A 288,358-nucleotide genomic window follows, 5' to 3' on the forward strand; every position below is an offset into this window, starting at 1 on the left:
CCACCACTCATTAATCATAAGGCCCAGTTAGGGTATAACCATGTGGTCCCAATAGAAGAAAATCATATCAGGCCAAAGCCACTAATGGAATATCTATCTTGCGAAGGATATGGTGTAACTCTTATTATAATTAATGCTCGTGATTATGATAGTTATGGATGATATTAGTGATGTCAGTAATTGTGGTTAATAGAAGCATCTGATTTAATACTTGATTAATGTTGTTCCACTCCCTAGCATATTAAATTCATCTACTTAACCATGTTGATATTGATCATACTCATGTACTATGGAATGATGGTATGTGCAAGTGTACTTCAATACATTTGTTCATGTGTAAGACATGTCCTCTTCAGTTTAGTCATATGATCATAGATTGATATAGTTGATAGTGGCATATGATGATTATATGTCATTTTTGCCTTAAAGGTTAAGAAGACCCTAAACTCATGACATTATATGAGTACCACATGCTCTTGAACGTATGCCTTATCATGGTTGCTTGAATTCATGTATAATCATGACATACATGATGATTGAAATACCACAGTCGTGCCATATAACATGAGTTGGATCTTGACGATGAAATGTACATCTATGATGACGACTTGGGTTATCCCTGAAAATGAACGGGACACCGGAAGTGTGGAAATAGTTGGGAATGGTGTGCCCCTTGGGTTGAAAGTCCCTAAATCCCTATGCTAGCTAGGGTTGCCTCACCTTCGGGTCGAGTGAATACATGAGTCATGGATTTGACTCCCACTGACGAGGTCGGGTTGAGAAGAGGTGGGTCCAACCTGCTTAAGGGCTGAGGTACAAACAGGGACTGGTCTGACTCACCGGCGAGGAGAAGTGCCAATGAAGTCTCCTACTGGCATGTCGAGTGGGAGTCCACCACAGGGCGGGTATGCGAGGTTGATTACTGGTGTTTGGTGCATGGGTGTCAACCACGGTATTTTTCCATGATATACAGTTGGTGGAAGTCCACCACAGGGCAGGTATGCGAGATCGATTGCTAGTGTCCGGTGCATGGGTGTCGACCTGGTGCTTCCTGAGATATACAGTTTTGATATGGCATGATAATATGATGATGATGATATGATTACGGATGTGTGTAATACGGTTATGGATGTGGTATAGGAGAAATGAAAATATGACTTGGTGATGCTGGTAGCATTGACTCGTAGTATTACTATGATGCATATGCATTGCATTGGCATTGGCATCATACCTTACTTGCTACATGCCTTTCAGCATAGATGATTTCCTTGTCACATATTTGTCTTGCTTGCATGTAGGACACACTGCACACACGTGTGTACTCACTAAGGTTTTTGCCTAAACTTCCTATTTCCCAATTTTTTCAGGGCAGGAGTAGCTTGGAAGACTTAGCTTTCTCGATGCATTGTATCTATTTTTCAATTTGGCAATGTTGACGTCATGTACCTTTTAGAAAGCATTGTATTTGTAACCATCAGGATTTATAATGGAGAGTGTTGCTTAGTATTTTGATCATGGATCTTCATGCTCAGATATTATTATAAAAAAAAAATTCAATAAAAAATCTTCCTTATGGTGCAACGAACTCGGGACTTGGTGTATAGAAGTTGAGTGCCAGATTCAAGGCATCACAGAAGCTATCCGTCCTCGGATTTGGGGTGTGATAGAAGATGGTATCAGAGCATAAGATTTGGGATCACTTACGACCAAAGTCAGTAACTGGAAAACATAGAAAAACTTAAACTAGTTCTCCCACCATCATTGATCGAGAACCTATATGCTATTAGTGCCCCTGATTTGTATGGATTTAGAGACTTGAATCTAGGATTCCCGATTTGAGAACCTAGTCAAAACCAGATCCTCAAGTTGAGAACCTAGATACTATACTTAGCACCCAGGCACGAGGGAGATAGCCACGAGTAATACCCTCCCTTGTGAGATGGATGATTGTATTGTATATGTATGATGATACGTATGTTTGGCTTTCCATGTTATGTGTTTGATAGTGTGCTTGGAACTTGAAATTTCAAGAACAAAATTTTTATTAGGAGAGTTGATTGTAAGACCCCGTTTATTCTGTACCACTTTTTATGCTTATTTACCTGATGATCGACGCCCTTAACGAGACCTGGATTGGCCGTTCATAGTACACACCCAACTGACCAGAACCCCAAGACCTCGAAACCTATCTCATATCGACCGCCCCGTCGCGATTGCAGAGGTACCACCCGTGCATTTGTGCGATGCTCCGTTAGTGAGATATGCCGTGAAGAATCATTAGTGTATCATGTGCGCAAGGCGCCATGTACTCCATTCCACACATGTCATGCACACTTGCACATGCCACACATGGGTGAGAGAATCTCTACCCATGTGTGTGATGTCACACACCCATACCTCTCCCTCTCTCATGTACACCTCAAGTCAACTCTTTTCCATGCCACACCTTAAGCATGACATCATTACACCATGCCATCCCATGCTTCTTTAACCCACCATTAATTACGAATCATGAATTAATTGTCATAATCCTAATCTAAGCTAACCAAGATCACATTAATTGAATCTAACCACATTTTAACAATTTCTCTACATATATCCCTTCATTCCTTAACAGTTCACCATTTTTCCACACAAAGAGAGAGAGAGAGAGAGAGAGAGAGAGAGAGAGAGATATCCCATCCCTTCCATCCATCTCAACCATCTATCTAATCCGTTAAGGTGAGTACACCCACTCCACTCTTGGTTTGTTTTCTTTTTGATTATTTGTAAGATTATTAGTGGTGACGATTTGATGTGATCAATGGTGTGGATAAATAGGAGAGTACATATAAAAAGATGATCAATAATGGTGATGATATGATGATAATGATGTGTTTAATGGTGTGGATTCATGGGAGAATACATATAAAATATATATATATATATAATAAAAATAATTTTTTTATAGACTTTATGAAGGACCCATTGATTGTGAGCCCCACCAAAATTTTGTAGGCCATCCAAACTGTCCAAAGTGTGGCCGATTGGGTTAGCCACATACTCACACATACACACATGTGACACACACCACATTTAAAATAAAGAAATTAATAATAATTTTTAAAAAAGAAAAAGAAAAAGAATGGGAGAATGGACGCTGGACGCTACAGCAAGCAGCGTCCAGCTGCTTTTGACTAAAGGGGCAGGGGCTGTGGGCCCACAATAGGCCCCACCCATGATGTATATCTTTAGTCCATGCCATCCATCTGATTCCCCAGCTCATTTTAGGCATTGAACCGAAAAATGAAGTCAATTCAAATCTCTGGTAGGCCACACCATCAAAAATATTATTTTAATAGTGATAAACTGTTAGGGCCCACTGCGATGTTTCTGTGCATCAAAATATATTGAATATTGGACTTGATAGGTTTGTCCCGGGCTATAAAATGCAACAGATGGACTAGATCATCTTAATGTGGGCCGTACGTATGAAAAACCACAAGAAAATAAAAAAATAAAAAAAAATACAGCATCTGACGTTGTTGCTGTTAGCGTCGTCCAGATGACGCTAGCAAGCAGTGTCTTGCTGCTTGTGTTGGCAGGGACCGTGGGTCCCAGTCATGGGCCACACCATGACATATGTCGAAAATCAGCACCGTGCATTTGATGGGTCCCCTTTAAATGATGGGACCCCCTAAAAATCAGCCATATATGGAACTCAGGTGGCCCACACCATCAAATATCATGTGAAGACATGCTAAAATATATAAAAGTACTTTCTGGGGCTCACATGAAACTTTGATGCATCTGAAACTTTGACTGACCCCTCCACCAAGTGGGACACACACAATAGATGGACTGGATATCTCAAGTGACCCACCTTGATGTGAAATATAAAAATAATAAAATAAAATAAAATAAAATAAAGAAGAAAGGGCATGGAGGAGGTGACGTCCTCCCTGGACATCCAAACAGAGGGCAGGCCCACCTTTACAGTAAAGTTTTGTCAGGCTTATCATGGCCACACCATGATGTATATGCTAAATTCACACCATTAATCCATCTTACTAGCCCTATTCATTGTATGGTCCTAAAAATCAGGCCGATTAGAAGCTCATGCAGAGCATGCCACTTGGACAGTGGAAATTGTACTCAAAATACTTAGATTTTTCTAGGGCCCACCTTGGTGATGAAAAGTATATCTGGGCCATTCATCCACTCCTTCAGACCATTTTAAGTCATGAGAAAAAGAATGTGGCAGATCCACACCTTAGATGGACCACACTAGAAGAAACAGTGGGAATAAAAATCCCTACTATTAAATCCTTTGAGTTCTACCGTGATGTGTAACTGCCACTAAAGTTGGGTCAGCCATTAGACCATGGAGCCAGCTCGTTACATGTATTTTATATCCAAGTCATCCATCATTTAGACCATCCATGTGTTATGAGCCCCACCCGACGTTTGTACCTTATATCCATGTCATTCGTCTAATGGGTGGTATCAGCTATGATGTTGTTTGTTGTACAAATTCTTCATGGGGTGAACCCCACCATGTCAATGGGACCCACAATTATACAAAATATAATAACAATAATAATAATAATAAGGAAAGGGAATTGCATGCTTACCAATGAAAACTTTCCTGGACATAATATGATGCATGTGAAGACCACCTAGGTGCATGTGTTGTATACCCACGCTGCCTATATTCTCCAGTCACTTAGAAAGTGGGCCCACCTCCTGTCCGTGGACACAAGATGAAGTAGAACTCAATTTTAGGTGGGCCACGCTACAAGTAGAAATAGTAGTAATAGCCATTGAAAATTCTTAGGTTCTAGTGTACCCCGATATGCTAGGATGCTTCCTTGACCATGGACTCCACCTTGTAGTATGATGTAGATCCATGCCATTCATCGGCTTATCCTTATCATTTTAGGGTATGGTCCCATGGACTTGTCAGATCCAAATCTCATGCCACAGGAGCAATATTGATCACTTGTCCACCATTAAATATTTCCTAAAGCTGTAGTAATGTTTGTGAGAATCTATCCATCTATTCTTTTTAACCGATCAAGGACCACCTAATATACATGTTTTACCAGCCATTCATCTATTTTGATTAGATCATTTTAGAGTGTTTGGCTGCCTATATATTTATTGCAATCTAAGTCATTTTCATAGCACCCATTGTAATAGTTATTCCTCATTTAGACCATCAGTTTGTAGGAATCATGTGGATCACTACATTATAGGAATTTGGGATCTTAGGTGGCCCAACTAGTCATGTGAATTGGTAGAAGTTGTGTGGGCCACCACACCATGTGAGTACGTGATTTTTTTATAGCCCACCTAACTGTATGAAATTGGAGCTATCGTGTGACTACTTGTCTAAGTAGATTTATGATTATTGTGGCCCTTAACCATATGCTCACTGACAGGATGAATAACAGCTAGATTTGGCAAAATGGTGTTGAATATGTAGCTCATAAATCTTGTGATCATCGGTGACATGGATAGCCGTAAATCATGTGGGTATGTGGGGAATGTGTGGCCTAACAATAAGATCAAGTGGTGTTTAGGTGACTGTTAAACTTTGCAAAATTATGGCACTGCCCGCCTGACTACGTGAAAGTTTAGTAAAGCAATTGCCCCATTATGCGAAATACGGTATAATAATAATAATAAGTAACCATGTGACCTTAAATCATTTATTATGACAAGTAGAGTGACATTTGTGTGGCCACTCAACCATACGGACTTCTGATAATGGAGTGGCCATAAGACCATGTGGGCATATGAGAATTGTGTGATTACTTAGACTCGTGAACTATGCTGATGGTGTAACCTCTTCTGTATGTGAACTTAGGGCATGTGTCAGATTGATTATGGACCCTACCTTGATGTGAGTATTGCATATTTCACCATTTATCTATTTGGCTAGCTAATTCTAGAACATGATTTCAAAATTACCTAGATCAAATTTCTAAATAAGTCAGACGATATGAAATAGTGTTAATTGAACGTATATATAACTTCCGAACACTTCTGAACCCACTCAATGTACGTATTTTATCTACACTGTTCAATTGTTTTACCAACCAAATTGTTCGGTCATGGAGCCCGCTGTCGTGTGTCTTGTACATCTGAACCGTTCTTCCTTGTACTACCTTATTATATGTGAGTTACCTATATTATCTACTTGATGGGACCCACCGTAATGTTTGCAGGACCACTTGGAAGTAGGACCTGCTACATTGTATGAGACAAACCCGCATTATGTAACCGTGACTAACTCTTATGTGTATATTATATACCAAGTCGTTCAACTTAAAGCTCACTATATCTTATAAAGTTTACTTGTTCCTTCCAAACCATTGTAGAACTATTAGGATAATTATTTGCAAATCCAACCTACTAACAACCCATGTGAAGGTGAAGCCCACTACATTATATGAGTTTCACTAGCACCATCCATCCTGTGGCTCATTTACTATATCATATATCTATGCCTATCATCTCATAACCATTTGGTGCGTGTACTTTGCATCACCACCACTCATTAATCATAAGGCCTAGTTAGGGTATAACCATGTGGTCCCAATAGAAGAAAATCATATCGGGTTAAAGCCACTAATGGAATATCTATCTTGCGAAGGATATGGTGTAACTCTTATTACAATTAATGCTCGTGATTATGATAATTATGGATGATATTACTGATGTCAGTAATTGTGGTTAATAGAAGCATCTGATTTAATACTTGATTAATGTTGTTCCACTCTCTAGCATACTAAATTCATCTACTTAATCGTGTTGATATTGATCGGACTCATGTATTATGGAATGATGGTATGTGCAAGTGTACTTCAATACATTTGTTCATGTGTAAGACATGTCCTCTTCAATTTAGTCACATGATCATGGATTGATATATTTGATAGTGGTATATGATGATTATACGTCATTTTTGCCTTAAAGGTTAAGCAGACCCTATACTCATGACATTATATGCATACCACATGCACTTGAATGTATGTCTTATCATGGTTGCTTGAATTCATGTATAATCATGACATTGATGATGATCGAAATACCACAGTCATGCCATATAACATGAGTTGGATCTTGACGATGAAATGTACATCTATGATGATGACTTGGGTTATCCCTGAAAATGAACGGGACACCAGAAGTGTGGAAATAGCAGGGGATGATGTGCCCCATTGGGTTGAAAGTCCCTAAACCCCTATGCTAACTAAGGTTGTCTCACCGTCGGGCCGAGTGAATACATGAGTCATGGATTTGACTCCCAATGACGAGGTCGGGTTGAGAAGAGGTGGGTCCAACATGCTTAAGGGCTGAGGTACAAACAGGGACTGGTATGACTCACCGGTGAGGAGAAGAGCGAATGAAGTCCGTTAATGGCATGCCAGGTGGAAGTACACCGCAGGTCAGGTATGCGAGGCCAATTACTGGTGTCTGGTGCATGGGTGTCGACCACAGTATTTTCTCATGATATACAATTGGTGGAAGTCCACCACAGGGCGGGTATGCAAGGTCGATTGCTAGTGTCTAGTACATGGGTGTCAGCCATGGTGCTTCCCGAGATATACAGTTATGATATGGCATGACAATATGATGATGATGATATGATTACGGATGTGTGTGATACAGTTATGGTTGTGGCATAGGAGAAATGAAAATATGACTTGGTGATGCTAGTAGTATTGACTCGGAGTCTTACTATGATGCATATGCATTGCATTGGCATTGGCATCAAACCTTACTTGCTACACGCCTTTCACCATACATGATTTCCTTGTGGCATATTTGTATTGCTTGCATGTAGGACACTGCACACACGTGTGTACTCACTAGGCTTTTTGCCTAAGCTTCCTATTTTCCATTTTTTTCTAGGCAGGAGTAGCTTGGAAGACTTAGCTTTCTCGATGCATTGTATCTATTTTTTCAATTTGGCAATGTTGACGTCATGTACCTTTTAGAAAGCATTGTACTTGTAACCATCAGGATTTATAATGGAGTGTTGCTTGGTATTTTGATCATGGATCTTCATGCTTAGGTATTATTATAATAAAAAAATTCAATAAAAAATCTTCCTTGTGGCGCGCCGAACTCGGGACTTGGTGTATGGAAGTCAAGTGCCGGATTCGGGGCATCATGGAAGTTATCTGTCCCCAGACTTGGTGTATGGAAGTCGAGTGCCAGATTTAGCGTATCGATTTCTGCAGCATCTTGGATCGCATCATGATCTTCAATAAGAAACTATGATTGTGTCGGACTAATATTCTCTTCGATCCAACCGATTCCATGTTTCTGATATCACTCAAGCTATGTTGTTTGTTCATTTAATGGCTCCTAAATGTAGAATTGTTGCATGCCCGCAATGTTGTGCCCCCATGGGAGTTGTGCACCCATGGGTTTGTGCTCCGCACAACGACTTCCTCCAGTACCTGAGTCTTTCTGAAGTCTAGATCTCTCTCAGCTATCCTGATATTTCTCCAATGAATCATAAATGGGGGATAGTAGGGTATATATAGCATTTCGCATGTGCCAACTTCCCACTGGAGTTATTGTGTGCTGACCCCTTGTGTAGTCACACCTGTTGTGTGGTCCCCTTCTTTGTGCGCCGCACAACTCTTCTCTTGTAGGAACCATTATTATGTGTCGCACAACCTTTTTTTCCTTACATCCTTCATTGTGCACTGCACAACTCTTCTCTCCTTACATCCTCATTGTGCGCCGCACAACTCTTTCAAGGAAGAGTTCTTCTTTTTCTCTTTAGGATTGTTCTATTTTCTTCTGATCTTTTTATGCCTCAACAGATGCCCCCTTAGTCCTGTATTTTTGTCTTTCTTATATCCAAAACAAGAAAATGTGGGATCAATTTCTGATAATTTGCATTTTTCCTTTCAATGTGCTCAATCACATGTCTGTGCACAACATATCCCGCACACAACGTATGTTTGCGCACAACTCAGCTTAAGAACCCTATGTAAGCCAACCTAGCTCTTCATTCCACTCATTCAGACCTCGCATTCATCTCCCTCTATGTGATATCCTCTTCCACTCAATAGCCTTTAGCGCACAACGATCACCTACACACAACAAAAACTTGCGCACAACTGAATCTCGCGTACAACCGGATCTTACACACAACTGGTCTTGCGCACAACTGGACTTTGCAGTTTAAAATTCTCCAAGTGTTTGATCTTTTACCGAATTCTCCTTACTTCTCTAATGGCCCATTCCAAAAGGCCTCGTACCTCCCCTGACCAACATGCCGCTGAATCTTCAAATCCTTAACCAACCGAAACTCATTCTCAGAAGAAGGCCAAGTCTTCTAAAGATTATTCCTCCCTTTTCTAAGTGCTAGCCCCGCCAATAATCAATTTTGCTGATCGAATCCAATGCTTGCCTAATCCTATCCATCATGCTGTGCTAATGAGATAATTGGAGGGACCACCCACGGAAGGCCATGAGTCTGACTGGGAGAACTAGCTGAAATCTGCCGCCAACTTTCGAATAGATGATTCTTGCCCTACTCCTATCGAATCTTCCCCTCCTAACTCTATTTCGAAGAACAAGAAGAAAAAGAGTAAAGAAGAAATCTTCCTGGAGAAGATACGAGAACATAGCAAGAGACGTTATCAAAATGTCTAGGACATGATCAAATCTCATGCAGACATGATCAAGTTCAAAAACCCTTATAAAGATGAGACCGTCATCATTCCTTTGAACCTTTAGCGTCACCTCTCTATGATTCAAAGTGAGCCATTTGATCATAAGACGCAGAATCGCCTTTTATATGTAGCAAACTAGGTTATAAAAGAGCCGAAAATTCTGGAAGGCTATCTTATGGAAAAATGTCTAGTGCAGAAGACCAGGTAGATATCATATATGCTCTTCCTCACACCATGCTACAATCCCCGCACTCTGTATCCTACCCATTTTTTCGAGACAGTCCAACAACGCTTTCGCAACTGCGACTCTTTATGGGGGAATGACAAGTTCAGGACACGCGACCTCTTAGCCCAACGTCAATTCTATAGTTCATGGGTCAGGGCAATTCTTTAAAAATACAAAGGGGTCTTGTAACACCATGTACTTTTCAGCAATCGGGTGTTACTATGAGAACCAAACTCAGGATAAATAAAACCTGATGTATCTAAACACTCGCCTCATTCTAGCTTGATTTGATGGTTGAGAGTTCTAGCTTGATTTGATGGTTGAGAGTTATCTTTGTCCATTAACCAACCTATCCATCCATTAATTTCCAAGACGGGCCATCATGTCATCCCAAAATCGAATCATACATCATCGATCTTGAGTCATAAATTGCAAGATCTACAGTCCACTACTTCAGTGATGAACTAATGATCAATCCACACCTAAAACATGAAATCCAACTAATAAATACTTAGGTGACCATCTAATCCCACCTAAGATTCCCTTAGGAACCCTAAGTGTCACTAATGACCAAGTTAAAAATTGATCCAACTGTAAATTGATCGTTACCAACCATAAACTAGTGCATCCATCCGTTGATTTTCGATATGGACCACACCACCAAGTGGACCTACTTTTGGGATTTTGATCTCATTGATAAAGAAATCAAGCCATTCATTATCAATGTTTAACTCTGTGTCATAAGATCCATCGTTCTTAACGGCCTGTAGATCAAACTACACGATCCAGCCTAAATCTAACCATTTAAAGAATGCAAACCCATAGATCGAGCCATACATCACCAGTTTCAGGACCCAAATCAATATATCCACTGATAATCGAGTCTACATAATTCCATCAGGCATGTCAGCCATTAGATTACACCGTTGGAACACCTGCTTGTAAATCTAACCGATGGATTTCAGTTAAACAGTCCCTAGAACCATTTGGATAAGCAGTTATCTAATTTATAAGAAATTAATCGATCCTATAAGTACACGATCAGTGGTCATATTTCCACTTATACAGTCTTAGGGCATTCAGGACTAGTGAGAAGTGAACATGAAATAACTATGTTGTTGGATCTCGGGATCCAACCGTTGAAATTAAGGATCAATGGTTGGATCTATGTCCGATCGTTGGATTAAGGCCCCTCATCATTTGCTAATGGGTTTGATCACCCAAACTAACCATTAGATTTCACTTAGAGGCTTCACTTAACTCTCAGGACCATTGATAATAAATTTGGAATGAAGCTGACCATCAGATTGATAACACTCAAGTATAAATTTCAAATTACGCTAAGTATGGCCCACCTGAGTTTAGGATCTGCCTCATTCCTTGGGCTGGGCTCTAATATGGGTTTACAAAATATATGGATGGAGTGGATTTTCTAATACCATCTTAGTGGGCCCCACATCCATTGCGTGTGCATAGCATGTGCGTATGCTCGCGGCGCACCAGACCTCTAGCACGGTCAAGCGAGCGCTGACCTGCGCTCGCCCGAAAAAGGAAATTTCTCCTACCTTTCCGCCCGAGCCAATGTAAACGGACAACATCTGTTTGGTAACATTGTGGCCCACCATGATCGTCCATCTGGATGATCTGATTCGTCCATCTTATAGGGGACTTAAAATGCCACACCGCGAACTCGAAAACCGGGCTCACAAAATTCCCAATTGCCAAATCCGGCGCCGACAACCTCCATAGTGCCCCATTCTCGGATTCCGGCACTCATATGCCAGATTTCGATCATGGGATCCTACAAGGAGGATTTTCCAACATACATTTGTCTCATAAGAAGCATAACCATAAGTATACCCAAATCATAAAGGCAACATCATCACCACATATCCACTAAAATAAATATTTAAATACAATGCTGAAAGGGAAATACATATATCGAAATCAAAGCTCCAGAGAACAGCTGCACGCTCCAAGCTCAATGCTGCTGCAACCTAACACCACCTGCATGCATCTATCGTGCATAAGCTTACAAAATCTTAGAGGGTGGTGAAAGTGTGTGCATAAAATAAGTGTCAAGTATACCATAAAGCCCATAAATCATACATTATCGGAATAAACGGAAATACTGACAAGATCATGAATCATACGATATCAGAGTAAGCAGAAATATACTGGTAAGTCCATGAGTGCTATCAACCATACAAAGGCTATGCGATGCAAAACATAATATGACAATAACAAATGCTGAGGATGCAATGCAATATGCAAATCCTGATGAGCCACGAATACCATCAACCTCATCTAGGCCATATAAGTACAAAAAACATAGTAACCCAAAATGCTAAGTACTGCAGATGCAATGTAATATGCGGTGCGAATAAAATGATCATACTGGAATGTAGAGTCGGGATGATAGTACGTAGTATTGCAGGCTACGATGTCCACCACAAGGGACTTCTATCTAAACCAGTCTCATACCTAAATTTGGATAGTCCAACTCAGTGTGGTAAACTCTTGATCTTAGGTTAGTCACGTGCCCAACCAAAATCCTAGCCATGCGAAGGTACACGTAACAATTAGTTACGCACCACCAGCCCGAGTGGATGGTGAATGAATGAATAAATGGATATGCAATTCCTGCACAATAAGTCCACATATCAGATGATTGCTCTCTAAGGAAATCACCGGGGTCTATTACACTCGAACCGACTGCCTCCTCCCAAGCTGCACAGTCCAGTGAGCGGAATACACATCACTATCTGCCTGACCAGTAGTCTGCCAATACCTACCCGGCTCGTCGATAGCGGACCCATTTACGAGCTGGTCATACTCAACCTAGCTTATAGCCCCCTCACTCGGGCTGATAAGGCCACACCACCTCCCAACCGACCACAACACATTGGGAGACGCGGCCTACTGGTATTCAGCACTCGGGCGCTCATGTTCCACTTAGTCTAGACATTGGGGCACCTACTGGCATCAAAGATTCTGGGATTTTCACCCAAGGACATCCTAAGTGCCCACAGTACTAGAACTAAGTATTTCTGGTGTCCCATTTAGCCCTCCACGATGTACCTGTGGAGGCCACAGCTCTGATGTCGCTAGGGCATACAATGATTAAGTCACACAATGCGATATGCACGAGTCACACCGTCAGTCATGCAACAATCTCGCATGTACCACGTGCTTATGTGGGTAACTCCTATCAATGAGTCTCATAAGTAATCTGCCCAATGGCATATGCTATGATCAGTAACTACTCATATCAAGCATACATATGAGGCATATGCAATGAGACATGGAGTTATACAAAGCATGCTATAAAGTGATGAACTGTCCTCACAATGAAGATGGGCCTAGACATCTTCCACATAACAAGTATGGGCCTATCAGCGGGCCCTAAGGAGATTATAATACAGACATTTAACCAACATTATTCTTACAATGTGGACGTTAAACCAACATTGCTCCGAAGGCATGACCCGCCATAACTATCATTACATAACCCATGGTGGAATCACACAATGCAATAGACCTTGAGGACGTTCCGTTGGGCCTCGACCCATGGGCCTTAGATACATCAAATGGGCCTCATATCATGGGCCTTATATTGATCAAGTGGGCCACACCAATGGACCTTATGTACATTACAATGGGCCATAACCCATGGGCCTTGAATACATCACAATGGGTCTTAACCCATGGGCTCCAAATACATCATAATGGGCTTCCTAAATGGGTCATAAATCGCAACAGGTGGGCCCTGCACATGGGCCTTTATATGCATCAAATAGGCCATGCCTCTGGGCCTCGAATACATTAAATGGGCCCCATCATATGGTCCTCATATATGTCAAGGTGGACCTCAACAACGGGCCTCATACACATCACGGTGGGCCTCAATAACGGACCTCATACACATCAAGGTGGGCCTCAGATAATGGACCTTGAATACATCACAATGGGCCTCAACCCATGTGCCCTAAATATGGCAAGGTGGGCCACACCACACGGGCCATAAGTTTATCAAATGGGCCACACCTACATATAGGTGGTCCACTTGATCCTAGATCTACATCATTCTTCTGCTCATGCCATAAAATGAGCTCTTAAAATGGTTAGAGGGTTTGGATGCAACACATACATCATGGTGGGTCCCACTATCATTGGACAGTATGAATAAAACACCTACATCATTATAGGTTCCACAATCCACCTGGACGGTGGGAATAAAACACAAACATCACTGTGGGCTCCACCATCTGCCTGGACGGTGGGAATAAAATACATATACATTGTGGGTCCCACGTGGGGCCCACCATAATGCTTATTTGTCGTCCAACCTGTTGATAAGGTCATACGGACCTAGAATGAGGAGGAAAAACAAATTTTATATGACTCAAAACTTCTGTGAACCCAAAAAAATGGGTTACAATGGCAGTCATTCAATCACCATTGTTTCTTATGATGTGGGCCACCTGAGCTTTAGATGGGGCTGATATTTGGAAGGCGGCCCACTGCCATAAGGGCCTACAAAATGGACGGTGTGGATATACAAAACACATGTCATGGTGGCGCCCATGGCTGGGCGGTGCGTCTGCTGCATATTTAGTTTTTTTTTTTAAATCGCGTAATCTCGCGGTTTTTTAGGCATGGGGCCCGCATCGAAAGAATCCACCTCACCCAATGGATTCTATAGTCCATAACCAATCCATCAAGCCCAATATTAGGCATGTTTCGGTGTGTAGAAAATTTCAAGTGGATTTAAGCGGTGAAAATCACTATTTGCTAAGGTGTGGCCCACCAGTTAGGCAGATCAGCTTCATTTTTCGACTCAACGCCTAAAATGAGTTGGGGAAGAGGATGGACGGCTTGGATTGAATCCATACATCATTGTGGGGCCTATACAAGTGGCTCACCCAAATAGCCTTGAACCAAGGCTAATATTTATGTTTTCCATTCAACGTCTAGCGTCCAGGGATGCTGGATGGTTATGCATTTCTAGTGGGCTGCCCAAGTGGGCCACCAAATGAGAGATGGGGTGGATACATCACTTATAAAGTGGGCCCTAACTATGGATGACTTGGATAAAATACATGCCTTATGGAGGGGTCCATCCGGGTGGGCCACACGGCCACATCATCACATACCACAAGAAAGAAAAAAAATGAAAGAGAGAGGGAGACATACGTGTGATGGAGGGACCCCGACACTATGGGCCCTCCTTTGCAATCAATCATAATCAAGTGGGTCCCATTACACGTGGGCCCATCAAACCGAAAATTAACGGTGGAGATCCTTTCTCCACCAAATGTAAGGTCTAGATGACCCATCCATTCAAGGAAAATAAACATCATGATGGGGTCCATGGAGAATGGCCCCATCATGGAATGATCATGAGGATCAAGGTGGGCCATTGGCCACACCTAGGGTCCAAAGTGAGATCCATACCATAAATCGGTAGGCCTCACCTGACCCATCATCAAAACATGCAAATCTAGCCTATAAAGCACCCACCGTTCGATCTCCTTGGTCCGTTGGAACGCTAAGCTCCTTATGCTTCACTTTGATGGAGGATGCTGAGAGATGAATGGCTAGGATGAAGGATTTTGGGATGGGAAGTGTGTTGAGGATCAAATATTGCATATTAGACCCCAGTTACTACTTGGATTTCCGAACATGACACTGCTTAACGGTTCATTTTAATTGTGTTTGTGATTAAAGGTGAATTTAGGAGCGTGGACTGGAAAGGATGCTAAAAGTATGAATTTAACACTCAGGCATTACCAAGGCATTGGACGAGATGCCATGGGACCAAGATTGAGGATTCACACACCAGAGATCAGAGATATTCCAGCTACTCACTTCAAACAGGCTTGAAAAACATCCAGAATGCAAAATCACAGGGTTCTTGCCATCCAATTGACTCGAAAATTCATACATGGGATGGGAACAATAAATAAACCATACATATTAAATTTCAACCATTGAATATCTCGAGAAGTGGGCCAATGGATAGATCAGCCCATTAATCTCCAATTTCATGCCCACCTAATATCTGAATATTCTTCAAGTTTGGTCTCAACCACTTAATCTACAAGAGGAAAGGAATAAGCGGAGTGGATTGATCACATGCATTATAGTGGACCCCACGTGCGACGTGCGTGTACACAGCACGTCCACACGCAAGCCACACCGGACCAGGAATCCCACTTAAAGTCAGCTTACCCGACTCTTTCCGCACCAGCAACAGCGGATGCACCAGCGTCCGCCGATCTCTCTCAGTGGGGCCCACTACTCATTCAAATCCATGATCTGGACCGTTCATTTGTCCCGTGGGGCAACCACAACCCACGCCTAGGTGTCCCTTCTCTACCATGCAAGCAAATGTGTGGAGTGCTCATCTAAAATGCAGAATGAACGGTGTAACGTGAAGTTTTGTAGGTCACACCGAAATCAAACTGGACTTGGTCTTCCCGAACGGTTTTCTGTGGGGAACCTATGGATGGCATGGATTTCTTCGTAACCATCAATGTGGGGCCCACCGACCATCACAGCGAGAAAACGGAAAGCTCTGTTCGCAACAGGGCTTGCGGACGAGTCTGGTGGGCCACCATCCGGATATCCGATGGTTGATCCGGGCCATCTATCTTTCTCAGGGCATCGTTCAAGCAAAGAAAGACACACTTTGGAGAAGTCCATGCAAGATGTGGCACGTGTAATAACGGGTGCAAGGGAGACCGTTTCTTGAGGAAACCATCGATATAAGTCATTCAGTGATTACCATCGCATTCATTGGCACAATCAGGACTATCCCAACTACCTCTTAAGCGATTCCGAATCTAACCAAGAAGTCGAGATGGAGGATCGTACCATTAACTGCGTCGATTCTAATCTTGACGCAAGAAACTTTCGAAAATCACCGCGTAAAACAGAGAGCTGTCTTTACTGCGTAAAAGCCTTCGCAGGCAGTTTCTAAATAGGACACAACTGACTCAAACCGAGCCCTGTGCCTATAAAGAAAGACGTGAGAGAGAGAGGGGGCATCCAATCTTGGGACGAGCAGCCGTGGAGGCCGTGCACACGTGAAGAAGAGTTTTTCCTGTTTTTGTTTATTTTCTTTTCTTAGTTAATCAGATCCATGGTTAGCTAAGCCTCTCAGCTAGGGCTGAGAGGTGAAGCTGGTAGCATGATTAGGATGGTTGCTTGTTTTGATTCATGTCTTGTTGAACCTTATGGATTCTAATTTGATTATTAAAGTATGCTTTTAGTTTTTAATGGTTTATTGTGACTCAAACTACAATGGATCTGTGATAGCTTTAAGTATGTTCTTTCCATTATTAAGATTGTGAACTGGGGAACCCTATTGTTCACCATTGTCTCATGGGCATGGTTGGGTGATGGAACCTTTCCTAACTTTCACAATTCTCTTATGATTGGCTGTGAGATTGGTAAATTGTTGTTGTTTGCCATAGTCACCTAGGCATGGTTATGTGACGGAATCACTTCCAAATCTTCACCAATTTTATCTGTTGATGATTAGATTCATGAGATGTTTAGAGATCTGACAAATCTCTTCTTACCAATTGGATAGGATAGGACTCTGATTCCAGTTGTGTCTCTGAATCAATGCAAGGTAACTTCTCAATTGTTACAAGTGGATCCTTGGCACCCTAGTTTCCTACCTTTGAGTTCTTTAAGTTTTAGATTAATATTTCACCATTATTCCTTAAATTCTATTTGATTTAGATTTCATCTTATTCTAGTTCTAGTTCTACTTAGTTTCAGATTACGTATAGGTATTAGTCCCTTAAGATTCGACCTCGGTCTTACCGAGTTTATTACTACATCACAACCTTATACTTAGGGAGTGAACAAGTTTTTGGCGCCGTTGCTGGGGATTGACGGTTACGTTTTCTGAGATTAATTAGTTTTAGAATTAGATTAAGATTAAGATTTTACTAACTTTAGGTTAAAGTTTTTTTTATTTTATTTTTTAGAAACTAACCTGTTTTCCTATTTTGTAGGATCATGACATAAGCTTCTAAATTGGCAATCCCTTTCTAAATTTTCTATTTTTCCTATTTTTAGAATTAGGGTTTTATTTTTAAAAATTTTTCTAATTCTAGGCTTTCTTTTTTTAGAAATTTTCTATTTTCTAGTTTTAGAAAATTTTCTCTTTTTAGAAACTAACTTAACTTTTTATTTATAGGATTAGAAGACTTTCTTTTTTTTAGAAACTAACTTTCTATTTTTATTTTTAGAAACTTTCTAATTCTAGGATTTCTTCTGTTTTTAGAAACTAATTTCTTTTATTTCCTTTTGCAGGATTTTAACTTAGGAACTCCATTCTAGTAACTTCCTTCTAACTTCTCCTCTACTTACTTTCTTTATTGCTGTAGGATTTTTCCTTTAGAATTAAATTCAGAGTTAAGGTTTCACTATGTATATGAATGAGTGGGCACGTCCGTATGTTGAGATAGCTTATGGAAAACAACCTATGCCTCAAAATTTTTCTGAAAATATCTTCGAGAACCAATCGGAATATGATGCTCCATCGATTAAGAAGTCTTTCGGTGATTATCTGCGGGAGAATAATTGCATTCCACGAGTTAAGAAAACAGTACGTGATTATTGGAGTGATGACGCGTATCAACTCTCTACATATGACCCGTATGATTATGATCAGTGGAAATAGAAATATTTCAAAGTTGAGTCAGTAAAACATCATGGTAAGAACCCTCGTGGATCAGCCACTTTTGAATATCCATCAGAAACGATCCAAGAGGAGTTATCTCTGAGTTACACAGACTATGTTACTAACATGAGGAAATTATTGGAAGCACTTGAATCACGCCTTGATAGGCTAATGGAGGCTAGTTCGTCTCAACCACAACCCAATGTAGAAATACAATGCGAGGAAAGTGATCCTCACTCTCTTTTAAAAAACTCTGGAATTTGGAATGAAGAGTTGAATTACATTAATGAGCATGTGGTTCAATTTTTTGAAGAGTCAATCTCGATGACTGTTCAAAAGAATGGGGAAGAGACATGGGTGTCTTTCAAATATAATGATGATGACACACTTCACTCACAGGACACACTAGATTCTAATGATGAAGAATAGGTTAGTTTATGCGAACCTCAACCCATTCTAGGTATCGAATGTGAGGAAAGTGATCCCATCCCAAATGTGCACTGTACTAAACTAGAATATGATGAGTATTGGGATGATGATCCTGAATGTGCAGCCACAGTTCCCCTGGAATTAATCTCAAGTTTGGTCCAGGTCAATGATCGAGAAGTACACGAAGAGAACGGTCATAATGAGCTACTCCACTCACCTGACATGTCTGATCTAAAAGTGGATGAGCTCCTTACAACCGAACCTTCTATCTCTTGTGAGATATGTTCGGACCACTCCCCTGAATTGAATGATGATATGATTTGGGAGATGGACGAGTTACTTAATACGACTCTAGAATTTAAAACCACCTAGTTGAGGCCACCATCTGAACTATTGAATTTTGACGATTCACTACCTCTTCTGAGTAGTATTAATGAACAGAGTCTGCACATCAATAATTCGTCTACTGACCCTCTATCTGTCTGTGCAGGGCTGGAACAAGAGAGCGTACCTCCATTTACTTTCAGAGACAATGGAATCATTGGGCAGATCATTACAAACTTTGATGTGGAAAACAAGCCATTCTCAGATGAATTATCTAACTCTTTGGACAATTTCTTGGCACATTTTTCAGATTCAAACGATCCTATAATTAAAGAAATAGTAGATGCCTCGCAAGAGAATATCTCGATAGTTGTTACTAATCGAGAGAACCCTTATTCTAAAACCTCTTCTCCCCTGATCCTAAATGCTTACCATTAAAGGAGGAGGAGCTGACAATAGAACCGAAGTCTGATACTTTGGAATGTATTGAAACTACATCACTTCTTGTGAAGTTTTTTGAACTTTATTTACTTGTAGTCTCTAATTCACTATGGGATAATAGCACTGAAACTTCTTCTGTCACAGGTGAATCGTATATCCTCTGGAAACCTCAGGCCAATCGACAACAAATTTTTGATGAGGTACATAAGTTTCTCTGGAACGTCATGCTCCCATGCATCCAAGCCTATTGCAAAAATGACTTTTGGATGATCTTGTTGAGAAACCTACTGAGAAACTTATCACGATATTGGACGGAGAAGAACCTTGCGACATGATCGAGTAGTTTTTCCCTATTTTCAAAGGACTAGGGTAATTTGCTTTATGCTATTTTAGGATAGACAGTTTTATGCCATTAGGTTAGTTTGCTTCTTGCATTGTTTTAGGATAATTTGAGTTAGTTGTTTTCACTCTTGTGTTAACCCGCTCTCATTCTGAGATCTCTATGGAAAAGTCTCTCTCAATTCATTATCTAGGTACTATCTTCCCATTACTTCTCATTTACTTTTGTCTCATATGCATTGCATGATCATATCTTTTACATTGAGGACAATGTAGATTTTAGGTTGGGGGTGTGAGATTAGGTTACCTAATTAGTGTTTTCTTAGTCTTGAGCAGAAATTTGTGAAAATTTTTTAAAATTTTTCTAGAATTTCTTGTAAATTCGATGTGTTTTTTATGGCCATCTTTGATTCAAAATTATAAGATACATAATGTTGGATTTATGACTCTTGGATTTAGTTATCTATTAGATTTCACAGTTTAAGTATTGTTAATCCAAAATTAGAAGTTGCAAACATTGATTGAGTCATGATTTCACGTGTCACATCTCGCCTACACATTAAGATTTCAATTTGATATTGAAGGATTAACTTGGTAATCACTAAACATGAAAGGAACCAACCTGAGAAAATTGAATGGATTGGGCGAACGGTCTTCACCATAGGTTTGCTCCCTATAAGTGAGGATTCGATTCCCCATGGATGATATGTGAAAAAGGGTTGGGTGTATAGTCTTTACCATAGGTTTGCTCCCTATAGGATTTGATTCCCCTTCTTGGCGTTACTTTTAATGGAAAAAATCAAAAACTAAAAGAATGAAAAGATGATGTGTAAGGCAAGTTTTGGTTATCATGAATTCTCTTATTGGTTACCAATGATATCCTGAAATAGAGAAGTGAATTTTAATGTTGATAAGTCGAGATTAGACTATACATCTATGGAATTCAATGTTTAGAGTTGTTCTAATTGATGGATTAATACTTTGAACTTAATTATGAAGTTTACCGTGTGCTTGAGTCTATGAGAGAATTATGCCTAGCATTCATGAATCTTAGATTTTTAGTATTTGAATCGTTTTTCAAAATATCACTCGGTTTCACAAGAATTGTCTCATAATTCTCAACTTATTTTTCACATACTTTGTTCGGGACTAGCAAAATGCTAGTTGGGGGTTGTGTTGAGGGTCAAATATTGTATATTAGACCCCAGTTACTACCTGGATTTATGAACATGACACTGCTTAATGGTTCATTTTAATTGTGTTTATGATGTAAGGTGAATTTAGGAGCATGGACTGGAAAGGATGCTAAAAGTATGAATTTAACGCTCAGGCATTACCAAGGCATTGGACGAGATGCCATGGGACCAAGATTGAGGATTCACACACCAGAGATCAGAGAGATTCCAGCCACTCACTTCAAACAGGCTTGAAAAACATCCAGAATGCAAGATCACAGGGTTCTTGCCATCTGATTGACTCGAAAATTTATACATGGGATGGGAACAATAAATAAACTGTACATATTAAATTTCAACCATTGAATATCTCAAGAAGTGGGCCAATGGATAGATCAGCCCATTAATCTCCAATTTCAGGCCCACCTAATATCTGGATATTCTTCAAGTTTGGTCTGAACCACTTAATCTACAAGAGGAAAGGAATAAGCGGAGTGGATTGATCACATGCATTACAGTGGACCCCACGTGCGACGTGCGTGTACACAGTACGTCCGCACGCGAGCCGCACCGGACCAGGAATCCCACTCAAAGTCGGCTTACCCGACCTTTCCGCACTAGCAACAGCGGACGCACTAGCGTCCGCCGATCTCTCTTAGTGGGGCCCACTACTCATTCAAATCCATAATCTGGACCGTTCATTTATCCCGTGGGGCAACGACAACCCACGCCTAGGTGTCCCTTCTTTACCATGCAAGCAAATGTGTGGAGTGCTCATCCAAAACGCAAGATGAACGGTGTAACACGAAGTTTTGTAGGTCACACCGAAATCAAACTGGACTAGGTCTTCCCGAACGATTTTTCGTGGGGAACCTATTGGATGGCATGGATTTCTTCGTAACCATCAATGTGGGGCCCACCTACCATCACAGCGAGAAAATGGAAAGCTCTGTTCGCAACAGGGCTTGCGGACGAGTCAGGTGGGCCACCATCTGGATATCCGGTGGTTGATCCGGGCCGTCTATCTTTCTCAAGGCATCATTCAAGCAAAGAAAGACACGCTTTGGAGAAGTCCATGCAAGATGTGGCACGTGTAATAACGGGCGCAAGGGAGACCGTTTCTCAAGGAAACCATCGATATAAGTCGTTCAGTGATTACCATCACATTCATTGGCACAATCAGGACTGTCCCAACTACCTCTTAAGCGAATCCAAATCTAACCAAGAAGTCGAGATGGAGGATCGTACCATTAACTACGTCGATTCCAATCTTGACGCAAGAAACTTTCGAAAATCATCACGCAAAACAGAGAGCTGTCTTTACTGCGTAAAAGCCTTCGCAGGAAGTTTCTAAACAGGACACAACTGACTCAAACCGAGCCCTCTGCCTATAAAAAAAGACGTGAGAGAGAGAGGGGGCATCCAATCTTGGGACGAGCAGCCGTGGAGGCCGTGCGCACGTGAAGAAGAGTTTTTCCTATTTTTGTTTATTTTCTTTTCTTAGTTAATCAGATCCATGGTTAGCTAAGCCTCTCAGCTAGGGCTGAGAGGTGAAGCTGGTAGCGTGATTAGGATGGGTGCTTGTTTTGATTCATGTCTGTTGAACCTTATGGATTCTAATTTGATTATTAAGGTATGCTTTAGTTTTTAATGGTTTATTGTGACTCAAATTATAATGGATCTGCGATAGCTTTAAGTATGTTCTTTCCATTATTGAGATTGTGAACTGAGGAATCCTGTTGTTCACCATTGTCTCAGGGGCATGGTTGGGTGATAGAACCTTTCCTAACTTTCACAATTCTCTCATGATTGGCTGTGAGATTGGTAAATTATTGTTGTTTGCCATAGTCTCCTGGGCATGGTTAGGTGACGAAATCACTTTTAAATCTTCACCAATTTTATCTGTTGATATTAGATTCATGAGAAGTTCAGAGATCTGACAAATCTCTTCTTACCAATTGGATAGGAGGGGACTCTGATTTCAGTTGTGTCCCTGAATCAATGCAAGGTAACTTCTCAATTGTTACAAGTGGATCCTTGGCACCCTAGTTTCCTACCTTTGAGTTCTTTAAGTTTTAGATTAATATTTCACCATTATTCCTTAAATTCTATTTGATTTAGGATTCATCTTATTTTAGTTCTAGTTCTACTTAGTTTCAGATTACGTACAGGTATCAGTCCCTTGGGATTCGACCTCAGTCTTACCGAGTTTATTACTACATCACAACCCTATACTTGGGGAGGGAACAAAGTGGGCCACACATTCACACTTTCTCTCCTTGAAAATGTTGGACATCCACTTCTCTCTTTGCTTGGAATTATGTTGAGAAATGAGAGAGAGAGAGAGAAGGTTGTAAGGAGTGATGAATGTGAGGTGAGTGATGGGTGAGGTGATAGTGTACTTGACATGTATGGGTGTGTAAGAGAGAGGGTGAGAAAGAGTTGACTTGGTGGTTGCTTGACTTGGGGAGAAAGAAAGCATTGATTGATTGACTGATTGATTTGAGTGATAGATTGATGGGACGTGTTGTAGAGATTCTCTTGGGATTGCAAACGTGGGGTGTTTTCTTCGAAATAAACGCCGGTCTACATCTGCTGGCCAGGGTATCGGATCGGTACCCGAGTCACGGCATTGGAACCGCGGCGACGGTGTGGTTGTAGTGGTACAAGTCTTAGATTAAGCTGACTTAAATCTATAGGATATGACTTAGGGTCGCGTGCAAACGTCGATTATAGGTCACAGGTTGCCGAAATTCATCAAAAAGGATCACGAAATTTGACAGAACAGTACGGACTAGGATACGGGTCTTATATCTCTCCCCACCTAATAAAAATTTTATCCTCAAAATTTATACTACCATCGCACTAAGCATAACTCATAAGAGAATAGGAAACATAACATCATATATAATCAAAACACAACATATCATCATAATCAAACACCTAAGAGATGGGGATAACGCCCATGAATCTCAAGCTCTAACTCCCAAGATGCATCATTCATGAGCAATCTAGCAAGACGGTGTAAGGGCTAAGTCACACGAATCATCGACGACTCCTCCTGATGTCTGAGGATCCTGTTGCTACTGAGGATGGGGACACTCGCTCCTACGATGCCCTATCCCACCGCATCCAAAGCAAGCACCTGAGAATGGTCGAGGTGGTAGGGGCTGCTGAGGGTGGGGGCACTCCCAGATGCGGTGCCCCGTCACACCACATATGAAGCATACACTTGAGGACTGATGTATAGGTGGTGCAAATGCTCGGAAGGACGGACAGTTTCTTTACCTCTAGGGCCGTCGACATTGCTGATGCTGGGAGCCACCGGAGGGGGCCTTCCTATTTCGGCCTCCTCTCTGAAGAATGGCGGTCATTGCTTGCAACAACTGTTGTAGCTGGTCTGCACTTACGGACACGGTTGGTGTTGCGCTAAACTCGGATGGGGGTGCAGAAGTCTCTGGTGGGGCAACAGGAATCTCAGGCGGGAAAGCAGAAGTTGTTCGGGTCACCCGCTTGGGTGTCATATCCTACAGGAAGGAATAAAGGCCTATCATCCTTGGGCACTCTCGAATGCACACGCCACAAGGAGCTATATCATGAAGTTTCTAAGTTATTCAAACTCAGGAATCTAATCGTTCTAAGTTCGCAACAATCACACAGTGCAGGGTAGCTATCAGTAGATATGTGACGTTATCTTCAGGTATTCTCAAGTTATACTCTGATACTAACTTCTGTCACGCCCTAAACTCGAAAACCGGGATCACAAAATTTTTGATCACCGAATCCGGCGCCGACAGCCTCCGTAGTGCCCCATTCTCGGATTTCGGCACTCATATGCCAGATTCTGATCCTGGGATCCTACAAGGAAGATTTTTCAACATACATTTGTCTCATAAGAAGTATAACCATAAGTATACCCAAATCATAAAGGCAATATCATCACCACATATCCACTAATATAAATATTTAAATACAATGCCGAAAGAGAAATACATATATCGAAATCAAAGCTCCAGAGAATAGCTGCACGCTCCAAGCTCAATGCTGCTGCAACCTAACGCCACTTGCACGCATCCATCATGCATAAGCTTACAAAAGCTTAGAGGGTGGTGAAAGTGTGTGCATAAGATAAGTGTCAAGTATACCATAAAGCCCATAAATCATACATTATTGGAATAAGTAAAAATACTGACAAGATCATGAATCATACGATATCAGAGTAAGCGAAAATATACTGATAAGTCCATGAGTGCTATCAACCATACAAAGGTTATGCGATGCAAAACATAATAAGACAATAACAAATGCTGAGGATGCAATGCAATATGCAAATCCTGACGAGCCACGAATACCATCAACCTCATCTAAGCCATATAAGTGCAAAAAACATAGTAACCCAAAATGTTAAGTACTGCAGATGCAATGTAATATGCGGTGAGAATGAAATGACCATGCTGGAATGTGGAGTCGGGATAATAGTACGTAGTATCGCAAGCTACGGTGTCCACCATAAGGGACTTCTATCCAAACCAGTCTCATACCTAAATTTGGATAGTCCGACTCAGTGTGGTAAACTCCTGATCTTAGGTTAGTCCCGCGCCCAACCGAAATCCTAGTTATGCGAAGGTACACGCAACAAATAGTTACGCACCACCAGCCCAAGTGGATGGTGAATGAATGAATAAATGGATAAGCAATTCCTGTTTAATAAGTCCACATATCAGTATGGTTGCTCTCTAGAGAAATCACCGGGGTCTATTACACTCTACTCCGACTGCCTCCTCCCTAGCTGCACAGTCTAGCGAGCGGAATAGACCTCACTATCCGCCTGATCAGTAGTCTGCCAATACCTACCCGGCTTGTCAATAGCAGACCCATTTACGAGCTAGTCATACTCAGCCTAGCTTATAGCCCTGTCACTCGAGTAGATAAGGCCACACCCCCTCCGAACCGACCATGACACAGTGGGAGACGCGACCTACTAGTATTCGGCACTCGGGCACTCATGTTCCACTCGGTTTGGACGTTGGGGCACCTCCTGGCCTCAGAGATTCTGAGATTTTCACCCAAGGACATCCTAAGTGCCCACAGTACTAGAACCAAGTATTTTCGGTGTCCCATTTAGCCCTCCACGATGTACCTGTGGAGGCCATAGCCCTGATATCGCTAGGGCATACAATGATCAAGTCACACAATGAGAAATGCATGAGTCACACCGTCAGTCATGCAGCAATCTCGCACGTACCATGCTCTTATGTGGGTAACTCCTATCAATGAGTCCCATAAGTAATCTGCCCAATGGCATATACTATGATCAATCACTACTATATCAAGCATACATATGATGCGTATGGCATGAGGCATGGAGTTATACTAAGCATGCTATAAAATGATGAACTATCCTCAAAATGAAAATGGGCCTAGACGGCCTACACGTAACAAGTATGGGCCTATTAGCAGGCCCTAGGGAGATTATAATGCCGACATTTAACCAACATTATTCTTACAATTGGACGTCAAACTAACATTGCTTCCAAGGCATGACCCGCCATAACTATCATTACATAACCCATGGTGGAATCACACAATGCAATAGACCTTGAGGACGTCCCGTTGGGCCTCGACCTATGGGCCTTAGATACATCAAATGGGCCTCATATCATGGGCCTTATATTGATCAAGTGGGCCACACCAATGGGCGTTATGTATATTTCAATGGGCCATAACCCATGGGCCTTGAATACATCACAATGGGTCTTAACCCATGGGCTCCAAATACATCACAATGGGCCTCCTAAATGGGCCATAAATACGCAACAGGTGGGCCCTGTACATGGGCCTTTATATGCATCAAACGGGCCACACATCTGGGCCTCGAATACATTAAATGGGCCTCATCATATGGTCCTCATATATGTCAAGGTGGGCCTCAACAACAGGCCTCATACACATCAGGTGGGCCTCAATAACGGGCCTCACACACATCAAGGTGGGCCTCAGATAATGGACCTTGAATACATCACAATGGGCCTCAACCCATGGGCCCTAAATATGGCAAGGTGGGCCACACCACACGGGCCATAAGTTTATCAAATGGGCCACACCCACATATAGGTGGTCCACTTGATCTTAGATCTGCCTCATTTTTCTGCTTATGCCATAAAATGAGCTCTTAAAATGGCTAGAGGGTTTGGATGCAACACATGCATCATGGTGGGTCCCACTATCATTGGACAGTATGAATAAAACACTTACATCATTATGGGTTCCACCATCCACCTAGATGGTGGGAATAAAACACAAACATCACTTTGGGCTCCACCGTCCGCCTGGACGATGGGTATAAAACACATATGTCATTGTGGGTCCCACGTGGGGCCCACCATAATGCTTATTTGTCGTCTAACCTGTTGATAAGGTCATACGGACCTAGAATGAAGAGGAAAAATAAATTTCATATGACCTAAAACTTCTGTGAACCTAATAAAATGGGTTATAATGGCAGTTATTCAATCACCATTATTTCCTATGATGTGGGCCACCTGAGCTTTAGATGGGGCTGATATTTGGAAGGCGGCCCACTGCCATAAGGGCATACAAAATGGACGGTGTGGATATGCCAAACACACATCATGGTGGGGCCCATGGCTGGGCCATGGGTCTGTTGTCCATCTGCCTATATGCGCAGGCGCTGCCTGCGCCTCTAGCAGCAGTAACGTCTGCTGTATATTTAGTTTTTTTTTAAATCGCGTAATCTCGCCATTTTTCAGGCGTAGGGCCCGCATCAAAAGAATCCACCTCACCCAATGGATTCTATAGTCTATAACCAATCCATCAAGCCCAATATTGGGCATGTTTCGATGTGTAGAAAAATTCAAGTGGATTTAAATGGTGAAAATCACTGTTTGTTAAGGTTTGGCCCACCAGTTAGTCAGATCAGCTTCATTTTTCGGCTCAACGCCTAAAATGAGTTAGGGAAGAGGATGGAGGGCTTGGATTAAATCCATACATCATTGTGGGGCCTATACAAGTGGCTCACCCAAATAGCCTTGAACCAAGGCTAATATTTGTGTTTTCCATTCAATGTCCAGCGTCTAGGGACGCTGGACGGTTGTGCATTTCCAGTGGGCTGCCCACGTGGGCTACCAAATGAGGGATGGGGTGGATACATCACTTATAAAGTGGGCCCTAACTATGGATGACTTGGATAAAATACATGCCTTATGGTGGGGTCCATTCGGGTGGGCCACACGGCCACATCGTCACATACCACAAGAAAGAAAAAAAATGAAAGAGAGAGGGAGACATACGTGTGATGGAGGGACCCTGACACTATGGGCCCTCCTTTGCAATTAATCATAAATCAAGTGGGTCCCATTACACGTCGGCCCATCAAACTGAAAATCAACGGTGGAGATCCTTTCTCCACCAAATGTAAGGTCTAGGTGACCCTATCCATACAAGGAAAATAAACATCATGATGGGGTCCATGGAGAATGGCCCCATCATGAAATGATCATGAGGATCAAGGTGGGCCATCGGCCACACCTAGGGTCTAAAGTGAGATCCATGCCATCAATCGGTACGCCTCACTTCGCCCATCATCAAAACATGCAAATCTAGCTTATAAAGCACCCACCATTCAATCTCCTTGGTCCGTTGGAACACCAAGCTCCTTGTGCTTCACTTTGATGGAGGATGATGAGAGATGAATGGCTAGGATGAAGGATTTTGGGATGGGAAGTGGGCCACACAACTCACACTTTCTCTTCTTAAAAATGTTGGAAGTCCACTCCTCTCATTGCTTGGAATTGTGTTGAGAAATGAGAGAGAGAGAGAGAGGGTTGTAAGGAGTGATGGATGTGAGATGAGTGATGGGTGAGGTGATAGTGTACTTGACATGTATGGGTGTGTAAGAGAGAGGGTGAGAAAGAGTTGACTTGGTGGTTACTTGACTTGGGGAGAAAGAAAGCATTGATTGATTGATTGATTGATGGGACATGTTGTAGAGATTCTCTTGGGATTGCAAATGCGCGGTGTTTTCTTCAAAATAAACGCCGGCCCACATCTTCTGGCCAGGGTATCGGATCGATGCGTGAGTCACAGTGTTGGAACTGTGGCGACGGTGCGGTTGCAGTGGTATAAGTCTCGGATTAAGCCGACTCAAATCTACAGGATACGACTTAGGGTCGCGCACAAACGTCGATTATAGGTCGCAGGTTGCCAAAATTCTTTAGAAAGGATCGCGAAATTTGATAGAACAGTACAGACTAGGATACGGGTCTTACATAAAACCTACCAGAACCACGGTCAATCCACTCGTTGGGTCACACACGCGCTTACACAAACGTAGGTGTAAGATGGTTGTGTGCAACCATCTTTTCAGAAATGGAAATTGTTTGCTACCACCAGGCTGGCGATCCGTGTGACTTCATTTCTTTCCATTATAACCATTCACCACAAAGCAATCCTAGTCCTCCACTTAAAGCAATGTGGTTTAGGGTTTCCTCTATACCAGGTAGAAAACCGCAGGTGGTTTCGTTATGCTAGCTGCGTACACCCATCTCCCAACAACAAAATAAGTCGAGAGCATTTATTTTCAATCTAAGGGCTCTGGATGGGTCAGGGAAACCCTATAAGGATAGTGGGAATCGAGTGCAATTCGAGACCTTCTCCTCATTCTTATAACAACCCTAGAAAATCGCCAAAACTTTCCAAACTTGAACCCACCATCTAAAGCAGTTCAAAACTTCGAAACCAGTGGTCAGGAAGCATGTTGGGATCAATTAAAATAGATCCTATGAAGAAGAACAAAGGAAGATCCATCATGTTTCAATCCACCATTAACACCCGCATCTTCTTCCCCGTCATTGTACCACACCAACCATCGCAGTTTGAGTCTGTTCCAACCCCGATTATGTTTAGACTCGCAACTAGAGGTCCCTGGAGAAGGAAGAAGGAGAAGAAAAGGAAACGGAAAGAAAGGAAGAGGGAGAATAGAGAGAGAGAGAACGACGGCGCTGTGTTGCACCAGCTCGAATTGACCTGAGTCTAGCTCAAGCCAGGGGCTCTGTTGGGTCTCCAGAGAAGCAGAAAAGAAGGTAGAGAGAAATGGGAGAAGAAAGATGAAGAGAAGAAGAAGAAAAGAAGAATGAGGTTGAGAGAGGGTGCACCTGTACTGCACCTTGACTCACTGCCGAGTCAGCCGAGTCTATCCCAAGTGAGGATGAGTTGGATGTCCATTGCTGGACATTCCAGCATATAAAGAGAAGAAGGGAGAGAGATAGGAGGAGAAGGTAGAGAGAGGAAGAGAAAGCGAGAGGGAGCAGGTGTGGGGCGTTGCTGCACTCCCACAAGTGCATTGCTGCTACCGCACTGAGTTAGACCAACTCAACAGCTGAGTTTTGGTCCGATCGAGTTGCTAGACCAAGTCTAATCATCTGACCCAGTGGGAAAGTGAAAGAAAGAAGGAAAATGGAAAAGAGAAACGAGAGAGGGACAAGGTGAGTCGAGAGGAAGTTGAGCCAAGTCGCTGTCAAGTTTACTCGACTGAAACTGAGTCCAGCCAAGTTGGGTTTGGTCCTGGTCCAGGCCTAGCTGGACATTCCAGCATGGAATAAGAGAAAGGAAAGATTGGGTGGTCATTGCACCTACTGAGTCAACTTGGGTGAGTTGTCGAGCTGAGTTCGGGTTACGTCAAATAGACCACACCTCAAGGTAAGTTAAAACCTTGTATATTATCCTTTTAGAAGAATGTTAGTTATTAAATTCTTATGTTGTAATAATTATCTATTTCCTCCTTGTCCTCATCTAGTTTCTCGACCATGCTAGATTTATACTGATGAAGACGATCTGAGTTAAACCCATTTCAATTAAAATTTGAGGTGAGGACTCACCCTTTGAGCTTCCCACTTAATTTCATCAATCTGGACATATATAATGATATGATTTCTCTCATTAAGTTATTTGCCTCATTATGTGAATATGTTAATTCGTTGCGCACCTGATTCCTATTTTAGATAATGAACACATCTCGTTAATTATAGCAAGCATAAATGATTGATGATAACATGCTATCTTTAGTTATACATTGTTAATTAACTATATGTTTGTCGTCTACAATTAAGTGATGTAATGAATGAAACCTGTCATGAACTCACTATCTTGTAGTCCATATTTTCCTTACACGGCTGGGATCGTATATTTGCCTTACATGGCTTGGACCGCATATTTGCCGTCTTGGATTTGATGGATTATTAGTGTCCTTTTGTAGCTTGTTGGTTATATTTGCATATCTTGTTGTTTTCTAGCCATCTTGCGGTGTTCAATCGTATTGTGATTTTTGAGTGGAGCAGGAATTCATTTATCAATTTTCTAGCCATCTTGCGGTGTTCACGTACGATATGATTTTTGGGTGGTCTAGAGTTTACATGTTGGTTTTCTAGCCATCTTGCGATGTTCAGTCGTATTGTGATTTTCAGGTGGAGTGGGTGTTCGCTTAGCGATTTCCTAGCCATCTTACGGTGTTCACGTACGATATGATTTTTGGGTGGTCTAAAGTTTATATGTTGCTTGTCTCTTCATCTTGCGGTGTTCAGTCGTATTGTGATTTTCAGGTGGAGCGGGTGTTCACTTAGCGATTTCCTAGCCATCTTGCGGTGTTCATGTATGATATAATTTCGGGGTGAAGTAGACGTTTGTATGTTGTTCTCTCTTCATCTTGCAGTGTTTAGTCATATTGTGATTTTTGGGTGGAGCAGGTGTTCGCTTAGTGATTTCCTAGCCATCTTGCGGTGTTCACGTACGATATGATTTTTAGGTGAAGTAGAGGTTTAAAGCTTGATTTTCTAGTCATTTTATGGAGTTTGTAAGATTGATTATTTGACTATCTGGACACGTCCCCTTTCATTGCGATTTCATTTACATTTCCTTAATGTTGAGATTATGTTGACTAGCTTATTTTTGAATATATGATTATGATTTTAAATTGCGTTATTTAATATGTTTCTTCTCATACATTATGATTTATGTTGGATTATGAATGATGAGTGCATAATCTTAGAGGGTGTTCGTCACTGCAATAGCCATTAGCGCTATCAAACTGTAATAGTTGATGCAGGTGTAGAGCGAGCCGATGTCGTTCACTGGGTCACTAGAGTAGATCGGGTAGCTGAGGAGCTAGACGGGGTCCCTACTGCCCATGTTGAGTTCTATCATTAGGCGATATATTTCTATTTTTTATTTAACAAACTTTGTTATTTGGGATTGTATAAGTCCTTTATGGGCGCTACATTTGGATTTTTATTATGGTTGGAATGTTTTTATACAATGCATGGTTTACTCTAGCTATGTTTGCTGCTAACTCTGATTATTGATAAGTGGTTCAAATTTACACTGAATTTTATAGGCTAACACTCGGGTTTTTGGAGAACAAGTCATATACTCGTGTTCCAAAAACTGGGGCGTTACAAGTCCTTATTGCAATGAATATATATGTAGCTATAGAAGCCACCTCTAATTTCTTCCACAAAGATACTTTGATTTACAAAGGCTTCTTGAAGTACTGGTCTTCTACCACAAATTTCTTTCATCTTCCAATCGGTGAAGTGAGCATCACTCTAGATCTTCACCGGATGGCTGGCCTTCCCATCACTGGCTCTTTTCTAGGTGAGTATATTCCCACAAACGAGGAATTTTCTTATGTCGCTCCCAACAGAACACCTCAGATTTTCACTTCCACTATTGAACTCTTCCGTGAAATGTCAAACTTCCCTAACGTTCATAAAATATCCCCGCTCCAGTGGCTCGCACATTTCTTGAGATACCTGCGATATGTACTTTCAACATTTCTTCTCTTCTCTTTTTATATACATTTTCATGTTTTTCTCATATTTCTCTTCTCCTTAGGTTTTGTGGTAGCCACTCCCCGAAGCTGGAATCTTCTTGCGAAAAAATAAGAGGCTTGACGACTTTCACCCTTGAAACCGAATTAGTTGCTTTCCTGGCATATTGGTTAAGTCCGGTTGTCTTACCCAGCTTGAAATGGTTAGACTCCATTCGCCCAACTTTATTTGTAGTAGCAGGGGCCATGGCAAAAGGTAAAAAGAAATATTCTTTAGCTCCTCATGTCCTATGCTCTCTGTATAGAGCTTTCGGGAACGTTGCGGCTCATTACTCAAGTCCAGCAGTTAGGACTACATCTTCTTTCACTCCATGGCACTATTTCTCGGGTTGGCTTGGAGTGTACTTTCCGTGGACCTATAATGACCCTGAGAAGGCTTATGTCCACCTCGAGCGTCCTCCCTTGTGCTATTGTCTTAAGTGGAAAATGGTAAGGAAGGCATATGAATGAATCGTCGATAAGATTGAGAATATGGAATCCATCGAGTTTTTCTCCTTTTACCTAACCCATCAAGCCGAAGACAGAGAGGTTGAAGACAACAATGATTTGGAGCCAATTGAAAGAATTTCTTGATCTGCATTCGATCCTGTAGCCAGCCACTGCGAGAAGGAGTGGAATTCTGGAGGAAGCCCTACTACCTTTGTAGGTTTGCGAGGCAATTTGGCTATGACCAGACAGTACCACAAGCGGGAGAGGAAGTTACCTAAATAATATGAAGTTATGGGGTCGGTCCGTATAACTGGGCCTTAATATGGAAACAACTCTTGGCCAGGAACTTCAGTTCTCGGTTCATTCTTCCAGGATTCAACTATCGGGTGCAAGCTTTGTATGCCTGGATGCACTGGTGGTCACACCGTTATAATCTGGTGCGTAATTGTTTTCCTGTCAATCGTCCCATTTGGATTCCCCCTCCCAGGCTAAGAAATTACAGACCGGAACAAGGGATTGGGTATTTTGTTGAAAAAGATCATGCAGCTACTCCAGGGCAGCTTTATAGGAGAATTTCCATAAAAGAACCTATTAGAGAGATAAAGCCACCAAACACTTTGGAGGGATGGATTGCCTTTAGATCTCCTCTTTATCTTATAAAGCGAATAGGAAGACAAGCCACTCCTGTGGATGAATTCGAAACTCCTGGTGCTATTCTCTCTTCTCCTACTCGTGAGACAGAAGGCCAAACCATTGTTGTAGTTTCTTCTATTGTAGATCACACGATGACTATAGTTTCTCATGCTGCAGGTCAAGTTGCTACTACCACTTCTCCTATGACTCGTTCGCGAGCCAAATCTCTATCCCCAGAAGCTCTGGCACAGTAACTTCCTTCTCTCGCTCAAGGTGCTCTTCCTGTAAAAACCATTTATAAAGGAAAACAAGCAATCTTTAAAGAGGACAACTCATCAGATTATTCAGAGAATACTCCAGTCAGCAAAACATCTTCTTTCACAAGTTTAACTGATGAAGGGGATGTCTTATTGGATGAGAACCAAGAAGTTGATGCCGAGGTGGACATTGGCGAAGAAGGTGAAGTCAGGGTTGAATTTCCACCTCTCAAAATTCAATTGGATCATCCAGATGTTTCTTCTCCTGTTAGAGCAACTTGAATATAGAGGGTCCAGCTATTCCTCCAGTGCAAACATTTTTATCTCCTTCAATGCTTCATATTCTCCTTGCATTGTAAAGGCTACTGATGCAATTGTGCATACCACCCTTCCAATGATAGCGAAGGTTTCAACATCAAGGGAAGTGGAAATTCCACCATCGAACGTTCAAGGTAGAAGTGGAAAATATATTTTCTCCTCAAAGCGTAGAGGTAAACCAGGAGATTGCACAAGCTCCACTAGTTGTTACTACGATTCCTGATGTCCCCATCCATGCAAAGAAATCCCCTGTCACCCGTCCTTCTCCTATCTAACCGGTGGCTTGAAGCTTGGAATTATTCTCTGATCCTATTGACATTCCAACTCCAACAACTCTGGACTCGAGTACTGGAGTTCGCGAGCTTTCTCTCAATGTTGTTGTTGCGGCTATAGACATACCTACTTCTTCTACAGTAGGAACATCTTCTGTGCGGGAAATTGTCCCCAGAGAAGGTATGCTTTCTCTTCTTTCACTTATATTTTCAAATGCTTATATATTCAACTTTGACATTTCTAATTATTTCTTCCTTTTCCCTTCCAGATACAGTTGCACCAACTCCAAGTGACTCTGCGGGTTTGAACTCCGTAGCTATGATCTCTGACAGAATTTCTTTGGAGAAAGTATCGCCCCTTATTCTCATTTTCTTCAAAAATGCTATCTCTGTTATCATGAATGCTTTCAAGGATCCCACTCAATGGCCCTTCTTGGACAATGCTCTAGCTGTCCTTGAACATTCAGTCAGGCTTGCTCATATCAATGTTCTTCCTTTGCATGATTCCTTTTTACAATTCTATAATTTTATAAACAACTTAGATCAGCACGAAGCACTGTTATTTCTACAGAAATCTTGGATCGCCAACGAGAACTTATGTCCCTTAAGGAGAAAATTTCTCGAACCGATGTCTTAATATCCAACTACAATGCCGAGGATCAGTCTCTTCATGATAGACTAAAAGCTTCTGACAAGAATAGGGTGGTTATTGAGAACCACATTACTTTCCTGCAAAAGGAGATAACTCTTCTCAAAGCGAAGAAGCAAGAAGAAGAATTGAACATTTGCAAGATTAAGGAAGAAATTGAAGTAAATACTCGTATTGCTGAAATTGAGAGGACTGAGCTGATGAAAGATAAAGAAATGGCTGCCTCCCTAGAGCAAGAACTAGCTGGTGTCCCTGATCAGGCTAAGATCATCCTCAAAGCTAAACAGACCCAAGCTGCGGCACAAGTTCAGTTAAGAGAAGATCTACAAAGATATGTAACAGCAATAGGCATGTTAGAGGAATTATGTAACACCCCGTCCATTCCGTATCATTTTCTATGCGTATGTACATGATGATCGACACCCTTAGCTAGACCTGGATTGGCCGTTCATAGTACACACCCAACTGACCGGGACCTCAAGACCTCGAAACCTATCTCATATCGACCGCCCCATCGCCGTGATCGTGAAGGTATAACCCGTGCGTCTATATGATACTCCATTTGTGAGATATGCCGTGAAGAATAATTAGTGTATCATGTGTGCAAGGCGCCATGTACTCCACTCCACACATGTGCACAACACATGTCATACACACATGCACATGCCACACATGGGTGAGAGAATCTCTACCCATGTGTGTGATGTCACACACCCATACCTCCCATCTCTCATGTACACCTCAAGTCAACTCTCCTCCATGCCACACCTCATGTATGACATCATCACAGCATGCCATCTCATGTCTCTTTAACCCACCATTAATTACAAATCATAAATTACTTATCATAATCCTAGCCCAAGCTAACATTAATCACATTAGCCTAACTTAACCAAAAGTTTATCCATTTCTCTATAAATACACCTTCATCCCTTAGCATTTCACCATTTTTTTCTACACATGAGAGAGAGGGGGGAGTGATCTTGGTGGGCTATCAACTCCATCAATCCCATCCATTCCATCCATCTCAACCATCAATTCCATCCCTTCCATCCATCTCAACCATCCATCTAATTCATCAAGGTGAGTACACCCACTCCACTCTTGGTTTGTTTTCCTTTTTATTATTTCTATGATTATTAGTGGTGACAATTTGAAGATAATGATGTTATCAATGGTGTGGATACATAGGAGAGTACATATAAAAAGATGAAAAAAATGGTGATGATATGATGATAATGATGTGTTTAATGGTGTGGATTCATGAAAAAAATACATATAAAAAGATTATTAATAAAAATAATTTATTATAAACTTTATGTGGGACCCATTGATAGTGGGCCCTACCAAAATGTTTGTATGCCATACAAACTGTTCATGTATGGGGCCAAACTCTCACACACATCTCTCATATACCACAAAAAAATAATAAATAAATAGATAAATAAATAAATAAATGAAATATGTGTGTGTGTGTGTGTGTGTGTGTGTGGAGAGTGGACGCTGACAGCGTCCTGGAGGAGCTGTAGCAAGCAGCGGGTAAGCTGCTTTTACAAAGGAAGGGGGTTGTGGGCCCACAACACCCCCCAATATGACTAATGTATTTGATCCACACCGTCCAACCTATTTTCCAGATCATATTAGGCGTTAATCCAAAAAATGAAGTCAATCCAAGTCTCTGGTAGGCCACACCATCAAAAATATTATTTTAATAGTGATAAATTGTTAGAACCCGCTGTGATGCTTCTGTACTCCAAAGAATGCTAAATATTAGACTCGTTGGGTATGTCATGTGCCATAGAATCCAAAAGATGGACTGGATCATCTTGATATGGGCCCTACATATGAAAATTCATAAGAAAACAAAAACAAAACGAAAAAAAAAATTGCAAAGGGTGCTGGACGCTGTTGCTGCCAACGTCCTCTAGACGCTCCAGTAAGTAGCATCTTGCTGCTTGAAACGCTGGAGGGAAGTGGGTCCCATCTATAGGCCCCACCATGATGAATGTCGAACATCAGCACCGTGCATTTGATGGGTCCCATTTAAAAATGGGTCACCCCCAAAAATCAACCATACACGAAACTCAGGTGGCCCACACCATTAAAAAAAATAAAAAAATAAAAAAAAATAGGAATCTAAACAAGAGGTATGTGTTGTATCCAAACCGACCATTCATTAAGATCCTCATCGTTTATCTATTAAGAAATGATATATAAACCGACCATGCTTAAGATCCAAACCGACCATCCAAACAAGACATTAGTAACCATGGTTATGAAATGATATATAATTAAGATCCTCATCGTTTATCTATTTTATCAGCCCTTTTGACGATATGTTACCAAGACTCAGGCCCATCCAATGATTAGATAGTCGTAGGTTCTGAAATAATGCAAATTGAACTTTCATCACTGAAAATTTGTTATCGGCCATACTGACGATGTATGAGATATTCAACGCATCCAGCCCATATATTAGGTTCTCTTTAGACCATTGTCCCAAACAGTCAATTTGACCTGAAATGGACCATACAATACAAGGCTGTGAGAATTAATGCCTAACCATAAAATCCAACCTAAGGCCACCATGGGGTATCTATTTAATCCATGCAGACCATCCACTTCCTCATAGGATTTTAGGATTTGGACTAAAATCAAAGCAGACCTAAGTCTTAAGTGGGTCACGCACAACTCAACCTCATGGGAAATCCCCATGGACTCCACTGCATAGGACCCATTGTGAATTCCATCGATGTGTGGGCCCAAGAATGTTAAGGCCCATTTTAAGTGAATGTCATCTGGGCCCATCAGTGATAGCCTTGTTGAGGCCAACCATTGGGCCTCCTCGACAAGAGTATGTAATCTCCATGTGTTGAATATATGACGAACTGGTATTGTAATTTTTAAAGTAATGATGATTAATCCCTTAAATGGGCTGATTGTGGACAACCCTTGATCACTTGGCACTTTGGTTAGAGTGCAGCCCCAAGTAATAGGATCATGTGATTTGTGTTTAAACCCTTAAACATGTTTAATTATAACAAATATGTAGATTCTAGTGGTCTGAGGGTGCGATATGCTTATTTGGCCCATTAATCATGTGGCCATTTGATGTATGAATAGCCACCTAATCATAGGAAATGGTGGACTACATGTAGTATATGTAGTCATCTAATTGTATGAATGTGAAATACGTACAAGGCCACCTAACCATATGAAATCAAGTGGCATTGATGGCCATTCAACAATGTAGGTTTGTACTTATCAATATAGATACTACCACTTGAATCACATATGACCAAATTGTATACTAAACCGAATGTGATGTGGGGTTATGTTACCCAAGCTAATGCTATCAAGGTCCTGGATGCTATGCGATGTGATCTCAAAACCATAAATGGTATGATGAAATGTGGCCCTTGGCCCTTAACCATGCGACACTGAATATGAGTCATTAACTATTTGACGTGTGAAGTGGTTGTAATATAAGACTTATCATAATTGGTGTAGCCTTGTATTCGTGTGTAGGATTATGATTGCTCGATTATGTTTGGATATTTTGAAATGTGGACACTAGATCATGATAGTAATTGTATACATACTAAACTATGTGAAATTATGGTACTTACTGCCTGACCATGTGAAAGTTTAGTAAAGCAATTGCCCCATTATGTGAGCTATGATATAATGAAAGTACATAACCATCTTAACTTAAGTCCCTTATTATAAATAGTAAAGTGACATTAGTGTGGCCACTCAACCATATGAGAATTGTGTGAATATTCCGACTCGTGGACTATGCTGATGGTGTAACCTCTTCTATATGTGAACTTAAGGCATGTGTCATATCGATTATGGACCCTACCTTAATGTATGTGAGTTACCTATACTATCTACTTAATAGTACCCACCATAATGTTTGTGTGTGGACCATTTGCTTGCAGTACCACTAGGATGTAGGACCCACTACGTTGTATGAGACAAACTCGCATTACCCAATTGTGACTAACTCCTATGTGTATATTATGTACCAAGTCGTTTAACTTAGGGCTCACTATATCTTATGAAGTTTACCTATGCCTTCCAAACCATTGTAGAACTAATATGATAATTATTTACAAATCTAACCTACTAACAACCCACTTGAAGGTGAAGCCCACTACAGTATATGAGTTTTGCCAGCACCATCAATCCTTTGGCTCACTTACTATATGTTATATTTATGCCTTTCATCTCATAACCACTTGGTGCATGTACTTTGCGTCATCACCACTCATTAATCATAAGGCCCAGTTAGGGTATAACCATGTGGTCCTAATAGAAGAAAATAATGTTGGGCCAAAGCCGCTAATGGAATATCTATCTTGTGAAGGATATGGTATAATTCTGAATACAATTAATGCACGTGACTATGATAGCTATGGATGATATTAGTGATGTTAGTGATTATGGTTAATAGAAGCATGTGATTTAATATCTTGATTAATGTTGTTCCACTTCCTAACATACTAAATTCATCTACTTAATCATGTTAATATTGATCATACCCATGCACTATGAAATGATGGTATGTGCAAGTGTACTTCAATACATTTGTTTATGTGTAAGATATGTCCTCTTCAGTTTAGTCACATGATTATGGATTGATATAGTTGATAGTGGCACATGATGATTATATGTTATTTTGGCTTAAAGGTTAAGCAGACCCTAAACCCATGGCATTATATGCATACCATATGCACTTGAACGTATGCCTTATCATGGTTGCTTGAATTCATGTATAATCATGACATACATGATGATCGAAATACCACAGTCGTACCGTATAACATGAGTTGGATCTTGACGATGAAATGTACATCTGTGATGATGACTCGGGTTATCCTTAAAAATGAACGAGACACCGGAAGTGTGGAAATAGTTGGGGTTGAATTTCCTCTTGGGTTGAAAGTCCTTAAACCCCTATGCTAGCTAGGGTTACCTCACCGTCAGGCCGAGTGGATACATGGGTCATGGATTTGACTCCCACTGACGAGGTCGGGTTGAGAAGAGGTTGGTCCAACCTGCTTAAGGGCTGAGGTGCAAACAGGGACCGGTCTGACTCGCCGGCAAGGAGAAGTGCGAATAAAGTCCACTACTGGCATGCCAGGTGGAAGTCCACCACAGGACAGGTATGCGAGGTTGATTACTAATGTCTGGTGCATGGGTGTCGACCACGGTGTTTTCCATAATATACAGTTGGTGGAAGTCCACCACTGGGCAGGTATATGAGGTTGATTACTAGTGTCTGGTGTATGGTATCGACCACAGTGCTTCCCGGGATATACAATTATGATATGGTATGACAATATGCTGATGATGTGTTTACAGATGCGTGTACTACAGTTATGGCTGTGGTATAGGAGAAATGAAAATATGACTTGGTGATGCTGGTAGTATCGACTCGTAGTATTACTATGATGCATATGCATTGCATTGGCATTGGCATCATACCTTATGTGCTACACGCCTTTCACCATACATGATTTTCTTGTGGCATATTTGTCTTGCTTGCATGTAGGACACATTGCACACACGTGTGTACTCACTAGGCTTTTTGCCTAAGTTTCCTATTTCCCATTTTTTCACGACAAGAGTAGCTTAGAAGACTTAGCTTTCTCAATGCATTATATCTATTTTTCGATTTGGCAATGTTGACGTCGTGTACCTTTTGGAAAGCATTGTACTTGTAACCATCAGGATTTATAATGGAGAGTGTTGCTTGGTATTTTGATCATTGATCTTCATGCTCAGGTATTATTATATGTATATATAATAAAAAAAACAATTAAAAATCTTCCTTGTGGTGCGCCGAACTCAGGACTTGGTGTATGGAAGTCGAGTGCTGGATTCAGGGCATCACGGAAGTTGTCCGTTTTCGAATTTAGGGCGTGGCAGAAGATGGTATCAGAGCATAAGATTTGGGATCACTTACGAGCAAAGTCAGTAAATGGAAAACTTAGAAGAACTTAGACTAAGTTTCCCATCTCCATTGATCGAGAACCTAAGTGTTATTAGTACCCCTGATTTGTATGAATTTATAGACATGAATCTAGAATTTTCGGTTTGAGAACCTAGTCAAAATTGGATCCTCTAGTAGAGAACCTAGAGAATATACTTAGCACCCAGGCATGAGGAAAATATCCGCGAGTAATACCCTCACTTATGGGATGGATGATTGTATTATATATGAATGATGATACGTATGTTTGGCCTTCATGTTATGAATTTGTTAGTGTGATTGGAACTAGAAATTTTGATGAAGAAATTTTTATTAGGAGGGTAGATTGTAACACCCCGTCCATTCCGTACCATTTTCTATGCATATGTATACGATGATCGACACCCTTAGCTAGACCTGGATTAGCCGTTTATAGTATACACCCAACTGACCGGGACCTCAAGACCTCGAAACTTATCTCATATCAACCGCCCTATCACCGCGATCGTGGAGGTATAACCCGTACGTCTATATGATACTCCGTTTGTGAGATACGCCTAGAAGAATAATTAGTGTATCATGTACGCAAGGCGCCATGTATTCTACTCCACACAAGTGCACAACACATGTCATACACACATGCACATGCCACACATGGGTGAGAGAATCTCTACCCATGTGTGTGATGTCACACACCCACACCTCCCATCTTTCATGTACACCTCAAGTCAACTCTCCTCCATGCCACACCTCATGTATGACATCATCACACCATGCCATCTCATGTCTCTTTAACCCACCATTAATTACAAATCATAAATTACTTATCATAATCCTAGCCTAAGCTAACATTAATCACATTAGCCTAACTTCACCAAAAGTTTATCCCTTTCTCTATAAACACACCTCCATCCCTTAGCATTTCACCATTTTTTTCTACACATGAGAGAGAGAGAGAGGAGTGATCTTGGTGGGCCATCAACTCCATCAATCCCATCCATTCCATCCATCTCAACCATCAATTTCATCCCTTCCATCCATCTAATTCATCAAGGTGAGTACACCCACTTCACTCTTGGTTTTTTTTCCTTTTTATTATTTCTATGATTATTAGTGGTGACAATTTGAAGATAATGATGCGATCAATGGTGTGGATACATAGGAGAGTACATATAAAAAGATGAAAAAAATGGTGATGATATGATGATAATGATGTGTTTAATGGTATGGATTCATGAAAAAAATACATATAAAAAGATTATTAATCAAAATAATTTATTATAGACTTTATGTGGGACCCATTGATAGTGGGCCCCACAAAATGTTTGTATGCCATCCAAACTGTCCATGTATGGGGCCAAACTCTCACACACATCTCTCACATACCATAAAAAAATACATAAATAGATAAATAAATAAATAAATGAAATATATATGTGTGTGTGTGTGTGTGTAGAGATTGGACGCTAACAGCGTCCTGGAGGAGCTGCAGTAAGCAGTGGGTAGGCTGCTTTTACAAAGGAAGGGGGTTATGGGCCCATAACACTCCCCAATATGACTGATGTATTTGATCCACACTGTCCATCCTATTTTCTAGATCATATTAGGTGTTGAATCGAAAAATGAAGTCAATCCAAGTCTCTAGTAGGCCACACCATCAAAAATATTATTGTAATAGTGATAAATTGTTAGGACCCACTGTGATGTTTCTATACTCCAAAGAAGGCTGAATATTGGACTCGTTGGGTATGTCACGTGCCATAGAATCCAAAAGATGGACTGGATCATCTTGATATGGGCCCTACATATGAAAATTCATAAGAAAACAAAAACAAAAAAAAAAAATTGCAAAGGGTGTTAGACGCTGTTGCTGCCAACGTCCTCTAGATGCTGTTGCTGCTAGCGTCCTTTAGACACTGCAGCAAGCAACGTCCTACTACTTGAAATGCTGGAGGGAAGTGGGTCCCATCCATAGGCCCCACCATGATGTATGTCGAACATCAGCACCGTGCATTTGATGGGTCCCATTTAAAAATGGGTCACCCCCAAAAATCAGCCGTACACAGAACTCAAGTGGTCCACACCATTAAAAAAATAATAATAAAAATAAAATAAAATAAAATACAAAAAAATAGGAATCTAATCAAGAGGTATGTGTTGTATCCAAACCGACCATTCATTTAGCGAGTTTGTCTTACGGCTTGAGAAAAAAAAAAAAAAAAGATAGATCTAACATCAAGTGGGCCACACTACAAAAGCAGTAGGATTAAATGTCTACCATTGGAACCCTTTTTGGGTCATAGAAGTTTTGGACCAATATGAAATTAGCTTTTCCCCTTAATTCAGGTCTTTGTGACCTTATGTACATATTAGATGGAAAGTAAACATTAAGGTGGGCCCTGTAAACTGTTTAACGGTGAAATCATTATCTCCACTACTGTTTGTGGTGAGGTCCAGATAATCTTTGGATATGATTCATTTTTGGATAATAGTATAAAATGATCTCTAAAATAAATAAATAAAAATAAGAATAAGAATAGATGAATTCTATATATGTAATAAATACATCACTTTGGGACCCATGTAACTTTGATCTCCTTAAACTGTTCATACAACTCGGAGCTCAAGTATATAAAAGCACTTGTGGGGTCCACCTGAAATTTTGATGCATCTGAAACTTGGTTTGACCCCTTAACCAAGTGGGACACACATAATAGATGAGCTGGATTCATAGACCACATCTCCATGGGCGCAATAAATAATTATGAATATTTAATGGAGGGTAGCCCTCTCAACTTGTGTGTGGTATGTCCCACTTTGATGTAAGTGTTAAGCCACTTAATCCACCATGGTTATGACATGATATATATTTAAGATCCTCATCATTTATCTATTTTATCAGCCCTTTTGATAATATGTTCCCAAGACTCAGGCCCATCCAATGATTAGATAGTCGTACGTTCTGAAATAACGTAAATTGAACTTTCATCATTAAAAATTTATTATGGGTCATCCTGACGATGTATGAGATATTCAACCCATCTAGCCCATATATTAGGTTCCCTTTAAACCATTGTCCCAAATAGTCAACTTGACCTGAAATGGACCATACAATACAAGGTTGTGAGAATTAATGCCTAACCATAAAATCCAACCTAAGGCCACCATGGGGTATCTATTTAATCCATGCGGACCATCCACTTCCTCATATGATTTTAGGATTTGGACTAAAATCAAAGCAGACCTAAGTCTTAAGTGGGTCACACATAACTCAACCTCATGGAAAATCCCCATGGACTCCACTGCATAGGACCTATTGTGAATTCCATCGATGTGTGGGCCTAAGAATGTTAAGGCCCATTTTAAGTGAATGCCATGTGGGCCCATCAGTGATAGCCTTGTTTAGGCTAACCATTGGGCCTCCTCGACAAGAGTATGTAATCTCCATGTGTTGAATATATAACGAACTAGTATTGTAATTTTTAAAGTAATGATAATTAATCCCTTAAATGGGCTGATTGTGGACAACCCTTGATCACTTGGCACTTTGGTTAGAGTGTGGCCCCAAGTAATAGGATCATGTGATTTGTGTTTAAACCCTTAAACATGTTTAATTATAACAAATATATAGACTCTAGTGGTGTGACGGTATTGTATACTTATTTGGCCCATTAATCATGTGGCCATTTGATGTATGAATAGCCACCTAATCATAGGCAATGGTGGAGTATATGTAGTATATGTAGTCATCTAATTGTATGAAAGTGAAATACGTACAAGGCCACCTAACCGTATGAAATCAAGTGACAATGATGGCCATTCAACAACCTCGGTTTGTACTTATCAATATAGATACTACCACTTGAATCACATATGACTAAGTTGTACACTAAACCGAATGTGATGTAGGGTTATGTTACCCAAACTAATGCTATCAAGGTCCTGGATGCTATGCGATGTGATCTCTAAACCGTAAATGGTATGTTGAAATGTGGCCCTTGGCCCTTAACCATGCGACACTGAATATGAGTCATTAACTATGTGACGTGTGAAGTGGTTGTAATATAAGACTTATCATAATTGGTGTAGCCTTGTATTCGTGTGTAGGATTATGATTGCTCGATTATGTTTGGATATTTTGAAATGTGGACACTAGATCATGATAGTAATTGTATACATACTAAACTATCTGAAATTGTGGTACTTACCGCCTGACCATGTGAAAGTTTAGTAAAGCGGTTACCCTATTATGTGAGCTATGATGTAATGAAAGTACATAACCATCTAACCTTAAGTCCCTTATTATAACTAGTAAAGTGGCATTAGTGTGGCCACTCAACCATATGGACTTCTGATAATGGAGTGGTCATAAGACCATGTGGGCATATGAGAATTGTGTGATTATTTCGACTCGTGGACTATGCTGATGGTGTAACCTCTTCTTTATGTGAACTTAGGGCATGTGTCATATTGATTATGGACCCTACCTTAATGTATTTGAGTTACCTATACTATCTACTTGATGGGACCCACCGTAATGTTTGTGTGTGGACCCATCTACTTACAGTACCACTTGGAAGTAGGACCCACTACGTTGCATGAGACAAACCCGCATTACCCAATCGTGACTAACTCCTATGTGTATATTATATACCAGGTCATTCAACTTAGGGCTCACTATATCTTATGAAGTTTACTTATGCCTTCCAAACTATTGTAGAACTAATATGATAATTATTTGCAAATCTAACCTACTAACAACCCACTTGCAGGCGAAGTCCCCTACAGTATATGAGTTTCGCCAGCACCATCAATCTTGTGGCTCATTTACTATATGTTATATTTATGCCTTTCATCTCATAACCACTTGGTGCATCTTCTTTATGTCATCACCACTCATTAATCATAAGGCCCAGTTAGGGTATAACCATGTGGTCCTAATAGAAGAAAATATTGTTGGGCCAAAACTGCTAATAGAATATCTATCTTGCGAAGGATATTGTATAATTCTGAATACAATTAATGCTCGTGACTATGATAGCTATGGATGATATTAGTGATGTTAGTGATTATAGTTAATAGAAGCATGTGATTTAATATATTGATTAATGTTGTTCCACTTCCTAACATACTAAATTCATCTACTTAATCATGTTAATATTGATCATACCCATGCACTATGAAATGATGGTATGTGTAAGTGCACTTCAATACATTTGTTTATGTGTAAGATATGTCCTCTTCAGTTTAGTCACATGACTATGGATTGATATATTTGATAGTGGCACATGATGATTGTATGTCATTTTGGCTTAAAGGTTAAGCAAACCGTAAACTCATGGCATTATATGCATACCATATGCACTTGAACGTATGCCTTATCATGGTTGCTTGAATTCATGTATAATCATGACATACATGATGATCGAAATACCACAGTCGTACCGTATAACATGAGTTGGATCTTGACGATGAAATGTACATCTATGATGATGACTCGGGTTATCCTTAAAAATGAATGGGACACCGGAAGTGTGGAAATAGTTGGGGATGAATTTCCTCTTGGGTTGAAAGTCCCTAAACCCCTATGCTAGCTAGGGTTACCTCACTGTCGGGCCGAGTGGATACATGGGTCATGAATTTGATACTCACTGACAAGGTCGGGTTGAGAAGAGGTGGGTCCAACCTGCTTAAGGGCTGAGGTGCAAACAGGGACCGGTCTGACTCGCCGGCGAGGAGTAGTGCGAATAAAGTCCACTACTGGCATGCCAGGTGGAAGTCCACGACAGGGTAGGTATGCGAGGTCAATTACTAATGTCTGGTGCATGGGTGTCGACCACAGTGTTTTCCATAATATACAGTTGGTGGAAGTCCACCACTGGGAGGGTATACGAGGTCCATTACTAGTGTCTAGTGTATGGTATTAACCACAGTGCTTCCCGGGATATACAGTTATGATATGGTATGACAATATGATGATGATGTGTTTACGGATGCGTGTACTACGGTTATGGCTATGATTAGGAGAAATGAAAATATGACTTGGTGATGCTGGTAGTATTGAGTTGTAGTATTACTATGATGCATATGCATTGCATTGGCATTGGCATCATACCTTATGTGCAACACGCCTTTCACCATACATGATTTCCTTATGGCATATTTGTCCTGCTTGCATGTAGGACACACTGCACACACGTGTGTACTCACTAGGCTTTTTACCTAAGCTTTGTATTTTCCATTTTTTAGGGCAAGTGTAGCTTGGAAGACTTAGCTTTCTCGATGCATTGTATCTATTTTTCGATTTGACAATGTTGACGCCGTATACCTTTTAGAAAACATTGTACTTGTAATCATCAGGGTTTATAATGAAGAGTGCTGCTTGATATTTTGATTATGGATCTTCATGCTCAGGTATTATTATATGTATATGCAGTAAAAAAATTAATCAAAAATCTTCCTTGTGGTGCGCCGAACTCGGGACTTGGTGTATGGAAATCGAGTACCGGATTCGAGGCATCACGGAAGCTGTCCGTTCCCAGATTTGGGGCGTTACAAATTATAAAGATGTCACTTTCATGCGTAAATTCTTTGTTTCCTTTTCCTTATAATATTCAAATGAATTTTGGAAATGCTATTATTGATTTTGAGCACATATTGATACTGTATTTCCTCTACTAATTCACATATAATATATTGACAATCTATCATGATTGTTAGTGCGACGTATCTCCTATGTGGTATTTATTCTGATGGGAGGGGTTAGTTCTAGTTTTGAGGTTAGTCTTGAACACAGTTTAAGCTCTTGAGTAGTGGAGCAACCACAGTTTTATAGACTCATGGACTCATGAGTAGTTGGAGTCGGGTCTCACATGAATGGCCTTTGTAACTCTTTAAAGTTCACTAGACTTATCACAGCCGGGGAGTTTACAAACCGCGATCCATCAGAGGGGCCCAGTGAAGCTACCAAGGCCGTGAACTCAGTAGGATTTATGCACAAGGTTGGCCGCAGTAACTCTCTAGAGTTCACGGGGTTCACAAGCCTACCTTAGGGTACCAAATCCAAGGTCGTCAGTCCATCAATGAGTAGGCTAAAAACCCTTCCCCATGAGTTTCTATTGGAATCAAACTAGGAATCTGGGGGGTCTTACGCATGATTGGCCTATCTATGGACAAAGCCAAAGAGCGCACACTACAGCCCACTTTTTCTTTCCCTGCAAGGTTAGACCCATTCACGGGAGGGCATTTTCTCTCACCTTCCCCCGTGATGCTGTGGAAGCTATACAGACGACATTGGTCTCACGCATGATTAGCTCCTTCTACCCTTGGCCATTTATGACTTTTGGTAGTGATTGGCTTCATTTGTTGCCTGCATGGCTCTAAGCATGTGATGGCCTATATGGGCTTTTTAGGGCCACTGGCTTCTCACTGCTACCCTCATAATTTCAATTATTTTATCGAGAGTAGTAGATGTTAAAATTGCGATAATGACCACTTTAGTTGAAGTAGGAATATGCCAATATGTCCTAGAGGGGGGTGAATAAGACTTTTTAGCATTTTATGACAATTTAAAATCCTATCACTCTAATCCTAAAAGTAAGCATGCATCAGGATTATTACAGAATAATTCTACTGGCTTCCAAGCCTGGTAGAGGATCCAATCATAAAACTATTTAAGAGATAAACAATATGCAAATCAGTTTATGATGGATGTGACTGTGTGTGTGAGGTGTGATCTCAGATAATCAAGTATGAAAGTATTTAAGAAAATCACATAAGTAATGGAAGGCAATAACAATCACAAATATAGTCATTTTTATAGTGGTTCGACTACTTGTCTACTCCACTTCCTGCGGACGCACTCAACCCTTGAGTGTACCGGATCTCACTAAAGGAGGTTTCACAACAGGTTCACTTCAAACTAAAGGTTTTAAATCAGGTTCACCTCTAACCAATACAACCTACACTTAGGCTGACACGACGTGCCTACACGACACAATTTATGCTCCCATGAGCAAGGGTCAACATACAGCACCCGACTTTTAGGCCCCACTGGCCAAGGATCCACACGAGGAACCTAACGGAGGTTTCACAACAGGTTCACCTCTAACCGGAGGTTTTAAATAGGTTCACCTCTAACCAATTTATGCTCTCTATAGAGCAAAGGTCAACACAAAGCACCCCCATGTACACTCCCGCCGGAGGCCTCCTATGAGGACTTGCAAGGGGTGAGAACACCTTATACCCAATCCTAAGAAGGAATGATCACAAGGGTCCTCTGGACTCTAATGACTTACAGATAAGTAGATGAGCCCCATTCAAAACATTGTCGAAGATCTCCTCCTTTGTTGATGAAGAATCTTCTGCTTCCTTGAACCGCAACTTAGAAGATGTACCAATACATGGTGACGGGTTAGGTTAAGGTTATGATGGAATCCTAATCTATTAAATATTTTCCTATAAGTTAGATAGAGTGACTCCAATCATCTATGCATTCAAGGCATCCCAGCTTAATGATTTGTCATTAAGGTGGTAGTTGCAGGATCCTTGAAAGCGGAAGTTCATTCCCCAATCCACTCTATTGATGTCAATGATGAGGGTGGATTGGAGGATGAACTTCCATGAGAGAAAAGACTTACGGTATATGATGTAAGGTTAAACACTCAAAAGCACTCTCTATTTTTTCTATATAACAACCAAGGGCAAGCTCTCATTAAATAGGCAAAAAGGTTTCAACAGATATAAAACAGTCACATTTTTTACAGAGTTCGATATCATCTTACAGGGTCAATATCATCGAGCATATACTCTCAATAGCATCGACTGGCCGCTCGATGACATGAACTCAAATGTCAAATGCTTTTGAAACCTTTTGTCAGCTGGTCGAGGAAATCGAACGTGCGTCACTGTCATCGGATTTTGAACTCCAATTTCATCGACACGAGGTTCGATTCCTCGACATTTGAAAATGTGAGAGACTTGCCTTTGAAGATTTTCAAGTAAAAGATATGAACGAGCATCACTCGATACCATCAGAATTTGAATGATATTGAGGGAAGTGTCGATTCATCGATAATTTCAAGAAATTTTCCTATAAGCTTGCTGGATAGATTATGTCCACATTCAATGACATCAACCATGCCTCGATATGATCGATATTTGAATATCGATTTTATCGAGTGATCCTGGATCCAAGAAAAAATAACGTTAAAAAAACTGCAGGATAGAAATGTGTCCTAATCCGATATCATCGAAGGGCTTCCGATATCATCGATATTTGAATTCCAAGGATATCGAGGAGGTCTTCGATATATCGAGGATTACATGATTTGCCTTAGCAGAAATTTGGACACAACAAACCTGATGTCGATTTTATCGAGTCTATTCGATGGACTCGAGATTCAAATTTCGATGATATCGAACCCTCTATCGATACATCAATAATTCTGTCCAGAGATTTTTGTTGTTGCTGGACATCTTATGTCCTCATTCCGATAATATGGAGTGAGATTCGAGGACATCGATAACAAGGTTCGATTTTATCGAACCATGTATCGATAAATCGACAAAGGTAGAAAACTTAAATATTTTCCTAAAGTTTTGAAAAAGTTTTCTAACCAAAAACCTAAGATGTTCTTTCCAATTTTTAAGGGTTTTAATTTCCTAGTATTTTGGGACATGGGATGTGAGGCTAAGATTTACCTGTGGCGATTTCGGGCACACATCCTGTTGAGAGAGTCGCTTGATCAATCTTCCTATGGGGCTCCTTTGTCTAGTTGACTCAACGCTCATGCTAATTGACAAACCAGGGCACTTTCAGATGTATGGTTGGTATTTTTAGGATTATTCCATTGCTGTTGTAAATGATATTAGAGCGATAATCATAATCGATGCTTGACAACTTGTTAATGATCGGCGATAAGACTGATATGCTTGAATATGCTTGAGAATTTGCCTTTTATTCATTCGTGTACAAAAGAATACATGGCATTGCCTTTTGAGGCTGTTTCATCATTTTACTTATTCTTGCCCCCCTTTTGATATAAAAGGATTGTATTGATAATCTTCTAGATCAAAACTGTATCCATATTCAGGGACGATAAATTTTGATGAAGTGAGCATTGATTAATATGCTAACACCTCTTCCATCTCGATTCACAACCCTGTACGCCCCATTGGAGTATACTTCGGTTATTATGTATGGCCCGTCCCATTTAGGGTCAAACTTGCCCCTTGTTCTGTGGGTGACTACTATCGGCCTTTTTAACATTAGCACCATGTCGCCTTTCTTGAAGGTGTGATATTTGACTTTCTTGTCGAAGGCGGCAGAGATTCTTGCTTGATACAATTGCAATCGTTGCTGAGCTGTCAGTCATTTTTCATCGAGTAAATCCAATTCTATTATCCTTATTCTCACATTTTTATCATCTGTAATCGACTGATGCACTGCTACTTTGAGTGATGCGACTTGTGTTTCAATCGGGATGACAGCTTCCACACCATACACTAACGAATACGGCGTGGCTTTCGTTGCCATTCAGTGAGTAGTCTTGTAAGCCCATAGTGCTTCTTGTAACTTTTTGTCACAATCATGCTTATTTCCCGTCACCATTTTCTTCAGTATTTTCACAATCATTTTATTAAATGCCTCTGCTAATCCATTGGTCGGTGGATAGTAAGGTGTTGAGAATGAGTGGTGAATACCGAATTTCTGGCAAAATTTTTCCATACCCCTATTCTTGAAAGGAGTACCGTTGTCGGTGACGATTCTTTTCGGGATACGAAAAGGGCAAGCTCCACATCCTAGAGGGGGGGTGAATAGGACTATGTCAAATAAAATTAAAATGCAGAAAGATAACACAGATAGTAGAAATTTAAAGCAACCTCAAATGCACAAGTATTGAGAGGTTAATATAAACGCTATTCTAAGGACAACCTTACACCAAAAACCAATGGCTTATGGTAGAACAACTTGATTTCTAGAACATTTGTGAGTATAAAAAACTCAAACTGATACAGAGGTAAAAGAAATAAACCTACATATTACAACATTCACCATAAAAGCATAAAATAGATTACAACATTCACACACAATCAAATACAATCATCCACCACAACTCCAAAAATTATAGTGGTTCATGTATGTACACCAACTGTTCACAAATAGCCACACAACTAATCCACTCCTAATATCCACACCCACGGGATATTGGCTTTCACTAAGAAAGAAGGTTTTCCAAGGTTCACCTTAAAACCTTTACAATTGTGTTTTCAATGGACTATCACAATTAAAAACCCCACACATTAAGATTTTCTGGCCATCTCAGTCAAAACCAAAATGAAAGATTTTCTGGCAATATTACAAACCACAATGTAATAAATGAAATATACTTATCTGAAGAAAGATCTTTGATGTAGACGGTAAAACTGCTTCTTTGTAGATGATAATGTTCAATGTTCAATCTCACAGAAGAAGGGGTTCTAGGTCTAGATGAATTTTAAATTAAATCCAACCTTAGGCTACTTGGATTCAATTTCTTGGATCTCATAAATGGTTAAATCAAAATCTCCTTTTTAAATCGAATAGAATGGAATCAAGAGATCAAGAAATTAAATAACCAAAAAGTTATTAAAATAAATTTTAAATACTCACAATAGCTTCACAATAGTAGGGACTTATCTCTTAGAGTGGTGGCTTGAATTTGCTTAGAATGAATGAAAAAATCTAAGAAATGTCCACTATTTATAGGCTGCAAATTGGTTCACTCGACTGGTCCTAAGTTCGGTTCAACTGGTCCTAACCGAACAAAATTTTAAATTTTCTGGCGCAATTGGATAGAACAAACCCTCGATTGGTCGAGTGAATAAAAATCGCGTTGTTGGAGTTCGAGTCGAGCCACACTCGACTGGTCAAACCAGTCTTCACGACTGGTCGAGCAGGGTACTTAACTGGTCAAAGACCTACCAGAAAATTCCAAAATTTTAAATTTAAATCTGGACTGGTTGAGAAAAACCCTAGACTGATCAAGCCAGTACCTGGACTAGTCGAACCAAGACTAGGACTAGTCGAAGCAAAGCCTAAATTAAATATGTAATGTTAATGACCTAATCCTAAGGTCTTTCTAGGGTCGTGTATACCTTCAATGTGAGTATTGAAATTGAACCATCGGTCGCTTCGGTAGATAGGACACTATAAAGCACATAAACCTTGACCTTGAATTCTTGAACTTGTCTCGAACTTGTGTCTTGAGACTTGAGTAAATGTACTTGAGCTTGTTCTTAAGCTTGAATTTGAGACTTGATCATGAGCTTGAACTTGAACTTAAGCTTTAAGCTTGAACTTGAATATTTAGACTTGGTGAACTTCAACTTGTTGTTGTAGTTGAACATGCGTACTTGTAGCACATATAACGTTGATGTAGATAACACCACACTCATCTTCGAATGAAGGTGAACTTTCCATCAATTTGAACTTAAAGGTGAACTTTCTATCTATCAAAACAAGTCAACCACACTGAAGTGTTTTAGCGCAACAAAATTTGACAACTCAGGGTGCTAGATTTACAACTTAGCACTTACAGGATGTCATGGCAATATACTATCGCATGCCGGATGAAGTTGACAACATCCTTTTCTTTTACATTTCACAATGCGATTGCTTCTGTCCATTTAGAGAAGTAATCTGTTGCTACCAATACATATTGCTTTCCCTTGGACGAGGGTGGGTTTATAGGGCTAATAACATCAAGTCCCTAAGCAGCAAAAGGCTAAGAAGCGACTATCTGATGAAGGTCTTTAGGGGCTACATGTATGATGTCTCCATGAATCTGACATTCATGACATCACTTCACATATTCTATAGCATCTTTGAACATTGTGGGCCAATAATATCCCATTCGGTGCACTCAATAGAATAGATTTCGACCGGCTTGATGTGCCCCACATTCTCCGAAATGAGCTTCTTACAACACTTGACCTGCTTCTTATCTATCCAAACATTGCAACAACATTTCATTGTAAGACCTTCTGTATAATATTTCACTATTCATAATGATTCTTTTTTATCTCTGCTTGATTTACTGTCTTTGTAGTAAATCTTCTGGCAAAATATCGTACTTAAGGTAATCTACGAAAGGTTGGCGCCAATCGTCTGTTGTCACCTCCTGACACGATATAGGGAGTACTTCTGCAACTTCATCGATATAGAGCGTCTGCCCTTGTGTTCTCGTATCTTGGTATGTGTTTGATTTTGACATGATAGAACTGCTCTAGCAACTGTTGCATGCTTCGACAGTATGGTAGGAGCTCTTGTTTTCTTATTTCGAACTCAGTTGTCAATTGATTTATGATTAACTTGGAGTCCCCAAAGATCTGCAGCATTTTTATCTTTATTTCTTGAGCTATCTCTATCCCGATGTGAGAGCCTTATATTCTGCTTCATTATTCGTGCATGAAGTACCCAATGTGAAAGAATAAGGCAACAAGTCACCCTGAGGAGTAATAAATATCACTCTGGCACCCACTCCTGATGCTTGGTAAGCGCCATCGAAATAAATTTGCCATGGGTTTTGTGATTCAATCATCATAACTTATTCATCGGGGAAATCATCACTGATGGTTTCACTGTCCGCTACGAGATGAGCCGCCAAGAAATCTGCCACTACCTGCCCCTTAACTGCTTTTGCCAGCTCCTAAGTGATTGTATATTCTGAAAGAAATAACATCCATTTGGCCAATCTTCCTGATAACATCAGCCTTGTCATTAAGAATTTTATGGGATCCACTCGCAAGATCAAAATTATATCATGGGAGAGGAAGTAATGTCTTAGTTTCTGCACCATAAATATTAGCGCCAAGCATATTTTCTCAATTGGAGAATAATTACACTCTGCACCTATTAGAGTTCTGCTCAGATAATAAAGCGCAATTTCTTTCCTGTGTTCATTCACCTGTGCCAATAGAGCTCCCAACGAGTTTTCAGCTGCAGATATATATAAAATGAGTGGTTTACCCTTCATAGGAGCTACCAATACGAGAGGTTATTTCAGCAATTCTTTTATTGAATCGAACACATTTTAGCAGGACTTGTCCCACACAAATTCCGTTTCTTTCTTCATTAGATGAGAAAATGGTTGACATCTTCCTGCCAAGTTCAAGATAAAACGGCGAATGTGCACCAATTTCCCTTGCAGGCTTTTCAGTTCTTTCAACATTTTCGGTGGTGGCATTTCTTAGATGGCCTTGATTTTTCCTGGGTCAATTTCGATTCCTCTATTTCTAATGACAAAGCTGAGAAATCTTCCTGATGACACTCGCATCATGTCCTAAAAGATGTTCTGCATCGCTCTCTGATACGTTGCGCGAGCATTCTTGAGACCGAACGGCATGACTTTATAGTAATAAATTCCTAATGAAGTTCTGAATGTCGTGGCTTCTTCATCTTCAGGAGCCATTCTTATCTGATTATAGCCGGTGTAGCCATCCATAAAGGACATGACAACATACTTCATCATACTGTCGATCAACAATTCAGTTATCGGTAATGGGAAATCGTCTTTTGGGCAAGCTTCATTTAAATCCTTGAAATCAACACATACCCTAATTTGCCCACTCTTCTTCTTTATTGGGACAACATTTGATATCCATTTAGGATATTTAACCTCTCTAATGAACCCAACTTTTATCAGCTTTTATTTCTTCTTCTATTAGAGGAATTAGGTCTGGATGGAATCGCCTTTGCACTTGCTTGATCGGCCTCTTGTCTTTGGAGATATTTAGTTGTTGCATTGCTACCGATGGTTCTAGGCCTGGCATTTCTGCATATGTTCAAGCGAATACATCCTTGTTCTCTTTCAAGAGTTGGATATATTGATCGGCTTCCTGATCGAGGAGACTGGCGCTTATGAATGTATTCCGCAGCTCTTCGTTAGTTCCTGGATTTATTTCTCACAAACTGTCAATTTTGGAATCTGTTTCTCTGTCGACTTGACTGTAATCATATTCACCAAAGATTCTGCCCCCAATCCTCGAAATTTCTCTCACTTTCTCTGGTTGACCCCTATGGGAATCTGAATTCCTTTCCCATAATTTACGTCGGTCGGTTCTTCGCTATCACAACCCATACTTTTCATGATTTTCCTGCTGGCTGGACTATACCTCTTGAGATCATTGGATGTCAACCTTCCATAGCTTGTGTCGTTATCGGCCTTTTCTTCTGCTTTCACTCCTAAAGGGGCATAAAATTCGATCGGTTTTGGGTATTTTGTGCTAGGTTTGACATGAAATCTTTTCGGAATGACCAGAAATGGCTTGCTCCTTTCAACATACGGTAACGGCACCGTGTAGTTTGACTGTAAGATTTCCAGCTGTTTAGGTGATAATAATGTCAACGGAGGCTGTCCTAGTTGTCTCAGGTGCTTAGGTACAAAGTAAAATTTCTTTCTCGTATCCGCCATCCCAAATGATTCTGCCTTTGCAGTTTCTTTTCTTATCACCTTGATATGAGGATTTCTTGGGGCTATGTTTTCATCATTCTCCTTTTCTTCTTCACTGGCAAATCCATCATAGTAACTAGCGTTAACGAAGAAGGCTTCAGCTTCTATATACAGTCTTGCATCAGCCATTACTTTATATTGTATCCCATCTTTACAATATTTAAGACACTGATGTAGGGTGGATGGTATAATGATGTATTGATGCATCCACGGTCTTCCTAAAAGGAGGTTATATGTCATCACTGTATTAATGACATGGCAGACAACATTTATGGTTAACTCTCCTATTTCTAGTGTTATTGTGATCTTTCCAAGCGCACGTTGTCTGTCTTGGTTGAAGCCCTGTATCACCATTCCACTAGGGCATAATTAGAGAGACGGTATCCCAAATTATTCAAATGGTAACAGATTCATTGCAGACCCATTATCTAGCATTATTCGCTTGACTTGTTTACCGCAAATATGACCTACGATCATTAGTGGTCTATTGTGCCCTTTCTCATAGGTCAAATCATCATCGAAAAAGAAAATTACTGGCATGCAATCCCCTGCTCTTTGGGCTCCCCACTTTCCATTTCCATGAGTAGTGCTTCTCTAACATCACTGTCAGACAGGGCTTGGATAAACCTTTGTCGGGAGTCCTCTAATAACATCAACACATTGTAGATGCTTAATCGAGCTAGTATGCCTTTAAGATGACTTACTACTTCATAAGTCACTTTCCCTGTTTCGTTCTTCTCTTCCTTTTTATTATTGCCAAAGTAATTCTGAGTAACCTCTGCTTTTGCCGTTTCAGCCTTCTGTCTGGAGGGACTCGTCACCCTCTTTCCCGATCGTAGGGTGATTACTGTGGCTTTGCCTGTCATCTTATGGTGCTCTCTGTAAGGTCCGTACCCTAGTACCATATCATTCCTTAGACTCTCGTAATCCTCCCCATCAAATACCGTGACTCGCAACCTGTAGACAGCGATTGCAAGCGACCTTAAGTCGCATCCTGTAGTTCTGAGTCGACTCGATCCGAAACCTATACCATTGCAACCGCACCATTACTGCGGTTCCAATGCCGCGTCTCACACGCCAATGTGATGCCTAGGCTAGGAGATATGACCCACGTATAATTCCGGCCATACACCGCACGTTGTGGGACCATACGATTCCAGGTAGAAAAAGATCTCTACAACCATGATTACATGACATCACCCTACCTATGCTAGCCTACCCTACCCTAGGATGACATCATCCCTAGCCCACTCATGCCTTACAAGTAATAATGGCTAGCATGCCTCTCCTCCCCATGCCTTCTTACAAGCCATCATGACAACTCATCATTACCTCTCTTTACTACCTCTCTCTCCCATTTTTTTCTCCATTGCAATCCATAGAGAGAGTGGAACGTCTAAGCTAAGGAAGGAGAGAACCCAACGTCCTAGCCCATCTTCCACCCTTGACATCCCAATCCAACCATTAAAACCTCATCTTCCTCTATTAAAAGTGAAGCTTAGGAGCTTGGGATGCTAGGAAGCTTGAAGGAGAAGAGGTGGGGTGCTCTTTAGGGTAGATTTCTTCATTTTCATGCATGGGACAAGTGGGACCTACCAATTAATGGTAGGGATCCTATCTTGGACACTAGGTGTAGCCAATGGTCCACCATGACTTACATGCATGTATCCATGATGGGGCCATCCTCCATGGACCCCATCATGATGTTTATTGATGTGTTATTTGTTTAAGGCCATCTAGGCCCTGGTTTTGGGGTGGGAATAGGATTTCCCACCTGATTTCTTGATGTATGGTCCACCATGATGAACATCATATCCACACCCTTCACATGTAATTCTATTTTTTATTTGGATAGCAAGTTCTAAAAATCATATAAAATTAATAGTGATAAGATCAGAGTTGAAACTTAGGAATATTATGAATCACGATATGATCTAACTCTGGGCCAAATTTCGTAGCCATCCAACAGTCCAATCATCCGTAGCATCAAGTTTACTTAGTTGCTGTCTAGCAGCACATGCAGGATTCTGGTTTGCCAACAATAAACCCATTTTTAATTCATTTAATGAATGTATTAAAAATATATGTTCCATTGGATTCGTAGAAAATTGAAGTAGCTTTCCAACGGTATATAATAAGCCTCAATCGGAGTTCAGATAACTGAGATCTTGGCCTTATACGAAAGATGTATTTAGGGGCTTGTTATGACCATTCTTATGTGAGGCATATCCGTGATTGCAACGGTCAGATGTATTTGATATTTGTTCTTAACTTACTTGAGATATAAACAATCATATGTATGGTCCCTATGGTCAGATTCTTTCATGATAAAATTTAAAAAATTCTGGACCGATAGATACTTCCGTAAGGATAAACCTTAAATTGTTTTGTATGGTCCAGATGGATCCCATGCTTTATATGGTTGGAAACCTATACACAGTCTGAATAACGTACTCCCAAACCATCCATTGGCTCGAATTTTCCAACATAGTGGCTGATCATAGATATTTGATCAAGACAGTTCATGTGCTGCTTATAGGTTGTATGTATGTTGACCACAACATTCATCCTCTTATTATGGACCCACTTGGTAGTGAGACTACTTTTGATTCATGTACTTTATTAGTTCATTTAATCTGGATAGCTATGTGTATTGATGTGTGTCTCTTATATATACTTTACTAGCATGTGGGTCCCACTTGCCATTGGATCTATTTCATTTCCTTTAAAATTTTTGTTTGCTGAAATTTTCCAAGTACTTAATTGTATTGCATGTAGGGCTCTTTGACACCTTGTAGTGGCCCCCACACTCTGTAGTTAAGGGTCTCACTTTGGGATATGTTTAATCCTTATATAAGTGAGCTGGGATGTCCCACCTTTTTGTTAAGAATGATCCCTAAGTGTTTGAAAATTGGGCACTAAGTTGTGACAGACCCCATTTCTGAAAATTGTCTGATTATTTGTGTTTTGTACCAACTTTGGGCCTCTGTAGTGGACCATACGCTGGAGATATGATTAGGCCACCACTTGGAACCTTTAACCTATACCAATGAATAGATAAATAATATTTTACTCGGGTTAAATTAGACCACACATGATCAGGAAGTGGATCCCAAAATGGGGCAAGGCTTGGTTGTGCAGAAAATTAAAGTACCTATGTTTGGCCCTATACCAAATATTATGTGTGCACAACCAGTTGGTCTCAGCTTATCATTTTTGAAGTATATATAGTACTACTAAGGGCACCTGACGGAACACTGAAAGGTGGTCCCTTGTAATCTTGTGACATACTCAAAGTCGGGACAAAACTAATTCTATACTGTGTTTCCTGCACATTTCCTCCAAGTACCCATGTTTGGGACATCACCGTAAATTGTATACACCAAACCGATAAGGCTCACCTTATAATTTTTAAAGCTCATGCATAGATCTAACATATGGATCCTTCCTTTCACCAGATGTGGGTCCCACATGATCATAAAACTGAATTGAAGATGGCCAAAAACCAACATTTACGCAAAAATCTATTTGATGTAAAATTTATGTGGGGTCCGCCACCTTCCCAAAGCATTTAATGCAGCATCTAAACTTTGAAAAATAACTCTCAGATATTGTTGGGTTTAAAAACCTTAAGTGGGTCATCTAGTATGGGCTATCTTGTATGGGCCTTACCTTTCATGTAATGAGGTCCACCTGACATGTTTTGTAAATGGGTGTTGTATAACTTGTAAAATATTTAGTGAGATCTGTCCAAATGTTCTCTTAAGACATAAGTGGCCTTGGGCCCATCTAAATAATGTAACCCTAAGGCCCAAGTGGGCCTAACACTAAGAGAAATTGTTGGGGAATGAGAAACTCACAATGGTGACCTTCCTTGAGCCTGTTGGGAAGGCCCATTGCCTACTGGGCAGCATACCTTTCATACTACCTCTAGTCAAGTGGACCACGCTTAGAGAGACCTATTTTTCTGGGTTTGTTGTGTATGTGGTTAGTTGGCTCAATATAATATATGACATGAAAGATGTTAGCATATTATCCTTTATGTTTGAGATTGTGCATTGTTTCTAGTTGGTGGAATGTGTAGGACCCTCTTAGTTGTAGAATTAGATCCACACCATTGAAAACGTTGTGGTTGGACATTTATGCCCTTGGGTTGGCCTATTAGTTCACCAAGTGGGACTCACACTTGACCTATACGACCTCATGCCTTACATGTAGTTCAAGTCAGTGTGGAAGTCACACTAAGTAGAACACACCTAGTGATGGGTGAGATGATAATACATGTATGATAACATGATAATGATGATTGTGAGTTGTTGGTTGAAATGATTGATATGATTTAATGGATGGTGAATTATAGCATATGCATTGATGATGGATGAGTAATTATTTATAGTACGTATGACATTGTTTATGTTAATCATGAAGTGAAAATAATCCTTATGGTAATGATGATGATATTGTGTGTGTGTGTGTGTGTGTGTGTGTGTGTGTGTATGCATATGCATGATGACAAAACATGCCAGTTGACTATCATGCTTGATATCCAAGTGATAATAATGCACGTATTGATTGTCGTAATAATAATGTGGATAAGATAACCATATTTAACTTGATGCATGGATAATGATAAACAAATGATGCTGGTGGATGTAAGGATAACCTTATGCATAATAGGCAACTAATGCCTAGGGCATGTATAATGATAGTATTGGACAATGGCCATGATATTGATGATGCATGTGAATCCCTATATGTTATGTACTCTATGCACATGATTACATGATACATGTTATGAGAATAAATTTGATGTTGAATGATGTCTATGATAATGATGATACATGTTAGAACTTATGTACCATTATAACCTATGCACCTTATGTATGTGCGTGTTATAAGAGCCCTAGTAGCCATTTGTTAAGTATTCATAAGAGGTATAAGGCCTCACTGTGCTATTGAAGACACTTAAATATATGGACCCTCGCGTCACATTGGCTATTCTTGTGTTTAAGCTGATTATTAATTTTATCTGATTATCATACTAGTGTACTTAGTCTTACAGGACACATTGAGAACATGCTTAGTATAACATCATGATACATGTCCACACGCATCATTTGTATGCATGTTGTGAGGAATGATTGATCATAACACATGCCATTGGGCTGAGATGTTTATGGGACTCCTTGTGAGATGGAGTTACCCTCACATGATCGCACGATACGCGCAGGTTTGATACATGACTGGATGGTATAGCTCATGCATCTCGCATTTTGTATGACATGATCGACACACTGAGAACATGCTTAGTATAACATGATGATACATCCTCATACGCATCATTGGTATGTTTGTTATGAGGGATGATTGACTATAGCATATGCCATTAGGCTGAGATGTTTATGGGACTCCTTGTGAGATGGAGTTGCCCCACATGATCATGCGATACACACAGGTTTGATGCATGACTAGATAGTATGACTCATGCATCTCACATTTTGTATGACATGATCGACACACTGAGAACATGCTAGTATAACATGATGATACATGGTCATACACATCATTGGTATGCCTGTTATGAGGAATGATTAACTATAGCATATGTCATTGGGCTGAGATGTTTATGTGACTCCTTGTGAGATGGAGTTGCCCCACATGATCGTGCGATACGCGCAGGTTTGATGCATGACTGGATGGTATGACTCATGTTTTGCGTGACATGATCACTTTGCACCCTAGCGATATCAGGGCTGTGGCCTCCACAGGCATATCATGAATGGATAGATGGGAGACCAAAAATGTTTGGTTCTAGCACTTGGACATGTTGGATGTCTTTGGGTGAAATTCCTTAAACACTCGTAACTAGGGGATGCTCCAATGTTGAGAGTGAGCGAATACATGAGCACCCGAGTGTCGAATACTAGTAAGCCGCATCTCCCACTGTGTCGGGGTCAGTTAAAAGAGGATGTGGCCTTATCCACCTAAGGGTAGGGGGCAATGTTAGGATGAGTTTGACCAGCTCAGAAATGGGTCCGCTATCAACGAGCCAGGTAGATATTGGCAGACTACTGGCCAGGCGGGTAGTAAAGTCTTTTCCACTCGCTGGGCTGCACGGCCGGGGAGGGTGGCAGCTAGTGTGGAGTGTATTGGACCTCGGTGATGATTCCAGAGATGTATAGTACTGATATGTGGACTTATTGAGCAGGAGTTGTGTACTCAACATTTGACTCATTCATTCATTCGTTCACTATCCACTCAAGCTGGTGGTGCGTAACTAAATCATTATGTGTACCATCATAATGGCCAGGATTTCGGTTAGGCACGCAACCAACCTGAGATCAAGAGTTTACCACATTGAGTCTAGCTATCCAAATTTAGGTATGGGACTAGTTTGGATAGAAGTCCCTTGTGATGAACCCCATAGCTTGCGATACCATGTACTATCATCCCGACTACACACTCCAGCTTTGTCATTTCTTTTGCATTGCATACTGCATTGCATCCTCTGCATATGACATATTGTAATGCCCCGTCACTGTGGTCACATGTGGGCTGGCACACGTGGGCGAATGCTGATGTAGGCGGGGCCTAGCGGGCCTAGGCGAACTACCAGTGGTTGGTAGGCTAGTGTGCACACGATGAAGGTATAATTTGGTCCCACATATTAGTGGACTTGTCCGGATTTGCATATTGCATTGCATCCTCAGTATATAACATTTGGCTTACTATATCTCCGCATTGCATAGTCGATCTACATTGCTTCCTCAGTATATGACATTGGCTTATTATGTCTTTACATCGCAAAGCTTGGATAAGGCTGATGGTATTTATGGACTTGCCATTATTTCTGTTTACTCTGATATTTATATACTTGGCACATGCATTGAACACACATACACCACCCTCTAAGCTTCTTGTAAGCTTATGCATGACCATTGTGTGCAGGTGACATTAGGTCGCAGCAACATTGAGACAGGAGCGTGTACTAGAGTTTTAGAGTTTTTATTTCATATATGTATTTCCCTTTCAGCATTGTACTCGAATAATTTTATTAGTGGATATGTGGTGACGAGATTTCTGTGACTTGGTTATGCTTGTGGTTATGCTCCTTTATAAAACAATCATACTAAAAATCCTCCTTGTAGGATCTCATGATCAGAATCTGGCATATGGGTGTTGGGAGCTGAGGATGGGATACTATGGAGGTTGTCAGCGTTGGATTCTGCAATCGAAAATTTTGTGAGCTCGGTTTTTGAGTTTGGGGCGTGACACTCTCTCCCTGCTCTTTCGTGAATATCTTCTCGGACAATTAATACATCACTATCACTTTTGCATCTCTTTCTTTTTCTTTTCCGATTATTATCTCGCTACTGTTTATCATTCTTTATATTATGCATTTCAATGTGTAACAATTTTCTGCCGCGTGCCCTATCAAACGGTGATAGCGACAAAAATCTCTTTCCCTTATTTTTACTGCTTCTTCAGGGCGTTTGGATGAAGGTAATTCTATCGTACCAGCCTTCAACAATTGATTCATCATAGGGACTACATCTTCTTTTTTGAATGCAAACCCCTCGTGAGAGTTAAGCGACCCAGGCCTTTTATCGTCGAATCTGCCTCTGGGACAATTTGATTCTTCTTTCCTTTCAGTCTTTTTTCCTCTTATTTCCCTCATGTCATGAATTTTCTTTTCATGATCGACTACATTTGTAATCAACCCATTAGGTCCCCTTCTGGCAGTTTTATAGTGAAATGCTGGCATTTTTTTGGTCATCAATTCCAAAGCATGAGCTTTTGTAGCTAAATCATAGAAAGTTCTTATGTCAGCATTGGTGAGGCTGAATGCAATTCCTGTCTCCATAGAGTTCAAGCACATCTTCACCTGTTCTTTCTCCTCTGGAAATTGTCTGCAAGAAGCTCCTAACGTCTTCCATCTGTCTATGAATTTCTCTACGGGTTCCCCTTCTCTCTGTCGTACCGAGGCTAATTTTGTGATATTGACGTCACACTCTAACAAGAAGAAGTTTGACATGAAAGCATCTTACATCTGCTCCCAAGTTCGCATCGATCCTGGTGCTAAACTAGAGTACCATCAAAATGCCTTACCTGTCAAAGAGGACCCGAATAGCCAGAGGCAATATTGCTGCACTGTAAAGAAACTTCCCATGCTGGTGATGAAATGCAATAGGTGTTCCTCCGGCGATCCATCTCCATTAAAATTTTGAAAATCGGGATGCTTGAAATTGGTCGAAAAAGGAATATCTTCCGCCTCTCTTGGATATGGTGTTCGGTATCTGAATCTGCTGATATTCTTACGTTTTCTTTTTGTTCTGATGGCTTCTTTGACAACCTGTCACACTTTTTCTTAAGTTATCGCCCTTGCTGCAGGAGTAGACTCGAGTGAGCCTGCTCTCGGCGGTTGGGTGCCTTCGGGTTGTTCTCGTCCGTTCTTAGTACCCATCATTGGAGGAGCCGTCATTTGGGCTACGTTGTGTGCGAGAGTTGTTAAGGCTTCCCGGAGATTTCTGCATTCCTCCATCAACGTTCTTTGTGCTTGCACCATTTCAGTCATACGATCTTCAGTAGTTAGCAGTGGGCCCTGACTTGTTCCAGCCATTCACGTTGCGGCCTCTCCATTCCCTGACGAAGCTATGGTCGAGGTGGAGTGGAAATACATCAATGTGATGGGGCTTACGAAAGGGAGAGTTTCGTCTAATTTTCCTGTATACCCATAGCAGTTGGTTGATTGGGGTGATGTGGGAGTTGGCGACCTTGTCAGTGGTGACTTACCCTTCTGCCCCCTTGTCCATCTGATTCTTGCAGCAGACAAAGCCGGTAAGTCGTGCGATGTTAGCGTGGGAATGGTTTTCCTGGGATATATCGTCGGAGGAGCAAATTTAGGGTTCTTCCTGGCTGCGATTCGTGTTACTGGCCCCCTAATTCTTTGCGATGATGGACTTGTCCTGGCAGCCAGGGCATTTCGAGTTCCTGATTTCCGATGGGAGAAGACAATCCAATCATTTCCGTCGTCTTGTGCTATCGGTGAGGCAATTATGACTGCGGCAGCTGCTCGCAATTCCTTACTTTTGACTGACATTGACTCATCCTTGCGTTGCAAAGTCTCTTTGCCAGCATATTCTATGACAAATCCTATTAACAAAAAATAGAAAATTGTTCCGTTCAGAGTAATTGCTATTGATTGGTTGTAGTTGTTTTTCTGAGTCGTCACAAGTTGCAAGGAAACAATATGAATCAGTACTTAAATGAGATCATGCTCTACTTTAGAGATGAAAGGGAGGATGTTCCCACTGAGAGTCACCATTTTGGTGTCTTGACGACGTCAAACAGTGGTGAAAATTCTCAGTATTGCTCCTAAGTCAATATCGAGTGAATTAAAATTCCCCAGCAGAGTCGCCATTTTATTTTGACAAGAAACAAATGCATTGGATTTGGGAGAATTCATTTTTCTCAATAATTAACAATGGAAGAATGAAGAGAACAATCACAATATTCATTTATTCTAAATTTGTTTACATCTTTTATCTCCTTTGATTCCAAAGTAAAGTATTTACACAATTCAAGATACAAATATTAAATGTTCGTTAACGATTTCTGTAGCATCTCGGATCGCATCAAGATCTTTAATATGGAACTATGATTGTGCCGGACCAATATTCTCTCTGATCCAATCGATTTCATGTTTCTAATATCACTCAAGCTATGTTGTTTGTTCATTTAATGGCTCCTAATTGCAGAATTGTTGCACGCCCACAATGTTGTGTGCCCATGGGAGTTGTGCGCCCATGGGAGTTGTGCACCCATAGGGTTGTGGGCCCATGGGGTTTTATGCAGCACAACTACTTCCTCCAGTACCTGAGTCTTTCTGAAGTCTAGATCTCTCTCAGCTATCCTGATATTGCTCCAATGAATCATACATGGGGGATAGTGGGGTATATATAGCCTTCTGCACCTGCCAACATCCCACTGGAGCTATTGTGCACTGACCCCTTGTGCAGTCACACCTGTTGTGCGCCAACACCTATTATGTGGTCCCCTTCTTTGTGCACCGCACAACTCTTCTCTCGTAGCAACCCTTATTATGCACCACACAACCTTTTCTTCCCTTGCATCCTTCATTGTGTGCCGCACAACTCTTCTCTCCTTGCATCCTCATTGCGCGCCCACAACTCTTTCAAGGAAGAGTTCTTCTTTTTCTCTTTAGGATTCTTCTATTTTCTTCTGATCTTTTTATGTCTCAACAATGAGGGTAAGTTGTTTGAGAAATGTGACAGTGATTCTACTGATGATAGATTGAAGAAGGCCAACCTACCATTGGTCTGGACTAATTTCTGCACATGCATATTGTTCATTGTGGGACCCACCTGATGGGAGCCTGAGATGTTGCAGATGCATGACCACATTGGCAAAAGTTTGGTGAATCACCTCTTCAATCTCTCCTCCTGCAAGCTGCCTAGCACTTCTCTGGTTGTTTTTATGGTCAGTTTTTGTTGTGATTGTTATAGAATCTAGATTGATTGGGTTTATAACTTAGACTTGATTTTTTGTGTTCTTTTTCATTTTTTGTTCTCTTGTTCATCATCGTCATCATCATCTAAGCCTTGTCCCAATTAATTAGGTCAGCCACTGAATTTTTTGTCCGTATTATTGAGGGTAAAATAGTTGTTTCTACTAGTGGGCCTTTTTCCCTCATGATTATTGTAAAAATATGTTAATCTTCAGATTTGTTTTTGGTTTTATCATAACTACTAGTCTGGTGTTTTTCAGGGCTTATTATGATTTATCCTCGTAAATAAGTTTGGTTTCCATTTTCACAGCTATTGTAAAGTCAGTTGTTTTACTGGGATTCATGGTCTAAACTCTTTCAGATTGGAAATTGGTCAGCTCTTAAAAGGATAGGGATTGCTTTCGTGTTCTATCAGCGCGCTAGTGCTCTCAGTATTGAAGCTTCAAAATGACTATAAATTGTTATTTGATGTTTTAGTTCCATGTAAAGATAGTTGTTAGTATCATTAGGATGGAAAAACACATACTGTATTGGACGTTGCGAGTTTTGATTTATGTATAGTTTTTACTGCTGTTAGAAAACCTCTGTAGGTTTTAGGGAGTATATTGATCTTCTTTCCCAATTTTGAGTGTCTAAGCTTCACATCTTTAAATGAATTTTTATAAATTTCTCATATCCTTATGTTCTCCTTCCTTCTTCCTTTCCAGTAATTCAGGCACGTTAGAGTAATGAGTTGCTTGGAACTTTTTGTAATGGGATTTAGATTTATACTACATTTTTATTTCAATTTTTGTTTTGGTTTATAGAAAATCCACCCTAAAACTGTTCTTTGTACACTGGTTTATTTCGATCCCTTTTTCTTTAAATCTTAGAAATTTCTTTTGTGATTAGGTTCCCAGCTGTAAGCTAACCAATCAATGGGTATTTTTATTTCAATTAACAGATTCTATGTTCTCTATTGGATGTGCAGGAATATATCAAGATCCAGTCGTGGCAACAGTTCATATCTGGCTCGGCTTCAGGATTCACTGTTGAGGAAGGTATTGAAGGGGGAGAACTATTTAAAGCACTATAGCTATCATTACTTGGTTAATGGGTTTGCTATTTTTGTAACTCCTCAGCAGGTATACCATTACCATCTCTTTGTTTTCCATTATTTTCTACCATTACCATTGTAGAAATAGGGAATGAGGAGAAGAGAGAATGTCTACTTCCTCTTCCTTACAAAGAAATAATGACTAAAAAAAAAACCAATAATTAAAAGATAATTAAAGGATAATAACTAAGAGATCTACATCAACATGGTGTTCGTCAAGAACACATGAGGCTGTGCAACATCAGTATGGTGTTGTTAGGCTTTGTTTATTCAGTCAGGTGGCAGTTTGTAGCTTTCTACACTTGGTTGTGGTGGTAATAATGAGGTTTTTTTCCCTGAGCTCTTAGGTTGTTTTCTTTTATTGCTTTAGCATCTTGACTTAGATTCTGATGGTGATTGTAATGTCTTTATAGCTATCTTTAAGGAACCATTTGGATTTGAAGTTTTTTTTTTTTTGAAATGCCATTTTCCAAAAATCTTGAACTTATGAACCTTGCAGACAATTCAGTGGAGAGTTGTCATTTTGTGGGTCTCTCCAGTCTCCACACAATGTGACACAATGTGAAATGTGGAATTTTTGCCTGGCAACATTTTAGTGGAATTCCGAAATTCCCGTTTATAGGGTTCTTGCCATAGGATGGTAACCCCTTTGTTGATAGTTGTGAGTGCCTTGTAAATTTGAGATTCTTGTGAAATAACATTTCAAAGAATTTTGAGGGCAAAAACCTACAATCTTACTTGATTTTGTTTGTGGGTTTCTTTATGTAGATTTTGACTAGTTTGGGCCCTTGGGCTTGATATAATTGATGAAAGGTGGAATTTTTGTACTAGATTTCATGCTAATTTAATCTATTAAGATGTCTCTAGTTATAATTTTATTTTTGCAAGATTTTCACCATTGAAATATGTTGTAGGTGATTTTCTAGTATTCTTCTATAGTTCTCAGTCACTGGATTGAATGCCATCATGTTTCTCAATACCTGGAATTGATTTATACGAATAGTTGTTTTGGGGAGTAATCTATACTAGTTAGCTTTCTTAGTTTTATTTTTAATTTAAATCTAGTTATTCGGTGAATTTTGAAGGCTGAGAAGCTTGCAAGGAGGGGAGACACATGCCGATCAGTTGATCCTAACCATCCAACCGTTGACCATTAAATGGACGGTTAAGACACAAATTGAAAACTTTGGATGGTTAGTGAATAAAAGGTGGGCAGAACTGATGAATGATGGTGTTTGTTTCTAAATTGTAGGCCATCCACCTTCCACTGCACTACATCTTAGATGGGATGGGATGGTCCACCTTCCTTTCTACCACGTGTATGGTGGGAGATAGGTTGTACAGGAATCACCCGCTTACATTCCATAGTGGACCATGATCTAATGTGAATTCCTGGCAACATTGAGGCCATGCTCAATCCAACATGAACCCTTAGATGGGCCCAACATGTAAAATTCGAAGAGAAAATATTATATAAAAATTACTTTATATTTCTCTCCTGGTAGTTTTAATTTACCTACTTCTTAAATTATGGTTTTTTCTGTGTTCGTTTCTTTTTCTTTTTATTTTTTTTCATTTGTTTTCTTTTTTTTTTGCAGGCTTTGGGGGAATTGCCAGCTGCATCTCCCGACAGTCTTATGATGTCATCCCCTGGAGTTGGCAAAGGGAAGCATGTGCATCCTATCCCTTATGCAGATGTCAATCAGTCATGTATATTTCTTTCTCGTGTTCTAGATGTTGCTTGAGTGGATCTTTCATGTTTTTCATTTTGGTTTTCTGTGTGGGGTTATTTTGTTTGAATGTTGATTTGGGTTTCTTGGAAATGTGCACTTCTGCTGCTAATATTAGGGTGGTGGATCCGACAAGAGAATTTGGTTCGCAGGGATTTGGTATGTTGCTTGGGAAGAGAGAGTTGATGGGAGGAAGGTGAAGTAGGAGAAGAATACATCGCCGATGAGCACCGGTGGTCATGGCACTTTTGAGGGCAGGGATGCTGGAGATATTGATGCTAGCACTGACGTGAATATGGACGATGCATTACTGTGAGTTTTCCAACTTGATAGAATGGTTTTATATCATGATTTATATTCTTTCATGTGAATAGAGAAGTGTAAACTGTTGAATAGTAGATTGATGTTTATGGTGTGGAAAAGTTTCTTTCTTGTTGTGTTCTTGCAATTCATTTCCGCATATTTTGTTTAGTTGTGCCATTAATTTTGCTAGTGGTTCTACCCACTGAAGTTCTGTTCTTTGAGTGTTTTCCATAAAACATGAGATATTGGGGGTGTTTATGGTTGATGAAGCTTCTTTCCCCCTTCTTGGACCTAATGTGGTTATATATTCTAAAATTTTCTTATTTTCGTCCATATTATAAATGTATCTTATAGCCCTTCAAGGTTTATTATGTTATTATCTTCCTATATGTTGTGCTTTCCCAAAGGTTTCTGATTTTCTCTTCATTATTTTTGAAATCCCTTCAACACTCTCATAGATCCAACTTTGATCTAGAATTTTATTTTCGAGGAATTGACAGGCCCTGGGTGTTCATTTTGAATTGCTCCACATTTTCCTATTAAGGCCTTCAGCAAGTCTAACACAAGGACATGCTAACAAGGTACTATGAAACAATGGGTACTCTTGGTTCCAAATGAATACTGAAAACAACCTCCCGGACCCTTGCAAACTGGGATAGGCATTAACCATGCAGTCCACATTGTCTTTATTTTAGACATATATTGAAGATGTGATGCATTTTGAAGCCCTTCAGCTCTCTTCGCATGAGATTTCCTCTGTAAGATTTCATGAACAAACTTTGAATGTCATACTGGTCCAGTTTCCATCATATTGGTCTTCATATCATATTGGTCCAGTTTCCATCTACTATGAACATACTTGCAGCAATTATAGGACTACTTTCTAGTAAACACTCTTTGGAAACCAAACCATGAATGTTTCAAAAATAAAAGCAAAATCTTCCCATGTTCCTTCTTTGTGCCTTTTCAAAGTTAAGGGGAGTTTCATTGGGCAGAAGAGAGGACCCTTCTCAAACAGGTTGGTTTGTTTAGGGCTTTGGAGAAATGGGTATATCTAGTTTTGGATGTGTGTGTTGATTAGCCAATTATTTTCATTATTATTTTTTAAATTAATAAGAATCGCCGATGGCTAAAACCGTCACAAACGCCAACGGTTTTGGCCATCGAACTTAGCCGTAAAAAACGCCAACGGTTTTGGCCGTCGCCCTCAGCCGTCGGGAATGACGATGGTTTTAGCCGTCGAAAACATGGCTAAAACCATTGCCCTTAGCCGTCAGGAACAACAATGGTTTTAGTTGTTGGTGAGGCAGACGGTTTTAATCCGTTGGCGAACAACGCCGACACACCCTTTCCTGATAAACCTTGTAATGGCTTGTAGACATCGGGGAAGGCCATTGCCGACGATTTTTAGCCGTCGTCATTGCCCTCTTTTTTTGTAGTGATTTTGTCCTTAATTTCTTTGAATGCCTTAAAGGTGGCATTAGTACATTTAAACTCTCCCTTTCTAATGTAGTCCATGATAAGAGCCATAATGGAACTAAAGCCTTGAATGAACCGCTTATAGAAAATAGCTAACCCACTGAAGTTATTCACTTCCTGAATTTTCCATGATTCAAGCCAACATACTATGGCCTTAACTTTCCCGATATCTACAGACATGCCTTTAAATGAAAGTGTGAAACAATGAACCCTAAGAAGATAACTTTGTCAGACATGAAAGAACACTTATTCAGGTTAGCATATAACTTTCTATCCTAAGGACCCCGCAAACTTGCATCAAATGGTGGAGGTGTTATTTCTTGAATGTATTATAAATGAAGATGTCGTCAAAATATACCACTAGGAACTTACCCTTAAATGGCCTCAACACCTATGTCATCACTTTTATGAACATACTCGGAGCATTGGTAAAGCTAAAAGGCATAACTAACCACTTGTATAGCCCGTCATTCATCTTAAAGGCTTTCTATTCATCTCTTAGGCGAATACATATCTGTTTATACCCACTTTTGAGGTTAATCTTAGAAAAGATCTTGGCAACAATCATCATATCCAACATGTCGTCAAGACGTGGTGTAGGAAATCGATACTTGACCATGATCTTATTGATGGCCTGACTGTCCATGCCCATGCATCAAATGACATCTTTCTTAGGTGTGAGGAGAATTGACACAACACATGGACTCAAACTCTCCTAAATGAACCATTTTTTAAGAAGCTCATTCACTTGCTTCTTCAATTCCACATTGGAAAGTCGTGCTATAAATGTCCTAGAGGGGGGGGGGGGTGAATAGGACAATACCAAATATTTCAATATAATGCGGAATAAATATATAATTAATCTCAATTACGTAAAGTATTGAAATCTTGACTCAAAATAGTTCATAGGATAACCTTCACTTAAAAGATTTAGGTAGGACAACCTTACTTCATGACGTCTTTGAGAGCAATCACAATAAAAGAGATAAGCAATCATAACCAATGCATAAGGAGTTATAGTGGTTCGATGCATTATTGAGGTGTGGAGCCAGCACACCAAAGGGTCACTCGACCGATCGAGGGCCTGGCTCGACCGGTCAAGGAGGCTGCTCGACCAGTCAAACGGTGCTCGACTCAAAATCCAGCGAACTATATGTTTTAGAATTCGGTGGTGCTCGACCAGTCGAGTAGGGTGCTCGACCAGTTGAGTAGGTCGCTCGACTAGTCGAGGTTACACAAATTCTAGTCCAGATTTGGTGCAGACTACGTAAATTTGAGGTGGTTTTTGCCAAGGTGTGTAAGTGAGTTGCCTAAACTATAAATAGGGGTCCTAGGGTTATTTTAGGGTATTAAAAAGGGTTTTCTAAGCTAAGGGTTATCTCTGTGCATGGGAGCATCGAGAAGGTTAGTATATTGATTGTAATCTCATTTTTCTTCACAGTGTTTGCACCCATGGGTTTTTACCCTTGTTAAGGTTTTTCCACGTAGATTCTGTCTTGTGGTTTATTGGTATGCTTTGATTCTACTTCTAAATTATATTTCTTCTTATTTATCGTTTGTGGGTGAAATTGGAGATTGGATCTCAGTTCACTAGCGTTGTTGGTGTGCTGCGCAATAACTGGTATCAAAGCTATTGGTTTAGTTCAAGTGGGAGCGATGACGGAAAAGGCAATACTAGAATTGAAAAGTTTGATGGTTCAAACTTTGCCTTCTGAAAGATGAAGATGGAAGATTATCTATATTAGAAGGACCTCTATATTCCTCTAGAAGGAAAAGGGAAGAAATCAGAGAAGATGATAAGTGATGAATGATTTTTATTGGATCGGAAAGCTTTAGGAACAATCCGACTCTCTTTGTCTAAGAGCGTCGCCTTCAATATATCGAAGGTGAAAACCACAAAAGAATTAATACATGCCCTAGCTAGATGTATGAGAAATCCTCAGCGTCCAACAAGGTTCATCTCATGAAAGGCTATTCAACATGAAGATGTCAGATGGTGGAAGCATGGCTGAACATCTAAACGAGTTTAATACAGTCACGAGCCAGTTGGAATCCGTTGGCATTATTTTTTAGGACGAGGTCAAGGCATTATTGATCTTATCCAGTTTGCCAGACAGTTGGGATGGTTTGGTGATTTCCATGAGCAATTCTTTAGGGTCGATAAAACTAAAATTCGATGATGTGGCCGGTCTAATTCTCAGCAAAGAATCTAGAAGAAAGACATCGGGAGTTTCAGGGAATTCAGGGAATGTTCTAAATGTTGAAAGATGAGGAAGATTGCTGAACAAAGAAGGCAATAAACACGGACGTTCTAAGTCGAGGAAGAAGTCCAGGGGATCAAAAGACAAAGACGGGTGTTAGCATTGCAGGAAGAAGGGGCACATGAAACATGATTGCAGGGCGCTTAAAAAATAAGAAGAAAGCTCTCAAGGCGGGAAGGATTCAGTGAATCTATCTGATGAGAGTGACACACACTACAAGAAAAGGGGGCTTTAGCCTCAGTTTAAAACAGTGGCTAAAAAGGTTAAAAACTGAGGCTAAAGCCTTTAGCCTCGGTTTTGCCTCAGTTATCCAAACCGAGGTTGAAACCCCCGTGGCTAAAGGCTTTAGCCTCAGTTTTAGCAACCGAGGCTAAAATGACTTTTATAGCCTTGGTTCTTCAAGTGAGGCTAAAAGAACCTTTTTAGCTTCGGTTTTTACAAAATGAGGCTAAATCAAAATTTTAGCCTCCATTGTTTCCAACTGAGACTAAATCTAAATGTTTGCCTCAATTGCTTCCAACCGAAGCTAAATCTATTTTTAACCTCGGTTCACAACAACCGAGGCTAAATCCTTTAGCCATAGGAATTTCAACCTTAGTTCTCAACAACCGAGGCTAAATCCAAGCCTCGGTTACAAATTGAGGCTAAAAATGTTTAATTTTTTAAAATATTTATTTAAACTACTAATCCATTCATTCAATCCACTCATGAAACAATCGATCATGAAAGCCACAAACCAACAAAATAGTTAACAACAGTCTACCTAAAGTTTTTAAAACAAACTCAATCAAACTGTTACACAACATTAGGTTCCACAAATATTTATATTCTTATCTCTTCTATAATCTCTCTTCTTTTTTTTTCTTTGACTTTTCCTGTATCTGTTTTGAATCATCCGGTCTTTTATTGACATTTCTTTCATCTAGAAGCTCTTGTAAAAGGGTTTCTATAGCAGCATCAGATTTCTCTTAGGCATCTTTACCTGCTAGATCCTCCAAACATTCCTGCCAAAGGAAGATAACCACTAACAACATTTAAACTCAACCTTAATGAAGCCATTAAACTAAATCAATACAGACCCGCAAGAACTTCTTCACTAAGAATAACATAATTCCCTGGTAATCAATGGCAAAGATGGCCTCAAAGCTCACGTTCCAACTGCCGCATGGCAGCAAGCTTCTACATAATCATTGCATCATAGTTACCCATCTGCAGGACAGCAACCTACTAATGAGACATCACTAAAATGCCATTTTTATATTAAATATTCAACTAGAAAAAACTAACCTTATATGAAGGCTGCTTTTGATTTTCGCTTATGTCTAGTGCAACATTAGGTTGCGAATTAGGCAGCCCAAGAGTTTATCACTTTCTTCTCTGCATTTGTTATCTGCACTGCTTAAATACCAAGAGAAAAGTTGTGATCTGAATATTTCAAAGATAATGATGTGAAACAAATAAAAGGGCATTCATTTCCCCATAAATCAATAATATTATTGACAAGTAGATATCTTTCAGATTACTTTTGCTCAAGATGCATCAACAATTATATGAGATGGCGACGAAGTGCAGGTAGAACATATGCTGGATTCTTTTCAGACCATCTGCTAGCAACTGATATAGCAAACTCTCGAACATCAAAATCCTATAACATGGAAAAAAGAAAAAAAAAGAAAAAAAGATAGTGAACATGCCCCTATGTTCATAAACATTTTTCAAATAAAGATAACAGTTCAAATGCTCATAGAAGAGCCATTGGTAGGTTGTGCCAAAAATTATACCTCATCATTAAGAGCAACAAAGATAGCACTCAAACTATCAACCTGTGCCAAAAATTCATCGAAACCTCCATTTCCATGCAGAGATAGAAAGACTGACTGACGAACACTAACATCAGCATCTGCAGCAGCTGCAATTAGAAGTTTCTCCACAATCTGCAGAAAGCTCAGAGTTAATGATCAAGATGTACAAGCAAGACCATTTTGCAAGTACATATTTGATTCATAGAAGAACCTAAATAGAAGCATAAAAATTTACTTCACATAATCTTGCAAAGTTTTCATGACTTCGAAAAAAAAATGAGATAAAAATATCACTCTGAAAAGCTCCGAAAGCTGAGACATAATAGTGAAATTACAACCACATATTGCCTGAAGAAAATTTGAAACCTTCAAGTAGTAACAATTGGACAATGTTTCAGGTAAACCAAACCTCAAGCTTTGGTGCCTCCATAGGTTCTTGGAGGCATGGGTTGATGGGTAGCAGCTGGCATTGTGCATACTGCACCATCAGTTGATCCAAAATAACCAAAGCAACCATGGCTTCCACCATCGGCACAGAACACCAGCAAGCAATTGTTAACATGAATCTTCTTCCATGATGTTTAATTAGGTTAAATGTAGACCAAGAAAGCAAATGACAGATTGAATGACAGGGGGGAGTTTCCCTATGAAGGAAGTTTCTGAACAGACCTCGAGGGACCACACAAGGATCATAGCGTCCTCGTGCAATGAGTTCAGTCTTATGTCGGTCTCTGGTCACTGTATGTTGTTTCCTCTGCAAGTGTCGCATAACAAGTCTGATAAGAAAAAAAAAATTAGCTGTTAGACTGACATAGTGTTCCCTTTTCAATCCATGCTGAATGTACAAGTGTTCTATCAGGGAGTCCAACTTACTGCAATTGTAGAAGTAGGCTTGAAAGCTATCCTCATGGTTTTCATTTCACCATTTGATATTCCACCCTACAAGAATTAGAAAAAAAATAAAAAAAATCATGGAAACCCAGGAAACACTTTACAGTTTGAATCTTAATGGACTGTTAAGAAAGGAAAGTAAAAAAGAAAGGAAAAGGGAACATGGAGACCCAGGAAACACTTTTCTTCTCTTGTGATGTTTATCTACCCATTAATGTTTCTTCTCTTGTAAGTTACTCTAGTCTTCTTAAAGATGAAAGAGCCCAGAGGACCTGTTTGGCAAACACCTAAAATTGAGTTCACTTCATTTTTGTTAATTATAATCATGTACTAGAGACGATATTCTTGATAAGCAATAATTAAGATCTCTATTAAGAACTGTAATTAACCAAAATGAGATGAACTCATTTTTAGACGTCTACCAAACAGGCTTGGAAGCAACTGTAACCAAATGGAAGTAGAACATATAGAAATTGTTAAAAAAATGAATTTAAGCAAACAGATTCACAATTTTCTTGCGAAGTTAGATACAGAGAGGGCAAAGTCCTGTTTCGAGTGGAAGGCACACCTATTGCTGGGTGTGGGTCTACCGCCATTCACCACCAGACAGTTATATAAAAGAAATCTAATTGATCAGGACATGGGAAATATTGACACAAAGATTGCATGAAAAGAGGACACATTGGTGGAATCAAGTGTGAGACTTCAAATCTGAATACATCGGATGGTAAGTTAAAAAATGTAGCCCTTTAATTAATAAGAGAAAATTAAGTAAGAAAGAAATGCCCTACTTGATTAATGGCACAAACAACGAGAACACTCATATGGAACAACACTGAGTAGATTGTCTCTTTCAGTTGTCGCTGGTAAGGAAATAACATGGATGCTCCAAAGAACAGTCAGTAACCATATCACAGTTGTTGCCATCCAATCTCCTATTGTATTGGCATCGACGGGACATGAGATTGTTTTCTACTTTCTCAGCCTTTATCTCCTGTGCATAAGAATAAGATCTCTGGAATGATTGAGGCTTCTTCCCATGGTGGCCTCTAAATGAATAAGTCATACTTCCTTCACCTGAAATCTGCCATTGGTGCTTTTTCTTATTGAACATCCTGCCATCTGCATGGGTGATCTCTCCCGTCATGAACATTCAATTATCAGAATTTGACATAGAATGATAATGGTATCCATGATTGAGAAGGACACCATTTGGTTTGGTTTTGTCCCACTGAAAACCCAAAGAACTAATATCAGAATAGCCACATTCCTCATCATAATACAATGCAGATTCCTTATCATTCATGCTCAAGGCCACTGGCATGGAAGAGTCATGCTGTTGGTTGGGGATGTCAAGGAAAAGCCTCTTGTTTGTTCCAAGGAAATCGTCCAATTCATGATCATTATACACACAATTGTTATACCATTTACTTTGCTCAGATAAGGATCTGCTTTTCAGCCCCCAACCCGCGGACTTCCTCTTCTTGCTAGAATGCCCCGTAGTGCTGCTTTTATCATGCAATCCGCTTAACTTGGCATGCTTCTTTGATTGATCATTATCTACTACATCTGATAGAATTTCTCTATCAGCTCTTAAGGATTTCTGGCTGCAATTACCATAACTGTTTGCATCTTTTCCTTCTCCATATGACACGAAACTTTCAAGTTCAATTCTTCATTGAAATGGCTTTCTTGCAGATGCACCTTTACTCTTGTGTGTCTCTCTTGAGACATTTTCCATCCTTGCATTCATTGCCTTATTGCCTCTTGCAATGAAAATCATCCAAATCATCAAGATAAACTATAATGCTCTCAAGCAACTATATTGAACTAACTGGGTGTTGTAGTGATACAGCCGCTTCGCCGGCTAGTTCCAATCCAAAACCAATCCGATCATACAGCCAGGAGTTGGGTCTGGGTTTTAGAACTGGTTCTAAGATCACCAAAAGAAGGTAAATGAAACAACAGATAACATAGCATAGGCTATTTGGTTATATCTCAAACCAAACCAATCAAACTATCACCTATGAGAGTTTCATATAATCAGTCAATGAAAATCATTACTTTTAGTAGAGAGCAACTAAAACATGGATGTGGAAAATGATGCAGCAAAGAAAATGATTCAAGACTGAAACATCATTGGATTCATTTGCAAGGACAGGTTATGCAGATGTCTTTCTTTCTTTCTTTCTTTCTTTTTTTTAAAAAAAAAATTATCTGTTAGATTTAGTGCATGTTAGACAACAAAAATCAAAATACAACTTCTGATATTGGAAGGTTGAATCTATTCAATCTCATGTGGGAGGACAAATTCTCTTGTGACCGAAACATCAATGCCAAAGGACTTTTGGAATTATAACATTGAGAAAGAAAAGGGAGAGACATATATGAACAACAACAAAAAAAAAAAATTTATGGCCAAGTGGTAAAAAAAAATGCAAGCAACTAAATTTTTAATAACAGACCAATATTACAATATTCCCATTACATGGTGACCGTTAGAAAATCTTTACTTGCCTAATTCAAATGCTTTCTTCATTGCAAGTTGAGCGAGTTTAGGAAATTATATATCTAAGTAAGAGCATAGGCCTTAAGATTGGGCTTCTTTGCTTTTAAGGAGACTTCATGAACTTTTATAAGGCTATAAAGCCATTCTCTCTATGTCACACCAATCAGGCTTTTATCTCTACATCACACCAGTCAGGCTTGAAGACCAAGCTTCAGGGATCTCTCTACATCACATTAATCAGGTGTTAGGCCCAGGCTTCTTTTACTTTAAGAAAGTCTGAAAACTCTGCTGTTGAGAGCAGTAACAGCAGCCTTGTCTTGTACATCCATTGGTGTCACAACAATTGAATAGGAAAAGGCACGCACATTTTATAGATTTTCCATAATAACATCATTGGATGAAATACCATAACTCAAAATAGTGAATCTACTAAGTCAAATCCTAGTTAGGCTAAAGTCTACTGTTGCACATATATTCTAATTGTCTTCAAGCCCCATATGATCCAAGAAACAGTAACAGCAAATACAAAATCTGGAATCTTGAGCTACTTCAACTGACCACACAATCTGCTTTCTTCTTCTCTATTGTTTCTACAATAGGATTTCCCTTCTCTGATTTTAGTTTGAATCTCTGTGTGTGTGTGTGTGTGTGTGTGTGTCTTTGTGTGTGTTATACACACTCCTGACACTAAGAAAGAGAAAGAAGAAGAAGCACAAACCTGCTGCCATTCACTCGACCGTTCCATCCAAGCAACAGAAGCTGATGGCAAGAAATCCCTCCCAAAGTCATTCCTCTGCTTGTAAAGAACTGTCATCCTATCTGCTTCAGCAGCATTCCTTTCCATAATCCTCTCCTTGAAACAAGCCTCAGGGACCGGATCTAACCCCTGAGAAACCCTAATTCTCCGAATCCTTGAAAAATCCATGCAATACTTCCCTAAATCGCCGCCTTCTTCCACATTCTTGCCAAACGTGGCCCTGCTCTTCGATCTGTGCCCACAGATCTCTGCTTCCTTCACATCCTCCTCATCATCCGCCTTCCTCGACATGAACCGGATCATCTCATCCCGCTCCTCAACGTTCTGCCGCAGCTTCTTGACACAGATCCGCAATTCGGCCTCCGATTTCTCCATATCCTCGATTCGGAACATCGGATCACTAATTTTAAAGATACTTACCTCGATCGAGAGAGATGTTCCGAACGGAAGGTAAAGATATTAGGAAGAGAGACGATTCGGTGGGGATGAATTGAGGTCGAGTGAGAAAAGCTAGCAGAGATGGAGTTTCACGAAGTGAGAGAGAGCTGTAGAATTCGATCGAAGCTGAGAAATGAAATTGGGGATTTCGGATATATAGGGTGGGGTAGCCGCGGATTAGCTACTGACAGGTCGACTACCGACGTCACCAACTTCTGCGGGCCCCACCGTGATGCACGTATTATATCCACACCGTCCATCCATTTGAAGAGATCATTTTAGAGCATGATCCAAAGAATGAGTCAGATCCAAACCTCTAATGGACCTCACCACAGAAAACAGTTTTTCAAAAAGGAAAAAAGTCAAGCTTCTTAATTTTCTTTTTTAATTCTAAATTTTTTCAAGATTATAAATTTGTTGAAATTTATCAAAAAAAAATTAAAATTCTCAGTTTTTTAAAAATTATCAAAAATAAATAAATATATCAATTCTTAATAGTTTTAGAAATTCTTAATTTTTTTCAGAATTTTTAATTATTTGAAATTTCTCAATTTTTTAAAATTTTCCAATTTTTTTCAAGATTCTCAAATTCAAAATTCTTTTTTTTTTTTCAAAAATTTCAAAAATTCTTAATTTTTTAAAAATTCTCAATTTTAAAAAAAAAATCATACTTTTTCATAATTATCATTTTTTTATTCTTAATTTTTCAAAAAAAATAATTCTTAATTTTTTTAAAAGTTCTCAAAACTTTTAAAAATTCTTAGTTCTTAGAAATTTCAAAATTCAAATCTCTTCAAAACTCTCAATTTTTTTTTTCAAAACTCTCAATTTTTTAACAATTGTCTCAATTTCTTTTCAAAATTCTCAATTTTTTCATAATTGTCAAAATTTTTAAAATTTATTAATTCTTTCAAGATTCTCAATTTTTTTTTTTCAATATTCTTAAATGTATACTTTTAGCCTTAGTTCATATGCAAGTGAGGCTAAAAAGTAGACTTTTGGCCTTGGTTCCTATGCAACTGAGACTAAAAAGTGGACTTTTTACCTCGGTTCCTATGCAATTGAGGCTAAAAAGTAGACTTTTGGCATGACTCAAATTGAGAAATCCACTAGCTTGGATTTCACAGTCATTGAGCATTCGTGATTTCATGAAGCTACACGTGAAAGTGCAAGCCATTTTATAAACATATGAGAACTCTCACACATATCATGTTAGCATGTGTGGTGCATTTGTATTCATGGACACTTGATTGTTGAAGTAGGACCGTTGGATATTTTTCATTTTAACCATCCAATAAATGTCCACCGATCCAGTCAAATAATCAAATATCACCATACACTAATTAATTTGAATTACAGGTATGCCATTTATATAATTTCTAAGTGCTTGCGTATCATCCATCACATTCTGCCAGAGTATCGAAGGTAGACTTTTCGCCTCGGTTCCTATGCAACTGAGGCTAAAAGGTAGACTTTTCGCCTCGGTTCCTATGCAACTAAGGCTAAAAGGTAGACTTTTCGCCTCAGTTCCTATGTAACTGAGGCTAAAAGTATACTTTCCGCCTCGGTTCCTATGCAACTGAGGCTAAAAAATAAACTTTTCGCCTTAGTTCCTATGCAACTGAGGCTAAAAGGTAGACTTTTCACCTCGGTTCCTATGTAACTAAGGCTAAAAAATAGACTTTTTGCCTCAGTTCCTATGCAACTGAGGCTAAAAGGTAGACTTTGCGCCTCGGTTCCGATGCAACTGAGGCTGAAAAATAGACTTTTTGCCTCGGTTCTTATGCAACTGAGGCTAAAAGGTAGACTTTTCACCTCGGTTCCTATGCAACTAAGGTTAAAAAAATAAACTTTTTGCTTCGGTTCCTATGTAACTAAGGCTAAAAGGTAGACTTTTTGCCTCGGTTCCTATACAACTGAGGCTAAAAGGAAGACTTTTCGCCTCCGTTCCTATGCAACTGAGGCTAAAAGGAAGACTTTTCGCCTCCGTTCCTATGCAACTGAGGCTAAAAGGAAGACTTTTCACCTCGATTCCTATGCCACTGAGGCTAAAAAGTAGACTTTTCGCCTCAGTTCATAAGCAACTGAGGCTAAAAGGTAGACTTTTTGCCTCGGTTCCTATGCAACCGAGGCTAAAAGGTAGACTTTTCGCCTCGATTCCTATGCAACTGAGGCTAAAAGGTAGACTTTTAGCCTCGGTTCCTATACAATTGAGGTGAAAGATGAACTTTTAGCCTCAGGTCCTTAGCAACCGAGGCTAAAAGACACATTTAGCCTCCATTTTTTCAACCGAGGCTAAAAAATTGTGGCTAAAGGCCTATTTTCTTGTAGTGACAGAGGCGTTGATCTTGTCTCTTGATGCGATGAATGAGTTTTAGGTCATAGACTAGGGTGCTTCATTTCATGCCACTTCGTATAAGGAAGTTCTGCGTGATTATGTGTCAGGTGACTTCAGGAGAGTCTACCTGGGTGATGAAGAGCCGTGCAGTATTGTTGAAAAGGGAGACGTTCATATAAGTCAGAAAGATGGAACGCCTTTGAAATTGAAGGATGTTAGACATGTACTGAGTTTGAGATGGAATTTAATCTCAGTGGGGCAGTTGGCCGATACCAGATATGTGACGACATTCACTAGTGATTCTTGAAAGATCACAAAAGGTGCCTTGGTGATACCTCAAGGCAAGAAGGAAGGTACTTTATATGTGACTTCATGATCGTATAGTTCACTCACAGTGGCATCAACTGGAGTGAATGGGCAGTTATGGCATAGAGGTTGGGACATATGAGTGAGAAAGGGATGAAAGTACTATTGTCAAAAAGGAAACTACCAGGGCTAAAGTCTATTGACTTGGAATTCTGCGAGGACTGCATATATGGCAAGTAGAAGAGGGTAAGTTTTAAGAAGATAGGACGCGCTCCAAAGATGCATCTGTTAAAGCTTATACACACTGATGTGTGGGGACCGGCACAGGTATCATCTCTTGGTGGCTCACGTTATTTCGTTTCTTTTATTGATAATACTAGTAGAAAACTGTGGGTCTATATCTTAAAGCATAAATCTGATGTATTTGATGTATTTAAGAAGTGAAAAGTAATGGTAGAAAATAAGACAGGTAAAATAGTAAAATGTCTCAGATCAGATAATGGGGAAGAATATTGTGATAAGAGGTTTGAAGAGTATTGTGCAGCAAATGGAATCAAACATCAGAAAATGATTTCAGGGACACCGAGTAGAACGGTGTGATTGAGCGCATTAACAGGACTATCCTTGAGCGCCTTACCAAGCCAAGATGTTTTGGGCAGATGCTATGAATATTTCCATATATCTCATCAATATAAGTCCCTCAGCCCCGTTAGATGGTGGCTACCAAAAGAAACGTGGATTGGGAAAGAAGTGAACCTTGCACATCTCAAATTGTTTGGTTGCACTTCATATGTTCACATTGATGTAGAGCACAGAAACAAGTTGGATGCGAAGCACGGGAAGTGCACATTTTATAGGCTACGGACAGCATGATTTTGGCTACCATTTTTGGAATACAAAAAAACTGAAAAATCATCAGAAGCAAAGACATATTCTTCAATGAAAAATTAATGCATAAGGATAGTGTGCAGCAAAATAAGGCCGAGAAGAAAGAATTCGTAGAGTTGGAAGAGTTACCGGACACGGGTGTTATAGTGTCACAAGATGAGCATGCACAGGAGCAGGAGCATAATGAGGCAAAGCCACAAACACCGGTTGTGAGAAGGTCTACTCGGGGGAGGAGACCCAAGGTCCGATACTCACCCTCCTTACATTATTTACTGCTGATAGCTAATGGTGAACCAGAGTATTTTGAAGAGGCATTACAGTTAGATACATGGGTTAAGTGGGAGCAGACCATGGATGATAAGATGGATTCTCTTGAATCCAATTGTACATGGGAGCTAGTCACTCTACTTAAGGGTAAGAAAGCTCTTTATAACAAGTGAGTTTACAGACTGAAGGAGGAGCATGATGGTTCGAAACGGTACAAGGCTAGATTGGTTGTGAAAGGGTTCCAACAAAAGGCAGGTATCGACTTCACTGAAATATTTTCACCAGTGGTGAAAATGTCTACAATTCGTATGGTTTTGAATATAGTGGCTACAGAGGACTTACATCTAGAGCAATTAGATGTTAAGATAGTCTTTCTTCATGGGGACCTTGAAGAAGAGATATATATGTATCAGACGATAGGATACATGACACCAAGAAAGGAGAACAAGGTGTGTAGACTGAAGAAGAGTCTATATGGCCTAAAGCAGGCCCCGAGGCAGTTGTACAAGAAGTTCGACAGTTTCATGTCGGGAAACAGTTTTAAGAGATGTCATGTAGACCACTGTTGCTTATTGAAGAAGTTTGATACATTATAGACCATTCTTCTTCTGTACGTAAATGATATGCTTGTGACCAGATCAAGCATGAAGGACATCTCAGATCTCAAAAGACAACTGTCTAGAGAATTTTTCATGAAGGATTTAGGAGCTGTAAAACAAATTCTAGGCATGAGGATAAAGCGTAACAGGGAAAACAAGAAACTAGTTTTGTCACAGGCAGATTACATAATCAAGGTACTTGATCGATTCAGTATGGGAGGTGCTAAGCCAGTTAGCACTCCATTAGCCAACCATTTCAAGCTTTCTAAGAAGCAAGGTGCGAACACGCGGGAGGAACGAGACTACATGGCTAAAGTTTCATACACGTCAGCTATTGGGAGTCTCATGTATGCTATGGTGAGCACAAGGCCAGTATTGTTCAAGCAGAGAGAGTTGTTAGCAGGTTCATGAATAACCCTGGGAAGGAACATTGGGAAGCTGTGAAGTGGATCCTTAAATACCTGGTAAGTACTATGGATGTGGGGCTGTGTTATGGATGATCGAAAATCAAGCTACAAGGCTACATAGATTCGGATTTGGCAGGAGATCTCGACAGCAGAAAAAGTACTACAGGGTATTTCTTTACTTTAGGTAGTGTTGCAGTCAGTTGGGTCTCTCAGTTACAGAAGATAGTATCTATTAGTACAACGAAAGCAAAATATGTTGCAGCTACAGAAGCGTGCAAGGAGATAGTGTGGATGCAAGGTTTCATGGAAGAGTTGGGAAAGAAGCAAGCAGATTGCAAACTGTATAGTGACAGTCAGAGTGTAATACACTTGGCTAAGAATTCAGCCTTTCATTCAAGGACCAAGCATATTGACATCAGATATCACTTCATACGTTCGTTACTCGAAGATGGATCGATTGCTTTAAAGAAGATCCATACAAGTGAGAATCCTGCGAATATGCTGACCAAGGCAGTCACACGGGAGAAGCTGAAGCTTTGTTCACCTTTGATTGGTCTTCAGGCTTGAAGACGGGGAGGTGGTGCACTCCGAATGTAGAGGACGAAAGATTATGGTGATGTGTCTCCAAGTGGGAGATTGTTGAGGTGTGGAGCCAGCACACCAAAGGGTCGCTCGACCGGTCGAAGGCATGGCTCAACCAGTCGAGCGGTGCTCAACTCAAAGTCCAGCAAGCTATATGTTTTAGAATTCTGTGGTGCTCGACTGGTCGAGTGGGCCGCTCGACCAGTCGAGGTTACATAGATTCTAGTCCAGATTTGGTGCGAACTGCGTAAGTTTGAAGCGGTTTTCACCAAGTTATGAAAGAGAGTTGCCTAAACTATAAATAGGGGTCCTAGGGTTATTCTAGGGTATTAGAAAGGGTTTTCTAAGCTAAGTTAAGGATTATCTCTATGCGTCGAAGCATCAAGAAGGTTAGTATATTGATTGTAATCTCGTTTTTCTTCATAGTGGAAGTTTGCACCCGTGATTTTTTACCCTTGTTGGGGTTTTTCCACGTATATTCTATCTTATGGTTTGTTGGTATACGTTGATTCTACTTCTAGATTATATTTCTTCTTGTTTATTGTTTGTGGGTGAGACCGGAGATTGGATCTCGGTTCACTAGCATTGTTGGCGTGCTGCGCAACATACTTAACCCCATACCTACTCCACTCCCAAAATTACTACCCTCGTAATTTTGTTTTCACTATTTAAAGGTTTTCACAGGATCACCTTAACAACATGATACAGTTCTTATGATTTTCACGAGTTATCACAATAATGGGCTCACCACAAAACAACCCGCTGATATTTCCAAGCTATCTCAGAAAAACCTAAATGAAATAAAATAAATACACAATACTTATCTTCATATGCCAAATCAAAGATGTAACTGAAGCTTGATTGCGGCATCTTCTTTCTTAGGAAGTTGATGAAGCAGTATATGTTCAACCTGAAATAATATAGGGAACTAATATATTTTCAATATAATAAACAAAACCCCAATTGCTGCAAATTCTATTATCTGAATCTCAACTAGAGTTTAGATAACGCTCTTAAATGCGATTGAAACTAGCTTGAGAAAGAGAACAAATTAAGCTAAATAAGAATTAGAATTACCATACAAATAGCTTAAGGGGGGCCAAACTTTCTCTCTAACTTTGAGGAGATTTTTCACCAATTTTCATTGTTGAAATGAATGAGAGAATACCTCTATTTATAGCCAAAGGATTTGGAAATTCAATCGCCTTGATTTTTTGTTCGGCTGGCCAAATTTCAAAAATTGTGATCCAACGGTTTCGGATTCCGTGGAATAAGAAAAATCAAATTTTTGGCTGGCACAAGCCAATTCGGCTAGTCAAACCCAAAGTCGGGCTGATCGAACTTGCCACGGAAAAATCAATCATTGCTGTAAACTTTCCCGAATTATGTTAGGTTGGCCGAATTTGGTTAGGCTTGCCGAACCCGAAGTCGAGCTGGCCAAACTTCACAGTATTTTACATTGTATACATTATTATTACGGTCATAATTTAAGAACACCTAACCTAGGGTCATTATAAGGTTTATACCACCTGATGGTTGACATATACAAAGTGCTTCAGTCTTTGAACCATGCAAAGTCTTTAACACTTGAGATGTTAAGCCGATCTTGAGATGTTGAGTCAATCTTCCATTGATCTTCATGAGTTGTCAAAGAATGTTTAAGCATGCTTGTGATCCATCCAGAACTACAAAATTTGACAATACTAAGTGTGTTTTAAGTATAAGCACTTATAATTTCCCTTTTTGTCAATTTTGTGATAAAACACAATCATACACAACTCATCATATAATCAAACAACATCTCATGGACTCATCATACAATCATGAAGCTTTGGTTCAAGAGAATATCTGTACACTCCATATAGTATATTCACTTGAATGTTCTGTAACATCCTGGATTTTTTCCAACTTGGCAATGGACGTCCTTGGACGTAGAACTGCTCTAGGACCTTATTTTGTTGTAATTAGGGCGTAATTTAGTTAAGTATTAATAGCTTGGATCACTTTCTATACAACCTACAAAGGCCCAAGTACTACCTCAAGCAAAAATCACCCAGGACCAAAACCTTTAGGAATTAGGTCGATATTAGCAAGTGCTAAACTAGAGTATTTATGAAATTAGTACTAATCATTTTAAATATGATCTGCAAGACCCAAACCATGTAGTATCATTGACACTACATTACCCTGAAATCTAGAATCTATCCCTAAACCCGGTTGCTCTTGGGAGCACACCGAAACTTCGTATTAGATTGGACCGCACGTCGAAAGTTCGATGACCGCAAAACTATACAGTTATGACCGCATTACTGGACTTGACAACCCCCTCAGAAATCAAGTCTTAATTGTGTCTAGAAATGCACAACTTGAGCCTGGAGCAAAGTGTGTGAGGAACGTGGATATCTTTAGAAATAAAATTCGAATTTAAGTAATCTGAGTCGTGTCGCTTGCAGGCCAAATATAAGGATTCAGACCGTCAGAATCTGACCCGAATACACCCTCGGATCAGGAAAAATGTCTCATACATAGCAATGCACTTGTGGCCCTGATCGAGTGTCCGTGACCGTTGAACTGGAACTGGTCCGCCACGGTTGATCTGTAAACCCAATCGGAGCAAAAACTCAGCTTGACCTAGATTCATGGTTAGGGAGCTTAAGTCCGACCGCAAGTGGAAAAAGGGCCACCAGAAGTGCTCCGTTGGGCTGAAACAAACGCCCTTTGGATATAACCTAAGTATACCATGGCCTTGGGGCCATTGACATCGATTCTGGGCTTATAAATAGCCCTTAAACCCACCTCTCTCTCTCCTATACGAATTTCTCCAAACCCTAGGAGAGAGAAGAGAGAAATGGAGAGAAAAGAGTGGAGATCGAAGGGAGATCCTTGGAGTTTGCTGTCGTCCTTCTGTTCTGCTACTCCACGCCTTGATTCACCCTCCCACATCGCTACACCGTTGATTTTAACTCCATTTTTGGGTAAGAAATCCTAACCTTAAACTGATATAGATATCCAAATAGAGCAATAGGCGAAATAGCTAACCTATTTCATGAATCAGGTAGCCGTTGTGCCATAGACAAAGACTTAGCTTTTAAACTGTGTTCGATACGAGTCTACCGGCGAAAGGTGCGGACTATAAACATTTAGGTTATGGTTTTCAAGGCTTTCAATGTCAGTAATGGTTTATGACTGACTTGATTACTGTCACATGTGATTAGATGCGATGTTTCCTGTATATTACACATATAGGTAAACTATGTTGATTTTAATGCCTTTCATGTGTTTGTTGAAATGCTTAAATGAATATGAAATTATGATTTCTGCTTGCCATGATTATTGTTCAGAATACATGCTTGTTGTATGGGTGGCAACTCCTTGGTGGAAGGATTTGCTATAATATAGGTTATAACTAATTTATTTGATATATGATGGAACGTGTAGACTAAGTGTTTGATGAAATGTTTGAATGAGAAATGGTCCAATGAATTGTATTTATTTAGGGCGTTGAGATAGGATTTCCCAACTACCTTACCTAGGTATATAATTTCCTCCATGTAGTCTTAATTTCAACTACGTGGTTTATGTATAAAATGCACATGTATAATAACATGTTTTATGTGATTGATAAAATATCTGAATGAGGTATTGTTTGTTGAACTATATTTAAAAAGGGTGTTGAGATAGAATTCTCAGCTACCTTATCTTTATGTATAGTTTCCTTCATATAACCTAAATTTCGATTATGTAAATTTATGGATGAAATGCAATATATGGCAATATATGTAATGTGTTTGATGAAATGCTCGAATGAGATTCATGTTGGAAATGTTCGCTAAATGCTTATATGATTATCACATGTCTCCATATGCTTTATTTGAATATGATTGGGACTAAAATTTAGTCCAGGCAATCGGTAACAATTCCTATTTAAGTGGCCGCATTAGTCTCGCCACAATTGATGCGTTCGGTGAATCCGAGTCGTACGATGATCGTCGACAACAGTACCTTGTCGATTAATTCAGCGTACACTCGTACCAGTCGAGCTCGTCAAGTAACCCGATTGACCCAATGTATGTTCACCATGTATGGACGCTACTGCTTGAACCTAAGGTACCAAACTTACCAGTGAAAACCCCTTTAACCTTGGTACCTCGATCCGCTAAGACTCATGAGCCGGGCATGGTGGTATGGGACACTGTGGTCGAGCTGTCGGCCTACGCTGGGGTGACGAGCCTCCCCATAGTGACCAGTAAGCAACCCAAACTTGTGAGCCGAAATGGTGGTATGAGATACTGTATTCGAGCTGTCAGCCTACCCTTGCATAGCCTGGCTATGGTCCCCAATCAGGTTGGTGACGAGCCTTCGAAAATAGACTGCCAATTGGTAGGGTATGAGTGGTAGTGACCTCGAGTGTACTTTGAGACTGCGTTGAGGCAACGAGTCTTTTCGTAACAATAAGAGTACACTAGGCCTGCACTGATAAGGTGACAAGCCCTTTGCAGTGACCTAGAACCATATCATCGTATGAGATTTACTAGGATTGACGACCCTAGAATGGATCACCGTTTGAGATTTGTATAAGGGAGGTACCTTAGCTTCCCAATCCTACTGTATGAAAAGTACTAATGAGAACTTGGTAATCACATTCATGCACCGCACTGCATGTGCCATTTGGCGTTGGGTAGAGCACTGAAGAAGTGACTGACATGCGCGACCGTTAGATGAAGATCGTAGAGGGAGTGCAGGCGAGGGCTTGCATCATTTATACATACCATTCCTGCATTAATCAGAGTACTTAAGGATGTTTGATTGTATTGCTTTATCATTACTGCTTGACTGAATTGATGATATGTTAACCTTTGTTTTATTGTTCCACTGAGTTGATCACTCACTCCCACGTTACGGGACGGTGTTGTACACACCAACCAGACTCTATCATAGATGCAGATGGAGACCCGACTGATGAGGCGGAGGTGGACTTCGTAGATGATGAGGATGCTTTCTCATTTATGCAGTATTCAAGAGGATTTACATAGACCGTTATGATCGGCGGGGCTTCAGGGTTATACTTGTAGTGGACTATTACATTTTGACATTTTGTAATTTGAAACAATACATGTAATTATTGACCTAGCAATGCATACATACTTTGGGGACCTATACTGAGTTATAACGTTATACATATTTGAGTAAATCTTCCGCTTGCATATTACAACTGTCCCTGGATTATGTATTGCTGATTTGGCTTAATCTTATTCATATTTTATACACTAATATCAACAACATTTAATCATCATTAAATATATTGCATAAGTGATGCATTGGAACTCGGGAGTTGGACTTCTACTCGACCCCCGATTTTCAGGGCGTTACATGTTCTCTTGAAGTTTTTACTTGAAGCTCCTCCCCGAGCACTTAGACAAACACATGCACACAAAAAATATCCAATTCCAATTCCTATTATATCATGCATGAAGTGCTCAGATATTCCAAAATTATACAAAGTTATTACGGACCAAATGAAAATAAGATATCATTCAGATTTAGAAGAGGACGGAGCATGCATCTTAAGATCATTAATTTACAAACTCCAACTAAATTGATGAAAGTACTTTTTAATGTACTTTATATGTTGTTTTTTAGTTTGAAATAATGCATCATGAGATAATGCATCATGGGATACTTGCAAGGCATCCACCTTCTTTTCTAGGATATCTAACCTATCAAAGAATTGAGAGGGCTGGAAATCAGAATCATTAGTATTACCAGACTCTTTCGGATCTGCAAAAATGTCATCCATATTGATATCGCCTTCTTAAGCTTCTTCATAATGCCCTTGTTGCTCAGGAGGTGGAGTTAATTGCATAATGTTCAGATTTATATTATTAAATGGAAGTTAGGATTCCGGTGCTTCAATTGTAGGAATTCGAACGTGATAATATAAAGCAAGGGAAGTCGTTAGATATGCAAATGAAATAGAACCATGATGAGGATGCAGATGATATAGAATTATTATGAAGCATCTTAAAGAAGGAAGACAAATTCGAACACAAGAGGCGACAACATGCATAACTCTCATCTTGAAGGGAGTAAGATTAGTCTTATTCCCTACCCTGGAATAAACATTCGAGGTAAAAATGTGTGAAGGACGCGGTATTTGGGAAATAAATTATAGATGGGGAGAGCATTACTGGACCACCATTTCACATTGAATCCATATAACACACGGGTAAGAGAAGTTCTTTCTGAATTGTTCATATCATTAGAAAGTGTAGAGATTAGTATCCAATCATCCGCCGTTTCAATGTTCATTACAGACGATATGATGAAGGGTGTTATTATGATGATTTCTTCTAAAAATTGAATATTGAAAGTTAAATTATCTGTAGAAACCTCATTAATGGATACAAACATGCCTTCAGAGATTGATCGGTAAGCTGCCCCACCACATTTCAGAATTTTCTCCCATCCTACCTCATAGAGGAGCTAAAAAAGACCATATTGAGCGATATGATCAAGATTAACCAATCGCTCAATGATAATACTCCGAGATTGGAAATCCCAAACATTTTCCGGATCATCCTTCAATGCGCGTATGGTCCGCACAACCTGAGAAGCGTAACGGGATAAGGAACCAGCATGAGATTTACGAACGAAACATTTATAGCTTGGTTCCATGGAAGAAAATAAGCAAGAAATTACTAAAAGGGATATGGGTTGGAGAAGAACAGATTTTTGAAGCAAACCCATCAAAAAGAAGATTCTAGATTCATGGAAAATGAAAAATGTACAAATAATAAATAATTATAAACTTAAATCTAGAATGAAATTGCATAAAAGGAACTTACAATGAAGTTAAAGAAATGGGTTGGCCGAAGAAAGCACTGGCGGAATGAAGAAAAAGAAGGAAAAATGAGCAATTTGGGGTTTTTCTTTCTTTTTAATTGAATCCACAGATAATTCAGCTAGCTCGATGATGTGTTCAGTTGGCCGAATTTTTCGATCAGCTATGGGCTGTCTCAAAAACCCAAAATCCCTTTTTTTTTTTTATAATAATTTGATTTTTCCACTTTTCTTTTCATGCATATATTATACATAAATGAAGAAAATGCAAAAAAGAAAAGAAAGGAAAAAAAATAAAGATAAAATAGTTATTTAACAGTATATAAACCAATATCATGCTTTAAATTAGAGAATCTGACACTGTCCAGTGGTTTAGTCAGGATATTTGCAAGCTACTTCTCTGATTGAATGTATTCCAAGCACAATAGCCTTATCTTCAACCAATTCCGTATATAATGATATCATATGTCAATATGTTTTGTACGAGAATGTTGAATATGATTTTTTAGATATATTTATAGCACTGGTATTATCACAATATAAGTTCATAGTATTTTGATTAATACCATAGTCAGCTAATATGTGATTTATCTACATAAGTTGCGTGCATGCATTCCCTGCAGCAATGTATTAAGCTTCTACAATGGATAAGGATACTGAATTTTGCTTCTTGCTCATACAAGATACATGACAATTTCTAATATAAAAATATCCACCACTTGTGAATTTTCTATCATCAACATTACTTGTGCAATCAACATCAATGTATCCAGCTATTTGTAAAGACGTATCATATAGATACTATAGACCTAAGTTAGCAGTACTTACAACATATCCGATTATTCTTTTAACAACAAATAAATGAGATTCTTTAGGATCAGATTGATATCTAGCACAAATGAAGGAAATATTAGGTCTGTTGGCAGTTAAGTATAGTAGCTACCAATCATGCTATGGTAACTGTGAGAGTCAACATTTTTACCTAATTTATCTTTAGATAGTCTAAGTGTTGTACTCATAGGTGTATTAACATTTCTACCATTCTCAAAACCAAATATCTTCACTAAGTTCATAGCATATTTGGTTTGAGAGATAAATATCCCATTTTTGAGCAGTTTGACTTGGAGTCCAAGAAAATAATTTAGCTCACCAACCATACTCATTTCGAACTCTAATTTCATCAAATCTGCAAACTTAGAGGAGAGGTCAGTATAAGTTAATCTATAGATAATATCATTTACATATATATGAACAAGTAAAATATCTTCGTTACATGTTTTTGATAAATAAGGTTTTATGAACACTCCGCATTTAAAAATTTTGACTAAGCAGAAATTTAGTCAATTTTTCATACCATGTTCTTGAGGCTTGTTTTAAACCATATAGAGCATTTTTAAGACGGTATACATTATTAGGAAGTTTGGGATATTCAAAACCTTTAGATTGTTCAACGTAAACTTCCTTGTTTAAATCACCGTTTAAGAGAGTACTTTTGACATCCATTTACTATATTTTGAAAATTTTATACTATGCAATAGAAATAAATAATCTGATACATTCAAGATGCACAACTGGTGCAAAGGTTTCATCGTAGTCAATCCCTTCAATTTGAGTGTAACCTTACACAACCAATCGTGCCTTGTTTCTTATAATATTACCCACTTCATCAAATTTTTTAAAGTTTAAATTAAAATTTAATTAAGTTTAGATTGAGTTAAAGTGAATATGGGATGAACTTAATATGAATTTAAGGTTTAAGTTCATTGGAGATTGCTATTTGTTTGATTACGTGTGATGGATGGGTTATTCCATCGATAGGTGGGGGTGTCTATCTACCTGTAAGCATATATCTTTAGCTTATAATGCAGGCTTCAATTAGACCCATTCACACTTGTCTTAGCTCAATTTTAGCCTAGTTAGACTCTTAATGAGGGCCAGCGCTTGGGCATCTTTAGCCCGGGGCGGGCTGTGATAAGGCCCAGGACTCTAGGGCCGGGGATGGCTAACCTAAATCTTTAGCCTTAGCAGGGCCCATTGTCACTCACGTGGCACCCACTGGGAACCACGTGAGTGAAACTATCGTCAGATGTTCACAAGGAATGCGGCTTTATTTTAACCGTTGAACACAAAAATCATGATCATCCTAAACTTATGCAGACCGCGCTACAAAGAAATAGCTGGGATGAAATCTCCACCATTAGTTTTGTGTGGGCCGACGGTGGTGTTTATATACCATCCAGTCCACTCATCTTGTGTCCCTCAACCGGATGAAAGAATTAACGAAAAAAATAAATAAATTCAGTGTTCTGGAACTAAGGTGGGCCATTCCACCTGAGTTTAGAGGTTTTAATTTCTGGGGTGGCGCATCCGAGTGTTGAATCATCGTGATTTTTTGAGTAAGGACCCAGATTGGGGTGCTGTACGTGATGGACGGCGTAGATTTTATGTACGTAAGTTCTTTATCAACGTCAGGGGAGGTAACCCCGATGCGTACCTACGCGGTGTACGCAAGTGCCTTCCATATTCCATAACCCAGAGAGAGAGAGAGAGAGAGAGAGAGAGAGAGAGAGCCGATGGCAGCCTCGGCCATGGTTCTCGATCCCAAGCCATCAACTCTCCCGCCACCTCCTTCAATCCCAGCCATCCGATCTGATCCTGGCCAGCCCACCTCCTCACAATGCCCCGACGACGATGATCTCTACTCCCGCCTCAAGTCCCTCCAGCGCCAGTCGAATTCATCGACATCCAAGAGGAGTACGTCAAGGACGAGCAGAAGAACCTCAAGCGCGAGCTGCTGCGGGCCCAGGAAGAGGTGAAGCGGATCCAATCGGTGCCGCTTGTGATTGGCCAGTTCATGGAGATGGTTGATCAGAACAACGGGATTGTTGGGTCGACAACCGGATCGAACTACTACGTCCGGATCCTTAGCACGATCAACCGGGAGCTCTTGAAGCCCTCAGCGTCGGTGGCGCTGCACCGGCACTCCAATGCGCTCGTTGATGTGCTGCCTCCAGACGCGGATTCCAGTATTTCGCTGCTGAGTCAATCGGAGAAGCCCGACGTTACTTACAATGTCAGAGTTTCTCTATCACTCTCGATATCTTATGTATGTATTTATGTATTTGATGCAAACCCGAAAGGAAAGCAGATAAATCAAGAAGAAAAGAAAGAGATTGTGGTAAAGACCCAACAATCCCCTAGCCAAATGCTAGAGTCACTAATACAAGACTGTGAGCAAGCTCAACAGTCCTTTAGTCTTGATCCATAGGTCATAGGTCCTATTTATAATCAACCTTACAAATATGTAATAAAAGACATGAAATCTAAAAATCTATGAAATAGGAAAGCACCTAAGTAACAAAGCATTTTATAATTAAGAAAATGCCTAAAATAAGAAGATACTTAGATAAGAAAATATTTAAAATTATTTCCTGCCTAAAAATAAAGTATGGAAGAAAGAGCAGATTTCCTAATCTAGAAATTTGATAGATATAAGAAGTGGTGATGAGCTAAAAAGGGAAGATGGTCCTTTTTTTGTACACACGTGCAAAGCGTGCTCGCGTGAGATGCGGGCATTTTCGTCAAATCTTGATCAATCAGCATGTGTGGCCATTTGGTTGCATCAATTCCACCTGGCTTCAAAAACAACTCGTCCTCGAGTTTAAATTGGTAGTCATAATCTCCTGCAAAGATCCTCGTTTGTAGCGCATCTTCTTCGGCTTCACTGGTAGTTGATGGTGGAGACCTACATGCCTAATGGGTAGGGTGTATAATATGGTGTTGAAACATGAACCAACTTTTCTTTTGTTTCTTGTTGGTCCTCCACGTTCTAGACGTCGATTGTGATCCATTCGTCATAGTCCACTTTCGATTTGCATACCTTGATTGATGTTGAGATGGTACTATCGTGTTGACCTCTATGGATTTTGCCACTATGATTGTAGAATTATCTATCTCTTTGACCATCAGATCATCCATATATGCCAAACCTTCAGTCTCCTTAATTAGATCATCCATCAGCTGATCTTTTGGTTTTACTTAAATTTTCTCCAATATGACCATTGATCCATTAACCAATCTAAAGGAAGATTCGTTTTGAGTTGCCACACTATCCATAACCATGTCATTCCTTGGAATGCTGGATAAAACATATTGATGCTTTTCCTATTCAATCAAGGGCTCAAAGCAAGCTCTCACAAACTCCTTGAGTTCCTTGAATTCATTTGCAATATCTTCCTTGGATGCTTTAAGCTCCTTCTTGACCTCGTATAAGTTCTCCTTCTACATCTTTTCAATATTCGTAGGTGTCACTGACATTTCTGTGCGATAGGATGCTTTTGGATAACCAGCATGTGGGGAGGGGTGTTGAAAGGAATCACCATAAGACACATATGAAAATGGGTATGACTCAAGATGATATGAATGGCGATCTTAATCATCGAAGTAACTCGGATAAGAATAATGCGATGATATGGAAAGACATTGGAGTCCGAATAGGGATAATTGCACGACACATGAGAACATCTTCCTATCCATGACATATATATATATCCATTTTCCCAAGAGTAGAACTTGCTCTGATACCAATTTGATGCAAACCTGAAAGGGAAAGCAAATAAATCAAGAAGAAAAGAAAGAGATTGTGGTAAAGACCCAACAATCCTCTCGTCGAATGCTAGAGATCACAAATGTAAGATTGTGACCAAGCTCAACAGTCCTCTAGTCTTGAACTAGAGATCACCTCCCCCCCCCCCAAACACTACGGTAGAGAATAAGAAATTTCATAAAGAGAATATTAATAAGCTTGTCTTATTCCAAAGGCCATAGGTCCTATTTATAATCAACCTTACAATCTATAATAAAAGATATGAAATCTAAAAATCTATGAAATAGGAAAGCACCTAAGTAACAAAGCATTTTATAATTAAGAAAATGCCTAAAATAAGAAGATACTTAGATAAGAAAATATTTAAAATTATTTCCTGCCAAAAAATAAAGATATGAAAGAAAGAGCAGATTTCCTAATCTAGAAATTTGAAAGAAACGAGAAGTGGTGATGGGCTAAAAAAGGAAGGTGGTCTTTTTCTTGTATACGTGCGAAGCGTGCTTGCGTGAGATGCGGGCCTTTTCTTCAAATCTTGATCAATCGACACGTGTGGCCATTTGGTTGCATCGGTATTTTTGAATTTTGCTCCACATGCTATCTTTGATTAATGTTTGGATAATGGAGCACGTGCTTCCATAATCCAAACTGTTGTTTAGTTGGGTTCCACTGTAATATGCATCATGCCCCAAGTTGAACCTATACATGTAATATGTAATATGCTCTACTTGTTGTCTTTGATTAATGTTTGATTAATGTTTGGATAATGTTGCATGTGGACTCATTGATATATTCCTCTTCTCAACAATTAATTTGTAGGCCACAAGTTGAACCTATACATTCTAATAGAGAATTAAGGGACCTTTACTAAAAAAAGGATAAAAAACCCCTTTTAGGGCCTTTTTGATAGACACCTAAAAATGAGTTCATCTCATTTTAGTTAATCGCAATTATGTATTAGACGTGTTTTTTTTTTTTTTTGGGTAATGATTAAAAATAACCTTGGTAACTGTTGGGGGAAAAATAATCTGACCTGTAAAAAGGAGCCAACTCTACAACTGGCACAGACCTAATGGATTAAAACTACTTACGAGACATCTACTAGTCAAGAAGGGCTGACCTAAAGTAGGTCGGCACAGACATAGGCCCACTCAACAAATAGCCAACCTATTTAATAGGTTAGCTATAAGTCGACCCGACCATAGGTCAGCTATAGGTCGGTTATAGGTCAATTGTAGGTCAACCTGACCATAGGTCGGCTATAGCTCGGTCGTAGGTCAGCATTGTCTCCAACAAGGTTAATGGCCATCGAAGTTCAATTAAGGTGAATGCTGATCTGTCGAATGACTTCAGGCAAATGCTGATCTATCGAACAACCCGGTATTACCTACCTCTAGGGTATCGCACACCTCCACCACCCGACCTCTCAAATCTTGCCCCAAACGAACAGCCCGAGGATCTCTCGAACAGCCCGAAGATCTCTCCCAAGATCTTCGGGAGATAAGATAGGGTCCCAAGGATCTTGAACGTCCGTTATCTTGGGGAGATCCCTGGCGGATCCGGATACCCGTGCGGGAAGATCTCCGAAGTATCAGGAATCCTAAACAGGGAAGACTTCCTACTGTGTGATCTTCCCTCTCATATAAATAGAGGAATCTCTGGCCATTGTAAGGTACACATATTAATCTCATATACGACTGGTGACCTTTTTCTAAAGAGATCATCTCCTTCAAAGACCTAAGATCCTGACTTAGGCATCGGAGGGTCCCCTGTACTAGCTAGGGTCTCATTTGTCTCTTTCTTTCTTATGTAGGTTCCTGAGAGTCAAATGAGGAGGGTCTACTAGAAAACTGCATCAACAGTTTGGTGCTGTCTGTGGGAACGAAATCAAAGCTGTTCTCTGCTTTACTAGAGAGACTACAATGGCCAGAGGGAAGAAGAAGACCCGAATCTCCCTAGCTGCACTTGACTTAACACCCCCCTCGGAGCAGCTTGATAGTCATTGGGGTTCCTCTTCCCAACATTAGGCTGATTCTGGCCCTGCGAGGCAAGGTCAATGGTCTCGCGTCAAGGGAGGTCAATTGAATTCCCTTGAATAGCAGGTTGAAATGTTGAACAACAACATGAAACTCCATGAGGCAGTTGTTGGAACAACTACAACCTCAGCATGTATAGAAGACCAACAGGGAGGATGAACAAACATGCTACAATCCTCCTCAGCCTTCCAGCACACATGCCGCCTCTCAGAGGAGCCGACGACAAGGCTTGACCAAACCAGCCTCATCTCATGTTCCTATGATTGTAGCTTTGCCCGCTTCCGTTCTATGACACGAGTTAGACTGGAAGAAGCACGGCAAAGCCCCGGTAGAAGCTACTGCCGAAAGCAGCGAGCCTTAGGAGGTCGAGCTCAAGGATTTACGTGGTCATATCGGGGACATGCGAGAAGCCTACTGCACTAATGCACTGACCCCGATGGAAGCAATAATGGAGGAATCTGAATCTCCATTTATAGTCGACATCATATAGGCACGACTGCCGGACAGGTTTCGTTTACCTCAAATCACTCCGTTCTCAGGAAATACCGACCCATCAGAGCACATAGAATCCTTTAGGGTCTATATGGAACTCCACAACGCATCTGATATAGTAATGTGCCGAGCTTTCTCCCTAAACCTAATTGGAGCTGCCTGACTGTGGTTCAAGCAGTTGAAGCCGAACTCCATTAGTTCATTCTCCCAGCTCAGCCAAGTCTTTGTCACAAACTTTATTGGGGGAAAGAAGAGGCTCAAACCGGCCACCCACCTCCATGTCGTTCAGAAGGATGACGAGTTGTTGAAAGATTACATCAAATGCTTCAATTTGGAAGTTTTACAAGTTCCAAAGCATTCTGAAGAGCTCGCCCTAACCGCGATCATGGGAGGATTGAGAGACCACCAGTTCCTCTTCTCACTGGACAAAAATCCACCAACCACAATGGCTGATCTATTGAATAGGTTGCAGAAATATATTAATGCCGAAGAAGCCCGTGTCTTGCGGGAGGCCATCCAGAACAAAGCTCCCCCGACCAAAGAATAGTAGACGAGGGCAGAACCAAGTTCAGCCGCTACGAACAAGAAGAGGAAGGACGACCAATCACGCGACAACCATCGACTGAATAAATGGCCCGACAACAAGTTCAAGACCTACACTCCTCTCAATAAAACGTCCGAACAAGTCTTGATGGAGATTCAGGACAAGCACATCCTTGCTGAGCAAGTTGAAATCTGATCCTAATAAAAGGAGCAAAAGCAAATATTATATCTTCCATCAGGATCAAGGTCATTTGACGCGCGACTGCTTCGACCTCAAGCAGGAAATCGAGGCACTTATTCGTAGCAGTCACCTTGGAGAATACGTTAGTCATCGAAAAGAACGGGCCGTGATAAAAGATGCACCCCCTGTCAACAACGAACTAGCGGGAGAAATCATCACTATCTTCGGGGGACCTGGGGGTGGAGGAGATTCAAATCAAGCTCAGAAAGCCCACGCACGGAGCATCATTCATTCTGACTCAGAACGCGAGATCTTCACAACCAACCGACCTTCGAAAGAGCAAAAGGTGGAGACTTGCAGCCTGACCTTTACCGAAGAAGATGCCCGAGGAATTCACCATTCGCATGATGACACGCTTGTGGTCACCCTGACCATAGCCAATCGTAAAGTATTCCGAATCCTTGTGGACACTGGATTGTCAGCAGATGTCCTCTTCGCACAATCATTTGATAAAATGGGAGTTGGTTGGTCTAGACTTTGACCTGTCAAGACTCCACTGCTCGGTTTCTCTGGTGGCAGGGTCATACTAGAAGGATCAATACAGCTTCCACTAATGGCCGGAGATGGGCAGAACCAGGTAACTACGATGGTCGACTTCTTGGTAGTAAACTGTCTGTCCGTCTACAATGCGATCCTCAGCCTACCATCTCTTAACACCTTACGAGCTGTGGTCTTGACCTACCACCTAGCCATGAAATTCTCGACCGAACAGGGTGTCGGATCAGTTAAAGGAGACCAACATGAAGCTCGACAGTGCTAGATGATGGCGCCAAGGGCTTCACACCAGACGATGACCGTCGCATCTCTGGACCCTCGCAAGGATTCTGAAGAAAGAGGGTCTCCCATGGAGGACCTCGCTCTTATTCCGATCGATGATTCCGACCCGTTTAGAACAGTCCAGATTGGGTCGTCCTTGACACCTCCACTACGGGATAAGATGACAGCCCTCCTTCGACGTTATGTAGACGTCTTCGCATGGTCTCATGAGGACATGCCCGACATTGACCCAAAAATCATCATGCATCGCCTGAATGTCGACCCGACCACTGACCAATTCGACAGAAGCGGCGTGCGCTCAGTCTTGAACGATATGCAGTGATCGAAGAAGAAGTCGACAAACTTCTTAAAGCCGAATTCACTGAAGAGGTTTACTATCCAGATTAGATAACCAATAGTCTTGGTCAAAAAATCCAATGGGAAATGGCAGGTCTGTGTTGATTACACAGACCTAAACAAGGCATGTCCTAAAGATAGTTTTCCCCTTCCTCAAATTGATCAGCTTGTTGACAGCACTGTAGGGCATGAACTACTTAGTTTTATGGATGCTTATTCTGGTTATAATCAAACTGTAATGCATCCGTATGATAAGACAAAAACAACCTTTGTCACTGACAAAGGTCTTTATTGTTACCGAGTTATGCCGTTTACATTGAAAAACACCGGAGCCACCTATCAACGACTAGTCAACAGGATGTTCGCCCACCAAATAGGGCGAATAATGGAAGTATACTTCGCCGATATGCTCGTCAAGAGCATTAAGGCCATGGATCATACTTTTGATCTCGAGGAAATGTTCCTAGTTCTTCGTGAATACAAGATGAAGTTAAATCCGAGCAAATGTGCCTTCGGGGTTAGCTCGGGAAAGTTCCTCGGTTTCTTGGTCAGCTAATGAGGGATCGAAGCAAACCCTGAAAAGATCAAAGCTCTGCTTGACATGGATTCACCAAAGACGACCAAAGACGTCCAATGACTTACAGGAAGAATCGCCACACTCAATTGCTTTGTGTCCTGAGCTACAAACAAATGTATCCCCTTCTTCAAATAGCTTAAGGGGAAACAGGTCGTGGATTGGACAGAAGAATGTAAGACAGCCTTCCAAAAGCTCAAACAATATCTAGGGTCACCACCATTACTCTCCAAACCTGAGCAAGGAGAATATCTACTACTATACTTGGCTATTTCGGATGCAGCAGTTAGCTTGGCTTTAATTAGGGAACACGTAGGAAAGCAATTCCTGGTATACTACCTTAGTAAAGCCCTAGTTTCAGCTGAAACCAAATATCCAAGTCTAGAGAAATTAGCGTTGGCATTGGTCATCTCTTCTTGACGTTTACGGCCGTACTTCCTAGCTCACACCATCATCGTCAAGTACTCCAAAAGCCAGAAGCCTCGGGAAGGCTGATCGAATGGACGATCGAGTTAAGTGAGTTCGACATCAAATATCGACCCCGAACAACTATGAAAGGTCAGGTAGTGGCTGACTTCATTATCGAACTAACTCCTTCATCCGGACAAGAAACCGACCTACCCAGGTTATAACCCATCCCACACATTCTACTCGATCACGCATTCGACTCCCAAGTTGATCTCGACTTACCCAAGTGGACGCTTTATGTTGATGGCTCATCCAACTCTAAGGCAAGTGGGGTCGGAATAGTCCTAGAGACCCCAGATCATATATGTATGCAATATAAGATTCGGATTTCAAGCCTCCAACAATGCAGCAGAATACGAAGTTTTGCTCGTCGGACTTAGGCTGGAGGCCAATATGGGAGCTTAGCACCTCGAAGTCTTCAGTGACTCTTAGTTGGTCGTCAATTAAATAGCTGAAGCATACTAAGCCAAGAAGGAACACATGAAAGCTTATCTACGAAAAACAAGAGAATTAATAAGAAGATCCAAAGATGCAACATAGCTCTGATTCCTCGGGTGGAAAATTTCAAAGCTGACATGTCAGCAAAGCTAGCCACCACGGATGAAGACAATATTCCAAGGTCCGTTTTAATCAAATTCCTTACTAAACCGAGCATTGACGAGGCCGACCTCACCTTAACTCTTCCAGTAAACTCGGAACCTACTTGGATGGATCCGATCGTCGAGTACCTCAGGGAAGATAACATACCCGAAGACTGGATGGAAGCACACAAACTACGAACCAAATCAGCTTGCTACACCATGGTCAACGACATCCTCTACAAGAAAGGGTTTTATCTCCCTTATCTCAGATGTCTCCGACCAGACAAAGCAGAGTACGTCCTAAGGAAAACCCAGGAGGGCATCTGTGGAAACCACTCCGGAGGACGAGCCTTAGCCCATAAGGTCATTTAACAAGGATGCTATTGGCCGACCATCCATGCTGATGCTCAGCAGTGCGCTCGAAAATGTGACAAATGCAAGCCTTTCACGAATGTACCTCAATAAGCCCTCGAAGAACTCACTTCTATGACCGGGCCATGGCCATTTGCCCAGTGGGGAATCGACATCATCGGTCCTCTCCCAACCGGCAAAGGTTAGACTAAGTTTGTTGTAGTTGCGGTCGATTACTTCACGAAATGGGTTGAAGCCGAACCTCTGATGAAGATAACCGAGCAAAAGATTACGGACTTTGTCTGGAAAAACATCATATACAGGTTCGGGATTCCTCGCACGATCGTCTCTGATAACGGAAAGCATTTTGATAACAAGCAATTCCAAGAAATGTGCGAAAACCTCGGAATCCATAATGTTTACTCCTCACCGCGGCACTTGTAGGCCAATGGACAAGTCGAAGCGATCAACAAGATCATCAAGCATCACCTCTGAACCAAGCTCGAAAGAAGAGCCAACAGAGCATGGGCTGAGGAACTCTCCAATGTCTTTTGGGCATACCGAACTACCAGTCGGACGACCACTGGGGAAACTCCATTTTCTTTAGCTTATGGAGTAGAAGCAGTCACTCCAGTAGAAATTGGGTTACTAACGGCTCGGACAGAAGCATTCGACAAACAAGTGAACTCTGAGCTAATGGCGTTAAGTCTCGACCTTCTCGAGGAAAGGGGAGAGCTATCTCAGATCCAAACTGCTGTTCGTCAACAGCAATTGGCATGTTTCTACAATGCCAAGGTGAGCGTTAGGAGGTTCCGAGCTGGTGACTTAGTCCTTCGAAGATCCTTCCAAAACACTAAGGAGCCAGGATCGAGAACTTTGGGCCCAAATTGGGAAGGGCCCTACGTGGTAACAAGTACAAGCTGACCTGGATTGTACCATCTAGAAGATCTGGACGGTCAGCTCCTGCCTCATCCCTGGAATGCCGAACATCTCAAGATCTATCATCCTTAACAAACTGATTCGAAGTTTACTGTACAACAATTGTATTCTAGATAGTGCAAATAAAAATTTTGTAGTATGATTTCTGTTATGGTCAACTTATTTACAAGATCTGACCTATGGCCGATCTATCTTTAGGATCCGACCTATGGCCGAGCTATCTACTAGATCTGACTTATCGAATTCGACCCTGGTCCGATCTACTTAACTTAGAAAAATCTGTGAATGAGCACACCATTTTTTTTAAAAAAAAAAGCGAATTCTATTGATAAAGCTCCCAAGAGCAGGATTGCATCGCGCTACCAAAAACAAAAAATGAAAAGAAAAAAAAGGGGGTTTACAAAAGGAAATTGATCTTTAAGCCTCGAGGGGCTGCTCGGAAGACACATTGTAACGCCCTGAAATTTGAGGGTCGAGCATAACTCAGCTCCCGAGTTCCAAAACATCACTTATGCAACATATTTAATGATGGATGTATGTTAACTGTATTAGTGCATAAAACATGGAATAGATTAAGCCAAAGTGCAGATATAATTCAGGGATAAGTGAAGAAAGCAAGCGGAAGACTTAAAGAACTATATGTGTGTACATGTGCGAATCCCCGAAATACATACACATATCAGGTCGTAATGTAAGTGTTGCTATCAAAATTACAAGTATCAAATTACATCATTTAATTTCCAAAAGAAATCCCATCATCCCGCGCATCAGAACAAGGCTCACTAGAACCCGTCTGAAAACTGCATAAAAGAGAAAGCATCCTCATCATCCTCGATCTCTCGCTCTGCCTCAGAAGTCGCATCAACATCTGCAACATCAGCAACTAAGACAGAGTCTGGTGGGTGTTTAACACCGCCCCAGAACGTGGGAGTGAGTGATCAACTCAGTGGACCAATAAAGCACAGGTTAACATGTTATCAGTTCAATCAAGTAGTAATGATAAAGCAGAACAATTAAACATGTCCTAAGTACTCTTGTTAATGCTAGGATGTATGCAGAATGATGCGTGCCCTCACGCGTACACCCTCAGCGTCTGCATCTTACGTTACGCATGACATCGTCTCAAAGTGCGCCACGTCTACAAAGCACATGCAAATACGGTGCATGAACATGATTACCAAGTGGTTATTAGTCCTTTTCATACAGCAGGATTGGGAAGCTAAGGTACTTTCCTCATATCACCATCCAAACAGTGATCCATTCTAGGGTCGTCAGTCCTAAACATCTCATACGATCATATGGTTTTAGGTCGTTGCAAAGGGCTCATCACCAATCAATGCACACCCATCATACCTTCGTTACTACACTAAGGCTCGTCACCTCAATGTGGTGTCCAGGTATGCTCGAGGTCACTACAAAGGGCTCTTCACCAATCAATGTAGGCCGACAGCATGAATATAGTGTCCCATACCACCATAATCGGCTCACGAGTTTGGTTGCTCACTGGTCACTACAGAGAGGCTCGTCACCCCAGCGTAGGCCGACAGCTCGACCACTATGTCCCATACCACCATGTCCGGCTCATGAGTCTTAGCGGATCAAGGTACCATGGTTAATAGGATTTTATTGGTAAGTTGGGTACCCTAGATTCACATAGTAACGTCCATACATAGTGAACATACATTGGACAATCGGGTTACTTGACGAACTTGACTAGCACGAGCGCACATTGGGTTGAATGACATAAAGTGCGTAAACACTCCACGTGGCCAAACCACTGCCGACAACTCTAATACGTCTCAGGTTCGTCTAATCACGTCCTACGTGGCGAAAGCAACCTCAGTCACGATCTTAAGGCCAATTACCGATTTCCTGGACTAATGCATAGTCCCACACACATTACACTACCACAGATATTCGTATTGAATGTAGAACAGTAAAGGAACAACAACTCAAATCATGTGGTACACAAGCATTTGAAGAATATCAACTTAACATGAATGTAAGCATAAGTAATACTTGAATTTAAACAACAAGGAATGTAACTTACATGAAGGAAATCATACACACTAGTGGGAGAGTTGGGAATCGCTTCTCAACACCCATACTAGGTTGGTACATCACACTTTAGATCATTCAGACATTTCTACAAACACTTAGAATACATAATACAACATACATGACGTATGTTGAAATACACACATTTGAACATTTCCTTTTACCAAGGAGTTATCACACATACAATTAGCATAAGTACACAACAAATAATCATGGCAAACACAGGTTCATATTTTATACGCATACGGTACTTTATACATACACATAGAATACACAAATCTCAATATAACACATGCATATCAGGAACGCAAAATAAACATAACATTTGGCATGTGAAATCTCATCCATAGCAAGAATAAACCATTAACTGGCACTGAAAGCCTTGAAAACCATAACCTATACACTTAAAGTCCGTACCTTAAGCCAGAAAAGAACACCGAACTGATTTCAGACGATATGTCTTCGTCAATGGCGACAAAATAACCTAAAGCAAGAATAGAAATGAGCTACAACACACAAAGACTATTCTAAGCTCTAACACAGATTAGGGTTAGGTTAACTTACCCAAAGATGAACTCAGAATCGCCGGAATAACGATTCAAAAGTGAAGGTTTAAGGATGAAGAAGAACAGGAAAGAATCTAAGATGATTCACCAACTTCTCTCTCACTTTCTCTCTCTTTTCCTTTCTCTTTCTTAGTTAGGGTTAGGAAATTCGTATGGAAAAGAGAGCTAGGGTTTTAAGGTCTATAAATAGGCCTAATATTGATGAAAATAACCCCAGGGCCAAGGTATACTTAGGGTATAACCAAAATCGGCCTCTCACGATCCAACGAAGCACTTTCGGTGGGCCTATTACCACGAAAGGTCGGACTTTAGCTCACTGACCATGGATCTAGGTCAAGCTGAGTTTTCGTACCGACTGGATCTTCAGATCAGCCGTGGCGGACCACACTCAATTCAACGGTCACTGAATCTCGATCAGGTCCACAAGCACAAAGACATGCCTGGGCCATCTTCCCTGATCAGAGGGTGAAATTGGGTCAGAATCCAACGGTCAGATTGCTTAAAATCGTCGCACAAGCGACATAACTCAGATTTCATAAAATCTTACTTAAGTTTCTAACCGTTCTCACACTCTTCACTCCAAACTCAAACAAATCGACCCAGAACATCACATGGACTTGATTTTTGAGGTGATGGTCAAGCCCAACATGGTGACCGCAACAGCCTAAGATCATCGCTATCGGACTATCGACGCGCGATCCAGGTCAAATCCAGAACTTCCAAAAAATCCCAAGAGTAACTGGCTTTAGCGATGAATCCTAGATTTCAGAGTAACATAGCGCTAACTAATCTACAGGTTTTGAGTCATGCAGATACAATTTAAGGTGATTGATGCAAATTTCACAAGCAATCGAGTATAGTGCTAATTACCTCAAAAAGCTACTAAGGAAAGATTAGCACAAAATTTTCAGGGTCATTACAATCTACCCCCCTTAAAGAAAATTTCATCCTCGAAATTCATACCTTCTCATATTCCTCAAGGATCTAAGGGTAGCTCTTCCTGACCTCAGCTTCAGATTCCCAAGTAGCCTCTTCTTCACTATGATGCGTCCATAGCACCTTCACAAGAGGGATAACCTTGCTACGCAATACCTGCTCCTTCCTGTAACGCCCTGAAATTCGGGGGTCGAGCATAACTCAGCTCCCGAGTTCCAAAACATCACTTATGCAACATATTTAATGATGGATGTATGTTGACTGTATTAGTGCATAAAACATGGAATAGATTAAGCTAAAACACAAATATAATTCAGAGATAAGTGAATAAAGCAAGCGGAAGACTTATAGAAAAATATGTGTACAAGTGTAAATCCCTGAAGTACATATACAAACCAAGTCATATGAAAGTGTTACTTAACAAAATTATAAGTATCAAGTTACATCATTTAAATCCCCAAAAATAATCCCAGCATCCCGCGCATCAGACCAAGGCTCGCTAGAACCCGTCTGAAAACTGCATATAAGAGAAGGCAGCCTCATCATCATCCATCTCCCACTCTGCCTCAGAAGTCGCATCAACATCTGCAACATCAGAACCTAAGACAGAGTCTGGTGGGTGTTTAACACCGCCCCAGAAACGTGGGAGTGAGTGATCAACTCAGTAGAACAATAAGGCACTGGTTAACATGTTATCAGTTCAATCAAACAGTAATGATAAAGCAGAACAATTAAATAAATCCTAAGTACTCTTATTAATGTAGGGATGTATGCAAAATGACGCGTGCCCTCACGCGTACACCCTCAGCGTCTTCATCTTACGTTACGCATGACATCGCCTCAAAGTGCTCCACATCTACAAAGCACATGCAAATGCGGTGCATAGATATGATTACCAAGTTGTTATTAGTCCATTTCACACAGCAGGATTGGAAAGCTAAGATACCTTCCTCATGTCACCATCCAAACAGTGATCCATTCTAGGGTCGTCAGTCCTAGACATCTCATACGATCATATATTTGAGGTCGTAGCAAAGGGCTCGTCACCAATCAATGCACGCCTTTCACACCTTTACCACCACAGTTCGGCTCGTCACCTCATTACGGTATCCAGGTATGCTCGAGGTCACTACAAAGGGCTCGTCACCAATCAATGTAGGCCAACAGCACGAATATAGTGTCCCATACCACCATAATCGGCTCACGAGTTTAATTACTCACTGATCACTACGGGGAGGCTCGTCACCCCAGCGTAGGCCGACAGCTCGACCACGGTGTCCCATACCACCATGTCCAGCTCATGAGTCTTAGCGGATCGAGATACCATGGTTATCAGGATTTCACTGGTAAGTTCGGTACCCTAGATTCAAGCAGTAGCGTCCATACATGGTGAACATACATCGGACAATCGGGTTACTTGACGAACTCGACTAGCACGAGCGGACGTTGAATTGAGCGACATAGAGTGCGCAAACACTCCGCGTGGCCAAACCACTGCCGACAACTCTAATACGGCTCGGGTTCATCTAATACGTCCTACATGGCGAAAGCAATCTCAACCACGAACATAGAGTCGATTACCGATTTCCTGGACTAATGCATAGTCTCAAACACCTTACACTACAACAGATATTCATGTTGAATGTAAAACAGTAATGGAACAACAACTTAAATCATGGTACATACGCATCTGAGGAATATCAACTTAACATAAATGTAAGCATAAGTAATGCTTGAATTTAAATAACATGGAACGTAACTTACATAAAGGAAATCATGCACATCAATAGGAGTGTTGAGAATCACTTCTCAACGCCCGCAATTAGTGTAATAAGTTACACTTTAGATCATTCATGCATTTCTACAAACACTTAGCACACATGGAACAACATACATGACGTATGTTGAAATACATGCATTTAGACAATTCCTTTTACCAAGGAGTTGTCATACATACATCTAGCATACATACATGACAAATTATCATGGCAAACACAAGTGCATATTTTATACGTATACGGTACTTTATACATACACATAGAATACACAAATCTCAATATAACGCATGCATATCAGGAAAGCAACGTAAACACAACATTTGGCATGTGAAATCCCATCCATAACAAGAATAAATCATTAACTGGCATTGAAAGCCTTGAAAACCATAACCTATACACTTAAAGTCCACACCTTAAGCAAGGAAAGAACACCGAATTGATTTAGACGAGTTGTCTTCGTCAACGGCGATAGAATACCCTAAAGCAAGAATAGAAATGAGATACAACAACACCAAGACTAATCTAAACTCTAACACAGATTAGGGTTAGGTTAACTTACCCCAAAATGAACTTAGAACCGTCAGAATAACGATTCAAAGTGAAGGTTCAAAGATGGAGAAGAATAAGGAAGAATCCAAGATGATTCACCAACTTATCTCTCTCACTTTGTCTCTCTTTTCCACTCTCTTTCCAAGCTAGGGTTAGAGAAAATTCGTATGGAAAAGAGGGCTAGGGTTTAAGGACTATAAATAGGCCTCAAATTGATGAAAATAACCCTAGGGTCAAGGTATACTTCAAGTATAACCAAAACTTGCCTCTTACGATCCAACGAAGTACTTCTGGTGGGCCTATAACCACGAAAGGTCGGACTTAAGCTCATTGACCATGGATCTTGGTCAGGCTGAGTTTTCGTACCGACTGACTCTTCAGATTAGCCGTGGCGGACCACACTCAATTCAACGGTCACGGAATCTCGATCAGGTCCACAAGCACAAGGATATGCCTGGGCCACCTTCCCTGATCAGAGGGTGAAATTGAGTTAGAATCCAATGGTCAGATAGCTTAAAATCGTCACGCAAGCGACACGACTCAGATTTCATAAAAACTTAATAAATTTCCAACCGTTCTCACACTCTTCACTCCGAGCTCAATCAAATCGACCCAGAACATTACATGGACTTGATTTTCGAGGTAATGGTCAAGCCCAACTCGGTGACCGCAACAGCCTAAGATCATCGCTATCGGACTTTCGACCCGCGGTCCAGGTCCGATCCAGATCTTCCAAAAATTCTCCAGAACAACTGGATTTAGCGATGGATCTCAGATTTTAGAGTAACATAGCGCTAACTAATCTACAAGTTTAGAGCCATGCAGATACAATTTAAAGTGATTGATGCGAATTTCACAAGCAATCGAGTATAGCGCTAATTACCCCAAAAACAACTACTTAAGGAAAGATTAGCATAAAAATTCCAAGGTCGTTACACTTCCTGTCGAGAATACGCGTCGGTCGCAGTATATAAGTGACATCCTCACTCAACTACACCTGCTCCCAACTGATAATTTGCGAAGGATCAGGAACGTACTTCTTCAGCATAGAAACATGAAATACGTTATGCATGCCCACAAGAGGTGTGGGCAAGGCAAGGCGGTATGCTATCGCTCCCACTTGATCCAGAACTTGAAATAGACCAATAAATCTCGCGTCAGCTTCCCCTTCTTACCGAACCGCAGAACTCCCTTCATAAGAGAGACCTTCAGAAATACATGATCTCCAACCTCAAACTCAAGCGGTCGACGCCTCGTATCAGCATAACTCTTCTACCTACTCTGGGCTGTTAGGAGTCGACGTCAAATGATGTCAACTTTCTCTGAAGTCACCTGCACCAATTTCGGGCCAAGCAAACTAAGCTTGCCAACTTCTGCCCAGCAATGCGGTGCTCTGCACGGACGACCATACAACGCCTCATAGGGAGCCATGCCGATACTCGCCTAGAAACTGTTATTATACGCAAACTCTACATACTGAAGACAATCATCCCAACTATCCTTGAAATCCAAAACACAAGCTAGCAACATGTCTTTCAGGACCTAATTCACGCGTTTCGTCTGCCCATCTGTTTGCGGATGAAACGCAGTGCTGAATTTCAGTTTCACACCCATCGCTTCCTGAATACGAGTCCAGAAGATAGATGTGAAACGCGTGTCTCTATCAGACACAATCTCCAGGGGAACTCTATGCAGACGTATTATCTCCTTGATATACAGCCTAGCCAACTCATCTGCAGAGTTTGTGACTCTGATAGGTAAGAAATGAGCCGACTTCGCCAATCGGTCGACGATCACCCAAATAGAGTCATATCCCTTCCTCGTTCTCGGCAACCCAGAAATAAAATCCATAGGGTTGAAATCCCACTTCCATTCTGCTATGGGCATGGGCTGCAGCAACCCAGGAGGTTGGCGATGCTCCGCCTTGACCTGCTGACACGTGAGACAACGAGAAACAAACTCAGCAATATGGACCTTCATATTGTCCCACCAATAAGATCTCCTCATATCCTGATACATCTTCGTGCTACCTGGATGCATCGCAAGTTTAGAACTATGGGCTAACTCGAGAACCTCCCATCTCAAGTCAGGGATGTCAGGAACACATAACCGGCTACGAAATCGTAAGCCCCCATCAGAACTAACACTCCAATCGGAGTTCTCATTAGTACCAACCCACTTTCTCATCTTCACTAAAAGCTCATCATCTGCCTGAGCTGCAACGATCTTCTCGTCGATAAGGGGCTGTACACGAACGTGTGCGATAACCTCATACGGCTCAACCACTGTAAGCTTCTACTCAAAATCTCGCACAAACTCCAACATATCCCACTCTGCTATCATCAGCGGAGCCGCAAACTCAATAGCCTTCTTGCGACTCAATGCATCTGCCACAAGGTTCGCCTTGCCCGGATGGTAAGAAACATCGAACTTAAAGTCCTTCAATGTTTCCATCCATCGGCGTTGCCGCATATTTAAATCACGCTGCGTGAAAATATACTTAAGGCTCTTGTAGTCGCAAAAGAGCTCGAACTCCTCACCATAGAGGTAATGTCTCCAGAGCTTTAATGCAAAAATGATAGCTGCTAACTCCAGGTCGTGCGTAGGGTAATTCTCTTCGTGTTTCCTCAACTGAGGCGAAGCATAAGCAATCACCCTATCCTTCTGCATAAGGACACAACCCAGGCCAACACGAGAGGCGTCAGTATATATAATATACTTAACCCCTTGCTCTGGCAATACTAGCACAGGGGCGGACATCAACTTGTCCTTCAGCTCCTGAAAAGCTAACTCCGCCTTCTCATTCCAAGCAAACTTCAAATCCTTTCGTGTCAGCTGCGACAACGGTCTGGAAATCTTTGAGAAGTCTTGAATGAAGCGTCGATAACAGCCTGCAAGACCCAGAAAACTCCTTACCTCAGTAACTGAACTAGGCTGCTTCTAGTCCTGCACTGTAGCTACCTTGGCAAGATCGATAGTTATCCCTTCCTTGGACACCACATGTCCCAGGAACTTGACTTCTTCTTTCCATAAATCACACTTCTTGAACTGTACAAAAAGCTAATTCTTCCTAAGAGTATCCAAAACCGCTCTTAAGTGCTCCTCGTGTTCTTCCTGGCTCACAGAATAAATCAAGATGTCATCGATAAAAATAATGACGAATCGGAACAAGAATAGCCGAAACACCCTGTTCATCAGATCCATGAACACGGCCGGTGCATTCGTAAGACCGAACGACATCACAAGGAACTCATAGTGACCGAAGCTAGTCCTGAAAGCGGTCTTCTGCACGTCCCCATCCTTGACGCGCAACTGATGATACCCAGACTGCAGATCAACCTTCGAAAAGTACCGTGCCCCCTTCAATTGATCAAACAGATCATCAATCCTGGGCAAAGGGTTCTTATTCTTCACAGTTACCAAATTCAGCCTGTGATAATCAATACATAATCGCAAGGAACCATCCTTCTTCTTCACAAACAAAACAGGTGCTCCCTAAGGAGACACACTAGGCCGAATAAAACCCAAATTTAGTAAACCATCTATCTGCTTCCTCAACTCCTCCATTTCACTTGGAGGCATACGATAGGTGGGTAAAGAAATGGGCGCCGCACCAGGCATGAGATCCATAGCAAAATCAATCTCACGCTGAGGAGGTAATCTAGGAATCGACTCAAACACATCTTCAAACTCCCGAACTACCGGCATGCTAACTAACGCCGATTCAGTCATACTCTCCAACAGAGAAGTATAATAATCAAGACGAACATCCTCGTGAGCCAATCCGTACCCATAATAACATTGTAATGATAAAGAGGTGCGACAAAGAAATCAACACGGATCGATCCACTTCTTAGATCGACCAAACAATCCATACAACGCTTGCTCATAGCAGAGGAAATCCTCATAGCGGTAGTAAGCATCACTCCTTGCATAGAAACAGTGCTCAAACCCAAATGCGTAACTGCCGCATAAGATATAAGAGAAGTAGTGGACCCTGTATCCACCAACATAAAAATGGGAATACCTTCAATGTGCGCTGTCACCTCGAAGGATCTCGGCACCAAGTCAGACATAGGCACTTCAGCTGAGAGCGCATGAACTCGAGCCTTCTGCTGACAATTCGGCGGAGGAACCATGGGCCGCTGAGGTGGCCTAAAGCTAGGTACTGCAGGTCTGAAAGATGGATGAGCTGGCGCTGAATGAAGAGGTGGAGGAGAAATAACCTGAGGCATGGGACGGCTAATCCTCTGCGGTGGAGTAAAACCACTGGCCCGCATACGCGAAAAGCAAAAACAGTCCAAATGCGCCATCTTCCCACAATATGAACAGCGAAAATCAGCTCGCATCTCCTGAGCGGGCGGCGCTGAACGCCTAGGAGGAGAATCTGCTCGCGGCCTCTTACCGAGAAAAGGTGCATCCTGAAAATTCGGTCGCGGCCTAGAAACCATCGGTACTCGCGTACGGGACGACCTGTCCCTGTCCTGCTCTGCTTGCAAGGACATGCTCACCAACTCCGCATAGGAAGAAATGCTGGCACAGCAAATCTTCGATCGAATCTAAGGCCTCAATCCCTCAGAAAAGCATCACATCCTCATCAGCTGATCGCCCAAAATCAAAGGCACATACTGACTTAGCTCAGTGAACCGGTTCTCATACTCCGTCACCGACAGCCCTCCCTGGCGGAGGTGAAGGAACTCACTCTCCTTCTCATGTCGGTACGTAACCGGGAAATACTTCTCATAGAAGCGTGCCTCAAACGCTTGCCACGACCACTCAAATCTTTCCTCAACAGTGCGAAGAACACTGTCCCACCATAGACTGGCCTCCTTCTCAAACATGAAGGAGGCAAGCTCAACCTGCTTAACCTCAGAACAATGCAGCGGTCTCAGCATCTTATAGATGCGATTGATCCAATACTCGGCCTCCTCAGGTCTATGAGAACCCGCAAATGTAGGAGGTCGTAAGCGCTGGAATCGTTCAAAAGTGCCGCTCGCACTAGCGCTCCCAAATGGAGGCATAGGTGAAGCAGGTGGAGTCGCCCCACTGACTGAGTAAAGATGTCAGCTATGGAAGATAGGAACTCCTGCTGCTGCTGTTGCTGGTGCTGGTGCTGGTGATGCTGCTGCTGAATCTGCTGCTGCTACATCAACAGCATCATCTGCTCAAACCTATCAGTAGGCGGAGCAGACAAAGATGCACGGCTCGGCTCAGGAACCGAGGGCGTGACTGGAGGAGCTATAGGTGTCGGCCCAACACCGGCATGAGATGGGCCCGTCTGTGGATCCGTCTGGCTATCACTCAAGGGAGGAACCCCAGCAAGCGACTCAACCAAGGAGAGATGGGCCGAAGTCTTCTAACCCTTAGGAGGCATCCCTACATTCAACAGAGGATGCAACCTGTCAGATTCTATGTCCACATAATCCATCCACGCAGCATTCACAGCACAACTTCAAAGATAAACAACATGCATTCCATTAAATAAAATTGTCGCAATACAAGTAGTGCAGCATTACATGAATCACGACTAGGAAAGCATGTGAACTATAACATCTAACACTTCAAACAACCACAAACAACTACAAACAACTCCAAACAACTCCAACTACAAAGCCAACAGCGGCTACACACAGAAAGAAACAACAAACAAAGCAAAGGATGACTACAACGACAACTACTCGTCAAAATCAGGAGATGGAGGCGGGGCACCCTTATCTTGCAAGCAGCACAGGATAGACTTCAGAGTTCGAGTCACCTTCTTAAACTTATGCTTCACAAGGCCTCGAAGATCCATAATATCCTAGCGTAGAACAGCCTGCCCTTCTTCAAGCCGAGCAATACGGGCATCCCTTACAGTCTGATCTGCGCTCTGCTCTGGTGCCACAGGAGAGGAACTCTCACTCGTATCCTGTGCCTCTATCTCTTCCTCATCCTGCTCTGTTTCTTCCTCAATCTCAGCATCACCTTCAGCATAACTCTCTTCATCATCGCTCTCTGACTCATCCTCACTCTCTGAGGCTTGTCGACCAGAACCAATCTCCATCTGCTTAAGGGTCGTCAGGTTAATATGACGAACAGGAACCGGCTTCTCTGCTCCAAGCCTATAGCCAAACTCATGTGCAAGCTTACAAATGAGGTGGCCAAAAGGAAGCGATTCGGTCCTCCTAGTCGAACGAGCGATGAGAATAATTTGGCGCAGGATGTACGTCGGCACACACAACTTCGCTTCTTGCCCCACCTGATACAGGAAATCTACCATCAGGCACATACACTCGCTACGGTTGCTCCACCTTAGATATACATTGAACGTACACATGTGGTGAAGCAAACGGAAGTCGTCCGTCATGTTGTTAGCCAGAAGACTCCTATTAGGCTGCCATTCGACCAGACGACCACACAAGAACTGGGTGCGACGGTCCCTCTCGCGCATACTGTTCAAATTCTTCTTACTGGCATGCACCTCACCAAGTGGTACATTCAGGAGTCGGGATATCAAAGTGACGTTGACCGTAGCTTCCCGACCACTACCACAAGGAATCTTGAACTGCAGAGGCTCCACGAAGGATCACGAATATTGGCATAAAAAGCTTGAACAGTACTTTCGTTCGCACGATACTCGCCCTCAAATAAGGGACACCAACCAGCCCCTTCCAGGCACTCCAACATCAGAAACTCGCCATACAGCCGCGGATTAACATGAGCTCAAAAAGGACACTACGGCCTTCATCGACTCCATGCGATAGCTCCGTCAACAAGGTTCTACCAATGGGAGCTCGAGGATCGAGGTCCCACTTGGTCTGGAATTCACAAGTAGCGGACGTACTCGCGGCGGCACCTCTCGGCCTCCGTGTACGGGTTGGGCGGCTAGGCCCGGCTTCATCCACAGGCACTCTCTTCTTCCCCATCAAAGAAAGAAGGGTAGAAACGGAAAAGATGGTCATGATAAACTCAAAGAGGGCCATGAGAAATGAGAGAAAGAGAGAAATAAGAAGGATGGTGAAACTTCCACACACTTGAGATCCTAAAGATGGATTTAGGAGCCCAAATGAGAAGAAAAGGAGAGGTAAACAGCAAAGGGAGGTGAGGTTTTGAGATGGGTGGGTAGGGTTTGCACGAAAATGGAGGAAGAAGAAGATTTGGAAGAGATTTGGAGAAGTTTTGAGAAGGATTTCAAGAAAATGAGAGCTTGGGAGGAAGGATTGTGAAGGAAGTAGGGTTTAGAAGGTGTTTTAACCAACGAACCATGGAAGGGTGGGCCACACTAGGCCATACAAACGTCGGCCCGAGCTGGCCCACCCGGCCTGGCCCGCTGATCGGCGAGGCCTCGCCGAGCCGGCAATGGCATCGCTGGTCTCTGGACCATCCGGTGATGCCTCGCCGTTTGGGCGAGGTCCTCCTGGTCCCCCATGCTCAAAAAGATGTGGGTCCCCCCTAGGCCCCACTGGAAATGCCCCCATCGGCCCCTTTGCATGATTCGACGCCTATCGGGCCATTCAGGCATAAATTTGATACAAACAAAGATTTCTTAAAGATTAAAGGGTTGAAATGGGATGATAGACCATCTAGACTCATTAATAGATGGTCTAGGAGAGATTTCGGGTCGCTGTGTGTGATCAGGAGAGAGCACAGACTCAATCTCGGTGATCGTTTTCAGTAAACTTTCGCCGATAGAAGCAACGGAAAACAAACACACAATTTACGATAGACTCGCACCCAAATACACTAAAGTGGCGACAGCGTGCGGTGTGTGACCATGACCCAGGTCCGGTTTAATCCAAAACATGCTCTGATACCAACTTGTAACGCCCTGAAATTCAGAGGTCGAGCATAACTCAGCTCCCTAGTTCCAAAACATCACTTATGTAACATATTTAATGATGGATGTATGTTGACTGTATTAGTGCATAAAACATGGAATAGATTAAGCCAAAGTGCAGATATAATTCAGGGATAAGTGAAGAAAGCAAGCGGAAGACTTAAAGAACTATATGTATGTACATGTGCAAATCCCCAAAATACATACACATACCAGGTCGTAATGTAAGTTTTGCTATCAAAATTACAAGTATCAAATTACAACATTTAATTCCCAAAAGAAATCCCAGCATCCCGTGCATCAGAACAAGGCTCACTAGAACCCGTCTGAAAACTGTATAAAAGAGAAAGCAGCCTCATCATCCTCGATCTCTCGCTCTGCCTCAGAAGTCGCATCAACATCTGCAACATCAGCAACTAAGACAGAGTCTGGTGGGTGTTTAACACCGCCCCAGAACGTGGGAGTGAGTGATCAACTCAGTGGAACAATAAAGCACAGGTTAACATGTTATTAGTTCAATCAAGCAGTAATGATAAAGCAGAACAATTAAACATGTCCTAAGTACTCTTGTTAATGCTAGGATGTATGCAGAATGATGCATGCCCTCACGGGTACACCCTCAGCGTCTTCATCTTACGTTACGCATGACATCGCCTCAAAGTGCGTCACGTCTATAAAGGACATGCAAATGCGGTGCATGAATATGATTATCAAGTGGTTATTAGTCATTTTCATACAGCAGGATTGGGAAGCTAAGGTACCTTCCTCATATCACCATCCAAACAGTGATCCATTCTAGGGTCGTCAGTCCTAGACATCTCATACGATCATATGGTTTTAGGTCGTTGCAAAGGGCTCTTCACTAATCAATGCACGCCCATCATACCTTCGTTACTACACTAAGGCTCGTCACATCAATGCGATATCCAGGTATGCTCGAGGTCACTACAAAGGGCTCGTCACTAATCAATGTAGGCCGACAGCACGAATATAGTGTCCCATACCACCATAATCGGTTCATGAGTTTGGTTGCTCACTGGTCACTACGGGGAGGCTCATCACCCCAGCGTAGGTCGACAGCTCGACTACAGTGTCCCATACCACCATGTCCGGCTCATGAGTCTTAGCGGATCAAGGTACCATGGTTAATAGGATTTCATTGGTAAGTTGGGTACCCTAGATTCAAATAGTAGCGTCCATACATGGTGAACATACATCGGACAATCGGGTTACTTGACGAACTCGACTATCATGAGCGCACGTTGAGTTGAACGACATAAAATGTGCAAACACTCCACGTGGCCAAACCACAGCCGACAACTCTAATACGTCTCGAGTTCGTCTAATCACGTCCTACGTGGCGAAAGCAACCTCAGCCACGATCTTAAGGCCAATTACCGATTTCCTGGACTAATGCATAGTCTCACACACATTACACTACCACAGATATTCGTATTGAATGTAAAACAGTAAAGGAACAACAACTCAAATCATGTGGTACATAAGCATTTGAAGAATATCAACTTAACATGAATGTAAGCATAAGTAATACTTGAATTTAATCAACAAGGAATGTAACTTACATGAAGGAAATCATACACACTAGTGGGAGAGTTGGGAATCGCTTCTCAACGCCCATACTAGGTTGGTACATCACACTTTAGATCATTCAGACATTTCTACAAACACTTAGAATACATAATACAACATACATGACGTATGTTGAAATACACACATTTGGACAATTCCTTTTACCAAGGAGTTGTCACACATACAATTAGCATAAGTACACGACAAATAATCATGGTAAACACAGGTTCATCTTTTATACGCATATGGTACTTTACACATACACATAAAATACACAAATCTCAATATAACACATTCATATCAGGAACGCAAAATAAACATAACATTTGGCATGTGAAATCTCATCCATAGCAAGAATAAACCATTAACTGGCACTGAAAGCCTTGAAAACCATAACCTATACACTTAAAGTCCACACCTTAAGCTAGAAAAGAACATCGAACTGATTTCAGACGATATGTCTTCGTCAACGGCGACAAGATAACCTAAAGCAAGAATAGAAATGAGCTACAACACACAAAGACTATTCTAAGTTCTAACACAGATTAGGGTTAGATTAACTTACCCAAAGATGAACTCAGAATCGCCGGAATAACGATTCAAAAGTGAAGGTTTAAGGATGAAGAAGAACAGGAAAGAATCTAAGATGATTCACCAACTTCTCTCTCACTTTCTCTCTCTTTTCCTTTCTCTTTCTTAGCTAGGGTTAGGAAATTCGTATGGAAAAGAGAGCTAGGGTTTTAAGGTCTATAAATAGGCCTAATATTGATGAAAATAACCCCAGGGCCAAGGTATACTTAGGGTATAACCAAAACCGGCCTCTCACGATCCAACGAAGAACTTCCCATGGGCCTATTACCACGAAAGGTCAGACTTAAGCTCACTGACCATGGATCTATGTCAAGCTGAGTTTTCGTACCGACCGGATCTTCAGATCAACCGTGGTAGACCACACTCAATTTAACGGTCACCGAATCTCAATCAGGTCCACAAGCACAAGGACATGCCTAGGCCATCTTCCCTGATCAGAGGGTGAAATTGAGTCAAAATCCAACGGTCAGATTGCTTAAAATCGTCGCGCAAGCAACACGAATCAGATTTCATAAAATCTTATTTAAGTTTCTAACCGTTCTCACACTCTTCACTCTGAACTCAAACAAATCAACCCAGAACGTCACATGGACTTGATTTTTGAGGTGATGGTCAAGCCCAACATGGTGACCGCAACAGCCTAAGATCATTGCTATCAGACTTTCGACGCGCGGTCCAGGTCCGATCCAGAACTTCCAAAAAATCCCAAGAGCAACTGGCTTTAGCGATGAATCCCAGATTTCAGAGTAACATAGCGCTAACTAATCTACAGGTTTTGAGTCATGCAGATACAATTTAAGGTGATTGATGCAAATTTCACAAGCAATCGAGTATAGTGCTAATTACCCCAAAAAGCTATTAAGGAAAAATTAGCACGAAATTTTCAGGGTCATTACACACTTCATCACCAGATGCTTCGGAATTAGAGTCAGCATCATCAAAACCAGAGAGGTCTAGCTCTAGAAAGGCCTCCTTGATCTCCTCGACTCACTTCGAGAAGTCCAGTTGGTACAAATAATTTGTCTTCCGATTATGCCTTGGAAGACTTGTATTCCTTGACAGCATCCTCCCGAGCTAGGGAGATAGCTGCTCGGGTTTCTGCCTCAACCATCTAGAGCTTTACCTTGGCCTCCCCGAGCTTTGCCCTAGCATCCTCAAGCTTCGCCTTTAGCTAGCCTCCCGCCGAGCCGACTTGTCAGAAGCCTTAGCACGAGCCTCTGTAGCAACAGTCGCAGCTTGGGACTGTTCAGCCTCAGATCCCTTCTACAAGAGCTTCTAATCGATCTCCCACATTTGCCTTTGCAGCTGAGTGATGTCGCGATGCACCTTTAGCATGCAGGGGGGCAAACTGCCGAGGAAAAGAAAGAAAGAATGAGCGGAGTCGAATAGACAAGGAGAAAAATGAACTATTTATGGAAACTCACTTACCCCAAGAAAGCTCTTCATTATAGATGTGAGGATCTCACTTACGGGAGAGTCCAACGTATGGAAGAATTCCCTCTTAGGCACGTTCCGATCAGCCCAAGGCAGGAGCTCCTCTATGGCTCCGCGAACGCTCCGACGCTCCTCTCGAACCCCTGAAGGACCAGCAGAAGGTCGGCTAGTCTCTTTAGTCTCCATAGGCCGAGCCTCCATAGAAGGCTTGGCAGCTCCCTGGACCTCCGCAGGAGGGGCTGCCTCACGAACAGTCGTCCCGACCGTCGTCTCAACAGCCGCAGGGGCAGGCTCTGTTGCCCGCTCTTCATCCCCAATCTCCACAACAATGGGAGATGAAGGCCCGACCTTACCCTTGCTCTTGGAGGAGGACTTCGCCTTCTTCTTCGGTGCCGCAATTTCATAGAGGGGCGGTGCCTGGCGTTTGGAGATGGGCTTCAATAGAGGATGAGCTTCAGGCATTTTTGCATCACAACAAGAGGAAACTCATTTACAAAGTTCCATGAAAATTTTCTAAGTCCTAAAGGTCAACTAAAGTTCTTACTAATGCTCTTATCGGTGAGGGCAGCGTCTAAACCCAACTTGAGCAAAAGCTCGGGTTGAAGGAGTACTCTCCAAGATCTCTCCTCCTTCCCTAGTGATCTTGCCCCCCTGATCCGAGCAAGTGATCTAGCATCCAGCAGGGAGGGGTACTTGGGAACAGCTGCGACAGAAGACACGTGCAAACAAGTCAAGAACACTCAAAGACTGACCAACTGAGGAAGAGCTAAGGAAGAGTTAAGTTCGAGGAATGCCGATCTGGTTCAGTGAATGCTGAGGGACTAAGGCCCCATTTGTTAAATCTGAAGTCTAAAGACCGAATCTGAAATCTGAAGCTCCGTTTGTTAAATCTAAAGTCTAAAGACCGAATCTGAAATCTGAAGCTGAATCTAAAATCTAAAGCATGAATCTGAAATCTGAAGTAAAAAAACTTGTTTGATAATTATGGTTGAAGTCTAAAAATTAAGTACTGAATCTGAAACAAACAGTTTGTTAACAAACATCTTAAATGTCTGAAATATGTTAATTTGACACATTTGCCCCTATCTCTCGTTTGGAAATGTTTTACATTATAAAGAAATTATTTTTTATTAAATGAAAATAAAATCATTAGCAAAAAAAACTTCAAATAAGGTCCATCTTATATTTATATGCTATCCAAACCATTTATAAGGTCATTACAAATCAGATGAAGTGGAAACATATTGATCCAAAACTTTCGTGGCCTATTTAAGTTTGGATTTCAATCCACATACTTTTTCGAGCTTTAATACGAGCTTCTGTGACCCCAAAAATCATATTGATCCAAAGCTTCTGTGACCCCAAAAATCATATGCATATTATTTTTCGTCTCAAGCTTTAATACGAGCTTGCCAAATGGATGGATGGTTTGGATATAACACATACCTCATGATGGGACCCACAAAACCAGCAGCTATATAGCTGGTGTGAAGTACACCAACCAATCCGCATCCTACTTGGACACGGATTAGCTACCGACAGGTTGAATAGCTAGATTTGCTACTGAAGTGACGTCATCAAGTTCCATGGGCCCACTATGATGTATGTGGGCCCACTATAATGCATGTGCTTTATATGCACCGTCCATCTATTTAGAGATTTAATTTTACAGCATGAGTTAAAGAATGAGGTAGATCCAAATATGTAATTGACCCCACCACAAAAAAAACAGTGGTGAGATTGATGCCTACCGTTGAAACCTTCTTAAGGCTCATCGTGATTTTTATTTGAAATCCAACCTGTTTCACGAGTTAACACAGACATGAAAGAAGGGAAAAAATAAATATCAGCTTGATCAAAAACTTTTGTGGCCTATTTAAGTTTTTAATGGTGGGCGTCACTCTCCCCACGGTTTTCTGTGGTGAGGTACACTAGAGCTTTGGATTTGACTCATTCCTTGGATCTTTACCTAAAATTATATTTCCAAATGGATGGACAACATGGATACAAAACATACATCATAATGGGGCCCACATAACTTGGTGACGTAACTTCAGTAGCAAGTCACAGAGGACGCGAATTTCCTGCGAGAGCCTTTCGCAGGAAGATCCTGCGCTGTGAACTTAGGTGGGACCCGCTGTGATGTTTGTTAGGAATCCACTCCGTCCATCCGTTTTGTGAGCTAATATTAGGAGATTAGACCAAAATCGATGTGGATCCAAGACTCAAGTGGGCCGTACTAAAGGAAAAGGTATTTAGGGAAATTCCTACCGTTGAAACTTCCCTGGGTTCAATAGTGATGTTTACATGCCATCCATACCATTAATAACATCATTCCTATTGGGATGAACTGAAAACACAAATATTAGCATGATTCAAAACTTCTGTGGCCCCGTGAATATTTCAACTGTGGACGTTCAATTATCACGTTTTCGGCCCACTTGAGAATTGTATACGGTTCGTTTTTGGCCTTATGTTCTAAAATGAACTCACAAAACGTATGGACGGTAAGGATTTATCAAAAACATCCCAGTGGCCCCACCTGCGTTCCCAGCGCGGGAACTTCCTGCGAAAGGCTTTTACAGGAAATCCGCGTCCGGAAACAGATTGGCTACTTCCCTGCCACCCGCCAATGGCTGATGGTTAGTGCTATGTGGGCTCCACCATGATGTATGTGTTTCATCCATGCTGTCCATCTATGTTTCTAGATCATTTTATGGTATGAGACAAAAAATGAGGTATATCACTATCTCAAGTGGACCACATTACAGGAAAACAATGTTGAATTAACGTCGACCATTAAAAACTTTTTGGGGGCCATAAAAGTTTTGATCAAGTTGATCTTTGTTTTTTCCATTCATCTAGGTCTATATGACCTAATCAACAGATTGGATGTTAAATAAATAGTACATTGAGCCTTAGGAAAATTTTAATGATGGATATCCAATCACTATTGTTTTCCTATCGTATGGTCCACCGGAGATTTATATTCCTCTCTTTTTGGTATCGAGCCCTAAAATGATCTTTAAAAATGGATGAACGGAATGGATGAAACACATACATCATGGTGGGGGCAAAAAGAAGTTTCATGGGTTAAAAGTTAATTTTGTATTGTGCAAACAATTTAAAGAGAAAAATTGCCGTGCTAACTTGAAAAGGGGTAATTTTGGAAGCAAAAATTTTTATTTAACGAAAAATTCACTGACCGCATTCCGCATTCACCGTTAAGCCAAACTCCTATCACGGAAAGAATTCATTGAAAAACCACTTAGTGCTTTCCTTCTTCTGCGTTAACGACGCATTAACAAACACCACTAAACACCGAACATATTCCCAATTCTGCGTTAAGTGTAAAAATTCAGCATTAACAAACAGGCCCTAAGTGTTGATGGAAGGTCAGGTCTGCCACTTCCCAACATCCAGAGGCCCAAAACTACTTGTCCTTCCAATTCTTATTGGATGATGGGGAGTCGGTGATAAGGCTTCCTCCAGTTCCCCGCCAGGTAGAGAGATAATACTAGCCAGGGTGGAATTTGTTGGGTTTCAACTGGTATAAGTGGAGAAACTCCTTGACAGTGAGTTCGGGCTGCTTTAGTTCAGACCATAGGATGACACAACTGATCAATGCCCTTCACCCATTGGGGATCATCTGCCCCGGAGCCAAGTTCAGATGAGTGAGCACCTGCCTTATTATACTTTGTAGAGGGAGCCTAAGGCCGCATTGAAGGGCGACTTGGAAGATGACAACAGCTCCCTCTGGAGGATGATCAGGAAGCTCGTCTGACAAAGGAACCCGGAGAGTCACTGACTCAGGGATGTGGTACCCTTACATAATTCGAGTCAAGTCGGCCTCTGTAAGGGTCAAGGCTACAACCCTTTGTCCCGTCCTCACCCGAGGAATCCTCCGGGTCATCTTCACCAAACAGATTGCGTTCTAACCTAACCGACCTCTCTGCCGGGGATTTCTCCCCCCTCGATGATTGCAACACTCGAAAATCGGCGTCGCCCATTATCATCAATGGCGACAGTGGGTTCGACATTGTATGAAAGCTACTCGCCCCACTGCCGCCACTGGACACCCCCTCCCATGAGCTCAAAGAGTCAGACATGGTGGTTGTTTTTATAGATGTTGAGAATCGTTGAAAAAAGAAAAACAAAGAAAGGGAGGGGGCGAAGGAAGAAATGGAACTCACCGGGGGAGAGATGACGTCCGACCACTGGTAAACACGGTCGTCGAAAATCACATTTGCGAGCTAAGGAAGATGACTGGAAGGGGTAAAAAGCAAATGGACCTTCCAAAATGCGTTAGGGCTTTTATATAGGAGAGTCATGTAGCTGCACTTAAGTGTGCCCATCAATGCGGGTTCCGTATGACGTCCCCTCGACTACCCCGTATCAACACGTGGTGCGACCCTACTTGTCAGACAGCCTTAATATCAAGAATTGGCCACACGTCAATCTCTAGTTGGTTTGACATCGAAATAGTAGCCTGACAGACCATGTGACCTCGAGCCACGGAACACCATCTTAACTACGCTGTACATGATTACTGACATGCCTCGACTTCTATGTTGGCCATCATACTCGGCATTTATGACAGTATAACCCGACCTAAGCTACATCTAACTTACTTTCCGAGCCTATAAAGATCGACTCGAAAGTAAGGGGGGCTTACTGTTGGGGGAAAAATAATCTGACCTATAAAAAGGACTTGACTCTACAACCAGCATGGACCTAATGGGCTAAAACTACTTACGAGACATCTACTGGTCAAGAAGGGACATAGGCCCACTCAATGAATAGCCGACCTATTTAATAGGTCAACACAACTACATGGCGGTTATAGGTCAGCTATAGGTTGACCCGACCATAGGTCGGCTATAGGTCGGCTATAGGTCGGTTATAGGTCGGTTATAGGTCTACCCGACCATAGGTCAGCTATAGCTCGGCCATAGGTCAGCATTGTCTCTGACAAGGTTAATGGCCATCGGAGTTCAATTAAGGTGAATGGTAATCTGTCGAATGACTTTAGGTGAATGTTGATCTATCGAACAACCTGGTATTACCTACCTCCAGGGTATCGCATGCCTCCACCACCCGACCTCTCAGATCTTGCCCCGAACGAACAGCCCAAGGATCTCTCGAACGGCCTGAAGATCTCTCCCAAGATCTTTGGGAGATAAGACTGGGTCCCAAGGATCTTAGATGTCCGCTATCTTGGGGAGATCCCTAGCGGATATGGATACCTGTGCGGGGAGATCTCTGAAGTATCAAGAGTCCTAAATGGGGAAGACTTCCTACTGCGTGATCTTTCCTCTCATATAAATAGAAGAGCCTCTTGCCATTGTAAGGTACACATACTAATCTCATATATGACTGGTGACTCTTTTCCAAAGGGATCATCTCCTTCAAAGACCCAAGATCCTGACTTAGGCATCGGAGGGTCCCCTATACTTGCCAAGGTTTCCTTTGTCACTTTCTTTCCTGTGCAGGTTCTTGAGAGTCAAATGAGGAGGGTCTAGTGGAAAACTGCATCAATAGTAACCAACAACTATGGTCTCTAAACTTATTTTAATTAACTAAAAGGAGATGAACTCATTTTTGGGTGTCTATGCAACAAGCCCTTAAGGTTTGGTAAGTTTAGATGAGTTGGAGCTAATGTTATGCTTTGGTTTTGTCATTAGGCTATGTTAGACTAAGTTATTTATTTATAAAAATTTTAGGTTTGTTAAGGCATCAATAGCTTAGTTTAAGTGGAATTGGGGTTTTATTTTATTTTGGTGAGGTGATTATGATTTGGGGAATAGTTTTTCATTCTATACTTTGTTTTGCTTTTATCTTTTGTTTGGTTTTGGATTTGATGCTTGCTATCCAGCAGTAAACAATCTTGTTGACTTTCTTTGATTAATCGAGAGTGACATGGTTCACAAGGGGATAAAAACATGGTTTTCTTATCATTAGCTATTGTGTGGAAGAAAGCCATCCTTTATCATTGGTTCTCTAGCAGCTTTCTTCAAGTAATCACTTCTATAGACTCCTTATCATTGGTTCTCAGTGGAGGATCAGTCTTAGATTAATGAAGCTAGTGTTGAGTTCTATAGGAAGTTGCACTCCAAAGAGGGATTCAGAAGACCCACTTGAAGGCTTCTTTGTTAAAGGACCCTCTTCCAATTTGTTGAGTGGTGTGAAAGTGGCTTCGAGGGAGGAAGTTCTAAAGACATTCTTTGGAATGGATAGGGATAACGTCCACGGATTCACAATTGCTTTCGTCCAAGACTATTAGGATATCTTGAAGGATGTTATTCTGCAGTTTATGCTTGAATTTAACAAAGATCTCGCCTAGGAGAAGAACTAAATGAAACCTTCATTTCTAAAGTTGAATGAGCTACTGAATCAAGAATTTCAGACCAATAAGTCTTGTGGGGAGCGTGTACAAAATTTTGATGAAAACACACTTGGATAGATTGAGGGAGGTAATGGGTTATGTGGTTTCATATAACCAGGGTGCCTTCATTAAGGAGCGGCATATTGTGGATGGCATTTGAGTTCCCTGCCACTGCATTGACTCAAGGAAGTAATAGGGAGGAGTAAGTTATCGTTTGCAAAAGTAACGTGGAGAAGGCCTTCAACCACTAGGATTGGGATTTTCTGACTTAAAAAAGGTGAGCATAATGGGATTTGGGAATGGATGGATGGGGTGATCTAGGAATGCCTCTTGTTAGTCTCATTTTGTATCTAAGCAAATGACATTCTGTTTTTTCAGCTCTAGAGGGTTCAAGAGAGGTGATTCGCTGTCACCATTCGTATCCTTGTTAGTTGCCGAAGGCTGCATCTTGTTGATCAACTGCACATCCAATATTGGGCTAATGAAAGGTTTTGGCATTGTTTCCTTAGAGCTAAAGATAACATGTCTTGAGTTTACTAGCTACCCCCTCATCATGTGTGGGGCCCCCTTGAATAAGATTACGAATCTGATGGGGACATCACGCGCACACACAGCACCCCCTACGAACGTATGCATGAAGGAGGGCCCCACCGTCGATTTGGATCGATGACGACGTCCAGGGAGGGCCTCCTAGCTAGAAGACAATTTTGGTTCTTTGGAATGGGCCCAATAATCAAGTAAAGCCCATCATGGGATCTCAAGATTGGGGCCCACTAGTCGGATTAAATTCATATTTTAGGTTTTGATTATTTATGTTATTTATAATATCATGAACGCTTTAGATTTTTTTAGTTAGTTTTTATTTTAATTTACTTCATCGCCAAGTAATAAGTTGTGCACATGGCGCGAGTTTTGGGTATAAGGTTTTCCCTATAAATAGACACCCCTTATAATTCTTTTGATTCATTCAAGTTTAATAAAAATTCCTACAAGTTTTTTTCTACTCTCTGAGCTTTTGAGCTATGGAAAAATTCAAGTGGGTGCGAAGCCCTCTTTTTCGAAGGGCTAAATTCAAGTGGTGCGAAGCCCTCCCTTTTTGAAGGGCTAACTACCGTGGTGCGAAGCCACGTTTATCTCAATCCACCCCTCCATCTTATTTCATCCATCTTTCAATCATCTTCACCTCAAATCCACTTGTTTTGCAGCCATTTGTCTTTCTACAACTAGTTTTCGAAATTTGGCCCTGCAGGAGGGCTGAAACTTCAACGGAGCACTGTGCCTCAACCGTATGTCAGATCGTCATCAAATTTGGAGGGTTTGGAGGCTCCCTGGCCGACCAAGGCCAAGAAGTCCCTTTGGGATTCGGGCTTCCTCCACACATGCGGCCCCCTACTGTGCACGTGCGCCGGTACCCTGTCCCGCTGCCCACACGCGGGATTTGTTCCAGGTTTAGGATTTCCTTCTCTTTTCCTTTTTCTTACCTAGTTTCATAACCCTAGTCCTAGTTTGCATTATCCATAATTTGTTTCCTCCTTTTTTTTTTCTCATCTTAGGGTTCCTCAAATTGAAATTGAGGAATCCCTTGGATTAGGGGCTAATTACTAGGCATGTGTGGCTGAATTTAATTTCCCTTTGAGTATCGTTTGGCTTATAATTTTTTATTGTTCTAGCCCTAGTCTGTGTATGGACCCACAGAGATTTCCTCTTAATTGAATGTTTGAACTTTCATGTGGGATATGGAATTTGTGTAGTTGTTTCTGAACTAATGTGATCTTAAGCCTGAATTCTTGCACATCATATTTGAATTTCATATACTGCATCAAATTTAGTATCAGAGCTTAGGGTTCTTATAAGGGAATGCATCACATGTTTATGGTTTAGTTGTTTATGTCCTTTACGCATCAATTCTCATCATATATGGCTGTTTAGAGGTCCATAAACCCTAACATAAGCTGCTGAATTTTCTGTTATCCCCTTATTTGAATTATTTTAGAAATTAACTTAGCTTTCTATTTCTAGGTTTAGAAACTTTCCTTTTCTATTTTTAGAAACTTTCTTAATCTGTTTTTAGAAACTAATTTCCTTTCCTTTTTCTTTTTTAGAAACTAGTTTACTTTCCTTTTCTTTTTTTAGAAACTAACTTTTTATTTTTAGAAACTTTCTTTTTTCTTTTTTTCTTCTTTTTAGAAACTAGGTTGTTTTTTTTTTAGAAACTTTCCTAATTTGTTTATAGAAACTTTCCTTTTTCGTTTTTAGAGACTAGGTTGTTTTTTTTTTAGAAACTTTCCTTTTTTTTTTTTAGAAACTTTCCTAATTTGTTTTTTTTTTTTTTAAGAAACTTTCCTTTTTTGTTTTTAGAAACTAGGTTGTTTCTTAAAAAAAAAAAAAAAAACTCTCTTATATTTTGACAACTATATTGCTGAATTTTGGCTTGCACCCTACACTAAACATGGAGCGACTGATAGAATCATTAAACAAACTGTTTCAGCAGATCGAGTCTTTTGGTAAGCGCTAAGAACAACATATAGACCAATGCTTTGATCAATTTGATGTGCGCATTACCCAACTAAAGGCCTCCGTCGGGACAAACCCCACCATTGGGGTGTATGTCCAATCTCAAGCAGGTGGCCAGGAGGATAGACCAATGAACGGAGTTGGCCAAGGAATCAGTTATGGACGTGTACTCGTGCACCCACTCCACGAGGGACATCAAGACCATTATTTTGAGGGGTACAACATGTGCGGCCTTGTGGCTGAAGAGAGTGCACCAGAGGCTAGTGTAGAGTTACCTATTGAGACCATTCCGGTAGTGGATGAGTTTTGTGACATCTGTCCTGATGATCTACCGGATGAGTCTTCCCCTAGGAGGGATATAGAGCACACAAGAACATGGGATACCGTAATACCTACAACCGAGTTTGCGTTTAATAGTTCTGTTGATAGGTCCACAGGTCTCAGTTCTTATGAAGTCGTTACTGGTTATAAACCTAAGAAACCTATTGATCTTGTCCCTATGTCACTATCCCATATGTCGTCAGAGCCTGCAGAGTCTTTTATGCATCACATTCATTCATGGAATCAAGAAATCAGGCAGAAGATCACTACTAGTAATGAACATTACAAATTTTCTGCAAACCAGCATAAATGTTTCAAGGAATTCAATGTAGGGGACTTTATGATGGTCTGCATCAGGCCCGAGCGGTATCCTCCGGGGGCCGTTCGTAAGTTACACGCACGTAGCGCTAGACCCTTCAAAACTATAAAACGAAACAGTCTCAATACGTATGTGGCAAATCTTTCACCCTCCTTGGGAATTAGTTCCACATTCAATGTGGAGGATCTAGTTGCATTTCAAGGGGCCATTGATGCATCGTCCAGCCTTTCGCCTAACCATCCTGATTCCCAGACTTTTCCCTTGATCCATGGCCCCCTCTTAACCCATCTTCCTAGCCTCTACCTCCCATACCTACCCTTCCCGACCCATTTTCTCAACCTTTACGTCCCATACCTACCCGTCCTGGCCCATTTTCCCAGCCTCTACCTCCCATACCTACTCTTCCCGACCTTTCTTCCCAGCTTTTATCTCCCATACCTAGCCTTCACACACCCAAAGAGGAAATAGAGGATATCCTAGACCATCAGATAGTTTCAACGTCAGACGGTAGGTTTCAGAAGTACCTGGTTAAATAGAAGTCACGCCCAACTTCAGACAGCACGTGGCTCACTAAGGAAGAGCTTCAGAGACTTGATCCTGACATCTTGGAGCGGTTCAGGAGTTTTATTTCGCTAGTGGCGAAATCTTTGCAGCCGGTGAGAGTTGATGGGGACATCACGCGCACATGCGCATGCACGCCGCCCCTACACGTACGCATGAATGAGGGCCCCACCGTCGATCTGGATCGATGACGACGTCCAAGGAGGGCCCCCTAACTAGAAGACGGAGTTTTAGTTTTTTGGAACGAGCCCGATAATCAAGTAAAGCCCATCATGGGATCTCATGATCGGGGCCCGCTAGTTGGATTATGTTCATATTTTAGGTTTTGATTATTTATGCTATTTAGAATATCATGAACGCTTTAGATTTCTTTGGTTAGTTTTCGTTTTAGTTTACTTCATCGCCAAGTAATAGGTTGCGCACATGGTGCGAGGTTTGAGGTATAGGATTTTCCCTATAAATAGGCACCCCTTGTAGTTCTTTTGATTCATTCAAGTTTAATAAAAATTTCTACAAGTTTTTTTTCTACTCTCTGAGTTTCTAAGTTGTAAAAAAATTCAAGTGGGTGCGAAGCCCTCCCTTTTCGAAGGATAAATTCAAGTGGGAAGCCCTCCATTTTTTAAGGGCTAACTACCATAGTGTGAAGCCACGTTTATCCCAATCTGCCCCTCCATCTTATTTCATCCATCCTTGGATCATCTTCGCCTTAAATCCACTTGTTTTGCAGCCGTTTGTCTTTCTACAACCAGTTTCCAGAATCTGGCCCTGCAGGAGGGCTGAAACTTCGACGGATCACCGTGCCTCAACCGTACGTCGGATCGTCATAAAATTTGGAGGGTTTGGAGACCCCCCTAGCCGACTAAGGCTAAGAGGTCATTTTTGGGATTCGGGCCTCCTCCACATGTGCGGCCCCGTACTGCGCACGTGCGCTGGTATCCTGTCCCGTTGCCTGCACGCGGGATCTGTTCCAGGTTCAGGATTTCCTTTTCTTTTCATTTTTCTTACCTTGTTTCATAACCCTAGTCCTAGTTTGCATTATCCATAATTTGTTTTCCCTTTTTTTTTCCTCATCCTAGGGTTCCTCGAATTGAAATTGGGAAATCCCAGCGGGATCTATTCTAGGTTCAGCATTTTATTTTATTTTATTTTATTTTTTATTTTCTTTTTTCTTACCTAGTTTCATAACCTTAGTCTTAGTTTGCATTATCTATAATTTGTTTTCCCTTTTTTTTTCTCATCCTAGGGTTCCTCGAATTGAAATTGGGGAATCCCTTGGATTAGGAGCTGATTACTAGGCATGTGTGGCTGAATTCTATTTCCCTTTGAGTATCATTTGGCTTATAATTTTTATTGCTCCAGAGATTCCCCTTAATTGAATGTTTGGACTTTCATGTGGGATATGGAATTTGTGTAGTTGTTTCTGAACTAATGTGATCTTAAGCCTGAATTCTTGCACATCATATTTGAATTTCATGTCCTACATTAGAATCTTAGAGGAGTGTTGCTACTTTTAAGTGGTTTTTGGGCTTAGTGTTAATATCAGCAAACATGCCTTGGCTGGTGTGACTATTAGGGAAGAGGAAGTGCATCATCTTGGTAAGGGGATGGGCTGTAAAGTATATGTATCCAGTTCAATTTCCGGGCTCCCTTATGGAGGTAACCGTAAAGATCCCTCCTCTTATGACACAATTATAGAGCCAATGGAAAAGAACTTGGCCTCAATCATATTCCTTGAGACCATATAATTGTAATCAAGGTAATGTGTTGAACCTTCTGATCTTTCTCTTCTTAGATGCCTATGGTTGTGGTTAAAGAAGATGCCTATTGGATGGCCAAAAAAAGGATGCCATGGCTTTGTTTTGAAAAATTTAGAGTGATCACAGAGGAATTTCTTTCAAGATGGGAGGGGCAAGGGCCTTAAATTCCACCTACGTAATTGGCATTAGGTCCCAAAATTGAGAAAAGGTGGCTTATCCGCTAGGAGATTATTGGAAAAGAATTCAGCATTGATTGGTAAATAGTGGTGGAGGTCTAGGGAAACCTGAAGGAGCTGCTCACAGATGGCAGGTTGTTATTTCAACAAAATATGGTGTGTCACTCACAAGATGGGGGTAGTTTCTTGGGTTGGTGTATAGAAGATCAGGTTTGGATGTTTGGAACACATTTAACAAGTTTGGAAGATATCAGGAGGTTCCAAATTCTTGTCTAGCTAACAAGTTGAGCTTTGGATCCATAAAAAGCACCTAGTTCTTAGTTGGATAGGGCGAGATTTGCTTTTAGATAGACAAATGGATAGGTGATGCCATTATCTTCGAGTCCTTTTGTTCTCTCTTCTTTCATGAAGCAAAGATGCTAAAGTAATTGATTGCTATGAGATTTTGGGAGGTTCTATGCTTGGAAAATTTTATATATCTAAAGGAAGACAAAATGGTGGAGTTTGAAAGCCTCATGTATGTCCTCAATGAGGTCTTCATCAATGCATATGATGAAGATGAGAAGATTTTCCTGGTACCCTGATGGTAGATTCTCCTCTAAATCGCTCTTCCAAGCCATTTGCCAGTGACATGGTGGTTTTCATATGGGCCAAAGCTAGGAAAGTCCATATTCCTCCAATAGTCCAAGTGTTCATGGTTAGCCATGCCAACAAAATCTTAACACTTGACAATCTTGACCGGAATGGGACAAAGGTCCTTTTACCTTAAAGGGGGGAAATGTGCCCCCATGCAATATAATGGGGAATTGGAAAGAGAGAAATACAAAGGATATTTGAAGAGAAATTTATCTCCTCGATCCCTCTTCAAAAGAAGATTCAGTCCATAGTGTTGGAGTAGGCTTCATTTACCTCTACCTTCAAGGGAATGAATAGTTATGGGGGTTGTTATTAATGGGATCATATTATCATTGGGGAAATTTGCTAATTTGAAATGCACTCTCTTCTTTTTAAATGTTGTTGTAGTTGAGATGATTTCTCATCGTATCTCTGGTGGTTTTTATTTTTCTTCTTGTGTTTTAGTTTATCGCAACAAAATTTTCTATTACCATTAGAAAAAAATCTCAAGACGTGTTAGTTCCTAGCATTTGCTTCCTTGGTTGGATTGATTTGGAATCAGTTGACCATGTGTTTCTTCATTGCTTCTTAGCATGATTTATCTGGAACCACATTTTTGGCCTCTTTAGTGAAGGGAGGATTGTCTCGTAGGGATCGTGTGGAATATAATGCCTTTCCCATGTTGCGTGCATATGATAGATGTGAAACTATAGGATCTTTTATAACAAGGGATCATCTCTCAACCCATTTAAACTAGAATGATATATTCATTCTTCGAATGGGCTTTGACCACTATGGAATTCTAGGGTTCGTCACGGGTGGACCACATGAAGGATTGGAAAGAGGGATTAAAAGGTGCTAGCTTGATGAGGCTGACGATCCCATGGGTGCTGCCTCCTCCAAATAGTTTCAAGCTAAAATTTTCTGGATGTTATAAGGGCTCGCATGTGCCCAAGGGTGGCCTTCTCCAATTTGGGTGATAGTGCGAATCCATTTGAGGCATCGCTCCTTGCCCATAAAGAAGGATTATTGTCATGCCCCAAATTCAGTTTCTAGCACCCATTTGCCATAACCCGAATTCGAAGGTGATAACTTCTGTAGTACCTCGATTTCGGTTCTTGACTTAGATATGCTGTCCCGAAAGCGAGATCCCACAAGGAGGATTTAGAGGAAACTATGAAACCAAGCATAACCTAAAAAACTCACAAACAACATACATCTCTATTAAGCAATTGTTTAATGTTCAATGTTGATAAGGTAAATGCATGATATAACAAAAATCCAAAGACTGGGCGCCCGCTCCAGCCACAATACTACCGCTATGCTTCAACTTAACCTGTAGCATAAACAAACATGCGTAAGCTTCCTACGAAGCTCAGTAGCGTGCGCGCACGCGCAATACATACGATAGATATACCGCATCAATATTAATATCAATATCAGATTAAGCAGCAAAGATTGAGGGCTAAACATGCCAATGTCCATACGTGCAATCAACCATACCTATGCATATATGCTACGAGATAATGCAAGTATAGGTATATCTAGTCAACCAACCAAGTATGTTATCACGAAGGCATGTTGTGATTCAAGGGTAAAAGAGTGCATGATGAATGATCGAGTCGCAGTGCGTAATATCGTGCACTGGTAGGGGCCTCGCACTGAGGGTTACAACACATGCCAGTCCCTTACCTAATATGTGAAGTAATTCCAAGATGATAGATTCTTGAGCCCGAATAGTCTCATACCTTTTTGGGACTGTGGCCCATGATTGTAAGGCACTTAAATCGTATTTACACATCCACAATCCCGAGTGTTACATGAATACATGAATGCCACATGGGATGCAACATGCCAATCCTATTGTCTAATCCGCATCTCAATATGGTTCTTATCTGGAATCACCGAGGTTTAGTACACTCCATCATTGGTTCGTCACCCATTGCGAATGACCAAGCAAGTAGAAGAGATCTCACCATCTGCCTCGTCAATGTTATGCCAATGCTCACCTGGCTCGCCAATAGCGAACCTATTTCACGAGCTGGTTAGACTTAACGTATAGTCATCTTCACCCGAGCGGGTAAGGTCACACCCCTTCTAATTGGCCCCGACACAGTGGGAGACGCGGCCTACTAGTATTTGGCCTTTGTGCGCTCATGAGTCCACTCGGTCTAAACATTGGAGCATCTTGCTGCTACATGGTTTAGAGACTTTCACCTAGGGACGCCTGTGATGCCCTATAACCTCAATAGATTTTTGGTGTCCATAATCTCATCCACTAGCCACAGCAAGTCACGGTGGCTACAACCTCGATGTCGCTAGGGTGTACATGCAAGTGTCTCATGCAAATGCCTGAATGAATGAATCCATTATTCGAGTCATGTAATCATGTCATGCAAGCCGTGCATACATGCAGGGCGATCCCATCTCATACGGGTCCCGTGAAAAAGCCCTAAACCGTAGGGTCAACAAAGTAGTCGTGCCGCACATAGGCAAGCTAACAACCATGACAAGAGTACCAACCGTGGTCCACTGGCTAGCAAGGGCGCCACTAGCTAGATGTCCCAAGATCCGGTTGTACTCAGTCATGAACAAGTCATCATCCAAGTTAGGCATGCATGATGTAGATGAGATATGATAATGTAAAATCATATAATCACTATGCATGAGGTGTGTAGTATCGCATCAAGCATAAAAGCAGTGCTATACCAAATGTAAGAGCAATGTTAAATCAAGCATAAGATTGTTGATGCAGAAATCTGGTTAGCCCCTTCTGGACCTGTTTACCTGTGTAAGGAACAGACAAGGAAGACCGTGGCTAGAGCAGGGGACCCTCTGATGCCTAAGTCAGGAAAGGGACCTAGATCTAGTTGACGATTGAGAGTATAGGACTAAAGCTAGTGCGTACCTCTCACCATTACTGGTACCTCTACTTATAGTTTAGGAGAGGCGGTGGTGTAGAGATGATCTACCTACTTAGTAAGTGCGTATTGTAGAGGGATTCAGATCCCGGACTAGTAGGAGGATGTTCCAAGATCCTCGGCGAGGATTTCGGGGTCCCGATCGTGTCGCAAATATCCTTCAAGATCTTTGGTGAAGACCTTAAACGGATCTTCCTTGGATGAGCTTGACTCCCAGGAACCATCGAACCATCGGAGACATGCAGTGGGAGGTCGAGGTGGTTTTGGTCGACTTGGGCATGCCGAGCTGGGCAGGCCGACCTGGGCATGTCGACTCAGGCATGCTGATCCAGATAACGCCAACCTGGGTCGTACCGACCTACCTTCCTAGTTAAGTAGGAAGACAACGGCTCTTGACGAACTTTGAAGATCTTGGAGTCGACAGAGGTGGTGCTCTTGCGGGCATGTTGCTTTGTCATGGACTGAGAGTTGGGAGCTGGCCCTCGTAGGATCTGAGCTTCATGTTGGTCTTTCACGAGGTTGAACTCACAAGATTTCGACCTGACCTTTCATTATAGGCCGGTCCATTTTTCCATAACAGTAAGCCCCCTACTTCCAAGTTAGTAGAACAGGCTTGAGAAGTAGATTGGACCCGGTCAAGTCGGATCATTATTGCTCAGGATGTCAGGTCATCCCGCCATTAATGCTGAATAAGGCGGAAGGTGTAGGTATCGAGGCATTTTAATAATCAAAGTATGACACTCTTAAGGTGGCGTGCCACAGCTCGAGGTCACGTGGGCTGTCAGGGCGCCTTTTCGGCGTTAGGCGAATGAGGTAGCGACGCGTGACCTGACCTCGGTCGCAGAGTCGTGCAGCGAGTGGGAGTGCGCCACGTGTCGAAACGAGAGAGCCAAGGAGCCGCTTTTCGGCCGTGCATTGATTAGGAGCAGTAAATGCTCGTACACGTGGCTCCCCTATAAAAGGGGATGCCCTAATCGCTGGGCATGGTCATTTGGCTCTCCCTGGTATCGCGATCTTCTTTCTTCCCTGGAGTCAGATAATTTCTGGCGACTCTCTCAGGCGGTGCTTTCCTTTGGTGAGCTCCATACTCGCCTTCCCCTCCCTTCACCTTTATTTTTTTTCCTTGTTTCCGGCATTCTTAGGCCCACAACCATGCTGGAAACCTTAGGCTCACGGGAGGGGACCTCAGGTAGTGCTAGCGGGGTAGAGAATCTGTGCCCCATGTCGAACCCACCATTATCCTTGATGATGATGAGCGACGTTGATTTTCGAATGTCGCAGGCTTCGCGGGTGCTCGAACGGTCCCCGACAGAGCAGCCCGCTGAGGCGGGAGAGGACTTCCCAGCGGCAGAGGAGGATTGAGAATCCCCATCGGAGGAGGAGAAGGGGCCTGTAGAGTCCGTTTTGAAGGAGGCCGACCTAGTGAGGATTAGGTCGGGGTATCACATCCCAGAGTCCGTGGTACTCCGAGCTCCCTCACCAGGCGAGCTTCCTAAAAACCCCTTAAAAGAGAGGTGGCCATTTTTTAGGTCGCCCTTCAGTGCGGCCTCAAGCTCCCTCTCCAGAGAATTGTGAGGCAAGTACTTGCATATCTAGGGTTAACTCCAGGACAAATAATCCCCAATGCTTGGAGAGCGCAGGTGGGGTCATTTATTCTCTGGTCCGAGCTTGACCAACCCGATCTGACCGTGGACGAGTTTCTCCACTTGTACCAGGTGAAATCCAACCCTCTGCATGACGGTTGGTATTACTTCTCCTCCTGGCGAGGAGCTGGCAAGGCCTTGATCACGGACGTCCCGACCTCCAACAAAAATTTGGAAGAAGAAATGGTTCTGGGTGTCGGGAGATTGGGAGGCGCTGGGAATGTTCGGGCTAAGCTCGTGGGTCCCGACTTCATTATCTGTGCCAGGTCGGTATGTCCGGACTTAGCTTTTTCCACTTTGCTTGGTCGTCGCTTTCGTCTTGACCTGTGTTCTTTTCTTGTAGTTCTTCCCAAGTACTCTACCGTGTTGGGTTCGGAAGCTCTTACTAGAGTTGCCGGAGCGAGGTCAGTGGAGGCCAAGCTAAGATCTTGGAGGGAGCTTCTCGCGCCTGAGCTCTTACTTAAATAAGGTCTTAACTCCACCCCGACAAGTATAACTTTTGCTTGTTTAGGACTTAGTGAATTTGCTCTAACCCTTTTAGTTGTGCAGATATGCCTGAGGTGAGGCCTTTGAAACGCAAGGCATCTCTTCTTGACGAGTTGGCTCAGAAGAAGAAGAAGAAGCCGTCCTCCAATAGTAAGGGGAAGGTTGGGCCTTCATCCTCTGCGGCTCAGGAGGTCGAGGAGGACACGCCGACTTCGACTCCTGTTGTTCTTGTGGCTGAGGAGAATGTTGGGTCGTCTCCTCCCGTCGAGGCTCAGGCTACTAGGCGGGCGGTCGTAGAGACGACGGTCAGATTTTCCTTGCCTTACGTAGGGGGCCCGTCCAACGGTCGTGGTGGAGAAGGTTAGAGGCCTCTTAAGTTGGTCCGGACCGCACCGGAGAGCCTTCTGCCCTGGGCGGATCGACATATTTCTGATGCTGATTTCACCAGCACGATGGATGCGACGCTTGAGGGAACCCTGCTCCAGCTGTCGTGGCTCTTCCTCGGGGTAAATTCCCTTCGCTTGAGTCGGCTTTAGTTTTTCTGGGCTTGGTCTAACATTGTTGTCTTCTCTCTCTTTTATAGTATGCCCCTGCCTTAGTGTGCACCGCGAGATGTTGCACCTCTAGGAGGAGGTTAAAGTGGTGGAGGCATCGTTGCTGCAGAAGGGAGTTAGGCTGAGCAACTCCATGCCGAGGCAGCGTAGTCCTGCGCTGAAGCTGGGCAACTTCGCTAGGAGGTCGGCCAACTTTAGTCCGCTTCAGCTTAGGCGGAGAGTTCAACAGCCGAGCCGGAGGCATCCAAGAAGCTACTCACCGAGGCCTTGGAGAGAGGGGCTCAGTGGAAGTTGAACCTAGTTGTACCAAGGCGCACATTCAACGTGAAGGTCAAGGAGGCCTGGGCAGGGGCCGTAGAGGAGTTCAAGTCCTCTAAGGAGTACATGGAGGACAAAGATGCTCTGTAAGGCGTCGGGTATGAGAGATGCCTCTAGGATGTGAAGGGAGCACATCTCGAGCTTGATCTCTCGGCCTTCGAGGATGCTGATTCTGACTCTGAAGTGTGTCCAGAGGAATTGCCTTTCGAGTAGCCCCCTACAGCCTAGTGGCTTTTTCTTCCCTCCTTGTAAAAGTTTCCCTTTTTATTTTTTATTTTTGATGTAATGTGCTCCTTGGAGCTTTATCAATATAACAAAAATTTTGCCATTTTGTTCACGTGAATTTTCTAAGTAGGAAGGTCGGTTTAACCTCTTTATGTCACGACGTCCAAGTAGTTATAACGGCTGATGATCCGACCTCTTTTCCAAGGGTCGATCTATTAATGCCCTTTAGGAGGGGGGCTCGGTAGTTTTCTGTAGATTGGACACGCGAATCGCGTGGCTTAAGTAGTAACGATTGCATATGATCTGACCTCTCCTTGAAGGGTAAGTCTATCAATGAGGGCTGTTCTTCCTGTGTATTGCAGGAAGCCCTTAGTCGATTCTTAGTAGATGGTCCATTAGTAGTCATTGAAGTAAAACGTAAAATTGTCCCGTCCTTGGGATTTTATTGTAATAATACCAACATGGGCTAAACATAGTAGGAGAGTAGATTTCGTGCTCGGGACAGGTCGGTCCTCATGCGTAATAGCTTTTGAGATGCTCGGCATTCCACGAATGCGGTAGGAGTCGACCTTCTAGGTCTTTGAATCGATACCATCCTAGTCAAATCATGCTTTTTACCACGTAGGGTCCTTCCCAGTTCAGTCCTAAGGTTCCTGAGCCGGGTTCTTTGGTGTTCTAGAAGGTTCTCCAGAGGACTAGGTCCCTAGCTCGGAACCTTCTTGTTTTCCCCCTGGAATTGTAGAAACGGGCGACCTGCTATTGTCGGATAGCGACCTTGACTCACGCTTGCTTTCTTCTTTCCTCGAGGAGGTCGAGATCCAGTGACATTAGTTCGGTGTTCTGTTGTTCATTGTAGGAGTGAGTTTGAGCAATCGAGAGTCCAATCTCAACCGGGATAAGAGCTTCTGCACCGTAGGCCAAGGAAAAAGGAGTCTCACCTGTGACCGTCCGGCCGGTAGTTTAGTATGCCCAGAGGACATGGGGGAGCTCTTCTGCCTAGGACCCTTTGGCCTTTTCAAGTTTTATTCGGAGATGACTCTTGATAATCTTATTGACTACTTCGACCTGTCCGTTGGCCTACAGGTGCCGCGATGACGAGTAGACATTCTAGATCCCGAGATTTTCGCACATGCCTCTGAACTGCTTGTTGTCGAATTGTTTCCCATTGTCCGAAATGATCATGCGAGGGATTTTGTACCAGCATATGAAGTTCTTTTAGATGAAGTCCGTAATTTTCTAGTCGGTGATCTTTGCTAAGGGTTCGACTTTAGCCCATTTAGTGAAATAGTCGACCGTGATGACCGCGAACTTGGTCTGCCCTTTGCCAGTTGGCATGGGGCCAATGATGTCCATCCTCCACTAGGCGAACGACCATGGTCCGACCATAGGAGTCAGCTGTTCGGGTGACTGCTGAGGTATCGCTGCAAAACGTTGACATTTGTCACATTTCCGAACATACTGCTGGGTGTCTGCCTGAATGGTTGGTCAAAAGTACCCTTGTCGGATGACCTTGTGAGAGAGGGCTCGGCCGCCGGAGTGATTCCCACAAATGCTTTCGTGGATCTCCTTCAGGACGTACTCTACTTCCTCGGGTCGGAGGCGTCTGAGATAGGGGAGAAATAATCCCTTTTTATACAAGATGTCTCCGACCATGGTGTAGCGAGCTGCTCTAGCTCGGAGCCTGCGCGCCTCTGGGCAGTTTTCGGGCAACTTCCCCTCCTTGAGGTAGTCGGTTATTGGATCTATCCAGGTTAGCTTTGAATTTATTGGGAGAACTGTAGCTGGATCGGGTTCATTGACACTTGTTTCGGTGAGGAACTCGATCGGGATTGATCTTGGGATATCGTCCTCAGCTGTAGTGGCCAATTTTACCAACGTGTCTGCTTTAAAGTTTTCCGCTCTAGGGATTAGGCTGATGTTGCACTTTAGGAAACTACTGATTAGCTCTCGGGCTCTTTGCAAATAGGCTTTCATTCGTTCCTTTTTGGCCTGGTACTCTGATGCAGGACGTGAATTTAAATATGATATGCAAGATTTCAGGCTTAAATCACACCAATTCAGAAATAAGCACACAAATTCCACATCCCACATGAAAATCCAAACATTCAATTAAAGGGGAATCTATGCGAGTCCAAGCCGACACAGGCTAGGACTGGACCAATAAAAATTATAAACCAAACAATGTCAAAGGGAAATAAAATTAACTACTCATGCATAAAAATCAGTCCCTAATCCAAGGGATTCCCTAATTTCAATTCAAGGAACCCTAAGGTGATAAAAAAGGGCAAATCAATTAGGGATCATGTAATCTAGGGTTAGAATTCATGAAAAGCGGCTATGAGAGGATAAAAGAGGATAAAAATCTGAGCCAAAAGATGATCCCGCATGTGCACAGCAACAATGGCCCAGACGGACGTGCGTGTGATCTCGGTCACACGTGTGTGGGGCCCACTATTCAGAAAAAGGCCACCTTGGCCTTAGTCGGCCAGGGATGGACTCCATAACTTCCAAATCTCAGCTCGATCCGATGTACGGTTTGTGCGTGGTGCTCCGCCGAAGTTTCAGCTCGCCTACGGGCCGAAATCTGGAAACCTGCTGTAATGAAGAAATCTGATGCAACAAAAGGATAAATTTAAAGTACAGATGGTGAGGGAAGATAGAAAAAAAAGATGATGGAAGATGGGGGTGAATTGGAATCGATGTGGCTTCGCACCACGGTAGTTAGCCCTTCGAAAAGGAAGGGTTTCGCACCCACTTTTGAATTCTTCCACAACTCACGAATAGAGTAGAAAAATAAAGCAGGAATTTTTTATTAACTTCAATTAATGAAAAGAACTACAAGGGGTGCCTATTTATAAGGAGAACCCTATACCCAAAAACTCGCACCATGTGCGACACCTATTACTTGGCGATGAAGTAAACTAAAGTAAAAACCAAACAAGGAAATCTAAAGTGTTCATGATGTTCTAAATAATAACAATAAGCAAAACCTAAAATATAAAATCAATCCGACGAGTGGGCCACGATCATAACCTTCACATACCCAAAAAAAAATAGAGGATATCCTGGACCATCAGATAGTTTTAACGTCGGACGGCAGGTTTCAGAAGTACGTAGTTAAATGGAAGTCACGCCTAGCTTCAGACAGCACGTGACTCACTGAGGAGGAGCTTTAGAGACTTGATCCTAACATCCTGGAGCGGTTCAGGAGTTTTATTTCACCAGTGGTGAAATCTTTACAGCCGGAGAGAATTGATGGGGACATCACGCGCACACGCGCACTCACGCCACCCCCCTACGCACGTACGTACGTAGGAGGACCCCACCATCGATCTGGCTCGATGACGACGTTCAGGGAGGGCCTTCTAGGTAGAAGTCAAGTTTTAGTTCAGAAAAGTGGCCCGTTAGTCAAGAAAAGCCCATCATGGGATCTGGGAGATAGAGGCTGAGAAAATGAGTTGGAAAGGATAGGTATGGGAGTAGAGGCTGGAAAGATGGGTCGGGACGGGTAGGTATGGGAGGTGGAGGCTGGGAAGATGGGACGGGACGGGTAGGTATGGGACGTAGAGGCTGGAAAAATGGGTTGGGAAGGGTAGATATGGGAGGTAGAGGCTGAGAAAATGGGTCGGGATGGGTAGGTATGGGACGTAGAGGCTGGAAAAATGGGTCAGGAAGGGTAGGTATGGGAAGTAAAGGCTGGGAAGAAAGGTTAGGAAAAGTAGATATGGGAGGTAGAGGCTGGAAAAATGGGTTGAGAAGAGGCCATGGTTTAAGGGATAAATATGGGGAATCAGGATGGTGGGCGAAGGGCCGGACAAAGTATCAGTGGTCCCCTGAAAAATAACTAAATCTTCCACATCGGATGTGAAACTAATTTCCATGAAAGGTGGAAGATCTACCTCATACGCATTGAGACCGTTTCATTTTATAATTTTGACGGGTCTAGCGCTACACGTGTGTAACTTACGAACGGCCCTCGAAGGATACCGCTCAGGCCTGATGCAGACCATCACAGTCCCCAATATTGAATCCTTTGAAACATTTATATTGGTCTGTAGAAAATGTGCAATGTTCATTATTAGTCATGATCTTCTGCCTGATTTCTTGATGCCATGAATGAATGTGATGCGCAAAAGACTCTGCAGACTCTGACGGCCTATGGGACAGTGACATAGGGACAAGATCAATAAGTTTTCTAGGTTTATAATCAGTAACAACTTCACAAGGACTTAGAATTGTGGACCTATCGACAAAATTATTCAACATAAACTCGATTGTAGGTATTACGGTGTCCCATGTTCTAGTGTGCTCTATACCCTCCTAGGGGACTCATCCGGTAGATCATCAGGACAAACATCACGAAACTCATCCACTATCGGAATGACCTCAGTGGGTAACTCTACACTAACATCTGGTGCACTCTCTCCAGTCACAAGGCTGCACATGTTGTACCCCTCAAAATAGTGGTCTTGATGTCCTTCATGGGGTGGGTACACAGGTGCACGCCCATAGCTGATTCCTTAGCCAACTCCATTCATTGGTCTATCATTCAGGTCACCTGCCTGAGATTGGACATCTACCCCAATGGTGGGGTTTGTCGTGGCGATGGTTTTTAGTCGGGCAATGCGTTCATCAAGCTGCTTAAAGCATTGGTCCATTTCCAAGCGCTTAATCATAAACTCCAACTTCTGGGACAACTTGTTTAGTGACTCTTGCAATTGTTCCATGTTTAGTGTAGGGTGCCAACCAAAATTCAGCAATATAGTTGTCAAAATATAAGAGATTTTTTTATTTTTTTATTTTTAAAAGAATCGACCTAGATTCTAAAAAAAAAAAGAAAAAAGGAAAGTTGCTAAAAATAGAAAGGTAGTTAGTTTCTAAAAAAGAAAAAGGAAAGTAAATTAGTTTCTAAAAAAGAAAAAGGAAAGGAAATTAGTTTCTAAAAACAGATTAAGAAAGTTTCTAAAAAATTAGTTTATAAAAAAAAAGAAAAAAAAAAGAAAGAAAATTTCTAAACCTAGAAATAGAAAACTAAGTTAATTTCTAAAATAATTCAAATAAGGGGATAACAAAAAATTTCAGCAGCTTATTTCAGGGTTTATGAACCTCTAAATAGCCATATATGATGAGAATTGATGCGTAATGGACATAAACAACCAAACCCTAAACATGTAATGAATTCCCCTACAAGAACCCTAGGCTCTGATACCAAATTTGATGCTGGACGTGAATTTAAATATGATATGCAAGATTTCAGGCTTAAATCACACCAATTCAGAAACAATCACACAAATTCCACTTTCCACATGAAAATCCAAACATTCAATTAAAGGAGAATCTATGCGAGTCCAAGCCGACATAGGCTAGGACTGGACCAATAAAAATTATAAACCAAACAATGTCAAAGGGAAATAAAATCAACTACTCATGCATAAAAATCAGTCCCTAATCCAAGGGATTCCCTAATTTCAATTCAAGGAACTCTAAGGTGATAAAAAAGGGCAAATCAATTAGGGATCATGTAATCTAGGGTTAGAATTTATGAAAAGCGGCTATGAGAGGATAAAAGAGGATAAAAACCTGACCTAAAAGATGATCCTACGTGTGCACAGCAACAATGGCCTAGACGGACGTGCGTCTGATCCCTGCCGCACGTGTATGGGGCCCACTATTTAGAAAAAGGCCACCTTGGCCCTGGTCGGCCAGGGATGGACTCTAAAATCCTCAAATCTCAGCTCGATCCGATGTATGGTTTGTGCGTGGTGCTCCGCCGAAGTTTCAACTTGCCTACGGGCCGAAATCTAGAAACCTGCTGTAATGAAGAAATCTGATGCAACAAAAGGACAAATTTGAAGTACGGATGGTGAGGGAAGATGGAAAAAAAAAGATGATGGAAGATGGGGGTGAATTAGGATCGATGTGGCTTCGCACCATGGTAGTTAGCCCTTCGAAAAGGGAGGGTTTCGCACCCACTTTTGAATTCTTCCACAACTCACGAATAGAGTAGAAAAATAAAGCAGGAATTTTTTATTAACTTCAATCAATGAAAAGAACTACAAGGGGTACCTATTTATAGGGAGAACCCTATACCCAAAAACTTGAACCATGTGCGACACCTATTACTTGGCGATGAAGTAAACTAAAATAAAAACCAAACAAGGAAATCCAAAGCGTTCACGATGTTCTAAATAATAATAATAAGAAAAATCCAAAATATAAAACCAATCCGACGAGTGGGCCACGATCATGAGATCCCATGGTGGGCTTTTCTTGACTAACAGGCCGCTTTTCTGAACCAAAACTTGACTTCTAGCTAGGAGGCCCTTCCTGGACATTGTCATCGAGCTAGATCGATGGTGGGGTCCTCCTTCTACATACGTAAGTGCATAGGGGGGCTGCGTGAGTGCGCGTGTGTGCGTGATGTCCCCATCATACTCGTTGGTTATCTGGTTAATGAGGAGTTGTGAGTCGCTGTGAACTTCCAGGTGTTGGGCTCCCATGGCAGCCGCTAGCCTGACCTCGACCAGTAGCGCTTCATATTCTGCTGCATTGTTTGCTACTTGGAATTCAAATCTTAAGGCATATTGTACGCATGTCTGGTCTAGGGCCTCCAGACCTACTCCAACCTCGCAGCTTTTGGAATTAGATGAGCCATCGACATACAGGGTCCACGTCAGTTGATCTGGTGTGATTCGGGTTGGTTCGGACTGAGTGTCTGGACCGAATTTTAGCTCAGGATGATCCAGCTCGACACAACCAAGATCGGTATGACTCGGGTTGGCATTGGGACAGTGTTTTAGCTTGACATGACTCAGTTCGATAGGACCTTGGTTGTGCTCGGGTACGAGCTCGATAATGAAGTCGGCCACTGCTTGGCCTTTAATTGCTGTTTGGGGTTGATACTTAATATCGAACTGACCGAGCTCGATTGCCCATTTCGTTAGTCTCCCTGACACTTCAGTAGCACTTGGCGGAGAGGTTGATTGGTTGGAACGATGATGGTATGGGCTTGGAATTACGATTGTAAGTATCGGGATGAAATGAATAGGGCCAGCGCCAACTTTTCTATGTCTGGGTACCTGGTCTTGGCAGAGACCAGGGCCTTATTGGCGTAGTATATTGGGAGTTGTTTCCCTTGTTCTCTAATCAGGGCCAAACTAATTGCTGCCGTTGAAACTGCCAGGTATAGCGGTAATGGTTCTCCTTATTCTGGCTTTGAGAGCAATGGTGGTGACCCCAGGTACTGTTTGAGTTGCTGAAAGGCGAGCTCACATTCTTTCGTCCACTCTATCCTCTTCTTCCCTTTCAATTGCTTGAAGAAGGGAAGACATTTGTCTATAGCTTGGGATATGAAGTGGTTTAGCACAACTATTCTTCCTGTAAGGCATTGGACTTCTTTTGTCGTCCTTGGCGAGCTCATGTCGAGTAGAGCTCGAATTTTATTAGGGTTCACTTTGATTCCTCTCAACTGACCAGGAATCCGAGGAACTTATCAGATCCAACACTGAAGGCACATTTGCTTGGATTCAATTTCATCTGGTATTCCCGAAGGATCATAAACATCTCTTCGAGGTTAGAGATATGGTCTACAGTGTTAATGCTCTTGACGAGCATGTCATTAACGTAAATTTCGATGGAGCGCCCGATTTGGCGGGCAAACATTTTGTTGACGAGCCTCTGATACGTGGCTCTGACGTTCTTTAGTTCGAAAGGCATGACCTTGTATCAGTAGTCCTTTGTCGGTGACGAAGATTGTCTTTTACTTGTCATACGGGTGCATTGCAATTTGATTGTAGCCTGAATAGGCATCCACGGAGCTTAGTAGTTCATGCCCGGCCATGCTATCAATGAGCTAGTCGATCCTGGGGAGAGGGAAGCTATCTTTAGGGCAGGCTTTGTTCAGGTTGGTGTAATTAACACAGACCTGCCAATTCCCATTGGACTTTTTAACCAAAACTACATCGGCTATCCAATTCGGATAGTAGATCTCCTCGATGAAGTCGGCCTTGAGGAATTTTTTGACTTCTTTAATTATGGCGTATTGCTCGTGTTTGAACACCCTTCACTTCTGTCGGATTGGTTGATGGTCGAGGTCGACATTCAACATGTGGACCATGACTTTTGGGTTGATGCCGGACATATCCTGATGAGACCATGCAAATACATTGGCATAATGTTGGAGGAGGCTCATGATTTCGTCTTGTAGCGGTGGCATTAAGGATGACCCAATCTGCTCCGTTCGAGTTGGATCTGAACCGTTCAGCGGGACGAGTACAAGGTCCTCCACAGGACACCCTCTTTCACTTGAATCTTCTCGGGGATCGAGGGAGGTGATCGCCATTACTTGTTGCTGGGTTCTTAATGCCATGGTATAGCATTGCCAAGTTCCCTGTTGATTTCCCCTGACCAGTTATGCACCGTACTCGGTAGGGAACTTCATCGCGAGATGGTACGTCGACACAACGGCCCGCGGAGTGTTGAGCGAAGGTCATCCAAGAATGGCATTGTAGACGGACGGGCAGTCTACCACTAGGAAGTTGATCATGGTCGTTATTTGGTTATACCTGTCCCTAGCTGTGACTGGGAGCTGGATCGATCCTTCTGATGTGACCTTGTCTCCCGAAAACCTGAGTATGAGAGTTTTGACGGTTCAGAGTCGAGGTCTACCAACTCCCATCTTGTCGAATGCTTCGGTGAAAAGGATGTCTGCCCAGCTTCCAATGTCCACTAGGATACGGAACACTCTGCGGTTGGCTATTGTCACAGTTACCACGAGTGCATCGTCATGGGGGTGGTGAACACCTCGGGCAACGAGCATCCTCTTCGATGAAGGTCAGATCACAAGGTGTTACCTTCTGCTCTTTCAGCGGCTGATGCTTCTGGCGTGGGCTTTCCGAGCTCTATTTGAGTCGCCTCCCCCAACAAGCCCACCGAAGATCGTATGAATTTCCCCGAATGGTTTGTTGTTGATTGGTTGCTCGTTCTTCCTTTTTACTAACATATTCGTCTAGGTGCCTGTTATGGATGAGAGCTTCGATTTCCTCTTTCAAGTTTAAATAGTCGCTAGTTGAGTGGCCGTGGTCTCAGTGAAAATGAAAGTACTTTCGCTTGTCTTGTAAATCCACGTCTGATTTCATCTTGTTCGGCCATTTGAGGATACGTTTGTCTCTGACTTCCTGAAGGACCTGCTCGACCATTGCATCGAGGTGGGTGTATGAACTGAACCTACAATCAGGTCATCTGCTTGAGCATTGGCCTCGCTATTGGTCGAGGTCGGTTCCTCCTTGGGCCGTTTTTCCTTGGCTGAGCTTTCCTTGCACCGAGCCTCTCTCCGCAGGCCAACGACTTCCTCCTCGTTGGCGTATTTCTGGGCTCTGTTGAGGAGGTCGGTCATCGTTGTGGGAGGGCTCTTGTCGAGCGAAAAGAGAAATCTTCCTTCTTTCAGTCCTCCCATCATGGCAGTCAGGGCAATATCCTCCGAATGCGCTTGCACTTGCATCGTTTCTAGGTTGAATTGGTTGATGTAGTCATTGAGTAGCTCACCTTCTTTCTGAACGATGTGGAGGAGATGGGAAGCCGATTCGAGGCTTCCTTTCCTTCCGATGAAGTTGGTGATGAAGGCTTTACTGAGCTACGTGAAAGAACTAATTGATTACGGTTTCAGTTGTCGAAACCATTTTCGAGCTGCTCTTGCCAGAGTTAGTGGAAACGCGCGGCACATGACTGCGGTTGATGCACTGTACAATTCCATCCAAGCCCTGAAGGATTCTAAGTGCTCGGCAGGATCAGTGGTCCTGGAGTACGGGGTGATCTGACGCATACGGAACCTTGGTGGGAGTTGCGCATGCATGATGTTGACAATGAACAGAGGCTCGGTTTCTTCTAGTATTGCCTCCACCGAGGTCGGGACATTTGATCGGTAAGTTGGCCGTATGTCGCCAATCTGACCTCGTAGGTCATTGAGCTCGGCTTCCCAGGGGTCGCCGCTTTCAGCTATGGCCTCCACGGCTGCCTTAGGTGCCTTGTCGTTAGGTGCCTTGTCACACTTTTTTTCGTCTAACTCGTGATGCTTGAGAAGGTACCGGCCTTGATGTTTCGTGCTGTCGGCTCTCGTGGGAATCAGCAGGTACGTCGAACGGCTCGAGGAGCTCTTGAATCGTCAGTCCCACCACTGGCTTGTCCCCTTGTGTGGGGTGGGGTTGTAGCCGTTTCAATAGCTACTTTATAGAATTCATGTTATTATTCAACATCTCAACTTGTTGCTCGAGAGAGATGAGTCGTCCTCGATTCTGAGATCGTTGCGCCGGCCCTATGGGCGCGGAATCAGCCTGTAGCTGGGAGGAATCCCGGTGGCTGGCAGATTGGTCCGGCAGCGCGAGATCGGGCGCAACAGAGGAGGTGGGAGCCTTCTTCTTTCCCTTCACCATTGTCGAGATATGGTGGGATGAGAACGACTTTCAATGTCATTCCCACATACAGTGCCAAATTGTTGATGCAGAAATTTGGTTAACCCCTTCTGGACCTATTTACTTGTGCAAGGAACGGACAAGGAAGACCTTGGCTAGTGCAGGGGACCCTCCGATGCCTAAGTCAGGAAAGGGATCTGGATCTAGTTGACGATTGAGAGTTTAAGGCTAAAGATAGTGCATACCTCTCACCATTACTGGTACCTCTACTTATAGTTTCGGAGAGGCGGTGGTGTAGAGGCGATCTACCTACTTAGTAGGTGTGTATTGTAGAGGGGTTCAAATCCTGGACTAGTAGGAGGATGTTCTGAGATCCTTGGCGAGGATTTCAGGATTCTGAGCGTGTCACAAATATCCTCCGAGATCTTTGGTGAATACCTCGGGCGGATCTTCCTTGGATGAGGCTTGACTCCTCGGAACCATCGAACCATCAAAGACATGCAGTGGGAGGCTGATGTGGTTTTGGCCGACTTGGGCATGCTGACCTCGGCATGTCGACCCGGGCTTGCTGATCCGGATAACGCCGACCTGGGTCATGCCGACCTGCCTTCCTAGTCAATTAGGAAGACGGGCTCCTGACGAACTCTGGAGATCTTGGAGTCGACGGAGGTGGTGCTCTTGCGGGCATGTCACTTTGTAGAGTTGTACACGAGCAGACTTAGCTTGGTAACTCACTCGACTCGGCTCGAAAAAGCTCGACTCAGCTCAGATCGAAACGCTGTTCGAACAGAGTCGAGCCTTTTTTTGGGAGCTCGGAACAGTTCGAGTCGAGTCCGAGCTGGACCTAGCTCGACACAGCTCGACTCGGTATTGAGCTCGACTCGACTCGACTCGGATCAAATTTAAGTGGGTATATAAGGTTTTTTTTTATAAAAAAAAAACCCTCATTTCGCCCTACCCTACCCAGCAAGCAGCAACTCAGCCCTAACCCATTTCTTCGCCCAAATCGTCCAAATTGCCCTACCCAAACCCAAATCGGTCGTCCGTTCTCCATAACCCGACGAAATCCCTTCTTCCAACATCTGTCTAGACGATCTCCTCTCTTTGGGTGAGTCATCTCCTCCACTCTCCATTTTTTCCGGCGAAAACTTGGCTCGAACTCGGCTCGCATGGGACCGAGCTGCTGGCCGAGCCGAGCACGAGTCTCTGTTCCAAGCTCGAAGGCCAAGCCAAGCCGCGCACGAGCTGAGACTCGAGTTGTCCGAGTCGAGCACGAGTTGGGCAAATCTCAGCTCGACTCAACTCGTGTACACCTCTATCGCTTTGTCACAGATTGAGAGTTGGGAGCGGGCCCTCATAGGATCCGAGCTTCATGTTAGTCTTTCGCAAGGCTGAACTCACAAGGTTCCGACTTGACCTTTCATTATAGGTCAGTCCATTTTTTCCCATAACATATATAAAGTTATAAAACAAATCAAATAATTAATAATGTCTAATTGAAACCACAGTCACAACTCACTAGTAACTTAAATAAAAGAAAAGAAGTCACATCTCACGAGTATGAAAAGAAATAAAAATTCCACAGGTTAAGAGTATTAAGTACGATATAGATGTCATCTATACAAAGAGGGGTTTTCTGAAAACCCTCTTCCAAAACCCTTTTTATTTTTAGTTTTAAAGGTTTTTTAGTGTGTGAGCTTCACATCAACTTTAACAAAGGATTACCACCATTTTAAGTGAAAGTAAACATAAAAAGGTTTGGTTTTAACTTTAATTTTTTAGGGTTTTTTTTTAAAAATATTTTTATGTTGTGAATTTTACACAATTTTTAGAAAACAAAACTTAAAAAAAGAAAAGAAAAAAAAACAATGTAACATATGTTACAAATGCTACACACTACATAGCTGTAGCATACACTACGACCCCTGTAGCGCATGCTATAGAGGATTTACGATATTTAGCTACGCTACATAGCGTACACTACTGCTATGCTACGAACACAATTTGAAACAATGAAATCAGCTAATCTGAATACTAATGATCAGAGTGATCAAGGATCATAATGATCCAACTGCCCGATCGAAGGATCCACACTATCCAATAGTCTGATCATCATGTCATCGTGATTCAATGGTCAAAACTCCTTAAATAAGTAGCTCGCATGCATCTTCCTGGTGTAGGGTCTTCAAAGATGCACAATCATGCATGTAGAGTCTTTAAGTCCTTAGTGCGGCCCACCCAGGCCCATGTACAAGTCATCAAGCCAAAGTGAAGGTTGGGCCAATCTCCTCCTCCTCTGGTATGCTCAAAATGGCCAAATGTTCTCATCACCTACGCCACGTGTGCATTGTTGGGCCCGCCTCGGATTACGCCAATGATAGCAACTTCCAAACCATGTATCTCAATGGGGCGTGCCGCGCGAAGTTGGAATCGTAGTGCCTACGCGGTTGCCAAGGTATAGGTCTAGAGTCGTTGCGGTACTAAAACAAGGCTCTCGATTGGTGCTTGCCGATCTGATCCGTCTGGAGCGTGCTTGTAAGACCCGTGTCCTAATCCTTACTGTTCCGTTGGCTTCCGCGGTCCTTCCGGTCAAATTCTGTCAACCTTCGTACCACACCTGGTGTTTGCACACGATCCTAGGCCAGGTTCCGCGCACCGATGACGGCTTGATCCGAAAGTTGTATCATAGCGACCGCTCCGTCGCTGCGATTCCAACGCCGCGTCTTGTGCGTCAAACCGACGCTTAGATCATAAGTTGGGGACTATGCATTATTATGACCATGGACCGCGTATTGCGGGGCCCACCTATTCCATGTGGCACTAATTTCTAGGAAATTATGAGAATGATGTCATCACCCTACCCTAGCTATAGTCACCCTACCCTAGCTATAGCCACCCTACCCTAGCTATAGCCACCCTACCTACCCCTATCCCTCTTACAAGCATTTAATGCTAGCCACCCTCTCTTACAACTCATCATTACCTACCTAAGCTACTCTCCCTCTCTCTTATCTCTCCCTCTCTCCTTTATTCCTTCATATTTCTTTCAAGCAAAAAAAAAATCCATACGTGAAACCCTCTCCCATTTCTCCCAAGCTACTTGTGTGGCCCACCTTTCCCACCCCTTCATCTCTCATCTCAACCATCCATTTCCCATCTTCCTCCATCAAAGAGTAGCACAAGGAGCTAAGGAAGCCAAGGGAGCAAGAAGATCAAGTGGTGGGTGTTGGATAGGATAGTTTTTGATGTTTTTAAGATGGGCCAAGTGAGGCCAACCGATCAATGGTTTGGATCTCGCTTTGGACCCTAAGATGTGGCCGATGGCCCACTTGGATCATCATGATCATTCCATGACGGGGCCATCCTCCATGGACCCCATCATGATGTTTATCTTCTTGTATAATTAGGGTCATCTAGACCGTTTAATTTGGTGGAGAAGGGATCTCCACCGTTGGATTTAATTTTCATGGGCCACATAAAAGGGGACCCACTTGATGTATGATTTAGTGCAAGGGAGGGCCCATAGTGCCGGGGTCCCTCCATCACACGGTCTCACTCTCTATCTCTCTCCCTTTTTATTTTATTTTTATTTCATTTTATTTTATTTTGTTGTAAGATGATGAGGTTGTGTGGCCCACTTGAATGGACCCCACCATAGGGTATGTATTCCATCCAAATCACCTACAAGTGGGGCCCACTTTGTGTGTAATATCCACACCATTTTCCATGAGGTGGCCCACCTAAGCAGGGCCCACCCCTAATTTATTTTCAAGACGCTGGACGTTTTGGAAAAGAAAAAAAAAAACATAAATATTAGCTTGCCACGGGGGTTGTCCCCTCATGTAGGCCCCACCTTGATGTATGTATTAAATCCACACCATCCATTCCCTTCCCAAGCCCTTTTTAGCCGTTGACCTGAAAGAAGGGACCCATCAGACCTTTAGGCGGGCCATACCATACCAAAAGGTGGTTTTCACCATTGAAACCTCCCCTGATGGGTTGTACACTGGAATATGTCCAATATTGGACTTGTTTTGCTCGTGGTGAGCCATGGAAGAACGCTGGACTGAGTATCAACACAGTAGCCGTTGCTGCTGTGTGTCAGAAGGCAGCAGCGCTGCCTGCGCCAGCAGCGTCCGGGCGGACGGACGTACCAGCAGCCCTCACGGCTGTAACCGTGGGCCCCACCGTGATGTTTATATACCATCTAAACCGTGCATAGGGTGGGCCACTACCTGACGTGGGTCCACCCCAAAAATCAGCTCGATCCAAGACTCAGATGGCCCACACCATAAGAAACAGTGAGACTGGACTTCCACCTTTGAGATCCTTCTGGGGCCCACAGAAGTTTTGGATCAGAGTGAAACTTGTTTTCACCGTTTATCTTGGCCCATGTGACCTTATCAACGGGTTGGATGACATAAAAGCATTACGGTGGGCCCCACATGGAGCCCACATTGATGTATGTGTTTCACTCCCACCGTCCGCCCGGACGGTGGACGTGGAGCCACTGTGATGTGTGTGGGCCCACTGTGATGAGTGTGTGGGCCCACTGTGATGTGTGCGTGTGTGTGTGTATATATATATATATATATATATATATATATATATAATATTATATATATACATGTATTATGTATATATATTATATACTATATACATATTATATACTACATTATATGTATATATTTTTTTTACTAATGTTGAGGCCCGTGATTTAGGCCCACTTCAGTACTTGTGACCCATGGTTGAGGCCCACTTTGATGTATATAAAAGGCCCATGGGTCGAGGCCCATTTGATGTAATGGGGCCAATGAGTTGAGGCCCATTTGATGTGCACATGGGGCCCAATTGGTGAGGCCCATTTGATACATATAAGGCCCAGGTGAGTAGACCCATTTGATGTACATATGGAGCCCAACTGTCGAGGCCCATTTGACACGTGTAAGGCCCATAAGCTTAGGCCTATTTGATATTTTATGAATCCCCAGGGTTATAGCCCATTGCAATGTACATAAGGCCCATTGGTGTGGCTCACTTAATGAATATAAGGCCCATGTGACTTGGCTAATTTGATGTATTTAAGGGCCCAATGGATGTACCTAAGGTCCATTGCAATGTGTGATCCCAAAATAGCTTATGATATGATATTTGTGGCAGTCGTGCCTTGGGAGCAATGTCGGTTTGACGTCCACATTGTAAGTATAGTGTGGTTAAATGTCCGCATTATGACTTTCCCTTGGGTCCACTGTTAGGCCCATATGTGTAGTGTGTAGGCCGTCTAGGCCCATCTTCATTATGAACATCATCCACCCCATATAACATATTTAATTCCATGATTCATGATCATATGCATCATACGTATGCTTGATATGAGAAATGACTGATCATAGCATAGCCTTCGGGCAGATTGTTTAGGGGCCCCGTACAAGGGTGTTGCCCTACATGAGCGCACGATATGCGCGAGATTGCTGCATGACTGGATAGTGTGATTCATGCATTCGCATTGTGTGATATGGTTACTGTACGCCCTAGCGACATCAGGGCCGTAGCCTCCACAGACGCATCGTGGTTGGCAGGATTGGATACCGGAAATACTGTTCTACATGGGGTGCGATAGATATCCCTGGGTGAAAGTCCCTAAACCCTTATGGTACCAGGAGGTTGCTCCAACGTCTAGACCGAGTGGATGCATGAGCGCTGATTGCCGATTACCAGACGGTTGCGCTTTCCACTGTGTCGTGGTCGGTTGAAAGGGGGTGCGGCCTTACCCGCCCGAGAGTAGGGGGCAATGCTAGGCTGAGTCTGACCAGCTCGAGGAATGGGTCCGCTATTGACGAGCCGAGCCCGATATTGGCAGGCGGATAGTGAGGTCTTTTCCACTCACCTTATTGCGCGCGATGGGGCGGCAATCTGGCTTGGAGTGTACTAGACCCCGGTGATATTCCAGATTTGAGCCGTATTGACATGTGGACTTAGATGAGAATTTGTATGCTTGACTTGCATTTTACATTGCATGGCCTTGGTATGGCCGACATCATTCTTGCACCGCATGGCCTTGGTACGGCTAATGGGATTCTTGGCATTCATCAGCATGTTCCGCATTACTCTGATACTGCATAGCTGTATTACCACCTTGAGCATACACTTTCACCACCCTCTAAGCTTTCTATAAGCTTATGACCACTGATGCGTGTAGGTGACGGTAGGATGCTGAGGCTTGGACGCGTGGCTGATCTTCTCTTGGAGTTTTGGTCTATCTTCATTGTATTTCCCTTATGCTCATTGTACCTGTAAAGTTTTTGATTATAGTGGAAATGTGATGAATGTTTTTGGTTGTGTTTGTGGGTTATGCCTTTGGTTATGCTTATTACGAATCAAACTGATGTGGAAAATCCTCCTTGTAGCATTCCAGGATCGGAACCTGGCGAATGGGCGTCGGGAGTCGAGAATGGGGTTCTACGGAGGCTGTCGGCGCCAGATTCGGCGATCGGAAATTTTGTGAGCCGGTTTCCGAGTTTGGGGCGTGACAGAAGTTGGTATCAGAGCATAACTCGGGAATAACCAAAAACAACATTACATATCTGCTATGAATGATTCAAGTCCTAAGTTCGGGTAGCCTAGCGATCCTTTATTACCGATCCTTAACGAGTGTGCCTTCGAGAGTTTCAAAGTTGATAGGCACCTTCGCTCTTTTCTGTAGGATATGGCGCGCAGGAGAGTGACCCGATCGACTCCCGCTCCACCACCTGCGGCTCCCGCACTACCACCTACGATCCCTGCTCCTCCACCCGAGATCCCTACTTCCCAACCTGAGGATGCCGCCCATCTACCAGGGATTCATGCTGCCCAGCCTATGGGTGCAGCTCCTCCACCAGAGACCGGTACGGAGCCGACCGTATCTGTGAGTGCTTCTCAGTTACAGCAGATGCTGCAGGCTGTGACGGCCGCACTTCAGGGGCAGGGCAGACCCCCAGTTGTTTCACCAGCACAGGCTGAGCAGGAGCGCTCGAGTGCCCTCCTTCGAGAGTTTCGACGCCTTGATCCTCCGCATTTCCAGGGTGAGCCAGACCCGACCGTAGCTGAGAGGTGGCGCGCCGATGTAGAGAAGATATTTGAGACGATGGGATGTGCGACTGAGCGGCGAGTCCGATTAGCCGCATTTCTTCTCCATGGTGAGGCTGAGCACTGGTGGATGTCAAGGATGGCTCAGCCCGATTTTGTTTGGACTTGGGAGGATTTTGTGGATCGGTTTGACCGAACAGTATTTTCCCGATCACATCCGACGGCCGAGCGTTGGAGTTTGAGGCCTTGGTGCGGGGCGATATGACAGTGGCTCGATAGCGCTGTCTAGATTTGCACCTTATTTAGTGGATGATGAGGAGCGGAGAGCCCGCCGATTCGAGGCGGCTTGCGTTACGGTCTTCGAGGCCGTGTTATTGGGCACGAGCTCCCTACCTTCGAGGAAGTGGTGCGGAAGGCCCAGATTTTTGAGGTGAGTGGGACGGCTCTCGGTCGATCGCGGTCGGAGGAGGGGCCGGAAGAGGCGAGCTCCTTCCCGGTGATACGCAGCAGAGTCGACCTCAGCAGAGGCGCACAGGTCGCCCGGCCTTCCGAGCGCAGAGCACTAGCAGCACCTCCGGCACCACCTCAGAGGTTCTCCGGCACTTGTTTTAGGTGCGGTGCGGCAGACACCGTATGTGGGAGTGTCCTCGTCCCCAGCAGGAGAGAGGTCCACAGCAGCCTCCACCACCGCGGCAGCAACAGAGACCCCCACAGCAGCAACGACAACAGCAGCAGCGACAGCAGCCTCCACCACCGAGACCACCTCAGCAGCAGCATCAGCACCAGCCTCCGAGGCCGCAGCAGCAGAGGCAGCAGTTTCGACCGCCTCAGCGACAGCAGCAGCAGCAGCATGCTCAGAGAGGACAGGCACCTCCTCAGCCGACTCAGGCTCGCTTCTATGCGGCCCAGCAGGATCCTCAGTCATCTGGAGGAGTCGTTGAGGGTATACTTCTTGTATCTACATGCATTGCACGTGTGTTGTTTGATTCTGGTGCATCGCATTCTTTCGTGGCCGAGAGTTTTTGCCGATTGACTGGTTTACCGTTGGAGTCTGCTCGTGAGGGGTTGACAGTATCGACTCCCTTGGGGAAGACTGCAGTGTTGGGCCGATTTTGCTTGTCTTGCCCCGTTCTGGTTGGGGATATGTTTTTGCCTGCCGACCTGTTTGCTTTGCCTATGTCCGAGTTTGATGTCATCCTGGGCATGGATTGGCTTGCCGAGTATCACGCCATATTGGATTGTTCCGCGAGGACAGTCACGTTTTGTATACCTGGCTTGCCGCAGTTCCAGTTCATTGCTGAGCCCAGAGGAGAGTCGTTGTCTTGTTTGATGTCTTGTGCCATAGAGGAGCCTTTAGCGGTAAGCGTCGACCAGTTGCCTGTGGTTTGCGATTTTCCCGATGTGTTTCAGGAGATTCCGGGATTACCGCCTCGTCGACTCACCGAGTTTCAGATTGATCTCGTGCCCGGTACTGCGCCTATTTCAAAGGCCCCATATCGTATGGCACCGTTGGAGTTGCGGGAACTGCAGAAGCAGTTGGACGAGTTGCGCGAGTTAGGCTTTATCCGTCCGAGCAGTTCGCCGTGGGGAGCGCCGGTACTCTTCGTGAAAAAGAAGGATGGCTCGTTGAGGCTCTGCGTAGATTACCGCGAGCTCAACAAGGTCACGATCAAGAACAAGTACCCGCTCCCGAGGATTGATGATTTGTTTGATCAGCTGCAGGGTGCACAGTTCTTTTCGAAGATTGACTTGCGTTCCGGTTATCATCAGATTCGGGTCCGAGAGGAGGACATTCCGAAGACAGCATTCAGGACGCGTTATGGTCATTTCGAGTTTCAGGTCATGTCCTTCGGACTGACCAATGCGCCAGCAGTGTTCATGCAGTTGATGAACGAGGTCTTCCGTCCGTATCTCGATCAGTTTGTTGTAGTCTTCATCGACGACATTCTGATTTATTCGAGGACTCGTGAGGAGCATGAGCAGCATTTGGAGGTTACATTGCAGACCCTCCGCGCACACCAGTTGTATGCGAAGCTGGAGAAGTGCGAGTTTTGGCAGGAGGAGGTGAAGTTCCTCGGTCACGTGGTGACGAGGGAGGGTGTCGCAGTGGACCCCTCGAAGGTGGAGGCAGTGCGTCAGTGGGGCCAGCCCACGACTGCGTCCGAGATCCGTAGTTTCCTTGGTTTAGCGGGCTACTACCGGCGTTTTATTGATGGCTTCTCTCGTATTGCAGCCCCGTTGACCAGGTTGACCCGGAAGGGCGCAGAGTTTATTTGGAGTGACGCCTGCGAGCGAGCATTTATGGAGTTAAAGGACCATCTGACGTCCGCTCCTGTCCTCACTCTTCCCTCTGGGAGTGACGGATTTATTGTGTTCACCGATGCCTCGCATATTGGTTTGGGTGCTGTCCTGATGCAGCACGGTAGACCTGTAGCCTTCGCGTCTCGCCAGCTCAAGATCCATGAGCTGAACTACCCCACGCATGATTTAGAGTTGGCTGCAGTTGTTTTCGCACTAAAGGTGTGGAGACATTATCTCTATGGGGTTAGGTTCGAGCTCTTTTCTGATCATAAGAGCTTGAAGTACCTCTTCTCACAGTCTGAGTTGAATATGAGGCAGAGGTGCATGGAGCTCTGAAGGACTATGATTTCGATCTCCGGTACCACCGGGCAAGGCGAACGTGGTGGCGGATGCCCTCGGCCGTCAGCCACGAGGCCCAGTGGCGCACATGATGATTCGGGAGTGGCGGATGCTCGAGGATATAGCGAGTACGACTTTGAGTTTGGCTTGCAGTCTTCTATTGTGCGGTTATCGAGACTGTCGATTCAACCCTCTCTTATCGCAAGGGTGATCGAGGCTCGGCAGTGAGTCGTTACGGGATTACCGAGCAGAGCGGCATCGAGAGTCGACAGTTGCGATTGGTACAGATGGTGGACTTCGCCTTGAGAGGCCGATTATGTGTCCCGGTTTTCTGAGCTACGTAGAGATCTTATGGACCGAGGCACATCGATCGCGGTTTTCTATCCATCTGGCTCGACGAAGATGTACCATGACATGAGGCGCGTATTTTTGGGCGGGGATGAAGCGCCGGATCGCCGGCTTTGTGGCGAGTGTGACACGTGCCAGCGTGTCAAGGCCGATCATCAGAGACCCCCTGGTTTATTGCAGCAGTTGAGTGTCCCGATGTGGAAGTGGGAGCACGTGTCGACAGATTTCATTATGGGCTTGCCGAGGACTCAGCGCGGTCATGACGCCATCTGGGTTGTCGTTGATCGACTGACGAAGTCGGCACATTTTATTGCGATACGTGCGACTTGGCCTTTGGACCGGCTTGCGAGATTATTCATCGAGGATATCGTGAGACTGCATGGCGTTCCAGTCTCGATCGTTTCTGACCGAGACCCGAGGTTCACGTCTCAGTTTTGGAGGAGCTTCCAGAGAGCGATGGGTTCTGATTTGCAGCTCAGCACCGCGTACCATCCGCAGACCGATGGCCAGACCGAGAGGGTCAACCAGATCCTTGAGGATATGCTTCGGGCCTGCGCGATTGATTTCGGGGGTAGCTGGGATGAGCATCTGCGATTGGCTGAGTTTTCATACAATAACAGCTATCAGGCGACCATCGGCATGGCTCCTTTTGAGGCACTATATGGCAGACCATGCAGATCACCGAGTTGTTGGACCGAGGTTGGAGAGCGTCGTCTCTTAGGTCCCGAGCTTGTGCAGGAGACGTCAGAGGCTATTGATATCATCAGGCAGAGGATGCGCACAGCTCAGAGCCGGCAGAAGAGTTTTGCTGATCGTCGGCGTCGTCCCTTGGAGTTTGATGTAGGGGACCATGTGTATCTCAAGGTCTCGCCCATGAAGGGCGTAGTTCGATTTGGAGCGAAGGGCAAGCTTGCCCCGAGATTTATAGGACCTTTTGAGATCACTGGGCGCATTGGCGCCGTGGCCTACCGGCTTGCCTTGCCATCTCAGTTGTCTGGCGTCCACAACGTTTTTCATGTCTCCATGTTGAGGAAGTGTGGGTCAGACATCGTTCCTGTTATCGATTGGCAGCCGTTAGAGGTTCGTGAGGACGCTTCCTATATTGAGCAACCAGTCCGTATCCTTGATCGGAAGGAGCAGGTCCTCCGGACCAAGGTCATTCCGTTGGTGAAGGTTCAGTGGGGTCACCATTCTGTTGAGGAGGCTTCTTGGGAGCGTGAGGCTGAGATTCGAGAGCGCTATCCTCATCTCTTTGATGATTGATTGCATGTTGTATGTTGTCTCTGATATTTATATGGCGATGCCTTGCTTCCTCTTCTATTATGATTTATGTTTCCTTGTGTTGATTGTTTAAATTTCGAGGACGAAATTTTTATTAGGAGGGGAGAGCTGTAAGACCCGTGTCCTAATCCTTACTGTTCCGTTGGCTTCCGCGGTCCTTCCGGTCAAATTCCGTCAACCTTCGTACCACATCTGGTGTTTGCACACGATCCTAGGCCAGGTTCCGCGCACCGATGACGGCTTGATCCGAAAGTTGTATCATAGCGACCGCTCCGTCGCTGCGATTCCAACGCCGCGTCTTGTGCGTCAAACCGACGCTTAGATCATAAGTTGGGGACTATGCATTATTATGACCATGGACCGCGTATTGCGGGGCCCACCTATTCCATGTGGCACTAATCTCTAGGAAATTATGAGAATGATGTCATCACCCTACCCTAGCTATAGTCACCCTACCCTAGCTATAGCCACCCTACCCTAGCTATAGCCACCCTACCTACCCCTATCCCTCTTACAAGCATTTAATGCTAGCCACCCTCTCTTACAACTCATCATTACCTACCTAAGCTACTCTCCCTCTCTCTTATCTCTCCCTCTCTCCTTTATTCCTTCATATTTCTTTCAAGCAAAAAAAATCCATACGTGAGACCCTCTCCCATTTCTCCCAAGCTACTTGTGTGGCCCACCTTTCCCACCCCTTCATCTCTCATCTCAACCATCCATTTCCCATCTTCCTCCATCAAAGAGTAGCACAAGGAGCTAAGGAAGCCAAGGGAGCAAGAAGATCAAGTGGTGGGTGTTGGATAGGATAGTTTTTGATGTTTTTAAGATGGGCCAAGTGAGGCCAACCGATCAATGGTTTGGATCTCGCTTTGGACCCTAAGATGTGGCCGATGGCCCACTTGGATCATCATGATCATTCCATGAAGGGGCCATCCTCCATGGACCCCATCATGATGTTTATCTTCTTGTATAATTAGGGTCATCTAGACCGTTTAATTTGGTGGAGAAGGGATCTCCACCGTTGGATTTAATTTTCATGGGCCACATAAAAGGGGACCCACTTGATGTATGATTTAGTGCAAGGGAGGGCCCATAGTGCCGGGGTCCCTCCATCACACGGTCTCACTCTCTATCTCTCTCCCTTTTTATTTTATTTTTATTTCATTTTATTTTATTTTGTTGTAAGATGATGAGGTTGTGTGGCCCACTTGAATGGACCCCACCATAGGGTATGTATTCCATCCAAATCACCTACAAGTGGGGCCCACTTTGTGTGTAATATCCACACCATTTTCCATGAGGTGGCCCACCTAAGCAGGGCCCACCCCTAATTTATTTTCAAGACGCTGGACGTTTTGGAAAAGAAAAAAAAAAACATAAATATTAGCTTGCCACGGGGGTTGTCCCCTCATGTAGGCCCCACCTTGATGTATGTATTAAATCCACACCATCCATTCCCTTCCCAAGCCCTTTTTAGCCGTTGACCTGAAAGAAGGGACCCATCAGACCTTTAGGCGGGCCATACCATACCAAAAGGTGGTTTTCACCATTGAAACCTCCCCTGATGGGTTGTACACTGGAATATGTCCAATATTGGACTTGTTTTGCTCGTAGTGAGTCATAGAAGAACACTGGACGGTGTGGATTCACTGGATGTGGACCCCACCTGTAAAATCTGCGTTTTTTTCAAAAAAAAAAAAAGAGTAAAATCAACACAGCAGCCGTTGCTGCTGTGTGTCAGAAGGCAGCAGCGCTGCCTGCGCCAGCAGCGTCCGGGCGGACGGACGTACCAGCAGCCCGTGCATAGGGTGGGCCACTACCTGACGTGGGTCCACCCCAAAAATCAGCTCGATCCAAGACTCAGATGGCCCACACCATAAGAAACAGTGAGACTGGACTTCCACCTTTGAGATCCTTCTGGGGCCCACAGAAGTTTTGGATCAGAGTGAAACTTGTTTTCACCATTTATCTTGGCCCATGTGACCTTATCAACGGGTTGGATGACATAAAAGCATTACGGTGGGCCCCACATGGAGCCCACATTGATGTATGTGTTTCACTCCCACCGTCCGCCCGGACGGTGGACGTGGAGCCACTGTGATGTGTGTGGGCCCACTGTGATGAGTGTGTGGGCCCACTGTGATGTGTGCGTGTGTGTGTATATATATATATATATATATATATAATATTATATATATACATGTATTATGTATATATATTATATACTATATACATATTATATACTACATTATATGTATATATTTTTTTTACTAATGTTGAGGCCCGTGATTTAGGCCCACTTCAGTACTTGTGACCCATGGTTGAGGCCCACTCTGATGTATAAAAGGCCCATGGGTCGAGGCCCATTTGATGTAATGGGGCCAATGAGTTGAGGCCCATTTGATGTGCACATGGGGCCCAATTGGTGAGGCCCATTTGATACATATAAGGCCCAGGTGAGTAGACCCATTTGATGTACATATGGAGCCCAACTGTCGAGGCCCATTTGACACGTGTAAGGCCCATAAGCTTAGGCCTATTTGATATGTTCTGAGGCCCCCGGGTTATAGCCCATTGCAATGTACATAAGGCCCATTGGTGTGGCTCACTTAATGAATATAAGGCCCATGTGACTTGGCTAATTTGATGTATTTAAGGGCCCAATGGATGTACCTAAGGTCCATTGCAATGTGTGATCCCAAAATAGCTTATGATATGATATTTGTGGCAGTCGTGCCTTGGGAGCAATGTCGGTTTGACGTCCACATTGTAAGTATAGTGTGGTTAAATGTCCGCATTATGACTTTCCCTTGGGTCCACTGTTAGGCCCATATGTGTAGTGTGTAGGCCGTCTAGGCCCATCTTCATTATGAACATCATCCACCCCATATAACATATTTAATTCCATGATTCATGATCATATGCATCATACGTATGCTTGATATGAGAAATGACTGATCATAGCATAGCCTTCGGGCAGATTGTTTAGGGGCTCCCGTACAGGGGGTGTTGCCCTACATGAGCGCACGATATGCGCAGGATTTGCTGCATGACTGAATAGTGTGATTCATGCATTTGCATTGTGTGGTATAGTTACTGTACGCCCTAGCGACATCAGGGCCGTAGCCTCCACAGACGCATCGTGGTTGGCAGGATTGGATACCGGAAATACTGTTCTACATGGGGTGCGATAGATATCCCTGGGTGAAAGTCCCTAAACCCTTATGGTACCAGGAGGTTGCTCCAACGTCTAGACCGAGTGGATGCATGAGCGCTGATTGCCGATTACCAGACGGTTGCGCTTTCCACTGTGTCGTGGTCGGTTGGAAGGGGGTGCGGCCTTACCCGCCCGAGAGTAGGGGGCAATGCTAGGCTGAGTTTGACCAGCTCGAGGAATGGGTCCGCTATTGACGAGCCGAGCCCGATATTGGCAGGCGGATAGTGAGGTCTTTTCCATCCACCTTATTGCGCGCGATGGGGCGGCAATCTGGTTTGGAGTGTACTAGACCCCGGTGATATTCCAGATTTGAGCCGTATTGACATGTGGACTTAGATGAGAATTTGTATGCTTGACTTGCATTTTACATTGCATGGCCTTGGTATGGCCGACATCATTCTTGCACCGCATGGCCTTGGTACGGCTAATGGGATTCTTGGCATGTTCCGCATTACTCTGATACTGCATAGCTGTATTACCACCTTGAGCATACACTTTCACCACCCTCTAAGCTTTCTATAAGCTTATGCACGACCGTTGCGTGCAGGTGACGTTGGATCGCAGCAGCGCTGAGGCTTGGACGCGTGGCTGATCTTCTCTTGGAGTTTTGGTCTATCTTCATTGTATTTCCCTTATGCTCATTGTACCTGTAAAGTTTTTTATTATAGTGGAAATGTGATGAATGTTTTTGGTTGTGTTTGTGGGTTATGCCTTTGGTTATGCTTATTACGAATCAAACTGATGTGGAAAATCCTCCTTGTAGCATCCCAGGATCGGAACCTGGCGAATGGGCGTCGGGAGTCGAGAATGGGGTTTTACGGAGGCTGTCGGCGCCAGATTCGGCGATCGGAAATTTTGTGAGCCGGTTTCCGAGTTTGGGGCGTGACAGTGCTAGCATCAGAAACCAAGTGTACGAACAATCTTACAGCGACACAGATCTCACAATTATGCATTTTCACCTTTTTGCTTTAGAAAAATCTCATATTAGAAGGGGACATCGATGAGATCTTAAAATAGGCACTAAAGTGGGGTCTTGGATATTTATCTCTCTTATTCTTGAGATTAAACAATCTATTGTACATTTTGGAGCTAGTCTTTGTTTAGTGTTATGGATGAGTTAACAAGACATTTACAAGAAAAGATCCCATCGTGTATATTGTTTGCAGATGACATAGTTTTGATCAGTGTTCGAAATATCGGTATCATGCAATGTATCGCAACCTTGGGATATAGATACGTATCGGTTATTGCACGGGATATATCGTTTGTGTCCTGTAATTTATCGCACTTTTTGGGAAACATAGGGAAACATTGGGAAAATGGTTGATTTTTTCAATGAAACTTCAGGGATTATTAAAAAAGACCTTAATACACACTTTTAAATCATAAAATCTCAAAAAAGAAGTGCACATAATAGGTTTCCTTTGTATAGGGTCCTAAGTTATGCGCTGTCTGATTGAAAAAAAAGAAGCAGTTAAAGCTTTGGATCAAGCTGATATTTGTGGGGTCTCTTCATCCAGGTTTTTGTGACCTTACCAACAAGTTGGATGGCGAATAAAAATTCTAGTGGACCCCATGAAGTTTTAATGGTGGGGATTCAATTACTACTGTTAACTGTGTTATGGTCCACCTAACACCTGGACTTGCTTCATTTTTGGATCATGCCTGAAAATGAGCTTTCAAAATGGATGGATAGTGTGGATGTAAGGCACATAGATTACGGTGGGCCCCACAATTAGGGATCCACCGAGTGAATCCGAGGATCCACCAAAACAACGCCTAGAGTGGACGCACATTTACTTCGAAATCCTTTCCTTGGAAGTTCCCGTGCTGAGAACTTAGATGGGACCCACCATGATGTTTTCGATGAATCCACCCCGTCCATATGTTTGGCTTGATCATTTTAGGACATGCAACCAAAATTGAGCCTGATCTAAGAGCCAAGTGGGCCACATGAGAGGAAACAACAGAGAATGAGCAACTACCATTAAGCCATTCGTATGGCCACAAAAGTTTTGTATTAGGCTAAGATTTTAGTGTTTTCAGTTCATCCCAGTGGGAATGACCTTATAAATGGTTTGGATGTCATATAAACATCAAGCTGAAGCCCAGAAAGGTTTCAATGGTAGCCAGTTTTCCCTCTCGTATGGCCCACTTGACTCATACATATGTCTCAATGTTGGCCACATGTCCTAATATGATCACACAAAACGGATGGACTGGGTGGATTCATCACAAAAAATCACAGTGGGTTCCAAAATCAGTGTCCACCCTAAGTTGGGGCAGTCCCCCAGTTCGTGGGGGAGTGAATTACGTGTTACACGGGGAATAGCTTAGTAGGTGTTACCCCTATCGTGTGGCCCACATGGGTGATATTTCTGTATATCCATGTCGTCCATCCATTTCTCCAACCCATTTGAGGATGGGGTTCCAAAAATTGTGCAGATCCAAATCTCAGGTGGACCATACTAATGGAAACAGTGGTGATTGAGTGCCCCACCATTAAAAATTCCAAAGAGACCATTGTAAGGTTTTGGTAATTTTTATTTGCAATCATTGATAATGTCAAGAAGATTGGATGAAGGGAAAATAAAAAGATCAGCTTGATCCAAAACTTTTGTGGCCTGCAAAGTTTTTAATGGTCATTCATCACCGCTTCTAGTGGTATGGTCCATCCGAGATTTGGATCTTCTTAGGGTTTGGTATCACATCCTAAAATGAGATGGAAAAACAGATGGCTGGCATGGAGATATAAAAAATACATCAAGATGGGCCCCACACGGTTAGGCTAACACCCACTAAGTTGTTCCCAGGGCAACAACTAATCCGCTCTTAGTCCGCTGCACACGGACGAGCGATGTGAGTGGGGGACCTTGACCGTGGGCTACACCCTGATGCATGTGTTGTATCCACACCATCCATCCATTTGGATAGATCATTTTAGGGCATCAACCAAAGAACGAGGCCGATCGAAAGCTTAAGTGGATCCCACCACATAAAACAACGGGGACAATCCAGCCACCGTTGAAACTTAGAACCTTCTTAGGGCCAATCATAATATTTATTTGTGATCTAACCTATTCATGAGTATAGGAAGATATGGACTAAGTACAAACACAAATATCGACATGATCGAAAACTTCCGTGGCCCTCGAGAAGTTTTTAATGATAAGCGTTCAATCCCCACTATTTTTTGTGATGGGGTCCACTTGAGTTTTGGATCTGCCCCATTATTTGTCCCATGACCTAAATTGATACCTAAAAACATATGGAGGGAATGGATATAAAATATATACATCAAGGTGGGCCCCATTGTAAGGGTTGTACCGTTTTAAATGCACCTGAGTCACATCAAATCCACTACTTAGTTGAGGAGAGCGAGCTGACGAAACGCTCGGCCTCGTCTTCTTCTCCGCAGGCTTCGGAAGGTCTCGCGATTTCGAATCCGTTCAAAAGCCCAAAAATCTCGCCCGAATTCCATCCCTTTTTCAAATCCCTCCCCAAATCCCCATAACCTCAGCATGAATCTGATTTTTTCCAAAGAATTTCTCTCTGGAAGAAAAAAAAAAAGGGTTTTAAGGTTTTTTTACCTGATCCAGCTCGACATTTGGCCCACCAAATTTGGTCGAAGGCGATTACCTAATACAGATCTTTCAGGTAAGAGAGATTTTTTGATATTTTTTATATATATATTTTTTTCGAATTTGCGGGAGAGTAGCAAGGATTTTGCCTCATATCATTGAAAATGTTGCTTGCTTTAGCGTCGGTATCGCACAATATTTCACGATATCTTGCGATATATAGGTGATATTGCATGATATTTTGAGATATCTTGTGATATATCGCACGATACACAGTATTCCCTATATATATATATATACACCTGCGCACCAATTCGCACGGAACTGGTGCGAACTTTTTTGAGAACCCATCATACGTGATGTGGATCCAAAATCTGAACCGTCCATGTGAAGCAGCACCTCATGAAACCCTCCAGGCCCAAGTTTTACTTTGATCCTAAACTTTGGTGGGCCATGAAAATTGAAAACAGTTTCCTCCCTTGATTTGCATTTCTCTTTGTTATGGCCCACCAGAATTTTAGATCAAGGTGAAAATTTGCCCCTTGGGGTTTCATGGGATTCCTCATCACATGGACCGTTCAGATTAGACACCCATGACACGTGTGCAAAGGTGTGTAGGTGCACAGGTGAGCATGACTCTCTCTCTCTCTCTCTCTCTCTCTCTCTCTCTCTCTCTATATATATATATATATATATATATATATATATATATCTATTTCATTTCCGAGCGAGTTTTACTGAGTTTCGTATTGCTAACTAGCGATAACGATAATTATATCGGCCGATAGTATCAATGTTACAAACACTAGTTTTGATTGATAAGACAAGGGAGGGCATGAACACAAACTAGATCTATGAATGGGTGCTTTAAAATTCAAGTATTAAAATCAGTCAGACTAAACCATAACATATGGAACACAATTTTAGTAACAAGAGGAGTGGGAATGAGGAATTATTTAAGATTGTTGACCAAGAAGTTTCCCGAAGTGATCACTTCTGATATTACGAGTCGATAATTCATGAATCATGAGAGTGGAAAGATTGAGAAAGGAGTTGCCATAGAATCCAAGCGGGTGGAAAAAAAAGGGGAGATGTGACTCTATGGTTTTATGTGATCATCGTGTACCACTCAAACTAATAGGGAAATTTAATAGGATAATTATAAGACCAACCATGCTTTATAGAACAAAATGTTGGGTAGTTAAGGACAAAATATTTGTAGGATGAATATACAGCTGAAATGAGGATGTTGAGATAGATGAATGGCAAGACAAGGAAGGATAGAATTAGAAACGAATGCAATTGAGGGAACTTAGGAGTAGCAACAAGAGGTAATAAGATGAGGGAAAGTGGATTTGGATGGTTTGTTCATGTGCTACAAAGACCAAGAACTGCGCTAGTTAGGAGTGAGATGGTACAAGTTGAAGGCTCTAAAAGGGTAAGGGGGAAGCCCAAAAAGACATGGGTGGAGGTAGTATGAAACAACTTGATGACCCGTGGTCCAACTAAAGTTCTGATCTTTGATATAGAGTGGAATGCAGAAAAAGGATTTGTGTAGCCAAACCCAATTAGTTCGGATAAGGCTTAGAAGAGGACGATGATGAAGATGATAATTTAATTAGGCTGATGGCTAGGATTAGGTAGCTTTTGGGTTAGTTTATAAGGTTATAGAAGGGCTTTTTGTCAGCCACATGGGCAGATTATGAGTTACAACCATGATCTGCCGTAAAAGCCGTTACGGGCCTGTGAAGCCGTTAAGTAAAGGTAACGGTGGCAACTGTTACACGTTATGGACCCATGAAGGATGTAATGGCTGTTATGGAAAAAAGGACCCATAAAGGCCGTTACGCCCCTGGTAATGGCCTAATGCAGGACAATTAACCACTTGCTCTAAAAGCTCGAACTGTTAGAGTATGACGAATTAATTCCTTTATCTCATAGCCTAGGCCCCACATCTCATGGGTTAGGACCTTGGCCGAACCCCCCTCGTGGGCCCCAAATCAAACGGTCCGCCCACCCCGAGTGTGTCCCCGCATCCCACAGGTTACCCCACTTGAGCCCGGTGTGAAATGCGCATTAATCACACTGGGTGAGGAGTCCTGAACACGAGACTTTCCCCATGGGCCCCGCCCACCCCGAGTGTGCCCCTGCATCCCACAGGCGACCCCACTCGAGCCCGGTGTGAAAATGCCCCTGCATTAATCACCCCCTGTGAGGAGTCTCGAACACGAGACCTCCCTCTCTGATACCAATTTGATGCAGAACAATTAACCACTTGCTCTAAAAGCTCGAATTGTTAGAGCATGGCGAATTAATCCCTTTATCTCGTAGCCCGGGCCCCACATCTCATGGGTTAGGACATCGGCCGAACCCCCCTCGTGGGCCCCAAATCAAACGGGCCGCCCACCCCGAGTGTGTCCCCACATCACATAGGCTACCCCACTCGAGCCTGGTGTGAAATGCGCATTAATCACCCCCGGTGAGGAGTCTCGAACACGAGACCTCCGTCGTGGGCCTCGCCCACTCCGAGTGTGCCATTGCATCCCACAGATGACCTTACTTGAGCCCGGTGTGAAAATGCCCTTGCATTATGGCCACAATGGCCCGTTATGCCCCCCATAAAGGCTGTAATGGCCCCGTACCAGTCCATTACGAGACCAATACAGGTTTTCTTTTTCAAAAAAAAAAACCTTACAGTGGCTGTAACAGCCATTATAGCCCGTATCGTAAAGGTAACGATAGTGACCATTACGGCCACCATTACCTTTATGGTATACCTTGGTTACGATCCTTTTAGTTAAGTTGAAACATCTAGCCTTGTTTAAGATGAATGATTAAGTGTTTGTGATTACTGGAATTTATCCGTAGTTGCTGGAAATTGTTTAGATGCCGGAAATAGATATTAAAAAAAATCCTGGCAATCAATACTAGTTACTGAATTTTGGAGTTTATTTGCTGATTTTTTAGAGGAAGTCCTGCAATGTATTTTATGTTGTGCAATAGACGATAGTAGTGGGCTATCCTATACTTACCATATTGAAGGCTGCAATTGGTCGGGACCATTCAATCCCTGATCGATTTCTTAGTTGTGCTCTAAATAACTCCCAAGTGAGGATATTATCATGCCTGGCATATTTTTGTTTTCATTATTATTGGTTATATGTTGTGTGTTTTTTGTCCTTTCTTTCTTTCCTTTTTAAAATTTTAAATTTTAGGGTAAAGTGGGTAATGCGAGGTCATTTTTACACTGGGCTCGAGTGGGGTAGCCTATGGGATGTTGGGACACACTCGGGGTGGGCGGCCTGTGTGAGGCGGGCCCCACCTGTGTGAGGCGGGTGGCTCGTGTGAGGCGGTACCATTTGATGTGGGGCCCACGAGGGGGGTTCGGCCGAGGTCCTAACCCTGCAATGTGGGGGCTGGGCTATACGATAAAGGGATTAATTCACCATGGTCTATCAGTTCAAGCTTTTAGAGCAAGTGTTTAATTGTCCTGCTTCAGTGGGTCAAGTAAAGACGCCCACGTTGTGACTTGTACCTACCTAACACGGGTCAGCTGCTAACCCTTGATACTAGGTCCATTCATTTTGTAGGATTTCTTTCAGGTTTGTAGGTTTTAAATTCTTAATTACTTCGTGCCTTCTGAAAGAGAGATAGGGTTTGGAATATTCCTATTTGACGTTATGAAATAGTGTGATAGATTGAATCATAAGCTTGACAAATAGAAAATTTCGGAGAAAATTTTTAGTTCTTTCATGATTTGGGATTTTATGCTAGAATTGTGGATCATATTGTAATTTGTCTTTTCATTTTTCATATATAGGTACATCAGCCTCCATACCTCTAGGAATTAATTATTAAATTCGATTTTCAAGTAGGCTCTAGCTAATCCCATTAGTTCTTAGGGTTTAACAATCGGGATTATACTTATTCATGTCATTTGTTCTGCCATTTTTAGGCGTGGAAGTTGCCCTTTGTTTCAAATTTTGGTCTGTTCTCTTTGATTCGAACCTTCTTGTCATCCTAATGCTTGCTTTTGGTCATTCAGGATATTGGAGGGTGTGACATTCAAAAACAGGAAATTCGCGAAGCAGTTGAGTTACCTTTGACACATCACGAACTATACAAACAGATTGGTATAGATCCTCCTCGGGGTGTCCTGCTTTATGGCCCCCCTGGTACAGGTAAAACCATGCTTGCCAAGGCTGTGGCTAATCACACAACTGCAGCTTTTATACGAGTGGTTGGGTCAGAATTTGTTCAGAAGTATTTGGGTGAGGTGTGTTGGAGGATTTCTCTTTTGTTTATCCTCTGTTTTCTAATGTTTTTTCCCCATACTCTTTCTCCATCACATTTTTCATGTGTGGCATGATGAACTTCTTTAACAGTATAGGATGTGTTGTTGTCTTCTATTCTAAAGCTCAGAAATGTATGCATGATTTTATTTTATTTTTTTTCCAGGTCTCCTATTTTCCTTTAGCCGGTGCACTGGATGTTAGTAGCAATCATGATTAACCTTATTCTTCTATCCAGGGTCCAAGAATGGTGCGTGATGTTTTCCGTCTTGGCAAAGAGAATGCTCCGGCAATTATATTTATTGATGAGGTAGACGCTATTGCTACTGCTCGTTTCGATGCGTAAACTGGAGCTGACAGAGAAGTTCAACGAATCCTCACAGAACTACTGAATCAGGTAAGAATGACTAGTTGGAGAACAGAAGCTGAAGGAGTAATTTCCTTGCTAGTTCAGATAAACTATGTTCCTCGAGTTGCATGATCGGGATTCATTACTGGGTCAATTTAGAGTCAATTCTGCAGTTACAGCCAATCATCATCGATGCTCAGCTGCATATGTTGACAATGCTTATGGACAGACCTATATAGCAAGGACACTCCAGTTTTCTGAAGATCAGCTTGTCAGATACACATGCTGGATCCATGTCGACTAGGAAAAAGTTGGAACTTATTATTAGAATAATAATAAAATTTAATGTTTATTTTTTCAATTTTTATTTATTGATAAATTAATTTTACTGCTACTGTTAACTTGTTGCTTTAGCGTTATTCAAATGCTAATTATATGGTTTTGACACATTTCTATTTCTATAGTGGTTGGACCTGATAGTGGATATGGTCCACCCATGTAGTGCAACATTGAGGCCATGTATTCACTACCCACAATGTATATCACGATACTCTCTTTTCTATTTAACATTCTTTTATAAACAAATATTTCATACAATAAAGATTTTTCAACATTTTCATATAGGCACTTGTAGCAAATAATAATCTGTCTATGATCCCTTTTAGCTGATCAAGTTAGCTAGGAGAAGGCTGTTATGATTGATGATTTGATTTTTTATTTTTATTTTTTTCTTTGCAGCTTCTCACTTTTTATAAATTTACAGAATTCCAATAAAGAAATAGCTTTTGTATGAAAGAGATACATAAAGAGAGAGAACTTGGAATTTTGCAAAGTGAAACTACCCTGATATAATTTTAATTTTTAATATATACTTGCGATCTTCAAAAAAATAATTCTTATGTATGCTAAAGCCACCGTACACATGGCAAACATGTTCTAAACCATCCAACTAGTGGGTACCACTTCCTGAAAGTCAGGAATTGTGATTTCTCTATTGAACCTAGACCATTGACTTTTATCATTACAACCATCTATTTTGATGACCATGAAGGAGATCATTGGGGAATTGGGATCATCCTGTTGGTTGTAATCTTTTTTTTTTCCTGGGTAGTTGACAGCTTCATTCATCTAAAAGAAACAGTAGACAGGGCCAAAAGAAAAACATCTATCCTCTTGAGTCTCACCACTCAAAGAATTGGGTCCAACGTAAGTCCAACACCACTTCCAAACAGAAAACCAAAAGCCAAAACAACAAGATCCCCTAGTTCCCTAAATGATCCAACTTAAAACAGCTGTGAATTTGCTCATTTGCAAGTTCACAATTGATAATCATGTTGATGAGGACATCGTGCGCACACACGCCCGCACACCACCACCCCTACGCACCCCACCATCGATCTGGCTCGATGACGACGTCCAGAGAGGGCATCCTAGCTAGAAGACAAGTTTTGGTTCAGAAAAGTGGCCCGATAGTCAAGAAAAGTCCACCATGGGATCTTATGATCGTGGCCCACTCGTCGGATTGGTTTTATATTTTAAGTTTTGCTTATTGTTATTATTTAGAACATCGTGAACGCTTTAGATTTCCTTGTTTGATTTTTCTTTTAGTTTACTTCATCGCCAAGTAATAGGTGTCGCACATGGTGCGAGTTTTTGGGTATAGGGTTCTCCCTATAAATAGGCACCCTTTGTAGTTCTTTTCATTCATTGAAGTTAATAAAAAATTCCTGCTTTATTTTTCTGCTCTCTTCGTGAGTTGTGGAAGAATTCAAAAGTGGGTGCGAAGCCCTCCCTTTTCGAAGGGCTAACTACCGTGGTGCGAAGCCACATCGATCCCAATTCACCCCCATCTTCCATCATCTTTTTTTTTCCATCTTCCCCCACCATCCGTACTTTGAATTTGTCCTTTTGTTGCATCAGATTTCTTCATTGAAGCAGGTTTCCAGATTTCGGCCCGCAGGCGAGCTGAAACTTCGGCGGAGCACCACGCACAAACCGTACATCGGATCGAGCTGAAATTTGGAGGTTTTGGAGTCCATCCCTGGCTGACCAGGGCCAAGGTGGCCTTTTTCTGAATAGTGGGCCCACACACGTGCGGCTGGGATCACACGCACGTCCGTTTGGGCCATTGTTGTTGTCCACACGCGGGATCATCTTTTGGCTCAGGTTTTTATCCTCTTTTATCCTCTCATAGTCATTTTTTCATGAATCCTAACCCTATATTACATGATCCCTAATTGATTTGCCCCTTTTTATCACCTTAGGGTTCCTTGAATTGAAATTAGGGAATCCCTTGGATTAGGGACTGATTTTTATGCATGAGTAGTTGATTTTATTTCCCTTTGACATTGTCTGGTTTATAATTTTATTGGTCCAGTCCTAGCCTGTGTCGGCTTGGACCCGCATAGATTCCCCTTTAATTGAATGTTTGGATTTTCATGTGGGATGTGGAATTTGTGTGATTGTTTCTGAATTGGTGTGATCTAAGCCTGCAATCTTGCATATCATATTTAATTTTCCATGTCCTGCATCACATGTGGAGGATCTTCCTACGAATACCTCAGCGGATGTGGTCTTATCCTTGAAAATTCTAGTATTCCTCTCATTCCACTGATTACATAAGATCCCAAAGAAGCACATCTTTGTTGGTTGTAATCTTTACACTGCAGCATCCAAAGATGGGGCCACGATCTGGATGGTTTGAATTTAGGTGAATGTATGCCATGCATAGAGTGGCTGGGTGCTTACTGATCGATATTCTTGCTCAGTTTTGAATTTTTCAGCCACAAAGGTAAACTAGGACTGATTACAGATGCCCCATCGTAAATGACAAGCACTTACGCACCACATGCCAACATGGCATGTGTCGGTTTAGGATGTTCGTAGAGTGATCTTCAACTCCTCATGGTGCATGTGTACGGTACCTAGAGATCAGGCTGCCACTCATCAAATGAGCACGTTGAAAGCAAATTATTCGTAATTGTTTTTCTAGCTTCCCATTTCTTTGTAAATATGTGGCCCACCTGATAAATGGACCAGTTGACCAGCTGGATTTTTGGGCTAAATGAATATTCACAGGGACCATCCTATGAAAGTCACAGCTCACACACTCATGGGCTACATTGACATGTGTGGAATATTTCTATTTGGCACTTGAAACTAGGGCATCTGAAATTAGCACTCCTCATGCCCGTTGCCAGGACAAGGGTTAGGCTATGGTGATAGTTGGCACCATTTTGAAGTAGCTTTATCTCTTCCACCATATGGTAAGTCCAAACTGTCCAAATTGTGTGCCTCATTGTGGATGTTGCATACCTCACCAACAGAACAATCTTAACCATCCGATTTTGCTCAATGAATTTGGACTGCTGACCTTCCATTTGAGAGCCATCAATTAGATGGATAAGATTGCTTAATTTAGTGTAATTATTAGGCCATGTTGCCTCAACAGTTGAAGGGCTGAATTGACATGCATGTTGCCCTATGTGAAGTGGCCTAGACACCACAGTTTGCAAGTGGTGGTTAACTATCAGCGCAGTCTTGTCCAATAAAACAAAGGGAGACTGATTAGGAAGATAATGACTTTCCATATGGATGCATAGAAATAATGCACGTGCCATACATTGACCACAATCCAAATCATCTAAATCATGGGCCAATTATTATTATTATTATTATTATTTTGACGGGTTAATTATGGATAGGATATAATAAAAAAATGTAATGAATTAATGATTCTAACCGTACCATTGGTGGATCCGATTAGAAAACACTACCACTGGTGGAAATTAAACGTTCAATGGTCCTAATTCAACAGAAAGGTGTTAACTGACTGAAGGTTAGAATTGCCCTTGTGTTTTCTTTGTTGCGTTTCTTTCCTTTTCCTGATCGGCAAAGAGCTAGGTTCATCCATTCAGTCTGATTTTACAGACATACTGCATAAAGCAGGGTCCATGATTTGGATGGTTTGGTTTGCCTACATGTTTTCCATGTGGACATTGAATGCATGGATATCTATGGATCATTTTACCCCTGAATATCAAGTTTCTCTTTTTCAGTTTCAGTGCAAGTGCTATTCTGAATGGAAATGTTGTAAATATAAAAGAAGTAATAGGCTTGATATGAATGAAGAAATTACGGGTTATCATTATATAATGGATCTTTCCGTCCAAACATTGGTTGATGAATTGTAATCACCCTCTACTGCTTGTAAGGAACAAGTTCTCTTCGTGCAACTCTATGGAACTGTCAGGTTGTTTGGTTTTTGCAGCCATTCGCCCATTGTGGCTGATATTGATGCATGTGCTTGTATCTAAAAATCACCATTTTGTGCCATCATGCATTCCACAGTGCTACTTTTGTATGCTCAACTTCTGGTGACTTGCTTTGAATGCCTTTGCAGATGGATGGATTTCACCAGACTGTTAATGTAAAGGTAATTATGGCGACCAATAGGGCAGACACTCTGGACCCTGCGCTTCTTCGTCCAGGCAGACTTGACCGGAAGATTGAATTCCCTTTGCCAGATAGGCGACAGAAGAGGCTTGTTTTTCAGGTGAGTCATGTGGGCATTTCCATGTACAATCTCTAATCTGCTTCATCTTTGGGAGGAGTATCCAACTTTCCTCTTCATTACCACGAGATCTTGTACAATGGGCTCTTGTCTACCATCAATAGGAGTATGTGTTGTTTATTTACAATGAGATCTGTAAAATGGCCTTTGATGGTATTGCTGGGAGCATTTGGTGGGGTGATCTCCTAGTTCCAATTAGTTGGGTCTTGCAATTTAACAAATTCATTTTTTTTTTTTGGTTGCGCAGTCATTTTATGTTAAAGTGTATACTTGAGATGCCACACTTGCTCATTGAAGGTTGTAGCCGAAGACACTGTTTAAAATAGCGAATATGTGTAGCATAGTGTTTACTCCTCTAAAGCATGAGGCCTGAGCTACATAGTGTGTAGCATAAGCTGCATGCTACTTCTAGATTTTTAGTCAAGGTTGCGCTTGATTGTACCAATTTCATGATATTCTGCACCAACTTAGACTAATTAATAATTAATAATGAAATTTAACAAAATTTCATGATATGCGATGGAACGAAACACAACCTAAAGTAATAGGAAAGGCCAATGATTAAGTATAAAGGTAAAGAAAGAGCAATGGAGCTGATGCAATATTGTTACTTAAATTATTTTACTAAAAGCATTGAAAAGATTATAATTTTTATTGAAAATAGAAAAATATAATAAATCATTAAAAACATTAATTGATTTTAATGTTGTAGTGAAAAAAAAAAACTTGTAATGTGTGCTATGTAGCATATAGTGTAGTCTATGTGTATGGAAATTATCATTTAGCATAAGCTATATGCAATTTAAGCTGTTTCAAGCAAATTTTTTTGAGCTACATGGTTGTAAGGCTAAGCTCCTCTACATAGTATAAACTACATGCCACAGTGTAGCTATTTAAAACATTGGCCGGAGATTATAACTGAATGACTGATGATATCTTCTGTGCATAGAAGTGGTTGTAGATCATTGAAGTGTGTAGGAACATTCTCTTTGCTGGATATAGGTCTGATGACCATTCATAATTTATCTCGAAGCCCCTAGGCCATGGGGACTTGTTCTTTCATTGAATCTTCAAAATCTCCATATAGGATAGAAAATCTTGGTGAGAGAACAATTTAGACTCCTATGAAATAGCAGATGTTCTTGGTAATATTTTCATTATGCCTTGCAACTATAGCTTCATGATGTAGTGACTGGAAACTGGTTCCCCATAACACTAACTAGCTTGCCAATTACTAGAGCTTCCCACAGGAAATGTTGCGAATAACCAATTTAGTATTTGTACTTGTACTGTTATGATGTTATAACAAGATTCACAGCCTTATGTGTCTGTCATCTTTCTCACTTGCTATTGTCACAGGGTCATTCTTATGACTGTGGCTGGCAAAGCTGAATTCACGCAATTGAAGAGGATCAATCCATCCTGTCATTTACATATCAATGCATGCACTTTTTTAATACTAGATTTATATCTAATAAAAAAAAAATAGGACCTGATAATCTGAAGTTCGGGAAAGCAAGAAATTTCATAAGTATAGGAAATAATTTAGAACCTCTACGACTGATAGCATGCCAATACAGTATTTATTAGTGAATCGTGTTATCTTTCTCCTTCAAGTATTGGTTGACCCAATGTGAACATCTGAAGGGATTTAGTAGAAGTTTGCTAATCCCACATCCATCTTAATCCTAGTCCCTCAATGTGCTGCCATTTCTTCTTTGCAAAGCATCTGAGCAGTCCAGCAGCTGGGTCCCAAGGTTTTGAATATCTGTATTTGGGGTGTATTGGCCGGATTGGAACAATAATGGATGATATACTAGTATTAGTCATTCTTTTTGGCCCATGTTTCGACAAGAAACGAAAAGTATTTGATTTGGGGGATTATCTCACTTAATAATAATGAAGAAAAGAAATGAAGAGAACAATCATCAATTTTTATTAATTCTGGATTCGTTTGCATCCTTCTTTTCCTTTGATTCCAAGATAGTATTTATAACTACAAATACAAGTATTGAATGAATTCCAATATTGATTTTGGTAGTATTTCGACTCATATCATTCAAGTCTCCATAAGAGAAGAGTAGTGTGGGTCTTCTTTCACACACGTCTTCATGAATAATATGAAGGAGTATTGAAATATCCTGAAGAAATCTCCCAAAAATAACAGATAAATGTCGCCCTTAAGTCATCCGCGCAACTCCTTGTTGAGATGCATGGGAAGAGTTGCACAGTTCTGCCTTACTTTCACCCTTTCTTCTCTCTTCAATACCTATCGGAGGTGTCAGTCTTCGGAGAATCCAATCCCTCAAATGAAGGGGGAAGGGGGTATTTATAGGCTTCCGCATGTGTGAACCCTCAACTCTTGTGCCATGGGCCCCACTTTGCATCATCTGCATGTTTCAATACAATCATCTCCAATGACGAGTTGCGCGGACTCACACAACTATGATGAGTTGCACGGTCCCGCACAACATCTTGTTTCCGCGCAACTCATAATTTCCGTGCAACTCAAATCTGCCCGCGCCACTTGATTTCTTTAATTTATTCTTCAATCTCCCTCCATTTTTAATATTCTCTCTTCTAACTGATTTTTTATGCTCTAACGGTCCATAATTTTTCTAAATTTTTAGGAGAACAAGAAAAATGTAAACTACTGCAATCTATCATTTTTTAAATGTTTTTAACAAGTATTCATGTATAAGATCATTCTTTATAAAAATGCTGTTTTTTGACTTGACCTTCTGAAAGTCAACCAAATATGTCCTAATCGAACACAAATCAAGCATGACCTGATAGGTTAAGGTCTATTATATTGAAACACAAGTATGCAACAAAAATAATAGGAAAAAAAAAAAAAGAGAAAAGAACAAAAGTGATAGTTTTCGCCTTCCAAGTTTTCCTGAAATGGTTCATCCCATTTAGATTCATTGAATCTCGCTTAGATCCTGTGTTTTGATTCCAAAAGTAAGCCTAGATCTGGTGTAAAATGAATTTTTAAGCTTCCTCCATGGTGGAAATGAAGCAAAAAGTGAAAATCGGGAGAAAAGTTGAAAAAACAGAAGTGAAATGGTGCCTTAATGGCTGTATCGTCCCTGTACCGGCACTGATATTGCCTGTATCAACATGTATTGGCTGATACAACCTGATATGGCTTTTGTGTGTGTGTGTGTGTGTGGAAACAGACCACTTTACACCTGTGTTGCATAACGGTGGTGGCCAATACGGTTATGATATGGTCGTATCATAACCAATTTTCAAAACCATGGTGGTTCCTGTACATAGATTTATATGCCCTGAGAGTAAATGCACTAGGTGGGTCACCAGGTTGTATTGCATGATGGGGGTGGCCGATACTGTTATGATGCGGTCATATTGTAACTGATTTTCAAAACCATGGTCGGGCGCGTGGCCCATAGTTTAGGAAGCAAATGGAAGGCTAGAAAATTTGGACAATTTATTTGGCTAGTTTTTACCAATCCATTTGTTTCATACATTGTGGCCACCTACTGAGTGAACCAAACTATATGATATCTAGGGCACATACATGTTGGAACCCACGTGATCATGGTATTAAAAATGGTCATGTAATAGTTGTAATATCTGTTATGTAACCATTATAGTGGGAAGTGGGAACCAATACGTGATACAAGGTTGTAATTCTGGTTCTGGAAAGAATGTCCCTTTTAAAGGCCTATAACGGCTTACGAGCTGATATAGGTCTATAACAGGCTAATATGGGCCCGTAATTGTTTGATAGGGGCCAATACATTTTCTTCCTTAATTTTATTTATTTTTTCCTGTTACAGGGTCATAATGACCGTTACAACTTGTATCTTATTAGCCATAGGGCAGGCCATTATGACCACTGTTACGATTATTGAATACCTTGCTCCTGATTGGGGTTGTCAATGGGCCAGTAAAGCTTGCCGGGTACCTGAGCCTAGCTGATATGGGCCAGCCCAGCTGGATATTGGTGCAATTAAATTGGTGTTTTCTTTATGAGCCCTATTCATAAATGAGCTTGGTGTATGACGCAGGACCAATACATGAACCAAATAACATACGAAATCAAGTAGCAGAATTAAGACAATTCACAAAAAAACACAAGCATCGCCATAATCATAAAAAATCCCATGAAAACCAAAAGAATATCATGCTTGATCATAGCCTAAGTTACTAACATCATCACACAAGATCATTAAATAAAATGAAACTAGGATCTAATTGATGTAGGGACATCTAATTAACATAAGGTATAATCTATTTCAAAGCAGTAAACCTAATACAACCTAGGGTAAAAATTAGGGCTTGAGTAATTTGGGAAAGTAGGAAAATTAAGGACTTCAGGTTTAAGGTTAAGGTTTTGGGAATAAAAGGGGTTTTGATATAAGGATGATTGAAAGCCAAAAGGGGCAAGGTGTGGCTGTACGACTAACCCGAAGGACTCACACGTATGGTCGTACAGTCACACGTGTGGCGTGGGATGAACGAGTTAGGTCGGTTAGGGTTTGACATTGTGGATAGGTAAAGGAAAGATGAGCTTATGAAAGAATGAAGGCTTAGGATGAGAGAATCGAAGAATTCAAAGAAAATACCTTGATAGAGGAGAAAAAAATGACGATGTGGGGATAAATGGAGACCTCGCGCCTCCGTTGATAAAGATTAGCCTCGCACCAATCTCCCTTCCAAATAGCATGGAAGTATCTTCAAATGCATGAAGATGGAAGAAGAAAGCAAGAGATTTTTTCTTTATTTTTTTCATATCACAAAATCCAATGAGGGAGAAGGTCACATGCCCACCCCCTTTTATAAATCCAAGAAAGTTCGAAAATTACAATAAACACCTTATTTTGTAAATTTTGACGAAAATAGACCTAGTCTAAACTAAAATCAACTAAAAACACTCATAATGGTGTCCAAACACAACATAAACAAAACTAAATTCTATAAGCTGATAAAATCTAAGAAAAACTAGTGTGGACGATCCACGATCAATGGCCCGATCATGTGATTCAACGGCCTGATCATCTTATCTCTCCAATCTAATGGTTCAGATCACTCTATGAAGCAGCCCATGTGCATCTTCTCAGTGTGGGTCTTTCAGATGCTCGCACATGCACATTGGGTCTTCAGCACGATCACGGGTACTTGCTTAGCCACAGGGAAATCGGTGTGGCCCACCTCCTCTGACGTGTACATAAAAGGTGTATGTGAAGTGATGTCCTCATCCACTCTTTGCGGCTGAGAAGAGTTCCCCTCTAGCGGATTAAAACTCCTGTAGCGCTCCAAAATGTCTGGATCTAAATGTTGTAGCTCATCCTCCATAATCCATGTGCTGTCTGAAATCGGCCTGTGCTTCCACTTGATAAGGAATTTCTAAAATCATCCATGTTGAGTGGAAACTGCTTGTGCATCTTGTATGTCTTGTATATGTTCGCTTCGAGCAGGCCAGGAAGGTAAATGTGGTAATGGCTCGGATGATTGGTCAAGTAGGGGCCATGGATTTAGGACTAGGTCATGGTCTATTGGAGGGTCTGTGGATAGATCAAAAGGTGAAGTAGCAGGACCCTTGTATTGTACTAGATCTTTCACATTAAAAGTAGAGCTAATTCCCATAGTAGGTGGTCTACTACATATGCATTAGGACCCAGTTTCTGAATTATTTTGTATGGTCCTGCACTATGTGTTTGTAACTTTTTAATGGCCCCATGGGGGAACCGTTCAAGCCTCAAACGAACCATGACATAATCTCCTACTTGGAATTCATGAAACCTGAGATGAGAATCAGCAACCACTTTGTAGTTTTCATTACATACATTAATTCGCTTTTTGACCTCACTATGCAACTCATGTATGTGACGTGCAAACTTATGTGCGGGACTCAGATGACCTATGGGACGTATGAGATCTACAGGTTTCCTAGGTTTGTAGCCATGCACAACCTCAAACGGACCCATGCCTATGAACCTATTGATGGAACTATTGTATGCTAACTCGGCTATAGGCAAAAAATGGTATCCCAAGTTTGGACGTGATCACCCACAAGTAATGTTTTAAATATCAATGATATCGGCCGATATATCCCACGATATATCTTGTATCCCACCTGTGCGATACGAAATGCACAGTAGTGCCGATATATCCCACATGTTTGATCTGATGAGCATTTTCAATTTTCGATCCTTTTTTTGTTGAAATTATGTTAAATCAGTGTCAAATGGTTACAAATCCATTAGTTCTTCATGTTTTTGCATGAAAACACATGGAGTTGGAGCTTTGATTTCAATATCTATTAGTTCTTCATGTTCTCCATTTTTTTTTCATGAAAATTTCCTTCAACCATCTGTTAATTGAGCCTAATTTCAAAGTATTTAGGAGTAGTTGATGAAATGATCATCACATACACTCTAATTTCAAAATTCGAGTGTAGGTGGTCCGATTTGGGAAATTTTGGGGAAAATTCGAAAATTTCCCAATTTTATTCCAAATTGCTTGCAATGTTGCACTCCAAACATGAAATCAAGAATATATAAGGGCTGATCTACTAATTTGTTAAGTCCTTGTCAACTTTTGGAAAATAAAAATAATTTTTTTAAAATTAAAATTTAATAAAAAATTATTATTATTTTTCAAGAATTTCCTTATACGAACTATCAATTGAGACTAATTTCGAAGTATTTAGGAGTGTTTGACGAAATGATTATCACATATACTCAAATGTTATGCATTCAATTTGAATATAGTTGCATTAGTTCAATCAAACAGTGCATAACTTAGGACCCTACACAAAGGAAACCTATTATGTGCACTTCTTTTTTGAGATGTTATGATTTTGAAAGTGTGTATTAAGGTATTTTTTAACAACCCTTGAAGTTTCATTGAAAAATTCAAGCATTTTTCCAATCTTTTCCCATGTTTCCCAAAAAGTGAGATATATTACCAGAGACAAACAATATATCCTGTGCGATAATCAATACGTAACGCGATACTGATATTTCGAACACTGCCCACAAGACATCTAAGCAGATTTCCAAGACTCCTATTGACAACTTTAGTTTGACTGTTTATTTGAGGATGATAGGCAGATGAAAATTGAAGTCTTCTCCCCATCATGTGCCATAGTGTCTTCCAAAAATAGCTCATAAAGCGTACATCATGATCAGACACTATGGGCTTAGGTAGACCATGTAAACGCACTACCTTCCTAAAGAGAAGCTTAGCCACTTAGAGGCATCTGACGTTTTCGAGCACGGAATGAAATGGGCCATTTTAGAAAAACGGTCCACAACCACAAATACAGAATTGTGTTTCTTGATAGTTTTCGGTAAGTCCAACACGAAATCCATACTAATGTCCTACCACGGAGCATGGGGTAATGGTAAAGGCGTATACAATCCTGTATTTTGCATCCTCTGCTTTGCCAGTTGACAAGTCCTGCACTGCCCAACAATCTTGGTTACATCTCGCTTGAGACTTGGCCAATAAAATCTATCCTCTAAAAGGGCAATGGTCTTGTCCCTCCCCAAATGACCGGCTACCCCTCCTACATGAAGTTCCTAAACTAGGAAATCATGGAGGGAGGTACGGGGAACGCAAAGTCTGTCACCTTTAAATAGGAACTCATCGAAGATGACAAACCCACGACTGTCGATTGACTGACCATCTCGTAGTGACACATACAAATCTCCAAAGTCTAGGCACGTGGGATACCCCTCTATCGACCGATCAAACCCAATCACTTCTGCTCTCATACTTTGGAGAAGCGCCACCCGACGACTAAGGGCATCAACAGGTTTATTCTCGACCCCATCCTCATGTTTAAGAACAAAAGAGTATTCCTGAAGAAATTGGACCCATTTAACATGCCTAGGGTTTAGTTTCTTCTGGGAACTGAGGTAACATAAGGCCTTATGGTCAGAGAACAAGACAAATTCTTGTGGTAATAAATAATGCCACCAATGGCACAAGGATTGAACTACCGTTTTTCTTTGTCATAGGTGGAATACTGTTGCTTTGCCTCATTCAACTTCTCACTAAAATAAGCAATGGGGTGCCCTTCCTGACTAAGCACGCCACCTATACCTACCCCAGATGCATCACACGCGACCTCGAAGACTTTGGAAAAGTTTGGAAGGCGCATGATGAGGGCTTCGCTCATCTTGCCCTTGATCTCCTTAAAAGCTTTAGAGGCAGCTTTAGTCCATACAAACTCTCATTTCTTGATGCAATCCGTGATGGGAGCCATAATGGAGATAAATCCTCTAATGAACCGTCTATAAAAAGTTGTTAAGCCATGAAAGCTTCGTACCTCATGAATATTGCGCGGTTTAAGTCGTTCAACTATGGCCCGAACTTTCTCGAGTTCCACTTTCATGCCCTCAGATGATACGATGAACCCTAAGAAGATAATGCTCTTTGACATAAATGTGCACTTCTGAAGGTTGACATATAGCTTTTTAGTTTTGAGGACCCTGCAAACTTGCCTCAGATGGTGGAGGTGTTGTTCCTTTGATGTGCTATAGATAAGAATGTCAGCAAAATGCACCACAAGGAACTTATCCATAAAGGGTTTCAACACCTGGGTCATCATTCTTGTAAATGTGCTTGGGGCGTTAGTCAAGCCAAAGCCCAAAGGGCATGACTAGCCACTTGTATAGCCCATCCTTCGTCTTGAAGTCTCTCTTCCATTCATCTCCTGGGTGTATACGTATTTGGTGATAGCACGCTGGCATGCCCAGGGCAGCACAGCAGCAGCACGGGAGCACGCTGGCACGCCCAGAGTAGCATGGCAGCACGCTGGAGCGCCCAGGGCAGCACGGCAGCAACACGGTAGCACGCTGGCACGCCCAGAGCAGCACGACAGCACGCTGGAGCGCCTAGAGCAGCACGGCAGCACGCTGGCACGCCCAGAGCAGCACGGCAACATGCTGGCATGCCCAGGGCAGCACGGCAGCAGCACAGTAGCACGCTGGCACGCCCAGAGCAGCACGCTCTTGAGGTCAATCTTTGAAAAGATTGTGGCACTTGCCATCATGTTTAACATATCATCAAGACGTGGTATGGGAAACCGGTACTTGACCATGATTTTGTTGATGGTTCAACTGTTTACACACATGCGCCATGTGTCATCTTTCTTGGGTGTGAGAAGCACTAGTATTGGCAACCCCAAGTATAGGGCTGCGCTATAGTAATAACTCGGTGAGACTAAGGTCGAATGCACAGGGACTAAACTTGTACGTATTCTGAAATATAATTAAAACTAGAACTAGAATCAGAACTAAACTAAAATTTGGAATAGTTGAGAATAATTGTGAATAAACTATCAATCAGAAGAGGAACTGCAACACCAAGGATCCACTTGCAGCTGTTAAGATGCTACCTCACTTGATTCAATAAATGCAACTGGAATTGAAGTCCTATTTTATCCAGCTGGAAGATAGAATAATTAAAACAATCTTGAACTTTTCATTGAATTAGTTCTCACATGAAGAGCCATTGTGATGATCGGAAGGGAATTCAACCATCCACCATGCCCATGAGACAATGGTAAATCACGAATTTGACAGATCCCACAACTTAAAACAAGCAAGAAAATATTCAAAGCTCTCACAGCATCTATTGTAATTAAAGTTACAATAAACCATAGAAAACTGAAAGTATTCCTTTAATCAAATTAAAAATCAATGAAGTTCAACATAAACTTGAATCAAAGTAAGATAAGCATCAAACAAACTACAAGCTTCACCTCTTAGCTTTAGCTAAGAGGTTTAGTTAACCTTAGCTCTTAGCTTGCAACAGAATTTGAATAACAACCTTAGCTCAAGAACAGTCTCAACCATTGCTACATCAAGTGCAGTTTTATTTTCTTTTTGGACATCTTAATTGTTTATGCATTTCTAAGAAAGTTAAAAGAGTTTCTCACCTGTCTAGATACTTTTAAATTTAATTATTAAAATATCGAGTTGGGTCAATTAATAGCACGCGGTAGTGTCGACCTGACCTGGCTAGACATTAAGTGGGGTTGGGTTTTCAAGTTTTTCAACTATGGGCTGAGGAGCCTAGTATAGTAGTGCTGTGTTATGATCTATTGTAGTTTAAGGGCTTTTAGCTTTATGCGTTATTTCATCAGTCATGAACCTTTTTGGCAAATTAATTTGGTTTTTTATAGCCCCCTCATGGATCTTGCCCAATAAATCTCCTCCATCTGGCAGATGATGCGTTTCAATTCAAGCCCAGCATCCCATGAACGGAGGTGATAGCGTGCCAGACTGCCTGTGTTGACCCTAGTTTGGGCTGTATTCTGGATATGGCTAATGGTCTGAGGGCTATTTTTTGGGCATGAGTTTTGGAGTCCCTACTATAAGCAACAGGAGCAGGCCTGGCGTGCCTTGATACTTTGCCGGCATTTGGATCTTAAGTTACTTAAGACAAGCTACTTATGCCTTAAGTAACTTATCTTAATTTCTACTTATTAAACTGAAGTGATTAAGTTACTTTAAATACAAACGCTACTTATAATTGATCATAAACCAAGCAACTTTTTTTTTTTTTTTTTAAATTTATTTATTTAAAAAACCAAACTTACTCATCTTCTGCTGTAAGTAGAAAAATGTAACTCATTTTGTGGTATCCAAACGAGCCCTTTGCCGGAATCGGATTGTCCAACGGACCATATACATCATTGAAGCCTAAGGTTGGCCTACCCTTCCGGGGCAAGCCCTTGTGCAATTAAATTCGATAGATCTGAGCCTGCATGTGACCAAATGTAATAGGCTTTAGCCCAACCTCGAGCCTCACTAAATCTAATGGGCTGATATGACCAGTCCATGTGGACACCACCAAGTTAAGGGCAAAGGTAGACAATGGGCCCATTGGACAACTAAGTACAACAGAAGCCAACCTGCATAATGTAATTGTGTGCGAATTGCCATCTTTGACTCTCTATGACTATGTCAACATCCTCTTTAACAGGTGTTTCGACAAGAAACAAATGGATTTTGTTTGGGGCATTATCTTATTCAATAATTAACAAAAAAAAAAAGAAAAGAGAGAGAGAGAGAGAGAGAGAGAGAGAGAGAGAGAGAGAGAGAGAACAGTCGTCACAAAGTATTATATTCATTCTGAATTCATTTACATCCTTATATCTCCATTGATTCCAAAATAAGGTAAATAACTATAGAGTACAAGAATCAAATATGTTGAAATATCGATTTCGGCAGCATTTCGGATTGCGATATGATCTTCTGTTCAGAGAAGTTAGTGAGGAAACAATATTCTCTTGTAGATCTTTCAATCCTTCAAAAGCTCATTTCCTTTCAGATCGATCAAACTTTTGAAGGAAAATGGGATTATGAGAGTAAATCTGAAGAACAAAGAAACCTTGTGTGCACAATAGGTTTGTTGCAAGTCTTGAAGGATCTTCGGTCTTTTGTTGGCTCCCAGAGTCTTTGAATAATGCAAATGAAGAGAGTGGAGGGGTATTTATAGGCTTTCATACGTGCAAACACCTTCATCCGCGCAACACATCTTTGTTCCGCGGGAGATGGGTCCCATTGCAAACATCTATTGCGCGATCAACATTTTTCCCATCGCGCGTCGCGCAATGGATATTTTCCTTCACTTTGCGCGCAACAAAATCATATTGGTTTTCACTTCTGATTCTTCTTCTAAATTTTATGCTCCAACAGATGCCCCTTGATCCTTCATTTGATCTTCTCTCTTAGATGAAATGGAGAATCAACCTGTGTTTCAAGATTTCTTTCATATGACCCATTGCGCATAACAGCATATGCGTTGTGCTATTGGGTCCATGCAACATCCAAGCAGGTCTCCTCCTCTATATAAACCCCAACATCCTTCCTTCCTTACTTCACTTCTCCTCTTCCTGTCGAAATCCTTGTGCAACTTTTTGCCCTTTGCACAATAACTTCTTTCGCGCAACACCTTCTGCGCACAACCAGTCTGCTCTGGCAGAAAATTCTCCTAAGCAATGAAGTTCTGTCCAATTTTCTTCATCTCTCAAAATGACTAGAAGTAAGAGAGGAAATAACTATGATAATCCTCGACCTGCAGATAGAGCCATGAAACGATTGGGAACTTCAGTTGACAAAGCTACGTCTTCAAGAAAAAGGAGTCATGCATCCTGTATAGAGACTAGACAGACTTTTCAAAATATTTGGGATTGTATAGAAATCTAGGAAGAAACTTTGGAATTCCATAATCCTTTCAAGAATGAGACGGTCACCATTCCTATAAATTGATGCTGCCATTTGTCAATTCTTCGCAGCAAACTAACTGATCGAATGATCCGAAATAGTATTGTTTCTGCAGATCATTGGATTATGACAGAACCGCGAATCTTAGAAGGACATGTGGAAGAGAATGAATCTCGCCAATAAGCTGGAAGAGTTCATAAAATGCGATTCTTATGCCCATGCTATGATCCTCAACAACCTTTTCCTACTCATTTCTTCGAAACTGCTCGTCTGCATTTCTTCACCAAAGGATAGTCATGGAACACAGAAGAGTTCATGATGAGGGGTCTTTCATCGCCGCGAGATCATTATAGCACATGGGCTCAGGCCATTGTTTAGAAACATACTAATGTCCTGAGAAAAATTGATCTTTTTGATGGGATCACAACTACACTAGAATATTTTTTTGGGGATGTGACTATCTTTAAAGGCTTTCTCAAACACTGGTGTCCAATTACTAACTCATTTCATCTTCCTTTTAGTGAGACTAGTATTACTTTATGGGATCTTTACTACATAGCATGCCCTCCTGTTATAGGCGATATCTTTGATGAGTATATACCTTCAAATGAAGAGTTTGCTTGCATCTCTCTGGAGAATAATCGGTTCGAAATCTCAAAGACTAGCATTGAGCTCTTCAAAGAGATGGCTCGCTTCTGTCATACTGATGAGATTCTTGCCTTTACTGGATAGCCCATTTCTCTCAAAACTTGCGGTATATTTCTTTCCTTTCCTTTCTTCGCTAGATTTCTTATTTTCTTTAGTTTTCCATTGTTAGGTCCTAGGTTAGATTTTGAATTTGAGGGCTGAGTGTGTTTCATGCCCAAGTGGGTTCGTGACAACACCTTCCGTCTCTTGAGTGAAGGAGGATTAGTCAAATGGTTGCCTATCCATCATTGGATTAGACACCACCTGAGATCCTCTAAGTCAATAGAAGTAATGGCTGTAAATCAACCTCAACCACCCGTTGAGGAAGTTTAAGATAAAAACGAGGTGCATAATGCACCCCCACCTCGTACTGTATGACATTATTTACAACCGGTGAGGGTGAACACACCTTCCTTCATGATATTCCCATTTAATGCAGGAACTATGAATATTAAACCAGGGGTAATTCAACTCCTCCCTAAGTTTCATGGACTAGAATCTGAAAGTCCATACTTGCATATGAAAGAGTTTGATGAAATAATATCTACATTACACTTCCCAAACGTGTTCGAGGACACGATTAGGATGAAATTGTTCCTTTCTCTTTGAAAAAAAAAGGATAAGTCATGGTTACATTTCTTAAGACCAAGGTCCATTGGCACATGGGCTAAGATGACAAGGGAGTTCCTTAAAAAGTTGTTCCCTTATCATAAAAAAATATCTTAAGGAAAGCAATCATGAATTTTTTGAAAAAAGAGGATGAGACCTTCCAATGTTGGGAGCGATTTAAGGATCTCATAAATTCATGTCCACAGCATGGCTACGAAACATGGTGTATAACAAGGTTTTTCTATGAGGGATTGACCTCATCCATGCGCCAATTTGTGGAGATGATGTGTAATGGAAAATTCATGAATAAGGAAGTTGATGATGTGTAGGATTATTTTGATAAATATGCTGAAAACGCCCAATCATGGGATACCTCTTCAAAAACCACCACTTCTATGCCCACTCAATCAAAGGAATGGAGAGGAATTTATGTTTTAAAAAGAGGAAGATGTTATAAATGCAAGAATGGTCAAACTCACAAGAAAAGTCGAGGCCATGGAACTTAAGAAGGTAGAACCCGACAAGGTTGAGGAAGTTGTTTGCGGTATTTGTGCCCGTAACGTACATACAACTGAGAATTACCCAACAATTCCTGCTTTTCAAGAGATATTGAATAAGCAATCAAATGTGTAAACAACTACCAAAGACCTTTTAGTGGACCCACCTCAAATACATATAACTCAAGTTGGAGGAACCATTTAATTTCAGTTGGAGGAATGAACAAACTGCTACACCTCAAGGGATCCTTAACCAATTTCTGCATCAAAGGAAACCTCAAGAGGATATGGTTTAAAAGTTCATGTAAAACCAAGAGCTATTTAACCAAAATACGATGCAAACATTCCAGAATCTCAAAACAACAATGGGAATATTTGTATCATCAATTCAAAAGATTGAGTCACACTTAGCGAATGGGGAGAAAGGAATGCTTCCAGCCCAACCCCTCCCCAAGCCAAAACCGCAATATGAAATAACTGACCCAAGCTCTTCAAATTAGATGGAGCAAGCTAGGTCTATCACTACTCTTAGGTGGGGGAAGATTATTGACAAAACCATTTAGCGAGGGCTGAAAAACCTAAGGACCTGGAAGAAATTGCAAATGATAGACCTAGCAATGCTTCACATGGGTTAGAACCGGAACCTCAATGTAAATCGATTGTGACATTCCCTCAGTGGTTGATTGCACCAAAACTTCTCTCTAACTCTCAGGATATTTTAGAGGTGCTTAAGCAAGTGAAGGTCAATATTTCTCTACTGGATGTTGCCAAATTTCTGAAAGATTTATGTACAACCAAATGACGGCAAAACATATAAAAGAAAATATTTTTGACAGAAAAAGTAAGTGACATCTTCAAGGAAGATGTGCCACAAAAATACAAAGATCCCGGTAGCCCAACTATCACTTGTGTAATTGGGAATTACCGGATTGAGCATGCACTTCTTGACTTAGGGGCAAGTGTAAATTTGATCCCTTACTCGGTTTACGAACAATTGGGTATAGGTGAATTAAAACCCACCTGGACTACATTACAACTTGCCGATCGCTCAGTTCGTGTACTGAGAGGGATGATTGAGGATGTGTTAGTCCAAGTTGATAAATTCTACTATCCAGTAGATTTTATTATCCTGAATACTCAACCCATCATAGATATGAGCACTCAAATTCACGTCATTCTTAGTCTCCCATTCCTTGTTACATCAAATGCCATCATTAATTGTAGGAATGGAATTATGAATTTATCTTTCAGAAATATGACATTAGAGCTCAACATCTTTTTCAACATGAACAAACAGTAAGAAGATGATGACGATACCCACGTCATTAACATGATCGATTCTTTCGTGGAAGATAAAGCACTCCTGACTCTATACTCTGATACTCTAGAAACATGCCTGGACCACTCTCCTGATTTAGATGATGACATAATTAGGGAGATGGATGCCTTACTTGATACTACGCCGGTACTTGAAGTTAACCGGTAGAGGCTACAATTTGAGAAATTGCCCCAAACCGATGTAGTGCCTCTACCATCTAGCCTCAAAGCACCGAAGCTTAACCTAAAACCTTTGCCTGCTTATCTTAAATATATCTACTTAGGTCAAGATGAGGCATACCAGGTGGTGATCTCTTCCCACCTTGAGAATGAACAAGAGAGTATACTTACTTCTACTCATATTGAGCATAAAGGAACCATTAGATGATTGATTGCGGACCTCAAGGGAATTGATTCTTTGATTTGTACTTATCGCATTCATCTTGAGGATAATGCAAAAATCTCTCAGCAACCATAACGTCGATTTAATCCAAACATGAAAGAAGTGGTTAAGGCTGAGGTACTTAAGTTGTTGGAAGTGAGTATCATATACCCTATATCCGACAGTCAATGGGTGAGTCCAACTCAGGTGGTTCCTAAGAAGTCCGAAATCACCATTGTAGGCAATGCTAACAATGAACTCGTGCCAACTAGAGTTACTACTGATTGGAGAATGCGCATTGACTTCAGAAAGTTGAATACCGTCATAAGGAAGGAACACTTTCCTTTGCCCTTCATTGATCAAAATTTGGAAAGGCTTGGTCACTCTTCCTATTGCTTACTTGACGGGTATTTGGGCTACAACCAGATAGAGATAGCCCTTAAAGATTAAGAAAAGACAACATTCATATGTCCCTTTGGCACCTTTGCTTACCGAAGGATGCCATTCGGCTTGTGGAATGCCCTCGCCACTTTTTAATGATGCATGTTAAGTATTTTTTCTGACATAGTGGGGCAATATTTAGAGGTCTTTATGGATGACTTCTCTGTTTTTGGTCCATTCTTCAGCGAGTGTCTGAAAAATCTTAAAAATGTGCTGAAGCGATGTGAGGAGAAGAATTTGGTTTTGAATTGGGAGAAATGCTATTTCATGGTTCCCAAGGGAATAGTGCTTGGACACATAATTTCGTCAAAGGGAATTGAGGTAGACAAGGCTAAAATTGACCTTATATCTAACCTGTCTCCACCCAAGAGCATACATGACGTACGATCTTTCTTAGGACACGTTGGATGAAATTGCTGTAGAACCACTAGTACTGAAGTATGAAGTATGACTAAGTGTCCTAGAGGGGGGGTGAATAGGACTTTTACAAAATTTTTTATCTTTTAATAACAACATATGCCTAACTTTTAAAACAAAGAAGTAAGACAAAGTAATTCTATGGCTTCCAAGCCAATAGAGGGTCCAATTCACATAGGCTTATACAAGATTCATATGTAAAATCAAAGCCTCTAAGGATAGTGTGTATTGTGTGTGGGATGTGACTTCTATTAACACTTATACATTAACTAAAGCATGCATCATTGTGAGCATGTGATGATCATAAGCATAATTAGATAAATGTACTCAAAACAATCCCAAACAATAATCATGTATAGTGGTTTGGCTACTTGCCTACTCCACTCCCGGCGGACACATTCTCTCCTAAAGTGTACTGGATTTCACTATCCAATGGTTTTAAATCAGTTTAACCATGAACCTTTACAACCTACACAAGGTTAAGTTAGGACACCTACACAAGTTCCTAGATGCCTGCATAAGGTGACATGTCCTACCTAAGGACACAACACTAGGAGCCTACACAAGGTAACCAAAGCCTACACAAGGCATAACCTACGTAAGGCTACACATCCTACACAAGGACACAATGTATTCTCTCGTCGGAGGCCTACAACTAGGACTTGATGAGTTTGACACTCAAACTCTGAATCCCAATCCTACATAAGGAAAGAGCTTTAGACATATTAGACTCTAAATACTTATAAAGTTGGTGAGTCCCGTTCTCGCACAATGTGAAGATCTTCGATGAGGACGAAGAATCTTCAGTTCCCTTAAACCGAAGGCTCTGAGGTTTAGGGTTTTTATCTTCTCTATTTAAATAGTAAGGTTTAAATCAATAGAGACGGTTCCCATGAGCTAGGCATTTAGAAGTTGCAATGATAGTATGATTAGTTGGAAACTTCATAAATGCTAGAGTTCATAATTCAATCCAAGCATATAAGATAAGAGTTGATGCTCAAGAAAAGGATTGAATGATGAACTCTAATGGGAAAGAAAGAGTAAGTAAGGGGGTAGGTAGATCTTGGAATAACCGGCTCAAACCCTCTTGGATACTAGCTTATTTTAACAAGAAGCAACCTGAGGTATTTATAGAGAAAGAATCACAACGGTAATAAAATGGGCAGAAATCTGTCATTGTTGATACTAGCTTATTTTAACAAGAAGCAACCTGAGGTATTTATAGAGAAAGAATCACAACGGTAATAAAATGGGCAAAAATCTGTCATTATTGATACTATCGAACAGTCTTCGATATTATCAAAATTTGAATTTTGATTATATCGAGTCTCATTCGATTGTATCAACTTTCTACACTTATATGTTCGTTTTTGTGTAGAATAGACTCTGCTCAATTTTATCAAATACCATTCGATTCAATCGATGTGCACTTCGATGTTCTTGAGTGCAGAAAATTACCTTTAGTTACTGGAAGATTTTGTCTAGAAGTTCGATGCAAACGATCATCATTCGCTGCTATCGAATTTTGAAGTTCCATTACATCAAATAGTATTCGATATGGTCGAAGATATATATATATATATATTTCATTAAAAGCTTGCTGGACAAAATGTTCCTCAAGTTTGATGCAAACGAGTTTGATTCAATACAATCGAGAACTTACTCTCAATGTAATCGAAGGTGACTTGATTTGATCAATGAACATATTTGAGAATGTCTTCTGTTTGGAGGAAGTCTTTGAGTCGATATTATCGAATAGGGTTCGATATTTATCGAAGTTTGAATTTTGATATTATCAAACTATATTCGATATTATCGAGATTTCTAACAAATAGATCATTTTGTTGCTTGACAGAATGGGACTATATATCAATAGTATCGAACCATCTTTGATAATATCGAAGATGCCTTCGATTACAAATCAATATAATCGACCTGCCAGTATAATGCATTTTTCATTCCTCTAACATTCTAAGTGTCTTTCTTACATGAGCTTACTAAGTTGTTTTCTAATGATTTTAGAGGTAAGTTTTAAGTTGGATAGGGGTCATATACCTTAGGGTTTGGTTTAGGGAAGTGAGACTTCATTACCTGTTTGGAGCACTCGAGCTTCTCTCTGGTTGAGGTCTTCATCTTGAAATCTTTGTCTTGGGACTCAGTTAAAGACAGACTCAACATTCACGTAACTTAACAAACCAAGGCACTTTCACTGGATTTTATAGATGATTCATAAAGGACTGTAGTCAACTCTCATCTTTTATGTAATTTTCTCCAAAAGGATACCCCTTTTAAGTGGAGTGAAGAATGTTAGAGAGTTTTTTCTAAGCTCAAGGGCATGTTGACTACCGCTTCTATTATGAAACCACCCGACTGGAGCATACCTTTAAAGATTATGTGCGATGCGTATGACTATGCTATTGGGGCAATGTTAGGCTAGAGAAAAGAGAAGCGCTATGTAATTCATTATGCAGGTAGAACTCTAAATTCATCCCAAGTGAACTACTCTATCATAGAGAAGGAACTCTTAGCCGTAGTGTTCGCTTTAGACAAACTTAGGTCCTACTTGGTCGGATTCAAAATCATCATTTACATTGATTACTGTTCACAACCTCAAGTGTAGGGTCACGATATAGTAATAACTCGGTAAGACCGAGGTCGAATCCACAGGAACTAAACTTGTACGTATTCTGAAAATAACTAGAACTAGAAGTAGAAAAAGATCTAAATTAAAATCTGAATAATTGAGAGTAATGGTGAATAGGTTGATTAAAACTTATGAATTTAAAAGTGAGAACTAGGGTGCCAAGGATCCACTTGTAGCTATCCTATCCAATTGGAAGATAAAGCAATTTAAATCAAATCTGAACTTTTCATTACCTAATTCTCAATGGAGGAGAATTGTGATGATTGGAAGGGATTCCATCACCCTACCATGCCCAGGAGACAATAGTGAACAATGGGATTTGCCAATCTCACAATCTCAAAATAGGAAAAGAAGATATTCAAAGCTATCACAACATCTATTGTAATTTGAGTCATAATAAATCATAGAAAATTGAAAATATTCTCTTAATATCAAACCAGAAATCAATGAAGTTCAATAAGAATAAGAATCAAAGCAAAATAAACATCCAAACACGTTAAAAGCTTCACCTCTTAGCCCTATCTAAGGGTTTTAGCCAACCATAGTATTGGTGTACAAAAAATGTATGAAGTTTCTATCATATGATGAATGAGAAGATATCAGAGACAAAGAAGAAAGAAGAGAAAAGAATAGAAGAAAGAAAAGGGAAATCATGAAGTGAAGAGAGAGCAAAGGATGAAGAAGATGCAGGGATTCATGACTTCGTGTTGACCCGTGCAAAGGGATGCTGTTGTGCGGGTCGGTGCAAACCCTGTTTTGGTTGTGCGCCCTTGCATAAAAGGTAGACTGATTAACGAGTTGGGGTCTTCTGTGATGGACTGCGTAGCAGTGTAGTGTTGTGCGGGTCCGTGCAAAGGGTGTGTAGTGTTATGCGGACAGGCTCAAGTGACGATTTGGGTATGCTGACGTGGACGATTGAGATTCGATGAAAGGTGGGCCCACGACATGAATTTTGATGGTTCACACGTGTGGAGGCCTATAAATACCCCACTCCCCCTCTCATTTGCACACATCGAAGATTTTGGAGAAGAAGAGAAGACTGAAGGTACCAGAGAAGGAAGGAAGGAAGGAGAAAGGGAGGGCTTTCCTCTAGGCCACGCAACACCATGTTGTTGCACGACTATCAATGCTTGAGAAGCCAAAATACTGCCGAAATCTTTGGTCTAACCTCGTCGTCTACAGTTTTCCCTTTTGTACAAAGATATGAGCTCAAGAAGGAGAGATTAGATGATTAAATCCGCACAATATTCCTCTTAATGAGATGATCAATTCGCAAGCCGAAATGCTACCAGATTTGATATCCAGATTCGACATTCGAACTCTTACGATTTCTGTGTTTCAATAATCTATCTTAGAATAAAGGGAATTCAAAGGATGTAAATGAACTTAGTATGAATAAATAGGATGATTGTTCTCTGTATACTCTCTCTATTATGATCGAATAAGATAATCTTCCAAATTAAATGCATTTTATTTCTTGTTGAAACAAAATGGTGACTCTACTGGGGAATTTCTATCTTATTTAACATTAATGCTGAGAAGGTTACGGGAACTTTTGTCATAGTTTGGCGTTGAAAGACGCCAAAATGGTGACTTTCAACAGGAACATCCTCCCCTTCATCTCTAAGATAGAATGCTTTCTCATCCGGATACTAATCACAATTTTATAATTGTTAGAAGGTAAGAAGACAAAACCGCAAGTTACATTTAAATGGCTAACCTAACAAAGAAGGTGAATTTCTACTTCACTGTGATTGGATTCGTGGTGGAATATGCAATAGTTGAGCTTGCAGTCTGTAAACCCCAATCTCCCATAAGCAAAAGTGATAAACCATGAGCTATGGTTGGAGTCATATCCGCCTCACCACTAGCACAAGAAAAGGATGATGACTAGGTTGTTGTATCGTCTCGAAAGATGAGAGCACGAAACGTAGCAATCACCAGGATAGATGCGTCACCAAGGAGAGCTAGGGGACCAGTGACATGGAATATGGTGAGAAATAATCCTGAACTCACCCCTCTGGCTCTGTACCCAGGGAGATCTCTTCCCTCTCTGACAGCCCAAGACTTCCCAGAATTGCTTATCGTAAAAACCTGGTGGACGAGGAAAGAAAAGGGAAAATCACTAATGAATGATACAGTCTCTACTTCATCTTAAAATACCCCGCAGCAAATAAAATCTCAGTCAGTTGAATTCTGTGAGTATACGAAAGATCAATATGAAGCCCCTGTCCCAATAAGTCCCATCATGTTTGGGTATTCTACACCTATGACTGGTTCTTCAGACAATGCTAAAGCCACTGTCTATATGGTAGGAACTGATTAAGGGCCACGACCGACAGCCAAAGAACTCATCGCTGATATGGCCGAAGCATAGAAGACATTCATGGAAGAATGTAAAAGTCTCCGAGAGGCTTTAACCACTCTAGCACATAATGTGGCTCGAATTGTACTCCCTCCAGTGATGGCTGCCATGAATGAGCAAGAATAGCAGGCAGAAGGTTCTTAGCCATCGAGGGCAGGATCACATCGGTCTGCTCCCATAGCAAGGGCCATAACTCAAGAGGAAATACGACATGTAGTTGCAGAAGCTGTTAGAATAGAAAAAGAATGTGAGAATACCGAAAAATTCAGATATCAAACGTCGTACCCGAGGGAGGTGGAAGATATTCCTTTCCTAGTTAATTTCAAACATCCTGATTTTCAAAAATTCAATGGAGACGGATTGCCGGAGGAACATCTCATGCACTTCATCACGAGCATGGGAAGTTTTCTATAGTGTCACAATATTGCCTGCGATTGTTCGGATCTTCTTTGACAGGCAAAGCATTTCAATGGTACTCAAGCTTAGCTACAGGCTCGATGCGAACTTGGGAGCAGATGCAGGATGCATTTATATCCAACTTCTTTTCAGTAGAATGTGACGTTAGTGTTACAGAATTGGCTTTTGTCAGACAAGGAGAACATGAATCTATAGAGAAATTCATTGATAGGTGGAAGACTTTGAGGGCTTCGTGCAGACAATTACCAGAAGAGAAGGATCAAGTAAACATGTGTTTGAATTCTATGGATCCAGGAATCGCCTTCGGGCTCACAAGCGAGAGTTAGCAACAAAAGCACATGCATTGGAATTGATGGCCAGGAAGATGCCAGCATTTAAGATTAGAGCAAATAAAAGAGGTTCGAATAGATTGCTGGTAAATACTGTTGCTCAAGAAAGAAAGAAGAATACTTTCTATAATAATCGAGAGACAAGAAAGAAGGAAGACACGGATCAGTATAAAGAACGACTAAATGATAAGTGAACTTGATCGAACGACTATCATAAAGAATATGATTTTGAAAAAGAAGATGTTGTACCAATGATGGAACAACTATTGGTAGTCAGAAGTATTCAATTACCTTAGCCTAGGCATCCAAAAGAAGTTAAAATGACTAAAGGCAAGAGACATTGCCGTTATCATCATTATGTTGGACATCCAACAAAAAATTGTTTTACACTAAAAGATATGTTGCAGAGAATGATAAAACAAGGTAAGATAGTAATGAAAAAGGATGAGAAGCGAGACAAGAAAGTGACTGTGAATGCAACATTCATAGGATATCCATTGAAGATTGGAAAAGATAAAGGGAAGGCTGTTGCGACAGGAGAATGGCTGGAAGCGATGGATTCACTCAGAAACCCTCATTGTGATTCACAATTCGTTGAATCATCTTCTAATGAAGTCAGTAATGGTTTCGCTTCTATTCGCCAAAGAGAAGACAAACCAGTTAGAGAATTCATTAGTTAATGGAGAATCCTAGGGGATCACGTTTGTGGCTTGTGAAAGAAGAAAAAGAGCAAATTAAGTTATGTATGGAATGCATAAAGCCGAGTATTGCATTAAGTCTCATGAGTTCAAATATACTGACATTTCAAGATATGATCGAAGAGGCTTGTAGTTTAGAAAGGATTATTACAAAAGTGTCTGACTTTTATATAAACCACTTGACTCCGAATCTCAGGAGAAATTCAGTCGATACGACTGAAGAAGAAAGAAAAATGAAAGATCAACAGGACAGGTAAGAAAGATTAAGTATAAGAAATATGAATAAACACATAGCTAAGAAAATAAAGAAAGAATTTGTACAGCCTAAGGGTTGTAGGAGGTATTGATTCGAAGAAGATGATATACTCCCTATGCTGAACAAATTGTTGGCAACAGAAAAGATTAAATTACCATGGACAAAACGTCCAAAGGAAAGGAAAAAAATAAGTGAAGGTGATTATTATTATTACCATCATTTCCTCGGACATCGAACAGAGAATTATTTCAGCTTGAAGAACAAGTTACAAAAGATGATTGATAAAGGTGAAATTGTTATAAGGAAAGTATATGAAATAAAAGAAGAAATAAGAGTGCACAGGCTTGATTAGTTAAAGACCTGGGGCAATGCTAATTCTAGATTATCAATATGAAGTGATGCGATGTTAGTATATTTGTTAAAGGTTGCAACGTCGTGATTTTGATTACGAAGATTATCAACAAAATACTTCCTAATTAAAAGGGGGCATGATGAGTAGAAAGATGAAAAGATGAAAGGGTTGCAAAAGACAAAGTCATGTATTCCTCCTCATGTGAATGAATAAAAAGCGCAAATTTTCAAGCAAGGCTTCTCAAGCATATCAGACATATCAAGATCAAGCACTGTTGATGATTGCTGCCAAGCATTGATGATTGTTGTTAAGCGTTGATGATTGTTGTCAAGCATTGATCATGGCTGTAAACCATTTATGATTGCCATCGATGTCAATGATTGTCATCGTCAATTGCCGCCAACGTCGATGATAATCGCCAAAATAGCCAAGCATCGATGATAATCGCCAAAATCGCCAAGCGTCGATGATTATCGCCAAAAATAGTAACTATCGCTGTCATCATCAATCGCTCATACAAACTCATCTTATCGAAATTGTTATCATCACCAAGCTGATATATTATTTAAAAGTAGAACATGAATGTTGTCAGAACATTATCTGTAATGATGAAATATCAATTATCGATTTACCATTTTTGGCAGTGGAATAAACTATATAGCCAACCATATATAAAGTTGATGACAGCGATGGAAGCTTATCATTTAAGGCATCCTAGCCAAGCCCTATACAACCAACTACACATAAGACCTATCATCATCGACACTATATATATATATATATATATCATTCAGGTAGTAGTGAGAAGCTAGTGGCCCTAAAAAGCCCGCAGGCCATCACATGCATACCCATGCAGGCAGCGGATGAAGCTAATGACTAAAAGTCCCCAACGGCCAGTCACGCGTAAGACCTATGCCGCCTATAGAGCTTCCGATAACATCACGGGGAAGGATGAAAATACCCTCCCGTGAATGGGTCTGACCTTGCAGGCGAAGAAAAAGTGGGCCACAGTGTGAGCTCTGTGGCTTTGACCATAGATAGGCCAACCATGCGTAAGACCCCCCAGATTCCTGGTTTGATTCCAGTAGAAACTCATGAGGAAGGATTTTTAGCCTACTCATTGATGGACTAACAACCTTGGATTTGGTACCTAAAGGTAGCCTTGTGCACCCCGCGAACTCTAGAGAGTTATTGTGGCCAACCCTATGTGTAAATCCGACCGAGTTCGTGGCCCCGGTAGCTTCATTAGGCCCCTCTGATGGATCGCAGTTTGTGAACTCCCTGGCCACGATAAGTCCCGTGAACTCTAGAGAGTTACAACGACCATTCGTGTGATACCTGACTCTCGCATGAGTTTAAGAAACTACTCGCTTCACTACTTAAGAGTTTAGATTGGTGAAAAAGTTATGTCCAGTCAAGTCTTGTCCAGTCAAGTTTAGTCCAGTCCAGTCCAGGTGTGGTCAGTCAAAGCCGGTCCAAGTGCACTAGCTCCATTATTCAAGAGCTTAAACTATGCGTAGCATTCAAAATGCTGCGAAAATATATGATCATCTATTTACTTGAAACATGCTCAAAGATGCAAACTGTTTGATATGATAACATAAACCAGGAAAATCTCATGTTTATAATGAACAAACATACAAAATGCATTTCTTTTGAAACAAGTACAAATCACGATTACATTAAGTTTGATCAAAATATTTGATATTTTCTATTCTAAGGCTAAGTGCTCTAAAATATGTTTATTCTTCTGAAGAGGAGTCTTCAATGATAATATGTTTATCCTTCTGAGGTGGATGACGATGTCTTTCCACCTCTTGCCTTTCTGATGCTAAAAGAGTATTATCTTTTAAGATCTGCAAAGGAGGAGGAGGATAGAATTGCAAAGAATCATCATTCTCTTCCTAGAAATCTGAAGATCCATGGATATTCTTCAAAGGAGTACCAAAGGCAATCCATCCCTTAAGAGTATTAACAAGCTTTGTTTCAAAAATATTATCTGCAGAAGAAATTTTTATGCAGAGTTGGCCTGAAGAGGGCGCACAATCTATTTCTTCGAAATATCCAATGCCATGGTCTTTCTGGAAATCTTTTAAGCAAGGAGGAAGAATCCATATAACATGACTTACTAGGTAGCAATGTTCCGCTAAGAAATACTGATGAGCCCACCGCCGCATCCTGGAGTAAGAAGCACTAAAAGGGTAATTATAGCTAGGAATTATGAAGTATGACCGATGCAAACATTCAAGAGTTGCTTCCATATTAGAGTCCAATTATATGGCCTAATGCCATAACTTCTAATTACTCTGGTAACGATATTGAGAGTCTCCGGTACCATTTGATCAAACCTAAAGTGGCGAGCAAACTTGTTAGGATAGTATGGTTCATGCCAGAATATATTGTCTTCTCTCTAAGGAAGGGTGCTGGGCCGGATGGAGACAAGAAATGAATGTTCGCCAAATGAAATGGAATCATCGTCAATGGGAGGTGATCAGGACGACCAGGATGCGAATACGCTCTTTCAGAGTTAGCAAATGTCCAAGGAAAATATACTCCAAGCCAACACATGACGAAATGCCAAGGAACACAAATTAGAAAAGAGTCAGTAGTGGAACATTTAGAGATGGAAAAGACATCTCCAAAAGCATGATCTAATGAGCAAGGGATATAATAAATGCAGCTGAAAATCGTAAAGATGACTATGGATAAAAGAATTGATCAAAGAGATTGTTGCAGTAGGGACAATATGAAAGAACAATTTTCTGATCAAGTCATTCAAAGATGAAGTCGCTACAGCTGTTACAACGACAAGTTTGATGAAAGAAAATGAATTGAACAAACAAGAAGAGTCAGAACTGTGGTGGATGCAATTGCGGCCATATTTGTAGAAAGACGTTCTATTTGATTGACCACTATGGGGATAGAGTGCTTTCGTTGCCACCATTATCCTCTTTATCAAGTCATTTAGTCGACATTTCTGACTGGGGACATCTAGTATTTTGTTCGAGCGCGATCATCCAGTCTTTTGTTCGAGAGCGATCATCCAGTCTTTTGTTCGAGCGCGATCATTAAGTCTTTTATTCGAGCATGATCATTCAGTCTTTCATTCGAGGGCGATCATTCAGTCTTTTGTTCGAGCACGATCATTTAGTCTTTCGTTTGAGCGTGATCATTCAGTCTTTCATTTGAGCGCGATCATTCAGTCTTTCGTTCAAGCACGATCATTCAGTCTTTCATTCGAGTGCGGGCATCCAGTCTTTCGTTCGAGCACGATCATCCAATTATCCTTCAGCCGCAATTCGTTCGAGTGTGATTCCTTCAAACCGTGATTCATTTGACAATAATTCATTTAGAGCACGAATCTTTCGGGCTGGATTCTTCTGAGCTCGATTGGTAATCAACTCTACATTCATGAAGAGTCCTTTGCCGAAAAAGGATTTTTGTACAGAAGAGGATCAATCCTCCATTTGATTTCATCAATCAATCAAAGAAGGATCGAGGGGGCATTTGTTGGTGCACAAAAAATGTATGAAGTTTCCATCGTATGATGAATGAGAAGATATCGGAGATAAGGAAGAAAGAAGAGAAAAGAATAGAAGAAAGAAAAGGGAACTCATGAAGAGAAGAGAGAGCAAAGGATGAAGAAGATACAAGGATTCATGACTTTGTGCTAACCTGCGCAAAGGGATGCTGTTGCGCGGGTTGGTGCAAAACCCTGTTTTAGTTATTCACCCTTGCATAAAAGGCAGATTGATTAAGGAGTTGGGGTCTTTTGTGACGGACCGCACAATAGTGTAGTGTTGTGCGAGTCCGCGCAAAGAGTGTGTAGTGTTGCGCGGACAGGCTCAAGTGATGATTTGGGTATGCTGATGTGGACGACTAAGATTCGATGAAAGTGAGCCCATAACATGGATTTTGATGGTTCACACGTGTAGAGGCCTATTAATATCACACTCCCCCTCTCATTTGCACACGTTGAAGATTTTGGAGAAGACCAGAGCTTTGGAGAAGAAGAGAAGACTGAAGGTACCAGAGAAGGAAGGAAGGAAGGAGAAAGGGAGGGCTTCCCTCCAGGCCGCGCAACACCATGCTATTGCGTGGCCATCAGTGCTTGAGAAGCCGAAATACTGCCAAAATCTCTGGTCTAGCCTTCGCCGTCTGCAGTTTTCCCTTTTGTGTAAAGATATGATCTCAAGAAGGAGAGATCAGATGATCGAATCTGCACAATATTCCTCTCGATGAGATGATCAATTTGCAAGCCGAAATGCTGCCAGATTTTATATCTAGATTCGACATTCGAACTCTTGCGATTTCTGTATTTCAATAATCTATCTTAGAATTAAGGGAATTCAAAGGATGTAAATGAACTCAGTGTGAATAAATATGATGATTGTTCTCTGTACACTCTCTCTATTATGATCGAATAAGATAATATCCCAAATCGAATGTATTTTGTTTCTTATCAAAACACATAGACATGATTGAAACCAAATCTCTTAAACAAAGCGTGAAAAATAAACTAGGGAAGAAGAAAAACTCTTTGGCGGCTGCTCCACCCTTGTGTCTGCTCCTTGAGAGCTTTCCAAACCCTAGAAGAGCTTTTGAGCATCTTAGGGAGTCTTATTTATAGTTGTGGAACTCCAAATTTTGCACTGAGTTGGAAAAATGTAGAAACTGCCTCAAATTTACGCACTCTGTGAAGTTTTTCAAAATAGACTCGGAGTTTCAGAATATACTTTTTCAGGACAATTTCAGAAATATGTTTGTTTTCAGGACAATTTCAAAATTCCTTTTCATCACTTCAAATATTTGATTCTCTTCATTCCTCACTTAGTTTTCTTAGATCTTTGCCATATGAATTCTTCATTAATGACTTCCAAATCTCCAAATCTTCATTTAGTAATCTTTTGAGCATAAATCTTCATATTGACATCATTTTCACCTTAAGCTCTCGAAATCACCTTGCACATGAAAATATGCATAATTAAATCAATCGAAAACTATCATGTTTATAAAACCAAGGTATAAATGGGGGAAATATGCAATATTTCACACTCAAAAATCATGTGGCGTTAAAGTACCTTCTTTCTAAGAATGGTGCCAAGCCCCGCTTGATAAGATGGATCCTTCTACTCTAAGAGTTCGACATAAAAATATGAGATAAAAATGGAGTAAAGAACGTAGTGGCTGAACATCTCTTTAGGCTTGATCTCCCTGATTCCCTTGAGTCGACACCAATAAATGATATGTTCCCTGACGAACAATTGTTTAAACTTTCCCGATTACCTTGGTTTGCTGACATTGCGAATTATCTTGGTACATGTTCACGCCAACATATTGTATAGTAGAAGATAAGAAAAAAAATCTTCGCCAAGGTATGCAAGTTTTTCTTGGATGATCTTTACTTGTTTAAATATTGCCCCAGAACAAATTCTAAGGAGATGTGTGCTAGACAATGAACATCAGAGTATCATCTTCTTTTGTCATTCTCATGCCTGTGGTGGTTAATTTTTTGCTAAAAAGACCACGATCAAAATCCTTCAATGCATCTTTTACTAGCCCACGATGTTCAGAAATACTCATGATTTTTACAAAGCTTGTGAGCGTTGTCAGAAATTGGGAGGATTGTATCGTAGAAATATGATGCCGCTAAACCTAATTCTTATCATTGAAGCATTCGATTGCTGGGGCATTGATTTTGTAAGACTCGTATCCTAGCCTGTATTGTTCAATCAACTCCCGCAATCCTTCTCGTCGAATTTTGGCAACCCGCGACCTATAATCGATGTTTACGCGTGACCCTAAGTCGTATCCCATAGATTTGAGTCAGCTTAATTTGAGATTTGTACCATTGCGACCGCACCGTCACCGCGTCTTACACATTGATTCGATATCCTGGCCAGGAGATGTCGGCCCACATTTATTTCGAAGAAACGCCGCGTATTTGCAAACCCAAGAGAATCTCTACAATATGTTCCATCAATCAATCACTCAATCAATCAATCAATCACATCATGTTAAGTATAAGAGCAACCCCAAAGTCAACTCTCTCTCACCCTCTCTCTTACACACCCATACATGTCAAGTACACCTATCAACTCACATCCATCACTCACACCAATCACCCCTCTTACAACCACCCCTTCTCTCTCTCTCTCTCTCTCTCTCTCTCTCTCTTTCTCTTCATATTTTCCAAGCAAGCAAAGGAAAGCATGTCCAAGCACTTCCAAGAGAGAAAAGAGTGTGCTGTGTGGCCCACCTCCCATCCCAAGATCCATCATCCTAGCTCTTCATTTCTCATTATCTTCCATCAAAGTGAGACACAAGAAGATTGGCGTTCCATCGGACCAAGAAGATCAAATGGTGGGTGTTTCTGTAGGCCTAGATTTCATTTTTTAATGATGGGCCAAGTGAGGCCTACCGATTGATGGTATGGATCTCACTTTGGACCCTAGATGTGGCCGATGGCCCGCCTTGATTCTCATGATCATTCCATGATGGGGCCATTCTCCATGGACCCCATCATGATGTTTACTTTCTAGTTTGAAAGGGGTCATCTAGACCTTCCATTTTTAGTGGAGAAGGAATCTCCACCATTGATTGTGATTTGGTGGGCCCACATGTGTTGGGATCCACTTGATGTATGTTGTGATGTATGGAAGGGAGGGCCCATAGTGCCGAGGTCCCTCCATCACTCTCTCTCTCTCTCTTTCTCTCTCTCTTTTTCCCTTGTTAATGGCCCCATGATGTATGCAATTTATCCATGTTGTCCGCCTTCGTGGGACCTTCTTGAAGGACATGTTGGATTTACACCGTCCAAGCCATGTGGGCCCTACCTTATGGTGATGAGAAAACACAAATATCGAATTGATCCAAATCAAGTGGGCCACGTCCATGTGGGACCCACCTTGATGAATATATTCACAATGTCTGTCCAACATCTCTAGATGCTGAATGTGCTTAGTGAAGTGAGAACAGACAATAGGTTGTACTCATAGCAACACAAATATATATATATATATATATATATATATATATATATATATATATATATATATATATATATATATATATTTAAGCTTTTTGGGTGGGCCGCTCATGTAGGCCCCACCTTGATGTATAGGTCTAATCCATGCCATCCATTCCATTCCTCAGCTCATTTTAGACGTTGAGCCGAAATATGAGGCCAATCCGATTATCTGGCGGGCTATTTCATAAAAAACAGTGATTTTATCGTTAAAATCTACTCTGATGTTTTTATACACCAAAACACATCAAATATTGGGCTCATTTAGACTGTCTTGAGCCGTAGAATCCAATGGGTGGGGTGGATTCTCCTGATGTAGGTCCCACCTAGGAAAAACCCCGGATAAATTAAAAATAAAAAAAATCAAGCAGCAGCAGGCACCGTTGCTGCAAACGTCCAGAGGATGCGCAGCAGCGTCTTGCTGTGCTTCTGTTCTATGGATGGACGGGCAGGGACCATGGGTCCTAGCCACGATGCATGCGTTTTATCTATGCCGGCCGTCCATCCACTGGATGGCCAGTGGACCCCACCCTCGATGTCTGTGTCATATCCAAACCGTCCATCCAGTTGGTGAGCTGCCTTAAGGCTTGATATAAAATGAGGTAGATCTACTTGATAGTGGACCACACAATAAAAAATAGTGGGAATTGAGCGTCTACCATTAAAACTCCTTTGGCTCCAGATGTTTTGTAGAAAAATGAAATTTTTTTTTTGGTCTGTGTGACCTTATCATCTGATGGATGGGAAATAAACGTTATGGTGGGCCCCACGTGGGACCCACTGATGTAAGTGTTTTACCCACAGCGTCCTTGCTTGTGGGAGGTGGGATGGTCGGTGGACCTCACTCCAGCTACATGGCTGCTGTAGTGACGTTACCAAGGCTTGAGGGGCTTGCCTTGATTTATGTGGTACATATCCACACCGTCCAATGGTTGTGGACCCCTTGTGATGTATGTTTTTGCCACGCCGTCTGCCATGGCACGTAGGACCGACCATGATGTATGTTTTTGATCCCTTATCCACTTATTTTGCCTAATCATGGGTTGCCTTATAAGACCCACCTTGATATATATGAGGCCCATTGTTGAGGCCCACCTCGATATATAAGAGGCCCATGTGATGAAGTCCATCTGATGCATTTGAGGCCCATGGGTCGAGGCCCAATGGGATGTATATAAGGTCCATTACAATATGTGATTCTACATGGTTTATGTAATAATGTTTGTGGCGGGCTATGGCTTGGGAGCAATGATGGTCTGACGTTCACATTGTAAGAATAATATTGGTTAAATGTCCGCATTATGACTCTCCCTAGGGCCCATTGATAGGCCCATACTTGTTGTGTGTAGGCCATCAAGGCCCATCCTCGTTGGAAGAATAGTTCATCCCCATTTAACATGCGTAGTATAACTCCATGATTCACGCTCATACGTATCATATGTATGCTTGATATGAGGAGTGACTGATCATAGCATATGCCATTGGGCAGATTATTTATGGGACTCACTAATAAGAGTTACCCACATGAGCACGCGATACGGGCAGGATTGCTGCATGACTAGACGGTGTGACTCATGCATCTCGTATATGTGTGACATGATCTTTGTACGCCCTAGCGACATCAAGGTTGTGGCTCCAGAGGCATATCGTGGATGGTTAGATGGGACATCAAAAAATGTTTGGTTCAAGCATCTGGGCACTTTGGATGTCTGTAGGTGAAAGTCCCTAAACCTCCGAGGTCAGAAGATGCCCCAACGTCTAGACCGAGTGGATACATGAGCGCCCGAGTGGCGAATACTAGTAGGCCACGTCTCCTACTGTGTCGTGGTCGGTTGGGAGGTGGTGTGGCCTTATCCGCCCAAGTGAGGGGGCTATAAGCTAGGCTGTGTTTGACCAGCTTGCAAATGGGTCTGCTATTAATAAGTCGGGTAGGCATTGGCAAACTACTGATCAGGTGGATAGTGTGGTCTATTCCGCTCACTGGGCTGTGCGGCTAGGGAGGCGGCAGTCAGTGTAGAGTGTGCTAGACCCCGATGATGATCCCAGAGAGGAACTGTACTGATATGTGGATTTATTAAGCAGGAATTGCATACTCATTCATTCATTCATTCACTATCCACTTGGGCTGGTAGTGCATAACTATTTGTTATGTGTACCTTCGCATGGCCAGGATTTCGGTTAGGCGCGCGACTAACCTGAGATCAGGAGTTTACCACATTAACTCTGACTATCCAAATTTAGGTATGGGACTGGTTTGGATAAAAGTCACTTGTGATGGACCTCGTAGCTTGTGATACTATGTACTGTCATCCCGGCCTCACACTCCAGCTTGGTCATTTCATTTGCATCGCATATTACATCCGTAGGCATATGACATTTTGGGTTGTTATGTTTTCTGTACTTATATGGCCTAGATGGACTTAGCAGGATTTACATATTGCATTGTACCCTCGGTATCTGATATTTGGCTCTCTATGACTCCTCATTTGCATAGCTGGTCTGTATTTCGTACTCTGATATTGTTTGACTCGTGGACTTGTTAGTATTTTCGCTTACTCTGTTATCGTATGATTCATGATCTTGCCAATATTTTTGACATTGTATTGCATTGAATACTTGACACTTATCTTGTGCACACACTTTCACCACCCTTTAAACTTTTTATAAGCCTATGCACGATAGATGCGTGTAGGTGGCGTTAGGTTGCAGCAGCATTGAGCATGGAGTGTGCAACGGTCTTCTGGAGTTTTAATTTTGATATATGTTTTTCCCTTTCAGCATTGTATTCAAATGTTTATATTAGTGGATATGCAATGATGATGTTGCTTTTGTGATTTGGGTAAACTTGTGGTTATGCTTATTACGAGACAAATGTACATTGAAAAATCCTTCTTGTAGGTTCCCAAGATAAGAATCTGGCGTATTTGCACTAGGAACCAAGAATGGAGTACTACGGAGGCCGTCGGCATCGGATTCGGCGATCGACAATTTTGTGAGCCCGATTTTTGGGTTTGGGGCGTGACAGATTTCATGGGGTCATTCTCCCAATCCTTTGGAAATATTTATATTTTATTGGTAGTAGACTATGTCACTAAGTGGGTCGAAGCGATCCCGTCCTGGAATAATGATCACAAAACGGTGATTAGATTCTTAAAAGAAAACATCCTTTCCTGGTTCAGAACACCTCGGGCCATTATTAGTGATGGAGGTTCACACTTTTATAATAACCCATTTGAGAACTTAATGAAGAAATATGACATCTCTTATAAGGTGAGCACTCCATACTATCCGCAGACAAGCAGGTAAGCTGAGATTTCTAATAGGGAAATTAAGCAAATTCTAGAAAAAAAAGTTTAACCCTGACTGTAAGGATTAGTCAATCCGCTTGACCGATGCTTTATGAGCTTACCATACAACTTTTAAGACCTCCATCGGAATGTCTCCCCTTAGACTCGTTTATGGGAAAGCTTGCCACTTGCCTTTAGAGTTGAAATATAAAGCCTAGTAGGCTATCAAAAATCTAAATTTTAACTTAGACAATGCTGGATTGCTGCGCAAACTTCAATTGAATGAACTCGAAGAAATTCGGAACGATGCATACGAGAACTCGAGAATTTATAAGGACAGGATGAAGGTGTTTCATGATCAGAACATCCTTTGGAAATCATTACCATTTGGCCAAAAAGTCCCTCTATACAATTCGCGGTTACATATTTTTTTAGGAAAACTTCGATCTCATTGGACCGGCCCTTTCATTGTTACTACTATTTATCCTCATAGGGCTGTTGAGATAAAGAATCCAGCAAATGACAATGTTTTTAAAGTAAATGGAGATCGTCTCAAGCCATTTGTTAAGAAGTTTGATTCAGAGGACATGTCCATTTCTTTGATTGATCCTGTGTACCAGAATTGACCTCCTAGTCTGTCAGAGGTACAGTTAGGTTTGTTGCTTTCATAGATTTAGGATTAGGATAGTTTGATTTTTGTTTGTTTAGTCTTCGTGCTAACTCATTTACATGTTAAGAACTATGGAAGAACTTTAATTCTCCTTCTTCAGGTATTATCTTCCCATCACTTCTCATTTCTTTTTGTTGTCTCATATGTATTGCATGCTTATATCTTTTACATTAAGGACAATGTAGGTTTTAGGTTGGAGGGTGTGGATTAGGTAAACTAATCAGTGTTTTCTTAGTTTTGAGCAAAAATTGTGAAGATTTTCAATTTTTCAAGCTAAAAAACCTGTTTAGAAAGCGATAGTTTATGCACTTAAGAATGCTTTGAGTATGATGATAAGATGGAGATTGCATTTTGAATTGTTGGAGTTTGATCAACTAAGTAAACTATCACTTAAGTTCTCTCATATAATTGATTAAGAGGAAGTTTGAATATCATGTTGATCTAAGTCGCAAGACACCTTTGATTTGCTTCCTGTGAATAATGCTAAAATTTCTGATTGCTAGCATGTGTATCATTGACAGATGTTGAGAATTGAGTTTGGAGAATTCTATCCACCTTAAAAAGATGAAAAAAATCAGTTATAAAATAGAAAGATCGACAAAAAGGTCACGTATGATGAAAAGATTGGAAAAGAAAAGACTGAAAACAATGAATAAATATAAGGGACCATTGCTTTAAAATAAAAAACTGGAAAAGAAGAAAAAGGGGATAAGTTTGGAATCAACACTTAACTATTCAATTAATCTTGATATGATGATCATGGATGATATTTTGAAATGGTAGTATTTTTATGAAAAGTAAGTTGAAATTCACTGAGCACATTGAAAAACTTGATATATGAACTTATGCTCCTAAGTGATTGATATAGAACCTATTTGATTGATTGCTTATGTGATTCGGCTGTAGGTTTTCAAAGTTTCACTTTCTCGTCTTGATTCTACTCATTCATACTTGATTACACAAAAGATTGTTTTCTGAAAGAGGTTTGCATACTGAGAATTGAGGATATCTTCAAGCATGTTTTGCTCGGGATTAGTAAAATGCTAGTTAGGGGAGGGGTGTGTTGAGTGTGAAATATTGCATATTTTCCCTCATTTATACCTTGGTTTTATAAACATGATAGTGCCTAATCGATCTAATTATGCATGTTTTCATGTACGAGGTGATTTCAAGAGCTTAAGGTGAAATTGATACCAAAAGGAAGATTTATGCTCAAAAGATTATTAAATAAAGATTTGAAGATTTAGAAGTCATTAATGAAGAATTCACATGCCAAAGATCTAAGAAAATTAAGTGAGGGATGAAGAGAATCGAATATTTGAAGTGAAGAAAAGGAATCCTGAAAATTGTCCTGAAAAAAGAAGATTCCTGAAAATTGTCCTGAAAAAACATATTTTGGAATTTTGAGTCTAAAGCAGAATTTTCTGAAACAGACTTTCGGTCCGACCAAAATCACACCAAACAGTCCAGCAAGTAGCAAAATTTTCAGCCTTAATTCGGTTCAACCGAAGCCAACTTCGGTCCGACCGAAATCTAGCAGTTTTGTCCAGCGAGAGTGAGATTTTTTGCTTTAATTCGATCTGACCAAACCCAACTTTGGTCCGACCGAAGCATAACTTTTTACACAAATTTGAGGCGGTTTTAAAGTCTATCCAAGCAAATACTATAAATATGGGTCTTGTAATTGTTTCTAAGCACGACTTAAGGTTGGAAGAGTGGAGCAAAGTGTTGGAGAATTTAAGGAGTCCTTTCTTCTTCCTCAATCTTCTTCTTCTAGTTAGTTTTTATGCTTTGTTTAACAGTTTTTAGTTTAATCATGTCTATGGTTAACTAAACCTCTTAGCTAGGGCTAAGAGGTGAAGCTTGTAGTGTGTTGAGATGTTTATTTTTCCTTGATTCTTGTTTATGTTGAACTTCATTGGATTCTAATTTAATTTTAAGGAATATTTTCAGTTTTCTATGATTTATTGTGACTCAAATTACAATAGATGTTGTGATAGCTTTAGAATCTTCTTTTCCTGTCTTGAGATTATGAGATTGGTAAATCCTGTTGTTCACCATCGTTTCCTGGGCATGGTAGGGTGATGGAGTCCCTTCTACTTATCACAATTATTTTCCATTGAGAATCAATGAAGAGTTCAGATTTGATTTAATTGTTTTATCTTCCAATTGGATAGGATAGGACTCCAATTCTAATTGTGTTCTTCGAATCAAGTAAGGTAGCATCTTGATAGCTACAAGTTAATCCTTGGCACCCCAGTTCCTACCTTTAATTGATAGTTTAAACATTATTCACAATTACTCTCATTTATTTCAGAATTCATATTTAGATCTTCTTCTAGTTTTAGTTTTAGTTCTTTTTAGAATACGTACAAGTTTAGTACCTGTGGATTCGACCTTGGTCTTACCAAGTTATTATTAAATCGCGACACTACATTTGGAGTTGTGAAAAAGTTTTTTATGCCGTTGTCGGGGACTACAACTATGTTTTTCTGGAATTAATTAGTATTGGAATTAGGTTAAGATTAAGGTTTATTTTTCTGCTATGTTTTTAGGTTAGGAATTTTTCTGAAATTATTTTTTGAAACTAACATTGTTCTCTATTTTGTAGGATCCTAACCTAACAACTCTTATCTGGTGACTTTGTTCTAACTCTCTCTTTCTTTTAGATTTCTTATTTTCTTTAGTTTTCAATGGCTATATCCTAGGTTAGATTCTGAATTTGAGGGCTGAGTGTGTTTCATGCCCAAGTGAGTTCGTGACAACACCCCGTCTCTTGAGTGAAGGATAATTAGTCGAAGGGTTGCCTATCCATCAACGGATTAGATACCACCTAAGATCCTCTGAGTCAATAGAAGTAATGGCTACAAATCAATATCAACCACTTGTTGAGGAAGTTCAAGATGAAAATGAGGTGCATGATGCACCCCCGCCTCGTATTATACGAGATTATTTACAACTGATGGTGGTGAGCACACCTTCCTACATGATATTCCCATTGAATGCAGGAACTGTGGATATTAAACCAGAGGTAATTCAACTCCTCCCTAAGTTTCATGGACTAGAATTTGAAAGTCCATACTTACATATGAAAGAGTTTGATGAAATAATATCTACATTACACTTCCTAAATGTGTCTGAGGACACAGTTGGCTGAAATTGTTTCCTTTCTCTTTGAAAGAAAAAGCTAAGTTGTGGTTACATTCCTTAAGACCACGGTCCATTGGCACATGGGCTGAGATGACAAGGCGTTCCTTAAAAAGTTCTTCGCCTACCGGAAAACAAATACCTTAAGGAAAGTAATCATGAATTTTATGTAAAAAGAGGATGAGATCTTCTTCCAATGTTGAGAGCAATTTAAGGATCTTATAAATTCATGTTTACAACATGGCTATGAAACATGATGTATAACAAGGTTTTTCCATGAGGGATTAACCTCACCCATGCGCCAATTTGTGGAGATGATGTGTAATGGGGAATTCATGAACAAGGAAGTCGATGATGTGTGGGATTATTAAAATAAACCTGCTGTAAATGCTTGAAAATGTGAGCTTAAGAATTCCTAGAGGGGGGGTGAATAGGACTATGCCAAATAAAAATTAAAGTGCTAAAATAATAAATAAATCAGAAATCTCAATCGCGCTAGTATTGAAAAATTGATTCAAACTAGTTCATAGTACAACCTACATCCAAAACAAAGTTTAGGTAGGACAACCTTATTTCACGAACGATTATAAGAATCAAGATTTCAAACTAAGCAAGAGAAAATAAAGCTATGTATTACGAACATTCACCACTTTTGCATAAATAAAATTACAACCATTTTCCACAAATGCAAAAAGTAAACACTCACCACAACACCAAGAGTTATAGTGGTTTGGTGTGTTCAACTACTGTTCTCAAACAACCACACCTACTCTACTCTCAAAAATCACTATCCACGTGATATTGGCTTTCACTATAAACAAGCTTTTCACAGGGTCACCTTAAAACCTGATACAGTTGTGATTTTAAAGGGCTATCACAAACACAAAAGCCCTTATCTGAGATTTTTCTGGCTATCTCAGACAAAGCAACAAATGAGATTTTTTGGCTATCTTAATAAAACTAAAACACAAAAGACAGAATATACTTATCTTCTCCTTTGAAGATGTATCAGTCGATGTAGCCGAATCACCACTTCTCTTGTCATAGATTGTTCAATGTTCAGTCATATAGACAAGGGTTTAAGGTTCTAAATTGATTTTAAATAGATTCAAACTAAAGACTACTTGTTTGAATTCCTCAAGATCTCAAAGAAGAGTATCTACTCTATTTATAATATAAAATTCAAAGAATAAGAGATCTAGGAATTAAAACAAATAAGCTATTTAAATTTATTAATACCATGTAATAACTTGAGTATAATAGGGGCTTCTATCTCTCTTGATAATGGATTTCATGAGCTTGAATTATACTTTCGGATTGAAAGAAGGCCTCTATTTATAGGCAGAAAAGTTGTTGCTTCGACTCGTCTAAGTTCTAACAAATTTTCAAATTTTGAGCGTGATCGGATAAAACAGAACTTCGACTAGTCGAAGGCCCTGCTTGACTGGTTGAGGGACCTATTTGACTAGTCGAACATGGTCTTCAACTGGTCAAGGGTGCCAAAAATTAGTCGCTGGACTTTGAGTGGAGCAACCCTTGACTGGTTGAAGAAGTAACGAAAAAATCCATTTTTCTACAATTTAAACTAGGACTGGTTGAAGATTCCTTAAACTGGTCGAGCCTTAGCTTAGATTAGTCGAACGTATCCTAGACTAGTCGAAATTTAGCCTAACATAAGTATAAAAACCTATTTAAGTTTATGCTTTGAAGGAACCTAAGCCTAAGGTCTTTCTAGGGTTTGTTATACCTGAAATGACTGAATTTTGAAGTAGCTTGTACTTCACGGAACTTGTTCTTCTACTTGAATCTTTAATAGAGTTTGAAGTTGAAGATGGAGCTTGCTCTTCTACTAGATCTTTAGTAGAACTTGAACTCAATCATCTTGAACTTAGTAGATATTGAACTTTCCATCTTGATCCACTACTTGACTTGAAGTAGAGTCTTGAACTTTCCATCTTGATCCACTACTTGACTTGAAGTAGAGTCTTGAACTTTCCATCTTGATCCACTACTTGCCTTGAAGTAGAGTCTTGAACTTTCCATCTTGATCCACATTAGATGGACCACTCTATATGCTATTTTGTCTAAACAAAATTTGATAAACAGAGGTGTGCTTTATACAATATAGCACTTAGAACGTGTAATCATGGGATACCTCCTCAAAAACCACCACTTCTAAGTCTACTTAATCAAAGGAAAGGGGAGAAATTTATATTTTAAAAGAGGAAGATGATATAAATTCAAGAATGGCCAAACTCACAAGAAAAGTCGAGGCCATGGAACTTAAGAAGGTAAAACCCGACAAGGCTGTGGAAGTTGTTTGTGGTATTTGTACTTGTAACTACATACAACTGAGAATTGCCCAACAATTCATGCTTTTCAAGAGATATTAAATGAGCAATCACATGCCATAAACAACTACCAAAGACCTTTCAGTGGACCCACCTCAAATACATATAACTCAAGTTGGAGGAACTATCTAAATTTTAGTTAGAGGAATGAACAAAATGCTACTCCTTGAGGGATCCTTCACCAATTTCTGAATCAAAGGAAACCTTAAGAAGATACGGTTCAAAAGTTCATGCAAAACCAAGAGCTATTCAACAAAATACGGTGCAAGTATTACAGTATCTTAAAACAATAATGGGAATGTTTGCATCATTAATTCAAAAGATTGAGTCACACTTAGCGAATGAGGAGAAAGGGATGCTTCCAGCCCAACCCCTCCCTGTTGAGGCATAAAAATTGATTAGAAGAAGAGAAGAAAACTCCTGAAGAAGACAAAGTTTTGCACCATTTGGTTATGTGGCGCACAACAAAAATTGACTTAGAAGTATCGTTGTGCGTGCAAACCAAAAGTTGCTTTAGAAGTATCGTTATGCGGCGCACAACAGAAGTTGCCTTAGAAGTATCATTATGCGGTGCACAATGGGCATATCCGCACAATGAGTATATGCGCACAATCAATCTTCTGTGAAAAGCCCACACGTGTGGAAGGCTATAAATACCCCGCTATCTTCTATAATTCATTCATTCAAACAACTCCAGAGTAGCAGAGAAGAATGCAAATCTCAGAAGAGCTCAGGTATCAGAAGAGCCTGTTATGTGGTGTACAATGGGTGGCCCACACAATGGAGAAGTGCATAACGAGGGGTCTGCACAATGAGTGTGCACAACAATCATGTGCGCACAATGGATCCATTGTGTGTACAGTAAGCTCAAGTGAAGATTATTTATCTTGAGGGGATGAAAAAGGACCTTAATCTAGGTTGAAAGATTGTTTCGACAAGAGACAAATGCAGTCGATTTGGGAGATTATCTTATTCAATCATAACAAAGAGAGTGTGTAGATAACAATCATCATATTTATTCATGCTGAGTTCATTTACATCCTTTAATTTCCATAAGATAGATTATCTTAAGATAAAGAGAACGAAGATATCAAATATCAAATCCGGTAGCATTTCAGCTTCTAATTTGATCATCTCATCAAGAGGAATGTTGTGCGGATCTGATCATCTGATCTCTCCTCCCTGAGCTCATGTCCTTGTGCAAAAGGAAAATTAAAGACTGCGAAGAGTTCAGAGATCAAATCAACAGGGATTTCAACAACATTTTGACTCTTGAGCATTGATGGCCGCGCAACAACATGGTGTTGCACGGCCTGGTGCAGAACCTTTTTCTTCTTCTTCCTTCTATCTTCCCCTCATACCTTGGGTCTGCTCTTCTTCTCCAAGGCTCTGATCTTCTTCGAAATCCTCGATGTGTGCAAATGAGAGGGGGAGTGGGTTATTTATAGGCATTCACACATGCGAACCCTCAAAATTAGTGTCGTGGGCCCACCTTTCATCAGATCTCAGCCATCCACATCAACATACCCGAATCCACATTTGAATAAGTGCGGGTAACACCTCATTCCCCTTTGCGCAGGCCCACACAAGAGTGTCCATCACAAAATCTTCAACATGTTCGATCACCCAATCTTCTGTGAAGGAGCGCTCAATCCAAAAATGGGTTTTGCGTCGACCTGCGCAATCAGTACCCCTTTGCACGGGTCTACACAAAGTTATGAATATCTTACGCTTCTTATATTTTCTTCTTTTTATCTTTCCTCCCCATCTGATTCTTGATCTCTAATTTTGTACCTCAACAGATGCCCCCTCGATCCTTTTTGTTCATCTTCCACTTATTGAAGAAAGAGGATCAAAAATCAGTTTTATAGCCATCATTTGCATGTGACCGTACAAAGGACTTTAACAGGGTCCATCAATTAGATCTAGCCAGTCAGGTCCAGGGCCTTGCCTATAAATAGTAGGAATCCTTCTTCACTTCTCATTCCTGCCATTCTCCTGTCGAACTTCTGCCGCTCTAGCGATTTTCACACAACAACGCTTTCCTTTGCGCGCGTACTCCACATAACAACGTCATTCCTTGGTGCAAGACTTATATTAGTGGTGCGCTACCATGCAACCATATCCCTTTTGCGCGTAACTGCCCCTTCTAGAAAATTTCTGAGTACTTAATGTTTTTGAACTTTTAAAACATCCTACCTTCAAGGTAATTCCTGCACTTACCCTCTTCAATCCATCATGGCCCGTACCAAGAGAACCTTTCACCTTATCGAATCACCTACAGCATAGTCCTCTCATTTAGATTTACCAAACCCCTCCTCTTCTCATGCTCCCGAACCATCTCCATCCTTTGAACAACCACCAAAGAAGCGCGTTAAAACCACTAGTAGGAGCACTACTTACATAAAAGAACCTGTCCTCCCCACTTTCAACTTCTCTGACCATATTGCCACATTACCTTCCCCCATTCATAGAGTGATATCAATGGGCAAGATCAAAAGGCCTCCCAGACATGACCACGAATTTAATTGGGACCCATCTACCAACCATGAACCATAAACCACCAGTTAGAGAAGACACTCCCCCTCCCTCTATATCAAAGAAGCCTCACCGCAATAAGGCTAAGCAATTTCAAGAGAAGATAAAGGTGCACAACAAAAAGAGGCTTTAAAACTCTTAGGAGATGGTCCGAGTTATCGAGGGTATCAAGAAGTTTGATAACCCTTACAGACAAGGCATGGTTGTGATCTCATTAAATCTCCATCGCCACCAGTCCATTCTTAACTGTGAGCTCTCATGTCAGATGGACGGAGAAAAGCTAGCATATACAGAATCCTGGGTGTTGAAAGAATCTCAAATTCTGGAAGGAATCTTGTTTGCAAAGAGGCCAAGGTAGTGGATCAGTGAAGTCCATTTGATGATCTTTCTCACTCCTCCCCACGATCCCCATGCCTTATTCCCCACTCATTTCTACGAAACACTCCAGCAACATTTCAGGGATTGCGAATCGCTCTGGGCCCAAGAAGAATTCAGAACAAGATGCCTCCTGACTTCCTGTGCTTACTATTCCGACTGGGCAGCGGCAATTTTGGCAAAGCACTCGAAGACTTTGATAAAAAATTGATGTATATAATGTCATAGAAGTTACCTCTCAACACTTCTACAAGGAGATCTCCATCTTGAAAGGCTTCCTCAATTACTGGTGCTTAAAATTGCGGTAATGACTGCTTTAGCTGAAGTAGGAATATGCCAATATGTCCTAGAGGGCGGTGAATAGGACTTTTTAATATTTTATGACAATTTAAAATTCTATCATTCTTATCTTAAGAAAATATGCATACATCAGGATTTCTTCAGAGTAACTCTAATGGCTTCTAAGCCTAATAGAGGATCCAGTTATAAAACTATTTGAGAGATAAACAAGATGCAAATCAGTTTATGATGAATGTGACCGTGTGTGTGATGTGTGATCTCAGATAGTCAAGTATGAAAGCATTTAAGGAAATCACACAAATAATAGAAGACAATAGCAATATCAAACACAGTCATTTTTATAGTGGTTTGACTGCTTGTCTACCCCACTTCCGGTAAACGCACTCAACCCTTGAGTGTACCGAATCTTACTAAAGGAGGTTTCACAATAGGTTCACCTCAAACCGGAGGTTTTAAATCAGGTTCACCTTTAACTAGTATAACCTACACTTAGGTTGACACAATGTATCTACACGACACACTTTATGCTCATATGAGCAAGGGTCAACACACAACACTCGACTTTTAGGCCACATAGGAAAATGACTTACATAAGGACCTAAGAGTTTATACTCTCCACAGAGTAAGGGTTAACACAAAGCACCCCCACCTACACTCCCGCTGGAGGCCTCCTATGAGGACTTGCAAGGGGTGAGAAACACCTTAGACCCAATCCTACAAAAGGAATGATCATAAGGGTCCTCTGGACTTTAATGACTTACAGATATGTAGATGAGCTCCATTCAGCACGTTGATGAAGATCTCCTCCTTTGATGACGAAGAATCTTTAGCTCCCTTGAACCGCAACTCAGAAGATGTACCAATACAAGGCGATGGGTTGGGTCAAGGTTATGATGGAATCCTACTCTATTAAATGTTTTCCTATAGAGGAGATAGAGCGATTCCAATCATCTATGCATTCAAGGCATCCCAGCTTGATGATCTTCCATTAAGGTGGTAGCTATAGGATCTTTGAATGCGAAAGTTCATTCCCCAATCCACTTTATTGAATGTCAATGATGAGGGTGGATTGGGGGATGAATTCCATGAGAGCAAAAGGCTTAGGGTATATGATCTAGGGTTAAACACTTAAAAGTACTCTCTATTTTCTCTATCTAACAAACAAAGGTAAGCTCTCATTAAATAGGCAAAAGGCTCTTACGGATATAAAACAATCACATTTTTGACAGAGTTCGATATCATTGAGTAGGGTCGATATAATCAAGCGTATACTCTCGATAGCATCGATTGGCCGCTCGATGACACAAACTCAACTGTTAAATACTTTTGAAAACCTTTTACCAACTGGTCGAGGAAATCGAACAGGCATCGATGTCATTGGATCTTAAACTCCGATTTTATTGATACGAGGTTCGATTCCTCGACATTTAAAAATGTTAGAGCACTTTCCTTTGAAATATTTCAGGTAAATGATATGATCGAGCACCACTTGATATCATCGGAATTTGAATATCGATGATATCGAGGGCAGTGTTGATTCATAAATAATTCTAAGAAATTTTCTTATACGCTTGCTAGACATTTGTGTCCATATTCGATGACATTGACCATGCCTTGACATGATCGATATTTGAATATCAATTTTATCGAGTGACCCTCAATCTGAGAAATACAACCTAAGAAACTTGCTGGATAGAAATGTGTCCCAATCCGATATCATCGAAGGGCTTCCGATATCATCAAGATTTGAATTCTAAGGATATCGAGGAGCTCTTCCATATATCGAAGATTAATGATTTGCCTTAGTAGAACTTTGGAGACAATAGACCTGATGTTGATTTTATCGAGTGTACTCGATGCAATGATATCGAACCGTCTATCGATACATCAATAATTCCGTCCAGAGATCTTTGTGGTTGCTGGACATCTTATTTCCTCACTTCGATAATATCGAGTGAGCTTTAAGGACATCGACAACAGGGTTCGATTTCATCGAACCACTTGTCGATAAATCGACAACGGTAGAAAACTTAAAGATTTTCCTATTTTTGAAAAAAGTTTTCTAGCCAAAAACCTTAGGGTGTTCTATTTAGTTTTTGCGATTTTTAATTACCTGGTATTTTGGGACATGGGATGTGAGGCTAAGATTTACATGTAGCGAGTTCGGGCACACATCCAGTTGAGGCAGACGCTTGATCAATCTTCCAATGGGGTTCCTCTGTCTGGCTGACTCAATGAACATGCTAATTGACAAACCAGGGTAGTTTCAATCACCCCCTTCATCAATTACGTGATAAAACACCAAACACCCTAGAACAACGTCTAGTACGATCACCCTAAATTGTGTGTACATGAACTTTACACAATTCAATGTCTAGTACGATCACCCTAAATTATGTGTACATGAACTTTACACAATTTTACAAAGCTATCTAGTCAATACACACAGATGACACTATCATTCAGTAGCTGCTCCCCCTAACAGCAATCTCCCCCTCTCTTCTTGCAGCTGCTCCCCTTAACACCTGCATCACCATCCCCAAGTAGATACACACACAATTGTCCTTCAGGGTGTGGATTTATTCTCCCCCTTTTTATCAGTCATTGGCAAAGGAGAATGTAATAATAGAAATTGACTGAAGTTGAAGTATATGGGAGAACTAAAATTCAGATAGCATAAGCATAATAGATAGATGTAAAAGGACCGCTCATTACAGAAATATGCATATTAGGCAAACGAAGAGCAGTGTAGTAAGCAGATAATATGGAGATAAAAATCATGCATCACTGGCATCACACACCATAGTCGATATAAACTAGATAAAACAGGAGATGATAGCAACATCCAAAGCAGACCAAATTCAAATGGCAGTAAAGATATATGAGATATAGATAGCCATAATCAAAACAAGTGTCTAAAATAAGTGCCGCCCAAGGTTGGCAGGTGAACAACATTCAGTTTTAAAAAAAACAAGACCATTCAATTGGGCCCAAACATGAGCACATAAAGAAAAACTTTCTTTAGACACGCAACAACATTTCCCTTCTCATTTGGCACCTAACGTCCATAAGTGAGCAAGTCCACTACTTGCTGGCTGGTATGCCGAAGGACGTTAGTTTTATCTTCAATCGCAGTGAGTCACCTTTCATAGTTGTACAAACGTTCCTCCATACTAGCCATCCCGTTAAGCAGGTGACATTCTAGGTGATGAGCTTAGCGATTGGTGATAGACTTTAGACTGAGTAGCGGTGTCTGATTGGATCCCCAAGGTGCAGGAGGATATGAGGGTTGATCATTGTGGTTAGCCGGCTGTAAGGGAGGACTATTCTTTGGGAGAGAAGAAGCGAGACACAACTGTTGTGCCTCCTGGACTACGTCATCATCAAACCATGCCTCTGGATGAATGACATCGGATGTGGCAGGGAGGCCCACATAATGAACGAGTTTACATATGAGTGCAGGAAAGGGTAGTGTATCCTGATGATCACCTTGGATTATACGAATGAGCTGCCTGAGAAGAAGAGTTGGAAGGCATACTTGGATTTCTTGATACACATCATAAAGAACATTTAGCACAAAGGGAGGAAGGTGATTACCCTTTACATCACATGGATATACATTAGACCCAAGAATGCTATGGAGAATTTTAAAAGAGGGTCTAAGATGATTGATATGAAGAGAATTTTCATCATTTCGGGGGATAGTGGTGCCATGACATAATGTGCAGGTTGTCTCCCCCCAAACACCTAGACCATATATATTCCAATTTGTTACTAGAATTTGAGTGACTTCAAGATTTAGAAGACGTGCAAGAGTGATGGGAGTAATGAGTTTGGAGTGATGCACAAGTTCGACTCGAATACAAGGAGGATCATCACGAACGATATGACACCTATTGAAGAAGTCATGAATCAAGCTCAGTTGATAAGATCCACCAAGATTTAGGATATTCTGCCATCCTATCACCTCCAAGAGAAGATCCACGCTAAATGGCTCAATGGCAGTGTTAAGGACAAGGCGTTCAACTACATTGGCTGGACTTCCTTTCACCGGAATAAGATGATACTGACTAGATTCAGGTTGCTTGTTTTTTGATTTTGAAGATTGAGGAAGAGATTTAGGCCCTTGACCATGGTTGGTCAGTGAGAAGAGGCCAAAAAGACAGGTAAAGATAAGAAGAAACAACTAGAGAAGAGAAGGGATGTGTAGATTGAAATCGAATGCATGCTTCTCTATTATAGCAGAGTCGTTGATGATATCTATCCCTCATCAATGGCATCGAAAGCAGGCTCATAATGACATCAAAGACTGTGTCGATAACCGTTGGGAAGATGTAAATATCTAGTGAAAACTGAGGCATCCAACCGTTGGGAAAGACCGGTGGTTATAACACTGCATTCACGAGACCCTTCGATTGCATCGATAGGGAATCTCGATATCATCGATATTTAAATCTCGATGATATCAAAGCCGTCTAGATATCATCAAGAATGTGAAGATTTGAAATTGTTGTTCCCAAGGCCAACATGGTTAATTCATGAGGTTTAGATTTATTGCAGATAATTAACCATGAATATCTCAGTTTGAATATTTACCTATGTGGATCATTTTTGTCGAGATATCATCAATGAGTGCATACTCCAATTGATTTTTAAAGATCGCTAAACCTGTTTATATCAAGAGGTTTTGTTAGGATATCGGCAAGTTGCTTTTTAGTAGTCACATAATCCAACATGACAATCTTATCTTCAACAAGTTCCCAGATGAAATGATGACGAATGTTAATATGTTTAGTCCGAGAATGTTGAACAATATTTTTTCAGATGTTGATAACACTTGTGTTATCACAGAAAAGACTCATTGTGGGTTGCTCAATCCTAAATCCAACAACATTTGTTTCCTCCAAAGGAGTTGTGCACAGCAACTACCTGCAACAATATATTCAGCCTCGGCAATAGACAATGATATTGAATTTTGTTTCTTGCTTTGCCAGGAGACTAGACAATTTTCAATATAAAAATATCCTCCACTTGTCGATTTTCGATAATCCAAATTTTCAGCCCAATCAGCGTCAGAGTATTTAGCAATGATGGTGGATGTTTCAAATGGATACCACAGCCCGAAAGAGGTAGTTCCTACTATGTATTTAATGATTCTCTTAGCAGCCGTTAGGTAGGATTCCTTAGGATCTGCCTGATACCGAGCACACACTCCGACACTAAAAGATATATCTGGAAGACTGGCTGTGAGATATAGTAGGCTTCCTATCATACTCTGATAGAGATGTTGATCTACACTTTTGCCATTAACATCTTTGGAAAGTTTGAGTGTAGTGCTCATAGGAGTATGATAAGTATGACCAGAGTCGAGCCCGAATCTTTTCACCAAGTTGTTTACATACTTGGTTTGACAAATGAAGATTCCATCATTTAGCTGCTTGACTTGTAAGCCTAAAAAGAAGTTTAATTCACCAACCATACTCATTTCAAATTCTGATTTCATGAGGTCGGCAAATTTGTATGCAGTATCTTCACATGTTGAACCAAAGACTATATCATCCACATAGATTTGTGAAATAAGTAATGAATCCTTTGTTGTTTGAGTAAATGTGTTTTATCTAAACTTCCTTTGCAAAATTTATGGTCCAAAAGAAATTTTGTCAATTGTTCATACCAAACACGTGGTGCTTGTTTGAGACCATAGAGAGGTTTGTTCATACGATAAACATGATGGGGATACTTAGGATCTGAAAAACCCTTATGTTGTTCTACATAAACTTCTTAAGCAAGATCCCCATTAAGAAATGCACTTTTTATGTCCATTTAAAATAGTTTAAACTTTAACGCATATGCAACAGACATAAGTATTTTAATAGACTCAAGACGAGATACAGGAGCAAATATTTCATCAAAATCAATGCCTTCTATCTGTGAATACCCTTGAGCTACTAACCTTGTTTTGTTCATGATCACATTTCCAAATTCATCGGATTTATTCTTGAAGACCCATTTGGTTCCAATGACATTTGTATTGATTAGTCTAGAAACCAATTGTCATACCTCATTTCTCTGGAATTGTTGAAGTTCTTCTTGCATAACATTTATCCAGTGTTCATCCTGAAGAGCTTTCACAATATTCTTGGATTCAATCTTTGAGGTAAAGCAGAAATGACTGTAGATATTTTCTATCTGCCATCGAGTTCTCACACCATCATTAAGATCTCCAATAATTTTCTCTTGAGGGTGATCCTTAATGATGGGTATGTTAGATGATGGTTGTGGTTCATTGGATGATGGAGACTTGTTATTTGATTTATCTAGAATGCATGAATCTACATCATCTTCTAATTCATTTAAGGGGCTATCTTCTTCATGAGGATGATCATCGATCACCACATTGATTGATTCTTGAATAGTGAGGGTCCTTAGATTGTATACTCTATAAGCACGACTATTTAAGGCATACCCCAGAAAGATACTTTCATCACTTTTAGACTCAAATTTCCCTAGGTGATCTCTGTCTCTCAAGATATAACATTTACTACCAAAGACACGAAAGTATTTCACACTAGGTTGTTTTCCATACCATAGTTCGTATGGAGTTTTGTTCAAACTTGTCCTAAGATACACTCTATTTATGATGTAACAGGCAGTATTGACAGCTTCAGTCCAGAAACTCTTTACCATATATTTTCCATTTAGTATAACTGACCCCATTTACTACAATACTCGATTTTTCCTTTCAACAATTCCATTTTGCTGTGGGGTTCTTGGGGCTGAGAATTTATGACGGATTCCTTTCTCATCACAATATTTTTCAAATCACTCATTTTCAAATTCCTTGCCAGATCACTTCTGATGCGATTTATGCAATATCCTTTTTCATTTTGAAATCGCTTTGCCAAAATTACAAATTCATCAAAGGCATTTGATTTCTCCCGAAGAAATGCGACCCAAGTAAACCTAGTATAATCATCTACTACCACCAGGAAATATCTTTTCTTGCCATGGCTTTCCACTTCGGTTAGACCAACCATGTCCGTATGTAATAGATCCAAAGGTTTTGTTGTTGCTATGGTGGTTGTATTTTTGTGACCGACTTTTATCAGTTTTCCTTTTAGACACTCCCCACAAACAAATTTTTCTTCTTTTCTAATCTTGGGAAGTCCTCTAACCAAATTTTTTGAACTTAGCTTGGCTAAATTTCGGCAGTGAACATGTCCCAACCTTTGGTGCCATAATTTGGATTCACTTTTTATAGCCATATTACACTTCGTGGATAACACACTCTCATTTGTACTTTTAATAACGTAACAGTTATCACTAGTGCGAAAACCTTTTATGATAGATTTTCCTGTATGGTTTAAGATCCTACACACATCCTTTGAGAAGGTGACCAAATGTTCTTTGTCATAGATTTGGGAGATACTAAGGAGGTTGTGTTTCAGACCTTCTACGCGGAGAACATGTTTAATTTTTAGAAGGCTTGGTACAGCTATCGTTCCTTGTCCAATAATTCTAGTGGAGCTACCATCACCAAATGTGACTGAACCTCCATCAAAGTCTGAATACTCACAAAAATGAGTTTGATCACCAGCCATGTGTCTGGAGCATCCACTGTCAAGGTACCATTTTGAACTATTGCCAACTTTCAGAGCAGTATGGATTACTAGGCAATTGTTTCGATCTTTCACACTCTCTGATACACTTTTGGTCATGATTCTAACTTTCAGTCAAGATCACTCTCTAGGAGGTGAAGCCCTTAAGAGAGACCCGCTTTGATACCAATTGAAATTACGGTAATGACCGCTTTAATTGAAGTAGGAATATGCCAATATGTCATAGAGGGGGGATAAGACTTTTTAATATTTTATGACAATTTAAAATCCTATCATTCTTATCCTAAGAAAATATGCATGCATCAGGATTTCTTCAGAGTAACTCTAATGGCTTCCAAGCCTAATAGAGGATCCAATCATAAAACTATTTGAGAGATAAACAAGATGCAAATCAGTTTATGATGGATGTGACCGTGTGTGTGATGTGTGATCTCAAATAGTCAAGTATGAAAGTATTTAAGGAAATCACATAAATAATAGAAGATAATAGCAATCTTAAACACAGTCATTTTTATAGTGGTTCGACTACTTGTCTACTCCACTTCTAGTGGACGCACTCAACCCTTGAGTGTACCGGATCTCACTAAAGGAGGTTTTACAATAGGTTCACCTCAAACAGGAGGTTTTAAATCAGGTTCACCTCTAACTAGTATAACCTACACTTAGGTTGATACAATGTGTATACATGACACACTTTATGCTCACATGAGCAAGGGTCAACATACAGCACTCGACTTTTAGGCCACACAGGCTAAGGATCCACACAAGGAACCTCCCCAGTTTATGCTCCCATGAGCAAGGGTCCACATAAAGCACTTATGTTTTAGACTACATAGGTCAAGGACCTACACAAGGACCTAAGAGTTTATGCTCTCCACAGAGCAAGGGTCAACACAAAGCACCCCCACGTACACTCCCGCCAGAGGCCTCCTATGAGGACTTGCAAGGGGTGAAAAATACCTTAGACCCAATCCTACAAAAGGAATGATCACAAGGGTCCACTGGACTCTAATGACTTACAGATAAGTAGATGAGCCCCATTCAGCACGTTGATGAAGATCTCCTCCTTTGATGACGAAGAATCTTCAGCTTAGGGCTATTCACAAGTCAAGTTAGCTCGAAAAGCTCGCTCGACTCGGCTCGAGTTAGCTCGAATTGACTCATCTTGAATGGCCGATTCGAGCCGAGCCAAGCTAATTATTTGAAGCTCGAGTTGAGTTCAAGCCAAGTTCAACCAGGGGGCATTTCAACTCGACTCGACTCGAACTCAACTCGACTTGAAGCTTGAACTCGAGCTCGACTCGGCTCGATTAATAAATATATTAAATATTATATATTATATTATATATATGTATATATTATATGAATATAAGTTTTAAGTTTAAACTTAAAAATAAAAAAATAAAAAACAAACCCTAGAGTCTCTACTCGACCGCAAGCACCCCCTTCCCTTTCCCTTTCTTCTCTTTCTTTGCCCACTGCCAGCCGCGTGCCCACCTTGACCACCACCACCAGTTTTCATTTCAGCTCCACAGTAGTATAATTTCAATCTCTTGAGATCTACTTCTTAGGCGAGAAACCCAAGAAATTCGAGATGGGTTCTTCTCAGATTTGTTACAGCTTCAAGGAAATCAATGATCTAATTGGCTAGAGCTCTTTACTTGGATTTCTGATCTGTATTCTGCTCTGTTTCTTTTCTAGTACTTGGATTTTTGCTGGTGGAAGAAGATCAAGAACAGATTGATTCTTATAGGTTTCCTCATCCGATTCAAAGCTTTGTTTAGTTTTTTCGTCGGCTTTTGCTTTGATTCTCTTAAGATTTTTGAAATTTTCATCAATGGAGGAGGATCAAGAATAGAATCCATGACTCTCTCACCCAACAAGCTTAAACTTGACTCGAGGTAAACTCGACTCGACTCGAACCACTAGCTCGACTCGAACTCGACTCGACAGCTTTGGCAAACAAGCCAAGCTTTAATGTTGAGCTTGAGGCCAAGCTCGAGCTTGAGCTCGAACTCGAGTACATCATGGATAAGCCAAGCCAAGCTTGGCCCACCTCAATTCGACTCGGCTCGATGCCCACCTCTTCCTTGAACTGCAACTCAAAAGATGTACCAATACAAGGCGATGGGTTGGGTCAAGGTTATGATGGAATCCTACTCTATTAAATGTTTTCCTATAAAGGAGATAGAGTGATTCCAATCATCTATGCATTCAAGGCATCCCAGCTTAATGATCTTCCATTAAGTTGGTAGCTACAGGATCTTTGAATGTGGAAGTTCATTCCCCAATCCACTCTATTGAATGTCAATGATGAGGTTGGATTGGGGGATGAACTTCCATGAGAGAAAAGGCTTAGGGTATATGATCTAGGGTTAAACACTCAAAAGCACTCTCTATTTTCTCTATCTAACAACCAAAGGCAAGCTCTCATTAAATAGGCAAAAGGCTCCAACGAATATAAAACGGTCACATTTTTTACAGAGTTCGATATCATCGACCAGGGTCGATATCATTGAGTGTATACTCTCGAGAGCATTGACTGGCCGCTCGATGATACGAACTCAACTGTCAAATGCTTTTGAAAACCTTTTGCCAACTGGTTGAGGAAATTGAATGGGCATCGATGTCATTGGATTTCAAACTCCGATTTCATCGATACGAGGTTCAATTCCTTGACATTTGAAAATGTGAGAGCACTTTCCTTTAAAATATTTCAGGTAAATGATATGATTGAGCATCACTCGATATCATCGAAATTTGAATATTGATGATATCAAGGGCAGTGCTGATTCATCAATAATTCTAAGGAATTTTCCTATACACTTGTTGGACAATTTGTATCCATATTCGATGACATCGACCATGCCTCAATATGATCAATATTTGAATATTGATTTTATCGAGTGACCCTCGATCCGAGAAAAATAACATGAGAAACTTGTTGGATAGAAATGTGTCCCAATCCAATATCATCAAAGGGCTTCCGATATTATTGAGATTTGAATTCTAAGGATATCGAGGAGCTCTTCGATATATTAAAGATTACATGATTTGCCTTAGTAGAACTTTGGGCACAAAAGACCTGATGTTGATTTTATCGTGTTTACTCGATGGACTCGAGATTCAAATTTCGATGATATCAAACCGTCTATTGATACATTGATAATTTCATCTAGAGATCTTTGTAGTTGCTGGACATCTTATGTCCTCATTTCGATAATATCGAGTGAGCTTCGAGGACATCGACAATAGGGTTTGATTTCATCAAACCACTTGTTAATAAATCGACAATGGTAGGAAATTTAAAGATTTTTCTGTTTTTGAAAAAAGTTTTCTAGCGAAAAACCTTAGGGTGTTCTGCTCAATTTTTATGGTTTTTAATTACCTGGTGTTTTGGGACATGGGATATGAGGCTAAGATTTACCTGTGACGAGTTCGGGCACCATCCAGTTGAGGCAGACGCTTAATCAATCTTCCTATGGGGCTCCTCTATCTGGCTGACTCAACGAACATGCTAATTGACACACTAGGGCACTTTTAGTGCCCCACAACCAACTCCTTCCATTTTCCAGTAGGAGAGATGAGTATTACACTCTGGGACCTGCATTGGATCACTAGTCTTCCATTGACCGGGAAATTCTATGATGAATTCGTCCCCACTAATGAAGAATTGGCATTTGTCTCTTCACCAGGCCAAGTGGCCTCAATTTTAAAAACGACTACAAAATCTTAAAAGAGATGGCCAAGTTTCCAAACATTTATAAGATTTGTCCCTTGTAATGTAACACCCCAAAAATTGGCCCCTCCTAAGTCAAAGTACATCAGTATGCATCATGTTACCATAACCTAGGTCTAGTTTAATCCAAATCATGCTTTGATACCAACTTGTAACACCCCGAAAATCGAGGGTCGAGCATAGCTCAACTCCCGAGTTCCAACGCATCACTTATGCAACATAGATAATGATGTTTAAATGTTGTCAATATTAGAGCATTAAACATGAGTGGGATTATCCTAAAATAACATATCATACTCCAAGTGCAATTGAGTTAAGCAAGCAGAAGACTTAGGTACTTAAATTATAACATAAAAGTGTGTCACCATCTGGAGTATGAATTTGTTCCAGGCTGAATATATATACATGTGTTTGTTCCAAAATTTATAAAATATCAAAATACAACTGTCCATCTAATCCATGTAACCCTGTAATCCCGTCGAATTAAAATAAGGTCTATAGAGACCCGCCTGATAGCTGAACATAGGAGAACTCCTCCTCATCAAAGAAGTCCGGCTCCGAAACGAAAGCCTCGGCATATCTTGCATCTAAATCAAAGTCTGGTTGGTGTTTTAAAATACCGTCCCAGAGTGGGAGTGAGTGATCAACTCAGTGGTATTATAAGGCAAAGGTTAACATGTTATCAATTTAGTCAAATAGTAATGACAAAGCAGTACAACAATCATGTCCTAAATACTCTTGTTAATGCAGAAATGGTATGCTGTAATGATGCATGCCCTCGCCTGCACTCCCTCAGCGACTTCATCTCATGGTCGCGCATGGCAAACTCCCCAAACGTGCCCTTCCTTACCAAAGCACATGTAATGCGGTGCATGATCATGTTAGCCATGTAATTTATTAGGCTTATTCATACAACAGATTCGGGAAGCTAAGGTACCTCCCTTTATATCATTTACCCAAATGGGGATCCATCTAGGGTCATCAGTCCTAGTCAATCACATACGACAGATAAGTTGTAGGGCATCACCCCTAATGAAAACAGTGGATAGGTAAGTTCACGAGTTTACACTTGAGGTCACTACAGAGAGGCTTGTCACCTTAACGTAGGCTCATTTTATACTTGAGGTCACTACGGGAAGACTCGTCACCTCATGTATGCCGACAGCTCGAATACAGTGTCCCATACCACCGTATTCGGCTCACGAGTTTGGGTTTCTCACTGGTCACTATGGGGAGGCTTGTCACCCCTGCGTAGGCTGACAGCTTGACCATGGTGTCCCATACCACCATGCCCAGCTCATGAGTCTTGGCGAATCTTGGTACCATGGTTAAAACGGGCTTTTCATTGGTAAGCAGTACCCTTAGATTCAAACATTAGCATCCATACATGGTAAACACATAATAGGCTAATCGGGTTATTTGACAAGTTTGATTAGTACGAGCGCACATCAAATTAGTCTACATGAGGTGCGTAAGCACTCCGCGTGGCCTAACCACTGTGGACAATCAGGGCACGGCTCGGATTCATCGAACGTATCTAATGTGGAGAAACTAGTTCAGCCACTCAATCAGGAGCTATTATCGATTGCCTGGACTAGGTGGTAGTCCCAAACATACTCAAATGTAGCATGTGGATACATGTGATATTCATAACAACATTTAATAGACAATTTCAATATAAATCCCATTCGAGCATTTTATCGAACACATTGAACATATTGTTACACATATGCATTTCAACCATAAATCACGTAGTAACAATTTACATTACATGGAAGAAACTACTACTGTGGGTAAGGTAGTTGAGAATCTTATCTCAACACCCTTGTTGGAAGCGATTTATCAAACAATTTCTCATTCAGACATTTTATCAAACACCTAGACTACATAACGTTATATACATAAACTAAATTAGTTATAACATATTTTATGGAAATTTCTTTCGTAAAGGAGTTGTCATACACACAACAAGTATTCTAGATTAATAGTCATGGCAAACATAAATCATAATTTCACTTTTATTCAAACATTTCAACAAACACACGTGACGCATTTTATATTCACATAGTTCACACACACATATAATTTAATGAATACATCGTAACTAAGATCATATGGTAGCAATCAAGTTAGACATAGATCATTGCTAACATTGAAAGCCTTGAAAACCATAACCTAAACATTTATAGTCCGCACCTTTCATCGGTACGCCGGTTACGAACTCGGTTCGTACACTACATCCTTGTCTACAACACAACGGCTACCTAAATCACGAAATAGGTTAGCTATTTCATCGACTCATCTATTTAGATTTTTAAAATAATTAGGGTTAGGACTTCTTACCCAAAACGAAGTTGAAACGAGTTGAGTAGCTAGACGTAAATGCGATTCGATTCCTGGAGTAGCAGAAAAGAAGTACTGCAGCAAACTCCAAGGATCTCCCTTCAATCTGCACTCTTTCCTCTCCTTTTCTCTCTTCTCTCTCTTAGGGTTAGAGAAAATTCGTATGGGATAGGAATGGGGTGGTTTAAGTGCCTTATATAGGCTCAGAAGTGATGTCAATAGCCCCAGGGCCATGGTATACTTGAGTTATAGCCAAAAGGCATCTGTTTTGGGCAAACGGAGCTCATTTTGAGGTCCATTGCTTGCATACGGCCTGGAGCAAGTCCCCTGACAATGGATCTAAGTCAGGTTAAGATTTTGGTCTGATCGAATTAGGGGATCGACCGTGGATGACCTGTTTCTGTTCGACGGTCATTGATACTCGATCAGGGCCACAAGTAACTGACATGTGCAGGGAAATTTCCCTAATCCATGGGTATAGTTTGGTTAGAAACTGACAGTCTGAAACCTTAAATTTTACCTGCAAGCAAATGATCCAATTCACTTAAGTTTTGAGTCATTTCCTCAAGATATTCATGTTTCTCACACACTTTACTCAGGGCTTTGGTTGCGCATTTCTGGATATTATTCGGGCTCAATTCCCATGATGGTTGTCAAGCCTAGTAAGATGGTCATAACTTTATAGTTTCATGGTCATTAGACTTTTGACGCACGGTCCAGGTCCGATACAGAGTTTCAATGCGCTCCCGAGAGCAATTGGGTTTAGAGATTGCTCCTAGGTTTTTTGGGTAATGTTGAGTTGGTGATTCTATTAGTTTTGGGTCTTGCAATTCGTATAGATAGTGGTCCAAGCTAATTCCTCTGATTATTTAGTTTAGTACTTAATTAGTTTTCGCCTAATTTTTACAGAATTCTATCCTTAATGATTTCTGCCTGAGGTGATGCTCGGGTCTTTGTACGGATTTTTCTGAGACGTCACATGCAATGGCTTGCACATTTCACAAGGGCCTTCCAGTAACTCTCCTCTTCACAAATCAACCACTTCTTATTGCATTTTGATTTTTCATACTTCTCAACACTTGTCCTTTTCTTCTTCTTCTTTTTTTATAGGTTCAGTGGCTGCCATTTGTAAGAATTAATGGACCTCTGCGAGAAGATAAAAGAACGTACAGAATACAGTCTCTATCGAGAACTGGCGGCATTCCTTGTCTACTGGAGTGTGATCGTCCTTCCTAGCTCCAAATGGGCAAACACCATTTTCCCCACAGTATTCGTTGTTGCCGGTGCCATGACAGAAGGCCATAAGCATTCCCTTGCCCCTCCGGTCTTGTGCTTATTTACAAAGCTCTTGGAGAGTTAGCAACTCATGTAAAGAGTCCCGCTATTGGTGCTTCTTCTATGTATACTCCTTGGCACTATATTATCGGCTGGTTGGGTATTTACTTCCTATAGACCTTCGAAGCTTTGAAGAAAGCATATATCCGTCCCTCACATATTGCCCCATGGTTCTTCAGAAGAGAGTTATGGTCAAAAGGTCATATGACTGGGTCGTCAACACAATCTCGACAACTGATACAATTAACTTTTTCCAATTCTACTTGTACTGATATATAGAGGATACAAACATGGTAGATACTGAATCACTCTCTCCAGGAGAAAGGGCATTCTACCTTTCCATTCGGTCTTGCAGTCTCCAACTAAGAGAACGGGTAAAATTCTGGACGGAACCTTACTACCTAAGTCAATTTGCTTGCCAATTTGGCTTTGATCAAGCCATCCTGGAAGACCACGGACTGGTGGCGAGAAGAATGCGCAGCTACAGTACTAACCCATATAATTAGGCGATGATATGGAAATAAGTTTTGGGCGGTCCCGTCAGATCCACTTTCGTGATTTCGGGTAGCAACCGAGCAACTCAGGCTTCATATGGTTACATGAGATGGTGGGTTCATTAATCATACTTGGTTAATAAATGCTTACCAGTAACTGAACCGATCTGGATTTCGCCACCGAAGCTCAAGGGTCGTAGATTTGAAGAAGGAATAGGCTTTGTATCGGAGAGGAGTCATGCGCCTTTTCCCGGTCAAATTTGTAGAAAGATATCTCTGGAAGAGCCAATTCATGAAAGAAAACTTACCAATATTTTGGAGGGATGGATAGCCCATGGGGTTATCATGGATTTTGAAAAAGTTCCTCGACATCACTCCAATAGAGTAGTTGAAGATGCGGCGGAAGTTCCCTCTCCCATTCAAGAGAATATTACTGCAATTCAAGATGATCCAGTTCCTTCCCCTGTTCCTCAACCTGCTCGTCCCATTCCATCTTCTCCAATGACAAGGTCCCGATCACTTTCCTAGGCTTCTCCTCCTTCCCCTCAAGAAGGATTTGCTGCTTCGACCTCTCCAATACTAGTTGATAAGGACCTTCAACCAGGAAATAAAAAAAATTTCTCTTCTAAAGGGAAGCAAATTGTAATTGAAGAAATAGAGGAAGAAGAATTAGAGGAAGAGAATTCACTCTCGTCATCTGAAGATACTGCTTCCGTCGAATATGATATCGAGGAAGATGATGAAGGAACTGATGAAGATGATGATTTTGAAGAGGGAGAAGTTAATATTGATGATGAGGATGACGCCGTTATTGAAGGTGTTTCCACTGGCGAAGGACATCCCTCATCGATTCCTCAGAATATTGAAATTGAAGGTCCTCCCACTATTGATGTTCCTGTAAAAATCCCAACAATAGAAGTGGAAGATAATGAGCCTTTGGATTATGGGGAATACGGATATTCACCGAGTAAGAATTCTCCTGCAATTTTATCATTTAATCTTTTACGTGCCAACATTATTTTATCATCACTGTTATTTTCTTTGTTTCAGGTACTCATGTTACTAATGTTAGAACATGTGATACTCCTCCTGAAGATCTTCCTCCTGTTGCACCATCGGTTCCAACGAGGATTTCCTTGGCCCCCCTTGTAGCACCAAGGGTGGTAGCCTGCGAAATCATTTTTCTAGTAAAACCTACTAACCTACCAACTCTAGTAGCCATTGATTCGAGCACTGAGGCTAGAGGCCCTTCCTTTGCTGATATGATGGGACCTAGTCCCTCCTCCATCAGAGAAATACAATCTCCTGCTACTCAGGTTCTTGTGGAAGGTGTTATTCATCTCTTTCTTCATCTTGTGCTTTTTCATCATTTACTTTCATGGATTTTATTATAACTTCCTTCTTTTATTATTTTGTAGGAAATCGTCCTCAAAGTGGCACAACTAGCTCTAGTTCTGTTGCCATGGTTTCTGATCTGTTATCCTTTGAGAAAGTCCCTGCATATAAGCTAACATTAATGAGAAACTCCATGTCCATAGCTGTCCCACATATTTAAAGATCTTGATCAATGGTTGGATCTGAACATTGCTATAGAGGTCTTGGATAGTGCTGCAAGGATGGCCAAAATCAATATTTCTCCCTTATGCGACTCTCTTTTGAGATTTCATGATTCGGTAACTGTTTTAAAATTGACAGAGAATGTAGTTGTTGCTTCAGAGATTCTGGAATACGAAAGACAGCTGGCATCTTCTAAGGAGAAGGCTTCCCAAATTGCTTCTGTTGTCTCCAAATATGATCAAGAACAGCTATCCCTCCAATAACAACTGAAAGCTTCCACCGACAATAGAATAACTATTCAGAATTAGATTGCTCTTCAGAAGAAGGAAATTCTACAATTCGAGACAAAGGATTGGAGAGAGGAGTTGAATATAAAGAAGATCCAGGAGAAGATGCAGGCTAATATTCATTCTGCTGAAGCTGAACGATCTGAGCTGATAAAAAATGAAGAACTAATTGCCTCTTTGGAGAGGAAGTTAGCCGATGTTCCAAATCATGCAAAAATTATTTTTGAGGCTAAATCAAAACATATTGCAGCTCAGGTTCAGCTCAAAGAAGACTTGCAAAAATATTTGGTAGCATTAGGCATGGCAGAAGAGCTATAAAAGACTTTGTTCTATTTTCTTTTGTGATCACATGTAATTTTCTCTTGAACTGCAAGATATATAAATGCATTAAAATATTTTGAAATAATTATTTCTTTGAGAGTAATATATATATATATATATATATATATATATATATATATATATTTGAATTACAGCTTATTCCAAGCATATATACTCATGCGATCATTTAACGATGTATCATGTTTCATCACAATTTATCATGATTGTTAGTATGAGATTTCCTATATGATTTTCGTTATCATATCAGGAAGTTTGCATTTTCAAGCATATTTCAAGTAGATAGATGATCTATATTTTTGCAGCATTTTGCTACTGCACATAGTTTAAGCTCTTACGGACAAGAGTTAACCGGACTAGACCGGACTGGGCTCAACTTTTACACCACTTTAAGCTCTTGAGTAGTGGAGCAAGCAATTTCTTAGACTCATGCGGGAGTCGGGTCTTACACGAATGGTCGCTATAACTCTCTAGAGTTCGTGGGACTTATCGCGGCTGGGGAGTTCACAAATCGCGATCCATCAGAGGGGCCCAATGCCATGAACTCAGTGAGATTTACGCACAAGGTTGGCCACAGTAACTCTCTAGAGTTCATGGGGCGCACAAAGGTACCTTTAGGTAACAAATCTAAGGTCACCAGTCCATCAATGAGTAGGTTAAAAACCCTTCTTCATGAGTTTCTACTGGGATCAAACCAGGAATCTGGGGGGTCTTATGCATGGTTGTCCTATCTATGGTCAAAGCCACAGAGCTCACACTGCGGCCCACTTTTTCTTCACCTGCAAGGTCGAACCCATTCACGGGAGGGTACTTTCATCATTCCCTATGACGTTGTCAGAAGCTCTACAGGCGACATTGGTCTTACGTGTGACTGGCCGTTGAGGACTTTTAGTCATTGGCTCCATCCGTTGCCCGCATGGTATGCATATGATGGCCTATATAGGCTTTTTAGGGCCACTAGCTTTTCATTGTTGCCCAAATAATATATATATATATATATATATATATATATATATTGTGTCAATGATAGCAATTTTGATAAGATAAGCTTGTATAAGCGATTGATGACGACAGTGATAGTTGCTAATTTTAGTGATATCATCGACGTTGGCGATAGTTGATGACAACAGTCATCGACGTCGGTGGCAATCATTGATGCTTGGTAGCAATCATCAATGCTTGACAGCAATCATCAATGCTTGGTAGTAATCATCAATGTGCTTGATCTTAATATGCCTGATATGCTTGAGAAGCTTTGCTTGAAAATTTGCCTTTTATTCATTTACACGGAGAGGAATACATGACTTTGTCTTTTACAGCCGTTTCATCTTTCTACTTGTCATGCCCCCTTTTGATTAGGAAGTATTCTTCTGATAAGCTTTATAATCAAAATCACGATGTTGCAATCGTTAACAAATATACTGATGATGCATAACTTCATATTGATTGTTTGAGATTAGCATTGCCCCCAGTCTTAAACTAATCAAGCTTGTGTACTATTATCTCCTTTTTTCTATCATACACTTTCCTTATAACAATTTCACCTTTATCAATCATTTTTTGTAATTTATTCTTCAAGCTGAAGAGATTCTCAGTTCGATGTCCGAGGAAACGATGGTAATAACAATAATCACCTTCACTTATTTTCTTCATTTCCTTTGGACTTTTTTGGCTATGGCAATTTGATCTTTTCTGTTGCCAACAATTTGTTCAGCATAGGAAGTATATCATCTTCTTTGAACGAATACCTCCTATGACCCTTAGTCTGTACAAATTCTTTCTTTATTTTCTTGGCCATGTGTTTATTTATATTTCTTGTACCAGATCTTTCTTTCCCGTCCTGTTGATCTTTCATTTTTCTTTCTTCTTCAGTCGTATCGACTGAATTTCTCCTCAGATTTGGAGTCAAATGGTTTATATAAAAGTCAGACACTTTTGTAATAATCCTTTCTAAGCTACAAGCCTCTTCGATTAGATCTTGAAATGTCTGTATATTCAAACCCATGAGACTTAATGCAATACTCGGCTTTATGCATTCTATGCATAACTTAATTTGTTCTTTTTCTTCTTTCACCAGCCGCAAGCGTGATGCCCCCCGGATTCTCCATCGACTAATGAATTCTCTAACCAGTTCATCTTCTTTTTGGTGAATAAAAGCTAAACCATTACTAACTTCTTTAGAAGATGATTCAACAAATTGTGAATTATAACGAGAGTTTCTGAGTGAATCCATTACTACCAGCCATTCTCTTGTCGCAACGACCTTCCCTTTATCTTTTCCAATCTTCAATAGATATCCTACGAATGTTGCATTCACAGTCACTTTCTTGTCTCGCTTCTCATCCTTTTTCATTACTATCTCACCTTGTTTTATCATTCTCTGTAACATATCTTTCAATGTAAAACAATTTTATGTCGGATGTCCAACATAATGATGATAATGGCAATATCTCTTGTCTTTAGTCATTTGAACTTCTTCTAGGCTCCTGGGCTAAGGTAACTGAATAGTTCTGGTGACCAATAGTTGTTCTATCATTGGTATGACTTCTTTTTTTTTTTCAAAATCATACTCTTTTTAATAGTTGTTCGATCGAGTTCGCTTATCATTTACTCGATCTTTATACCGATCTGAATCTTCTCTCTTTCTTGTCTCTCGCTTATTATAAAAAGTATTCTTCTTTCTTTCTTGAATAATGATATTTACCAGCAATCTATTCAATCCTCTTTTATCTGTTCTGATCTGAAATGCTGACATTTTCCTGTCCATTACTTCCAATGCATGCGCTTTTGTCACTAACTCACGGAAAGTATTTATATTAGCGCTTGTGAGCCTGAAGGCAATTCCCGGCTCCATGGAATTCAAACATATATTCACTTGATCCTTCTCTTCTGTCAACTGTCTCCATGAAGCCCCCAAAGTCTTCCACCTGTCAATGAATTTCTCCACAAATTCATTTTCTCTTTATCTGACAGAAGCCAATTCTACAACACTAACATCGCGTTCTAATGAAAAGAAGTTGGATATAAACGCATCCTGCACCTATTCCCAAGTTCGCATCGACCATGGCGCCAAACTGGAGTACCATCAAAATGCTTTGCCTGTCAAAGAGGAACAAAACAACTAAAGGCAATATTGAGGTACTGTAGAGAAGTTTCCCATGCTCGTGATGAAGTGTATGAGATGTTCCTCCGGTGATTCATCTCCATTGAATTTTTGAAAGTCGGGATGTTTGAAATTGACTGGAAAAGGGATATCTTCCACTTCTCTCAAGTGTGGCGTTCGATATCTGAATCGTCCAGTAGTCTCTCATTTTTTTCTATTCTAACAGGTTCTGCAACTACCTATCGTATTTCCTCTTGAGTTACTACCCATGTCGCGGGAGTAGACCCAAGTGATCCTGCCCCTGGCGGATGAGAGCCCTCTGGTTGCTGTTCTTGCTCATTCATGGTGGCCATCATTAGAGGGACTATGATCTGAGCCACATTGTGTGCTAAAGTAGCCAAGGCTTCTCCAAGACTTTTACATTCTTCCATGAGATTTCTTTGTGCTTCGGACATTTCGGCCATGCGATCTTCAGTTGTTGGTTGTGACCCTTGATCGGTTCCTGCCATACATACAGTAGCTTCAACATTGTCTGAGGAGGCAGTCATAGGGGCAGAATCCCCAAACATGATGGGACTTATTGGGAGACGAACTTCATTCAGGTTTTTCGTACTTTCACAGATTTAGTTGATTGAGTTGTTCCTTGTCGAGGCGTATTTTGGGATGAAGCAGAAACTGTATCATACATTGGTGATTTAGCATTTTCTTTCCTTGTCCATCGAGTCTTCGCAACAAGCAATGCTGGGAAGTCTTGGGCTCTCAATGAGGGAAGAGATCTCCCTGGGTACAGAGCCAGAGGGGCGAGTTCAGGATTATTTCTCACCGTATTTCACGTCACAGGTCCTCTAACCCTTCTTGATGATGCATTTGCCCTGACGACTACAGCATTTCGGGCCCTGGTTCTTGTGATGAAATGACAACCCAGTCGTTGTCCTTCTCTTGTACTATTGGTGAGGCAGATATGACCCCAGTCATGACTTTCAGTTTGTCACTTTTGCTCACGGATGATTGGGGTTTGCAACTCGTGAGCTCAGTTGTTGCATATTCCACCTTGAATATGGTTGTAGTGAAATTGAAATTCACCCTCTTCGTTAGGTTAGCCATTTGAATGTAATTTGTGGTTTTGTCTTCTTACCTTCAGTCAAAGCATAAAATTGTAATTAACATTCTAGTAATAAAATGTTCTATCTTAGAGATGAAGGGGAGGATGTTTCTGTTGAGAGTCACCATTTTGGCATTTTTCGATGCCAAACTATGACAAAAGTTCCCGTAACCTTTTCAATGTTAATCTTAAATAAGATAGAATTCCCAGCAGATTCACCATTTTATTTTGACAAGAAACAAATGCATTCGATTTGGGAGATTATCTTATTCAATCATAACAAAGCGAGTGTGTAGAGAACAATCATCATATTTATTCTTGCTGAGTTCATTTACATCCTTTGATTTCCCTTGATTCTAAGATAGATTATCTTAAGATAAAGAGAACGAAGAGTTCAAATATCAAATCTAAATATCAAATCCGGTAACATTTTGGCTTCCAATTTGATCATCTCATTAAGAGGAATGTTGTTCGGATCTAATCATTTAATCTCTCCTCCCTGATCTCATGTCCTTGTGCAAGAAGAAAATCAAAGACTACAAAGACTTCAGAGATCAAATCAACAGGGATTTTAACAGCTTTTTGACTCTTGAGCATTGATGGCCACGCAACAACATGGTGTTGCGCGGCCTGGCGTAAAACCTTTTTCTGCTTCTTCCTTCTATCTTCCCCTCGTACCTTGGGTCTGCTCTTCTTCTCCAAAGCTCTGATCTTCTTCGAAATCCTCGATGTGTGCAAATGAGAGGGGGAGTAGGGTATTTATAGGCATTCACACATGTGAACCCTCAAAATCTATGTCGTGGGCCCACCTTTCATCAGATCTCAGCCGTCGACGTCAGCATACTTGAATCCATATTTGAATAGGGGCGCGCAACACCTCATTCCCCTTTGCGCGGATCCGCACAACACTACACTGTTGCGCGGTCCGTCACAAAATCTTCAACATGTTTGATCACCCAATCTTCTGTGCAGGAGCGCTCAATCCAAAAATGGGTTTTGCGCTAACCCGCGTAATCAGTACCTTTGCACGGGTTTACACAAAGTTATAAATATCTTATGCTTCTTGTATTTTCTTCTTTTTATCTTTCCTCCCCATTTGGTGCCTCAACAAAGATCAAAGTATCTTCTCAGGAGCAAGGAATTAATCAGGATGAATATTATTCCAGCACAATAATATTTCCATACTAAAGATTATGATATGATCTGAAATGCTGCAGAAATTAATATTAATATATTTAATATTTGTATTACATTATGTAAATACTTTATTTTGGAATCAAAGGAGAGAAAGGATGTAAACGAATTTAGAATCAATAAAATATAGCGATTATTCTCTTCACTCTTCCTTTGTTACTATTGAGTAAAATAATTCCCCCAAATTGAATACAATTGTTTCTTATCGAAACAAAATGGTGACTCCACTGGGAAATGTTATTATTCAACGATAACTTAGAAAATATTCAGAGAATTTTCACCACTATTTGGCGTCATACAGACGCCAAAATTGTGACTCTCAACGAGAACATTCTCCCTTTCATCTCTAAAATAAAGTATGACCTTATTTAAATACTGATCTATATTGTTTCTCAATAACCCAGGAAAGGAAAAAAATGCAACCAATTAATGGTAACCCTTACAAGCAAGACGGTCTTTTATTTTTCATTGACTGGGTTTGTAATAGAATATGCTGACAGACAAACTCTGAACCGCAAGAAAGAGTCTACACTAGTTAGACGCAATGAATCTCGAGCTGCTGTCGCAGTTGTAACCGCCTCACCGTTGGCATAAGAGGATGGGAATGATTGGGTCATCGTGTCACACCGAAGATCAAGAGCCTGAAACATCTTGACTGCCAGGATGAGTACGTCAGCACAAAGATTCAGAGGGCCAGTGACATGAAATGCAGTAAAAAAAAACCCCGAACTCGCTCCTCCAGCAATATACCCCAAAAAATCCATTCCTTTGTCGACATCGCAGGATTTCTCAGCTCTGCTCGCCGTAAACACTCAATGAACAAGGAAGCAAAAAGGTAAGTCACTGATGGCAAGCCCATTAGTCCCTACTCAAGCTGTATCACAATCAACCGAATGCTATGAAGTACAGGAAAATCAAATGGAACTCCTCTTTCAATAAGCCCCATTATATTGATATATTCCCATTCCACTCCAATGATCGCTTTGTCAGGAAATGGAGAAGTTGTCGGATGTATGGCCAGGGCAAGTCAAGGCCCACCGCCGACTACTGAAGATCGTATAACTGAGATGGTGCAAGCATAGAGGACACTAATGGAGGAATGCAGAAATCTCCAGGAAGGCTTAACTACTCTTGCACATAATCTAGCTCAGATCACGACCTCTCCAATGATGGTCATCATGAATGGATGAGAGCAAACAACCTGAAGGCTCTCAACCACCGAGAGCGGGATCACACGGATCCGCTCTTACGACAAAGGCAATAGCTCAAGTGGAGGTACAACAGGTAGTTGAAGAAGCTATTAGAATGGAAAGAGAGGGCGAGAACACTGAAAGATTCAGGTATTGAACGCTGTATCCGAGAGAGGTAGAAGATATACTTTTTCTAGCCAATTTCAAACACCCCGACTTTCAAAAATTCAATGGGGATGGATCGTCAGAGGAACATCTCATGCATTTCATCACAAGTATGGGAAATTTTTCTACAATGCCGCAATATTGTCTTTGGTTGTTTGGTTCTTCTTTGACAGAGAAAGCGTTTTGATGGTACTCTGGTTTAACACCAGGATCGATGCGAACTTCAAAGTAGATGCAAGATGCCTTTATGTCAAACTTCTTTTCGTCAGAGCGTGATGTCAGCATTACAGAATTGGCCTCCGTACGACAAAGAGAAAGGGAGCCCGTAGATAAATTCATAAACAGATGGAAAATATTAGGAGCTTCTTGCAGACAATTGCCAGAAGAGAAAGAACAGGTAAAAATGTGTTTGAATTCCATGGAGACGGGAATCGCGTTTGGTCTCACAAGTGCCGATATAAAAACTTTTCGTGACTTGGCTACAAAAGCTCACACTTTAGAGCTAATGACTAGAAGAATGCCAGCATTTCACTATGAAACAACCAGAATGGGACCCAATAGGTGATAACAAATGTAGTTGATCACGAAAGGAAAAATAATGACATGAGGGAAATGAAAGAAAAGAAGACAGAAAGGAAAGAAGAACTGAGTCCTTCCAGAGGTAGAATTGGTGATAAGAGGCCCACGTTACTCAATTCTCACGAGGGATTTGCATTTGAAAAAGAAGATGTACTCCCTATGATGAATCAATTGTTGAAGGTTAGCACGATAGAACTACCTCCCTCCAAACGTCCTGAAGAAGCAACAAAAATAAGAGAAAGAGACTTCTGCTGTTACCATCGCTTGGTAGGACATCCAATAGAAAATTGCTTCACACTAAAATGCATAATACAAATAATGATAAACAGAGGCGAGATAATAATCTAAAAAGAAAAAGAGAGAGATGAAAAAGCAACGATGAATGTATTAACTGCCCAAGAAGATACCCATGGAAGAGTAGGGAAAGAGCCTCGCAAAATGACGAGTAAAGCCGTAATAAGGAAAAAGGGTAATGAGTCCCCAGAAACAAAAAGTTGAAATGGCAAAAGGAGAAGCAGCTAAGAATTATCCTACACTACCCAAAGTTCCATATCCTACACTACCCACTACCCAAACACCACCCAAAACCCTACCCTAGAGCCTCTATTAGGCTTTCTTTTGTTAGCTCATCATGGAGCTCTCTATCCAAGCCACTCTTCCCTAGAGAGAAATGATGGAATTCTCTTATCTAGGTGGTCTCTTTTAGAGAGACCATCATTGCTTTACTACAAGCTCTTTCCTCTTTCCTCTCCCTCATTTCTCCCTTCTCATTTCATTCTCCCAAGCTAGAGAGAGCTTGGACGTCCCACCATTCCAGTTCCTTTCTTCTCCAATCTCTCTTAATCCATCCATCCTAATCTCATCTCATCCATCAATCTTGATTCCTTGGAGCATTTGGAGCTTGGTGATCTGAGTTTTGGTGAAGATCTTTAGGTGGGCGCTCCTCTAAATATACACATTCTTTTTCCATAGCTTAGATCTTTTCTTTTCTTCTTTTGGGAAGTGTAGGACCCACCAATCAATGGTGGAGATCCTACACAATCCCTTAGATGTGGCCAAATGGCCTATCTTATGCATGCATGGGGCTTTCCTCCATGGACCCCATAATGGTGGTTTCCTTTGATTTCATAACATGATGGGTCATCTAGACCCTTGCATCATGGTTGGGATGGCATCCCAACCATTCATCTTAAATATAGATCATGCATGATGAAGATCCATGATGTAATATGAATGTAAATGAAATGTGTGGGTGTGATTGTTTTGGGGAAGGCTCAATAGTGGCGGAGCCTTCTCCCTATGGCTAGGATGTTCTTCCTCTTCCCTCTCCTTTCTTTTATTTCTGATGATGATGAGTGTAGTCCACTTGGTGGGCCTGGATTCTCCAGAAAGTTCAGCTAGGGTGGGACGCCCATACCCACCTACTCTATGGTTTTAGGTATTCCATTTGCTTACTTTTATTAATGCATACAAGTGTGGTAACTTTGGAATTTGATTTGGACATTTGTGGGGCCCACTAGGGTGGCCATAGAACCTAGTTTTTGGGGTAATTCCCTTTTTAATTAACTCATACATTTAATCTAATCCAAGTGTATATTGCTGTCCAGAATTCTCTAGACGGTTTTTGGTTGATTTTGGACCAGATTTTGAGACTATTTGAGGGATTTTTCTTACCCATCAAATATACTTTTCAGAAAGTTGGGGATCCCATATTGAAGTCCCCCAAATTTCAGCCCCATCTGACCTTGATTGAGGTCCCAAAGTTGTGGCCCAAGTGAGGTGGACAGTCTGGATTTTCTGGGCTATTCCAGTAGCATGTCAGTTTGAAAATCTTTTATTATAAAATATCTTTTGCATTGGTGGGCCACTTTTGTGGACCCCACCCAGTGGTATACATATGAGGTGATGTAAAAACCATTTTTCTCAATTTTAGGAGGCCTCTAATCCACACCATTGGAAGCTCAGATAAGGGCCAGTCTAAATTCTACTCTAACCAGATTTTTAGGCAGGTAGTTTTCTTTTAATTCAAATTAAATACTTTCCTAATTCAATAAAATCTAAAACTTTTCTAGGATGTGGCCCACCCAGGATAAGACCCACCTACCAAATTTCGAGGCCAACGAACCCCTGAGCGATCTTCAGTGAGGACTGGACCGGCCCACCAGGCTGGACGCCAAAGGTTGGGACGTCCGGCATGGGCTGGCTGTCCACCCTATTTTAGTCCCACCTTGATGTGTTTTGTATCCATGCCATTCATCCATGATTTAGTCCACATGGGACGTGGCCCACCTCCTTGGGGGACGTTGGCATGTGGGGCCCACTTTGATGTGTTTTAGGGGCTACCATCCAGGCCCCCATGACCATTCATCCAAGCACGCCCAGCCCACTGGGCTGCGGCTGGACATCCAGTCCAGGAGCATGGTCCCCTTGAGTTATGTGTTTCATCCATTCCTCTCATCTGATGGGACCCACGGTGATATGTGTAGGTCACCAGGGAAATAAAATACTTAAATAAATTAATTATTGCTTAACTCCAGCAAGCCCAGCAAACAGGTGGGCTGGAATTTCAGCAATGTGCCCAAATTGGCTGCCCTTAATGACATGTTTTAGGGTAGCATGACCCACCAGATTTGAGGATGTTTTATGCACATATCTTACCATTTCCCTGATGTGCCTTTGAGCTTAATTAATGCACATTTGAGGCCCACTCCAGTTGGGTTTTTGTTAGATTAATGTACATAGCTAATTGTTGGATTCTCTAGGCCTAGTTGGGCTGGAACTTTCTAGATAGATCCATTAGACCTTTGGGATTATATTTCACTACATATTATGATGGGATTATGGGCCAAAGTACATAAGTAATTGGGCCCTTGGTTGCCCACCAAATTAACCTTGTATTTGGACCGAGATGTAAGGCCCAATTCACTTGATTTAAACATGAGGATTTGCCCATATGCCTTGAGTAATGGGCTATCCATTAGGCACACCATAATATATGGGTTTATGACCATTATGCTTGCGACCAACCTTGCCTATGGGCCCATGACATTGCTTATGAGTTGGGCTTTGTATGATTGCCCACTAAGTCCATGATTGGTTTAGGCCTTAGGCCTTGATTTGTATTTGATTAGAGGTGGGCTACCTCTTGGGAACCAGTTGAGGTTGGATGTCCTCCTGGGTGATCTTAAGTTAAGCCCATATGTTCCTCTATGGATGGTTAAAGACCCACCATAGATCCTAGGCCATTTATTTGAGGCTCAATATGAATGTATGTGGAGCCTACCTTAACGTATATGAGGTTCAGGCCGTCTAAGCCTTGGATCGCCTGATCATGGAGGCACTCTCTGTCTTGGGCTGCTGTTGGACTCGTAGTCCAGTAGCAAGCCCACTTGGATCTTTTTATGATGTATACACACTCTCTATCTAGTGGAGCCCCCTGTGAGTATTGTTGGCCTCCATGAGATTATTTCCATGTAGTTTGACTAATTTCTGGGCTTTAGTAGGCCCAGGAAGTTGAGTGGGCCAAAAGTTTATCAAGGGGCCTTAAATGTATATTGTTATGGTTGAAACTGTATTGGATGTGGGGCCCACCATATTGAGAAACTTGTGTATGTGTTGCATGCTTATATTTTAAAATCTTTGGGCTTAATTAGTGCGTTCTTTTAGATCAGATTTTTAGGACATCCATTGGGCCCAGAATGGGCAGGGACGTCCCATCTTGCCCCAGCCATATGTTGGGCTAACTTCCACCATTTTGATGGACTTGTGGACTGAGATAAGGATGGTATTGGACCCTTGGTTGCCCTCTTAAAATGCTAGTTATTGGGCTGATGTAGTGGGGCCCATTTCATTCAAACTTAAACATATTTTTGGGTCATACATTGTATACGCAGGCTGCCCACCAAGTCTAACTTTAAGTATGGAATTATATGGCCATTGGGAATTGAGCCTTGGGACCTTAATTATATTCTTGGGGCCCATGTTGTTGAATGTAGCATTAGACCCCTTATCTTATGGCCCATTATGAGGGATATATGTATATATATATATATATATATATATATATATATATATATATATATATATATATATATATATGACCACCTATTTTTGATCTTTAATGTGGGCCTTAGGCCTTCTATCTATATAGTTCATAGTTCTAATGCCTTTTGGGGAATGGTGGTTAAATGTCCCCATTATGGACCCCTTTAGTCTCGGTTGTATCTAAGTGTGATTGAATGCTCATCTTAGACTCTTGCTAGGCTCCTTCTATATTACTTAGACTCGTAGTTTTTATGCTTAGTCTCGTGGGCTACCCCAAGTAAATGGGCCCCCACTAGAGGTTAGATTCCTTATGGATATTTCCTAAGTACCTAGTCTTGGTTCCTTTTTGGAAAGGAGGAGTGTACAGCATTGTATATCGTCGCATAGCGCATCTAGATTCATCTTCATGGCCCATATACATCATTGTATGCTTGGTTGACACTATGTGTGTATGATCATGGTTATGCCATTGGGCATTGTATGTTACCTTCTCCGAGGGATGTAGTATCCCCTCTTGAGCACGTTGGATGCTTGGAATTGATCCATGGTTGATTTTGTGATTCGTGCATCTGGCATTGCTAGCATGTGGATATTCGCCCTTGCTTCATCAGGGTCGTAGCCTCCACAGGTATATCGTGGATGACCATGATTATACACCGAAAATGTTACCTGAGCATATGGGATGCATAGGATACCCTTGGGTGAAAATTCCAAAACTTCTATGGTACCAAGGATCTGCCCCAGCGCCGTGACTGAGTGAAAACCATGAGTGCACGAGGGCCTTACACCTTTAGGCTGCGACTCCCACTGTTGTGTAGTCGGTTGGGATAGGGTGTGACCTTACCCACCTGAGAGAAAGAGGGCAATAGTTAGGCTAAGTTTAACCAGCTCATGAATTGGTCTGTTATTGTCGAGCCTTGCTGGTGATTGGTTGACCATGGGTAGGTAATGAGGTCTCTTATGCTCGTTTGACTGTGCGAGTCTGGAGAGCGGCAATCATCCTGCATTGTACTTAACCCCGGTAGATCCGTTATGATGGAATGGTACTGATATGTGGATTAGATATGAGGACTGACATCACTTCACATTGCATTTGCATTGACTATATAAGCCTTTTATTGCATCGCCTTGGCATAACGCCTAGTACTCATTGCATTATATAGCCTTGGTATGGCTTCCTGCATTATTGTAATGCCTTGGTGTAGCTTCTGGCATTTATGACAACCTTGGTAAGGCTAGTGGAGTTAGCTTTGATCATGTTTCCTTCCTATATCTCCTATTATTCTTATGCGCACTAATGTCACACACTTTCACCACCCTCTATGCTTTCTATAAGCTTATGCACGATTGATGCGTGTAGGAGATCCTACATTGGCATCTTGTAGCGAAGCTCGGATAGGAGTTGAGCTAGGGACCGAGTGTTGTAGATCTTTCCTTCTTCTGTTATCATATGTATTTTCTTCAGCCTTGTATCATGTCTAAAGCTCAAATTTATAGTTGATTTTGAGATGTGTGCCTTTGTTATTTTTGAGATGTACTTACTGTGATCTTGGGTATGCTCATAATGGAACTGATATACGGTTATGAAAATCCTCATTGTAGGATCCCAAGATCGGAACCTGCTTCAAGAGTCGAGAATGGGGTATTATGGAGGCTATTGCGACCAGAACCGGCTATCAGCTTCCTTGTGAGTCCGGTTATGTAACGCCCTGAAAATCGGGTGTCGAGTAAAAGTCCAACTCCCGAGTTCCAACGCATCACTTATGCAACATATTTGATGATGATTAAATGTTGTCTGTGTTAGTGCATTAATCATGAGTGGGATTATACCCAAACAGTAATTCATACTCCAGATCAATTCATATAATGCAAGCGGAAGATTGGAAAATGTATATAGACGTGTATGAACCAAAAAGATCACGATTAGTCTCCAGAGTATGAATACATCACTGAGTCATCATATACATGTAATAGTTCAAAATAGTTTAACTATAAAATAAACCTTGTAGCCCCGTCGATCCGGGTGGCCTAAGCCAAACCACTGGAGAATTGCATATATGAGAACTCATCCTGATCATCATAGTAATCGGGCTCCACCTCCTGAGTCGCATCGTCATCTGCAACTAAGACAGTCTGGTGGGTGTTCGGAACACCGTCACAGAACGTGGGAATGAGTGATCACCTTAGTGAAACAATAAAGTAAAGGTTAACATGTTCTCAATTCAGTCAAGCAGTAATGATAAAGCGATACAATCAAACATCCCTAAGTACTCTGATTAATGCAAGGATGGAATGTAAGCATGATGCCCCTAAGTACTCTGATTAATGCAAGGATGAAATGTAAGCATGATGCATGCCCTCGCCTACACTCCCTCGTGCGACACCATCTTACGGTCACGGCATGCTTTCTTCCCTCTGTGCTCTTTAACCCGGGGCACATGCAGTGTGATGACATGAGCGTGATTACCGAGTTATTATTAGTCCTTTTCATACAGCAGGATTGAGAAGCTAAGGTACCTCCCTTATATCAATTCCCAAACAATGATCCATTCTAGGGTCGTCAGTCTTAGTAAATCTCATACGATGATACTGTTCTAGGTCACTGCAAAGGGCTCGTCACCTTATCAGTGTAGGCCTAGTGTACTCTTGTTGCTACGTAAGGGCTCGTCGCCTCTACGCAGTCTTAGTGTACACTCGAGGTCACTACAAAGGGCTTGTCACCTTATCAGTGTAGGCCGACAGCTCGAATACAGTGTCCCATACCACCGTATTCGGTTCAAAGTCTGGGTTGCTCATTGGTCACTACGGGGAGTCTCGTCACCCCAGCGTAGGCCGACAGCTCGACTACGGTGTCCCATACCACCATGCCCGGCTCATGAGTCTTAGCAGATTGAGGTACTAAGGTTTTAAAAGGATTTTCACTAGTGAGTTTGGTACCTTAGATTCAAGCAGTAGCGTCCATACATGGTGAATATACATCGGGTCAATCGTGTTACTTGACGAGCTCGATTAGTATGAGTGCACGTTGAGTTAATTGACATAAAGTGCGTGAGCACTCCGTGTGGCCTAACCACTGCCGACCACCCAAGTACGTCTCGTTTTCATCGATCACATCCTATGTGGTGAAATAACCTCAGCCACCAAATCAGAACCTATTACCGATTGCCTGGACTATTCCATAGTCCCAAATACATTCAATGATAACAGATAATCATCCAAGCTAATCAGAACAGTAATGGATCAACAATTGCAATCATACAAGCATGTGGGCATTTGATGGATTTCAACTTAAACATGAATTCATACATAAGCAGTGTCTAAGTAAAACAGACAAAGAAGATAAGTTACATGGAGGAAGTCATACACATTGTTAAGGTAGTTGAGAATCTCTTCTCAATACCCACATAAAGTACAATTTATTGCACACTTATTCATTCAGACATTTCTACAAACACTCAGACTATATATTCCAACATACATGACGTATGTTGGTGATAGCACATATTAAGATAAATCCTTTCACCAAGGAGTTGTTACACATACAACTAGCACAAACACACGACAATTAATCATGGCAAACACATGTTCATATTTCATACGTATATGATACTTTCTACATATACATGGAATACACAAATCTCAATATAGTTCATATATATCCGAAACGCAATACAAACATTGCATTTTGCATATGAAATTGCACCCACATCAATAATAAACCATTCACCGACATTGAAAGCCTTGAAAACCATAACCTATACGTTTATAGTCCGCACCTTTCGTCGGTAGACTTGTAACGAACTCAGTTTTAAAGCTAAGTCTTTGTCTACGGCAGATTGGTAACCTATAGCATAAACTAGGTTAGATATTTCATAACTTATACTATATGAAACCCTAAAATAGATTAGGGTTAGGTTTTCTTACCCAATAGTGGAATGGAATTCGCCAGAATAGCGATCCGGTAGCGATGAACAAGCACGGGAAGAGGCAGGGTAGAATACCAGGAATCTTCTCCAAGTTCTCTCTTACTTTCTCTCTCTTTACTCTCTTCTCTCTCCTAGGGTTTTTCTCAAATTCGTATAGAGTGAATGAGAGAGGGTTTAAGGTCCTTATATAGGCCCAGGTTTGATCGGAATGGCCCCAAGGCCAAGGTATACTTAGGTTATATCCAAATATGGACTGTTCCAGTCCAACGGAGCACTTCTGGTGGCCCCTTTTCCACGTGCGGTCGGACTTAAGCTCCCTGTCCATAGATCTAGGTCAGGCTAAGTTTTTGTACCGATCGGATTTACAGATCAGCCGTGGCGGACCAGTTTCAGTTCAGCGGTCATGGTCACTCGATCAGGGCCACAAGTACATCGACATGTGTGGGACATTTCTCCTGATTCGAGGGTGTATTTGGGTCAGATTCTGACGGTCTGAATTCTTATATTTGGCCCGCAAGCGACACGACTTAGATTACTTAAATTCAGATTTTTATTTCTAAATATTTTTACGTTTCTCACACTCTTCGCTCCAGGCTCAAGTTGTGCATTTCTAGACACAGTTAGGACTTGATTTTTGAGGAGGTTGTCGAGTCCAGTAATGCGGTCATATTCGTATAGTTTCAGGGAAATCGGACTTTCGATGTGCGGTTAAAGTCCGATATGGAGTTTCGGTGTGCTCCCGAGAACAACCGGGTTTAAGAATGGATTCTAGATTTCAGGGTGATGTAGCGTCAATGATTTTGCACGTTTTGGGTCTTGCAGGTCATATTTAAAGTGATTAGTGCTAATTTCATAAGCACTCTAGTTTAGCACTTGCTAATATTAACCTAATTTCTAAAGGATTTGGTCCTGGGTAATTTCTACCTGAGGTGGTACTCGGGTCCTAGTACGATTTTTTTCGAGATGTTACAGGTTACCGAGTCTAGGGTGTGATAGGAGTTGGTATGAGAGCATAGCAATTAATTTTGGAATAACTTGGGATAACATCGCATATCTTCTATGAGCCTAGGACAAGTAGTGTCCTAAGTACGTTTCCCTCTTTCCATCTGAGCTTTCGAGGATTCTAATCCCTAGGTGTCCATCATCTTTGTTCTTTCTTTAGACCATGCCATCTAGTCGAGGTGTCCATGATTGTGATGCTTGTGGCCATGGTTCTCATTTTGCTCCAACAACCCGAGTGACTTTTGCTCCACCATCTGAGATTCCTGCCTCCCCTCTTGAGCCTGCCAGATCTATTCCTGTAATGACCCGAAAAATTTTGTGCCAAGACCCGAGTACTACCTCTATTTTCCTTAGAAGTTATTTGTGGGTTACTTAGTGCTAAACTCGATTGCTTGTGAAATTCACATCAATCACTTTAAATTGGATCTGCATGACTCAAAACCTGTAGAATCATTAGCGCTATGTTACTCTGAAATCTGGGATTCATCGCTAAATCCAGTTGCTCTTGAAAATTTTTAAAAGTTTTGGATCGATCCTAAACCGCGCGTCGAAAGTCCGATAGCGATGATCTTAGGCTGTTGTGGTCACTATGTTGGACTTGACCATCACCTCAAAAATCAGGTCCAGATGATGTTCTGGGTCAATTTGATTGAGTCTGAAGTGAAGAGTGTGAGAACGGTGAGAAATTAAATATGCTTTTATGAAATCTGAGTCGTGTCGCTTGCGCGATGATTTTAAGCAATCTGACAGTTGGATTCTGACCCAATTTCACCCTCGGATCAGGAAAGATGGCCCTGACATGTCCTAATGCTTGTGGTCCTGATCGAGTTTCGGTGACCATTGAATTGAGTGTGGTCTGCCACGGTTGATCTGTAAAGCTGATCGGTACGAAAACTCAGCCTGACCTAGATCCATGGTCAGTGAGCTTAAGTCCGACCTCTCGTGGAAAAAGGCCCACCGGGAGTGCTCCGTTGGATCGAGAGAGGCCTGTTTTAGTTATAACCTAAGTATACCTTGACCCTGGGGTTATTTTCATCAATGTTAGGCCTATATATAGACCTTAAAACCCTACCTCTCTTTCCCATACGAATTTCCTAACCCTAGCTAAGAAAGAGAGAGGAAAAGAGAGAAAGTGAGAGAGAAGTTGGTGAATCATCTTAGATTCTTTCCTATTACTCTATATCCTTAAACCTCCACTTTTGAATCGTTCTTCCGGTGATTCTAAGTTCATCCTTGGGTAAATTAGCCTAACCCTAATCTGTTTTAGAGCTTAGAATAGTCTATGTGTTGTAGTAGCTCATTTCTATCCTTGTCTTAGGTTATCTTGTCGCCGTTGACGAAGACATATCATCTGAATCAGTTCGGTGTTCTATTTCTGGTTTAAGGTGCGGACTTTAATTGTATAGGTTATGGTTTTCAAGGCTTTCAATGCCAGTGAATGATTTATTCATGTTATGGATGAGATTTCACATGCCAAATGCTATGTTTATTTTGCGTTCCTGATATGCATGTGTTATATTGAGATTTGTGTATTCTATGTATATGTAGGAAGTACCGTATACGTATAAAATATGAACATGTGTTTGCCATGATTATTTGTTGTGTGTTTATGCAAGATGTATGTGTGTCAACTCCTTGGCAAAAGGAATTGTCCAAAGGCGTGTATTTCAACATACGTCATGTATGTTGTATTATGTATTCTAAGTGTTTGTAGAAATGTCTGAATGATCTAAAGTGCAACATATTAACTTAATCGCGGGTGTTGAGAAGCGATTCTCAACACTCCTAGTGATGTGTATGATTTACCACATGCAAGTCATATTCCTTGTTGTTTAAGTTCAAGTATTACTTATGTTTAAATCCATGTTAAGTTGACATTCTTCAAATGCTCATATACTACATGATTTGAGTTGTTGTTTCATTACTATTCTAAATTGTTGATATCAATATCTGTTGTAGTGGAATGTGTTTGGGACTATGGAATAGTCCAGGAAATCGGTAATCGGCCTTGAGTTCGTGGCTGAGGTTGCTTTCGCCACATAGGACGTGATTTGACGAACCCGAGTCGTATTAGAGTTGTCGGCAGTGGTTTGGCCACACGGAGTGTTTGCGCACTCTATGTCGTTCAACCCAACGTGCGCTCGTGCTAGTCGAGTTCGTCAAGTAAATCGATTGTCCGATGTATGTTTACCATGTATGGACGCTATTGCTTGAATCTAGGTTACCAAACTTACCGATGAAATCCTGTTAACCGTTGTACCTTGATCCACTAAGACTCATGAGCTGGGCATGATGGTATGGGACACCGTGGTCGAGCTGTCGGCCTACGCTGGGGTGACGAGCCTCCCTGTAGTGACCAGTGAGCAACTAAACTCGTGAGCCGATTATGGTGGTATGAGACACTATATTCGTGCTGTCGGCCTACATTGATTGGTGACGAGACCTTTGTAGTGACCTCGAGCATGCCTGGATACCGCATTGAGGTGATGAACCTTATTATAGTAACGAAGGCATGATAGGCGTGCATTGATTGGTGACGAGCCCTTTGCAGCGACCTAAAACCATATGATCGTCTGAGATGATCTAGGACTGACGACCCTAGAATGGATCACTTTTTAGATAATAATATGAGGAAGGTACCTTAGCTTCCCAATCCTGCTATATGAAAAGGACTAATAACAACTTGGTAATCATGTGCATGCACCTCATTGCATGTGCCTGGAAGAGGTGGAGCACTTTGAGGTGATGTCATGTGTAACGTAAGATGAAGACGCTGAGGGTGTACTGGCGAGGGCACGCATCATTCCACATACATCCTTGCATTAACAAGAGTACTTAGGACATGTTTGATTGTTCTGCTTTATCATTACTGCTTGATTGAATTGATAACATGTTAACCATTGCGGTATTGTTCCACTGGGTTGATCACTCACTCCCATGTTCTGGGGCGGTGTTAAACACCCACCAGACTCTGTCTTAGATGCAGATCTTGATGCGACCCCTGAGGCAGAGCAGGAGTTCGAGGATGATAAGGCTGCATTTTCTTTCATGCAGTTTTCAGGCGGGTTCTAGTGAGCCATGTTCTGATGTGCATGGGATTCTGGGATTTCTTTTTGGGATTAGATGATATCATTTAATACTTGTAATTTTGATAGCAACACTTGTAATATGACCTGGTATGTATATGTATTTCAGGGATTTGCACATGTATACATATATTTCTTTAAGTCTTCCACTTGCGTTTCTCACTTATCCCTGAATTATGTTTGCAGTTTGGCTTAATCTATTCCATGTTTTATGCACTCATACAGACAACATACATCCATGATTCAATATGTTGCATAAGTGATGTTTTGAAACTCGGGAGCTGAGTTATACTCGACCCCCGAATTTCTGGGCGTTACAATTCCTGAGGCTCCCGCCGCACTTGTGCCTCCGTCAGAGGCCAATGCTGTCCCTGCTTATCTGTCGATTCCTATAGGAGCTAAGCACTCCAGCAGTTGATGTAGATCATCACTGATGTTCTTCATACCCATCAACTCGTTCCTAAGATGCTTGGACAAGTGAAACAGGAGCGTGTGAGCCCCCTTTTGTGAGATTTGGCTTGGCAGTGAGCCCCAATGATGGTATTTTTACTTCAGAGAGAAGGCCGAAAGAGGAAGGCGCATTCCAGTAGCTACTATCGGCATCAGCATCGTCGACATATGAGACGTTTAGGGTTTTGACTGCCAGCAGCACAACCAGTGCCATCTTCTTCCTAGTTAGCTTCATCATCAGCATAGCCATAGCACCTTTCAGACCATTTTTTAGTATTTTCTATGGATGTAGGCAGGTAGGACATCGGAGGCACGAGTGCCCTCTTCCTTTGCAGCAGCGACAGTGACTTCCGCAGGAACAACAGCAGCGGTAGAGACCGCTAAGTGGACAGGCACCTCCCCAGCTAGCTCAGGCTTGATTTATTTTGCACAACTTAGCAGAGCCCTTAGTTATAGTTGAGGGTATTCTCCCTGTCTCCATGTGTAAGTCTTGTGTTCTGGTGCATCGCACCTTTTTGTATCCAAGGGCTTTTGTTCGATCAGATTGCTATTACAGTCTGCCGTAAGGGATTATCAGTATCAACACTTTTGGGAAGACCGCTGTGTTAGAAAGATGTTGTTTATTGTGTTCCATCTTGCTTGGTGAGCTGTTCCTGCCTGCTGATTTGTTTGTATTGGCGATGTCGAGCTTGTTGGCTTGTTATGTTGTCAAGGCAATATTTCTGGTTAGGGATGGTATGCCAGATTGCTAGCTTCATGGCCAAGTGTGACACTTGCCAGTGTGTCAAGACCAATCACCAGAGACCCCTTGGTCCCTTACAGTCATTAAAAGTTCCAGTGTAGAAGTGGGAGCATGTGTAGATGGATTTCATTGCTGGTTTGTCGAGGACTCAGCGCGGTCATGATACGACCTGGGTTATTGTTGATCGTCTGACGAAATCGGCGCATTTCATTCTGGTGCGTGCTTCCTGATCTGTGGGCCGGTTAGCAAGGATTTTCATTAAGGAGATAGTGAGACTACACTGCATCCTAGTTTCGATCGTTTCTGACTAAGACTTCAGATTTACGTCTCAGGCGATAGGGTCCACTTTGCATCTCAGCACCACTTATCATCCACAGACGGATGAGCAGACTGAAAGGGTCAACCAGATCCTTAAGGATATGCTCAGATCCTGTGTGATCGACCTTGTGGGTAGTTGGGATGAGCATTTATGCCTCATCGAGTTCGCATATAACAATAGCTATTAGGCGACTATCGGCATGGCTCCTTTTAAAGCACTCTATGGTAGACCGTGCAGATCTCCTATCTATTGGACTGAGGTTGAAGAGCATCATCTCCTAGGTCCTGAGCTTGTGCTGTAGACGTAGATATTATTAATGTTATCAGGTAGAGGATGCATATAGTTCAGAGCCGGTAGAAGAGTTTTCTTGATCATTGGCGTCGACCCCTCGAGTTTACAGTTGGGGACATGGTATATCTCAAGGTCTCGCCTATGAAAGTGTAGTTCAATTTGGTGTAAAGGGCAATCTTGCCCTGAGTTTCATAGGACCTTTTGCGATTATCGAGCACATGGGCGCTGTGGCCTACAGGCTTGCCTTACCTTCTGAGTTGTCCGTGATTCACGATATGTTCCATGTTTCTAAGTTGCAAAAGTGTGGGTCAGACATCATTCCTGTGATTGATTGGCAGCCTCTCAAGGTCTATGAGGATGCTTCTTATATTGAGCAGCCGATTCGTATTCTTGATCAGAATGAGCAAATTCTCAGGACCAAGGTCATTCCCTTAGTATAGGTGCAGTGAGGTCATCATTCTGAGGTCGAGGTGTCTTAGGAACACAAGGCCGAGATTAGATAGCGTTATCCCCATTTGTTTGATGATTGATTGACATATATGATTATATGCATTGCCTTCTTTTTTATTATTGTTATATAATGGTGGTGTTTTGTCTTTCATTTGTCCTGGATTTGGTAATTTTTTAGGACAAAATTTCTTTGTTGGTGGGGAGGGTTGTGAGACCCGACTCGAGTGCATGTGTGTGCATGTGTGTGTATGAGTGTGCATTTCATTTCTCTTGGTCCTACAGTCTTACCGGTCGAATCTCGGTGACTCGCGACCCCTGGATAGTGTTTGCATCATCCTTAAGTTCAGTCATGTAGACCCGACTCGGATTGAGCCGAAACCTATGCCATCTTGTTCCCATTGTCGTTGCGGTTCAAACGTCGCGTCTTATGTGTCCATCCGATGTGTAGATCGTAAGTTGGTTATATCTCATTTTCTAGCCCTTGATCATGATCATGTGGCCCACTTGGTGTGAAGGGCATATTTTTCAAGGTGGCCCACTCCCTCTTGTGCAATTTCCAACACACACCACCCACACACCACCCAAAGTTCCATATCCTACACTATCCACTGCCCAAACACCACCCACAACCCTAACCTATAGCCTCCATTAGGCTTTCTTTTACTAGCTCATCATGGAGCTCTCTATCTAAGCCACTCTTCCCTAGAGATAAATGATGGAATCCTCTTATCTAGGTGGTCTCTTTTAGAGAGACCATCATTGCTTTACTACAATCTCTTTCCTCTCTCTTCTCTCCCTCATTTCTCCCTTCTCATTTCATTCTCCCAAGCTAGAGAGAGCTTGGACGTCCCACCATTCCAGTTCCTTTCTTCTCCAATCTCTCTTAATCCATCCATCCTAATCTCATCTCATCCATCAATCTTGATTCCTTGGAGCATTTGGAGCTTGGTGATCTGAGTTTTGGTGAAGATCTTTAGGTGGGCGCTCCTCTAAATATACACATTCTTTTTCCATAGCTTAGATCTTTTCTTTTCTTCTTTTGGGAAGTGTAGGACCCACCAATCAATGGTGGAGATCCTACACAATCCCTTGGATGTGACCAAATGACCTATCTTATGCATGCATGTCCCATGCATGGGGCTTTCCTCTATGGACCCCATCATGGTGGTTTTCTTTGATTTCTTAGCATGATGGGTCATCTAAACCCTTGCATCATGATTGGGATGACATCCCAACCATTTATCTTAAATATAGATCATGCATGATGAAGATCCATGATGTAATATGAATGTGAATGAAATGTGTGGGTGTAATTATACTGGGGAAGGCTCAATAATGGCAGAGCCTTCTCCCTATGGTTAGGATATTCTTCCTCTTCCCTCTCCTTTCTTCTATTTCTGATGATGATGAGTGTGGCCCACTTGGTCGTCCTAGATTGTCTAGAAAGTTCATCTAGGGTGAGATGCCCATACCCACCTACTATATGGTTTTGGGTGTCCCATTTGCTAACTTTTATTGATGCATGCAAGCGTGGTAACTTTGGGATTTGATTTGGACATTTGTGGGGCCTACTAGGGTGGACCATAGCACCTAATTTTTACGGGTAATTCCTTTTTTAATTAACTCATACATTTAATCTAATCCAAGTGTATGTTGTTGTCCAGAATTCTCTGAACAGTTTCTGGTTGATTTTGGACCAGATTTGGGGACTGTTTGGCGGACTTTTCTTACCCATCAAATATTTTTTTATGAAAGGTGGGGATTTGTAAGACCTGACCCGAGTGCATGTGTGTGTATGAGTGCGCATTTTATTTTTCTTGTTCATGTGGTCCTCCTGGTCGAATCCCGGTGGCTTGCGACCCTCGGATAGTGTTTGCAGTCATCCTTAAGTCCGGTCATGTTGACCAGACTCAGATCGAGTCGAAACCTACGCCATCTTATTCGCATCGTCGTTGCGGTTCTTATGCTGCATCTTGTGTGTCCATCTGATGTGTGGATCATAAGTTGTGTGCATCTCATTTTCTAGCCCTTGATCATGATCACGTGGCCCACCTAAGAGTGGTGTACACATTTTTCTATGATGGCCCATCCCTTGGTGTAAGTTCCAACACCCACTACCCATACACCACCCAAATCCCATCTTCTACACTACCCACCACCCATACACCACCCACAACCCTAGCCTATAGCCTCTATTAGGCTTTCTTTTTCTAGCCCATGATTTGTTTCTCTGCCCCATACACCTCTTTCTTAGGGAAAAATCATGGCCTTTTCTTCCCTAGGCCTTATCATTTCCTTACACTTCCATCATTTTCTCTCTACAACTCTCCTTTCTCTTCTTTCTCTTTCATTTCATTCCTCTCTTTCCCATTGTAAGAGGTGGGACGTCCACACCTTCTTCCATTTTCCATCAATCCTTCTCTCTTCACTCTCCCACTTCCACCCTCTAATCCTCATCACCACCATTAGAAGCCTTCCTTTGGAGCTTGGGAGCTAGCCCTTGAAGTTTGGAGGAAGATCTTGAAGGTGGGTGATGTATATGGAGCTTCTTCATTCTTTTCTTCTTGCATTTCCTTTCTAGAACATTTGGTAGTATGTAGGACCCACCAAATCAATAGTGGAGGTCCTACATCACTCCATGATGAGAGGCCAAAGGCCTATTTCATGCATTCATGTTTTCATAGTGGGCCATTCTCCATGGACCCACTAGGATGGATTTCTTTGATCTAGGATCTTGTTTAGTCATTAAGACTATAGCATGCATATTAGGGATAGCATTAGCAACTTCTTTGGATTGTAAGATCACATGCATCCATGATCTATGAAGGATTTATGTGTGATTGTAATGGTGGAGGATTCATAGTACCGAAATCCTCCCCTATGGTCATTGATCTCTCTCTCCCTCTCTCTCTCTCTCTCTCTCTCTCTCTCTCTCTTTCTTTCCTCTATTTTTTCTCTTGACGATTGGTGGCCCACTGATGTGCCACAACTGTCCTAGACCCTCGGAATTTTGGGACATCCAGGCCCACTAGGTTGGACGTCCCTATGCATGTTGCATGCATGGGTTAGATGACCCAAAATGCTTAATTTTCTTGGAGATCTTTATTGGGAATAGGTCTGGAATTTTTATGGTCCATCTAGGTGGACCCCACTTGTATTATTTGAGCATTAATCCCCTTGGATATTTTTCTATGGGCTGGAAATGGATAGCATATGTTGCTGTCTAAATTTCAGACCCATTGGATGTATGATTTTGGATATTGTTTTAGGCCTTTTTATAAGGCTTTTCTCCCTGATTTCTTTTGGGGTTTTCTGAGGTGTCGACCCCACCTTGATGTAGGAAGGATCCCACACCACCTATCCCTAATTTGAGACCCGTGGGTGGGCCTAAGAGGGCTGGACTGCCCAGAATTTTCTAGACTGTCCAGCAGTCCTGCATGCAGAAAATGGACCTATTCCACCTTGATTTTTTGGAAAGCGGGCCACTCCAGTGGACCCCATTTTCTGTCATTTATAGAAGCATCAAATCCACCTATTTCCCCTTTGATTTAGCAGGCCTAGGCCCACCCCATTGGGTGTCAAAGTTGGGGACAAGAGCATTTTTACAGCAATAGATTTTTTAGATATACCTTGTTGTCCATAATTTGTATAAATTCATTGGCATGTCTATTGGCCTCAAAATTTCTCTCCACTATGGCCCGCCTTGATGGGACCCATCATACATGATTGGGGGCCATTTGGACCATCAGAACTTGGGGGAAATGCGGCTGACCAGCAGCCATGTTGGACGTCCCATGGTGGTTGACGTCCAGCATGGGCTGGCCGTCCCATCCTCCTTGAGGCCACCATGATGTAGTGTTTCATCCATCCTTCAACCCATTTGGTGTGGCCCATTTGGATGTGGCCCACCCCTAGTGGGACGTCCATGGTGGGGCCCACCTTGGGCTTGATTTTGGGCAACCGTCCAGGCTCATTGACCGGACGCCCATACCTCCCTACACTATGGTTTTGAGTATCCCATTTGCTGACTATTAATGATGCATGTAAGTGTGGTAACTTTGGGATTTGATTTAGACATTTGTGGGACCCACTAACCTAGTTTTTGGGGTAATTTCCTTTTTAATTAACTCATACAATTAATTTTATCCAAGTATATATTGCTGTCCAAAATTTTCTAGATAGTTTCTGGTTGTTTTTGAACCAGAATTTAGGACTATTTGGGGGACTTTTATTACCCATCAAATGTACTTTTCTAAAAGGTGGGGATCCCATCTTGATGTCCCCCAAATTTCAGCCCCATCTAACCTTGATTGAGGTCCCAAAGGTGTGGCCCAAGTGAGGTGGACAGTTTGGATTTTTTGGATTATTCCAGCAACATGTCAGTTTGAAAATCCTTGATTATAAAATAACTTTTGCATTGGTGGGCCACTTTTGTGGACCCCACCCTGTGGTAAACATTAAAAACTATTTTTTCCCAGATTTTTGGGCAGGAAGTTTTCTTTTAATTCAAATAAGTACTTTCCTAATTCAATAAAATATGAAATTTTTTCAGGAGGTGGCCCACGCATGATAGGACCCACCTGCCAAATTTTGGGGCCAAAGGACCCCTAAACGATCTTCGGAGATGGCTGGAACGGCCCACCAGGCTGGACGCCCAAGGCTGGGACGTCTAGCATGGGCTGGCCGTCCACCCTATTTTAGGCCCACCTTGATGTTTTTTGTATCCACGCCATTCATCCATGAAGTGGTCCACATGGGACATGAACCACCTCCCTGTGGGACATTCGCATGTGGGCCCAACTTTGATATATTTTGGGGACTAGCGTCCTAGGCCCATATGACCGTCCAAGCTAGGACGCTTAGCCCATTGGGCTGCTGCTGGACGTCCAGTCCAGCAGTATTGGTCCACTTAATGTATGTGTTTTATGCACTCCCTACATCTGGTGGGGTCCCCTATACGCATTTTTGGCCATCCTGGGAATTATATTCACATCATGTTTACCAGCTTCTGGGGTCCAGTAGGCCCAGAAAGCGGATGGGCTGGAATTTCAACAATAGGCTCAAAGTTGCTGCCCATAATTGTATGTTTTAGGGCAACATGGCCCATCATATTTGGGGATGTTTGTACACACATCTTGCCCTATTTCTTATCATGCCTTGGGCTTAATTAGTGCACACTTGAGGCCCACTCCAGTTGGGTTTTTATTAGATCAATGTTCATAGCTATTTGTTAGATTTTTTAGGCCCATTTGTCCTGGAACTTTCTAGATAGGCCCCTTGACCTTTGGGCCTATATTTTCTACTTATTGTGATGGGTTTGTGGGCCATAATATGCAAGTAGTTGGGCCCTTAGTAGCCTACCAAAATAACCATTGTACTTGGGCCAAGTTGTGAGGCCCAACTCACTTAAAATAAGTATAAGGATTGCCCTTATGGTTGGATTATCGGGCTGCCCATTAGGCCCACCACAAGATATGGGTTTATGACCTTTATGGTTGGGCTCAAACCTTACTTGAGGGCCCATCATATTGCATATGTGTTTGGCTTGGTGTATAACCCACTAGGTCGTGGATTGCTTAGGCCTTGGGCCTTGTTTCATATTTGAGTAGTGGTGGGCTACCTTTTGGGACCTAATTGAGCTTGGATGTCCTCCTTGGTAGCCCTAAGGTAAGCCCATGGGTTGTTATGGGTGGTTTAAGGCCCATTATAGGCCCTTGCTAGGACCGCTTATTCCTTTAAGCTTATATATTACCCTCCTTAGCTTTGTGGGCTACCCCAAAGTATTGGGCCCCCACTAGAGGATTGTTTCTTAGATTAATTGTTTAAAGTACCAAGACTTGATTCCCTCCTTGAGAAAGAGGAGTATATTCTAAGTCATCATCGGCGTATGACGCAACCTCATGACCCATATGCATCATGGTATGTTTGGATTTCATTTGTGCGTGGTCATTGGGTTGATATGATAGAGGGATGGAGTTCCCCTCTTATACACATTGAGTGCTTGGAGCTAGTGCATGATTGGTATACGTGATTCATACATTCAGCATCATCTCATAAATATTATTGCCCTTGCTTCATCAAGGCCTTGCCTCTACAGAGTATTCGTGGATAACAGTATGTCGACACTGGAAATATAGGAGTATTCATGGATAACAGTATGTCGACACTGAAAATATAGGAGTATTCGTGGATAACAGTATGTCGACACCGAAAATATTATATTTGAGCATTTGGGATGCATAGGATATCCCTAGGTGAAAGCCCCTAAACCTTTAAGGTACCTAGAGGATGCCTCAATGCTGTGACTGAGTGAAAATTATGAGCGCCCGAGTGCCCTATATCGTTAGGCCGCGTCTCCCACTGTTGTATAGTCGGTTGAGATGGGATGTGGCCTTATCCGCCTGAGTGAGTGGGCATTGCTAGGCTGAGTCTGACTAGCTTGTGAATGGGTCTGATATCGTCAAGCCTTGCTAGTGATTAGTTGTCCATAGGCGGGTAGTGAGGTCTCCTACACTCGTTTAACTGTGTGGGTCTGTAAAACGACAGTCATCCTGTAGTGCATTAGACCCCAGTGATATTCCTTATGATGGAATTGTATTGGATATGTGGACTGGTTATTGCATTACTTTGCATTGCATTGGTATTGGCTGTATAAGCCTTATTGCATTGCATAGCCTTGGTATGGCTTCCGACATTCTTGGCTTAGCCTTGGTAAGGCTAGTGATATTGGCATTGACTATGTTTCCCTTATGCATCCCCTATTATTCTTCTGCGCACCATTGTCACACACTTTCACCACCCTCTAAGCTTTCTATAAGCTTATGCACGATTGATGCATGCAGGAGATCCTAGGTCGGTGTTGTAGCGGCAAAGCTTGGACAGGAGATTGAGCCGAGGATCCCAATTTTGTATATCTTTCCTTCTTTCTTCTGTTATCATATGTATTTCCTTCAGCCCTGTTCCAAAGTTTAAATTCATAATGGATTTTGCTGTGTGTTCCTTTATTATTTCTGAGATTTACTTGTTGTGATCTTAGGTATGCTCTTATTGGAATGGATATATGATTTATGAAAATCCTCCTTGTAGAATCCTAGGTTCGGAACTTGCTTTAGGAGTCGAGAATGGGGTACTATGGAGGCTGTTGCGGTCAGAATCAGCTATCGGGTTCCTTAGGAGTCCAGTTACTGAGTCTGACGCATGAAAAGATCCCATCTTGATGTCCCCCAAATTTCAGCCCCATCTGACCTTGATTGAGGTCCCAAAGGTATGGCCCAAGTGAGGTGGACAGTCTGGATTTTCTGGACTATTCCAGTAGCATGTCAGTTTGAAAATCTTTGATTGTAAAATATCTTTTGCATTGGTGAGCCACTTCTGTGGACCACACCCTATGGTATACATATGAGGGCATGTAAAAACCATTTTCCCCCAATTTTTGGAGGCCTTTAATCCATACTATTGGAGCTCAGATCAGGGCCAGTCTAAATTCTGCTCTAACCAGATTTTTGGGTAGGCAGTTTTCTTTTTATTCAAATAAATACTTTCCTAATTCAATAAAATCTAAAATTTTTTCAGGAGGTGGTCCACCCATGATAGGAACCACCTACCAAATTTTGGGACCAACAAACTCCTGAGTGATCTTCGGCGAGGGCTGGACTGGCCCACCAGGCTGGACGCCAAAGGTTGGGACGTCCAACATGGGCTGGCCATCCACCCTATTTTAGACCCACCTTGATGTGTTTTATATCCACACCATTCATCCATGATGTGGTCCACATGGGACGTGGCCCACCTCTCTGTGGGACGTCTGCATGTGGGGCCCACTTTGATGTGTTTTAGGGGCTGCCATCCAGGTCCCCATGACTGTTCACCCAAGGACGCCCAACCCACTGAGCTGCTGCTGGACGTCCACTCCATCAATATGGTCCCCTTAAGTTATGTGTTTTATCCATTCCTCTCATCTAGTGGGACCCACAGTGATATGTGTGAGTCACCAGGGAAACAAAATACTTAAATAAATTGATTATTGCTGGACTTCAGCAAGCCCAGAAAATAGGTGGGTTGGAATTTCAACAATAGGCCCAAATTAGTTGCCTTTAATGGTATGTTTTGGGGCAACATGGCCCGCCAGATTTAAGGATGTTTTATGCACATATCTTACCATTTCCTTAATGTGCCTTTGAGCTTAATCAATGCACATTTGAGGCCCACTCCAGTTGGGTTTTTGTTGGATCAATGTACATAGCTAATTGTTGGATTCTCTAGGACTAGTTGGGCTGGAAGTTTCTAGATAGATCCATTGGACCTTTGGGCTTATATTTCACTACATATTATGATGGGTTTATAGGCCAAAGTACACAAGTAGTTGAGCCCTTAGTTGCCCACCAAATTAACCTTGTATTTGGGTTGAGATGTAAGGCTCAATTCACTTAATTTAAACATGAGGATTTGCCCATATGCCTTGAGTAATGGGCTGCCCATTAGGCCCACCATAATATGTGGGTTTATGACTTTTATGCTTGGGCCCAACCTTGCTTATGGGCCCACGATATTGCTTATGAGTTGGGCTTTGTATGATTACCCACTAAGCCCATGATTGGTTTAGGCCTTGGGCCTTGATTTGTATTTGGTTAGAGGTGGGCTACCTCTTGGGAACCAGTAGAGGTTGGATGTCCTCCTGGGTGATCTTAAGGTAGGCCCATGGGTTCCTCTATGGATGGTTAAAGGCCTACCATAGATCCTAGGCCATTTATTTGAGGCTCAATATGAATGTATGTGGAGCCTACCTTAACGTATGTTTGGTCTAGGCTATCCAAGCCTTGGATCGCCTGATCATGGAGGCACTCTCTGTCTTGGGCTGCTGCTGGACTCATAGTCCAGTAGCAGGCCCACTTGCTCTTTTTATGATGTATACACACTCTCCATCTAGTGGGGCCCCCTGTGAGTATTATTGGCCTTCATAAGATTATTTCCACTTAGTTTGACTAATTTCTGGGCTTTAGCAAGCCCAGGAAGTTGAGTGGGCCAAAAGTTTATCAAGGGGCCTTAAATGTACATTGTTATGGCTAAAACTTTATTGGATGTGGGGCCCACCATATTGAGAAACTTGTGTACGTGTTGCATGCTTATATTTTTAGAATCTTTGGGCTTAATTAGTGCATTCTTTTAGGTCACCTTAGTGATCATATGAGCACCCCATTTTAGATAAGATTTTTGGGACATCTAGTGAGCCCAGAATGGGCAGGGACGTCCCAGCTTGGCCCGGCCATATGTTGGGCTGACTTCCACCATTTTGATGGACTTGTGGGCTGAGATAAGGATGGTATTGGGCCCTTGTTGCCCACTTAAATTGCTAGTTATTGGGCTGATGTAGTGGGGCCCATTTCATCCAACTTAAACTTATTTTTGGGCCATACATTGTTTATGCAGGCTGCCCACTAAGTCCAACTTAAAGTATGAAATTCTATGGCCATTGGGAATTGAGCTTTGGGGCCTTATATCCCCTCTTGGGGATATAGCATTAGACTCCTTTTCTTATGGCCCATTATGAGGGATATATATTTATGACCACCTATTTTAGATCTTAAATGTGGGCCTTAGGTCTTCTAGCCATATAGTTCATGGTTCTTTTGCCTTTTGGAGAATGGTGGTTAAATGTCCCCATTATGGACCCCTCTAGGTCCCATTGTATCTAAGTGTGATTGAATGCTCATCTTAGACTCTTGCTAGGCTCCTTCCATATTACTTAGACCTATAGCTTTTATGCTTAGTCTCATGGGCTACCCCAGGTAAATAGGCCCCCACTAGAGGTTGGATTCCTTATGGATACTGTCTAAGTACCTAGTCTTGGTTCCTTCTTGGATAGGAGGAGTGTACCGCATTGTATATCGCCGCATGGCATGTTTAGATTCATCTTCATGGCCCATGTACATTATTGTATGCTTGGTTACACTGTGTATGTGTGGTTATGGTTATGCCATTGGGCATTGCATGTTACCTTCTCCGAGGGACATAGTATCCCCTCTTGAGCACGTTGGATGCTTGGAATTGATGCATGGTTGATTTTGTGATTCATGCATTTGGCATTGCATAGCATGCGGATATTCGCCCTTACTTTATCAAGGCCGTAGCCTCCATAGGTATATCATGGATGGCCATGATTGGACACCAAAAATGTTACCTGAGCATATGGGGTGCATAGGATGCCCTTGGGTGAAAACGCCAAAATTTCCATGGTACCAAGGATCTGCCCCAGTGCCATGACCCAGTGAAAACTATGAGCACACGAGGGCCTTACACCGTTAGGACAGGACTCCCACTATCTTGTAGTCGGTTAGGATGGGATGTAGCCTTACTCGCCTAAGAGAAAGAGGGCAATGGTTGGGCTGAGTTTAACTAGCTCGTGAATTGGTCCGTTACTGTCGAGCCTTGCTGGTGATTGGTTGACCACGGGCGGGTAGTGAGGTCTCTTATGCTTGTTTGACTGTGCGGGTCTAGAGAGCGGCAGTCATCCTATAGTGTGCTTAACCCCGGTAGATCCCTTATGATGGAACGATACTGATATGTGGATTAGATATGAGGACTGGCATCACTTTGTATTGCATTTGCATTGGCTATATAAGCCTTATATTGCATCACCTTGGCGCCTAGTACTCATTGCATTATATAGCCTTGGTATGGCTTCCTGCATTATTGTACTATCTTGGTATAACTTCTTGCATTCATGGCAGCCTTGGTAAGGCTAATGGAGTTAGCTTTGATCATGTTTCCTTCCTGTATCCCCTATTATTCTTTTGTGCACTATTGTCATACACTTTCACCACCCTCTAAGCTTTCTATAAGCTTATACACGATTGATGCGTGTCGGAGATCCTAGGTTGGCATCGTAGCAGCGGAGCTTGGATAGGAGTTGAGTCGAGGACCGAGTGTTGCAGATCTTTCCTTCTTTCTTCTATTATCATATGCATTTTTTTCAACCTTATAGCATGTCTAAAGCTTAAATTTATAGTGGATTTTGCAATGTATGCCTTTGTTATTTTTGAGATGTACTTGCTGTGATCTTGGGTATGCTCATATTGGAACGGATATACGATTATGAAAATCCTCCTTGTAGGATCGCAGGATTGGAACTTGCTTCAGGAGCCGAGAATGGGGTACTAAGGAGGATGTTGCGGCAAGAACCAGCTATCGAGTTTCTTGTAAGTCCGATTACTGAGTCTGGGGCATGACACATATGCTGAAAGGAACAAGCCATTTCCAGGTATTCTGAAAAGTTTTCCTGTCAAATCCAGTTTAAAGCATCCAAAGCCAATCGAATTTTATGCCCCTTTGGAAGCGAAAATAGAAGAAATGGCCGATAACAACATGAGTTACGGAAAAATGACATTCGAAGATCTTAAGAGGTATAGTCTGACTAGCAAAAGAATCATGAAAAATATGGGTTTTGATTATGAAGAACCAACCGGCTTAAATTATGGAAAAGGAATCCAAATTCCAATCAGAGTCAATGAGAAAAAGTGAGAGAAATTCTAGGGATTGGGGATAGAATCTTCGTTGAATATGGTTGCAGTTGACTCGGCAAAAGAAACAGATTCTGAAATAATCAAGAATCATGAAATAGCTTCAAAACAGATGGAAGACGGGGGGGCAACTAACAATCGATAGTTTGCGAGAAATAAATCTGGGAACGGAAGAAGTGCCACGGAATACATTCATAAGCGTCAACCTCCCTGAACAAGAAGTCGATCAATATATCAAGCTATTGAAAGAGAACAAAGATGTATTTGCTTAGACATATGCAGAAATGCCAGGCCTAGAACCGTTAATAACAATGCATCGACTGAACATCTCTAAAGATAAGAGGCCGATCAAACAAGCACAAAGACGATTTCATCTAGATTTAATTCCTCTGATAGAAGAAGAAATAAATAAGCTGATAAAAGTCGAGTTCATTAGAGAGGTTAAATATCCTAAATGGATATCAAATGTTGTCCCGGTAAAGAAGAAAAGTGGACAGATCAAGGTATGTGTTGATTTTAGAGATCTAATTGAGGCTTGTCTAAAAGATGACTTTCCATTACCCATAACCGAGTTGTTAATCAACAGTATGACAAAATATGTTGTCATGTACTTCATGGATGTTATATTGGCTATAATCAGATAAGGATGGCTCCTGAAAATGAAGAAGCCACGACATTCACAACTTCATTGAGAATTCATTGCTATAAATTTATGTCGTTCGGTCTCAAGAATGCCAGCGCGACATATCAAAGAGCAATGCAGAACATCTTTCAGGACATGATGCATAGGCATGTTGAATGTTATGTAGATGATTTGGTAGTCAAATCAAATGTCCATGAAGAACATCGTGAACATCTAACTTCAGTCTTTCATCGGCTCAGAAAGAAACAGTTGAAGATGAATTTGGCCAAATGAGCCTTTGGAGTTCATCATGAAAATTCCTCAGCTTTGTAATCCAACACAGGGGAATTGAAATCGATTCGGGAAAAGTCAAGGCTATCCAAGAAATGCCATCGCTAAAAACATTGAAGGAATTAAAACACTTGCAAGGAAAGTTGGCATATATTTGTCGTTTTATCTCGAACTTGGTAGGAAGATGTCAGCCATTTTCTCATCTAATGAAGAAAGGAACGGAATTTGTTTGGGACAAATACTGTCAGAATGTGTTCGATTTGATCAAAGAATTATTGAAACAGCCTCTGGTACTGGCAGCTCCTGTAAAGGGTAAACCACTCATTCTATACATATCCATAACTAAGAATTCATTGGAGGCCCTATTGGCACAGTGAATGAACACGGCAAGGAAATTGCGCTTTATTATTTGAGTCAAACTCTAATAGGTGCAGAGTGCAATTATTCACCGATTGAGAAAGTATGCTTGGCATTAATATTTGTAGTGCAGAAATTAAGACATTATTGCCTTTCTCATGATATAATTCTAATCTCGCGAGCAGATCCCATAAAGTTCTTAATAATGAGACCGATGTTGTAAGGAAGATTGGCCAAATGGATGTTGTTGCTCTTAGAATATACAATCACTTACGAACCGGAAAAAGCAGTGAAAGGGCAAGCAGTGACAGATTTTTTGGCAGCTCATCCCGTAACAGACAATGAAATTATTAGTGATGACTTTCCTGATGAACAGGTTATGATGAATGAGCCGCCAAACCCATGGCAAATGTACTTCGATGGTGCTTCCCGAATGTTAGGAACAGGTGCTAGAGTGATATTCATTACTCCTCAGGGCAACTTGTTACCTTATTCTTTCACACTGGAACTACATGTACAAATAGTGAAGCTGAATATAAAGTTCTCATTATTGGAATGGAAATAGCACAAGAGATGAAAATAAAAATGCTGTAAATTTTTGGAGACTCCAAGTTGATTATAAATCAGCTGACAACCGAGTTTGAAATAAGAAAACAAGAGCTCCTACAGTACTGTCAATGAGCGTAACAATTACTAGAGCAGTTCTATCATGTTGAAATCAAACATGTACCGCAATGCAAGAATGCAAGGGCAGATGCTTTAGCTAGCTTAGGCTTTATCTTGTCCAGATCGAAGTCCTCTTTAGGTGATAATAGAAGAAAGAAGGTTCTTGCCATCATAAAAAATTATTAATGAAGCCACCAAAGAACTTCCTATATTATGTCTGGAGGTTACAACTAACGATTGGTGCTAGCATTTTGTAGATTACCTCAAATATGATATTCTGCTAGAGGATTCAACACAAAGAAAGCAAATCAAATAGAGATTGAAGAGATTCATTATGTGTAGTGAAATATTATACAAAAGATCTTATAACAAAATGTTGTGGCGATGTCTAGATACACAAGAAGCAAATTAAATGTTGCAAGAAGCCCATTCTTGAGAATGCGGAGCACATCAAGTAGGCCGAAATCTATTCCATCGAGTGCATCGAATGGGATATTATTGGCCCACAATGTTCATGGATGCTATCGATTATGCAAAACGATGTCATGAATGTCAAATCCATAGTGACATCATACATGTGCCTCTTAAAGATCTTCATCAGTCAGTAGCTTCCTGGCCTTTCACCGCCTCGGGACTCGACGTCATTGTTCCCATAAATCCACCATCATCTAAAGGAAAATAATATATATTGGCAGCAACAGATTATTTCTCCAACTGGACGGAAGCGATCCCATTGCAAAACATCAAGGAAAGAGATGTCGTAAACTTCATTTGACATGCTATAATATATCGCTATGGCATTCCAAAAAGAATCTTCACCGATAATGGTGCTCCTTTCACGAATAGGGGTATGGAGAAGTTGTGTAAAAAATTTGGTATTCACCACTCGTTTTTGACACCTTACTATCCGCCAGCCAACGGATTAGCAGAAGCATTCAATAAGATGATCGTGAAAATACTGAAGAAAACTATCACTGAAAATAAGCGTGACTGGGACGAAAAGTTACAAGAAGCTCTATGGGCTTACAAGACTACTCATCGAACTTCAACGAAAGCTACGTCGTATTTGTTGGTTCAGGGTGTTAAAGCCATCATACCGATCGAAACACAAGTCGCGTCACTCAAAGTAGCAGTACATCAGTCAATAACAGATGATGAAAATGCAAGAATAAGGTTAACAAAATTGGATTTTCTTGATGAAAAATGACTGGCAGCTCAATAGCGATTGAAACTATATCAAGCAAGAATCTCTGCCATCTTCGATAAGAATGTTAAGCATCGCTCTTTCAAGAAAGGTAACATGGTGTTAATGTTGAAAAAACCGATAGTGCTCACACGCAGAATAGGGGGCAAGCTCGACCCTAAGTGGGATGGTCCGTACGTAATAATCGAAGTATACTTTAATGAAGCTTATAGAGTTGTGGACCAAGATGGATAAGGTGTTAGCATACCAATCAATGCTCCACTACAAGAAAAACGGACAAAGGCTACGAATAAAAACTGTAGCTAAAGGCTTTTTGCTACGGATCTAGTCCGTAGCACTTCCACAACTATTAGTGGTGTAGCTAAAGGTCCAAAAACCGATGACTATGGATTCAATCCGTAGTAATAGAGATTAGTCACTACGGACAAAAGCCGTAGCTATAATTTCTGCAGCGAAATGTAGCTACACCTACAAATTGAATCCGTAGCAATAGATATCAATAGCTACAGATAAAGGCCGTAGCTATAATATTTGTAGCGAAACATACCTATGGCTACGGATCACATCCATAGCAGTAGATATCACTAGCTATGGAAAAAAGCAGTAGTTATAATTTCTACAGCGAAATGTACCTATGACTACGGATAATATCAGTAGCTAAAAGTGGAATGAAATCTGTAACAATATGTTGTAGTTATCAATAGCTATGATTTTCAGAACAATCGCCACGGCTAAAATCCGTAGCTATTTTTTGAAAAGTAAATTTTTTTAAAAATAATGGTGCTTGTTTCCATTGCAGGAACCTGCTGTGATTGATAACTCATCTAAGCTTAATGTTAATAGGAATAGTACATAAAATACAATCAGGAAAAAAACGATGCATTTATTACAAATAGCAATCAAATCATACAATGCATCCCACATTCACATTTCAAAATAAACAATACTTCACTTTGCTCAACCTATCATAAGAAGATAGAGCTTCTTCTTTCCCTGAAACTACAGATGTAACTTCTGTGGACTTTGACACAAGATCACTTTCAAGTTCTGAAACCCTTCCCTTGAGAAAGTGAAATTCATCCTCCAGTGACTTCTTTAGCTTGTCAGACTATATAAAACAATATTTGTAGACACAATCAAACAAGCATGCCTTTGTACACATCTCAAAAGAAAGAAAGACAAAAAAAAAACACTGAAAACAGGGATTGCAACTTTCAAACAAATGAGATTCAGGATATAGGGATGTACCTCAGCCTTGAATTTTTCATGAGCAGATTCAATTTACTTCAATACAACTTCACTCACTTGCGCTATTTCTTTATACTGTAAAAAAAAATATCATAAAATATTTAAATCCTTAAGAGTATTAGATAATAAATCCAAGTAAAAAATTGAAACCCCCTGTAGCATGTGATCCTTGTTGGCTTGTGCCTCCCCTTTCAGTTTTTCCATTTCTTCCTTTACTTTCTACTTGTCCTCAATAAGCTATTACATATATAACTAACAAAATTGGAACATACTTGTAGAAACATTACATAGTAAGAGAGAAAGACATGAGTAAGAAAAAGAGGAGAGAAAAATCAGGCCAAAATGTTTCTCATATGGATTAATTATACATACATACACACACACACACACACACACATATATGTATATATAGATTTAGGAATTCGAGATCGGGTTTGGGTTTAGGTTTAGGTTATAGGTTATAGGTTTAGGTTTAGGGATTTGGGAATAGGTTATAGGTTTAGGTTTAGGGATTTGAGAATAGGTTTAGGTTTAGGCTTAGGTTTAGGTTATAGGTTATAGGTTTAGTTTATAGGTTATAGGTTTAGGTTTAGGTTTAGGTTATAGGTTATAGGTTTAGGTGTAGGTTATAGGTAGGTTATAGGTTATAGGTTTGGGTTTAGGTTTAGGTTTAGGTTATAGGTTATAGGTTTAGATTGAGGTTATAGGTTTAGGAATTCGAGTTTGGGTTTAGGTTTAGGTTAAGGTTAAGGTTATAGGTTTAGGTTTAGGGATTTGAGAATAGGTTATAGGTTATAGGATTAGGTTTAGGTTTAGGTTTAGGTTTAGGGATTTGAGAATAGGTTATAGGTTATAGGATTAGGTTTAGGTTTAAGTTTAGGTTATAGGTTATAGGTTATAGGTTATAGGTTTAGGTTTAGGTTTAGGTTTAGGTTTAGGGATTTGAGAATAGGTTTAGGTTTAGGTTTAGGTTTAGGGATTTGAGAATAGGTTTAGGTTATAGGTTATAGGTTTAGGTTTAGGTTAAGGTTATAGGTTTAGGTTTAGGTGTAGGTTATAGGTGGGTGATAGGTTATAGGTTATAGGTTTGGGTTTAGGTTTAGGTTTAGGTTTAGGTTTAGGTTATAGGTTTAGATTGAGGTAATAGGTTATAGGTTTAGGTTATAGGTTATAGGTTTAGGTTTAGGTTATAGGTTATAGGTTTAGGTTTAGGTTTAGGTTTAGGGATTTGAGAATAGGTTTAGGTTATAGGTTATAGGTTTAGTTTATAGGTTATAGGTTTAGGTTTAGGTGTAGGTTATATGTTATAGGTTATAGGTTTGGGTTTAGGTTTAGTTTTAGGTTATAGGTTATAGGTTTAGATTGAGGTTATAGGTTATAGGTTTAGGTTTAGGGATTTGAGAATAGTTTATAGGTTATAGGATTAGATTTAGGTTATAGGTTATAGGTTATAGGTTATAGGTTTAGGTTTAGGTTTAGGTTATAGGTTATAGGTTTAGGTTAAGGTTAAGGTTATAGGTTTAGGTTTAGGTGTATGTTATAGATGGGTTATAGGTTATAGGTTATAGGTTTGGGTTTAGGTTTAGGATTAGGTTACAGGTTTAGGTTATAGGTTATAGGTTTAGGTTTAGGTTTGGGTTATAGGTTACAGGCTTAGGTTATAGGTTTAGGTTTAGGGATTTGAGAATAGGTTTAGGTTTAGGTTTAGATTAGGTTATAAGTTATAGGTTTAGTTTATAGGTTTAGCTTTAGGTTAAGGTTATAGGTTATAGGTTTAGGTGTAGGTTATAGGTAGGTTATAGGTTATAAGTTATAGGTTTGGGTTTAGGTTTAGGTTTAGGTTTAGGTTATAGGTTTAGATTGAGGTTATAGGTTATAGGTTTAGGAATTTGGGTTCGGGTTCGGGTTCGGGTTCGAGTTTAGGTTAAGGTTAAGGTTAAGGTTATAGGATTAGGTTTAGATTATAGGTTATAGGTTTTGGTTATAGGTTTAGGTTTGGGTTTAGGTTTAGGGATTTGAGAATAGGTTTAGGTTTAGGTTTAGGGATTTAAGAATAGGTTTAGTTTATAGGTTATAGGTTATAGGTTTAGATTGAGGTTATAGGTTATAGGTTTAGGAATTCGGGTTCCGGTTCGGGCCTGTAGTGATGTTTATTTATCATCCAACCTGTTCACAAGATAACTCAGACAGTGATGAAGGGAAAAAATAAATATCAGTGGTTCCCACCTTCCAGGGACCCCCGCTCAACATTCGGATAGCTCCGATGCACATCTGGATCTGCTTCATCAATTTCTAGATAATACATAAACACGGGCTTATCTAAATGGCCAGGCCACCCATATTGCTATCCATAGAAAATGGACAACTTCATCATGGTCATAACAGTGGTTCTCACCTTCCAGGGACCCCTGCTCAACATCTAGATAGCTCCGACATAAATATAGAAATAAACTAATTAGGAACTTACAACAACAAAAGGTACCAGGTCTTTGGTCCAGAGGTGATCCACAATAAAAGGTACCATTTACCATGAACTAAAACCATGTATTATCCATACCTTGATTGGACTCATTACAAGGGTAATCTTTCAATGATGGCCCACTACTTCTGATAATCACTACAAGGGTAAGAAAATTATAAAAAGTAAGACTCATGAGATGACATATGTACAAATAGTGACAAGACTAGCTGGCAATGACAGGAGGCTTAGACATCAAATTATTTATGAAGAACAGGAAAAAACAAAGATAAAATAAATAGTTAAAAACTTTACCATTTCAATATTGAACCTTGTAGTGGCAACATTGATCTGCGGGGCTAAAAATACGTCAGCCTGCATATAAAAATCCCCAACATATGGGACAAATTAATGGCTGTCCAAGCATGTTTTAGCTGTCCATTTGTTTTCTAGACTTTGCCCCATCTGATGGATATTCGACTGCTAGATTTGACTAGGAACAAGGCCCAACTGATGGACAGCTTGGATCTTGCAGTTGTTTTCTATCTAGGCACATGTGATGGCATGTAAAGCGGTTGTTGGATTATAAATGCTTGGATATTCTGATTAGCAATTGCAAAAGGAAAGAATTCTTCTTGAAATTAGAGTAGGAAAGGGAAGAAGAAGAACATAACGAACTTGCAACAAAAGATTCCACGCGGCCTGAAATTTCTTAGACACTACTCTCTATGGTCTGAAACCAAAAGGCAATAGCTCGTGAAAGATGAAAGTTAATCCTATCCTATAAAACTAGGAATAATTCTCTAAAACAAGTATAAGAATTAAACTTACCAGCCGGATTATTTGATGAGACCTTAAGCTCACATGATTTAGTGTAGTTTCACCCACCTGCCTTTGCACTACAATATAAATATTGGTAAAGGCCATATTAGCGAAAATGCTATAGATGGTATAATTGTGGATCTAAAAGAACTTGGCTCATATGCCTTCACATACGCCAATAACTCGTCCAAATTCAGGTGTGTGGAAGTGGTGCATTACCTGAAATGGTCAGATTAAATTGCTTAGAGAAATGTGCATGCTAAAATGGTTATTATATAATACTCAGCCCAAATTGCTGGTCTTTTGGCTGCAGCATTGAAGACCAAGAATTCTTTACAGGTATTTTCCCTTTTCAGCAATTTAGATAGTTCATCAGGTGGCCAAGATCTTGAGCTCGAACATCCAGCTGTGTTCATTATTAATCCTGTTATAATACAAAGTAGCCAATGAGTAACAATGTTAATGGAATCTTTGATTCTTTCTCAATATTCAAAATCAAGTTGGAAAAATACTTAAGGCTATTGAATCATATCATATAGGAGATAAACTAGAAATTGGTGGCATGCTTTTGATAAAGTAACAAGTAACAATTTCCAGGATGATCAGAATTCGTAAGAAAGGTTCAAATACAACCTAGAAATATACATATTCATCAAAGCATCATATACCAAGTCAACCGCTGATCTTTTGGAAGTGCCATAGAACTTTGTGTATCTCCTACATGAAAAAAAAAAAAAAGGAAGAAAGAAAATGCTAAGAGAAAGCTCATTGGCAAAGACTTCCAAGAATAAATGGCAGTAATCCAGTCTTCATTTACAAATTAGCTAATCTTTGACAGAGACTTCTTACCTCCAAAACAAGAAATTCAAATTCATTTACAAATTAGCTAATCATTTATGAATTCCTCCATCCCATGGCCATTGTAAGTTGCATATAAGTAAGTGAAATCTCTTCTTTAGCATACAAGTAAGTAGCATACAAGTGAAATCACTTCTTTTGCTCAGGATTTCAAATGCACTAAAAAGTTGTGACTTATAGCTTATAACTCGCTTACAAGTGAAATTTTCTGTCCAAACACCACCTTTGAGTGGGTTGCCTCTAAACCCTTGACAACTAATGAAACTTTTAGGCATCCAAATGAACCCTAAATGCACCGAAAAATTGAGAAATTATATGATCCTTGGTCTAAGCATGTAGTGTCCTCAGATAGATGGCTAAGAAATAACTAGAGTGGCAATCTAAATTCAACAGAAAATGCCAAGGCTTATACAAATTCATTGTGCATCCCATCATAGCAATGGTCTCAAAGATGCACATGCTAATTCAAGGGCTCCATATGAAAATAAATGTGTATATGCCATATCTCTGACAAACATGCCATCTGATGGTGGGAGTCAGGCACGTCATGTGAGGCTAATGTTCTCTCAAACCTTCTGTTCCTTGTTACATAACATACAAAAACAAGTTATATGGTGAAAATTAACCAAAGTGAAATTCACATGAATCTATCAAAAAAATGGAAAAAATCTATTTTTTCTAGATAAAATGAGATGGATCAAAGTAAAACAAGCAGATGATAATAACAGATCAGGAAAATCAAATACAGAGCAGAATTATTATTTTATTTTATTTTTTAAAAAAGAACTTAACTGTCAGAGATGAATGAATTCTTTCGATCTATCGATCACCATAGATTCTTATTAGTGCTTTTACTAGTCTCTTAAAAGCAGCACTACACAGAAATTTAGATAAATAAAAAGAAAGAAAGAAAATTTTAGAAATAGCATTTTGAATCAGAGCAATTTGTATTATTTGTGAACTCAATAAAAAAAAAGGCTATATAAGACAAATTAAAATAGAAAATGCAGAACATTGAAAAATCACAAAAATTCCAGACAACCATGGATTGGTGCATGTATACAGTTATCAGATATTTTAACTAACAACCATCATTATGTAAGTATTTAATTTCTAACAAGTGAAGACCATCAAATCAAAGAAGCTAAAAATTTAAAGCATTGACAAGCAATCAAAATAATAAAATTGCTTCCTACAGTTTAGTTAATAGATGCACTAAAACTAATTTAGTGTTTACATGATGTAATTTTATTGTTACTGTTTAACAATAGATATGACAGGTTGCATTTCCTTTCAAACAGTGATAGATCAAGCACGAATGCTAAAAACTTGATTCCCACCAAATGCAGTGCAACTGGACAAAATAAAATAAATGTAATAACTTCCAGTGTCCTTCATTTAAATGAGAGTACAAAAATTATACCCACAAGGAAATAATGTACTCATAAAATAATAAAAACTAAAAGAGAAATTTTGAAGTGATAAAGAATGGATGTACTGTGCAGATTGTTTAGTAGTATTGAAATCATTCTTTCCACAACAAATGTGATGCTTCCAATTTGCTGGCTCAAAGTCTTCCCTGATCCAAAGATGTAGCCAGAGTGACACAGTTTGTTTAGTAGTATTGAAATCATGAATGCTTAAACTTCTTGTGATATAATGGCTTCTGTTATAACTACAGCAGCAACTGCTTGACCTTCAAATCTTTCAAGGAAGATTCTTTAAGTGACATTAGAGGAGGGTGTAAAATGTCACTTTTTCTTAGAAAGTTGCAACAAACAAACTTGGACATCCATAAATTTCACTTTAAAAACAAAAACACAGATGAACAACACTTTTTTTTTTCTTTTCTTTTTTTACATAGGTTTCATAGGAGATGCAAGAAACATTTTGGGCAGAAAAGCATGCACAATAGATAACATGGGGCAAGCAGGGCCTCAAAAATACTCCCACAAGTTGTGTTGGATATTCCATAAGGTATGTTGGACATTCACAAGTTATTGCACGATGCCCTAATGTTATACACTAAAAAAGAAAAAGATTTTCTACAGTCTATTTGAAGGCAATGACCATATGGCTAGGATCATTAAATCTGTGCATACTTCCAGAAATCATTAATCCACATTGGGGAAAGTACATGGACGTTACCAATTGAAACATAATCCTGCCAAATGTGTTATCCCAAAGATGGCTATCCCATCTTCCAGCACTCTTGAGTTATCTCCCTCTTTAAAAAATATATCAATGAAGAGAATGCATAAATAAAAAAGACTCTCCTTGTTAAAAAATATCAATGGTGAGAAAGCATATAAATAAATAAATAAATGAAAGTCAGATTTTTTTTTTCAATCCATAACAAACCTAATCTGTGCTTTTTCTATACATTCACAACCTTCTAAATCACATTAAGTTAAAGATTTCTTCTACTGAAGAAAAAAAAGGCCGGATTTTTTCAATCCCCCTCAATCTGAATACAACTTCAAAATCATCTCAAGATGCTCCAAATCTCTAAAATAAAAAATAAAAAATAGAAAATTAAAAAATAAAATTAAAAATTTCTTTTAATAAAGGAAAATATTTTTTTTTTTCAAATCCTCCTCAATCTGAATATGGCTTTAAATCAACTCGAGAAACTCTAAAAATCCAAAATAAATTTCCTAACTGCAATGGAAATAAATAAAAAAAATTGAAAATATCAGTTTTTCAACAAAAACTGAAAGGAGATAGAATTTCACAAATGTTAACAAGTACCAAAGGCATTATCTTCTTCTTCTTCTTCTTCTTTTCTTTTCTTTTTTTTAATTTCTTTGTTTTTCCTCCTAATCCAAGAACTACACCAAAAAAGATCTCTGTAATTAAAGAAAATTAAAAAAATAAATAAATTAATATTCAAAAGATCTAAATCATTAAACCACAAAAAAAAGGATAAAAAAATCCCATGAAACAATCTCGACATCAAAATGCAGCTCTAGAAACCCTCAAAATTCGTTGGATAGCACATACGACTCAAGAAACTCTACAAACATAATGGAGTTCAATGAAACCTTAACCTTACAATGCACGAGGATGAGATTGAAAGGTCTGCCCTAAATCAATAAAATGGGGAATGAGGAATTAGAAGAAACCTTATCCGATGCGAGTGTGAGAACCGAACAGGTCTACCATTGTAAGCATGAGCTCGTTGAGATCTGTGAATCTAAAGGGGAGCTCTCTCCTCCAGCATTTAAATTAAGAGAGAGAGAGAGAGGACATTGTGTTTCTTCACAGTTGATGCATTGGTCAGAGGGGGAGGACAATGAGAGAGATGGAGCAGAGATCGGGAGGGAGATCGAGGATTAGGGGAAGAAGAGGTTAGGGAATGGAGAGATTAGGGAACGAGAAGAGAGAGAGAGAGAGAGAGAGAGAGAGAGAGAGAGAGAGAGAGAGAGAGAGAGAGAGAGAACCCTTTTTAGGTGTGGCTCTGTTTTGAGCGCGGACCCAAATTTGGGCGTCATCTCACGAACGGACTATGGACGGTCTTGATAGGGGCTTCATGGGGCCTACCATGATGTCTTTGGTTTATCCATTCAGACTAATAATTTTATTAAATTATTTTAGTTCATGATCCCAAATTTAAGGTTGATTGAAGGCCTAAGTGGACCACACCATAAGAAAAAAAATGTGATTTAATATCCATGTTTCCTATCGTGTGGTCCACTTGAGCCTTCGATCAACTGATTTTTTATTTCATGCTCTGAAGTAATATTTTCAAATATATAGACAGCTTAGAACATATATATTTTTTAGGCCCTATAGAGCCTCTTACAACACCATTAATTATTAATGGTGTGTCAACTTTTTAGCTACGGATTAAAACTGCAGCAATGTAGCAAAGGTTTCCATCCGTAGCAAAAAGCTAACGTGGTCTGTATCCTTTGCCCCTTTTTTTGGTAGTGCTCGCTTCATCAAAATATATCATCCCTGAAGATAGATGTGGTTTTGATATAGAAGATTATCAGTATAATCCTTTTATATCAAAAGGGGGCAATAACAAGCAAAATGATGAAACAGCCTTAAAAGGCAATGCCATGTATTCTTCCTTATATGAATGAATAAAAGGCAAATTCTTAATCATATGCAACTATATCAGTCTTATCACCGACCATTGTCAAGCATCGATCATAATTATTGCCAAATGGATATTATCGCCATCGTTAATAGCTATGGGCCATCATTACAAAGCTATTATTGTTAAAATGATATTATCGCCAGAATTGATATACTACTTTAAAGATACTATCAAGAATGTTATTATTGACATGGTGATATATATTATTTACTGATTTATCAGTGGAATAAGCCTATATGGCCACGTGACAGCGATGACAATCTATCATTCATGATAGCAGTGGAATAAGCCTAAAAGGCCAACCATGCACTAGACCTACTATTCCTGACAAGGTATTTAAAATTATGCAGGCAGTAGGGAGAAGCGAGTGGCCTTAACAAGCCGTATAGGCCATCACATGCTTAAACCCATGTGGGTAGTGGATGAAGCCAGAGACTAAAAACCTTAAAAGGTAAATGTTCACAAAAGGCCAATCACGCATATGACCAATGCCATCTGTATAGCTTCGACAGCGTCACAAGGGAAGGTTAGAGAGAATGCCCTCTCGTAAATGGGTCTAACCTTGCAGATGAAGAAAAAGCGTGCTACAGTGTGTGCTCTTTGTCCATTGTCCATAGATAGGCCAACCATGCATAAGACCCCCCAGATTCTGGCTTGATTTCAGTAGTAACTCATGAGGATAGGGTCTCTAAAATGAAACTACCCCCTCCTTAATGGACTAACGACCATAGATTTGGTACCCAAAGGTAACCTTGCGCGCCTCGTGAACTTTAGAGAGTTACTACAGCTAACCTTATACATAAAACCCACTGAGTTCACTGTCCCGGTAGCTTCACTGGACCCCTCTGATGGACCGCGGTTTGTGAACTCTCCGGCTGTGATAAGTCTAGTGAACTCTAAAGAGTTATAGAGGCCATTCATGTGAGACCCGACTCCACTACTCAAGAGCTTAAATTACGTGTCAAATTAACGTTAAACCAAAATTAGCTCTGCCCATTAAACAAATGGCACATAGGGGACACTATACTAACAATTATTTTAGATTGTCTTCATATTATATGATAGATTAAAACATAACTATCTGAATTGATGAGAGAAAATACTGTGAAAGAATGTGTTCAAAATTGATTATCTTGGTAAGATTCCTAAAAATATGCTTGCTTCGAACAAAACATTAGAATTCATTCACGAACTTTGTAAGACAAAAAGATTACATATGATGATAAAGAGCAAAATTCTACAAATCTTCTGACATGCCCAATGCTATCATGTACTTATGTAAATCTTCTTTCAACTGAACTTGTGCCATAGTGTTAATTTGTTTAGCCTCGAGAATAATTTTGGCTTGATCGGGAACATTGGCCAATTCTTGTTCTAGAGAAGCAACAACTTCTTTATTCTTCATTTGCTCGGCTCTTTCAATATCTGTAATACGAACATTAACTTCAATTTCTTCCTTGATCTGACAGATATTCAATTCCTCTTCTTGTCTCCTGACTTCAAGAAAAGCAATCTCTTTCTACATAAACGCAATCTGATTATCAATGATTATCTTATTCTTATCAGAAGCCTTTAACCTATCATGAAGAGATTGATGTTCAACATCGTAACCAAATATGAGGTCATCAGTTCGGGAAATCTTCTCCTTAAGGGATATCAATTCTCTTTGATGATCCAAAATATCTGGGGCAATAACTACACTCTGTGACAATTCCAAATTATTTATAGAATCATAGAATTGCGACAAAGAGTTGTGTAGAGGAAGAACACTGATGTGGGCCAACCTCGCCGAATGATCAAGAACAGCTAGGGCGCTGTCTAAGAGAGGCCATTACGCAGGATCCTTGAAGGCACTTACAATAACAGAAATAACATTCTTGAAAAACACAAGCATGAGAGGTGATACTTTTTTCAGAGAAATTTTATCAGAAATCATGGCCACTGAATTAGAACATGCAGCTCCACTTGAAGTTGGCACAATCATAGCTGAAAAAAAGGAAAAGAAAACAACACAATTAGGAATATCATTGATGAATATATGAAAATAGGAAGAACAAAAAGAAATAGCATACCCTGTCTGGGGGCAACTTGAGAAGTTGTTGGTACAGAAGATACTCCAGCTTCGAAAGATATAGGAATATTTGCAACAGCAATCACAACATTAAGAGAAAGTTCTCAGGCTCCAGTGCTTGAATCCAAAGTGGTTGGAGTTGAAATATCAATAGGATCAGAAAGAAATTCCAAACTTTGGGCAACTGGTTGAATAGGAGAAGGGCATGTAGTGGAAGCTTTCTCAACATGAACAGGAACATCAACAATTACAGCAGCAACTGATGGGACCTGTGTAGTGTCCTGATTCACTCTATACTCTGAGGAGAAAATAATGTCTCTATTTATATGTGAGTGTCCGGTAAAGGAATCTCCACCTCTCTGGATGCAAAAC

General features: G+C 41.2%; 2 protein-coding genes, 2 long non-coding RNA genes, 1 other non-coding gene and 1 pseudogene across 5 annotated transcripts; 1 reads left to right on the forward strand and 5 right to left on the reverse strand.

Annotated features, from left to right (window-relative positions):
* Nucleotides 1–75,396: 75,396 nt before the first annotated feature.
* On the reverse strand, nucleotides 75,397–76,989 carry LOC131223802 (uncharacterized). The gene is made up of 3 exons (XR_009160703.1): nucleotides 76,437–76,989; nucleotides 75,943–76,300; nucleotides 75,397–75,864 (listed from the first exon to the last, which is right to left on the reverse strand). It is a non-coding gene; the product is annotated as an uncharacterized LOC131223802 (long non-coding RNA).
* Nucleotides 76,990–78,213: 1,224 nt separating this feature from the next.
* Nucleotides 78,214–81,003, reverse strand: LOC131223801 (uncharacterized). The gene is made up of 2 exons (XM_058219314.1): nucleotides 80,576–81,003; nucleotides 78,214–78,470 (listed from the first exon to the last, which is right to left on the reverse strand). The coding sequence occupies exons 1-2, from the start codon at nucleotides 80,987–80,989 to the stop codon at nucleotides 78,411–78,413; spliced, it is 474 nt and encodes a 157-aa protein (XP_058075297.1). The 5' UTR covers nucleotides 80,990–81,003; the 3' UTR covers nucleotides 78,214–78,410.
* Nucleotides 81,004–95,783: 14,780 nt separating this feature from the next.
* LOC131223803 (26S proteasome regulatory subunit 6B homolog) lies at nucleotides 95,784–179,121 on the forward strand (annotated as a pseudogene).
* Nucleotides 179,122–186,644: 7,523 nt separating this feature from the next.
* Nucleotides 186,645–188,022, reverse strand: LOC131224293 (uncharacterized). The gene is made up of 2 exons (XM_058219817.1): nucleotides 187,796–188,022; nucleotides 186,645–186,978 (listed from the first exon to the last, which is right to left on the reverse strand). The coding sequence occupies exons 1-2, from the start codon at nucleotides 188,020–188,022 to the stop codon at nucleotides 186,645–186,647; spliced, it is 561 nt and encodes a 186-aa protein (XP_058075800.1).
* Nucleotides 188,023–192,708: 4,686 nt separating this feature from the next.
* Nucleotides 192,709–192,813, reverse strand: LOC131224550 (small nucleolar RNA R71). The gene has a single exon (XR_009161025.1). It is a non-coding gene; the product is annotated as a small nucleolar RNA R71 (small nucleolar RNA).
* Nucleotides 192,814–277,289: 84,476 nt separating this feature from the next.
* Nucleotides 277,290–278,007, reverse strand: LOC131222262 (uncharacterized). Its single transcript, XR_009159959.1, has 2 exons — nucleotides 277,670–278,007; nucleotides 277,290–277,529 (listed from the first exon to the last, which is right to left on the reverse strand). It is a non-coding gene; the product is annotated as an uncharacterized LOC131222262 (long non-coding RNA).
* Nucleotides 278,008–288,358: the final 10,351 nt, after the last annotated feature.

This window comes from Magnolia sinica, chromosome 13 (assembly GCF_029962835.1).
Source record: "Magnolia sinica isolate HGM2019 chromosome 13, MsV1, whole genome shotgun sequence".
Taxonomy (NCBI): Eukaryota; Viridiplantae; Streptophyta; class Magnoliopsida; order Magnoliales; family Magnoliaceae; genus Magnolia; species Magnolia sinica.

Bases quoted from the DNA above. Each gene is read 5' to 3' on its own strand.
- LOC131223801 (XM_058219314.1), bottom strand. From the start codon at position 80,989: ATGGAGAAATCGGAGGCCGAATTGCGGATCTGTGTCAAGAAGCTGCGG. The intron at 78,471-80,575 runs GTTTGTGCTTCT...TCACCCATGCAG, and splicing joins GGTCGAGTGAATGGCAGCAG to ATGGCAGGATGTTCAATAAG.
- LOC131224293 (XM_058219817.1), bottom strand. From the start codon at position 188,022: ATGCCAGCATGTTGCCGTGCTGCTCTGGGCGTGCCAGCGTGCTGCCGT. The intron at 186,979-187,795 runs GTATACACCCAG...ATGTTACCTCAG, and splicing joins AGCGTGCTATCACCAAATAC to TTCCCAGAAGAAACTAAACC.